Genomic DNA, 288,358 nt, shown 5'->3' with positions numbered 1-288,358 from the left:
GTAGGTCCATTTAACTATGAGCATGCAAAATAGATCTTGTTACAGTTGGCATCACGAGCTCACACACCTATTTTTTTTTGGACTAGAGATAATTAAGTTGAAATATGACATATCTTCGCAATTATATGCAACAGTACTTTACCTTGGTATTATATCACCATGGATTATACATACGAACTATGGAATCAATAATGAATCACAGATTTTTCCACTTAAGGCCATGCTTTGGTAACTAGAGTCTTAAAAGTATGTTAACGGTGGTGAGCTAGCAGCTGTAGTAAACAGGTCCGATCTCCAAGAAAATAATTCGTTTAGGAAAAACTCCTTCCCTTATATCACATCATCTAACTGTAGTGTTAATCTGTAGATAAATAGTGAATAAGCACATCACAAAGTTTGACTAGTGGTAGGTCAAAAAATATTGGGAGACAGTTCGGATTTCTTTTCAATTAATTGATTATGTTTTCGCATATCTCCAGAAGTTATACCATTTTTTACATTTGTAGGGTCTCCTCCAATGAGCATAACTACTTTATCAACAATATAAAAAAAACTTTCCAATTTTTGCAGCGTATGATTCTGCCTTGTTTGCTTTCTCTGGTACAAAATGGAACTAGTAATTATTCACAACAAACAGTGTTTTTGCTTGATCCTACCCATAAATGAGTGCTCACTACCCATTGCTTCTATCACCCAATTGGTTAAGTCGATTATTCCATCGACGAGACTACAGGAGATTGTCTACTTCTCTCTATACCTCTTCCCAAACACGTCTCTTATTTCTTTCATCAACTTTCCTGCAGTCTTCTTGTCTTATTTTTGTCAATGATTTACGTTGACGATTAACGTTTTATTACATTTATTAATTACTTTTTTTATTATGTTTGTAAAATATTGAAAAGTTAACTGAAATTAGCAATTTGGCTCAATTATGATTTTTATATCTAAACAGAGTATAACAGCATCAAAACGTAAGCTTACTTAACCTAATGTTAAGATATGATTAAAATTTCTTCAAGTTTGAACTCTTTTATGAATTATATAAAAAAGCAGTACTGGAAATTATAGAAAAAACGCATTTTCTCTAATTTCCAAAGTCAAATTAATGTATATTAGGGTTATCCTATCTTTTTGAAATTTACGTAAAAAGACACTACCTTTTTTTTGATTTTCGAAAAATTGAAAAGTACGACCCATCCAGCTTACTATATATAATAGTTCAACAATTTTTGAGTAATTACCTTATAACTACTTTATGAAACTTTTTTTTATATTAAAAAGTGTAGCAGGATCCATCCTTTTTAATCAAGAATTTGAAATGACATCTTAGACTTAGTTTGATATATTTAAATGAATTTATCATAATAAAGCAATAAATTTATACTACATACAATTTCGTTACTAAATAGGAAATTATATACATCTTCATTAGTAATGATAATAAGCAAATATATTCTAATTATTTTATAATTAAAGAGATTTAAGATTTTAATGAAATTAGCATGAAAAAAAATTAAAATGAACATTTTTTTTTATAAATATCTAATGACAAAAAAATATTTATTTTTAGCAAATTTAGCTGTAAAATTATTTAAAATAAATATTTAATATTATTTGAAAAAATTTAAATTAAATTAGTAGCATGATATATAAATAATATTTAGTATTTATAATAGCTTTAACGATGTATTTTTTTTGCATATTTGCATAGTAAGAAACGATATTTTCGATGATAACACAAATGATAAAGTTAAGTCTCAACAAACGAACGTAAATCATTTGAGACTTTTGTTCATTACCCAAAAATTTCATAAATTGAAAGTTATCTGACTGAAAAATTTAAATGTTTTAGATTTTTTGGGTTTATAATATACATTATATCTGCAAATACTTACAATTTCTTTAATGTCTGTTATTTAAATTTTTTAAATGAAAAAATGTATTAACTAGAAATTTTTATATGTATACGTACTTGGATATTTATTTAGTTATAAGATAATCTTTTTAAAGTTGTTTTTCACGAATAGCCAACAAAAGTTTATTGAAAAAAAATATAGATTGGATCTTGTTTTCTCACACAAATTTAACAGTAATTGACTGTGAAAGATTATTAAAACTTTATAAAATATAAAAAGAAATACTTTTGGATAATTCAATAAAAGATTGTAGCTACTATACTCGTACATATAAAAAAAGGTAAGTCTAAAGTACAAATTAAAACAGTTTAATTTTTTTGTAAATATTTATTTTGCAAAGAAGCAAGTACTTAAGCAGCAACATTTTTATATTTAATTAACATAGACTTGTTAGCTTGTTCGGTTCATTTTTTTTTTTTTTTTCGCTCAGCATTTATCGTTCAAGCATTTTTCCATGCCGTTCCAAGTTTTGTTCCTCTTTTTAATCATATGGTAGTACTTTATTCACTGTATGACAAAAAATCGTGGCTTCTACTATGAAAGTGTCAAAGAGGCCTCATTTGAGAGGTAGGTTTCAAGATTATTTAACAAAATACTTCAGTGAATATTAGCGGTTACAAGAGCTACAGCGAAGTAAAATCAGTCAAGATGGAGACTAAAAGGCAAAGTATGTATTGCCAATTTATTTTGTGCCCAGTACAGCAATAAGAAAAGAAAAAATGGCCCTTTGAATAGTTGAGAATCCTCTGGAACAACCACTACCTCGCCTATGCGGTTGATGAGGCTCCACCAGTTAACTAGACTAAGTGCCCAGCCTCTGCGATGATGCCAGGGATTGCGGCATCAAATAGAATGAAGATATCCCCGTATTGGTTCCCAAAAGGCCTGAAATTCAGACCCAAGGTGTACCAGAACGTCCTCAAGGAGATAGTCTTGCCCTAAGTGAATTCCAACTATCCTCAAGGCAACAATGTGTTCCAGCATAACTATACTGCAGACCTTGTAACCCACGAGAGAAGAATTTATCATTTTTAGTGGCCCATTTACTTATATTCACGGCAAATTGATCAGCCTCGCCCTATAATTCAGAATTATTGAACTGGTCAAGTTCATATGTTCAAGTTAAGGTAGAGCAATAGAAGGGCAACTGAATTTTTTTCCCGTTCACATGCCTGAATTAGATATTAAACCTGGGCAAATATGAGGGAGGCTTTCAAGATAAAGTTTCTTATTGCTAAATACAGAGAATTCCAAATACAGCAAAGGTCAATGTTCAACCTTTCCTGCTAGGGATTAGAAATTTACTAAAAAGAGTAATAATAGAGCCTGAATCTTCTAAAAATGATGTATATAGTGTTGACAAACAAAAATGTTCTAAAGTCAGTTTCTTGGATTTGGGAATGAAAGAGGGAACGTCTTTGCTTTTTATCTATATTAATTTCCTTTATTTGTGCTTTTATCTGTTTATATAAGTTCCTCGTTACTTGCAAGGTTGTCAAAAAAATGATAGTTGGTCAAATTATAAAAAGCTAGAGTGTTCCGTTCCTAGAATAAGGAAGAGTTGTGGGTGTAAGAGAAGAATATATATCAAGTGAAAAGGACAGGCAAGTACCGGCCCATTCAAATCTGAATATTTACTAATTCCATAATTAACGAAGATTGATTGATTGAAATTAATTTATTTTCGATATATTATAGTATAAATAATTATTTACAAAACGAAACAAACTTGAGCTCGCTAGCTAACGTACAGGTAAATAAAATGACGCTTGAACCGGAACGATGAATTTATATTCGTGTACTCAAAGCAGTTGAGTGTCTCCAAGACTACTGTTTACGCTGTGAGCAAGTCTGAAACGTATGAAAGGAACAAGGGATCTGTCAAAAAGGCCAAACTAGACCTAGAGGAGTTAAAGAGAATAGCTCAAGCCAATTGACCAAAGTCCCTGAGGGCTAATGCAAGAGATCTAGGGGGCTCACACCAGATTTTCCAGAGATCTATAATAAAAAAAAGGAACATACAGAGCTTAGTAAAGGTGAAAAGTCAACTTTTGACACCAGAAATCCATATTCTTCGTTGAAAGACACTGAATAAGTCGTTTGAGATTTTTTGAACTCTTTTTTTACACTTTGTATCCCCCCAAAGCCCCTTTTCTATAAATTTTCGGTAAATGTCAAGAGGAAGGCCTGTAGTGCCCGCCGTCCAAATAACGAGACGCTCAAAGCCACTATCAGTCAGTATTGGTACACCATATCATTGGACTACAACTACAATGAGTTCCATCCCTTCTGCTGTAGCCTAGAAACCATCATTGTCACTAAATGCTTCTAAATTAATGATGAGAGAGCTCAGATTTACATCTCCTTATAGTATTATTTATTTTTTAAATTCTATTGTTAATGAATATGTTGATGAAATTTAAAATGTTACAATTTTAATAGATCACTTGGTACTGCAAATTTTAAAATAAAGAAAAAAAACCACTAATTTTTGTCAATTTTGTATTTACGTTCAAATTGTGTACTATTTGGTTATTTTTATATTTAAAAAAGATATTAATTAATAATTGAGGTGTCTCACAACTTTGTTATTGTTAAATATTTAATTAATATACAAAATGTTTACAATTAAATATGTTTCTATGGTATATAAATTATAACTTTTGTCAAATTAGTAATTTAATTAATTTGTTTCTATTATTTCTTCATTTATTTTTTTTTGTGATAATTTTTGAGCAAGAAAAGAACCAAATGCAAAAAGTACACTTAAAAACATATTTCTTTCTAATCTACAAATTTCTTATAATTGTTCTTTATAAAAAAAGTATCCCATTTTTATTTAGGAATGAGTAATGCTGAATTTTTTTATATTTCCAAACGAATCATTTAATACAATTTGTGTGAACTATTTGTTTCTCTTTCAATGATTGTATTACATTTTGCAAAAAAATTAAGTAGGCTTGTTAAATAAGATATTTTTGATAAATTTCTAAAGAAGTATACGTTCCTTTAGTTATAATATGAGATAAAACACTGAAAACTTAGTAGTAGTTAATGTTCCTTTGTTCTAAAAATATAAAAAAGACTTATATTGAAATTACTAGATATGGGTTTATATCTTGTTACATGGTTTGTATTAGATTTCATTGGGATAATGTATAGTTTTAATTATATATTCTCATCTTTTTGAGACACATTTATTATTATTGTGATATTTTTTATAATTTTTTAATGTATTTAATATGTATATATATATTTCAGAAAAGAAAATTATTTCAAAGTATTTGATTGATTTGAAATTTGACATTAAGGCTTAGAATCCATCCACAAGGGTAATTGTTCTTTAGTGTTTTGGACTTACATCCTCCCAAGGACAACGTTCTGTTTCAAGCAAAATTATATTTTTTGAAAATGGCTTCTAGTGTGGAATAATTTGACTATATCGTTTACGCGTTGCAGAGCTGTAGACTCGAGTTACATAATTTGTACTTGAGTCAGACTAGAGTCTTTAATCAAAGGACTTGTGATTCTAGTCTGAATTTAACTAAAATTACTCGTAACCTGACTCGAACTTGGGGAAAGTATAACTTGTGACTCGAGTCAGACTTGAATATAAATGACTTGCGAGTCGTATGGAATAAAAAAGTATATAATGTTAATATATGTATAAATAAGTTTAGAAAAGAAAAATATATTAATATACTGAATGGGGAGAAAATTGGGATCAACTAAGCAAGGACTACTAGGGACAAGGAATAGAGAGTGGAGACAAATTTGAGTTAGCTATAATGAGAAAAATCATCCCGATATATTATCGATGTCTGTAGTCATCATAATTTTATTCTACTGAAAGAAGGGGATGTGAGTTCAGTGAAGAGTTGTAATTACGCAGAAAGACATTTCATTCATGGTAATTGAAATAGATCTTTCGTACGATGCATTTGGATAAATGGATCCACATCCACCAATCTTCCCCGTTCCAAGGAATTCATATTTTACAGGTCTTTGAATCATCTCTTTATCGTCATTTTCTGTTCAATGGATCTCTACTCTTTGTATCTCACTCGATGGATCTCATCTACTTTAATGGAAGGATCGTTTATTATACATATGCCACTAATTTTTAAGGTTTATGATGGTGACTACTGACATTGTTGATCATTGTCTCCATACGTAAACTCCTCCAGATCTTCTTCGAAATCATTGTATATTTCAATAAGTAGTCTACTTAATTTTTGGAATCATTTAACATACCCACTCAAACTAATAAGCAATAGAAAGTTCCATCAACGAGCAAAATAATCGACTCAAAGTACCAACGAGGAACAGAGAGAGAGTTGTAATCCTCCATTCACAGCTCTTTCATTGAAATTATAATGCCCTTTCCTCCTTAAGTCAACTCTACTTTGTTTCCTATTCTGAAAAATAAATTATTTCATTGATTAGAGTTCTTCAGTGTCCTTGATGTATATAACACAGAAATGACTCATCCCAATCAGCCCTGATTTTTTTATTACATGTGAATCTTTTTTGTCAATGGAAAATAATTGGAAGATAATTCTAGACTCTTAATGTCCCTTTCTTTTCTCGATATTTTGGTCTATAAATCAATTTCTATTCTGTTATTACATGTAAATAGTTATTGGGAATTTTTAAGTGATAATCTGTTAAATAAAAATATAAACTATTTTATAACTTCTGTAACCTTATACTGGAATATCTTAATGTCATTGCAATTCTCAGACTTATTAGGTCTGGAATCTTCTCGTATTTCATCATTATTATTTGTATAACATTAAATAATTTCTTTATAACTTAATATTTGAAATAAAAATTATATGTATTCATGTTCTTGATCTTTACTTTCATTATATGTTTTAATGAAAAAAATATTTTGATTATAAATAAATTATAGTACATTTTATTAATCAAAAAATATTACTAGATTTAGCTCAAATTTTGCATTCATTTCCGAAAAGCTTTATTCATAGATAATAAATATTTACAATTTAAAGATAATTCCGAGGGAGTTGGGTAATCTCTTTGTATTGCAACATAAGAAACTTTTTCAACATTACATTAATCAAAGGTAGATCTGTAAAAACGCCCTTTTCTATAATTATTGAGGGAATAGGAAACTTTTTTGGAGTTTGTATGAAAAAAGCAAGGTTGTAATTTTTTCTTGTAAGCTCTTCTACTCTATTCTTCTATCATGGAGGTTTTCGACTATTATTTTTTCCTTATAGTCGATAATTTAGAACTACATCCTGTGTCAATAGCCATTTCCTTAAGGTCAACGACCAAACATATTATCTTAAAAGTAACCCTAAAACAAGTATTCTTATAAGTCATTCAGTTAAATCTGGAAATTAATAGAATTTGTAGCTGGCAAAGACTTGAATGATAGGTTCAATTAGCACGTCTAGAGACTTCCTAGGTTATCCACAAAACTTAAATTGTGGTTCAACAGGAAATATTACAATGTTTCCCAAGATAAAATAGCTTGCACTAAAAGAGTCTAGTTATTCGATCCCTAACTATATTTAGAATGCGGAGAGAGATTTAACCATAAATCATATATTGGAGTAAGGAATACTGAAATTAAAGTAACAGATACGATATGGGGTATGTTTTTAATTCATTGATATGTTTATTATTTGAAATAATACTAGATTCTAGTTAATTTATTCAATATTTATAATAATATTGTACAATACAATTAGAAAATCAAAATTTTTATAATGGTTGAATAACATTATCAATAATCCTAATGAAATAAAGCATTATTATAATCTCCACTAATCAACTTTTGAATCCTTTTTTTGCTCCTTAGTTTTTATCTTAGTAGAAGTTATTTATATATATTTTTGAATGTTACTATTTACTTTAAAAACTAACTGTTGTGTCATGCATTTGAAAATTTGACCGAAATATAAAATGATCAAAATGTTGCTCTTCATCACATTCAACGTCAATAGTTTCTAGCAAATATAGATCTACTGTTATTATTTTTAAAATATTATAATTAGGGAAAATATTAGTTTTATTTTTAAGTTAAAGTTATAATTTTCTTGAATAACCTGTTGTTTTAAGTTATGAAAATATTGAATAATCAAACGTACACACTAAGAAAAGTAAGTATGACAATGATTTTTATTTTGATGCCTTGTAACTACTATGGCATTCTGGGACAAAGCATTGAACACCATATCGATGGCTTTTAATACAAAAACACTTATGAATTAACCTATGACCAATGAGAGTAGTCTACAAAAATCTTTCATTTCTAATACATACCTAGATATTAAGAAGACTATAATTTCTAATAAGTGTAAATTGTAGTAAATTAATTAAATATATTTGAAGTCTTACCTATTAAAACAAATTAAAAATTTAAAATTAAATCAATGAAACACATAAACACCATACACCATTATTTACAATTGGTAAATAAAAAAATAATTTTAAATACGACGACAAGTGATTTAGTAGTTCATAAAATGCCTCACGACTCAAAAATTTTTAAAATATGCTAAACTAAATTTATACCTTCCAATATAACTTTAATGAAGTTATAAGATCACCAATAATTTATCAACATATTTGTCACATAAAACTATTTATTTTTACTATATGTAGGTAATAGGAGAGTTAAATATCTTTTGAGGCATTGCCACATTAACATTAAATTCATGGTCTAGGATCATCGTTTACTTTTTGTCCAATGACTGAAGAGACATACATGTAGTAATGGAATCAAAAGCAAGGGTGAAGGGTCTAGAATTACAGAAATAATGAAGCCTTATACAAGGGATCAGTGTCATAGATATGACTTGTTTGTTTGTTATGTACATCAATAACATTTAAGGACTTAAATCAATGAAAGATACTTTTAAAAATAAAAGGAGACAAACTAAATTAGACTGGATAGGAGTTTCAATAGAACAGATGCAGATGAAGGGGTATCTGCAGAATGACCAATACTTCCATTAAAGGAGACGCCATCCACCAAGTCAGGCACAACAACCTTTTCTAAAGAGATGAAATACCATAACATCATGGATATAACATGTCATAAAAAAGCGAAAAAGATCAATACAAACAATTTTTATTGTTTTAGAAATAATTAATTTGATAACTAAAGTTTATCACCCAAACTGTTTTGACAAAAAAGTTCTACATTTTATTTCGTCCCCATTCATCCGATGAAGTAGTTTTAATGTAAGGGGTTTTGTAGCGCTTCTAATTTTCTCTTGCTTAGTTATAATTGATTTGGGATATAAATGTAATGAATCTAATCATCTTACCGAAATGGATCCGTTATATTCCTTCCCGGGAAGGAATTGGAAGAACTGATATTATTATCATATTTTGGCTTTTATTAATATTAATGAAGGTGAGGACAGACCACGATTTCTCTTTCTAATTTATTTTTCTATTTTATGAACCGTGCGTCTGTTTCTCACTCTCTTTTTCTTCATAAAAACATATGGTATAAGTCATATTAAAGACTGTCAGTGTTTTTAAACAAATGGAAAACAGTGAGTATTGAATATTAATTAATACTCCGTTACTTTCCTAAAGTGTTTATTCACCACAGAGAATAAAAAAATATCAAACATATTAAACTCTGAACTTATCATATACTTCCTACATCAAACTTTTTCGAGTGATATTTCATTAATTTCTAAGTTATGAAAAAATTCTTGAAACTTTAAAAAATATTTTTATATCCTCTTGTAATTTATTTATCCCAATTATGCATATCTAAAAGGGAAATGGACGAAAAGTGGGAGATGTCATATTCTACATAAACCCTTTTTTATTTCCATAATAATATATTAGTTAAGAAATGATATATACCCTACAATCTACACAATTCATTATTATATTCTCCAATTACTTTTTTAGATTATGAATTCACATATATAAAATGTATGATGAAGAAGTAATCAATTTGTTCACTTTTACTTAAAGTATCATATATAATAGCTATGGAGTGGAAAAATTAAATTTTATAGTTATAAATTATCAATTTTGAAAGCTTTTTTGAAACTTTGAACTGTGAAACTAGAAATGAATAAATTAAAAAAAAAGATTTTTTTGTTAGTGTAAAAAATTTCAAAAAAACGCATGACTACTTTAAAAAAGTGATAGATCCTATTTAAGTGTTATACTATGTAAGTATATAACTTATATTTATCAAAAATGTTAATTCCTTTTAAAAATGAAATGTTTTTCACATTTACATTCCAAAAAAGGAATTTTATAAGATACACTTTTTTTTATTTTTACCGCTTTGAAAGAAAAAAAAACTTTCATCATGTTCTTTATATGTGTCGATTTTTAATTATTTTTATTTAAAAATGAGTTTTATATTATCTAAATATTGATTTCCTACATATCAAAACAAAATAATGTATGAGAATGCCAGAAAAAGTTAGATCAAAATTACTTCATACATTTATTACAATTTTAATTTTCATACACATACATAAATTTAAGTTAAATAAATATGACATTGAAATTCTTCGAATTGTTAAAAAAGCCTTAAAATATTGAGGAATGAAAATTGATAAAATGAGATGGAAGGGTAGTGCAGATGTGTAAAAAGGGGTTATCAAATCTATTATATATTTGCACACAATTTATTTAAAGGAACTTTACATATTATCATGTTAAATCCTCAACAACTCTTCCTGTCAAAATAAAAAAGTTTTTTGATTTAATATGTTTCTTTTTTTTAGAAGAGAAATTCCATATTAATATTTTTCGTTCTTCCAAAATTTTATGTGTTATTCTATTTTTTCTCCTACTTACTAGATACATTTTAAACATATATAATATCTTACCTTTGAAAAAGATAATTGATGAGGCTTGAAGATTATAATATTTGATGATCTTGTGAATAAATTGTCTATACACATATTACATGTACAGGGATGATATATCTAATTAACTTAGAACTTGTATTTTTGATATTAATCTGTTAACTTAGAAACTTAGATATTCTCTATAGCGGAAATGGCAACATCCATGAGAAAGAGGACCAAAAAAATTCAGCACATCATTGGAGGGCCACATGACCATTTTTTTCTTTGTTGTTTGATTTTTTTAAATTAATATAAATTATTATTGATTTACCTATCCACTTAGTCGTAGCCCCTTTACAGACCCCTCTAAGTGAGGAAGGGGGCATAGAGTGTGGTCCCTATGACACCAACTCTCCCTGTCTGTTCTATAAACTATATAACTTTGATATTTTTTTTCTTCTATTACTATTTTAGATTAGGAATTAGGAGGTATAAAATATTTTCATCCAAATTTTTACTTTTCTTTGCTGATGCATAACGATTACTAAGGTGAAATTAAGTCTAATAATAGTAAAATATCTTTTTTTTAAATTGGAGAGAAAAAACTCCCGTGGAAGTACTTGCATTAGGATTTGATAGAAATATGTTTTATTCGATAACACATAAACATTGGACGTAAAAAAAGAAGTTTCAAACTGCAGTAGAAATGTATAAAAAGTAGTTAATTTAATTATAGACATAAATGTTACTCTCTTGAAAAGTCATCAAGGATTTAATTATTAATTCATTAAAAAGTGATGAATTGTGAAATAAAAGGAAATTAATAGTTGAAATAGTTCTATTATATCTACATTGAGAACTAAACTAGTTTTATTAGCCAATTAAGGTCCATAAAACAAAAAATGAATTAAATTATGTAAAGTACTTATATTAATCTTTCTATATACAATTCCATGAAATTCATCAAAAATCAAGCAACTATCTGTAGAACTTTTTGACAATTGTAAAAGGAACAAGAAATACGTCACCCTGAAACGGAAAATGAGATTTGCATTTAATATATTTTAAAAAAGAAACACCTAGATGATAACGTTTCTTTTATATTACTTCAATGTATAGAACAATAATTTATCAAAAACAGCAGTTACATCTTTGAGCTATTTGATAAGTGAGTTATGATTTGTAAATTCATTTCCAATATTAGTAAATGACCATATTGATGCACTGAACTCGAATTAATTCTTCTTAAGTTGTTAATATATCTTATAACTAATTATGACTAAAACTATTCATGAGAATTATATCATTGTCTATCAAGAGCAACAATTTTTTGTCTCCTTTCTGAAAGAAACTTTAAAGGATATAATATACATTTATATGCGATAGATCAATGAAAATATCTATTTACTTTCATGGTCATATGAAAACTAGAATGACTCGTACCAACATATTGGTACATTGCTATAAGTATTTAATTCGTTCATTGGACAAGCTTTTAACTCAATTACATAATATTTCAAATAAATTATATAAATGAATGTGCAAGCTTGATCAGTAGGCACATATTTGTAGATCCTTTCTACCTCATCATTAAAATAAAACACGTAAAATTTATGTAATAAGCTCTTAAATTACGATTTGATAAGTCTTCAACAAATTTTGAAGTATTGGCTTTTTTATTTATTTTATAAGGGGTAACCAACACATACATGGTTTCTGAACAGAAGTTATAATATTAAAAACTGTGCTAAACAATTTTTGTGGATTAATTAAGTTTATTCCTATCAGATTTTCTGTTGTACTTAGAACACAAAAGTGTTCTAATGTATTTAAAAAATAAATAAAATAAAAAACAGTCATGGGTCGAATATAGTTTCAAACAAAACAAAAACAAAAAACTGTGTATGATCGGCATTAAATTTTTTGTAAGATTAAAATGTAATTTTATTTTCAATAACAGACAAGGTAGTCAACTAAATATTTAGTTTGGTTATTCCTACAGAATGAGCTACCTAAATGGCAAGGTTGCTGTATTATTGTAGAAAAATAAAATAATAAATTGGCGTTTTAAAATAAAAAAATGAGTACAAAATCTTATCTTTCTAACGTCATCTATTGTAAAAAAATTATTTATTCTTAGCACACCTATTACATGCACTATATATGTAATAGGTAAACACATTGAAAACCCTAGGTAATCTTTAAAAAAAAAATGAATTAAGTTTTTCCACAAAAATTTTACAAAATATTTTAAAAATGCTTTAACTTTTTATATTTTTTAGATGTGATGCACAAAGCTCACATAAGTAATAAATTCTTTACAGTATAAACAATTTATTTCCTCTGATATGATGATAAAAAATTCTATTAAAATAATATACCAATTATATAAATGTATGCCAAGCAAATATACTTTATCCAAATTATGATAGAGATTTTGATATAAAAAAATTCTATATAATTACAAACCTCAAAAGAGCAATTTATCTTGGTAATCGTGTGATCATTTAAAAAATATATATATATAAATGTCTATAAAAATTATAAAACAATAAAATGTTGACGTAAATGAGATTTTAAGAATTTTGGCAAGTTCGTTTCTCCTACGAGGGAGAATTATTTTCAAGAGGGCATACTTAAGGGATTAAGAAATTGAGACTATACTATATGTGTCATTCTTCGAAATGAAATATCGGATTTTATACTCCTGAGAGGTCTGACAATAAGTTCAAGTTTCCCTGGTAACAAAAGACAGGATTTAAATTATAATACAGTGAAATTTTCTAACAAAATTCAGTTATACAAATAAAGTTTTTTAAACTTCAGATGCATATGGTAAAACGAAGTACACTATTTTAATTGGAAAATACTGTTTTTTTTGGAAGATAAAGAAGAAAAACTGACTGTACAATAAATAGAAAATAAATTAAGAAGTAAAACCCTTCTAAATGCACAGTTATAATTGATTTATAATACTTGAATATAGAGTTCTTTATTTATATCAGTAAACTTAACATAAAGTAAATCATTAAAACTAGTTAAAAATCTTTGCGTTTGCACATAGGTAAGAATTACTTTAATGTTGATCCTCAATGTTACTAAGAGTCCAACAAAGACTTACAATTGTAACTCAGCGACAAATCTTAAAGGTTACTCGCCGGCTTTTAAGAGCATACACAAATGTTCAATCAGATTTTGAATGTAGTAGGAAAGACAAATCACTACTAAAGAGTTTTATTTTATTTTTTAAAGGCCAATTGGCATACTTTTATTTACAATTCTGACAAGCAAAACCAAACTAACATTATAACTGAATATAACACACTCATTACACATAACTGATATGAGTTAATGAAAAAACAATAATTACAAAAACAACAATAAAAATCACCATTTTTTTCATTTGCTTTTACTTTTTTACATGTACCAAAAATGTCCAAATTAACGACCATTGTTGGAAAAATTAGCCAAAATGCTGAGTTCATTCTCTATTACACCTTCCAAATTTGTTGGTATGGGTTTCTTTTTACACCTGCAAGAATATATAATCACCTACACTTTACTGATTAGAGCCTCCCTTTTAAAAGCCCTGGGAAGATTTGGATCGGTGGTGACTACCAAATAAGTTTTTGACGTCAGGACTTGTAGTTTTTCTTTTAATTTTACTTGACACATTCCTACCAAAGGATTACCCTATTACACTCGTAGAAAAAATGTACTGACGTTTCTATTTTGTCGCTACTTATTGTAGCCTCGTTATTCGACTTATTCGTATAAATTGATTAGATAGCGATTCTGTAGCGGAACCATTTTTGATTTGATGAAGTAAAAGGGTTTTTAAATAGTATATTTGTATCGAAGTCAACCCTCAGGAGACGTAGTCTGTCCAACCGTTTGTTTACCAGCTTTTCTGCTGAGGTTTCTACCCTACCAAGTAGTTTGGTTCATATTCTTTTATTCTTTATTGTCGCTAGAGCTATGAAAAAAGGAGTTGGTGGTCCAAAACGCCTAGTTTCTTTGTACTTGAGGACAATTGAAGTAGTCCTTCCGTGAGTAATAAAGTTTTGAAGGCAAATTCCCCGTTCTTTCCAAAGCTAAAGTGATCCAGCGGTGGTAATATTGAAGAGTGAATAGTATTAATTTATTGTATTCAGTCTTGTATTATATTTCATGTGTTCTTCATGTCCTAGGATCTTGCTAACTTATAAAAAGGTTTTTGACCACCGCTGATATATTATTTTCCAGTACTAACTGAGCTTGTTTCTTAGTCAATAAAGGTCTAAGCACAATTTAAATTTGTTTTCCTTGAAAGTGCTTCCTCTGGTTTCTTTGTACTTGGACTTAATTAATATCGCCCAAAAATCTTTACTTGTACGAATTCTTTTGAGCAAGCTAATGTTCAAGATTCTTCAAAAAAAAGAAAAAAAAATACAGATGGACAAGTCTAAGCCCTACATTGAGGTTGAAGCAATCAATTTCTATTCAGAAATATACTTCCTTCGTCCTTCCCATAGAAAATGCTCTCTTTTTGCCGTGATTATATTGCAAATGCTTTCTGTGAAAGGGGAATCTGCAAAAGATGCACAGTTTTTGGTAGAATTTTTGGTTCCATATGTATATTTTATCAAGTTTGTTTATCCTAAATGGGACTAACCTCTCGACTGCTTTGATAATTATGCTAAATATTTTATCCCCGTTTTCGTCTAATGCTTCTTCTTCACTATGACAGGAAACTATAATAACCTACATTGATACTGAGTCTACATATGAATGCGAACGAAACTCGTCCATAATTTCATTTTCTATTGATGTAAGTACTTGTGCCTTTTATAAGTTGACCTCTAATACAGATTCCTTTTAGAATTGGACTAACACCTTTTATAGTTCTTGTAAAAAAGTTTTTACTTCATCCTGTTGATCAGCAATAAATACAGATGCTTCGTCAGCGAAAAGCAATATCCTTAATGACTTCATCCCATTTTCAAACCTTTGATCAATGGGTTCGAGATCAATTTTTCATTTAGTAGATTAATGGTTAAAAGGACCAATGAAGGTGATAGCGGGTTACCCTGCTGGCATCCTTTATTTATTTTTATTTTTTTCTTATTGCCAGGCAGATTGAGTATTGAGAAATAAAACCTAAAAATTGTTAACGCTTTTAAAAGGTAATTTGGAGTTAAACGATGCTTTTATAATTGGTTTAAAATAAATTTATGGTTTATGGAGTAAAAAGCCTTTTCGAAATCAACAAGTATCGATGAAAATTTTTAATTAGTTTTTCTAATCACTTCTAACTCCTCTTGAAGTTATCTTGGTATGTCCTCTGCGAGTCTTTTTTTCCATGAAACCCTTTTGAGAGGTTGACGCTCTATACGGTAAAACTTTCTTCAGGCGACTGTTCAATATACCCATTAGAGTTTTGTAAGTTGTATCAAGTAGTTTAATGGCTTTATAGTTATCAATATACGAGGGATCTTTACCTTTTTTTAGAATGAAAGTTATAATCCCATTATTCATAAATTTGGGGATTACTCCTTCTTCTAATATTTCAACGAAGACTTCCTTCAGAATGGGGCTGAGAAATTTGACTTGCTATTTGTACAACTCTAATGGGAGTCCAGAGGGGCCTGAAAACTAAATTTTTTTATATAATTATTTATACAATATTCAATTTCTTCTTTCGTTATTTCCTTGTCCAAATCTTCAATTGAATGAACCCGTAATTCTTTTTTCTTTTTCTTCTCCCTCTTATCGAGCACAGGATCTAGTTTGTTTTTTCCTCCCTCCACCTTCAACAAAAATAAACATATCTTCTTCTCATAGCATTCCCGGCATTTATATATTTATAGCTTGATTTTCCCTTAAAATTTGCGCCAGCAAGATTGTTTATTATCCTAATTAAAGTTCCCTTGGACTTGTACTCGATGAGGGAATTAATCTCATTCCGGACATTGACATTGCTATCATCAAGATCATTCAGGAACTCTAATCTATCTCGAGCTATTCTTCTCTCAGCTCAAACCCTTTCTTAATTAATAGTGATCGACATCTGGTCTCTATTTTTTCGAGAGCTTAGACTGCTGAAGAACCTATCTCCACCTTATGGCTAATACCTTCTATAATAGGAGTTAAATAATTATAGCAACAGCTAAATAAAAGAAAATTCATTATTCAGATTACCATGTCACAAAAAACGCCCTGCCAAAAAATACACACAATTTACATCACTACATAGTACATGCGGCGTCGGAATATATTTGAAAGTGGGGTGGGGATATATAATGGTTACGTCATGGTCATGCAATCTTACAAGGCTATTATTTAGTTATTACACTGGGTCTTTTAAACGAATGGTTCCGGCTCTACTGGTATGTACAAACTGCACTTATTTCGTATGCTTCGCCAGTCTATTTTAGTCTAGTTTGAAAAATGTATAGGATCAGAAAAAGACCATTTTTGCCTCCATTTTTATCTATCAAGTGTCACAAAGATCACAACAATTCTATTTTTTTATGATTATTTAACTTTTTCTGAAGTAACGATTTTAAACAAAAATATTTTAAAATAATACCATTTTTTCCATATAGTCACATTTCGTTATTTTGCTAGGGTAGTTTCGTTTTGTTTGTAGAATGGAGGCAATGTTTAATCCAACAATTGTCCATTGTTTGTATATTTAATCATATATAAAAAACATTTTCATGCTTTATTTTTTTGTTGAAAAAGTACTTATGCATTAGACATTGAATCGCACAAATAGTTTGAAAACTAATATTTTTAAATGGATTTATCTAAAAAAAAAAGTTTTTATAATCTCATTTTACGAAAAATAAATACATTTAAAATAAACCTATGTATACACTTAACACAAAAACACTATTGATAAATTAAAGTCAATTTATGTAATTTATGCAATCTTAAATAAGTACATTCAACCATAAGTTTACATAAACTATCTGTAAACCTTTATTTATTCATAAAATTCCAAACAGCCATCGTTTTTTGTTTTGTTTTGCAAATGTTGATCGGCTTAAAATTTAGAAAGAAATATTTACTTTTTTCAAACATATGCATCTATATATTTGAATTGAATATTATATTCGAAGATTCAAAATTAATGTTTTTACTTGTTATGTTGCAGGAGAAAGGCAGGTTTCATCATTTCAATATTAAAATAGGATTATATTTGGTGCAAATAATAAAGCAGGTACTCTATTGTTCATATCCATTTCATATAATATTACATAAAGCTAATTTTATTTAAAGCTGGTACTTCAAAATTAGGATTCAACTATATTATTTCTTCTCAACCACTAATATAATCAATTTAATATATTCATTCCTATTATTACAATTCATGTAACGTTAAAAGGATATGAAAGAAAAATAATTGGAAATTAAGATAATTTATCTTTGTTCCATGTAAAACATTCAAATCTAATTATGACAATGGAGGTGTGGATAATTTGTTAAGAATTATTAACAATAATTTTGAAAATGAACCTTAGAAAAATTCTGATATAAACTATATAAAATATAACAAATACGTGGTCAAGTACTTAATACACAAAAACGATTATTTTGGAATATAATTTCAGAACTTAGAACAAGATATTTTTGACATTATTTTATTACTATCAGATATAAAACGTGTTCAATGTTTATAAATAGTGATAAAAATTTGGTGATTATTTTAGCTTGCCCTCTTTATTTAGTTTGCGAGTTTGGAGGTCAAAAGTCTAGCGAGATAAAGTCGTCGAAATTCTCTTGGAGCCCTTAGATATTTTTTTTTCGAGAAGTGGTAGGGAGCTGAGTCCTGCTACCACATATAAGGCTACCCATTAGCAATCATATCGACCCAGGACTGCGATGCAGATTACTTTTTCAAGATTCTTCTAATCATGGTACTCCTTCCTAAAATAAGGACCCCACATCTTCTTAAAAAGTACTAACTTTAATTGATAGTGAATAATAATGCTGAATGGTTTAATTATCAAAAATAACCAAATTATTATCAATTTTATCCTAATGAGAAAATCTGAAACATTATTTTAACAATGAGATACGATGAGTGATACAATAGATATTTTCATTTAAGAATTGTTTTTACCGGTTAAAGAAAGTCATTGTAGGATTGAATCTTACGTTCATAAAAACCCTCAAACTCAGTATTATTTATTGGTTTCTATGTAAAGATCAATCTAATGTCAAAAATGTATAATATTAGAAAGTAACATATGATTTTTGAACAATATGGAGGAATTTCCTAAAAACTTTAATGTGAATTACATGCAACATAGTTACATTGGCTTTATAAACGAAAAGAACAACTTTTTTTCTTTTCTTTTAGGCACAATTTGTTTGTTTCGGCATACCAAAAGGTTCATTTCCAAAACTATGACGTAAAAATGCACGATTATATATATAAAGATTATCATTCTGAATGTGACACTTACATATACAGATAAATTATTAAATGAACGTTGTCCTAAAGTATTTGTGTACATTTTACTTGTATTTTAAAGATCAGAAAATCACATTTGAGCAATTTTGAAGGTGTTGTATTTCGTCCCACAAATAGTCCTGTATTGAAGCTAACTTGACGTCATGTGAAAACACTCTATATTAAGAGTTGAGATACAAGGACCCTCTTAAGAGTTAAAAAATATGACCTTAGATGAGTGTGAAACTGTTTGTAGTTGTTATTTGAATAATTTTGCTATCATTATTCTTTAGTTCTTGAGAAAAAAACATCTAAGCATAGATTTGAGTGATCTTCAACGTTCCACATCATAGAGATTAAATTCATTTTATTAAAAAAATTAATATCAATTTATGATAAAAATTATAAAACCCAAAATTTGTGTTTTGTATAATTTTATGACGTATTTGAATATGTAAACCTCCGGATTTTTATTTTACTAACATCACACTAGGTAACTCTACCAGTTGAAACTTCTATTTAGCAACCAACAAGATTTTTTTAAAAGGATTTTCTCCTAAAATATTCATCTGATTTTAACAAAAACTAATGCAAAAGGAAAAAGGAGTCTTTTATGGCAGAACCCGGAATTTCTCAGAGATCCTGAACATCAGCACATATTTTATGTTGGAGGAGGATCTATTGGTGTATCGTTCAACTGCACTATACAAAGATAAATTTATAGCATTGGGGTCCTGTGAGCTTGAAGGCCCAACAATTGGTCCATTAAAGTAAAAACAAAACCCTCGGACAATTGTTGATTAGCATGCATTACTGCTGATTCATAATTATCTCTAGACTCTTCCAATTTCTTCAAGACTCTCCAAACAAAGAACCTTCCTAGTTTTAAGAATTTTGCAAATCTTAACATTATTTGGTCTGTCTGGAATCGCAACAAAGACCTTATTGTTGAATAAGTACTTTCTTAATCAATGCCATTTTTTATTTAACTGCCGGCAAATACTTTTGGCTAGCTGCTAAAATAAAAAAAACGTCATATCTGCGTATGTACAACTGTCGCATTTCCTCGAAGTTTGATAACATTGGGAACTAGTGCATGAAGTATTTGAAATATGTATGCCTACATAATATTGCACTATAATATGTAACAGTCTAAATTCATATTTTAGCCTCTACTATACTGAAGACAAAAACAACAACAAAATGTTCTAAACATTTATTTCTTCACTCTCTTTGCGGGTAACTCGACTCAACTAAACTGAAATGATATATGAATGTCAAAAGAAATAAAATAGTTAATTTATCATTTTCAATGAACAATAAATCACTTCTTTAAATATATACATACCAAACTTGAAAGGACCTCGTTAAAACGAAAAAGGCACTACATATTTGCACTGTGGCTTGCAAAAATTGTAATACATGTTTTGTATTTATACATAGTGTTTTATAAAAGAAATATTTTTCATTTGACTAGTAACAATTGTTTTCTCTCTATAATAAATAACTAATTTTTCACCATTTTTTTATATTATAAATAAATAAAGTTTTGGAGAATATAAAATTATTGTGTATGTTGATATATAACCTTTTTTGTGTGTTTTTCTTCTTCCTTCTATTTAATGTCGAAATGCATTTAATATCGGGAAGCTTATTAAGCAATAGCTTAAAAAAAGGAAAGATAATGTAAATTCTAATAAATTAATCTTATATAGGTTAATAAAAGGTTAAAGAAAAAAAAAAGAAAAAACATAATCTGAATTAAGGATATTTTTTATTTATAGTAAAATAAATTTATAGATACATATTTTTTTTGAGCTTTTATAGAAAAAAAATTATTTTTAACCATTTAATCTTCACTTTTTTTGCAGCTCTAGAACTTTTTAAACTTAACTTTTAATAGAACCTCTATTACGAAATGTATTTTTGGACAACATTCTCAATATTAAAATGGATAAAAATTTTAAATTTCTACATTATAAATATTTTCGAGTTTATAAAAAAATAAAATATTTATTGATGATGTGAGTGGGTAAGTGAGTTGTATATTTTTCCAACTGTTTCCTTTTTCTTTGATAACTTGTATAAATTAAAAATTCTGAAATACTCATATTCTGAAATTAGCACTTCCAAAATGAATTGCATATATTACCTCTAATTGTAAAGGAGTTTTGTATTCCCGTAGGTAGTGTTGCTATATTTGAACATATATTCCATAATATACCAATATCTCAGTGCTTTACGAACGAAGGTTCAGCACTGACAATTTAAGGTACGGTTACTATACACAATTGAGTTTATCATTGGTGGTCTTAAAACACAAGGAAATATATAAGTTTTGTTTTAACATTTAATGATTTTTTTAAAATTGCATTTCTTTTAAAAAATCAAATTTTAATAAATACGTAGTACTTTTGGAGTTTCTCTAAAAATGTATTTAATAAATAATATTTAAACAATAGAGCATAAGACTCTTGACCGAATTTTTAGATGTGAACTTTGAGATATTGGTCTCTAGGTCGTAATTAGAAATTAATAAAATTATCTATATTACAATATTTATTTATTAAAATCTATGTCAAAAAAGTGCAAAATGTTTTTTTTTTTAAAACAAATTAATATTTAATACCACTATATTATCTAACATAGCATAAAATAGTGATTTTTATACTTCAAGCGTCAAACATGGGGTATAATAATTCATTTAGTGTTTAACACATGACATTTATAGACATACCAAGAGTTAAACATGAAGTACAAAAAATGAATAAAAAGTTTTAAGCTAAAGTGAAACACGATAAAAAAATCCAATAGCAAATTAATGTTCTTCAGCTTAAAGATCTTTCAATTTTTTCCCCGTCCAACTGCAAGGGTTTTCATAAATCGTTTTTCATTAAAGAGCTTAAATTTTTTTTAAATAAAACAGAAACGGTTAATTACTTAGCCAAATTTATTTTTCAAGAACAAATTATAAACATAAACATTTATGTAGGAAAATCGATTTCTCTAGCTTTATCAACTCGAACACCTTTACAGAAGTACAATTTTCTATTACTTTTTCCAATTGTATTTCTCTGAGCAATTTTAAAGTTGCCAGCTTATTAGTGATGACCAATGAATTAACGGGACGCCATAAAAAATAATTTAAAGGTGCTAAATCGTACTATCAAGGCGACCAATCAATTAGTCAATTTTGGAAATAACGCGCTCACCAAATTTGCTTTGCAATAAATCGATTGTAACTTTTAGTGTGTGACAATGTCCATATCCATATTTTATGATAATAATGTTTTGTTCCAAACAGTTAAAAAAAAAAAAAAATATCTAGAGTATAACATAAAGTTGTAGAAAAACTGAAATTACAAGTCTTTCAAATATAGTGATTTGTTACTATAAGAGTAGCAACAATAAAATGGAACAGATAAAGTTATTTTAAATTTTCGTCGATAAATTGAAAAAAAGGTATTCATGTCATTAGGTTAAATCATATTTTTTTTCACTATAAACTTGGTTAGAAAAAGATGTTTATTATTTTAGAGATAAGTGTTTTAAAGATATTAAAGTTTGTAATTTTTTTTTGAAACAGTGTATTTTATTCTTATTTAGAAATATGAGGAAATGAGGACAGTGCGTACAAAATAATAATTATTTTATTCAAAATAAATGCCATATATTTGCTTAAAGGGAATGCATAATAAGAAACTACTTTATTAAAAAGATTTTTTTTTGTTCTTAGTACACAGAAAATTGTTCTTTAAAGAGGACCTGATAGAATTGAAATGAGTTAACTGTTTCTTTTAACTTTGTCTCTTTCATTTGCATACATAATATGATATCACTTGATATAAAAAGAAAGTGCATACTTCAACTTTATATGTTTGTATCTGATATGACTCAACGCATACACAACATATTATGTATACTAATAAGATATTAATCTATTTTCTTTCTAAACAAATGTAATTATCTTCATCCAAGAATGATAAAAAAATGATGGATAAATATTTATAATAGATCTAGTAAATATAAATCTATTATTTTTCTGATAGATAGCTTTAACAATCTGGATCTGGCGTTTTATAAGTCTGATTGGGTTAAACTAGATGGCATTAGAAAGATGAGATTTCGTATCTAAAGTACTTTCGCACAATTTTATTATTGTTTTACTCAGTATTGTTTAATTTAGCATCAAAGATTTACAAAAGCAAAGAGAATATACGCTATATTTTACAGTTTTTCTTTGATAAAGACAAAAATACAAGCAATACAGCTTAAAATGAAAATAATGTTTATAGTTTGTATACTGTAACATCCATTCATGCGCAATTTTGTGTATCGTCGATTCTGTTTCGGTAATTTTGATGTCAAAGATTTACTAAGCTCTGGAAGACCATTTATAGAAAACAACAATAACATTATGGAAAGAGTCGATGCCAACTGTCATGTAAGCACTTTTTCAATTGGCAAAGAGCTACACTTTGAAAAAAACACGTTTGGAACCACTTAAATTAGGCTGGATTCAATAAGAAGGTCGATGTATGGGTGCCACAAGAGTTAACTCGAAAAACATAAAAGACCGAATTTCCATATGTGAATCCCTCTTTAATCGAATCAAAATCGAAGCAAATGGTTATTGGTGATAAAAAGTGGGTCACTTACGAGAACATTAAGGGAAAAGAGTCGTGATCCAATCGCAGTAAACCGGTGCAAACAGTGGCTAAGCCAAGATTAACGTCCAAAAAGATTTTGCTGTGTGTTTGGTAGGATTGCCAGGAAATCATTTACTATAAGCTGCTCTCCTATGGCCAACCACATAATTTAGAGTTGCACTATTAATAACTGGACCTTCATAAGGAAGCCATCAACGCCAGGGCACAAACATCGATATTGACTCGCTGGAAGCTCTGTAGGTTTGAGTAGGAGGTTCTTGTACATCCATCTTAATGTCCGGAGCGGTCACCAAGTGATAAACACCTGTTCCTATCTATGGCAAAGGATTTTGTTGGTAAAAAATTTGCATCAAAAGAGCTTCGGATTGAGGTCAAGGCTAAAAATTACTATTTCAAATGAAAGTTATGTCACATGTTTTTGAAACCTGTGTAACATTTGCCTATAATTAAATGCTAATTATGTTATTGTTTATATCATTAGTACTTTAATTAACATTTAAGAGAACTTTCCACTGCCCCTGATTAATATTACACTACTTGATTTTTTGAATGAACATTTGCGTTAAATATGATAGGTTAATATATAACCTACAAATTACATTTCTTTTAATTGATTGAAATATATAATGCTTGAAAATATTCTGAAGATAATTATCCCAAGTCGCAGACTATAAGTTGAAAGAGACTGTGTGGAGGAAAATAAATGAATGCAAGGAGGACTAAAGATATATAATTTACTTAATAATTAATAGTCCAGATCCCATGACATATTAAAGAGGTAAAACTGGATACCTATAAAACGAGGTAAGATGATTAAATTTATAAGATAAAAATATTATGCAATAACATATAATAGTAAAAGTTATGTATATAGTAATTAATATAATCATTAAAGCAATTTGTTTTATATTAGCTAGAATTTTAAAAAAATGTAAAAATTTATTTTACTCTGTAATTTGTAACTTCTATTAAACAAATATAGCATCAGTAGAATAGTCGAATAAAGAAAATCATGATTTGACACTATCAAGATTATTTTGGAATAATAAGTTTTTTCTCTCCATGGAAGGCTTTGATAATTACCCAAAAAGATCAGTCCTAACTTTTGAGAAGACTTTTCTTTACAAAAATACATTTAGTTATTTACAATGTCAAAAGTTGCCTATAAATCAAAGACTTAAGTTTATAATATTCACAACAAAAAGTCTTAATGAATGGGCATTCTTCTGACATGAATATAATCCACGACGACCCATTTTTTCGAAGTGTTTGACCGCCATCACAACCAATGTAAATATAAGTTATGTCTTTCACAGAAGCGTATGGAGTAGCAACAAAATCCAAGAACATCCTAAGATACTCTTACATATATATATATTATTTATTGAGCCTTTATTAAAATTTAATACAACAATATAAAGATTAAAATACTAATAAGATACATCAAAAGAGATTACCATAAAATTAATCATAAATAAACGTCATAATTTAAAATTAACCTCGTACTCCATCGGGACCAGAGGCTTTATTACCCTTGAAATATTTCTTAATATATTCATTTCTATTAGTGAATGAGAAAACTTGAGTATAAGTTCCCTTTTTTCTAACTGGAATTTTCGGACCCCTTAAACCAACTAAGGATTGGAAATAATTGTAAAATTCACCAAGAATCTCCACCGTTTTATATAGTCTTTTCATTATGTATAATTTGCTTATTGATGATGATGTTATGTTTTATTTCCCCTTCAAGTTTTTTATACGCTGAGCGTGGCTATTTTCTTTAAGCACCTTTTTCTTTGTATCATCTTCCGAAACATCTGATATTCGATAAGTAATAATTAAGTCTGGCGTGTAGCTTCTTAAAAGAAGTACCCATTATCTAAAATATCATCCACATCTTTTTGAAACTGCATTACTGCAGCTCTTGTATCTCTAACATATTTACATGATGATAATTTAATGATCATGTTAAACCTTTTGCGTTGCTTGCTTGGCAGAAACATTTGAATCAAAAGAGTCGACTATTATAGTTTTCATGGTCTTTTGAAACCATTCTTCTTCAAGAGTCCATTTTGCCATTTTGAAACTTCGAGTTCCCAAAAGGCTGTAGAATTCAAATTCAATTATTTTATGATCTGAACTATGTTCAGACGATACTTGGGAGTCTTAATTTTTGACATAAATGATGGAGAGACGAGAATATGATCAATTCTTGAAGAATATAGCCCCCTCCTCCAGGAAACTGTGTCCTCTGAAGATGTGACCTTCATAACATCTAATAAGTTATTTGCCAGATAAGTTTATTTCGAGTCGGCTGATTAGGGTAGTATCCCTCCTCCTTGTTCAGATCCACATTCAAGTCGCCAACAAGTAGTAAGGGAATGTCATCACTTATTTGACTATTAATAATTGACTGAAAAAAAGTTAACAATTTCTCGTTAGGGAAGCGTTTGTTACTAAGAAACAGTAATCAGCATTAGAAACAAAAATTTTGTGCCAATCACTTGACTAAGAAATTTCCTTTACGACATAAAATTCATTCAATCTTTTGATGATAATTTTGAAACACCCATTCTCTTATCTGAGCCGGTAAAATAACTTCTAAAATTCTTGGGGAGACACATAGGGCAGGAAAAGTTACACGTTGTTGTAAAAGCGGTTTTTACATTTTGTAGACATATCACATCGGCCTTCATTGCTATTAAATGGTTCAAGAGGGCGTGACAAGACTTACGCTCCTTGACACCTCGTACATTTAAAGAAATCAACTTACTAATGCCTATATTTTTCTTAGTATCATTCGTTCGAGTATTGGTAAAAAAATCATTGATTTTCAACTGAATAGCATTACTAAAAATTATTTTTTTTCCTGAGAAGTTTTCAATTTTGAAGTAATATTAATGAAGTTTTTGGAACCTTAATGGTGTTTTTTTCCTTTCAGGTTAATTACCCGATGCAGAACAATCCCTCTTCTCTGCAAATGGGGACCTTATTCGACTTAATAAAATTTTATAGTATTTTTATGGGAGTTTAGTGACTTCTCCGGTACCGAGCCTTGCAGAATTATTTACCGATTTTTGTTCAGAACATATCGCGGACAATAATGACTTGACAATTTATTCATACATTTATAGAATAATAAAATAGTTTGTGATCAAATTTAATCAATGTAGCAACCATTTGACTCAATGACACTGGTCAGGCGACGTCTGAAGCTGCCACAGACTTGCTGGATCGGCGTCCATGGAGGCCAGGGCCTTGTTGACTGCAGCCTTTAAGGCATCTATGTTCTTGTGTCGTTTTTTGCAGGCCTTGGTCTCCACGTGCGTGCGCCTAGATAGAGAAGTCTAGTGGGTTCAGATCTGGACTCTGAGAAGGCCAGTACTCCTTGGGCCAAAAATTCATGTTGTCCTTGAGCTACTCGTGAGCTTTTTGGAAGCGTGGGCGGGTGCTCCATCTTGTTGAAACCCCCAAGGAGAGTTGCCGACTATGGATTTGGTCCACGGAAGGACCTTGGACGCCAGAATCTTCACATAATCCTCCGCTGTTAATCTGTAGCCAGTGGGCGACCATACTAGCTTCATGGCCTACCCGTTGGAGGCCACGAGACCCAACATCATCCCCGAAGCAGGGTGTTTTGTTGTTGCCACATAGCGGTGCTTATCTTGCAAATCTCTAAAGCTCACAACACGGTAATTTTGCCTGTTGAACACAGGATCGACCGTAAAAGTTTTATTATCTGAAAAAATGATGTTGCGTCCAGATGAGCTCTTGATATCATTCAAGATTTTCTTGGCACGCTCAAGTCTGACTTCTCGCTGACGTTCAGTTACCAGAGGGTGTTCAGTACGCCTCAGGGGCTTTCCTCTAGCCCTTTTCAATGCCCTGGAAACAATTGATCTCGGCATTACCATCTTTCTGGCCATGTCGGCAATGGACCTGTTGCGAGTCCTTTTGAAGACTGCCTTTACTTACCTTGTTGAGACAGTGGGCTTCCTGCCAGCCCCAGGGGAATGCTTGAGATCACCCTGTAATGTATTTCATATTTTCTTCCCCCTTGTTCTTATCTTCTTGTATTTTCTTTTATATATATATGTATTAAAAGTACTGTATTTTACGTAGTATAAATAGTCATGTATTTTGTAAATAAATTAGAGTACGATTTCTTCGTATAAATAATACAGATGTTCCTGTAAAAAGTGTTTTACTTCTCCACGCATTTCTTCACCTCATTTTTCTTGGTCATCCTGGATTCATTGGTTTAAACAATTGGAACCTCGTCACTTTCGTCAAGACGCAACATTGGCGATGAGGATGGGATCAGGATCACGTGACCTCCCTGCTTTGGGATCGCCGGCGAAGCTAGCCCTGCTGGAGTTGGGTAGCCCTTTTTCGTCGACAGGGAGAACGCTTGTTCGCCTGCGGAAGGCGGAGCAATATGGATTGTGCCTCAGTTTGGGCCGCGTGGAGGAAGGAAGAGAACCTTGGTCACTTACAAGAAGTGAAGTGTGTGTCCGGGTCAGGGACCACATAATTAAAAGTGGATTTAGTCCTACGCAGTTTTGGTTCTGTGCTGTTCCTACTCTCCCTTTCACATCATTGGTTAATGGATGTGGAACGGTCTCTCCTCTGGATCATCCCGAGTTGGATTAGGATACATCGAGCAAGATTGATATGCCTCCTAGGGACACGCAGGGTGCTCGTATCCCCAAAACCTCTATAGGGGCGAAGGTTATGTCTCCTAAGGACGAGCAGGGTGCTCGTGTCTCTCAAACCTCTATAAGGGTGAAGGTTATTTCTCCCAGGTACGAGCAGAAATTCTATGGAGATAAAATTTCTATGTACAAGAAAAAATGGTTTGTTCGCGCCTGGACATGGATGGAGCGGATCTATAAGCTGCTATTCATGGAGCGGAACCTGTGTAATCACCGTCATCGATTTGGTGCTTGGGGGGTGATGTAATGTATTCCATTCCCCTTGTTCTTATCTTCTTGTATTTATATATATATATATATGTATTAAAAGTACTGTATTTTACGTAGTATAAATAGTCATGTATTTTTTAAATAAATTAGAGTAGTGTTATATTATTCCTCCACGTAATTTCTTCTCCTCATGTCTCTCGGTCATCCTGGATCTCTCCAACTATAAATAAGTTTGTGTCTCCCTCGTCAAGACACAACACACCCCCAGCCTCCAAGCGCTTGGAAACGTTGTAAATTGTCTTCAACGAGGCCCCAACCTGTTCCTTAATATTGTTATGAGGCACTCCCGCTCGGAGGAGGGCTGCAATTTCGATCCTCTTTGTTTCCTGATTGGACATGTTCTCCCGTGTGGAAGTTGTTACTCTCTCACAAGAAGGATTTTTGTTTATTTTAACAGTAAAATACGAAACAATCAGATTGGTTGCCACAAAACCTCTTAAAAAGTATATTTACATCATCGGTAAATAATTTTGCACGGCCCGGTACTATGTTATTATGATTTCGGTGATCATGTTCAACTGACTTATTCTCTACTCCGACACCGTTAAAAGTTGTCTTATCCTTAGAAGTGCAAACTTTAACACTCTCCGTCTCTAATTGTACATCCGGTAAAACTTCACTTAATTCAACTCCATTACTAATCTGGTTTGTTATTGTTGTAATTTTATCCTCACTATCCTCATCAGAAGAAATTACTTTAACTCCATCATTAGTTTGTTTTGTTATTGTTAAACTTTTCTCTCCACCATCACAGAGAAAAGTTTACCCTTTTATTCAATTTGGTTGTCCGTTTTTCTATTTTTGCTTTCTCTGAGATGATAAAAACCTTCAATGTTGTTTTATAATCAAAGATTCGTACCCTATTTTGACTACAATAATGTTTTATATCTCCGAAATTCAAACAATTCGGGAACTCCATTTTACTTCCTGCAAACTATAAACTGACTAGAGTTCTTCGAAATGGTATAATTTGGGGAAGTGAAAAGGGATCCGCAACCATTTCCACTATATAATCACTATCCCTCAAAATACTCTTGTACTGAGTAAATAATTCCTTAGCTTTCCTATCCTCGGGATACTTCGTCGGATAGTGATTAACTATATCTCCGAATTGCTTTAACCAATCTACAATTTTAAGTAAGTTCTTCAACACGTTTAAACATATTAACTAATGTTATACGTAAGTTTTTTTTTCCTGTTAATAGATAATTTATCAATGCCTTTCAATTTTAAGGACACCTCTTCTTTGAGTCCATCAGTACTTTACAACGTCATTTTCTTTACTCTTTTCAAATCTTATATCCTGTCTCTCACATCAATTGGGAAAATTGAATAAAAGCAAGCCGTACCAAAACTAATCTTGAGTTAGCACCCGCAAGTTCAAGTGCTTTAAGCCCAAAGGCTAAGTTATATGCATCAATATGTTTTAATCTGTCTCGGAGAAAAACCTTTCCATCCATGTTCTCAATAAGAACAAGAAAAGTTTCCCATTTGAAGTCCCCACTCATATTTATACTCGCATTAACTTTATGATTATAGTTACCACGTCTTGCAGTGACATGAGTATACGATTTCTTAACAAGATCATCTGGGGGACGATCAGTAGCGTTTTCCTCCATAGAAGAGATCTCAAAGGAAGGGAGCGCGAATACACACTCTCAGTAGGTTAAGCAGGAGGAAGAACTAAAGCTTTAAACAAAGTAGCGAAACGAGGGCACACGTGATGAACAGCTAAAAAAAGTCATGGTGCACAGTTTTTTTTGTCCGCTAGAGGGACTGTTTAGTTATTGTTTGGAAAGATACTTAGGAGGAGTTGATATAATATATATTTACTTTTTAGAAAATGTTCATTGAAGGTACGGAATCGCAAATTGAATTGATGTTGAGTATAAGGGGAAAGATATCAAAGACTTGGACCTTGATATAGATTAATTAGAACTCTTAACTTCCTTTTTGAGGAACTTAAATTGAAGTATCAAGTATGCCTCAAACCATTTAGTGTTTCGTGGTAAGAATGAGCAACATTGTATGAGTATTAAAATAATTTACTCTTTAGTTTTTGTTATATTTTCAAATTCATTAACTATTTCATTCATAATGTATTTATTAGTCTTATACCTTACCCAAGACAAACTTAGAACTGAAAGAAATTATTATAGGATCAGTCTCATTAGATTCCTTTATTTATGGGAAGATACTCACATCATACATGTATCGCCATCGGAGAGAATTGTCGCATGAAGGACCCGCATACTATGTAAAAGATCTACAACTCATCAATCTCCAACGAAAATAGATAAATAAATTGACATTAGTCAACTTTAATTATTTTCTTTAGTGGTTTTAGTTTACTACTAACGCTGTTTTCATCTATCACTTTTTAGCATTCACTGGATCTATTATGAATATATGCATATTAAAACATGATATGAGGAAATTTATCACGAGCTAATGGTATAATATGCTTAATATGTAGTCTGTAAGGGATACTTTGTGTACAACATTAATCAAATTCCTGAAGCACAACGTGGAAAAAGAATTAATAATTTTGATCCTCTGTCTGAGACTATTTTTGGACCATGATGATGGTCCTTTGTCTTTATCTGAACTGAAGGAAAAATTGGATTTGAATTGCGTTCAAGAAGGAATTTCAGTTATGTGACTTGAAAATGAAGCTTATTTTTTGTTCATGAATATAAACTATGCAGTAATGTGTCTTTTTATAAATAATAATAGTAAAAGTTCAAAAATAAAATATATTTATTACTATACAATAATGATCAAACACAACCAACAACAAGTTAAAAATATATTATAGCTTTCAAAAATTGTATTATCAAATTATAAAGAAAAGAATCAAAAGCCATTAAGCTCATTTTTGAACTCAATAAATTTAAATAATTTTACACTATTCTTTTAAATTTTTTTTAGGTTATTATAAACCGTTTATATAATCATTTTATTTTATTGGATGCTCAATAATTAGATTCAGTTTGATCATATCAGTTAACTTAAATTCAAAATTTGAATATTAAATTTTAATGTAATGAATTGCTTTGGTTCATGTACTGAAGTATTTTACTTTTTCAAGTCAAAATAGGAAAACAATATAAACTAAGATGGAATATTAAGTATTTAAAGTTATATTGATATTATACATGGATTTGCACAAGAAATATAGGAAAACAAAAAATTTATAACAGAAAAGCTAAAGGTGGCCACTCTCTTTGGTAAAAAAAATAAACTCCTATATTATATGATATATCCCCATATTTCTGTACGCTTAGGCTGATAGTAATAACTCTTCTTCGAAAAACCTCAGTGTGCTTGATTATAAAGATATCGTATTGACTAGTATATTCTTTGGTAAATCCCTCGTAGTATGAAATTAGGAAAACTAGTGTCCTAGAAATCTTGTAGTCAGAAAGATAATTTCAATAGATGAGGGTTCAGTTTGGTGTTTCTCATTTGCCTCTCACGAAAGTCCTTGGTCAAGGAGGGGAATATCTAGGATCCTCTACCACTATAAGGAAATACACTTACTGTTACGGAGAAAAGTTTGACATCTTGATTCCCATATGACTAAAATGAAGTAAATACTTATCCTACTTGTGATTGGTCGACAAAATAAGGACTCTTGGCAACTTGCTGCTGTTCATAAATATACTTATTTAATTTTTGAAATTCTCAAACATGAATTTAACTGAGGTCCAATGCATTACAACAGTAATAATAAACAATAACCTTTGAGTAACTAAATGAAAAAGGTGAATTTCAGAGGTTTCGTGGATAATGATCATCCATATTACTAATTAAATTTAAATTCAAGTAATTCAAACTTTACCGCATTAAGAATTTAACAGAAGGTAAATTTATATTTGTGATGCTCGGTGGCTGGAAAATGAAAAACGACATCTTGCGAAAAAAATTGTAGCGTTGCATTATTCTTTTCTTTCAGGCTAACGGTCTCTTTTCGCCACTTGGTTTCATACTTTAGGAAGAACACAAGAGGTAGAAGAGAAGATTGGGTGATTATAAAAAACAAAATGAAGTCTGTATGATAATCAAAATCCTCAAGAATAGATTCCGACGAAGAAAAAAGGTTCAGGATATCACTGATGATCCAAACGTTTTAATAAAAACACTCAGTACAGCTATTTGTAAACAAAAACGTAATTAAAATCACCAAACACCTAAAAATTAAATTAAATCAAGAGACAAAGGACGGGGCGGCGCTCCTTGACACATGACATTCATAAACATTTCTTTCAAATAAATAGTTGCATAAATGAGTATCGCTACGATGAAAATAACCTTGCATACATGTATGTACGTCAATCCTATTAAAAATCATAGTAATACAAATTTTGTGTTAAAGAACATTTCAAATAATTAAAAAAGACTGTAAAAATAGTCATATCTTATTTTAAATGTTTAGGAGTTAGTCTAAGGCACTCATCAATTAGGCAATCATTTATCATATACATATTTTGGTTGTTAAATTTCGATTTGGGAAATTTGAAATTGACTATTCTAAACGTTGACTTTTTTAATTAAAATTATTAGCTGAAAACATCTTAAACTATTTACTAAACAATAGCAAAGTCAATACGATGAATTTTTCGGGGTAATTAAGTTAATTATCTCAGAACTTTTTATTAATTGAGTTTATATTTTTACTGAATTTTGTTTTGCAAAAATTTTAAATGCCATTATTAAAATTTAGAAATTTCAAAAAATATATTTTCTTATATAAGTTTATAATTTAGTCAAAAGTTTCATCCTGGCTATCATTGTTATTTAATCTTGAGGCGGAAAAATCTAAGTTTAGTGTACGTAAATTGGTCATGAGAAAGAGTCACACAAAGGAGTTTTTTTTGTAGTTGTCAGTGTAAGTCCTTTTTGGACTCTGTGTAGATTTGAGAAACGACATTGCAGTTATTCCTGCCTTTATCGTTTCTTCATACAAAGTGTGATTAGTGGTTCTTTCGTTTCTCCCACGGCGGATTGCAGTTAGTTTATTAAAACGTCATAACAGCTAAGCTCCTCTTCTCACAAACATTCTACGAGCTGTAAGGATTATCAGGTTACTTTTTTTAACATAGCGGCAGCTCATATTTTTTTCACCTTTATATTTTTTTATGATTTTGTTATTTCTATTAAAAAAACTTGTTATTCAAGTCTTCCTTTGAATAAATTACTCACAACTTTACAAAATAACCAAAAAAATTTGATTATTCATGTTGGATTTAAAAAAATATGTACCTATATTAATGTAGATAGTTAGAAATACATTAGGTAGGTTTTATAATTACATTTTATTTGTATCTCACAAGCAAATATAATACAATAAAGGCTCTTAATCTACACATTTTTTAGGTCTATTATTTTATAAAAAGGATATATATTTTTTCATGACTTATTTTGCCTCATTAACTCTTAAAGAAAAAAATAGGGACTAAATGGAAAGTAAGGCTTTTTGAACTCTACTCCAAACATTAGAGAAGGCAATAAACAAAGACATATTATACTACAAATACAGCTACGTCACATGTAATGTATTATTTCCCTACATTTACGATCTCATAGGACCTATCGAGAACTTTTAATTGCATGTATATTCTTTTTTTAGACGTTTTATTATAATACGATATACATTCTAGGAAAAAAAGTTCAACATTGATCCAGTAAATATCATTGATTAAATATTTTTAAAACCTTTATCTTATCACAAAAAAAGCTGTATGTATATGCAAGATTAATTTATTTGTTCCGTAATATCCACGTAGCAAGAAGTATATTTAGTTATGAAAATCGAGTAGATTCGTTAGTTTACCCCTGCCTTTGGAATTGGCAAACTATAGATTGAATTTTCTTTTCCTAAGCTGTTGTCATTATTGTTCCATACCTATGAAGTGAACTTCCTTTTCTACTATATACAACATATCATTAATACATATGTTGTAAAGTTTGATTTGCCATTTGTGTGTGCTCATAACACTGTGGATTTGTTGATTTTATTGAATTATAATTGTAAGTCGTTGTTTTACTTGGAGTATAACTAAGGATCAACATCAGTGTAATACAAATCTAAACTACTCTTCTCCATAACATTCTTCAAATTTCCAGAGTTATCATATTGATTTTTGGTTTCTAAATTCTTAAGATGCCCAAAATGCTCTCGATTAGTATCACTAAATATATAAATGCGTAAAGTGTTTTGTTTCTATTCTAGAATTCAGTCATCTTAGAAACATAAATAATCAAATTATAGCAAGGAATTAAAGCCTTACTCCTCTTTTATTCATGGAGCATATGAATTATTCCTGTGCACATAGATTAAAGTTAGACACGTCAATGGACATACGGATTTTTGGCTTTTGAGAATAATCGGCAAACTATTACCGATTTATAAAAAAAGATAATCATAGTTTTAGGATTATAAGAAAAATAATATTCTGAAATACAAATTTTGTATTAGAAATATTCTCTGAGTATCAATAGAGAAAATAGCATATGAATTTTCTAATTACTCCAACTTTTTTTAATTATTTTTAAATCTGTTCTAGTACTGACAGTCTCAAGGAACGGTCCTAAGAAAGGACTGGAACAAATATATAAGAACTGACACAACACTATCAGTGTATATACACTGTAGTTGTAGAAAGGGTCTAGTCTATATTGATACATGCATAAACAGAAAAACGTTATAATACACGTACGTACATATAATATCAGAATATATTTGTACCTATATTTATATAGTAGCAAATGTAAGAAAAAAATTGTGCTCCTTATTTAAATAAAGCGTTTTTGCATTTGTTGTAATGCACATGAGTCATTACATGATACATAAGTATATTTCATCTTTATTTCTTCTCTTTCCAATCCATCAAGGGATCAACTCTATCCAGTCTCACTTCTATCATAAGAACATTGGAAATATTGACCTCTTTTCTTCTAACATGAACTTAATCTCAGCAGTAGATCTTCCTCTTTTTGAGGTAGTTCAAGAAAAAAAATTACAATGCGCTTCCCCTGCATTTTCACAGAAATCTGTAGATTAGGGTTTAATTATGTAATTTAAAACTCAATGTAGCGTCATATCACTAATAAGTGTATATATTTTATCAAAGAAATCAAAACATAAATATACATTAATACATAGTGTCTGTCCTTCAAATTGACCTGGTAAATTAACATAATTATTTATGTGATCATGTTAAATAGTAAATCAGACAAAGGCTATGGTACTGATCATTAAGAAAATTTTAAGTTAAATACAAATAATAATATTGTTAAAGATATATTCACTAAAGTAACAGCAACTCTATCAGTAGAATTAATTAACTTTTTCTTCAACCCTTCTTCTTCTTCATAACTCCGATTCGTTTTTCTTTTCATCTTTGATACTCTACTGTTCATGCCCATCAGTATTTTCTGATGGACATGAATAGGGATGTAAATCATATGTATTATTAAGGTAGGCCTTTTTTTTTAATTGCTTATCTGAAAAATGGATTTTCTTTTCCTTAGCTGTTGTAAATTATTATTTAACTCCTGAGTAGTGAACTTCATTTCCAATTACATTCAATTAAACTTAACATCTGAATGAAAATTTGTGTTTGCTCTCAAAAGACGGAGAGTAACCTTGATTATTTGTTGCACAGTTATGTTTGTAAGTCCTTGTTGGAATCGAAGAAGAATTGAGAATCAACTTCGGAGTATTTCTTGCTTTTGTCCTGGTTTATTTCATTCTCCCCCCTCGTCACAGCTGATTGTAGCTGATCTAATGAATTGTTATGATATGAACGCTGCTCTTCTCATAAAAATTCTTTAAAATGTCTAAGTTACCTTGTTGATTTTCGGTTTCTTTCTTTAATATCCCAAAAATAAACACAATTATCATCACGTAACATGAAGATTGTGATGAAGAATCTAGGCAAGTATAAACTTCTCAAAAAAAATGTTTACTTAGACTTAGGATTTTAGATAAGGCTTGTTGATAAAAATAAAAAACTTAAGATTATAAATCTCCCGCGATCTGAGGTTTAAGAAGCATATACACTAGATTACATGGAAGGTCAATTGCAACTACAGAATCATTAAAAGAAGTTTCAAAATTGTAACCCTTCGTTCAAAGTAAAATTTTACGAGTATAAACTTTATGTCATCCCGATCTCAATGTACGGATCTGATATCTAAAATACTTCCAGAAACCATCTGTTTAAGTCCTTGGAAAAGGTACAATTTAAGTTTATGTCGTTTTTTTCCTTCATTGGGAGATAACAACAACTATCAATCAGAAATCTAAAGACATGGCCTCATCACTCAGTATCATAGACGTGCTATTAAGACGTTTTTGCGGTCCACCGAATTAAAAAATAAATCTAATTCCCCCACCCCAGAGGTGAAATATAGTTTTCCTCTTTTACGATACAATACTCTCTTATCACAAGACTATTTACCTCCCAAAAACAAATTATATATTTTCAAGCATGGTTTTTTTATAAATCAGCTAGTATTTTTAATTATATTCCTCTCTGCTATAGTCAGGGAAGTGTGTCTGACCAAAGGCAATTTTTACGTAATTGATTATTTTCTTGTGTGACATATTTTTAATCATATTATTTCCATTTTGCGATTATTTTGTTTTGTTAATTTTTGTTTCTACTTTTATGTTATTTTCAAATTTTAATATTCTTATCTTAAAAGTATTTCTTTTACAAAGAATAATAATTCTTACTTTTTAAAATTAAAAAACTATAAGTCGACCGTTACATGCTTTGATTATCACCGCTGGTTGAAATAAAAAAAATATTCTTATTTGAATCTTTTTTTATTATCAAAGTAAGGAAATATCAACATAGCCATTGTATAAAATAAAAATATTTGTGCAGCGTCACTTTATATGATTTCTAGTTTGGCTGAAACAAGGAAAAACTGTAGTTATTTATTGTTCTTTTCCCAAAACATACATATACTGGTACATATTGCTTTAGACATTTATTATTCTTTCAAAATGAAATCTTGATTATTATTATTGAAAATCTTTATAAATATATATACACACTTCTTAAAAAATCCAAATTCATTAAAGAAGTATATAACGAACAACTGGCGCATAGTTATTTGATTGTAAGTGCCTATATATGTACATATATTGTATATTTTATATGTTTAATAAATATTGAATGCAGTTATAGTAAAATTGGAAATCAGTGAATAACGTGGGAGAAAGTTTATTTAAATAATCTTATTAGGCATTTCCAATGACACAGAATAAGGTATTGCAATGCAAAGATTTTTATTATATAAATACCATTTTTTCTGTTGGAAATTATGGGTGACTAGGAAGCAAAACGAATAAAAATTCATAGAATACTTCATGTAAAAATGGCAAAAAAGAAAACTATCAGGAAGACTGTGAATGAAGATATTCGCCTAAATAGTCCTCCAAAACATTGTAACAGCATCAGCGGTAAGAAAAAGAAATGTAATATAACCAAAACCTAATTGTTACAATAAGTGGCCTTCCCCATTCCCTGATGTCAACATGATTAACTAGTTCTGGTGTGGAGTGTCGTCAAAAAAGAGTTCCGTTCTATCCCTCACTCTAGGCGGGACATTATGCGTGCTTAGGGCATTGTTCATCAGGGAAGTATCAAGAGACGTTGAGTGTTTCTACCCTTTTATCTAGGTAGTTATCACTTGTCTTTTACAATATGTTGTAGAAATAAATATCTTTGGCTTATTATCAATAAGTTTTTTAAATTTAGGAAGTAAAAAAATTCAGAGAACACATTTTTATTTCTTAAGGAGATCTTATGTACCTTTTATATATGCGTATTAGACTATTTTAGAATGGTAGTCGCTATGGAGTTTAAAAAAGAATACAACATTTTCTTTCTATTCATTTAGGCTAATTTAAGCTAATGAAGAAAATTTTTATAGTAGTAATATAAATTCTAACCCCCTCCCACTCAAAAAAGGCTAAATAACGGACTACGGATATTAACAATGGTATTATTTCAATAGTACCTTCTCCTCGCATTCTATAAAATATCAATTCCTAGGCATATGTGTGATATAAACAAATTTTAATACTATTCTATTTCGATGTTCTTTCCATTTGGATTAACCTTGAATATATATATCGGTTATATGTATTTCTTTCTATACATAAACCAAGTAAAAGGTTTTTAGTAACATTGTACACTTTGTTGCTAAGACATTTAGAATTATATAAGTATACATTGAAAATACGGATTGATAATTTAGAGCCAATAAAATTTAATATTAAAAAAAAGGTCCTATAGTTCAATCCAAATGAAATTGTATTGTATTAACTTCTTTTTGGAAACATTTTTTATTCAACAGGGCTTATGTGAAGTAATTTCTATTTCAAACCATAAGGACCTTTGACTGTGTGTCGAACAAAAATGTAAAACGTGCTATTTTAAGATCAACAAACATTTCATTTAGCTCAACCTCAGTACCTACTTCTAGTAATAATAGTTGTACAACACCTTATCTTGAGTCACTTTCCATTGAAAAAAAATCAGTGGCAATCAGTGATATCTAATAGCTCAGTTTATAATTACACCATTATGATATAGGATCTAGTAAATCCTACATTATAAACTAAAGCTATAAGTGAAAAAATTATTACGATTCAATGCATGCAAACTAATGAAACATGGAAAAATTCAATATCCACTATTAAGATTCGCCAAATTACATTTATGCTTCATACCGTCGCGTTTAAAGATATCTTATAAATCTACCATTGATTCTAATACAGCATTAACGTATAAAAATATATGGATTTTCAAAATCTACCACCAATATTGGAAAAATAATCCTTCAAACTAATAAAATATGCCAAATTCCTTGGATAGGGACTTTGCCTCAGATTTGGTTCTATATTTTCCTTCTTGGTCGGTTAGATATTATCATAAACTAACGACCATAATAGAAAGACACCAGAAAAGTACAGACATATTTGAAAAACTTCTTTTCGGTCTTTTTTTATTATTAAAAGGAACATAATCTAAATCTAGTTTTTTAGTTGTAAAGGATTTGTGCATATTATTTGGTTGTATGTGTGTTTTTGATTTTAGAAAGGGATTATAACCAATATATGTTTGTTTAAGCTCTTTCGATGATTATATATTTTAATTTTTATATGAATATAGTACAATTTCAAAACTGTATTGCTTAATGACGAGTCTAACTTCTTTATAAAAAAGAAATTACGTTTGTAGCATTCCTTGTTTCTTATATACCTTTCGAATTAATAATATGTACAATGTAAAATAATAACCTCAATGTGACACAATTATGCATTAAACTTTATGTTTTTCATCTTAATGCATATAAAATTAAAACTCGTCAAAGAGTCTTGTTTATCTTACTTATTTAATACAACTTTGCCATAAGGATAATAAATGTGAAACTTGATGATTATTCATTAAATATAAATGAAAAGTATTCTATTTTTCAGTATAAAAAGTTTCTCAACTATATTTTTTCTCTTTAATTAAAAACATATTATATTATTGGGGAAATATCTTTGCATCATGTGCATTTAGAGTCATTTTCAAAAGTGTAAGACCACTTTTAATACTTCATGTAATTTCTTATACCTTACTTATTTTAGGAACCTTACGATGATTACGCTTTATTGTCTGTGGTATGTGTTGTGCATCAAGAATACCATAAATGGTCTCAGAGGGATGATATTCTACATATACGGTGATTCAAAACAAAGGCCGTTGTTAATGGAGATCAAAATAATGAGAAATTCACAATTTATTGTTTACCATTAAAAATAAAAACGCATGAATATTTATTTGCCTTATTTCAATCAAACATATGTATACTTTATGTTCTAATTTCAAAGATTAAATCAAGAATATTAGCTATAGTTTAAACCCTTAATTTCATTACTTTTTTTAGCTCGAATATGATCTTACAAATACAATATATCGTACCTGTTTATTCTATAACGGTTTAGGGACTTTTTAAGCCTTTATGAGTAATTTAAAGTGCCTCTAATGGATTTATCGAAATAATGTACATTTAAATAAAAATGTAAGATCATTTAATGACGATCACTAATATAATTCAGACACAATGTTCAGAAAAATAATTCCTGATTATTTTTATGTTTGTATAAGTTTTTGAAAATTATATAGATAAAAATCGGTTTGTGGTTTGAAAAGGTCTAACTCTTAAAACAATATATTCAACATTGATAAATAAATCATAACTATGTAAAATAAACTACATATATAGCTAACGTCACTTATATTAATATTAATTGCAAAATATATTATACTAATGATTATAGATATATGTACGTTCAATGTACATATATTTGCAAAAAAAAAAAATGTTTCATACGATCAAAATGTATGCTAATTCGTCATTACAAGCATTTTCTTTTTTTTATTGCTATAAGCATGTAATTTAGAAATATTTATAGTTTAATTAAAAAGATATAAGTAATTTTATTAATAGTCAAATGTTTGACAAAATATAATTACTATCACGAGGAACAACTGTTGTTTTTTTATATTAAAAATATATTGATACAAGGAATATTCAACCAAAGGACCTATGATTTCAAAATGACTTTTCCTATACTTATTCTTGTTTCATAAAAGTAGCACATTTATGGTTATTGATGACATAAAACCATAAAAGATATCAAGCAATTACAGTCTATTTAATACTATGTACATTTATTTTTTTTGGGCTGTACAGGGCCGTGCAGAATTATTTACCGATTTTTGTTTAGAACATATCGCGGACAATAATGACATTTGAATGACTTGAGAAACAATTTATTCATACATTTTTAGAATAATAAAATAGTTTGTGATCAAATTTAATCAATGTAGCCACCATTTGACTCAATGATACTGGTCAGGCGACGTCTGAAGCTGCCACAGACTTGCTGGATGTAATCGGCGTCCATGGATGCCCAGGCCTTGTTGACAGCAGCCTTTAAGGCATCTATGTTTTTGTGTCGTTTTTTGCAGGCCTTGTTCTCCACGTACGCCTAGATAGGGAAGTGTAGTGGGATCAGATTTGGGCTCTGAGGGGGCCAGTAGTCCTTAGCCAATAGTTCATGTTGTCCTTGAGCCACTCCTGAGCTTTCTTGGAAGCGTGGGCGGGTGCTCCATCTTGTTGAAAACCCCAAGGAGAGTTGCCGACTATAGATTTGATCCACGGAAGGACCTTGGACGCCAGAATCTTCACATAATCCTCCGCTGTTAATCTGAGCCAGTGGGTAACCATACCGGCTTCATGGCCTTCCTATTGGATCTCCAAACATCTTCAAAGCTCACAACACGGTCACTTTGCCTGTTGAACACAGGATCGACCGTAAAAGTTTTCTCATCTGAAAAAATGATGTTGCGTCCAAATGAGCTCTTGATATCATTTAAGATTTTCTTGGCACGCTCAAGTCTGACTTCTCACTGACGTTCAGTTAGCAGAGGGCGTTCAGTACGCCTCAGGGACTTTCCTCCAGCCCTTTTCAATGCCCTTGAAACAGTTGATGTCGACGTTCCCATCTTTCTGGCCATGTCAGCAATGGACCTGTTGGGAGTCCTCTTGAACACTGCCTTTACTTGCCTTGTTGAGAGAGTGGGCTTCCTTCCAGCCCCAGGGGAATGCTTGAGATCACCCCTTCCTCCAAGCGCTTGGAAACATTGTAAATTGTCTTCAACGAGGCCCCAACCTTTTCCTTAATATTGTTATGAGGTACTCCCGCTCGGAGGAGAGCTGCAATTTCGATCTTCTTTGTTTCCTGATTGGACATGGTCTCACGTGTGGAAGTTGTTACGCTTTCACAGGAAGGATTTTTGTTTATTTTAACAGTAAAAATACGAAACAATCAGATTGGTTGCCACAAAACCTCTTAAAAAGTATATTTACATCATCGGTAAATAATTTTGCACGGCCCAGTACTCCATATACCATAAGAATAGGATTTAGCTGTACTAGGGCCATTTACTATGCCTCGTGGATGTCATATGTAATATGCCAAAGTTTGCATTTCTTTCTGTTGGCTGAAGGATCTTGTTTGAGGGTGTGCTTAATATTTTAGAGCTTTGTGATTACTTGATCTAAAAAATATTATTAAAGCAACAAGTTTGTGTAGCTGTAGCTCAGTTTTTCATAATAAAAAACAATAACGCCAGTTATAATTTAAATGCTCAAAAGTTATTACTTAAAAGAGTATAAATATCTCATTGCAAGACGAACGTACTAAAAGTTTTGTTAAAAGATATTTATTTTAGTACTTGTGTATACAATTTCAAATAATTTTTTTATAGAAATATACTCATATATACAGGGTACGTGGACAAAATCTGCCACATTGTCAAGACAACATTACTCCATCAGCTGATGCCTGATCCGTCTGTTTTTGGTGGTAAAATTTTTTCCGGGTCATACTCTTCAGTTATTGTTGACCACTTGTAGCGACAGCATCATTTCAAGTGTCCAAGAACAGTCATTATGTTCAATGAGAGAGATTGTAGGTGAGCTGCTATTCAGATTATGCTTAGTGATAATATGAAATTAAGCAATGCTGACATCTTTGGCCTTCTGGCAATGCCAGTTAGAACGGTTAGAAGTCTCAGGAAGCAGCTGGAGGAGTCATCGGACCCGATGGACGTTGTTGACAGGAAGAAGAAGGAGGAGAAGAGCACCAGGATTGTCCGGGACGTCACCTTCATCAACAAGGTCAGGGATTTCATTGACGAGGACCCCCAGTGTTCCATGAGAGCCATGGCCATGGCGAAGTATGTTGTCAGCGACAGGCGTGGATGTGGCAGCAGGACTCGGCTCCGGCCCACAAAGCTAAGCGGACGCAAGAATGGCTGAAAAGCAATGCTTTTGCGTTCGTACCCTTCTCCTCTTGGCCTCCCTCATCACCATATTTGAACCCGTTGGACTACTTTGTCTGGTTCTACGTGGAGAACATGAGCAACCGCTCCTCCTATAACACCAAGCAGTCTCTCACCACCTGCATCAAGGAGAAATTCAGTGAGATAGTAGCAGCGCAGATCCAAAATGCTGTTCTCGGTTTCGTAGCTGCATTGAGTGGGGTTTGGCCGCAGACGGAGGCTACATTGAATAGATAGCTGCTCTATATCCTAATAAAGATATTTGTTTTTATTTTATCAATAAATGTTATAAAATAAGCTTCTAGTTGTTTTTTTGAAGCGGCAGATTTTATCTGCTCACCCTGATATATTTTTTATTTTTTTTTGGCAACTATATATCATTTTGAAGTACTTGCATCAGTTTAAACTTCGTAATAAATATTCCTTTAGGTCAAATTTTTCAATTTTAAATGCAATTTTAAAAACAATCTAAAATACATCATCATACTCATTGATACGTAAATATTGATATTAATCGCGTGTACTTTTATTCTACGCAATTTTTTTGTTTTTTGAACTGATAATTTGGGAAATGAATTTTCTTTCTCTATGCTGTTGTTATTATTATTTATCTCCTGAGAACATTCAATTATATTCAAAAACTGAGTATGGTTTCGTATGTGTTCATAAAAGAGGGAGAGTAACAAAAAAATTAATGTTCCTTTAATTGGTTATATGGAGTTGCACTGATTAAGTATAAATATAATATTACAATTAATCCATCAAACCTAAGAATCTTTTTTGGTGAAATAAATAAATATATATATATAGTATATTTCTTTCTCTAGGAATAATCGGGGCGCGGAAGTACACACATCAAGTCCAAGAGAATAACTCTCCATTGTGCTGTCCATGAGCTATGGCGATCCATTCGTTTATTTTCCTTCTCCCCATCCTTCCTTGTTACAACTGATTGCAGCTAATCTACTGAAACATCATGTTAGCTAAGTTGCTCACCTCCCAGTTCGGTTTTTGGTTTCTTTTTTTAATTATTCCAAAATTCACACAATTTTCATCACTATACGTAAAAAAAGTCCTGCCAGTATTTAAAAGTAAAATAAGCCCAAAAATGAAATAGGTAATCATGACAATTTGAAGAATCTTTTGGAGAAAAGCAGCTAAACTGTCATGGCGTTTTATTAGATCAGCGGCAAGCAGCCGTGAGAGGATGCAAATAAATACAAAGCCCAGTCCTCATACTTCAAGTACATATAGGCTGGAATTACTAAGACGTTAATTCTACTCCGATTCCAACCGCCGAAAACCCCCTCAGTATCTTTTTTGAGAACACACTAGTAGGTAATTAATACTCAGATGTTCTTTTTTCAAGAATAAAATAATAATATTAATAAAAAGTTTTTTTTCCAATTTTCCAACATTTATTAAAGTCATGGTACTTTTTTGAGTAAAGAAGTTTTTTTTTACAACCAAAATGTTTCATTCTGAACCTAAATGGACTTATAATTTGATATATCTAATATACAAAATATTCAACAAATTATAGATATATTAACCCACCGTTAAATTGTAATGCAAGTACTTACATAGGATTTTCAGCTACCTCAACATTAAGAAGGATACTTAGGTAATATAAAAATTTATATTTCTTAGTAATCGTTTCATAATGGACCATAAGGATTAGTAATTTTACAGTATGTGAATTCTTACTCTAAACTAGTTATAGGAGATTTGAAGAATGAAGAGAGTGGACGATAAGGATAAAAACACAGAGGTAAATTTATGTACGATAGAAAACTATCTGTAAATTTAAGGGATATCAATATCTCACCCAAATATCTTAGAGTTGGTGAGAAGAAATTATATTTTTTTATTCAGCCATTTTGCTTAATGAACATTTATGAAAAAATACTTAAAATATACATTTGTATATTTACATTAAATTAGGATTTATGATTCATGTAATATTACTTTCAGCTAAAGCACAATAATTAACCTTCATTATTTTCTAATTAAACACCTTATAAGCTTTTTTTGTTTTTTTTGTTTTTGACATTTAATCTTTAATAAGCTAAACCCTTAATGAACCATATACATAGAAACTAAAAGTTTATTCAATGGTGTTACTGCACAAGTAAGCTATAGACAGAATAAAAATATAAATTGAATATATATATACACTAATCTGAGTCACCCTACATTTTGTAAAATCTTTTTGACTGTAATTTTATATTTAAGTACTATAACTCCTTCAAAAAATTTAGGTTTTGCTTGTAAACTATATATATGTCTAGTCCTTCTTTAAAATGATCTATTATGTTTAATTACGTATAATAGTTGATCTATGCCTAAGTAAATTAATAAAAAAATATTTATTAAATTTAAAAATAATAAAGTTTTTTGCACGAAAGTACATTTCCCTAGCTAATCTGTTATGTTTTAGAAATAACTGTTTGAGTACTTTTCAATTAATAAAACAATATTTACGACTCACTTAAAGAAAATATAGATATCGTGCTGTTTTAATTAGTTTTCAAAATTTGACTCTTGCATTATTTAAAGCAGCTGACGTTATGTATTATAAACTTAAAACTGGTATTAGAGTGTATTTAAATTTTTATATTAATTTATATTCATCAAGAACCTTCGTGTAGAATTCCTGTTATATATATTTATTTTGTTAAAATCATCAATTCAATGTATGGAATAATTAATAACTATTATCTCGATAATAATGAACAATTGGCAATAATAGAAGTAAAGAAGACTAACCACCATATTTCTTATAATTTTTTCTTTTCTCTATTGCTAGTCGAGATTGAAAGGGGTAACGAAGATAGTTTTGATTGAAAAGCAGAAAATTCATGAAATTGCACCTTTTTTTTTTTTTTGAAAAAATGTGAAAGAATCTATTTTTATCTTTAGATCATGAGTATTTAAAAGAATAGTCCATGGATTCAATAATTAGTAAATTCATTGTTAGGTAATGATAATAATAAGGAATTGAAAAAAAGTTAGAATATAACTGCTTATTACAAATGTAATGATTTGCCAGCTGAATTTAAAAATTAATTGAACCAGTTTGTTGGTCTAAAATGGTCCATAGTTACAGTTAAGCATTTACTTTTTTTATGTGGTTTAATTTATCTTATATTTTTAGAAGAAATGTACTTACATTCCACCACAAATTATCCTAGAACCTATTTAAAAATAAAAGGAGGATTATATAACAAAGGTGTGCTAAGTATTTAATCACCACCAATGCAGTAGAAGGACTAAAAAACAATTTAATTTGAAATATTTCACATATCATAGTTATTATATACAATGATACAAAAATAAGCTCTAATGATATAATCAGCATACATATATAAATACCTGCCAATATACCTAATTATTTAACCTCATTATTTGTGTGAATAAGCAAGTAACTGTCTTATTCTGCCAATCATTTATATTGATCCTTATATTATTTATTTTGTAATTGAGAAATGTATGGAAAGCTGTTATATATGAGTATTGCTAGTTAATTTTTATTTCTTAGATGTCTTAATTAATTATTCTTTCTGAAGCACATAAGCTTCATTAAGGTATTGTTATATAATTATATACCTACATACATATGCCATTCAAAATAATGAGATGTATTAATTGTTTTTTGAATTCGTGTTGATATCACTAGTTATTGAATTATTATTAATTACTAATCATATTATCACAACCATATGGATATTTTATAATTATATTACAAAAACTCTGTTACGTGATGAAAAATAAAAATGATTACTGAAAAACTTATTTATACATTATAACGCAAATATGTAAAAACTACATAAGTAACATATTAAAAATTTTCGTCTACTTTATGACACGCTGATTAGCCACTTTTCCTATAATTTTATTTCTTTAAATAACTCCTGACATAAAGTTATAAAGATTTGGTTATCCTTGGAAATAGCATATCAGCTATGTTCGAGTCTTAAATTATAAAGTAGGAAAAAGAAAAGCATTCAATTCATATAACCCTTTGTTAGTAAATTAGGATTTTCTGCAACCCAAATTTGTGTGATGGGTCTAATTTCAATTAAAGTTCACTTTATTGCCTGCAACTTTTTTATATGGTAGTGAAATATAAAGTCAAAATAAATTATGTTTTTTTTATGGTTGTGAGACTGTATTTTCTAGCAATTTGATTGTAAATTGTTAATATTTTAATCAAGGTTTTGTAAAAACAATTTATTTGTTACCTTATACCATAATTAGTTCTTACTGGTTATTAGTGAGTTAACTCTTCAATCACTCAATAATAATTTAATTTTTATAATTAAATAAGTTTTTTAAAATGTATATGAATTCTTGAATTTAAAAAGTAAACAAATGAACAAGAAAAAAAATTACTTTGAGGGTGTAAATTTATAAAATGTGTCACCGTTCAAGGTTCACTAAAGGACTTTATATTAACATTTATCCACCCGTCCAGGACCGCCAAATTATTCTGCCGGACAGGTTAATACAGATTATATGCTGTAAGAATGGTCTCAATTAACACAAACTAAGGTCGTTTTGAAAAATGACAAAATTATATTATCTTATAATAATTGGATTCTGCTTTATTTTAACAAACTTTTATGGGCAGCCATTATTTTCAGCTTACACAGAGTTTGAGGAATATAAAAAATATTAAAACTAAGTGACAACATCAACTTTTTTAGTGTAGAATCACAATATGAAAGTTGGATAATATTTAATACGTTAACAACATTAAAAACATTTATTGTAGTAAAATTCATCAAATTATCATATGGATTATATTTTCTGAAGCATTATTTATATCAGGTTAAAAAAATCGAACATGTTCTACAAGATAGGATAGGGAAAAAAATAATATAACGTCCTTGAGTGAAAATACAATCCCGAAAATACTGTACGAATTGGTCTTTACATCATGAAAGTTATAAAGAATAGCTTGTAGAAATTTGGCAGTAAATTTTAACATTAAATTTTCTCCACTCACTTTATGAACAATTCCTTCCATTCTTACTAGAAAATTTATCTAACTTTAAAAGTTGTTTTGGCCGAACTCAATCAATCAAGTTTTTGTTAAAATACATATTTTTAATTTCAGGGCTCTGTATAGGAGATTATATCAATAATAAATAAAATGAGCGTATAAAAAATAACCTTATGGAAAGGAAAATATTGATCCTGTGAGGAGGTCTGATCATTTAGGAAATGAGCGCATGAGAAAGAATATTTTGTAAGGGGAAGTCGTGGATCCTGAGGTAAAGTCCATTTATGTGAGAGATGAGTAAATGAAGGAATATTTTGGAAAAAGAAGATGTCGATCCTGAGGTAGAGTCCGTTTATGTGGGAGATAAGCGCATAAGAAAGAATATTTTGGATGAAGAGGATATGGTTAAAGAGAAGGTTGAATTTACAATATGGCTGAGAAAGAAGAGGATAAGGGTAAAAATGATTCTACTCCACAAAAACAAATACTTTTTTTTTCTGTAGGAGCCTGTTCACAAGGTGATTGAACAGATTCCTATAGACTTTGTTCTCGCATGTCAAACAAGAAAATACGCTTCATTCTCACTATAAAGTTCACTACCTATAATGAACTAGTGTAATCCTTTCTTGGTCAAGGAAAAGGGGTGGTTTCTATTCTAGTTCCTCATCAGACTCCTTACCTACCGCTCCCCTAAATAATCTCCCTTCTTTATCCTTCAAGTCGGATAACAGAAATCCCTCTCCCGGAAATGTCAGACCAAAAAGGAATGTAATGATGAATACAATATCGGTACCATCTGACGAATAAAAGATATCCATGGACGATAAAAATGAAAAGAAGGTAAATCTATTTCCCAGAAGATATCTTTAAAACTTCGATGAAATTTCTGACTCGTTAGATAATTTAGTTCGAACTTGCATTAATTTTATTATGGTCAAACTAAATATATTTAGTTATATTTATAAATGCAATTTTTTTATTTTATTCTTCTTAGAAATATAACTTTAGAATGAAATATAGTTTTAGGTCGTTTAAAAACAAATATACTTAAGCAAAATATTTGTTTAAGTATATTTTATAAATTAGAGAATGCCTTAGAGCTCTGCAGTGGTGTAAAAGTTGAGAAACACTACTCAATCAAGGAAAAAGGTAAATGAACATCTTATAAATTAACTAAGAACGTTATAGCATATAAAAGAGGTTGGAAAAAATTATAATCATAGGCTGAATTTAAATTCTTTAACATAAAACATTAATTTATCGATGCAGTTTATCTATGGGACCCCTATAGGAAAATGATTTTGCAAAATACCAAAAAATATATATTTGAAGAAAAAGTATTGCTTTTTTTATTTAAAAAAAAAATACATTACATTATTTTCATTATTCAAAACGAATATCACTTAGAATTCAATAATTCACTGTCATTGAAATATTAGATGATTAATCAATTGCTCTTTTTTTACTAAAACCCTTTTTATTCATCTCTTCTTATTCATATACATACATACTTTAAGTATATACTTAAAATTTATTTTTGACTTAAATTCTATTTTATTATTGTAATTTTTTAAATTACGTGCATTTAAATATATTTAGTGATAAAAATACCCTAAATTTTTACATAATTATTTTTTTAAAAGTATAAACGATTAATTTAGCATATTTTACACTTGCCACTTTCATGGCTCAAAAATAGTGTTATGTCGGTTCTTATTTAAGACTGAAGTCTTTATTCCTGTACAATTCAGTCTGGGTCTGGTCCAATTCAGTCCAAAAAAATATATAAAGTATGGTCCTTGATGACGTCAATCAACTTTCTTGCTTCTTTTCTAATCAGTTTTGTGCTGACAATCCGAAGTAAATGCCCCAAGGACTGATAGGACTAATCCTAATACTGGAATGGATTAAACCGAATAGGATATGACCTTTAGTCTGTAAGATATTGGATATAAACTGATAAAGTCAATTTCTTCAGACTTAAATTGTTTTAGAATTTGTTAATATATTGTTTTGCATTTATATAAAAACAAATATTTTCTGAATTGTTCCCCTATTTTTATATATGTGACACTAAAAATATATTATGAATGTTTAATATTAATATTTGATTTTTTTTTCTAAACCACAAATTTATAAATATTTAGATATACAAAAAGCAAAAATAAACACAGAAAAGGAAATTTGTATATAAAAACATTATTTTATATATTAGTTAAAAATTAATTTCCTTCTAAAAGACCTAAAAACTCAAAAACAACCAAATAATCAAACTAACAAATATTACGCTTGACATAGTATACATAATCAATTACTGTTACCCAATGTACTTAACAAAAAAACAAACACAAAACAACCCGAATAAATAAAACAGGAAAAGAAAAATCCAACTCAATCCCTATACAATTTATATCGCCGAATAATCATACTAAGATTACAAGATTTGAAATTAGTTGTACATTTTTTATATGTAAACTAGACAGTAATATAAAATTTAGTGCTGATTCTTAGAATCAAAATGAGGCATTTAGAAATAGTTTTAACAATCAACACGCAATGCAAGTCACATATTTTTGATACGGAATTAGTAGCATTATTCTTTATTTTTTAAATGTATAAATGATATTTGGTTCCGTTGTATTCGTGAAGGCTATTGCAAAAGGACGAAAGTCTATAGTCCTCAGTCTTAAGGTTGTATAAGACTTGACCAGAATTCATTAAGTGACTGTTATGTTAATATCAAGCTGAATATACAATATATATGGATGTGTTATGTCTATAATTTGATTATTTATTAATGAAACGAAAATAATTTCAGATGGTTTATTAAAAGAATGTTTCACCGAGTCAATATCAAATCAGATGTGGAAAAAAATCTACCAGCGATTAAATATGCATCTTAATACGAATGAGTAAGGTTTATTAAGAGCCAGTAGTACAAACAAATTTGAGAAATTTTAGAAAAAAATAACAATACTATTTTCTTTGTCCAATTGTTTGTCATATACAATGCTTTCATTTAAAAAGTGTAATAGTCTGTAACATAAGGTACTTGTGTTCTTTCTCCTGAATTAGATCATTATACTTTCTAGATGTGCCATATACTCGCAAATAGGCTATTTGAATAAAAACTTTTATCGTATACTTTTTTTCCCAAATACAGACTTATTTTTATACAATAACAGCATTTTAATCTGCTCTTAAAATTTATATATTTTGAAAAAATATGTTATGTAAAAACCCTTTCAGCTTGTATAAAGATTTTATGCAAATTTCCAATTTACTTAAGCCCTTTTCCGACGACTTTTGCTAAAAGTCTTACTTAAGAAAAAAATAAAAACTGTTGTGTCGGGTTGTCGTGCCTTCATTGTATAAGGAAACACGCCTCACTAAATGAGAAACTCTGTCTCGTGCATAGTTATAGCTATTTGATAAATGTTATGTAATTAGTGATACCTCGTTTATGTCTACAATTAGTTGTATATTTATATTTCCATGTAGACTTATATGTTCAAGAGTTTTGGGGTGTGCACTTTTTGAATAAACAATGAGCAAATTGTATTAAAAAACAAATCTGCAACAAAATATGTACACTTTTAAAAATAAATTGTAAAACTGAATTGTTCAATTGGAAACCTAATTATTTGGCTCAGTGTATTTTTATTATTTCAATAATTTATCCAAAGGCAATTCTTCTAGTGCTATCTATGTGGGTTATTTCTTAAAAAGAAATACAATTTGAAAAAATCTTTGTTTCTAAAAAAAAAAAAATCCTTTTTAATTTTTGAATCTAAGTTGGTTTACATATATGGTATAAATAAATATTTTTCGTGGAACAATAAACAATATGTACTTAATTATTAATATATGGGCAATCCAAAGAAGAGGTACTTATGAAATGTATTATGGTACAGTGTTATTAGCCACGATGATTCCTTGTTACATAATTACCACCACATCTGACCAAAATTCAAAAGGTTATTTTGAGTGAGTTACATCCGATAAAACTATGCAATTTGGAAGACTTACAACTATTTTCATGGCTACTGTGGGTTGTTTTCCAGAGTAAAATTAGAATGAAGACTTATTAACTAGGAACTTTTAACATTGTATTGATTACAAAACTTATTTGTTTTACACTGTCCAGCTATTTACAACATAATTTTTAAATTATTTTAGAATATTGAGTTTTCGTTTTAAGTAAAGCTAAAGTTATTTTTTAATATGTTTATGTGTCAAAAATTGTAGTTTTGATGATACAGTATAGATTTACTTACTCGGGCATGATTCATACCTTCTTTAATGACCTTATGAATCACCATCTAGTGATCAATAATTGGATTGGTGGCTCTTAAAGTTGAAAAGTTATCAATTAATTATGATTTGATAAGGAACTATATAACACAAAGCCTGAAAAGTACATAGTAAACACATTTGTTTGATAAATTTAGATTTAATTATTCAATGCAATTAAAACAACAATTATAGCGGTCGTACAGTATTTTGATGACATTTTTATAGTACGTATCTCTTTATATTAAAAAATAGACATCAGTTTTGGCAAATAACTCTTCATTACATCTAATTATTTTTTTTCAGAAATAATTCTTTGGAGATTACAAACATGGGGTTGATAAGGGGCAATTTGTAACCTAATCTATGTCTCATCCTACGAACTTTTTAGCCGTCCAGACAGTTGTTATTACATATCTGTTGATACAATATCCAAATAAATTTTAATTCAATGTGGAAAAGTAGAACAAAATTGATGGTTCAACTATAATGTATTATAATTATTTTTTAAATTAATGCATAAAACAAAACAAAAAATAACTGAACAATTTTTTTATTGGGAATGATGACACGGGTGAGGAATTAGTAAAGTTGGTCATTGCTAGTTTAAGTTATTTTAATATTATATATTGGGTTCAGTTGTTAGAAAACGTTCCTAGGCTTCTATGGTTTTTTTTACTTAAAAATCTAAACTATACCTGTAGTAATTTAATAGTAATTGAATAAATACGTAGTTAGCATATCAATGATAATAATAAAAATGAATATTCATTCTGACATCGATATTATGTATTGTTTTAAATAAATTAAAGGCCATTATCCCTTCATTTGCCCCTAGTAATATATAAATTGTAATTTATATTCATAATGATAATGTCATTCCTTCAGTAGTAATAATTAATAAAGTCAATTAAACATTAGTTTATAATACCTGACTATGGTAATTAGTAAGCTCTATTGTACAAATATTAAATGTATTTATTGCATTTTTACGAGTAAATGTTTAAAAATTTATAACTTCAAACATTTATATATTGTTAATCGATAGTTTTGTTTGTAAATATCAAATGTAATATAAATTATACACATCAAGCCTGGCATTTTAAAATTTAGAAGGTTATTGACTTACTTAATAATCCAAAGAACATAAAATTGCACACTTTGAAGCTAATGTTAACAAAAATAGTTGGTGAGTCGAATTTTTTATAAGTCAGTTTATATATCAACTGAAATTTTATAAAACATTTGTGACCAAGAGTGTCATATTTTTGGGGTAAATAATTGATAATTATAAATATACTATTAACAAAGTAAAAAACTTTGTAAAACATATATAATATATATAAAACTTATCAAAAAAGGGATTCCTGCAGCGAACTTATAAATTCGCAATATTGTCTGTTGATCATCTGAAAATAGAGGAAGATTCAAAATTAGAGTCCTAATACTTTAACTTTTTTGAAACGAAAGTATAGTAAAAAGATATTTCTTTACCATTTCAGATAGATAGTGACAGCAATTACTCAGAACATATAAGCATGAAGTGCAAAAATGCTGGAAATACAATTTTGAATTCATTTGGCAACCTTTTTCTCTTGATTTTAAGCCATTTTGACTTTTTATAGTAGTATATGGTTGAGTTGGAGACCAATAGTTTTATAGCTTCGCAAGAACATTAATTTGGGTTGGTCCAAACTTTGGGTAAATTTTAATACTAACTGTTTGACATGTTTTAGAGTTTTTACTGGCACTAAAGAAGTTGTATTTAAACATCAGATGGATCACTTGCATTCAAGAGAAAAGATGGAGGTCCTAGGAGAAGCTTGAAGAAGGTTGTTCTTAAAATACAAGGCATACATCCTCCACCAATGTGTCATCTGTACCCAGTATGGGTGATGAATGGGGAGCAAATTAAATAAAGTTATTTCAATTATAAATTTTATTGGAGGAACACCGCATACATTTCATCTTCTTTTTAACAGTTTATGACAGATTTAAGAACTAACAACGTTATTTTGTTCTATAAAAATAAAATAAACAAATGCGGATACGATTATTTAAGAAAACAGCAAGATAATTAATATATAGTTATTAGAATACAATAAGTAAATCTATATCCGTTAGAAAGAATAGTTGATGGCCTCGGCATTTGGGTGACAGATAATGCAGGCCTTTTCCTCGACATGCACCCAAAAGGTGAAATAAAGAGGGTTAGCATTAGGACTGTAGAAAGTGTCAAAAAAGAGGGAAAAAGGACTCAAAAGAGTATTGTACCGTAAGAAACGGGTTTCTTTCATTGCTAGTGTCAAATGTGGCCTCTCCACCCTCACTAGGCTCTTTCTACTTACTTTTTTAATAGTTTATTTGACAATCTGGTGTGAAACCTCGAAATCTCTCATGAACTTGGGGAGATTTGCCTGGTTGCTTTAATTCATCTGGGTCCAGCTTAGCCAAATTGATAGAGTCCAAAAGACGTACAACTGCTTGGAGTGCGCGAATGGAAATTCGTTTATCTCATTTAAGTGTCATTTTCTCGACTTGTACGTAAGCCAGAGAGCTCATGTTTGTTTGTTTTATTTATGCTTTAATATATCAAATTATGAGTTATTTTCAAACAGTCAACCTTTAATAATTATTGAATTAGTATATGTTCAAATTTGAATAGACCATCCGGTAATTAACAATTGGTAATTGATGTTTCTTATTTTTTTTTAAATGTTTATATTATACTGTAATTCTTGAGTGGTGGACATATCATTATAGTGACTATGTGTGCTTGTGCTAATGAAAGAGGAAGAGTAACCTTATGGATTTGTTGAGATGTTTCAGAAATAAGTCCACCTTCAGCTCAGATGTAGAATTGATGTTCTATATGGTATTAATTCCTATCCATGTCCTTGTTAGATACAAAGTGGTATTTTTGTTTGTTTCCTTCCTCTAAGAGCTTCTATTAGATTTTCTAACAAAACTTCGTGACAGCTAATCTTCTCTCTCTTAAAATTGTCGGGGATAGTATGAAATTTTTCGGTTTTTTTTTTACACACAAGAAGTTTGAAGTTAATATCCCAAAATATCTAACTCTAATAGTCCAACATGTCTGCCGTAGAAATTTATGTTGTAGTTTGTTGTCAAAATTAGATTTTGATCTACTATTAACCTAATTTGTCTTCCAAGCAACGTCTATTCAGTAAACTCAATTTAACAATTCATCAGCTGCAAACAATTGCCTACTATCAAATCACAAATAGTCCTACAATAAGGGAATATAACAAATCACTTGCTGATTTTAGGTTTTCCATTTTTCTCTTTTTGGAAGAATGGCTGAGGGATACAGTAAAAATTAAACTAATGATAAACTTTGTATTATAATAAAATTACTTTTCGTATTTCACCAGAAATTCAATTTCATTTGTTTTTCGTCTTCTCCTTTTATTTTTTATATAATTGTTGTTGAGAACCAACCCGTCTCTTGACAAGCGCCTCTCGGTTTCAAAAAAGAAGAAGAAAAGGAGACATAGCAGTGCTTCAAACGCTCTTAAGTAAAAAAAATATATACACAAGAGTGAAAAGGAGGATAAAGAAACTGAAAAATGGTTTTCATTGTTAGTAGCTTTTAAAAAGTCATTACGTTCGTTGAATATAAACAAAAAATTCCTTAAAATCCTTTTCTTTTTTTGAAGGGATTTTTTTTAGTGAGTGATTTATATGTTGTGCTGTTCTTTTATTCATCAAATAACTTAAAAATGACTTGAAACACTTATGTGTGCTTTTATAAACTATTATTGAGAATTAACAAGCATACATATATACATAAAATATTATAATATTGACGTACATGTACACCACAGAAACTGGTTTTTTGTCCCTTCAAGCATCATTAATATTGTAAAATACAAATTTACATCTAAAAAGAGTAAGTTACAAAAACATGATACATATGCTTTGCATTATTTTTTATTTAAATTATATATTGTAAATTCATTAACTTAATCGATAATATACATTATAAAAATATAATGGCTGAGACGGTACGCTAAACTCACGGCTTGGAGAAAATTGCGGTACAAGTCACGGTACACAGTTTAGCACGGTATAATGGTAAAATGTTCTTATAATAGAAATAATGAAGCTTTTATGATATTCTAATTTTATTAATTTATTTTCTCTACAAATAAATTATTCCTAAATCTACTTAACTTATCTATGTTATATTATGCTATTATTCATCAATTTATAACAAAAATCGTAAAAAGATGAGTTTGTCTACACTTTCCGACAATAAACCAAGCCAATTATCATTCACATTAAAACAATCAGTTGAAAAAACTATTTTGCTTAATACAAATGTACCTTTAGTTGTGAGATATTGTGAATCAAACTTGGAAATATTGGGAAATGTATTAAAATTATCTATCTACTATACCACTGGTTTTTGTCAAGTAGGATGTATTCCATCATTATTTAAGTCAAATACAAATACAAAAATACATTCTTATGCAAAAGAATGCATAATGATTAAAATCTTATCTCACTTTATTCTAGTAATTTTTTTTGAAAATAAAAAAAAATTTATTATTTCAAAATATATTAATCTGGGTCATTGTTTTCATAAAATCAAAAATAAAACACCAATGTTATTTTTACTGTATTTTTTCACTTAGATTTTAAAAATGTAATTTAAAAAAAATAGGAAATGTTCAAAGCTATATCAATTTCAGTTTGAAAATTAGAGAAAATGCGTGTTTTTTTCTATATTTCCCAATATTGCCCTTCTTTAAGTAATTTATTGTCCTTGATGTGAATAGTTCAAATATGAATAAATTTTAATTATGAATTAACATTAAGTTAAGCAATTTGATGATATTTGGTGTAGATAAGTCATAATAGAAACAAATTGGTAGTTTATGGTTTAAATATTTTATAAATCTATAGAGAAAACTTATTTTAACATAATTTAAATAAACTTTATAATAGTTAACACATATAATAATAGAGTCATGAATTGATTTAATAAAAAGTTAACGTAAATCATTCAGAAAAATAAGATTCGAAGAGTGCTGGAAAAATGTATGAAAGAGAGGAGAAACGAGAGTGGAAAGAGGTGTAGAGAAGAGAAGTTGATCTCCTATAAATTTTTTGATGAAATAATTGATTTGACTAATATTGTGATGGAGCAATGGGCAGTTAACAGTCATTTATGGGTAAAATCATGCAAGATCACTATAGTATAAGTCTGAGAGTAATTACTTGGTACGCCGTCTAATTCTTGAGCTGGATGCGCCGACTTTCTCTAATAATAGATTATCGTGACCAAAAACAAATTTTGATATGCTCGGTTACTTGCTTGAATATCAATCCAAACTTTCCTCCAATTTCTATTTACTCACTATTACTCAAACTGTGTGATGAGATTATTCAAGATTTGTCTACAGATCTATTTGATAGTGTGTGCTATCCGAGAAGGAGTGTTTGCTGAAAGAATGGATTTCTTGAAGATTGAATCTGTTGACCAAAGTCGCTGACTCACCACTACTAGCAGGCTTTTAAGACTCGGGGGTTCGTTTCAAAGCTAGGAATGTAGAGGGAAAATCTATCAAACCTGAGGGACATAGTTGAGTTTATAATTGGTGTTTATTATCCATGGTGATTCAATACCATGGTGAAGCACTATTAAATAGAAGGGCACACTACTAAATTTCAACTTAATTGTCTCAAGTCCCTGAAAAAATAGGTGTGTAAACTGGTGATGTTCACAGTTAAAAGATCTGCTTGGTTTGCTCACATTGACAGAAGGAGTGTCAGAGCTACATCTTACCTTCTCCTTAGCAACTTTTGAGTTGAACAGTTCAACTGAGACACACATAAATTGTTTTAATGGCTATGTTAGACCAAATAAATTGTGAGAGGGCTGCTAAAATGGTCACAGTAGTTTCTAAATAGTATTTCAAAAAAAAAAAGAGATGGGAGAATGAGGACACAGGAAGCTAGCAGACTTCAAGTAAGACCTCAAAAACCTTCTCAAATTAAATAAATTATAGAAAAGATATACCAAAAGAAAACGAAAAGAAAAAAGAAAAGAATGTAAGTTAAAAATTTCATCCTATAATCAAACAAAATTTTAGATACTAAAATATCTTGGGTTATGATATTTCTTTTTTCATAACCTACCTATTTAGAAAAGAAACAAAATCAACAAATATATGAAATATGGCATCAACAGATATGCATCATAAGTTTAATAAATATAAATACAAATTTTTAAGTATTCTAAAAACATGACAGTATTAAAATTATAGCTTATTCGTATTTGTTAAAGTGCACAAATAATTACCTCAGAGAAATTTAATGATTAAAATTTATTCATATTTGAATTATTCACATCAAAGACTATACTTATGCATTCCCTTAATATGTATATCAAAAAATTACACATAGAAAGCCAGTACTATATAAATATAGAAAGAAACGCCGTTTCTCTCATTTTCAAAGTGAAACTGATGTAGCTAAGTGTTATTCTCTCTTTTTGAAAATGACATTTTTGAAATTTACATGAAAGAAACATAGCAAAAAAACAATATCAGTTTTTGATTTTCGAAAAAAACGAAAGCTAGGACTAAGTCTATTATATAAACATGTACTGCACCAGGGTTAAAAACACACTAAACCGATGTATCTTCTATCGAAGACTATTAAAAAACAAAATTGTAAAAGATGAAAATAAACAAAATGTCCAAATCAATGACTTTTTGACAAAACTATATGGGCACATTATTAGACCTCTCACATCATTTTTACAAGGCATTGAGGAATTATGATATTTTTTTAAAATTAATATTGAATTTTTTTAAACAAAAATCTTATTGGTAAGAGAGTGAGTATTTCAGATCATTTTTGGCAAAGCAATGTAATCCACAATAGTCTAAGGTTAATATTTACTATTTTTAATTCATTGGGAAATCAACAGATTCGGAGATTACAGTTCCTTGAATTTACGAAAGTACAATATATGAGATCAATAAATAACTAACGGCAATATATGGGTAAAAAGGATGTAGTTTGGGGAATATGGCATGCTCTAAATTGTAAAAGAAAGGACTTTTCTATGCATTTGTTAATTTACAGAATCCTTAAAAATACTTTACCCTTTGGAAACATATATGGAAAAACACCAAAGGAGTGAATACGTTTTTCTGTAAAATTTATAAAAAGAACAGGGTTTAGTTTTTTCGCTAGCCGAAGGTAAAAGAAGCCAAACGTCATAAATATTGTATAAGAGATACAAAGCTACATTAAAATCAAATAATATCGTTTTATCTAAATTAGCCTCCATCTAGAGAATACTAACTAATTTATAATAAAAATAGCAAGAATGCTTTTTAAATATAACATTTTTGATTTTGTATATAAGATTTTTAACATGTATTAAATTTTCAGTTATATGATTAATAAATAATATTTAATAATGTAGTGTAAGCTGGAAGTTTTTTTATTGTACAATTAAATAAAGTTGAGTAAGAATGACGTTTTACCTTGCTACAAAAATGCGGAAGTGCTTATTGAAAATATACCTATATGTCAAAATTGTATTGAAATTTTATTAGTTTCAGTTGAGCATTCCTTTTTAAATTAAGAGCAGTTCCAGTCAAAAGTATTTAATCTTCTCAATCATCAAACTTTCCTTTAATTGATGCATCTAATATATTTATATACTTTGGTGCAATTTAGTCCGAAAGATAATTTCAAAATACATCATATGTGGGTTTTTATTTTGGATAGACCAATTTTAGTTTCTATTTATCTTAATACCAAATTATATGGAAATACAAAAAAAACAACTATTTATTTGATGAATCAACATTTTCCCTGCCTAATAAGATTGTTTTCTAATGAACCTCCAGTCTTTTTGTATTAAGATATAAACTAATTATTTTTAAGTTTCATATATTATTGTTAACCAAAATTAATGTAAAGTTCCTAATTTTTAAAACCATGAGTTTTTTAGATACAAATTTTAACAAATCTATAAAAATATTAAGAAAAAAATGATATTTCTATTTAACATATCTGATCATAAAATAGGGTAAAAAATTCATTTATGCGTTTTTTCATACATCTTTCATTTCATTTATTTTTTCAAGGATGGGATCCAACATAGTTTAGCATAAATTTTTGTGCTAAACTTACTTTCTTATAATTAAAATTGTTATGTAATTATATATTTTCTCTTTTGCTATGAAAATCAATAGTAAAATTGCCCTTACAATCTACGCTTAATAATTTTAAGTTATAATAGCTAACATGTATGTGAATACAATGACTTTATATATATTGATATACAATGTTATTATGCACACTTTTATAAATATGTTGAAACAAGCTTTTGAACTCTAACAAAAATTAGTAAACGATATTTGATTTTCCTTCATATCATAATCATCATTATTATATAAGGTAAATTTATTAATCAAGTTTATGCCAATTAAGGTCACAGATATCAAATTTTATTCAAACATTCTTGGAAAAAGCGAAAGAGTTTTTTTTTTTAAAGAAAAAACTTTTTCAAATAAATAAGATCTCATTTGAAAATTACTTCTCATAATGTCTTTGACCAATCATGTTTTCTGTAACCCTACATTACTTTCCTTCAAAGTATAATATGAGTACTTCTTTTGATGGATTCAGCCACCCACACATTTTTTTACCCTCACTATAACCATGAGTGACAAAAATGAATACTTTTAAATATATAATCAGTTAGGAAAAAAGTAATTTTGTATTATTGCTATATTTCAATTTTTTAAACAGTGTCATTTGATTTAAATCAAATGTGCCTTGGTATTTTTGATAATTTGTTGCCAACGAGAATCTAGCTTCATATTGCCCTTTTCAAAGAATCCCATGTAGCTATAGGAAAAAATCTCAGACAACCAATTTTCACGATCTCCATTGAGACCAAATCCTCAAGTGCGTGGTCATAAACAAGAACAGGTGGTAATCACATGGTGCTAGGTCCAAACTGTAGTGGGAATGAATAATAACTTCCCATAAGAGCTACAGGAGATTCTGGCGCGTCATTCAAGATGTGTGCGGCATGGTTTTGTTTTGTTGTCTCCTTTTTGCTAATAGTCGATTCCTATGCCTGTCTTCTTTAAAAAAAATTACGGCCAAACGTATGATTTCCATGCAACATATAAGATGATAAAAAAAAAGGAAGCATGGACCCACACACCTCAGTTTACATTATGTTGAAGACTCTTAATTTACAATATGTTCGAAAGGAGCTTGTGAAAATGAAAGTTTCAACCCCCCCTCCTTCACTCTTTTAGTTCCTAAATGGACTCTAAAAACTGAATAAAACGAACACGGGGATCGATAAAGTAGAATGGAGATCGGTCATGAAATATCCATTCGCCGATTCAAGAGAAAGATGGCTAAGATATCGTCTCGCTACGTCAAAAGTGTTTACCAACAAATCGAAAAAGATGAAATGGAGAGGCTCTGCTCTCTCTGCATGGAGTCATCCTTCCATCTTTGTTTATGAATGCAGTAAAGTGATACCTGTAATCGAAATCTTGGAACTGAAAATTAGGGACGCACTCCGAATATAACTTCAAAGAGAATATTGGCTGGTAGCTATGCCAGCAACGATACGGGCTCCCCTAAAGGTTGACGCAGTCATCAAGAAATATATCTGATTTTATCCTTCATCCGGACTGTGGGCTCTATAATAAAGACGACAAGACTCGAGCATTTCATTGACAGACAACTGAGGGTGCTCCAACCGTTTTAACAATGTTGTTGATCGATAATTATTTATGAGAACTGGGTGGAAATCCTCTCTTCTCTTCAGTCGCGTGGTAGCTTGCCTATCAGATCTACCGGTTTTATATGTTATATGTATGTATATTCGAAGAGCGGAAGGGAGTGATAAATAATTATTTCATATATTGAATGTTAATTATTGTTTTATTTTTGTTATATATTCTTCTTGAGTATTTTTAACCGTGTTACAAAAAATTTGTCAACTCTTATGATTCAATATTATGCATAAAAGAATAAATAGCTAGATAATTTAAAAAAAAATAATAATAGAGGGCAGAATTGAACGAGAAAAAATATCACTCGAATCACTGTTGTAAAACACGAACCGAAAAAGCATTATATATATTGGATTTTTTTTTTTTTTGTTTCATTCTACTTGTTTTTCCCTGCAGTTAATAAAAATTTAAAATACGGTGAATTTCTTCCTTTGATACCTTCACACTCTACGCACGATAATTCACGACTAAACCAGCGAAGCGCAATACTTTTTGAAAAGATTTTGTCGTATATACTCACACCTTTACAACACTTTATCTTATGAACAGTTGTGACCATAATGAACAATATATACTTAGTTTAATAAAAGAACGGGAAATACGAAATTACTTTATCTCCAACCTAATATTTTATTAATGTGAATTCGTTATCTAAAATAAGGAACAAGTTAAACTTAGAAGAAAAAATATCTTACTTTCCTTCTATCTCCCATTTTTTATGTTTATTGAAAATCTGATGATTAATTTTTTAATAACTCAGAAAATTATAAAGTACCATCCACAAAGAAATTGAATACCAGAGTTATATGATATATTAAGAATTTACATAGAAGGGAGATTAAAAATGTTTTAAGGGTAAGCTATTAAAAGGATAATTTTTTTAAATCAAATGTTACTTTTTTAAATGTATTGTGCATTATCGAATATAATTATCTGAGAAGGAAATAAATTTACTACAATTATTTAATTTATACAATATGATATTACAGGTATATTTCTTCTATTAAGACACAATTTTATTTTATATTAATTACTGTTATTACTTTGTGGATATTATTTTATCTTCTTTATAACACTTTTTCTCTAAAAATTATGTAAAAAATCAAAGAAAAGCCTTTAATACTGTACTGTATAACTAAGTAATTTCATTAGAAAATACATCGTTTACTACCAAATAAAAGTTTTTTTATATTCTATGTAATTTATCTTTTATTTTTAGAAGAATAAACCTCATTTTTTGCTCATTCATATTCTATAATAGTTTCAAAAAGATTTTTTATAGTAAACATATATAAATTATAAAAAAAAATCACTTGGATTGAGATGGTATACACTTGATTTAGATTTCCTCGAGAATCATGTAAATGTCCTTTATTCTGAGCAAGTCTATAATAATTTAAGAAACTCTTGTTTACTAAATTAAAAAAAATGTTGTATCATGCATAAATAAATATACTTCACAAGTCTACAATTACAATCATAAATAATAAAAGGTACTAGTGGTCAACACTTTAAAAATATATGTAACATAAAATATGTATGTACCTACTCTGTGTACATAAACAATATAATTATATCCTTTTTTTGACAAAGTATTATACACTTAAGATATATGTGCATATATTTATATATACATTTAAAAATAGTAATTCAATTTGCAAAAAATACCCTTTCATATTATTTACAGATCAATCAAAGAATATTTAAAGTAATAGTGCATATAAGTACAAAAATAAAAGAATTTGCAGGTATCCTACAGCTAATAAATTTTTTGTACTTGGCTTATATTTTGAAATGAAAGTAGGTAGATATTTACATAGCAATACATTATATATATGATTTGCCAAAAAAAAAGTTGTTTTGTGTAATAACGAAATGAATGAAATATTGAAAAAGTTTGATGTTTTGTTATTTCTATCCGTGACCTAAGTTTGTTGATAAATCTAATTTAAAAGTGATTTTAACTATTACTTCTGAATACCAATACTTTTATTGTGTCAATAACTACAACTTTGCAGCTTTGCAAGTAATAGCATAACTTTTTGAACATTTACATAAAACTTATTGTATGTATACAAATGACGGTAGGCGTGGACTATAAATTGTGTGATATCAAGATATATTCAAAATCATTAAAAAACATTTAGGATCTGACATTTTATAAATAGGTTATAGATGAACCCTTACACCATAAAAAAATGTTTCGTTAAAAGTTGATTTCTAAGATTGTGAACAAATTCATATCTAAAAAAAATTAATATTCAAAAAAATTTAATTAAAAACATGTTGCTAATTGATCTTTTTCACCTTTGCTAGCCAATGTTTGGCTTAATTAAAAAGTATTAGTGGTGAGAGACCAATTTATTTTTAAAAATTTATTTGTATTATAATTTAAATATTCATCAATAAGAACCCAGCTTTATTATGTTAGCTAGTTAACGGTTTTAAAAAGATTTTGAAATAAGTAGTTAAGTCACAACAAATAAATAAATAAATTCATATGTGAGTATTCCCTGGCTACAAAAATTGTACAAGTTTTTCGTCTACTTCCTTTTTTTTAACTGCACCATATTAAATAATATTCTGAAATGTCTGAGAAAATATTGTATATTTTGCCCGATATATCAGATCACGTATAGTGTGGAAATTAACTGAAGCTTATTTTTCTATAAATTAATAGTAATAGTCGATACACCGTATGGGGTTATATAAAAACAATGTTAATCAATTCTATAACAACTACTGCAAAATATCGTATTATATGAATTTATATATATACATATATGACATAAATTATAAAATGAATTTTATGATTTCATTTTATTCAAAAAGGTCGTCAATGTTTACGTTAATGTTTAGTAAACAGATGTAGACACTATAGGTAGATTTTAAATTTTGTATTCTTTACATATTTTATTTTATATATGTTAAAAAGTATTATACCCTAGGTATAAGACTTATTTTTTTATCTTAATCTTCAAATATTTTGTGATAATTTAATTAGAAAATAAAATACTTATGAAGCTACATACCATAGTGGACAGAGTCTCGTGATAAGTTATTAAATTAAAAGTAATGTGTATATGGTCGATTCCCAGTCGCTCCAAGATAGAAAATTTACATATTATGAGCTATTAATGGACTTCACAAAATTTATTAGGTCAGATGATTTATGTCTTTTTAAATTTAATCGGCGCAACTCCATCTGACCAATAAATGAACGAAAAGTGTTCATTATAAAAAACGTATATATATATATATTAGTTTCAAGCTTATTTTAAACAAATATTTTTCCATTTAAACTCATTTGGTATCAATAATAAAGTCTTATAAGATTAAAATTGGCTTGGGTTTATTTAAAATTAGGAAATATGCTTCACAAACCAATAAAATTTTACTTTTTCTAAAATTATGCCTGACTTTATTTCTGATCATTGTAGTTTTTGTGACGTGTATTATATATCCCTAACTATTTTTGAGGTCATATTTTTGAGAAAAAAAAAATATTTTTCTTGTTTTAATTTTGTATTTATTTCTTATAATTTTACATGTGAAATATTATTATATAAATACACTTATATATATGTTAATCTGCAATATTAATAATATTACGTAAAATTGCTAAATTTTGAGAAAAAAAATATTAGAGAAGAATAATATCAGCAGCTTAATTTGTATCTTTTTCAAGGCAAAACTTAAATTTTCTTAATTTAATTTTTGCCTAAATGGATCTAAGCATTGATAACGAACTACATATAGAGACGACAAAATATGTGAATGGTTGAACAATGATATCAACTAGGACATTGGTATAATATGACGTCATATTTAATTGTTTTTCTTATATAAAATCGGCTAATTAAAATAAAGAAATAAAAATTTTCTGTGATTATGTAATAAAAAATTAACCAGTTAACTTTTTTATTTTTGCTGACACTGAAGTTATAGTAAACTTTTATGCCCAATGATAAAATAATATAAATTAACTTCTTGGCATACGAGTCTAAGGCACGGTATTTATCATTATAGAAATAAAATATATTATGAATAAACTAAAAGGATTCATGATTTGTGTTTTTTGTCCTGTTTTCTTACTACAAAAACAACAGTTCAACTAAATATTTATATATACGTAATATTAAGTCAATTATAACTCATCACATAAAAACAAATATGTCAAAAGTTATTTTTATACATGCTACAAAAACATACAAAGACTTTACGTATACGTCTCTATATACATACATGAACTAAAGTTTCCAAAAATGAGACAGAAATTTACATATTCTTGCTTACTTGACTTTTATTGGCATACATTTACATGGTACATATACATAGTGCATAGAATACGTATATAAAGCCATGCCTAATATTTTTACATTAATAATTTATTGTTCATCAAAGAACTTTTTAGAAATATTACAAGATTTGATGAGGAGGACCACAACAATCAAAATAAATGGAATTAGATTTAAAAAAGGTTTTTTGGTAAATTTTAATTTCTCTTTCTGTTTATTTAATGAAATAGTTGATCAAAAATATGGGACACTTAAGTAAAACATATTGCTGGGGAAAAAAGCTTCATATATACTTTAACGCTAATAAAATATGAAATCATATCAAACTTTTGTCCTAACACAGTGATTTTTAACCTTTTTATCACTTATAGTAAGTATATGTAATATTTTTAAGGGAGCATCAAATAATTTTTGCCCAAGTATTAGATACTAGGTTTTGTTTTAATTTTTAATGAACTGTTTTTTTAACATAGACGATTAATTAAGAATTAGAAATTACATTCACTGAGTTTTAGACAATCCACTGCGAAGCTCTGCTTAGGAATCCTACCTTATTGAAATATATTGTCAAAAATTGTATTTACAGTAGTAGATTTATAAAATAGTTGTTGAATTATAAATAATTTTCACAGTAATTGATTTATTCATTTTTAATACTCAATTAAATAATTTTTACGATATATTTGTGTGGATTTTTTTTTTTTGTATTATGGAATACATAATGCTTAAATATCGATAACTATATTCACTTGTGAGTCCTAAATATGTAATACATCCATAAATTTAAAAAGCATGTTTGTAGAACCGTATGTAAAACCCAAAAACCTTTTATGTAAGACGTTTGGTATATCAAATATATGCTTGTATACATAACAAAGAAAAATATTATACTGACATTTGTAAATAACCTCTTATGATATTATATATGTATTTCTCAAAATTTTGCTCAGTATTTTATGAAGGGAGCTTTACTTGTCATAAATCTTGCAGAATCTTTTCATGGAATGGCTACATTGTAACACAAAAAGGTTGGCGCTACTTGTCATTTTATGGCCATAAAATAAGAGTAAATTGTTTCAGATATTTTTTTTATAAATAAATAAATAGAAAAGATTGGAAATAGTGCTTTTAGTTTTTCAAAGCTGGCTTGACTTCGCATCCAAAAAATTTAAAACAACATTGTAAATAAAATATTCTGTAAATCTGTATGATATTATATCAGTAGGTATTTTATATATATATTTCAATGTGTGTTATCAAAATTTGCAACTTTCCTCATAGTTTGAAACATTTTCAACAATAAAAAAATGGATTTGGAGCTAGAAATTGAGAATATTAGACTAAATAATATATTTTGAGGTATTTATATTATCGATCACTCATAAGTAATTTAAAAAGAAAAAAATCATTCTCATCAACCTCTTCAGGTTTCTGATACGACTAGCAAACCAAACAAAGAAAATTGCAGCAGTTGTTATACCTCTGACCCCTTTCAACTTAGTGTCAAAATATTCATAATTTATCCTCAATGAGTAAGGCTTGAATTTCGAAAAAAATATATAAATTTTTAGTAAAAGAATCAAAAATTTAAATGATATAGGATAAAATAAAAAATTAAAAAGGTGATTTCGTTGATAAAAATATATTTTTCATCAAAAAATAAATAAAATTAGTATTTATCCAATATTTCGTAGTAAAGTTGAAAATTATGGATCTTTTCTTTTTACCTTGAATGATATAAATTAAATAGCTAAAAATAAATTAAATTTTTCTTTACACCGTTTTATTAGGTAATACAAATTAAAATTTGCAAATATAATTATCTTGTTTTTGTGTGCAACTTCAATTTGCAATACATATAAGTGTTCGGTCTATAATTTAGCCTATTTGGAGTAGGTTAATAGACTGAGATTGAAAAAATGAGATGTAAAAACAAGAAACAGTTGTCGCCTTACATATGTAGTATAAGTTAATTGGGTAGGATCCTTTCCATCCTAAATTCAAAGACTGACTCCGGAATCATCTTTATGTTTCTGTACTTTGTCAAAATATTGATATCTTTTCACAGCAATCTAATATAATTTAATTTTTTCAATGAACTTTTAAAAACCTTAACAACTACTAAAAAATCATGTCTTTCATCACAATATATTTTTTTAATTAATCAAGATGGTGCAATGGTTTTAAAAATGAAAAGATAGAATTTTAAGCCCCTCATTTTGAGAAATTTAAATATTTATCAGGCAAACTATTTTATTTGAATCTTCTTAATGTACTTTACTTCATTATTAGAATAAATGTATGTTTTTTTTTATTGGACAAAGACTTACAATCAGTTTATACCACATTTCCATAAATTTAACGAAGGAAAATACGACATTATCTCATAAAATATAACTTGTTATTCATATGACGTAATATCAAAACTTTAAAATTTTGTACTTTATTCAACAATCAGCCTACTTTTTTTTAAAAGCTACCTCCAATCAAAAATATTTTACCTCATACTCAAGCCATGTATTCTTTGAATTTTTTTACTTTTTTAAAACAGTGCAAATATATAGATTTTGACAATAAATAGTTATAAATATGTATTTATAATATAGGATTGATATTTTCTATATTTTAATTAAGGAAACAAAAATATCTTATATATGTAGATACTCATATACCAAATATATGGATTCATATATTTTAAGAAATATTTGAATTTTTGTACAAAAACTTTGTCTTTGATCTCATTTCGAGAAAAAACAAAAATACATATAGTATTTTTTTTGTTTATGGAAATTAAACTTTCTCATCATATTCTTGTCACATACTGAGAATTAAAATATTGGGGAAAAATATTATATACAATTTATATAAACATTTTTTCATCTTTAAATAACATTTTTCATAAAAAATAAAAAGCCAAAAAATATTTTTTTTTTCGACAATATATTTATATCAAAAAAAAGTATTTAAATTATATATCAAAAGTTGTTTTTTTTAAATAAGTACAAGGCTTTTTATTGAATTAGGATTGCCAAATTTTAATATGTATGGAATGTTTATCAGTTTTTAATTTATACGCATAACAATACAATCTTTCTGTGACTATTTTTTTGAATTAATAAATGTAATTTTATTCTTTAAAACTTTTTCTTATGTAAAAGCTATTATTAACAATTGATTGGATTTTTAATATTGTTTAAAAAAGCAGTCTTGCATGATAATTATATGCAAATCAAGTGACCACAAAAACCTTTGTTCAGTGTTTAATATTATAAAAAAAAATATAGAAGTTTGGTAATTACGTAATATTTATAAAAATAATACCTTATTTTTTACAATGTTGTATTTTCTAGTATTAAATTTCAGAAAATACAAGTTGTGTGGTTTATAAAAATTTATCCATTAACATCATTTTTGATGAAATTTTTTTTTTTGTCGAAGAGCTTATTTATTAATTTGAAAAACATCACTTAACAAAAAATCAAAAGAAAAAATAATATTATGGCTTAAAAAATGGCAAAGAAAAATAACTATCAAGTAAACTTAGTTTATAATCTAGGTTGTTAATATATTTATTAAATTGTGTTATTTCAATACTTAATGGCTTCTGATTGTTGATACTATAATGACATCTAAGTGAGATTTATTTACAATTTTCCTTTATGTAAAAGAAATACAATTCTTTTTTTTGAAAAAAATGATTGGTTATGCTTTTAAAATAGCTGAACTCAAGAAGAAAGATTACCCCATTTTAAATTATCAATATATACTATATATAAAAAAGCATAATATGCATATTAAACATGTAAAATAAGTATCTCTTATTATTGTATTTGAGTTAAGCCAATATATGTTTTTAATGCGAATGCCAGTGTGTCTGAAAATCACAGACAAACCAATAAATGGGTTTTACTGAAATTATTCATGTAGGAACTTGAGGCTAAATACATATATGGTATTGGTAATAATTTTTTTGCCATTTTAAGGGCATGGGAGTCTTCAAATAGCTTTTTCTAGAAACAAATTTTTGGCAAAGAAATTACTACTGAAACAAAAAATAAGAACTGTAAAAAAAAATTATTCTCTCTGTATGGCACTATGTCTTTCTGAACAATTTATTTTTATTGAGATTTTAAAGCTTAGAGAAGAAAAAAAGAAGGAGAATAAGACAAAAGATTTTTGAAAATAATATGAAAATTGAGTGAACGATTATTCAACTTGAACATTTTTTCTTCTCTAAATTTTATAATCTCCTTAAAGAAAGTGTGCAAAGATACATACCAACATGCTTCAAAAATCATTCTTAAAATTTTACGGTATATATTTTTTTCATTATATAAAGCATAAAGACAAGGAGTTGAGTATTCATTTTAATTTCTTTATGCCCCTAGCAAAGCCGAACAAACCCACTCTAGTATATAATTATTATTAAATAAATTTAATTGTTCATTTTAATATTTTATGTTTTTTGGAGAAAAACATTCAATAAGAGGAATGATCACCGAAGGATGAATTAATATTTTGTCTAAATGTTCACCTTGGTTGATTTATATGTTCATAAATAAAAATTTAACTTGTGACTCAAAAAGTTGAACTATAACTTTAAAAATATTTCATCCCTTTTCATGACAAGAAAGAATTGTAAATATTAAATATCTCCGTAATTATTAATCTTTGTTGAACTTTTTTTAACGGTGCTCATGATAATTTAAGTTATATGAGCTTCGATATGAAGTAGTCTTAAAATAAATATTTGTAGCTATATTCATACGAGCAAGTTAAAAAAAATGATGTGCCGTTGACTAACTACATTTTTTCTTCTTGATTTAAACACAATTTTATATGTTATAAAATATATGAAAAATAAAAAAATGATACAGGTTCTTTTTATTTTTAAATTTTATTTTAATAGAACAGAGGTTTTGTCAAGTTGTATTTTGTTTGGACAACAATTCAAAGTATTTTAAAAAAATTTCATATATTCCTTATTTTTATTTTATTACTTAGAGGGGTGGGTGAGTGTATCCAAACAATATTTTCAAGTTATTTTATCTAACAAAAGATGCCATTTTAAGACAAAGTTTGTTAGAAAGGAAACTTAAATTTAAAAATTAGTTGTTGTATCATTCAATATGAGCATACTCGGCATTTATCACCAACTGTAAGCTGAGTACTTTCAGCCATGGCGTCACATTATTTTTAAGAAGGTTCAGGTACACTGAGGAGGTAAAGTAATGCCGTTCTCAAAAATGTGAGCCGGCATGATATTTTTGTTAATAGTAATCAGGCCAAACACCATTATCTAGAACGGATACTTCGTCTTTAACACAAGAAGAACATTACCTCAGTCGTCTGGCTGCCAATGTTCATAATTTGGGTTGTAGGCAGCGTCTAAGGTGAAGTTTGACTAATCACTGAATAGTTTTATTATGTCTAGATTTGATTAATTGTCCTGAGGATTTTCATGCCTCTTTGGAACCTGAGTTCCTTCATCTTCATGGTAAGAAAGTGATGCATTCTCCTGATGTAGGAACTAAACCCTAAGTCGTCTTTGATAGCCCTGGCCACCAAACACTTACTTATATATCTTCTACGAGCATGAGCAGCATTAAAATAGCAGGATTTGCGTTGATGGACCTCACGAACTCAGTCAGGAATTTGCCATTCCGCTTTTTGGCTTAGAGTGAATCCAATGTAGAGTAAGAAAGCCTATTACACGACTTCAGTTTCTTACAGTCGTCATAGACGGTGCTCCTAGCATATTTTGTCAATCTTATAATAGAAAATTGCCAGCCTCAAACAATTCTAATATGACTTTACGCTTGTCTTCTTAGTGCTTCATAGTAAAACTGACCAGATTAAGTATAAAAACAAAGTTTATTTTTATGGACAATACTTTTAGGGGGGAGTTTGAGTTTAGCAACGTCAATAGACTAGATTTAAGAAAAACAATCATAACTAATTTCGGATACTTCTGTACATCCCTGTAGTTTGTATGTTATAGTTAGGAATCTGTGTACAAATTGTAAGATGTATTATTCTATTTTTATTTAAAAAATATCATTTCATTGTAAAGGAAGTGTTCAAATTTCAGCCTTAATGGCTTAATAGAGACCATTTTGCTTTTTTGTTATCTCTATATGTATACATTTATTGTATATTGGACCAATTGTGAAGCAAATATAAATACATCTACATCTAATGAATTCAACTCTTTCTTGTTCAGTTTGTAAATGTTCCAATAAAAAAACTAATTAAAATAAAAGCTACAATTCCTATTTATATAAGGATATATGTATGTATCTTTGTGTCTTCTGTAACAAGGGAAAAAATTGAAATAAGAGCACACACGTATTAACGTTTTTATTGTTAGTGTTTTACATAATTTTTTCTTTGCTACTCTTATTATGGCTCAGCTCATGTAAAAACAGGTTAACTTCTAAAGAACGTTATCTTTATTCAATAGTACCTTAGTTAAAAGTAATGTTAGGGAGCATTATTTATAATTTTTTTAATTATGTTTTTTACAAATACAATTTAAGTAATGGAATCATCAACATATCTTAGTACCAGCTGTGTTCTCATTTCTCTCGTATATTAGATGTTAATAATTATTTTTACCTCCTTAAACGAAGTTGAACAGAGATAATTTTTTTTGTCCCTAGTTGCCACCAAAATTTTGGCACAAATTACCGATCGATTTCAATGAAACTAGATGCAAAAATCATATTATATAGTATTTTACAATTAAGAGTACATTCAATATAGAGAGATTAAGGTCAGAAATCAAGGCAACACAAACCGTAAAAAGGAATAATCAATAAATTTTTGAAAAACTTGAGAGAAGAGATATTTTAATTTTTTTGAAAGAATCTACTTTTTTACTCCATTTCACATTTCCATATTCAGATCCTATGTTATAGGAAAATAAAGTACAACAATATTATATTTGTCACTTTGATGTACAAAAGTACTAATTTTACTGGAAAACTGTAGAACGACTTTCGAAAGGTTGTTATTATTCATCAAAAACATGTATTAAATTTATTTATATCTGACCAATATGGGGACTATTTGTATTTAAAACTATAGTTTTCATAATTCATATTTTATTTATTGTGTTTATGAATTTTGAAGTAACTTTAAATTTACATTAGCAAACATAAAAATGTTTAGAGTTTTCTTTTGTTACATTTTTTTTTTTGTTCTTTTATTCTAAATAGTGTTCTGAAAGTAAATGGGTTGACTAAAAGTTGGATTTTTTTACACCGAAATAACTATTAAATATGTAGTTGACAAAAATTCGACAATTAGCAACAAATTTTGGGACTATTTATGTCTTTTAGAGAGAAAATTTACTAGACAGAATTAAAGTATCGTCGTGTCAATAAAGATTCACTCTATATATATTGTTTTATAAAACTCCCATTTTTGTGTTTATTTATTTTCCATAATTCATAATTTTTTTACTCTTAAAGAGATACATTATTGCTTATAAATATAAAGTAATCACTAGTAATGAAAGACGAAGAGTAACACTCAGGATTTGTTGGGGAATTATAAGTGTAAGACCTTGTTGGACTCAAAGTAGAATTGAGGATCAACAATCGAGTAATTCTTACATATATCATAGTGAGGTTTGTGTTAATTTTCTTTATATCATAGCTGCTAGAAGCTAACTTAATGAAAAGTTAATGACAGCTATGCTCCTCTTCTCCCAAATATTCTTTTTAATTGTATGAGTGATCATGTTACTTTTTCAGTTGTTTAACATACTAGCGGATAATAGTATGTTGATCTATGGAGTTGGTTGCAGCGGAAGCCAGATATGCAAAAATTCAGAAAGACGTTGAACGTACTATCAGGAAGTGAGTGATCAAGTTGTTTAGAAAAAAGGCAATAATATTGAATGAGTTGTTGGTAAATAGTAATACAATATTTAACCTGGTAACAGTATTACAAACTATAATGTGTGAGTAATTATTTTTTAAACGGGACTCTTATTCTGGACAGCATGTAAAAATAATTTGAAATGATCAACAGTTCTCTATTTTATTTTATTTTCAATGTGTGACACAACTGTGAACTGTTGAGCTCTTCTTCGTGTCTCTTAATTTTGTTTCTTCTCATTGCCTCAAGAAAGAAAAGAAAGAAGCAAAAAAGACGAATAGAATACTGTTTCTCCATCTACATACTTGACAATCATAATTACCCTAACAAATAGAAAAGAAATACTCACACACACACAGAAAATGTAAACAATTACTTACATTTCTTCATAAGAAGAAGAAAAACAAGTCTTACTCATTTATTTTCATACCCATGGGGAAAATGAGGAAATATGTACTTATGAACATTGTATACGCTTATAATTCCTTTAAGTACAAACACTGTGTTGTCATATATAATGATACTGGTTAAAATAAATAAGTATGTTTATTTTTATATGTACATGTTACGTATGTACAATGTAATTCAAACTTATTCAATTATCCATTATATGATTAATTTCTTAGATGCTATGACCATTTGGAATTTTCTCTTTATATTTTACTTTGTTTACACTACAGAATATATAATGAATACATAAGCATATAAAATATTTATTAAAAAACCCTATCATCCATTGCTTTGTATTTATTAAAAGGAACAATAGTTAATTTTTTGAAAGGCAGTGTTAAAATGGGGATTCCCACAAAACTAATACTTTGTTCGTTATTATAATTTCTCTATAGCTCAGATTTGTACCAAGCTGACGGATACTTAGTTTTTTTTTGTTACAATATATACAACCTTAAGATATAAGACATGCACCCATTTAAAATTATCTTTTAATAAATCTACAAATTAATTTCCTGCCGATCTGCCTTCAATAAGGGTTTTCATTTCATAATTGTAGATCAACAATGACACTAATAGGAATGTCCATTGATGCAAGTAATAATATAATGGATGAGGGCCTGGCTTTTTGTAGTTGCTACCTGAATAATTATTCATTTTTATTTTCCAAAGTTTTTTTTCATTATTATTACATTTTTGTGTAGAGAGAACATATTTTATTCAGAAACTATAAAGTGTAATCACAAATGTTTTTTTTTCTCATGAATGATGAAGAGTAACACTAAGGAGATATGAGTATCGAGGTTATTGAGGATCGACGTCCGAGTAATTCCTGCCTATATCATTACTACATACTGAGTTTATTTTTGCTGCTTTTTCTGACATTTCAAAGCTGCTCGATCTAATTTAATGAAATTTTATGACAGTTCAGCCAGCTGCTTCCTTCCAAAATATTTGATGACAACATTAATTTTCGAGTTTTTTTTAAAACATACCCGTAGATGGTATTATTTTCATTTATAAATATCACGTTCCCAAAAAGGATTCTAAGAATTTCCCGAATCTAATTGCAAACATTATTCAAAGAGTACCCCATACCCAATTAGAATTTTATGAACCAAAAGAATATTTTTCATGTTCTATATAAGCTCCAATTTATAATATGCATTTATATATTCTTCTTTGTTTGTTTAAGTGACAATAAACTTATTGTTCAAAAACTTAGTCTATTTCATCTTTTCTATAAGTCAGACCTTATCAATCAACTAAGACGAGTTCATAACCTAAACTATTATACGATGTGCACTGAAGAGATATACTTGATTTGTAAATAACTGTTTCGTAGTTCCTAAATTTTGATTGATCGTAGACGTATTTATCCTTTCCTGCATCTTCACTTCTTTTAAAAAGGGGCTGATTATAAAATAAATATATTTTTAGTTTCTTCAATTTTCGCACACCTGTAATACAGCCTAGCTGGTTTAAGTAACAACAGTCACAATCTGGCTTTCTATGGCTCTATTGCAGACACTTGAAATAGATATGGTTTCGAACAACATATCAAGAAAGTCGGTGTTGTGGCATCTGTGGACTCGCTCCTCAATTGTCTAATTTATGGAAGGCCTGATGTCTTAAAGAATTAATATCTAGTGTTCAACCTATGGTTGAAGTTCAATTTTTGGTCTACACCTACCATAGGAAGAACGAAGTCTACAATCTGTTTCCTTGAATTTGTCATTTGCTTCCAATAAGCACAAACCATACTTCAAGACTTACAGAGCTCAGCAGAATCTGTGAAAATTCTTTCGTTGAAGGGATACCCCGTTTTCCTTTTTAAATTGTATTTCAAGCATTTTGCCGTTAAATCCAGTCATTTTTGGATTCTAATCACCCATGTAAAGCTTAAAGATTTCTACAGGGTTTTTATATTTTTAGACGTATGCCCCAGGAATAAATTGGTGCAAAATTTAAAAAATATTTTTACCATATCAAAGATATTTTATAGTACCTATCGTACTACAAAGTCGTAATAAAGCTACATTATAGGACTCTCTCTACGTTAGTGTTGATGCCGTTCCCTCCATCCCCTTTTATTTCTGAGACTTCAAGAAAACTTGATATACTGGAGGACTTCCAAAGAGTAAAACATATCTTCAAAGGTTTTTCTAGTGAAGATAAGACTTCCATCTTGCTGGTGTTGGCCACTAGAACCTAGGGCTCTTAAACTGATTCCAGGGTACCAAAAACTGCCATCTTATACGAAGTTATCTCTTTAAAAGTACCCCTTTAGTAAACAGTAAGTCATCCGCGTAAAAGAGAGCCATAGTTTGCATTTTATTATTAGAAATAGAACGTAGGGTTTCATGTTAATAGTCCGATGCTATAAAGAAAAGGGTTGGACACAAAGAATCTTTTTTTTTTTTCGCATCACCTAGTTATCTCAAAATTAATATTTCCTACACAAAATGCTAAAAATAGAGTATCTTCATATAGCTGCTACCATATGAATCATTATAGGAAAACTCCTAATATTTTTTGCTTTGACAATATATATTTATAGGAGATGGAGTCGAAGGCCTTCTGAATGTCGACCAGTATCACTGAAAAATCCTTCCCATCAGCCTTATTGGTTTCAATAGCGTCTTAGATTGATCTTGGTATATCTACAAATGGTGTTGCGATAAATCTCATTCATACATTACTGGCCTGAAACATACCCCCACCAACACCACTCCTATATAAACTATCAGCCTCACATTCACCTTACAAAACTTTAATGTTGGGGCTGTTTTTGGGCACGGTGGACTGAAACCCACCGCCACTATTTAACCAACCACTTAGAATCCTCACAACTCATATTTTCTCCTAATGTTGCGGCAGTTTTGGGTACGGTCTAGCCCTGGAATGGGATGAAATCCTCTGCCACTATTGATATTTTTTGGTGATAATTGAACTAACCTTCTAATTAATTCAATTTTTACCAAAAAAAAGAATTAAGCCCTAGGAGACCCCTCTGAGACTAAGTGAGGAAACCCGTATTCATTATCGTAAAATCAACAAACTAGCTGCATCCCTAACCACAAATAAATATATACCTAAGTAGACACAAATATGACTTCGTATTGTAAAAATATATAAATAAGCCCAAGAGATTTATTATCAAAATCCTCAAAAACAAACCTATGAATGCGGAGTTTAAACCTCTTTCTACTAACCAGTACTTAGGTAATACGGATAAGCTTGCCTTTAATGGAAAGAATGTACCAATTTATAAGCCCATTTGCATCAATCCTCAAAAATAAATAATTCATTTTATAGAAATCTAGTATACTAGCTTGTTAATAGAGACCACTAAAAATATTTTTTTTATCGAAATGATTAGTTTTTTTATCAATTTTAGTATAAAAACGACCTTGTTAATATTATCCAAATTGATTTTATATTTGGCTTCCAAAGATAGATAAACAGGTAATGTCTATTTTATCAAAAGGAGTGAGTTTAAATACAGTAGGTTCCCCATAGTGCATACTAAAATGAACTATTGGCTTTAAGTCCATCAAAAGAGAGTAGTAGTCACTTAGGTATAATGTAAATGTTTGTAGTGAAATGTCGTAAAAACTGTTTTTAAAATTTTAAAATGTAATATTTACTACTCCACGTTTTGTACATTCGACGATTTGCCCATTCCACGTTTTTTCATTCGACATTTTTTCGTTCTAAGTTCTGTCTGTTGACGTTTTGACCTACTACCGTATAAAATTCGTAATTTCAATTGTAAATCAAGCTTTTCAATGGTTTATAAAATCATATGTACCTTCAAGCATGCTTCATAGATAGTAAGACAAACTAGCTGAGTATAAATTGAAATAGTAGTAAAAGAAAAAAAGAAAACACACATGAATTTAGTAGACCTCCTGGCCATTCAAGTTTCAAAGGTGATATATAAATTTGTAGAAAGATCAAGATGACAACAATGAGTACATCAAATAGAATAAAATAGTGGTAAAAGTAAGAAGCAGAAGAAGACCCCAAGAAAGTCTATTTTACTGAAATACATTTTAAAACGGTACAATGTGATGATTAAACTATTAAAACACTTTTCAAATGAAAAGGATCAGATATGACGGATTGTTTCTAATTTGGAAGTCTACGACTATTTCCGTACCTTTTAGTGTTTCGAACGAGAAGAACTAAAGGCTTAACTGCTTTATTACATCTGGACGACCAATCAATAAAAAAGTATTGTCAAAAACGCATGCATAATTTACTAGGGGCTGGGATCAAGCAAATCGATATGGATACAATCTTAGTAGATAATTTACATTCAATGTCAAGCTTAAGTTGCATTTTCGATGGCCAACATGGCTGATAATTATGATCACAAGATAGACGACTATTTCATTGCTCAAGAACTGAAAAAGATTAGCATCAATGACATACAAACCTATTGGGAGTCAAGTTTTGAAATACAGGAAATGATTGATCAATTGGCTGAAAAGTCCAAAATAAGTATAAATCATTAAACTCAAAATGTAATTGAGAAATCAATACGACAAATTACTGGACAAGAAATGGGAGCTTCAATTACACTAGTTATGACAAGGTATCAGTAAAAAAAATACTATCCATTAGCCATCTGGACAACGGCAATCATAGGCATCTATTAGGGTATTTGTTACTCTTGCTAGAGGGCCAGAAGCATTAAAACTCAAACTCAAGAAAGTATAGGAGTCTTGCGGTATATGAAGATTCAGGAAAATCAAAAGGATTCCAGGAATTCCACATATCAAATTGCAAACATTATTACAAAAGTTCTCCACATCATTGATCACATCTATATAAACAAAAATAGTTTTTTGGTATACTATATACATGTATACTCCAATATTTAATATAGTTTACTTTGTGTTTTAAAGTACAAACCAACTTATTGTTCAAAAGCTTAGTATATTTCATCTTTTCCAAAACTCAGACCTTATCAATCAAATAAAAATAGTTCATAATCTAATCTATTAACCCACGCATTGTAACTGTAAATGATCATTTCAAAGCTCCTAAATTCTTATTGATCATTTTGTATCCATTTTTTAAAAAGGGCCCAATCATAAATCAATATTTTTTTGTAGTTTTGTTAATTTTCGCTAACCTTTGCTCCGGTCTAGTTGGTTTAAGTTACAAAAGTTGCTGCAGAATAATATTTTTAGATTTTTGTTGTGATCAAATTTTTGAGTAAAGGGGAATAGTTAGTGTATATATAACTCTTTTGCATATTAGCCAGCTTATAGAAGTGAAGTTGAGATCTTAGTTTTGTTGACAAAGTTCAAAACACTATGCAACTTTTGATATAAATTTTATTAAATAGTCCATGATACTTTAGCTTTAACATAAATTCTAATTTTATTGATTTTTTTTAACCAACTTCTAATTAATGATGGGACAAGTTGGAGCAGTTGAGATTATCGATTTATAATAATATTTGTTGGTATAATTAAAAAAAAATTTAATTTAACCAAACATCTATATTTCAAGTAATCCAATGGATATAAAAATGTTGAAAATAAATTATAAGTTTATCAAGCTTAACAAATTGATATTTCAGGTTACAAGGTCTTTAAATCCTTTTCTGAGGGATTTTTGTCTTTGCTATTTTGTTTTCCGTTTAATGAGCTAACTTACTTTCCACTTACTCTTTAACTTCAAATTATAATATCCCACTGTAGTATAAACTGATTAACTCCATTAAAATCCTAAATGAATTATATTTTTAAGAAATAAAATTGTTGATGAATTTTAACAAATGCTTTCATAACAGAAAAAAATTAATGAATATAATAAAAAAATATTCTAAGATTGTAAATTCAAAAAATGTGTTACAACTCCGGATTTGGTTTACTCACTTCCTTAAATAGTTGTATCTAAAGTAGTTCTAGCAGTTGGTCATTACTCGAAAGTCCTAGACACAACTCGTAGAAAATTGCTTTAAATTGTAAAACATTTACTTATATTGTTTTGTTTTTTTTCAAAATAAATCTGGTTCCAATTATCCGTTGGGACAAACTACACCAGTTTAAAATTATATCAAGAAACCGTATCTGTTACCATTAAAAGCAACTAAATTGTAGAAGAATAACTTCTCCACTGTGTGTTGTCCACTGAGCTACGTCTCTCCATCAATTTTAATAGAATTTTTCTTCTTTGCTTTGTACATAGCATCTATTAGAAAGAGTTAAAATAGTGATAAATTTAGAGCAACGTTCAGAATATTTAGAAGCAGTTGATGCCAGTAACATTACATTTATAATATTGTTTTTGGTTTCAGAAAGAAAAACATAATTTGAAAAAATGTTGACTCGAATAACACCTCTGTAAAAAAAAATCCCCCTCCCTAGTAAAAAAAGAAGGTTGGAGTTGTATAAAATATTGTCATTGAGATTCAAAATGGTATAAGTATTGGTCAATCATATTTTATCTCCCAAATATGACTTAGTTACTGCAAAGCTATAAATAAAATTTGAAATTTAATTTGTAACAATATATGATTAAATTTATATTCTACTTTTATTTATGCAAGTGCATGCATGAAAAAAAAAAATTATGGTATTGATGTCATAAAATGTATTTCTCAATATTTTGTATTTATGTCAGTTTGCATTGCAGGATTTAATTATCAATTTTGACATTGATCCCTTTATTACCGAACTTAAAGAATTATCGAAGGTTTAAAAATTACCCATTGGTTCTGACTGTATGATTTTTTCCTAAAAATTTATTACATTATCCAAGTTTTTATTATTAGAGATGTAAAGCCTAAGCATTACAAAAGTGCAAAAGTTGTTGTTATGGCAAATTTGAAAACTATTTTTTTTTTCTAAAGCTCGAGTTACAATTATTAAATGCCCATTGGACTCAAAGAAAAATTCATCGTTAAAAATGGTTCATTTATTTTCTCTCTTATTACTTGTTACAGAGTGGCTACTACGTTTAGTTCCTTGATCACACATCTCTAAAATATTTTTCAAATTGTCAGTTTTAGCAGTTACATGTTCAAAGTTTTTTTTACATTCTGAATATGCTTATGATTTACAATCCTAGTTATAATTTCATTGAAGTCTTCTTTTAACGTGCCTATGGATTTTTACTAAGAAATATAAACAGTGATGCGTATTAGGGCACTTAGGGTATCTTAAAAAAATCACCGAATATCAGAATACATTAAAAGAATGTTTTACATTAGAGTAGCTTAGCTGTCATGACGTTTTATTGGAAGAGCTATAAGTTGTTATTACAAGGGGGAAGGGAAGAAAAGAAATAAACAAGGAAATAGGCACAAATGACTCAGATTTCCATTTTCAATTCTAAACTGAGTCCAACAAGGAATTACAGTTATACTCCAGAACAAATTAGGGCTACACGCAAGTGTTCAATCTTTTTTCTTATAAATCAATTATAAGTGAACAGGAAGTTCACTTTTCAGAAATTAAATAATAATCTAAATGGCTAAGGAAAAGAAAATTCACTCTTCAATTTCACAACTCAAAAAAAAAAAAAAAAAAAAAAAAAAACGTACGAGAAAAAACCAAAACAATTTTCATCAATAAATATAAAATTAAATCGTTTTCTTATACTTGCACGCTCCATACTCATATATTGTTCCAACATTCACGATATTTATATCATACCGTAATAATAAATTGTAAATTATTTATTTAATTCTTTTCATACCAAATTTATTTTCATATTGACAATTTTTCTACCTAACTGTAAAATAAAAATAATTTTTTACATTAGAATATATCTGTACAAAAATGAATAATTGTAAAAAATGTGCAAAATAGAGATCATTTCTGATGATGAGAAATGAAAGAAAATATATTTCATAATTTTGGATATCATTTTTACGAAAATAGGGTTAAAAATATATACAGACTTATACAAAATCACTTTTTATGTTAATTTCTTTTGATGTTTAAAGAATCAACTTAATAGTGAATAAGTAAGCTGTTAAAGTTTCATCAGTTGAACTAATAACCAATTATGATGAAAATAAAATTACCTGAAAGATATTGATATTGTTGCACAAAAAAACTAATTATATCCGAGAAATTTGATTTGAAAAATATATAAGACATATAATATTAAAAAGATTCTAATTATAAAAATCGAACTAAAAAAAATGTATAAAAAAAATTGCAATGACAATGACTTTTAAGTTCCAGAATAAGCCTTTCATATCTTTTTACAATTTTTGTAAGATTAATATTAATTATTTAATTGCTAGTCTTTCAACAGTATTCAAAATATGCAGGTGTTTATTTTTGTATTAGGAAATCAAAATCTATTTTGCAGTTTGTTCGAACGTATAACTTAAGTATGCAATTATAGTTTTTGTAATTCCAATCTCAATAGAATCCGAAATATAGTTTCCTTGTATCTTATGAGATAGATATTTTATTCAAACCTGAGAGATCTGGAATTTTCTTAGATATCTTTACCTCAATTTGGAGTATATACTTAAAATGTATTGGTACCATTATAATAAAAAGTTTTAGTATGGGAAAATAAAATTTTGAGTAATGTTTTCCAGCCTCTTGTAAGACCACATTTGAAAAAATATATAAAAAAAGACAATAAACTATTGGAAAGATGGTTTTGTTCTTGAATAGTATATTTTACATCGATTATAAGATTAAATTATTCCATACAAAGGGAATTTTAAAATATAAAGATCAGAAAACTAAAGCTACTGAGTCACAAATTACTTTTTTTTTAAATAATATCAAAACATGATATCTCTATCTATCAAAAATTTAAATAGATTAGACTCATAGACTTAAAACCTGAGGGGGGGAGGAGAAAGTCCACTTCTTTAGCAAAGTGAGCCCCATCTTTACTTTCATAGAATGAATAATAAACAGACTACAACTTTGTTACCTCATGTTTTCCTATGAAATTACATATTCTATAAAATTGTAATTTTACTGTCACTTTTTCATGCTAATTTGGTTCACATGAATAGCGTATATTAGAGAATGATCAACAGGTCTAAGAGACCCGTTTTAAAGATGAAAAATTTTAGCAACAAAAAAATGCATACTATATCATAAATAGAATGATATGGATGATGATTTATGAGGCCCATGTAATTGAGTGCAAATTGCTACGCACTATAATTAGATAAAAATAAAGGCAAAATCCACAAAAGAAAATCTTACATCGGAATTATAACACTTTGTAAATTATATAGTTATGATAAGAAATAAATGAAATAAAGTTTTGAATATATTTTGACATTCATGTTCAATTCATGACGATCTAGTTTGTCTATAAAATTTAATTTACAACCATGAAAAGTATCTGGGCCTTATTGGTTTACTTGGTATTCAATAAACCTATAAAAAAGTGCTCACAAATCTTTTTAAAACCGTACTCAGAAGTAACTTGGAAGCAGATTTTTGTATCTATGTGTCTTGAAATAAAGAAAGTCTTATTAAGAAAGACGTTTCACTAGAAAAACAAATGATCTACTCCATTTTGAAATTAGTGACTGAAATTTTGTAACTGAATGAAAGTCCCCATTCATATTACGTGTTATAAGATTACTGAAAGACTAATTTCGAATCACAGCCTTCTTCTTAAGCATATATTTACTACAATTCGATGTAACATATCCATATTGGCACACAAAGCTGTACTATTCATATTTTAGTTTTACAGTTTTAGATGAGAAAAGTTTCCAAAAATCTCAGATATACATAATCCAATTAAAAAACAAGTAATTATTTTTCAAAATTCTATGTGTATTTATTTAATTCAGCAAAAAAAATATTTACCTTTACAATATTTGACAAAAAAATATTATTAAATTATTGTCTTATTAACAAAAAAAGAAAATACATTGACTAATTAAAATAATTATATCCTCTTCATTTTTATTACAGATTCTTCAAATTAGCAATTTATTACATCACAAATGGGTTGATTCGACATCATCATCATCAATTAAGGTGAGGTCCTAACATTATCAAAAAAATCTAAACTAAGGTGGAGCTAATTTTTTTGCAAAATATATTATTTGCAAATATTTAGACATTTAGAAAAATATTTAAAGATAACTCAAGGTATACAGATTTTGTATCAATTTTCAAAACTTTAAAGCTGTTGGAGTACCTCTGAATAATTTTCAAAACGACTCAAAATTTGCAATTAATATTTTTTGATATAACAAAACATTTAACTACGTGAAAGTTCCAACATTCCATTTTTTTAAAAGAAAGCTCCATCTTAAATTATATATAATTTATCTTATTAGATTTCTTTATCTTATTTTTTCTTCTTATATTTTATAAATTGTATATTTTTTAGATGAGTGAAGTCTTGTTGATCTTTTTGATCAATTAAAGTTTATTTAGATATAAACATATATATTTGCTTTTTATATTATATATATTTTGATAATAAAAATTGATAAGATGAAGAAAAGTTCATTAAATATTCTGTCTGGATACTCCCTGCAAATATATATCCATAAGTATACATCTATGTGCCTACAAAAACTCCTTTGTAAGTTTAAATTGTAGAATATTGGATTTAACAAGAGATACATATAACAACATATAAAGAATTAGATTTCAATAAATTGCAAAGGTTTATTTAAGGTGTTTTCAAATAAAATAAAGACATAAATGAACATTTATTTGATCAAAACTCTTACTCTTTATTAAAAGCAAAAATGGCTTTGGAACCCATTTTATATAATAATATATATTCAAAAAAAAAAAATTGATATTCTATTTTCATATTTGACAGATAAAAAACACGTACCAAGATTTAATATACTTTTAGATAACCTTGACATATTCATGGAGATACCATTTTGTTTATTTTTTCTATTTTTCAGTAAAATGCTTTGACCTGGTAAGCATTTGAGTTAAAAGTTTTTTGTTTTTTTTGAAAATTTAAAACAATAAAAGGTATTTTTATATGTATTTAATGTATTTTGTAAATACCAGGTGGTAACTTGAAACTTACACCCTTGGAAAAAGAGAATATCAACATAAGCTGACATTCCTTAATTATAAATGTAACAGAAAAATTTATTAATCGTTTTCTAACACATAGCCAATGATAAATTGATTTATTATATTCAGTTGCCTTTGGCCTCACAGATGGCAACACGCTTCTTGCAAAAACAGTTGTAGGCATTCCAATTTAAGTTTGGTTCCATAGCAGCCCATTTCTCGTCGACTGAATTCTATTAGGTTCAAAGTTAGGGTGGTGGAAGCTACAAGCCCTCCACTCGAAGTTCACCCAATAAGAAAAGTCGAGGGGATTGACATCCGGACTGTATAGAGGCCATACTATCATGTTCCAGAAAGTAATGCTATTAGCTAAGAAGTTATGAGTTATTTTGTAGTTTGAGCAGGGGCCCCATCTGACTGAAAAACGACGTTGCCGTGAAGGAAATATGCCTGGGCCCAGGAGAGGAGGTTGGCATTGAAAATGTCGATGTCCTTGGCTGCTGTAATATTTCAATCCTTCTGGAACCATATCAGGGTTGCTAAAATGCCTTTGAAGCCAACAATGTTGCACATGTCAGAGCCTCGTAGTCTTCGGGAAAAGGCCATAATTTTTATTTGTTTTGAGCTGTTTTTAATGTTTAAAACGATTTTAAGACCTCGGCGTGGAGGATAAGGATAAGTTATGTTATTATATTTTAAAACCGAATGTTACAAGATTATGAAACCATTTTTAAAATGTCTGCATCATACTTATAACTCTAGTTATCATTGTTTAAAGTGGAAAATAGGTATTTTTTATTCAGAGGCTCATAGCTTCAAGACGAATAGATTCAAAAAGTATTTTCACCTATTACTACTACGAATACAAAGAAAAGAGAACACAGAGACCAAGGAATGAGAATGTCTGTAAGAAAAAAAAATATTTTTTCTCACAGAATCATGAATGATTAACGAGGGACTAAAATTTATCAGATTTTGTATATTTTACTTTACCAATATAATAAATACTATTTTGCATTTTATAGTTATGGCTCTTAAACGTTTCTGAGCCTGAGCACTCCATTCTTGATGCTGACTACATATGCAAACGAAGTAGGAAGTAAAATGGATCATATTTGTAAAAGTTTTAGTTAAACTCTAGAGGTTATATCAAAAAGCAGTGAATTGGGTTATTAGCCCACTACATACTCTGCGGGAAAAAGTAAATAGAGTCTCGCATAAGGGGTTCATTCACCAATTACAACGATTTGATGGTGGGTTATGAACCCACTCAGGGCCTTACTGATATATTGAAGAAATTGTGGGCTGATGAAATACATATGTTACGGGCAATGTGGAAAATCGGGCATTTTGCAAAATGCCCGTTAGAGTGGACAATGTGCAAAATAGCCGAGCAATATATAAAAAAGAGTGTTGTCATTTTACGTTCATTAACATTGACAGGTAAAATGAGTGTGGGTAATTTGATTATTAAACAATTCATTGCAACCAATTTGATAATTAAGGATTTTATTAAAGTACAAATTCATAGCAAGCAATTTAATAATCCAGTGCAGGCGTACCCAACCTGTGCATTGCGGCCCGCCCAATTGTTTAGTTCTAGCCCACTACTCATTCTCACTTCAAGTAGTATTTTTTTAGAAAATTGTCGCAATATCATCAAGACGCATAGAATGCTCATGATACGTACAAACATTGAAAAATATTTGACGGTATCTTATATTTTCTGAGATTCTAACAAGATTGACAAATTAGCTTTTTTAAGAAGTTTGGCCTTGAAGAATTAGATTTGGTCTTATTTTATATTTGGTCTCGAATTGAAATAAGTTTGTATTCAATAGTTTAGTTCTTTTAGACATTTGAGGTCCATTAAAACATTTTTGTTGGCAATGCCCCCCCCCCCCCCATTAACATCTCTGATCTAGTCCCTTTTAATTGAAATTTATATAGTATCCAGACAAATCAAATTATAGTATGATAAGAAATTATCAGAAGAAACTCAATTTTATTTTAAAAATATACCTCGGTCAACAAGTTGTGCAGATGGACATCTTGTCCTAAGGTAAATAAAATTATATCGCCACAACTATCCTGAGTATCAAGGCCCCTTTCGAATATATTATATTACACGCAGGCCCACTGGTTAAACTAGTGAACACTTGTACACAAGGGGAATAAAAATCTATTGCCATCTCTATGCAGAGTGTCAAGGATCCCTTCTTATATATTATAATACACCCCAGATTGTACAAGTGCACTACTGGTCCCAAAAATTGGATCATTACCCACCACACCCACTGCTTCTCTTAAAATAGATCCCCACTACATCTTGGCTACTGTGATCCATGTTACTAAACCATATATATAATAGATTAGGGACAAAAATGATGTATTCAAACAGTTCAATGTAAGAAAGCAGTCTTAAACTTTTAAAGTGTAATTCCTCAGTGTTAATGGAAGTTCCAGAGAGAAGGAACTTACATTGCGACTGACCACAACAATTCTGTTGGATGAAAATGAACAAGGCCTTAAGTGGTGGAATTGCACAGACTCCAAACAAATAAGTTCATTTGAAAAAAAGGGACACCTTTGTAATAGAAAATGCCATAATAGCACAACATGTAACACTAGTAGTTTATTTGGGGAATGTATTTATGTTTAGGATATATTAAGGTAACATTAGTTATGTAAGGTATGTTCAAAAATATTAAAATTTTAAATTATTACATTTTATGTTGAAAAGTTTAAATAAATTTTTTGTTTATGTCTATTTTGAACAAACTAATAATATTTATATAAAATATATAACTGGGTAGTTCAAATATTATGAAATAGGATTAACAATTCTAATATAAATTTTTATTAGATCTTAACTTGTTGCTATGGTCATCCTGATATGCCAAATTTTAATAGGTCCATTCAAATTGCTCACCTTTTTGGTTTGCATTTTAGTATTAAAAAAACATCTGAACCTCTGGCTGCAGAGGAGCTGCATACCAGTCATAAACCACCAAAGTTACACATACCATTACAGAGACCACAAAGTATAATAGCAAAAAAAAGTTCTAGAGTTCTACGAATAACGGCCCACCTTTTTGACCAGCGTTCACTTGTCCAACCCATGAGCTAGGGTGTATTATAGGATATTGAAAGGGATCCTTAATACTCAGGGAAGGTATGGCAGTGGGTAATGATTCACTGTTTGACCTGGCGATTATTTTGAACAACCCGTGGGTGGGGTACATTATACGATATCAAAATAGGTCGTTGATGCTGAGGGAAGTGGTCCACTAGTACAACTGAGTTGTTTTACAACATATTAGAAGGAGTTCTTGATGCTAAGGATAGTGATGGAGATAGGTTTTGATCCCTCTTAGGGACCAGCTGTCCACCTGCACAACATGTTGGCATAGGTATATTTTGCACATTGAGATGAGGTTCTCGTGATCACTTCTTATTATAATAGTTTGATTATGTGAACACTATATCTATTTCAATGAAAATATACCAGAGCATCAAATTGTATCATAATCAAATCCTTAACGACCAAATTGTTTGGCATATAATTGTATAATAATCAATTTAGAATTTTGTCGCCGTCTGAATTTTGTCTACGTCAGAGTTTGTCTTCGTCAGTTTCGTCTACGTCAGAATTGTGTCTTTGTCAGAGTTTTGTCTCCGTCTCGTCTTTGTCATGATTTTTGTCAGATTGTCTTCGTCTCGTCTTTGTGATGAAAAAAAAATCCTTAACGAAGTAATTTCGTCCCGTCAGGCTTGACGAAGTTAACACTCCTGCTCAGACGTAAATATTGAATTATTGTACATTATATTCCCAACTTATAAAATAATATACCTGATTCAAAAGTTACCTACACTAAGTGATCAATTTTAAGTTTGACTGTACGAGGGCGAAAATAATTAATTGGTTTTATCTTTTGATTGATTTTTGGCATATTTTTGTGATACAACTTCATTAACATTCGAAATCTCCATTCTAATTTTCAAATTATATCTCATTTTTATGAATTAATTTGTTAATTATACAAATATATTTATATATCCAAACAAATCCATCCATAAATTGGATGTAAATATTGAACATGAAATATTCCATAAACTTTTTTAAAAAAGTTCTTTAAAACCACACTTTTATCTAATGTAGTATACTTTTTTATTTAGAAAAGTTACCTTGTTACTATTAACATGGAGTTTTGGAAAACTTTGGCATTAAGGCAAAAAAAGATCTCAACTTCTGGTGAAAAAAAATTATCTTGAACCGGCTTAAAAATAAAATATAAAATATATTAGAGGCTTCATGGTTTGATATTAATCAAAAAATAAAGTTTATATGTATAAATATACTAATTTAGACCATCAAGGATGGTAGTTCTACTGATTAAATTCTACTTGTGATGTTTAATACAACTTTCTCTATTTACAACTAACTAACTTTGCAGGAAAAATTACTGAACAAATAAACAATGGAAAAAATACAGAAATTAAGGAAATAAGTTTTTAACTATTTATCTTCATTTGTTTTTTGTTTTTTTTCGTTTTTGTTTCAAGAACATTAAGGAGAGGAAAATGGGGTGAGAAGAGTAAAAATGCGTTAGGGGAGAAGATAAAAATGAGAACAGGAAGAAAAAAACTCTGAGATTTCTAATTTACACAAAATCAATTTAAACCTTAGAAAGTTTGATTTTTTTTTTTACATTTGTAGACTATGTTTATGTAGCTCATGAATATAAAAATTAAGTACTCACAAAACATGAGTCTTGTTAACCCAATAAAATATGTAGCTACATCCCAAAATAGTGGGGAATTTATTTGCATTTTATAAGTATTTATTTTGATAAAATATAATAAGTTTTATAGTAAAACATTCCGGATATATTAACATTTTATGCAAAGAATTTATGCAAATCGTTTTCCTCCATCCCTTTGTGACCAACAAAGGAATATTATTTTAGAGTAGAATAGTTATAAAATAAAGGATAGAATAGTTATAAAATAAAGGATAGAATAGTTATAAAATAAAAGATAGAATTGCATTATAAAAATTGTTTAATTTATATCTGAGGCAACTAAAATATTTTTTTGGGTTGATTTACCCAATCCTATGTAATACAAAATTCCAAAATCATCCTTGCTTGTTTTTGTACGGATTGACACTATTCGTACCTACTATGAAGCATACTCAGTATATAAACGTGTTTTGAATTCTTTTTTTTTTCTACAAAAATATACTTTTTGAAATATATTATACTTGCTTATTTACAATTAAATCCAGTTTAAATCGAATAATATTTTTACACGTTGACCAGACATGTTTTCCAATTATTTCCATATGTAGGTAAACCTTCAAAAAAATATTAATCTAAGTTAATATTAAAAAAATTGAACTGACATTTTGAAAATCAATCGTCAGTTTAAATAAATGTCTACTTTGATTATTATTTGTTTCTTTTTTCGTAAAGAAAGGATATTTTTATGTCTTCAATGTATTGTGTTGTAATTTCAATAGCTTCCTTTTATTGTGTGCATTTATAAATAATAATACTTGATATTCTTTTATAAAATTAACTTTTGAAGTTGAACATTCTTATTTCTGACTGTTACATACATTGATGATTATTAGTAAGTATGCTGTGCTATCAAAAGGAAATATACAGCACTTTTTAAAAATTTAGAAATTTGACATGACCTGAAATTTGGCTATTTCTCGAAAACTGTAAAACCTACAAGGCTAATTCATCCTTCAATAAGGGAAACTTATATATATGTTTTAATTGTTGCTATATTATTTGCGATCAAAATTATGGTTAACCCTTGCAATTAGGAAGAGAAAAGTTATGTATTATTCACGGATTCAAAATTTAATTTTCTGGCATATACAATGATCTATCGAGGTGAAACTTTAGTCAAGTGGCAAAGCTATGAGATACTTATTATACCTTGGACCCTTGGATCAGACCACGTGGACACAAGGACCCATTTCTTTCCTCATACCTTTCAAAACAATTTATGAAAAAATGTGTTAAATATAGCAATTAAAGTGAAAATTAATCTAAAATAATAATAAGAAGGCTTTCAAACGTGCTTCACGTTGAAATTGGAATTTGCTTAGTTTAACTTTGAACAAGAAAGGAAATAAAATGTGAATATTTTTTAAATTTATCGTCCAACGGCCAAAAATTAAAGATATTTTCTATTATGAGGAGATGGATGAAAGAGCTTTTGGAGTTAAACGAAGGACTCAGATGCAAATCTGTGTATGGTCATGTGTCCAATTTCATAAATTGAATTCCAATTCTATCATAGAAAAATACATTTTGGTTCCTGATGTTATCAGGGTTAGAATATCCACAGGCTAAGGCTGCAATTAGTGGAGACTGACATCTTTCTATTTCGAGTAATGTTTCGCATGATAGATCCTATTATAGAGTTAACCCATGCAATAAAATCTTGAATCCGTTAACAATACAAAATCAACTTCACAAGGAGCAACTAGAATTAAGATTCCCATTAATGTGTCATCATTTGAATGCTATACATATGTTATTTCAAATGAAGGTTGAATTGTAAATGTTAGGGTTTTCACGTCTACGTACCTACATACATGTAATCTGGATAAGATTAAACTGAGAATTTCTAGAGTTTACTTCTAAACAGGATTTACAACTGCAAAATTCATCAAAAAGATGATTTTTCTATAAATGACATGGTTCGTATGCTATCTGCATCACTAGATGCCAAAATTATTGTGTAGTATGTAATTTTTAATTTTCATGTTATCTTATTGAAAGTAAGTGTAAGTTTCGGGATTTATCTTCCAAAATCATAATCAACGTCATAGTTTGCTGGATCTGACATAATTAGTTGTCATTTTAGTGTAGCATGAGGTCGGAAACATATGAATCGTGATACATAAATTGTAAATTCGCAAGAACTTTATGACCTATTCATATTAATTGTAAGCTTTAAAGAAAAAATAACAATTAAAACAACTTGAAATCTAAGTTTTTTTGGTACTTGTTGTATATTGACGTATAACATACGTATAAATAAACATGTTGAATGTATATACATACATCTAAAATCCCATTCAGGATGATTTTATGTATTTCAAGTTACCTTTATAATATATATCGAATGTATAGTGGGATATAAACCATGTTTAGAGGATGCCGATGCCTATTCATTTGTAATGTTATTGAATATCATTATAGGTCGGGGTTTTTACTCGTAGAATTCCACAAGTATGTAGTTTGCTCAACAATCATAAATAATTTATAGTCATTTTAACAAAAAAAAACAATGATTGAACATATCAATAACAACAAAATAAATCTTGTTGGGACTCAAAACTAATGTTTTAAAGATGATTTTCTTTTAAAAATATATATTTTCTATTGATGCTTTATTCTTACAAAATAAATTTTAATAAATTAATTTATATTTAAGAATAGAAAATATATTAAATTTTTTTGAAAATGTTAAAAATTCAAATAGTGTACCTATGATTCTTTCTCAACTATCTCAAACAATGAGATTTCTTTTATTGTAAGTGTATGTTTTTAGCTCAATCGACGAACTACTTCATTAACTTAAAGACAAATGAGTCTTAGAAATATTTTATAACCATAATACAGATTTCCAATAAACAAAAATATAAATGTTTTTTATATTTTCAAAGCTTTTGAACAAAAAATACAGATCTTTTTGAATTATTTATAATTAGATAACAAGAACAAATGTGTTTATAACAATTTTGAAGGAAGGAAGTTACATTCCAATGACAATATTAAGAATTTTGTCAAAATCAATACCTAATATGTACAATATATATATTTTTTTTAAAACTAATGGAAAGTATTGTTTTGAAATACTTATGTCAAAATAATAGGATACCTTTGGTTCATAGTATGTTTATGGTATAAGGCAACGGATGTTAAAAGGAAGCAAATAATACTATTGTTAGTAATACAAAAACGTAAACATGTCAAAAAATATTATATCATTTTTGTATATATATATAAAAACAAAATGGTTCATTAACTTTTCTCATTATTTTCTTTGATAAGTTATTTATTGTATGTAGAGTTGTAAATCATAAGCATGTATGGGTTACACTTATAACTCCCAAAAAAAACCTAAAGTTGCTTTACTTTTCACACTTACTCAAAACGTCGCTTCTCTAACCTAAAAAAAAATATTGAATAATGATACGACAACATAAAAACTTGCACACAAAATATAGCTTAGAATTTACAGCTCTGGTTATAAGGCTTGAAAATTTCAACATATACCAATACTAAAGATTTTAGAATCAAGTTTAAGCCCATGGCCTAAAAAAATTAATTTATGACTGTTTAAACTTTGATTTGCAGCCAAAAATTATTGTACTATAAGCTTTCAATATTTCTACGGTCAAGGCTTATTACTTTTTATGATATGCTATATGTTATCCAAAATATGATTTTACTATGATCTTTTCCATAAAAGCTTATAAATTTATGGAATTCTGATCTTTTATGTCATTTTTTGAAATGGGATTGACACTTTAAATTTAAAAAATAACACTTTACCGTCAAAAGTGATTATATTAACACCTCAAGTACTTTTACCTATTTGAAATTATGGGTTAAATATTGGGTTTTAATTGTTAATTTGTTTTTACATTGTAGTAAAAACAATTCTTAGTCCATTTTCCCCTAAAAATGTGTACCTTTTAAAATGGGAATATAAAAATATGTAATCTTCTTTTATTAGTTAATTTAAAAAAAACCTCATCATTTGATTTAAATGTGAAAGGACAAAATAGAAATGGATATACCAAATTTATATTCGATCTATTTATTATGTATTTACGAGGAGTATAAAAAGGACAATTGAACTTTGTATGAGGTACATAATATTTATTTATTTTCAAGAATGTCATCATTAGTTTATTGAACCACTATAAAATATTCAATTATTTTATATTCTCGTAGCTTAGTAAGAATTTCTGGTGATATCAGTGCTTGAGTTCGAACCCTGGTTGATGTTAGAAAAGAAAATATATAATTAAGTTTACATTGACTTTTTTAAAAATATTTCCATTTACCCTATCTAAAGTTTAATAAATTTTTCATTTGGATTTTCCATTTCATTTTGTGGTTGCAATTTGTACACTTCATTTATATAATTTACAGCTTGTACAAAATCATAATTGTACGATGACACACTGGAATAGGACAAAGTCTGTGAGCCATTTGTAATCTTTTTCATGTTTTGATAAGTTTAGTGTGTTTATTTCAGAAGTTCATACGTAACTCAACTAAAAACTGCAATTCTCAGATTTCATTTGATAGAAAGAACATAAGCAAAAAAATGTTATTATGATGGAACGCCAAATGATTAAATTGGCGTTCTAGTCCGCGCTGGTAAGACGTAGATTTTCTTTCTGTTCAGGCACTAATTCCTTACAAATATGACAAGTGCCTGTTTTGCTGATAGTCCTAACATTGCTGCGGGTATTAAAAAAAACACAAAACTAGTACATTTTACGTGTTATAGAAAGGCGTTACTGTGAATCTATTTTGATTAGAAATAAATTATCTGATATTAATTGTGTTTTTAGTCATTCTAAAGTTGTTAACAATGTTATTTATGGGATTTTTGCTGTTAATGTGAAAAGAAAGCCCTTTAATACTTTTGACTTTCCCCAAGTTTAAAAAAATTTCGATCACTAAACTTACCAAAAATTGCAATTGAAAATGTTCTAAAGAAAATTATTGTCCCAGAATAAAATTGTCAACTTTGCTTATAACTTTACAAAAAAGGCCAAAAAATTTTTTCTTCATAGATGTATTTTTAATTTGACATACAATTATAACAGAAATTCCTTATTAGATATACTCCATTTTGAAGAGATAAAATAGTTATCTAATACTCAAAGTATATAAACAATATAGTTATAAAAATTAGGATTAGAGTAAGGCTTTCCATTCTTAGTGAATACTATTTTCCAACAGAAAATGCGTGTTTATTGCGTTTGGAACTTATTGTTAGCTCAACTTGGAGTTAATCATATCATACAGTAGCAATAATCGTTTAAAATTTAAAAGTCCTCCTTTCCCGTGTAATTTTTTGATGTTTTACTACTTTTGTAGATAATAATTTCTTTTGAAGCTATATATAAATGGACAAAATATAATGGATCTATGGAACTAAAGATATAATTTATCAATATTTGTACTTTACTATAATATTTTCAACACATTTTTCAATCAAAAATAGGAGTCAAAAATTTCAAATTCCCTCTCGAGTAAAGTTTTTTGAACTAATTAAGCTTAAAATTATTGGAGATAATTTTCCAACTGAAACTAATTAATTATGTGTAGCAATATTTGAAAGTTGTTCTTTATATACGTAAATATATGGGGCAGGCATAAAATTTGTTTTAATTATGAAAATGAATAGTAAAATTCATTATAATGACTATTTTTTTAGCAGAAGAGGGATAATACATAATATGTAATGATAACAAAATCTCTTAATAAAGTAAGATATTTTTATTCACAAATTACACTATGTACAGAATTCAAGTCTTGGTACAACTACCATATTAAATTCAAATCTGTTACTGATATCCTAGCTATAGAACACAAAAAGTTTATTAAATCCCATTTGTTGAATATAATTTCGATTTAGATCCATATTTCAAAATGAAATATTTATTTTAGTTAAAAATTGAAATTAATAATTGATAAAAACATTCCAGTATTCAAAAAAATAAAGTATTTATTAAGTTATCTTGAATACAGTTCCAACAAAATGTGTTTAACCACACAAAAATACTATAAATTGAAAGGTCTCATTCAGAAAATAATATTTTTGCATTTTTTCTTCAATTACATTATATTATAGTATAAATTAAAGAATAAACCTTTGATTACAACTTTAAAAAAACTGCTGTAAAAAAGGGATTTGATAAATTTAATAAATATTTATTAATAGTCTTTTAATAAATGAACAATGTATGGATGCAAAAAATATTTTTCGTCTAAACATAATTTTGTCAATTATTTGACTAAATGCAAGAAGTAGTGAATATTTTAGAAACAAGAAAAAATCCAGAAATTAAACATATTAAAATTGAAGTTAATCCTCCTTTCTACCACTAGAACATTAGTTGATTATTACAATAAGTTGAATAATTGACTCAATTATAATCAATTTCAAAACATTTTAATAAAAACTTACTCTGCTTATTTTTGTAATATTCTAAAAGAAGATTAAAATTCAAACTGAAACAATATATCAAAATCGAACTTTTTCTGAAAATACTATTGCCAAGTATAACTCATAGATTCATCCAATTTTGCTTGTTTTTTTAAGTAAAAAGTTAATTTTATGGCTTTAGCTAGTAGTTTAGCTATAATATCTATTTATTTTATTTAAAAGATACGAAAGTATTAAATTTAATACTACTATAGATAAAATGTTTTTAATTGCTTGGTAGTATAATTAAAAAAATTATTAAACTGTTCTTTAATACACATATTTTGGTATAAAATATTATATTTTTCTATTTGTGTGGATTCACGTTAGGATGTAAGGTAAATAACAATTGGTTTACTAATTCAATTTTATATATCAGTATTAAATGCAATCTATTATTTTATGAAATACATTATTGTACACTGTATTTTAAAAATGCTATAAAATAAATGAAAAATTGTCACTTTGCAAATTGTTCATAAATGTTTGTTATAAAAAAAATAATGCACTTTTAAGTAAATAAAACATTTTGTTCATTTTGAATTAAAGATGCTTTGACCTGCATATACATGAATGTATGCGATGAAGAAGAAAAATAAATGTAATAAATCAATAATAAACATATTGAAAGCCCTACGCTTCCCAAAATGTTTACTCAAAATTGGGTACAATAAGATATCCACAACGATGTTTAGTGATTACACGAGCATTTTATAACAGAATGCTTCCAGTACATAAATTATTCAATTAAGATTAAAAGTGAGTTCCCACATCTACCATACCTAAATACGTGTATAATTTTGGATAAGAACTGTAGCTATTAATTTCTAAGTCTCAATCATTTTTAATTTCAAAATAAAGAGGTTCAATAAACAATTTATTGTTTGCAAAAGTGTAACATTATGCTAAATTAAATTCTGGAAGTAAGTAAATATCTTTCTAATATGTTTACAAATATATTTTTTCATGAATTTGTCTTTTAAAAAAACTGAAAATTTATAATCTAATTCCAACCCCTAAACTTCCCGAAACAAATTTTTGCGGACACAACCATGTGATTTGTTGTATATTCTTAATGAAAATTGTATTAAAAATTATTGAAAACCGCTAAAAATTTTGGTACTAGAACAGGTACGAGAATTTTGATATCCTTACAACTCTGACCTAAAGCTACAATAATCATTAATAAAATGTTATTTAACTAATAATTTTCTTTCTCTTATTGCAAGATCTCCAATTTCAAATTTTGTGTTCTATATACGATTATACATTGAGATAGCTTTAACACTTCACTTAAAATACTTTTTCCTTATAATTAAAATCTTAAGAATTAATCCAATATTATGAGTAAACTCAATATTATCAAACCTTGAAGCGTCAAATGGTTCTTGATGCTAAAAGATGAATTATTCAAGCTTCCAAAAAGTTACTCTTTGTTTCTCAACAAATATACATCGATATGTTGTTCATCCCCAGAGAAAACGCTTTGTAAAGTTATTTTTATATCTACACATTCATTTATTTAAAGAATGTAAAGCGATTTCACAAAATACTTTACCAATTTCTGAAACTAATATGTTATTTTGAATTATATTTACCTGTGTATTTTTATATATTTTGAAACATTATCTAAATTTACAAAAAGGAGTTAGAAATAATGAAAGAATTGAAAAATAATAATAATAATAATTGCATAATTAGAGTTTGTATATTTTTTAATTACAACATAAAAGCGTTAATATGTAATACATATTTTATCAATAACAACACCAAGGATGCGTGAAATTCATAGATTTCATGAATTTTTTCGAATATCTAAAGATATAATAACGTATATATTAACTTTTAGAAATTTGTATAAGCAGATGCAAAAATGCTTCTTTATTTTATTACACTTACCGAAACAAATATTAAATGAATTTTCGATGTTTCTATGATATTTATATGGAGTATTTAGCCAACTCAACTTTAAAATAGATATTTTAAGAATATAAAACTTTATTTATTATTTTTAGTTGTTACAACTAATATCATTAGCATCTGTGAAACAGTGGAGTACTTTTTTACAAATTTATTTTATATCTGTGAATAAATAATCTAAAATAGTATTTGGAGGAAGTAATATTACGTTTTGTAGTCAGTCTATTGAGGAGAACTTAAAACTATTAATTATCTATAACTCCTCTTTCATTTTCATTTTTCACATAGCTTTATTGGAGTAGTTAAAGAACAAGAATCCATAAAACACATTCTTTAAAATCTCGATAACTAATTACAAAATTTGTTAATAACTCAGAAACTAATGAATTATCATGCCAAAAAGTTGGATAAATGAAGAATGTGATGAATAAAGATATTTACATACAGCACAGAGTAAAAATATGATACACACAATATTTCCAAAGGTTATTTGAGTTTTTGGGATGGAATAAGAGTTAAATTATTAATAATTCGGACTAATAAAGAAACAAGTAATTGGAAACTCCAGGTAAATGTAACAATACTACGAAATCACAATAGCTAAAAAAAATGTACGAGTACATAGACACTAATGCTTACCCATGTTCTTTTTTATACTTATGTCAACTTCTATGGAAACAAACAAAACATAAACAACACACAAGAAATGACATTTAATGCGGGTTCGAATAATAAAAAAGTTAATTTGAATAAACAAAATAAAAATTATTTAAGGAATAAACAAAAGTTTTTTTTTAGTCTTTTATTTTTTTAGTATGAATATATATTTTTTCATTATTTTTATTGTTACTACTGTCTAGACTCCTTCAAATATATATCTACCTACTATGTACTATATTTTTATGGGTTAAGGGATTATTTATAGTGTAGTTGAGGGGCTTTATTGTTCTTGTTTATTTTGAAGCCTTAAAACAAAAAAATAAATTGGTCTTTGAGAGTGATGTAATAAGAAAGTTCAAAAGAAAGATATTTTATTATATGGATACATACATATACTCTTTTATTATAAGATGGAAGGACCAGATTGCATGTAAATATGCATATAAGTTGCAGTAAAAATTGTAATGATTTAACGTAACTCAAGTATTAATAATACTATGTACATAGAATGTTTCTTTTTTCTTCATCTTTGTGAATGACAAATCATTTGAATTTCCATGTAAAGTTATGTTAGCTTAAAAAAATTGAAATCAATACTTACATATATTTAAGACAATTTTTTGAACATAAATATTTATTTACAACATAGTTATACCTCTCTACCATAAAACTACAAACAATCAGACCAATGCTTTAAATTAAGTGCAGAAATGCGCATATTAGCTAAAGCAGATTCATTATGATTACATTGGAATTTTTCACCCCTTTGCAGAATTTAATTTGTTATTTCAGTTAAAAGGGTAAATTCATAGTTTGGACAAACATTTATAAAGGGTTTACTGTCTCATTATTTGGTTGATAGCTTTGGTTCAGATCAGGGAAGACTAAACTGTGACCTTATTCTGACAGTTGTACAAAATAAGGTTATCAGATAAATACTGTTAAATAAAACTTTAATAGCACACATTGTAACCATTTTTAAGAAAAACTTTATTCTATTTTTATAATTTAACCCATTTAACATATATATTTTATTTTGTAGGATCAAAAAAATTATGTTTAATTATTTTAGAGAAAAGGCAGCATAAAAAGAAATTTCAAATTGCAGACTGTACAGTGTAAAGCCTTGTTCTATACCAATGAATCAATATCCACACATGAAATATAAAAAAAAATGCAACATTTTATACAACTTTTTATTTTTTATCCATACACTTTTTTATATAACTACCATTTGTTTCCTCGTAAGATCTTGAATTAAACCATGGAAGACCATTTACATATTGCCTAAATTTAATTTAAAATTAATTACAAGTATCAGCTACAAAAATTACAATGTCTAAGTGTCTTATCATGGCTTACAAAATCAATAGGCCGACGTTCCGAGGATATCCACTTTTTCACTCAGACGTCTTAAATTCTTAAGCATCATGGCATGCTGAGCATGAGAAAAGACAGCATTGTCCTTTAGTGGACTCCGTAAGCATCCATTGACCTGCTGGCTTGCCAAAAATCTTCCATGATATCACACACGCTACTCACACGAGCCATACGGATTTTTGCGAAGCACTGGCTATGATCATGTTGCAAGAATAAAAACCAAAACTGTTGCAATCAACACGGTAGAGGTCCAAATTGAAGCTTCGTAAACAATCGCCCATTTAGAAAACTTTTTGAGACTGTTCCTTTAACAATAACTGACATTTTCTTATTTGCCATAATGATACATTTTCTTGGCACTGTTCTGTATTATTAAAGTTTAGATAAATTATATAAAAATATTAAACACAAAAATGGACAAACTTTTAAACCTATGTTCTTTTTCTTATATACATAATATTTTGAAAAGTAAAAAGAGTCTTTATTTTAGTTAAATTATGTCTGTTGAATTGTATACCTTATGCAATTTAAATCAAAACATTTTGATAAGTTACGCCCCATGTAAAATATTGAGCTTTTTATATAGAAAATGTTGTATAAGCAAAAAAAGTAAATTGTATTGAACAAAGAAAATTTGCACTATGCCTTTCTTTATGGGGCTCTTTTTTTGCATATACATGCATATTAAATTTGTAACACTATTTTCTGTGTAGGAAAAAATCCTAGAAACTAAACTTAAATTATTATCTAAATAACAAATCATTTATATATATATAACAAATGCATTTTCATTTTTAACAAATAATCAGATCTAAATATTTATTTTTATTTAGTAAAACAGCATAAAAGCATTCAGTTTGTAGTAATAAATATGAAAATAAATTTAAAAAGCATTTGTCAAGTTGATTTATAAAAATATGTATGTCATAATCGGTTCAATGACGGGGTTAGTGAAGGGTTGAACACAATTATGTTAAGGGAGTCTAATTATGTTTTATGCATATGTAAAGGGGGAGGGGGGGGGGAGGATCCAACACTTGCAGTAAAATTTAATAACGATTTTATACCCTTATATTTAATTACATACAAGGTTTTATTACACAAAATAAAAGACAGTTGAAATAAAATCATACATATTTTTTGTTTTCCGATATCTCTAAGATTAAAAATGTCGGGGGAACAACACAAAAGACAATGTATGTGCAATCTGATCTCTCCCGGTATAAGTGCATATAAGGAAGCAGAGACCATTGGAATCTCCATCCAGACTGCTACAGCTTTTGGAGCAACAAAATGACTGTCTTCTGGACTGTCTCCATTTGACTTTTCTCCAGTCCTGACTTAAACCCCTAGACACGGCAGTTTGGGATGTCTTGAAGAAAAATGTTTACCGCACCTCTCACTCAAATTTTGATTCGCTTCGAGCTGTCATTATGACAGTGTAGCGTGCCAAGGGTATTGCCTTCATCGTCAAGTGATGCACATCTACGCACCAACGTTTCAAAACTGCTTTTCTTGATTAAATAGTATATATTTAATTGAAAATAAAGCTTAATCTAATATTTAATCATATCACCAAAAAAATTTGAGTTATTATTTCTATAAAAATCAAGTTTTTCGTAATTTATACACGTTATTGCATGTTTTCGGTTCCCACTCTGATTATAAAAGTTCTAGTTCAATAGAGCTACTTATGAATTTGATTTATTTTATCTATCAAATAATCAAAAATGACTTGAATACTTATTAGTGATGTCACTGTATAAAATTATTTTATCTTGTCAAATTGTAAGAATTGATTTATTGCTACTGTGTTCATGTTAACCTCACTCGTACTTTAAACTGTATATAATCAGAATTTTGCGTATTAATTTTAATAATGTGACTTCAATCAAGGTATTTATTAAATCTTTTACTTAATATTTATACCTAATATAAATTTAAAAAGGCACAAAGTGTTATATTGTCTCTTTAGACTAATTTAAAAATGTTTAGATAAGACATTATTGTTTACTTTGCAGCTATATATCTTAAGCGAGGATGCGCGTAAGCAAAAAATACCCCTTTGTAAGTTGCATCTGGATCTCAATTTTTATAAATTTGAGCGTGTCTTAGATACAAAATTATATCAATGATAATATATATTCAGTAGAGCGCTCTAAAATATGTGATTGCATAACTCACAGAATATTTTAAATATATTTGTATTCTTGTAAAATTATTATATTTTATAATGATCACAATAATTTTTTTTTTTTGATTTTATGATCTTTCATCCGAAATAATAATTGTAAAATTTTCCGGCTTTAAAACTCTCCTTTGTCTTCTCAGTTTACCAAGCTTACCCCGTTTGACTCTTTGCCAAAACTATAAAACCAAGTAGCTAAACAACACCTATGTGTTCAATTTTGGACCAAATTTAAGAAATTTTATGTTTGTTTACTACGAACGCTGCAGCTTACATGAATTACTCTATAAATTACTATGAAACCTGGATAAATTCACTCTAATAATGGAATTCACAATTTGCCGTCAAATATATTTGGGCATTTTTTTAGCATATTCACAAAATAGGCAACAGAACTCAATATATTTTTCGATCCCTACTTATTAGCAAACAAACTATGAACAATTTTTTTTTACTTAAAATAGGAGCATAACCTCAATAATTGGAAGTACTTATATAATTTATAATATTGTACATAATCCATGATTAAATCTTGCCATAAATAATCATTTTTAATTTTCATAAAAATAAAAAAATATTTTATGCATATTTAAATATCTTATTAATACTTATCAATCCACAAAAGAAACTTCACATACATATATGTGTATAAAAAATAATTATTTTTTTTATATATGCATTGTAGTGAGAAGGGTGTGTTGGGTACAAAATCTATAATATATGGTGATGCTTTTGATTACAAAATACTTTTTCTTTTCTCTCATACAGAAAATTTAATCGTTATTTTGTATAATTTTGATTCAGAAAAGCTTGACTCATGGTCATTTACATTTTTCAGAAACAAAACTTATTATTAGATGAACAAAATGTAATAAAGAATTATAGGATGATATTTTAAAGTAAAATATGAATAACATATTTTATAGTTTTGTTAAAACATTGTTTCATTAACATATTTCTCATAAGAGAAAAGAACAAAAAAAAGAAAATTAGATGATATAGGTTTAATCCCACGCTAAGTAAATAAGCTTAATAATAATATGTAGTCTAAAACAGTAAAATTAGCTTCAAGTGTCTGTCAACGAAATAATCGAGTCTTAACGTCCTCATTATTGACCACATAGTACGGTCGAAGTATAATTTACAAATATTAATAGTAATGTCTATTTATAATTTTTGTGAGCCTAGTCGTCAGTGGGATTACAATCAGCCAATCTTTATTTTTAACTTAATTCCATGTAAATCCCCAATTTTCCCTGGCAGATCACATCCATAGAAGAGATTGAAAGAGAACTCGGTGTGGTCCATACTTAAGGAGCAGGAACTCTATTATTCATCTTCTTTAGAATTGTTTCTGAAGTATGTTGATTTACCAAGATGATAACGTAGACATTTTCCTCTTGAATTTGTGAATGGATCTCTCATGACCCATTTCCATTCCACTATATCGATCCCCGTGTCAGTTCTTTTCAGGTTTCGTACTCTTTTGGAAACAAACAGAGTATGAAGATTGATCATTTAATGAGTGGATTTTATTTAGAAAAATGGTCATTATATGTACAAACAAAAACTCTGGGAGAAAATGGCTATATTGAGATTATGAAACAGGTTAATGAATGCAATACGACAACGCAACAATGGTTTAGACAAAAAAAATTAAAGTAAATATATGCAGTACGTAAATGAATGTTAATTAAATGAAAGATTTTTATTTATTTAAACTTGTTCGATCACAGCATGATTTTTGCAGTTAGTATGTGCGTATATAAAATTAAGAATTTCCAATCAAAAAAAAAAATAAAAAAAATAGTATACTATTACGTGCTCAAAGATAGAATGTTGTAAATTCATGTCAAATTATTGTGTAGGAAATATATTTAAATTGTCCCATTTGTTATTCTAGAAGAAAAAGAGGCTATATACTTAATATAGAGGATTAAAAATAACTGTAATATCAGACACTTATGCAACTCAACTTGTTTTGCATTTCTTAATAAGGAGAGGAGTGTGAATCAACTGTAGAGGGGTTAGGCTTGAAAATAGACTCAATAAATGTAATTGTTAAAAGAAAACTAAATTTTATTCATTATACAAATAGAAAATAAGAATTTTCAAAGCTTTCTGAAGGGGACATAACTCATATGTTTGAGAAACGCTACTTCAAGACATATAATGCAACACATGTATTTATTTGATTCTAAAACTGGAGGATTAACCCATAAACTACTCTGTTTCATAGTAAAGTGCCTTAATAGATAAGTTTTCATATGTACAATGACATGTACGTGTGTTCCTTTCATTTAAGTATGGATGTAGTCAGGCTATTTGATACACGAGTTAGTTCATCAATTTCAATTATTACACACCTCCATGAGTTGTGCATGAGCACTTTGAAGAAATAGCCCCGTTTCAGATATTTTTCATTGAATCTGGTCAGTATACCTATGCCAGAAATATCAATCATTTTGTTATTTTATACTCTCTGGGTTACAATTGCTTTCATATCCCCTTTAATTTTTGAGTATTCATAGGTAATTTATATATTTATTTGTTAGTGAAAGTCTAAGAGTTGCTTGGGGGAAAGTTGAAACAAAATTAATCCGACAAGAATATTTTTTGTAGTTGTCGATTGTTTTCCTATTATGTGAGGTTTTATATACATATAAGAATGTTCATCAATTTGTTGGTTGAGTAATAAAATATTTTAATTATCATGACAAAAAACATGACTTTAATTAGAGGTAATCTCATGAGATAAAAAACTTTTTCCATGGCGTGTTATTCCTATTAAATTTGTACTTATTAACACACCGTTAGGTTTGTTTGATTAATTATACATAATACATTATTGTTCTATTAGTTATTTGTTTTTGTGAAAAATTAATGATTCATTTGTTTTCCTTTTAATAAATAAGTGACATATGAAAAACTCTAAAATGCATGTTAGGTGATAAAGACAATAAAGTCTTGTAAATGAGAGGAAAATTAAGTCCTTTTTCGATTTTATTTATTACTTTTTATGTTTTATTTTTTTAACAAATAAAAAGCAAAATTTAATTTCATATGTTATTAGGATTTTTTTTCAATGGGTAATATAAAATTTTTTGAAAAAATTATCCTCCTTTTTTTTTTTTTTGTATCATGATTATTACATATACATATGTATTCATCTGATGGATTAATAACTTATTTTACATATCTTTATTTTTAAAAAAAACCCTAATATTACCATTTTTATAAATATTGGTACGTACAAGAATATCACAGATTAATGTTTATCTATCAACGAGAACAGATTTGAAAAATTCCAGGATTGTAACAATTATGATTTCAATTCACAATAAGAAGGGAATTTCAATATTTCAAATATAATTAGTATTTAAACTATTCGAATTTATACGAAGTATATTGTGATATGTATTACGGAGTATGATGTCATTATCGTAACATTGAAATATTGAATATTATTAAGATAATGTTTATATTTCCTAATACACCCTAATCAAAAATATAATCATTCAGAAAATACTAAATCAAACAAAAAACCTTCGATATGGATATTTAAAAAAAAGTTTTTTTCTATATTAAGCATGGCATATTTTTTTATAATATGAACTATGATATTTCTTATTACTATGAATGATGAATAAGTTATGAAAATCTAATAAAGAGTTTGGTTTTCGTCATTTTTCAGCCTAAAATTGAAATATCTCGAGTTCAAAAAACGTACAGAATCCAAAAAAACATTTTTATTATTATAAAAAATCCTTTTACATTAGTTTTACTCATCGTATTTCAGTTTGGGGATTGTGTTCATGATGAAAAATGACTCAAAGGAAAGTAGTCTTGAATTACTTTAATCTTCGATATTTCTTAAACCTGACGACCCAATCAAAACTGAATTTTTTTTGGATTTTACTCTCATAGATAGAATATATTCATGGCTTTATTTCATTGGCATGAATTTTGAACCAGTAATTGTTCCCCATATGTTATTTATATTATTATTTTTATCCTTATATGTACTTTATACATATTAATGAAAGTGAATTGTTTATACTCGTATTTTTTAATATCATTTTAAATTGTGACATAGTCTGTACGAGTTTATGGAAGGAGAAGAAAAAATTATATTATATCTACATTTATTGTTAAATATTAGGTATTTCATATCTCGATTCTGGTCAAAATAGATATGTATCCCTTCCTCACCAGATTTGAATCCACTGGACTTTTCTATATGGAACACTTTGAAGAAGGAAACCAACAGGATCTCACACCCATATGTGGACTTAATGGAGTTCCCTATAGCGGCTGAATGGGATAACTTGTCAGAGAACTTTTTCATCAACTCCTGCATGGCCTTCAGGCTATGTGTAAAGGCTGTGATTGAAAAAAGTTTTGCAAAAACCTTGCCTATATGTTTTGTTACATTATTATTCACCTTTTATTAAAAAATTATAGAATTATTGATGTATTTATAAAGCCATCTCTCGTATCCACGTTTTGTTACACTACCCTGTACACAAATTTATAAAAAATATATTCAATATAATAATAAGATTGACTAAGAACTATAATATGTTATATATCAACATTTACTATGTTTCTGGATTACCCCATCTAATAGATAGATAATAATTGATAGTCAATCACATTAGCTCATATACAAGACATCTTCATTTAAAAAAAAGTATATACAAAGCAAATAACTGTCATTGAATTATAATTTGTTTATTCGGAGGAAAAATGAAAGGTTTATAATATTTTAATAAGCTGAATAATTCTATTTGAGAAATTAAACTAATGGATTCATGTAAATGGATTTTAAGGATACTTCTTTTACCAAAGAGTTTTGAATCATAATGAGTTTTAATATATAGGAAGTGCAGGTTGAACTTACCAAGTGTTATGCATTTTATTTATTTCAATTATGGACAAGAAAAAAAATGAAACTGGAGTTTTTTTGAGGACATTTATTTCACAAAATCATCTAAAAATAATGCTGAACACAAATTTTATTTAAAATATGAGACCTCAGCTCTAATAATTGCCTCAATAAGAGGACTAAATCCTTTGCGCACCTTCACTATATAGTCAGAATTGAGCTTGGTTCACTCCTTCTTGATGGAAGCTTTGAGAGACTGGTCACGCCTATGAGGAGTAGCACACACCTTCTCCTCTAGAGACACATAGAATCTAGATAGAGTAATTCAAAGGGTTCACGTTTTGATACGAGGGCGGCCAAATGTTGAGGTCCCAAAAATTCCGGAATGTAGTCTCTTAGGAAGTGGGAAAATAATTGTACCCGAACTTTTCTTATGCACAAGGCTATATGTCAGCATCTTCAATGAGGAGATCCTTCTTCTACCCAGAAATGGAAGGGTAGACTCCATAACGCCCAAAATCATGGTTCCAGGTAGAATATTTGGTTTTAAAGACTGAAACTGAGACATTCGGTTGTGATTTAGTGGCTGTTCTGATAATTCACAGTAGTATTCAGGGTGAAAAAATTTCATCAGAAAAGAGCAAAATTTTGCCCAAAATTTTGTTGTTGTTGTGTAAATTTATAATTTTATTTGCTCTTTCCAACCGTCTCATCTTGCTCAGTTCTGTGATAAGATGTATTGTTGTCCTTCTCTGTTATTTTGCACCAATGTAATTTTGGATTAAAAGTAATAAAATGTGTACCACTAAATAAGATCAACTTCGTATATGCAGTTTGTTCATACATAAATGTATAAAATATAGAAAATTCTTTTGTTGTTCTCAGAAATATCTTCTTCCTTTTTTATGTGGGTCTCTGTAGATTGAGTTATAAAGTAACATTCTAATCTTGGAGTTGTTATTTTAATATTAAAACTATGAAGGAAAATTAGAAACTAAAATAAAACCTAGTGAGTACTGTACATTCATAGAAAACCCCATCTTGAACAAAATTCAAGAATTTTAATATTAAAACTATGAATGAAAATTAGAAACTAAAATAAAACCTATTGAGTACTGTACATTCACAGAAAACCCCATTTTGAACAAAATTCAAGAATGTATAGAAATACTAAATTAATTTTGTCGAAACAAGTTAAATTAAAAAATTAAATGCATCATTTGTATATTCAGACCAATGATGAATATTCACTTTTTTAGATGGATTAACATAACTTGAAATATTGTTTAAAGTTTTCATTTGATATATGAGATCATATTTGATTCGATGTGACATTTTATTTATAATATTTTATTTCGGCCAGAGGGGATAGTCCAATCTTATAATGGTCGACTTATAGCTTGTAAATAATAATTATCATTATTAGTAAAGGTAAAACATGTAAAGTAAGAATATTAACGTTTGAAAAATAACATTAATGTGCTGGGGGAAAAAAATCCCAAAATGAAAATAGAATATAAATAAATATGTCACAAAAAAAAACTTTTACTTTTCCAGGGAATCAATTAGTTTATGGAAGGATTCTGTAAAACAAAAATCCTTCATGAACACGTTTTGATTTGAAAATCTGTAAAGGTCAGCAAAAATGATGTTTATGTTTTTTGTTAAAATTATAGATTTTAATCAAATAACAAAATTTCTATTGTTTCAAGTAACATAGATGAAACATATATTTTTCAAAAGTATGGCAAAAAATTTCGGTAACTAGCCTCATGGTATAAGTATTGTAATTCCAAACATGCTACCGATAAAGAAATATTATATTTTTGCAACGTGTCTTACGGGGATTTATTTCTTTGTTTCTCTTCATTTTTACTTTTTTAAATGGTAAAAACTTTGAAAATATATTGAAAAAAATCAAAAGCTCAAATAGATTCCAATGAGTCAATCTATTGTAAATTTTTTTATGGCCGATGGGATCTAGCAAATGTTATTGTGTCTGGTAATAATTGTCAAAATATACCTTTCGAAAGAAAAACATGAACGTATTACTCTAATCTCCGAACCAGGAAGTTTCTATATTGTTCATTTTATTCCCAAAGGAAAAGATGCGAAATCAACGGATCGATCTATATTTTTATCGGAACATGAAATTAATCAAATATGGCGATATATTGGAGAATCCTTTGTTTATGTATTCACAAGGCCTCATGGTGGTATCATGCAACAACTAGAGAAACATTTGTTCCATAGACTTGTTCGAATAATGAGTAAAAGGAATAAAAGACATTTTCAATCGTTATTATGTGTTTATTTATGATAAATAAGGAAACTCAGGAAAATTATTTACTGTTACGTTTACGATTATAAATTCAGAAAAATAAGGGCAATTTCCCCCTTGAGTGAAATGTCTGAAAGTGTCTTTTATGATTTGGCTAATGATCAATTTTATGCTTTTTGCGATTGGGAAAATAGTTAGTTTCGGAATAACAGATAAATATATTCTTAAAATGTAACTTGAAATTGTTTCAAAATTCAAGATGGCTTAGAACAGGAAGTTGTAAAGGTGTGAGTGGGTAGAAAAAACGTGTTTTTTTTTGACAATATTGGAAGTTTCAGTCGAGAATAATAATGAGCCAAGTATGGAAGTCTGAAAGAAAGGAATTTGCTATATTTTACATTTTTACTGCCTGAAAGAGGAAAATGCGACGAAAGCGACCAAGAAAATTTGCAATGTAAACGGGACCGATAATATTTCGGTTCGTGTTATACAACAATGGTTCGAGTGACTTCGTTCTGGTTTAGTAGAGTTGAATGATGCGTATTGCACTGTTAGCCCTGTTGTCAAAAATGTCTATAAAATCGTGGAAAATATCGAGATAGACCCTATTATATGTTTTATTACGTTTGGAAAAAATTGATTTTGTATTTTTCTTTTTATTTCAATGATTTACAAGAAGTGTTACAATTAATTGATTTAAGCCAACTATGCCGGGTTCTGTTCGATAACTTTTTGCCTACGAGAATCAAACTTCATTATGGCCTTTTCGTAGAAGCCCTTGTCCCTTTAGCAAAAAATTAGGACATCCAATTATCACAAGCCTCTATTGAGGCCAAATTTATACACCAACGGGCATTGGCAGTAGACAGAAAGAAGTAGTAAATACTTGGTAGGCACCAGGTTCGGACTGTAGGGTGAAAGCAAAAAAACTTTCAATCTGAGATCCCAGAGCTTCTGGCTCGTTTTTATTAATTACCAATAAAAATGCTTCTATTCCCCCGGCCCCCCAAAACGATCAATATATATTGTCAAAAATATAGAATCATATTCACAAGGTACCTTTTCCTGATTACAATATTATGCATATTGATTGAATATTAAAAAGAGCTTTGAATATCAATTTTTATTTGCAACCATTAGTATAAATATTTTGCTTTAATCTATCCAATTCGCGGATGACCATTTATCATTAACTTTCTATTTCTATTATAAGATCCACTTGAACGAATAAATGAACCCTCTATTTTTTATGAATTTTTTGTTCATTTACGTGAACGAAATTTCTTATGAGTCGGACGATGAAAAAAATAATGGGTTTTTTTTTTTCCCAGTATTTATCATTTATCTTTTCTTATATCATGATGCATTTTGGTATTTAAAAAAAAAGATACATACCTTTGAAAAATGATCCCGAAAGAAAGAAAAATCAACAGTTTCATCCATAAATAAAAATATAATTTTATAGAAACTTTATTTTTCATACCTTCTAAAATTATTCATTTACTCTCACAATGAACCATTCTTCACTTTTTTCGAAGGAAAAAATATATTAATATTAACTTTATTAAGATATAAATAAATGCATTTGTAGTACTTAACCTCATAAAAAAAGATTTCCCCTTCCATTGATCAAATTTACTAATTCTTTGTTATTTTTTATTCCTTATAAGAGACATTATCATATAGTTAATGAGGGTATAATAAAAACTTATATCTTATGTACTGAATATTTATGGCTCAGAAAAAGTAGGGCACAAAGAAGAATAAAACTGGGTCTTTAGGGGCCATTCAGTTGTTAATTTATATATTAGTCCAAAGTAGAAAAAAGTACGTAATGTTATTTCAAAAGTTATAAAAATAGAATAAGTTTGTCAAAACTGTCAGGTTGCCTCAAATGAGTAGTATTTTATTTGTAATTTGAAATAAATAAATTTATTTCTTATGTGATCTGGAAATATCAAAGTGAAGTCCTACTGTATATATTATTATAGAGTTTCTAAAAATTTAAACCCTATGTTGAGGTTAAATAATTAAATAATGCAGATGAAACGAAACATATTATGTACAAAATTGGTAATCCATTTCAAATATATATATTAAATGTGAATTTCTGTATGTGTGTAAGTTTTTCAATGCCGGCACAACCTAGGGGGATGGATTTTGCTGAAATTTATCATGTAGGTTTTTATTTCTCCAGAATGGGCTCTGGTAACATTTTCTTGGTCCTCAGGGTCATGGCGGTCTTTAAATAGCATTTTTAGCACTTCGTCTGTACAACCTGAGGGCTGGGATGTTTTTCGGATATTATATGGGTTCTTTGATGCTTAGGGAAGCGGTGTATGAATTTCTTAATGTCCCGGGCAATGCGGGGCAATTCTACTCTAGTATGGATTTATATTTCATTTAGAGTCCAATAATATACTGATAAAATTTAATTGTAAAAATTATGTCCTTAAGGATTTTGTTTGAAAATGAATAATGCCTGAATTTTTTTCTTTTTTTTTTGTAAAAAGGAATTTCTTTCAAGTGTGAATAATTTGTATTTCATTATTAAAAAGAGTATTTGGCTATATACTTTTTTTAAATATTACCAGTTGCCGATATTACTCTCAAAGTACCAATTTGTGAAACTTTTTTTTTTACTTTGATAGTCTGTGTACGAGTATTGCACAAATTCACACAGTGTAGCTTATTAAAACAAAAATATTCAAAAATTTTTATTTTTATTTTAATGTACTTCGACATAAAGAATCAGGAAATATATGTTCAAAGAAGGAAAGAATAAAGTTTTTTCAATCAATGAATTACATTTACGCAAAAAATATTAGAATATATGTTATGTGAAATAAAGTAAGGGTCAGTTTGACTTTTTTTAGTACTACTTCAAAACAAAATTTCAATAATGAATCTCTTAATCCAATCCGTTTTGCTCAAAAATAGTAAATTGCAAATGTAAAATCTCAGAAATATCCCATTTTTATTATTAGGGTTTTAATTGTATTCAATTTTTAAAAGCAGGTATTTGAGCTCGTTAGTAACCATTTTTCCGATTGGGAATAAAATTTGAAACTATTGTTGTTGCATTGAACTATTGAATGAATTGATAAACCCTTAAGAAATAGTAATTCTTTGAGCAATATTTACTTTTTCTTTAAAAGCAATACAATGTAAAAAGAGGTTTAAAATTAAAAAATAAATATTATGTAGCTTTGTTTGAAAGATAATTGAAGAAAAAATAATTCTCAACAAGTGTCATATTTCAAAACTTCAAGGAGACTTCTAAAACTTTTTAAAATTTTTCATTGATCCTGTTTTGCCAAAATGCTGCTATAAGCCATAAGAGAACTCAAAGGCTCAAAAAAAAGTTAGAAATTGACTTGTCTATTGTAAATATATTGTTCCATTTTATCCATTGTTCCTCATACTACTAAACATGTCATATTTAAAAAAATATTTGCAATTAAGAAAGAACATACATATATATCCAATTTGGAAAGTTTTGGTATTAAGTTTAAAGGCATAATTATTATAATAGGCCACAAATGGGTATAAAGTTTGGTTATGTTACCATGACTTAATAGGAAATTTCAAGAATATTCATAAAAGCGCTGCTTAAGGCGATTTCGAATAAAGTTAGGACTAAATATGTACCTTCCACTTACATTAATGACTTGTACCCATTATAATAAAGGTATATGATGTACTTACACAAGGTCGATTGTGTTTGATGTTTCATTTTATATTCATGACCTTTAAATATGTTAAGAAGATGGGATACAAATTTATCTCATACACAAGTTAAGAGTAAAAAACATCGTCAAAAATAGAAAGAATTATCATAGTTCATAGATCTGTGTAAATATATAGCTGGGAATATTTAATACATACATAACCATATTTCATTGTTGGAAGTACTATTATTATTTTTTTAGTACTATTTTTAAGATAAGACATGCCAATATTATTTAAACAAATCTGAATAAATCAATAATTTTTGAACAAGAATATATATTATACAATCAATAAAACCCTATTTAAAACATAAATAATATAATTAATGCTGTACCATTATTAACATATTTAATATGTTCTGTTGATGTCAAGATACAAATGTTTTTGTACAGGCACCAAAATTGATATTGGTATTTTAATACTATTTTATCAAAAATATACAACAAAGCCGAATGGGCACTGGTAGTGAGTAAGCATCCGCCTTTGGTAGTTTTTTTTCTTTCTAAATTTATTTTTTTGATTAAATAAAACATCTTTTTTTAAAGTCGACATAAGGACTCAAATTTAAGCTTTGTATCACAAGTTGATCCAAAATTATGGTCGATCAAGCATTCTAAAGTTTTGTAATACCTTCACCTTATAAAAAATTAATGGCCACTTATTTTGCCCTTATATGATCTCTGCACCAAGTTAAATAAAATTGATTTGTTATTTTTGTCGTAATCGTGGTGGTTAACAGAAAAACAAACCAACATAATGAAAAATTTAACCCTTGCTCAATTCTGTTATTGAAGGTAAAAAGGACAATGGACTTTGAGGTTGTTTTTTTTTTTTTTTTGGGGGGGATGATATGGGCTATTTTTTTTACCCCTAATGTTTTGAGGTTATATCATTGGTGATTCAATATTTGCATAAATACTCAAAAATCTACATAAGAACCTAGAAAATTTAGAATAAAGTAAATAAATTATTTAAATAGAGCAATTTTTATTTTTGCAGCCTGTTGTCTTCGAAAAAATTAAATCAGGATATAGCATCTAGAATGAGTGAAAACAATTAATAGTATTCTACAAATTGACTCTAAAAAATGTCTATTGATATTTTTTTTAGTAATTAATTTATTTAGAAAAATTATAGTTGTATTTATCTCAAAATTATATTAAATTAAGGTACACTATACATTACAAAATTATTTATTCTTTTTTAAGAATGTAGAAATAATTTATTTTGTCTCATTTTTTTTTTTGCATGTTGAGCATGCTATTAATTTTATATCATTATATTTACACAATGAAAATTTGTAGTACAATAAATGTTGCATATACTAAAAAAAGACATACGAATCTACCTTCAAATAAAGTAACAATGAATGGTAGTTATAAAAATAAATACTTTTGTATTTTTTTTTATTACGAAAAGAATTTACATTAATTCTACGTCTACATATTTTCAATTTGACATATTAAAATTTAATTAAAAAATGTTATTCAAAGCTTCTGAATGAGCTCTAAAATGAATAATACTTATTTGGCTAAAAAACTATCTAATTTTCTAATCTATTTTAGGTATGTGTACTCAACTGTATGAAAGATTGATTCATCTCTCTTGTCTTTAAGTAAAAGACTGGAAGGTTAACTTTTTATACTATAATCAATGAATAAGTATAATCATTCTATAAAAACCCTGCAGAACACGATTTTACGGTGGAAATCGTTGTGTAGTATTTATTTATATAGGTATGATAATTATTTCAAATTTCATAAGCAATATATTTTGGAACTTGATATATTAAATACATTGAATCACAAGGCATTTACCTATAGTCTATCAAGTTTTAAAAAGCATATATTTCAAAATTTTATATCTTTATGCATTTTGTAGTTTTTCTAATTTTTAGATGCATTTTCTAATGCGATTTTTGAATTTTATAGAAAACCAAGTTAGAAAAGTATTAGAATACTCTACTTGTCATTTAGAAAAACTAATCTGTTAAAAATTTACATTGTGACATTTTTGTAGGAGAGTGTGATAAGTTGAATTCAATTTGTTGTTTAACAAGTGTACCCTGATTCAAAAGGAGTTATCATGATACGAGCATGCCGGTTTTATTTGGGGCTGATGCTCTAATCGAAAAAATTTCACCTTAAAATCAGAATCATTTTTTTAGTAGGTTATGTATTTGCTCCCTGGGCTAAAAAGCAATTTTGATATTAAAAATAAATCTTCTACACAACAAAATATATTAACACTTCTACTACGATTACAAATTTGACACATTCCAAAAAGATGAAAAAATTATACAAGGAGTATACATTGCGAATGAACACAATTACAGCTTTCGTATTTTGAAGGAACAGACTGTGTCAAAAATATTATCTGCCTAGTCACCTATGAGTCATGGAATCAGATAAATTATAAAGGGAAAAGTAATAATACTTCACATTTTTTGTAAATTCTTTTTTTATCGCAGTTAGTGAACGGAGTAAACAGGAAACCCAAAAATAGAATAAATGATAAACAGTTGAACAATTATAATGAGTACGTCATTTAAATTTTGTAAAATTTCTGCAATTATTACATCCACTATAAACATTTATAAAATGATAAAATTTTGAATGAATATAAAACACAGAAAAAAATATTTATTTGAAAATGGTGTTAAAATCAAAAGATCGGGTTTTCAAGGAGATGTAATTTGTTATTTTTATGCTGAAAACATTAAATTTCTATTTTTGATAAGTAATTATATACACTATTTGTTACTTAAATTTGAGAATCAAATTAGTAGCAATGAGCCTTGATGTGGTTTCACAGGTTATATTAAATAATACTTTATTTTTTTGTAGCTATCATTATATATAAGCTAGTAAAACCTAAATCAAAGAATTACATTTAATCTTATTTAATGTTTTAGGAGCGTACCTAAAAGTATTGGTAATATAATGTAAATTAAAAGGAATGAAAGGCATTTTTATCAATCCTGAGCTGTAAAATATCTTATAACACTAACGCCAATACCAACAAAAAATTTCCTTTTTTATAAATGTATATTTTATATGTGCACTAAAGAAAAATTTACGGCACCAAGACTTTTTTTTGTATGTAGATAGAAAGGTTAAGTAATAAAATAAATATCAAACCATCTTTGATTTATGTAAATAAGATGAAAAACATAAGATCATATTCATTTCAGACCAATCAATTTGTAAATTAAAGTAATTTTTTAAATGTATTAAGAAGTGTATTTTACAAACATTATATTGTTATTGCAGAAATAAAGAACAGCATATAATGAAGCCTTGTGCATAATTGTTATATTAGTACATTTGTAATAAATATGCAACACATAAAATAAACAAAAAATTGATCATGATATTAATTCACTCATTCTATGTTTGACCTTTTCTTTTGTGTACAAACATTTCTCTTGAGATTGATTCATTTATATACATACATACAAAATATTATTTAATCATATTTATAAGACTTTTTATTGTTATATAAATATATGATTTTACAGCCGCAATCAAAATATTTTTCAAAAACCACAAACATTTTAGATCTGGATAAATATAGTACTTGCTTTTTAAAAATTGATCATACCAATCACAAGGCGTAATAGAACTAAATAATAAATTTCATCGATGAACTAACAAATTTCATAGATTAACTTATCAAATTCATGTTTTAATTCAAATCGTAAGTACATGGTCCGGCGACAAAGTACTTTCTCACAAAAAATTCAATAAAAACGTTCCTTAACAGATTTTGTTTTAAATGCACTACTAATAATGTATTTCATCCATTTTATTAAAATTATTTCTGTAAGCATCAATAACCTTCTCAAACTTGCTTCATAAAAAAAGCACATACCTTCTACGTAAACTTTATTTCCATTTTTGTGATATACGTATGATGGCGTATATTTCTATGATCCCCGCTCAAAATAGTTCATACAATATTTATCTGGACTACCAAATAGCTCTATCTGATTATCCATCGTGTCGCTAGACTTCTCTTAAGGCATATGGATTTATATTGCAACAACTTCTGTCCTTCAAAAATCTTTTATAACCTCTGTATGGTTCTCAAAGTTAAACATATTTGCTCAGATACCTCCTTCTTGGATATTTTGCCTTTATTGGTTACCAAACTCGTGATCACGGCGGATTTGCATTCTTGTTCATTAAATTGAGTTTCTTCTAGATCTTCATATACCTCAGAGATTGTGACGAACTAAATATTCTTAAATAAATAAGTACCTACGTTTTTAAATGAATAACTACCAGATTTTCACTATTTGTTATCTATTAGATATTGGGGATTAAATTTCAAGCCATATCTAGTTAATAATAGAATTCAAATTTTGAATTAAGTCATTTGATATTTTACATATGTATAGCGGTTCAAAAAAAGGATAATAATTATAATATTATGACCCCACGTAGGAAATATAACCTTGTGAATAACCCCTTACTCTCTATCAGAAATATATTAACCAATATTTATTATGGGGATATGATGGAGAAAATAGCATGACTCATTGAGCGTATCTGTTAAAAAAGGGATAATTTAATTCCGTGGTTCGTATCACTTTTAAGAAATTACTCACTCTATTTATCTAAGAATGGTGCATGGATACTCTTGATCTTTTACCTTTATATTATTCCCTCCAAAAATAATAAGATAAAGTTAGATTTGAAGAAAATATTTGCTCTACTACGATGAGTATATCTGTCTTCCACCCAAAGTTTGAGAGCCATCATTTTCTATATATGACGTCTTGAGCAAATGAACAATAACGTGAATTTATTGGAAAGGATAAATAAAGTTTCATCAAGGAACGTTATATACCTATATGATTAAAAAAATGTAACTATTTGCTCCTATAGTTACATATTCTACTTGTTGTCAAAGTATAGCAATCGATTTGAAAACCTTATAAATGTTTAATTGTACATTTTCTAAAGCATAACACGTATAGCTTTCAAAAAACGGACTACATTTCATTACCAAACTGTTTATTTTAATGATAATTGAATGCGTGCAGTTGGTTAATATATATACGATTGTATGTGTGTACATATATTTAATTAGTTTGTGGTCTAACTTTTTATTTATATCTTTTTACCCTCTATTATTGCAAACATACACTTGAAGTTAATAGTTTTTTAATGAGCTTGTACTAAATAACATTAATTAAAATTGAAATAGATATGACTTACCTACCTACTCATATACATAAATTATTAAAAACAAAGTCAGTAACAGGAAACGGCAATAACGTATAATAAAATAAGCATACTAAAAAAATTATTCTAGATTAAAGTACATTACTCTCTTGGGAGTGAATTTAAGAATATTAGTTTGCAAAACATATACAAATTGTGGCTAAGAATAAAAGAAATAAGATATTTTTGACAACTTAAAAGTATTCTACATTCATTTTAATATAGATTACATTTTGAAGACAAATACAAAAATATTTTATTATATTTCAATTGACACAAAAATTCATTATTTTTATTTAAGAAAATGATTTTCAAATGGATTTTTTACCTAGTCTAACTTTGGATTATACAACTGCATGTTATATGATGTGCCATCAATGTGTAATCATTACTAAAAATTTATAGAAGTTCTTAGTTTTTAACAATAATTTGTAATGCTATTATTAAATAATCATTAAAATTATTACATTTATTTGTTACTTTTTTTATTTTGTCACTTTTCTTAAATTTGATACATTGGTTGTCGAGTTCAAAAAATTATAACGATATATTTTAAAATGGACAAAGCCTTTCAATATATCACAATGACGAAATATCAAGGAATTAAATTTTATTTTTAAGTAAATAAATTCACGTTGCACTAGTTTTTAGTCTGAAATTTGAGTATCTAACTAGTATAACTAAAACAAGGATAATTACACTTAATGCAAGACGCCACTCATTATCCAAATTGAAAAAAATAAAAAACACATCCTAACCAGATGTGTTGCAATCTGCGTAATATTGATTTATTTAAATAAACAGATAAGGAATACATAAATTATACAAAATGATCATATGTACATTAATAATACTCAAGCATCTGTATATTGTGTGTATCCTATCATGCAATGTGACTCTCACAGATCCCTCCTTTTTGTCATATATCCTAATGAAGAATGGGAGTTTCTAACAATGTTTTTGACAAAAATGTACCAAATTATTTTTTATATTCAAATTTGAATTTGGAGCAGATCAAAATTAGGATAATGTTCTGAAATAAATTTCTTACGTTGCATCTGACTCCCTAAAATATCAACATTATTATAATTTAAGAATAACTGTTAATTTTAACTCATATCAATTCCAAAAAAGTATAAATAATAATTCATAATTATCACAATTATTCATTATGAATATATATTCCAACTATAAATTAATATTTTACACTGCCAATATTAACCATACAGCATATCTACGAGCATGGACTATAACTTCATATTAGGGAAGAAACATCTTACCCAAATTAAAGATACTTACCACTTAATCAATTAGTAAGTAAATCAATATTTTTTGTGCATCTTTTTTTACTTTGAGTAATATCAACATTTATTTTAAAATCGATGTGTTGCTCTTATGCGGATTTAACGATTTAATTAAAACCCACAGCAAGTGGATGCTTTAACCTTTTGATTACTTTCATTTTATTACATTAATATTTAAAAGTTGGGCAATTTCTTTTGACTACATTATAATAAACTAATGTGGATATATCAACATTCATTTGTTAGTACACATTATTTGACGCAATGCGTTTATTTATACCTTAAAAACTTACAAAGTTGATTCGTATTGTTATTAAATGGGATAATTATCTTATGCATGTTAATATATCCTCATATTACAAAAAAAAAACCAAAAAACTGTAAAGACTAATATTCTATAAAACACACATGCTTCGGAAACACTTTGAATACCAGAAAGTTAAAGTGTCCACTAGAGAGAAAGAAAGACCTGGTTAGAAGTTTTGACAGAACCATGAACTATGTTAGATTTACAAGTATTATGTATGTACGGGAAAAATCTAAATTTCTCCATTTTACTTAAAACTTACATATATGAAATAGAGAATACGTAAATTTTTCAATTTTGTTTTCAAATATATTTGACAAGTTATATCACAGAGTAATTTTTATAGCATGTTTAATATTTTTTCCGCCCAGAAGAGAAAATAAAAAAAAGTAAAAGAAAATCAATTCATGGTTCATTGCCGATTTCCCCAATTGTTGGACTATACAGAAATGATAGGAACTTATAAGCAACTTTGCCGTTCAAATTCGAATTGAATAGATCAGCATTAAAAGCAGTACTAACATGCGGCAAAAGTAGTATAAAAATCTACAGCTCAAATATAGAACACAGTCTAAAGTTTTATTTTTATATTTATATTAGTGGGCAAAACTGCCTGTAAACTAACCAAATTTTCTTCCAATATACATAAAAAAACGAGAGTGACGGCATGCTGGAGGTATAGTTGTTGATATACCTAAATACGCCAATATAGTAACAAAATTAATAAATAAATTTCTCCCAAAAAGGAAACTTTATCAAATGACTTAAAACAAACGTAAATGATGTTTGGAGCAGAGGTCTTATCTTTTGTTAAAATTGTTTTTTTATTGTCTCTCTTAACATGACCGACTATCAAAATGATGAAAATACTCAATATTCATATGATACTAAGTATTAATTAAAGAAGTGGTCAAAATTTAAGAGTTATTAAATAATAATCAAAGACACAAAATCTGTTTTATTCAATGAAATTTTCTGAATATTACCAGAACAGATGCAAACTGATGACATGATGATCAATAGATTTATGATTAAGCGATTGGTTTTTTTAACGATGAAACTTAATGAACAACGCACTCAGGTCAAAATTAATATTTTAAACTCAATGTGCATAGATTTGATACTCGGTAGTTCCTAGAAAAATAAATATTTTTTATGTAAATGAACGTTTAAGACCTTTCCTATGTCAGATAGAGTAATTTGTAATTTTATAATTTTTACTAAATCAGTGCAACTCCATTTGACCATTTGAAGAAAAGAAGAAAAAAAAATTGACCAATTAAAGAAATATTATTTAAAAAAGATAACAAACTTTTCTTGTGCATTTTGTGTGTCAAACTACCTACCGATTGTCCTGGAACATGAAACAATAATAATAATAATTTTTTTATATTTAACTTCATAAATAAAACTTTTTTACTTTTATATATTTCTTTTTTTAGTTCAATATAATTCGTTACCAAGGAATTTAATAATTGATCACTTAATTGCAAAAAAATTCCCTTTATTTCTTTAAAATAAAATCAATATTATACAAATTAAGGAATTTTTGTTTTTCTAATAGAAATTTTAATATTTGATTTTTTTTCAAAAAAATTAATATGTCAAATTGAATTGAATTTTCTGTCTCCAAAAAAATTTAATAAAAAAATTTATTGAAATTTTTGTGGATTTGGATTTTTTTTTCTAAATAACTTAATTTTTTTAAGAATAGATATAAATATTTAATTCTTTTTTTCAATTAAAATTATTTTTTGTAAATTGTTGTGAATTTTTCAAAAAAGTATTAGAGGAAAATTTATTTAAAAAAAAGGAGGTACTTGAATTAAATAAATATTTTACAAGTAATACAAATATAAGATTGAGAATCCTTGATGTAGAAAAAGAGGGTTTCACACTTGAATAAATGTAGAAAACATACATTACATGCAAAGAAAAAACACATTCACAAAAAAAAAATAGATTTATTATTCTGATTTATGAAAAAAAAATACTGGATTCCCCTCTCCCCCGACAACCTTTTCAGAGTTATTACATATTTATTAGTCCAAATGGCGGTTGTTGGGAACAAACAATATAAGAGTTTCATTAGTAGAAAAATAAATTGTCCTATAACATATAGTTATTGCCCCTTTAAATCTTTTTTATGGGGTGATGATAATCTTTAATAACAAAAATCCACATGATTTAATGAACTATGGAATAGGAAAAATCCTTAGAGTATACCTAAGATTGATCTGTCGAGTTGAGTTGATTGAGTAGAGTACATAGAGTCGATAAATTAGCAATGAAATTAAAAAACAACGAAAGGATTAAGTAGTCAAGTTTAAATTATATGAAGAATTCTATTGTGAAAAAACCCTTTCCTTATAATTTTTATTCTTTTTTTATTAATTAATAGTATTGCAATTAAAAATCAAACGTTAATTTAAGATTATAATAATATATCCAACAAATAATCCTTAATCTTGCTTGGGCAATGTTTCCATATACGTAGTCTTTAATAGTGTTATATTGATAACACTATCCAACAAAATACACTTTTTTTATGCACAAGAAGAGTATAAGCTCAACTTGGTACAATTTGCTCCCCTGATTCCAATATGGCCTTATTTTTCTCTCTCATAGACTCGTGGCCTTCAGAAAAAGGCCATATATATATATTTTTCTATTTATAAGGTTCAAAGCTGTTTTAAGCCCTCCGTGTTGAAGATAGGGATAAATTATGGTAATATATATTTTAAAGCTGAATGTTAAAAATTTAAAAACAATTTTTAAAATGTCTACATCATACTTATAACTCGTACTATCTTTGTTTAAAGTAGAAAATAGTTGCATTTATTCAGAGGTTCATAGCTTGAAGACTAATAAATTAAAAAAGTTTAAAAATATGTAATTGCACATCTGCAAGTATGAACTTTGATTTAAAAAAAACCCTATCCAAAAACGCTTTTAGTTGTTGTCAATTTAAGATAAGTCCAAGACAACATTTCAAGGATAAAACTTATTTTTGAATTGATCTCATAATAAAAGTCCAAATGTATGGCTACTCCTCAGCTAGAAGAGATAAAAACAATTATCTTTCGACATGATGGACGTATCTTTTGATTAAAGAGAAATACCATCTTCTATTTTTTTATCAAATGTGGTTTTTAGTTTAAAATTTGCCTCTCCTTTTACTCAAATATTTTATATATTTCAAATGTTTAATATGTTAAAATTGGCAAGTTATATAGATTTCACAGAACATTTTCATAAATACATGAGCAAGGAAAACGAGTATTTAAAGTATAATACTGTTAAGAGAAATATAATGAAACCATCGAAAGCACGAAACCTACCCATAGCGTTGGCCCCAAACATACGTACTGCAATTGAACAAATTAGATATTTACAAGAAGTGTCAAATATATTTTTGTAAAGACGTTTCTATAGTAATTAAATATGTATATAGATTTATTCAATAAATCCATTCACGCGTTTTAACCATTTACAAATGAATAATATTTGATTGTTACATGTCATTGAGTTAAGAATATGCTTAGTATGTTGTAGCTTTATATAAATTGTAATTTAAATGAAATAGTTTCAATGATAATAAAAATATATTAAACAATTTCTTATAACATTATGCCTCATTCCTCAAACTGTATAAATAAATCCAGAAAAAAACAACCCTTTGGTTCCAGCGAAAATGTTGCTTCGATACAGAATTTGCTCTTTTCCAAAGTCTATAGAAAATTTTATTTTTCAGAAGCCTGCAAAATTAAATAAGTCAATTTGCTAATGATTTTTAATGCTTATTTATTAAATATAGGTGTTCTTCTATAGATTGTTTTAATATATTTCTTGATTAATTTTGCCACAAGTGTGATTGTTGAAACTAATGGATTGAATTAATTTAGTGTATCGTAATAAGTAATTGGATCTTTGTTTTTGTGAAATGATCGTATCAACACGGTTCTGCGAGTAAGTTTTCTCTGAGATGAATGCAGTGAAGAATAAAAATAGTACTAAACTCACTCATGAACACATACATCAGATAAGGAGGAATTTAAATTTAAAAAATAGGTATTAGACTTATAATATGTAAATATATTCAAACGTGAAGGATTTATCATATTTACATTACTTACATTCCAATTAAATTAAAGCCAATTAGTATGGGCCGCGAGATGATTTCTCGATCTTATTTTGCCAAATATTTTAGAAAACCTTGAAATAGACCTTACTGTCTATCAAAAATCTATCTTTCCATTGCCTAGTTTTATAATTTACTATTAAATGTATTGAAATATGTTATTACATCGTTATAAATTCGGATTTCTGTGTTGAAGATGAAGATAAACTATTACAATTGAAGGAATAATATGTTTTTTTATCTAATATCCAATCTTTCTAATCCCAAATCGCTCAAAAAAGAATAACAATTCTACAAATTTAGACTTTTTATAGGGATTTTCAGTACATTTTTACTTTATTATATTCAAATATCCGTGTCTATTGCTAGCATAAAGTAATATTCGATGTAACAGTTAAGTCTTTTTTTATTTATAAAACCATTTTATGTAGTTTAATTAAGATTTATTGTAAATTTATCGATTTATCTGCTTCAATTTTGATCCAGCTCATGACGTCCTTGAAAAGGTTTTATAGAACTTGAAATCGAAGTGGATATTACATTTTTTAATCTCATTAAATAGGTTGTGTTATCCAAAAAAAAAATTATCACGTATCAAGGGTTCCTTCTACAATTATACTTAGATGCCTCCACACTGATGAGGTAAATAACAATTGTCAGTTAGTCGCAACTTCAGTAGTACACCTCCATCGATCAACACATATCCAAGATTAAACTCAGAAAAGAGATTTTTTCTTTAACATTGACTCTATAATTTACTAGTAAGAATTATACCCAAAAGTTATTTCAAGCTCTATGAACACAAAATAACTTGTTGCATACGCGTAGTTAGTAATTCGAAAAAAAAATACATTCAAGGGAGTTCTGAGAGCAAATCCTACTGTCCAGGGACATTTCAGCAAGGATTCCTTCCCACAAATGCGTTCTTCTCCATTGATGACCACCAGTATCGAATTTGGAATTTTAAACTCTCGCTTATTTTAAGTTTCTCCCCCTGCTTTTTCTTTCTTTCTCTCTCTTTTCTTCTTATCTCTCTTGTGTTTCTATCTCTTCTAGCTGGTTTGTAATAATACATATATGTACTTTTATTATGAAATCAATGCAAAGATGAGTTTTATCCTTCAAATATTGTCGTGGACTTATCTCAAATTGAGAACAATATAAAGCGTATTTTTTAAAAATCAAAGTTCATACGTTCAGCTATACAATTAAATATTTTTAAACTTTTTGGATTTATTAGTCTTCAAGCTATGAGCCTCTGAAAAAGGCACTTATTTTCCACTTTAAACAAAGATAACCCGTGTTATAAGTATGATGCAAACATATTTAAAATGGTTTGAATTTTTTTTTTAAATTGGCCTTAAAATATTTTCACCTAATTTATCCTTATCTTCAACATCCGGAGCTTAAAACAGCTTTGAATCTTTAAAATCGCCAAAAATAATAAAAAATGTATGGCCTTTTTCTAAAGGCTATGAGAAAAAAAAAATAAGGCTATATTTGGAATCAGGGGATCAACCTCTGTTAAATTGAGCATATACTTTTTTTGTTCCATTTTTTCTGTTGGACAGTGTAATTATTTCATCCATGTATATTATTATATATCATACATGTTATAAATGAAAGAAACCAATAATCTAAACTAAAACAATGAAATACATATAGGAAAAAGAACTAGTTAAAAAAATTCTAACTTCCAATGATGTAAGGATTAAAAAATATTGATTGAGCTCAATCTGTCCCACCTAAGATACATTCCTCAAATTATGGTGCTATTGAGACATAATAGATAATCTCAGCCTATGAGTAATCCTACATTAATTGTGAAATATGAGCAAAAAAGATCCAAATCTGTTTTATCATCTGGAAAAATATATAGGAAAAAAGGTAAGCATAGAACTCTTATTTTTTAAACTACGAACTCTAAGCACATATGGGCTCAAGAAACCAATGCACTTTGCAATGAGAGGATGTGGAAACATTTTTGGCTCAGGTACCTGAAGTTTTGCAAAAAAATTATATGCATAAAAAGTTACAGCCTTTTATAAAAGAGTTTTTCGAATTAATGTATTGAAATTGTATCTGCTTAATTTGAATCAGAACTTGCTAAAATTAAAATGTTCATGTACATAATAAATAGTGAAGCAGTTTGAGATATTGGGGTACCTAATTGAGTGGCTACAACTTTTTTTTTTTTTGAGGAAAAATATGTGCCAAATCGATGTTTGATTTAGATACGTGTAACATAAGTAATTAGTTACGTTATATTCTTCAGCAAACATAAGTAAAATCCGATAGTCTATTAAAAAACACTACAACATTTCAGATGAACGTAATTCCTCTTGGATTAGTGACAATTTGTTGAATGAAAGATTGGACTCAAAGGAAGTGTGTATATATTTGATTTATTTACGAATATATCTTTACTTACTCCAATATGTAAAATAAATTAGTTCCACTCATACCATTTTACCACCAACAACATTTAATTTATTTATCTTTCTAAGTTACATATATAAGTAAATGTTATAAATTGAAACTGTTTGTACTTGGTAATATGTTTTATTTATATTTTACGTTTTGTCAATGTTTTGTTAGCGATCAAAAAGTCCCTTAAATATATGTCCAAATTGTAACAGCAAAAAATTATTTTCCATTTACATAAATAAATCGATTTTTTTTTAGAAAAAAATAAAAGTATTTATTAACTGCTTCTTATATCAATCTTTGCTTTCCCCTCTTAATCTCTCTCCAAAAAATTGTAGATTTTTTTCTATTTCTTTAACAAGAATACTGTAAATACATATATAACACATAATAAATTGTTAGATGAATAAAGGAATAAAGAAGTTGCGTGTCAATCTAAAAAATCATTTTACCTGAGATGTTACAAATATCGATATTATTATTTCAAAATTATCTAATAAATACATAATGTATATAAAAAATCGTATATTGAATTGAGGAAAAAACAAAACATAAGTGAACAGTTTTTTAATGATAAGTAATCACGAAAATCATTTTTTTACATACATAAATAATATTGAAAAAACTTTCATTCCTAATTGAAAAATGATTATTAATAACATTATTATTATACATACACAAAGGTTGTTTTTTAATAAAGCTACCACAACAATAGTACTATTTCTTATTTTAAAAGCTGTTCCTTGAATCAAACATAAGAAGCATATAAAACTCTTTTTCCATAGGGATCTTTTTTGAGCTTCCGAAAAATAAAAAGATAAAACTTTAGAATAAAACAAAAACATTTTGGTGAATATTTGTTTTATATGTTTAGAAGTTTATGTATAAAGGTTTTGAGTAAAAAGTTTTTAAGGGAATATAATGCGTATTTTTTTTAAAACTGTTTTTGTAGTTTTTGAAATATAATTTTTTATTCTTTTCAATTGAGCAATTGATGTTAAGACTAATAAATATTATAAAGCATAGTTTGAAAATATTTTCCACCATCTGTAAAGAACAAGTGACACTATTTTGTAATAGCGGATAATATATTAATTAAATATTTGGGGAATTTCAATAATTTGTCAATATATTCAATTGTTTTTCTTCATATAGTTTCAACGAAAGTTATACTAATGTGTGCGGAAAATGTGTTGCTATTAATATAATGTCTTTTATTTTATATAATTTAGACTACTTGATTCATCAATATCTACTAACTTGATGCCCAAGTTCAGTTAGCTAAGACGCCAAACTAATGTTCTTTAGATTAAAACTAACAAAAAAAAATACTGTTGTTTTACTCACACAATTATTTTTAGCGTTTTAATTAATATTCTATATTACAAAATTTATGAAATAGTTCAGAAATTTATACAAATGTAATAGATAAATTATGAATCTCTTATCAATTAATATAATTCATTTTATTTCAAGTGTAACCTTTTACCCCGGTTCACTGACTATAGTACCTTAAAAACAGATGTTTATAAATGCAGGGTTAAAATTGAAAGATTATATATGATAAAAGGTTTATATTATTTCCAAGAAAATTTTTATGCAATGATCTGAAATATCTTACAATAGTGATTGTAAATATGTAGATATTGTTTACACTTATAATTGTTTACACCTATAATTGTTTACACCTATAATTGTTCAATCATATATAAGGTATGTAAAAACAATATGGTAACTTTCTTCAGTGTTTTTGAATCGTACAAAGATGGTTCTTATAAGTCCTAAAGGATTCATACTATTATATATTTATAAACGCTAACAGAGTTACATAGTTTACTAGATAAGTATGTTGCTTTAAAAAGAGGTATTCTACATACAAGCTATCTATTAATAAACAAATGTTATTATATGATGACTTAATTGTTGAAAAAAATCATCTTACACTTTATATTTATATGCTGTGTACAATTTTCAACAAATATCAATTCAGGAAGCTATCTAAGGATATAGTTACAATCAACTACCCTTATGTACAGTAATATTATTTTATTTTATAAAATAAAATTTTACTTATCTTAGGAAAAAAGATTAACTATTTATTTGTATAAAGAAATTGCCATAAAAATATATAATTATGGATATTTTTAATTTTTAAAAATTACAAAGATCACAACAAATTGATGTTTTCAATACTTATATCGACAATGAAAGTGAAATAAAAATAAATGAGTAGCTTAAAAAAAAATCAATATTTCAGGTAAACTATTACACAAAATTAATTTTTCCCATCAAATCTATACTAAAATTGACCAAAACAATAAATAATTTCAAATAAATCCGGATTTTTGGTGAGCACATTCAGAGGAAACTGACCCAAAGAGAATGTAGTGGGGGGAATATAAATTTTGAGGAGTTACAAAATGATGGGCTCATTTTGATAAATGTATACACGTTTAAAAGACATGCGTCGTTGGTTTGTCCTGAAAGACTTATGAATGCATTTTTACAATCAATAAGGAGTGTTTCGAAGGAGAGGATCAAAAACTACATCACTCCAACTACCTCATCTGGTTTGAGGCTTGTCGAAAAATTTAGGAAGAGATGGGGATCAACAAATTTGCCGAGGTCATTTTAAAAAGTATTCAAAGCCTTCTGATTTCCCATTACACATGGTGGGTAAATTATAGCCTGATTACAAATTCATTACCTACAATATCTACTTATCGTCAGACTTAATGAGAGCTAATATTATTACTTTGAAATGTTTATCTGCAGTTTATAGAAAACAGAAGCTCTGGATGGAAGTTTTATTGATTATGAATGGTCTATTTTAAATGATAAAATAGTTTTAGAATTATAAATATTTTTAAGTAAGCATTTTATAATTTATGTTATTCTAACCATCTGTATGTTGGTTATTTTGAGTATTTGTTTGTTTTAGAGGGCCGTTATGTTGCTGTTACTTTTATGTGTTTACTTTGAGGACGATAAACCGTCCTAACTCTGGGCCAAGAAAAACAAAACAAAAAGAAAAAAAACATATCAGGTAAACTATTAAACAAAATTAATTTTTTCAACAAAATATCTACTAAAGTGGACCGAAACAATAAATATTTTTAATTAAATCCTAGATAATTCGAAAAAAAGCAAAAACATACAAAATTTAGAATAATGAATTATGAATCAGTAATGTCCTTTGAAGGATCTGCTAAAATATAAAATAGCGGACTTTAAAAAAACAGGCTTTCTAACAACAAAAAGGAAGTATAGAAGGGTTCCTGTCATCGCTGTTTAATATTTTTATTACTACAAAATGAAGCTGCAAGTATCTGGTTCTAATGCAAATAAATAACGGCACGGGTTTAAAATAGTAGTCAGGACCAGGGTACAACCATATTAACGGTATACCAAACAGCACAAGTGTAGTTCTAATGGAAAAGTACACGATGACTAAGAAAAATCTTTCTGTTCTGGAAAATGGTGAGATTCCTAACAATCCCAAGAAAACGTCGTAGATTTTATGTAACCTTTACAGAAGTACAATTTCTACAAAAAAAATCTGTATAAATCCATCTTTTTTCCCCATTTATGCGGAATGATATTCATGAAATATGCGCCTTCATGAACATGTTCATCCATTTATAGAAACTAATTTATTTTTATAAGACTCTTTGATACATTTTACTACTATATAGGATCTTTATATTGGGATGTCTCATTTCCCGGGAGATACCGTGATCTTGTTAGTGAATAATACATACAGTCAAATTAATGTAATTATTTGTATATAATTTAAAGAATGAATAAATTTCTGGCTGGTATAACCAAAATTTTCTCAAATTTCCTTTTCTTCTGAGGGATTATTATCCAATATGGTTTTTTTTTGTAGGCCACAGTTTCTGGTTTTCTTAGTTTTGTAATATTTTTCTACCCGAAATTGAAAAACGTAGTAAGTAAGTAATCCATAAAACTATAGATACCAGCAATAAAGGTGGTATCATTCTTTTTTCCCAAGTTTGTTTTAATATTATATATAATAATATATTAAAGAAAAATGGGTCCGTAATATATAGTGTTTAATATTTTTAGAATGTCAAAATACAAATTCCAGGAAAGATTGGTCTTCTATACATTTTATAATTAAGAATTTAATCTCAACAAATATTTTTTGCAAGAATTTAATTTTAAAACTTTAAACAAAAACTTAATCCTTGCCACAACATGGTTTAATATGTTTATTTTCAAATAATTACCAGCAAAAAATATATTTAAATTCAAACTATGACATAAGAACGGTAAATATATAAAGGGTAAGGATGTATGACTCAAGTGGGGAAAAAATGGGAAACAAAATGACGTCAGTAGACTTCCCAATCATCTATGTGTAATTAATTGTGTGATAAAAGAACAGTTTTATGGTGGAGCTGACGGTTGTATAATTGTGAAGCACATAACCAGACTTGTGTTATAAAGTCCGACACGGTGTCCATATAGCGGGGGGTGATTTAAAATCACAAAAAATTATGGATAATGTTTATTAGCCAAAAGTTAATTCCACAATCCAAAAATAATTTGCTCTTACAGGTAGTGCTCCATATCAAGTCTATTGCTGAAGCCAAACACCTCCAGCTTCACCTGATCCCGAGCCAGTACAAACCTTGATGAGAAATCCTCGTCCATGTTGACCGCCGCCTCTAGAATGGAAGCCTGCAAGGAGTCAACAGTTTTATGTACACTTTTATAGGATTCTCATTCCAAGATGTCACACAACTAATAGACCAAGGGTTCAGATCCAGCGAACTATGAGGCCACATTTCCTTTGTTCAAAAAAGAAGACTATTAAAAATGTTGGTTCCGGGAAAGCAAGATCCCGGTAAAGAACCCCTAGTGTGTATATACAAAATTGGATATTTCTCGCTGCTTAACAAACACACCATAAATATATGTATGTATACATTTGTGTAATACATAAATAACAAAGAATCTAAATAATAAAAAGAAAGATAGGAAGAAAGATTCTTATTATCATTGAGAGCCCCTTTAATACATACATACACACACAAAGTTCCTCTCTCCGTCAACCACTTTATACACCTCAAAAATAGATTATTTTTTTATAACACACTGAATGGTTTTATTATGTATGTATGTTTATATTATTCATCATCAAAGTAGTTATATGCATGCTGTTATGCTTTTTCTGCTTGATTCTCTAAATATATTATAAAAACACTCCTACGAAATTATTAACTTATACTCAACATCTGATTGTTGTAACTTGTATCAATAAATTGTACCAGCTACAATTTTTATGTCTCATTATCCTATATTTAATTACTATACTACCAACATCAGCCATTTTAATTACCAACTATTATATGTTAATGCTATTTGATGCATTAAAGTTACTTTGTTAATACATATTATTTATTACGAAGTAGTAAAACTTTGTGCATATGAACTGTGCCACAGAATGCTTATTCATTAGTAGTTTTCATCAAAATGGTTAAAAATTAAAGAATTAACATAGTCACCATGCATGAAATATTTAATTATTGCGTAGTCCCCACGTAGAGTATTTTAAATTATTCCTTTAGAGTAATACATCTCCTTTTGACTTTTTAACTAGTCTAATTTGGTTATACAAGTTACAACTTGTACAGAACATGTACAAATATATTTTCTCCAATTTCCTCAATTGCACTAACAAATTATTTTTTTTAGAAACACATTCAATTGTTTGACTAAAGGTAATTTCCCCTCGTACATATGCTACTACAGAGTTGTAAGATTGAGTTTGAATTAAAATTTTCGATTTGGAATTCGTTTAGCTTAATATACCAACTTTTGACATTAGTTGAGTTTGATTATTTCATAAATTTGATATACCTATATTTAGTGACTTTTCCTTTTTAGTAAATCCGCTCTTCATATAATAAGAATAATAGAAATTTAACTAATCATAACTCAGAAAATTGTGACCTGTTGTAGAGTCAATTTTTTTATCTGAGTTCAAGTAATACTCAACTTCAACACGTTACAGAATAATTTCATAACCGTTGAATACAATTAAAACTCAAGTCAAAGGAGCAGGATATTTCAAGAGTCATTTTTAGCTATTTCAAATCAAGTTTTGAGTCTTTTCACATATACGTAGTTTGAGTTCATTTGAATCCTAAATATTATCGACTATCTAAAAAGATCAATTAAATAGCATATAAACTCCTTTCATTAAACTCCATGTCTTCATCTCATAAAAATATGAAATTATTTGTTGCTTTAAAAAAAATTGTAAATTTACTTGATCTACTAAAAAAAATGCAGATTGTACTATTTGGAAAAAGAGAAAGCACAAACAATTTGTTGCACATGTCGAAAAAAGGTTTGTCAAAATAATTTTGAAGTAAAGTATATTAATTATTCTTTTAAATAAGAACTTTTTCTGAAAAACATTAGCTAATTGAAACTAATATGTAGTAACATACGAAATAATTTATAAAAATGATTATATTTTATATAACAAATATAATGATGGGTCAAATGGACCCTTTTTTAAATGTGATATTATGCTTTTATGGTCATGGAAATATATCGAACATTTATGTGATGAATTTTGATTTATAAATAGGATTATACTTAAACTTATATTTATTTGCTATGTATGAATTGCAATTTCGTACAAACAGTAAACTTACTAATATATAAGCCAATAGTACAGTTTGCACCCAAACAATGAGACAAAAAAAATTATTTGAAGAATTTACAATATGGGAATCATGCAATAACTTAATGTTTAATGGATGATTCATATATTTGTCTTTCTTTAGTATCTATATAAAAAATAGGAAATTTTTTTAAGTATTCTATCGAAATTAGCAATCCCAGCTTCCTCAGGACATAAGAATATTGGGCTTTCGATGGCGTAACTCTACCTTCCTTAACTTTAGAGATATACATCTACAGTCCTTATAAAGTAAAAGTTGTCCTTTAAAAAAATCTTCAAAATTCTGGACTCTCACAACTGAAATCAATAATCCTGCAAACGACTCTATTAGTCAGTCCCTCTTCTTGTTGTATATTTGTAGTCAAAAAACTATTGAATATACCCATAACAATTTTGGTACGGGGATAGATTGTTATCGTTACCGTTCAAATACAGGGTATTACGATTAAGTCAGTGCAAATTCAACAAATTTAAGCAAAACTTGGCAAATTATAGAGAGAGATCTGCTCCAGATATAGGAATATAATTTAGAGAAAAGGAACGAGCCTTGCACCGGTACAAAGATTTATGTTAATAACAAGATGGAGATTTCAAATCAGATGTGTATACTTTGATTCTTAAGCAAATCGAGTATATAATGCTATTAACGACTTTCTGAATGTCTCTATCGAGGCCTTCCTCTACGCTTGTTCTTTCTTCAGGGTCATAATCCATTCTGTGATTAATTCACAATTTAATTATTCCCACAATTTCCAATTCTTTTGTAATCAAAAATTAATTACGCACGAATTAAGTTTGAGTATGGAGTCTTAACTGTATTATCAGCTTTTTGTTGCTTAATAATTGCAATACTATCTTCTTTATAACTTTATTTAATTTTAATAACAACTTTTATCTGCAATACTTGTCAGAACAGAATAATTTAATTGCAATTTAAATGGTTTTTTATATATGTATTTGTATAAATATTTTTGGATGGTATAAAACTATAGCATTTCAAATACCTTAAAGTATTATATCTACTTCCATCATATGGATCTTGAAAAAGAGAAAAATATTAAAAATGTATATCCATGTAAATAGGATCATATCAGCGTAGATTGCTCCATTAAATAAATTAATCTGAATTATTTTATTTTTAAATTTAATCAATTTTATACCATTACAAATAAAAATCCTTTATTTTGAACAAATTTGATGGATAAAAAATGTATCTTGCAAGGATTTAAAAAAAAAAAAACATTTATAATTTATTTACATTTGCGTTCCACAACAAGTAAAAGTACGCCTAATAATTTTATTCTATTCTTGTTTAATTTGAAGCTTTCAATATTTTATTATAAAATATACTCGTAATTTATCATTACATATAGTTAATTTGGGTAATCAACAACAATATTATTAATCATGAGATTTATTTATATATTTTTTTACTATAAAGCTAAAGATTGAGATATCGTGTTTTTTTAATAGCTGTTATCATTATTTTTTCATTCTTACTCAATTGTAAATTGTTAGTTTTCATGGCAAAGTTTTTTTTATATAAAAGGGACATATTCTGTTGAACTAGTTTTACAATTAAATCAAAAACATTTCTTTTAGTAAAACAATGAAATGTTTATAAACTTAGTAAGTTAGTTATATATTAGTGCTGCAAGGGATTTTTATGTATTCTTTAATTGACGTATCACGAATGTTGGAGGATCTGAATAAAATTTGGAGAGGTTCCCATTAAGCCCCTATCCTTAGAAATACCTTGTTGTTTGTATAAAGTAAATACAAAAATATAAAACCAATTAACATGAAGAGACTATCTAGTTGCAAATGACCCATAAAGGAATTAGTGTTCAAATAATTCGAGGTAAATTGTCAAATTTGTATGAAATGTATAATCCCTCAATTTGCATGTTTTGTTAGCTGAAGTCCATAGCTCAGTCTTGTGCTGTATTTTTGTCTCGACACTTTTTTAACAGAATTATAGGTATGTTGCAGCTATCATTTTGCATTTTACAATTATTTTTTTTCTTGTGTTTTCTAAAAATATAATAAACACTTCATCTTAATTGTCTTCTTAAGATATACGAATTTAAAGAGCCTTTGTATCTCCAAATAATAATTTTTATTTTCATAGAAACATATAATTGATTGAAAGCACTAAAACTTTATGACATGTTTTGAAATTGATACATCATTATTTTTTTTTTTTTTTGCAGAAGAGCACAAATAAGAACTTTGCAAATTTTGTTTCATTATCTTTATCAAAATGAATAAGAGAATCTTCAAACTCTCCTTTTTTTTAAACGGAACTGTTTTTAGAAGTATTAGATAAATTTAAATCATTCTTACTTTTGAACAATATATTCCTTAGTAGTTTAAAAAGTTTAAAACTATACATATATATCTAGATAAATATAAATTATTTATCAAAGTAATTCTTTCTGATGCTGCAAATTCAGATAGTAAAACATTTAATCGAAAGAGTTGTATCATGATTTTGAAAAATGCATTGACTATATAAGTGTTTTTAAACAATACAAAATTACTATATAAGTTTTTTTTAAACAATACAAATTTACTATGAGAAAAGGGTTGGTCTTTCAATGTGCTGATGAGATGAAAAACATAAATAAACCTCTAGAAGGGTTCAAACTCAGATTTCAATATAGGTGAGAACATAACTAATATAGGATGACTTATAAAACAATAATAACTTGAATATTTATACATATTTTTTTAAAGTAAAATGCTTTTATAATACAATTATGTTTTGTTGAAATATTGTGTGTATTTGCAAAAAACTTGTATGTATATACGAGTATACCTTTTTTTTCTGATTCCATATTAGGAAATAAATAATAGTATTAACTGTAGTATCAATCAAATAAAAAAACAACAAGGTAAAAAAATAGTAAAAGAAGCAAAATTATTACTTTACGTGCACTTTTTACTTTTTTTCAAAAAATAAAATATTTTTATAGTTGTTATGGTTATAAGTTTGATTCGCTTATCGAATTATATAAGAAAATATTAAATACTTATAAGTAGAAAGGGTTCTAAAACTCCAAGATATAGAATAACATTGTATTAAAAAAGTAAATTAATATTGTTTATTTTTAAACATTTTTGGAAATAAATACATGTTGAAATCAATCTCAAATGATTTTCGCCTCAATTAAATTAAGATGAAGATTTAGGAATGATTCTTAAATGGAGCTTGAAAAACAGTGGTTGTTCACTTTTTTGATTTAATTTTGCTTTTCACCCTAACACTGAACCGAAGATTCCTTTTCTAAAATATTTGGTCATTTTTTTTATTTTTTCAATGTGAAGTCATTTGTTTGTAGGATGGGACCAACACCAAGTATTTTTTTACTCCATTTTATTACGAAATCGGTCTAGACCAAAGTTGGATCAAATTACTTAAAATTATAGCGATCTCAGAACGCTCTAAAATTTTCAGACACCGAAATCCAACATAACTGATTAACTTTCTAACATAAAAAGCGTTCTGTTTAGTTTTCTTACTAATTACATTCAAATAGTTCCAAGTTTTATTCCGTTAATGAATAAAATTTAAATGTGATACAAAAAAGGTAATTAAAGATTTTTATAAAGTAAAATTATGATGAATAATGTTATAAATGTCTTTGTGTGTTTAAAACATGCAATATTTAAAATCTGTTTTATAAAATTCGTCATTTTCAATTATTTTATGTACTATAATTCCATTTGTAAATATTGATTCGACTTCTCATCTTTTTTTATATAACATCTTCTATTGACTAAGGATATTATATTAATATTTAATAAATTTGTTGAATGTATACTCTTGAATTGACTTACTTTTTTAGTGTGCTTCAATTTATTCCATAATATAATCTTATAGATGTATATATTGATGGTTTAACGAGGCAAATACAAACATGCTCGTATTTATGTAAACGAAGAATATATTCCTTATCATTGATACGGATCAATCTTTTTTTCAGAATTTTCAATCATACTATTTGTTTAGCCCGATTGAGTTCAATAATAATTCAATGGAAATAATATATGAAGAATATAAGACTGGAATCCGTTTGAGCTCTTATCTATATTGCTTGAATAGTTCAACAATATTTTCTTTATAGACACATGCCAAACAAAATAGCAACTTTAACAATTATTTTAAAGTAATTGAATTTTTTTTATCTACAAAGTGTAAATGGTAAAAAATTTTCAAAATTAACCATAATCAACACTATGTTGGAGACACTGAAAAGTATAGAATTATTTCATCTACATTTTTGAAAAAACTGTGAGATAATTTAGTGATTGCAAAATGAAGTAACTGTAAAAATTTGTAAATTTATATAACTACAATAATAAACAATTGATAAAAAGTTTGAAAATAACAGATTCATTAAAATTTATGAGGATTCAACAATTGAATATTAAATACTAGAGTTGAATAATTTGATAATATAATAGGTTTTCATTGACCTATATACGTAATTAAGCATTGTTCAAACTTAACTTAGTTTCATTGTCAAAAATGAGAAAAGTTCTAAGGGTTTTAATTCCCGTAAAACTCAGATGGATAAGTTTTTTTCAAGCACGGCAAATTGGTGATTACCTTAATTAAAAACACTTTATATATACAAATAATAACACTGTCCAACAAAATCACACTTTTTTATGGAACAAAAACAGTATATGCTCAATTTAATAGAGTTAGATCCCTTAATTCCAAATTTGACCTTATTTTTCTCTCAGAACCTTGTGGATTTCAGAAAAAGGGCATAATTTTTTTACTATTTTTGGTTATTTTTATGGTTCATGGCCGTTTTAAGCCCTCGGTATTGAAGATAAGGATAAACTATACTAATATTTTTTAAAGCCGAATGTTAAGAAATTTTAAAATCCTATTTAAAATGTATGTATCATGCTTATACCTCGAGTTATGATTAATTAAAGTTGAAAATAGGTGCTATTTATTCAGAGGCTCATAGCTTCAGTACGAATATATTCAAAAAAATTAAAAGTATCTCATTGGTTAGCTAAAAGTATAAGCTTTGATTTAAATAAAAGAGCTTCTCCAAAAACGCTCTATATCGTTGTCAATTTGAGATAAGGCTATCACAATATTTCAAGGATAAAACTCATTTTTGAATTGATCTCATAATAAAAGTCCATATAAATAGGTACGCGACAGTTAAAAGAGCTAGAAACAAAGAGAGAGAGAGAAGAAGAAAAAAAGAGAAAGAAAGCCAGAGAGAGAAAGAAACTTAGTACTAAAGTTTTGAAATGATAGTTTCTAAAAACCAAACCAACCAATCCACTTTGATAGGCCCCCTGAGTAGTCTGTAGAGAATTTTAACAGAATGGAATTTTACCCATGTTAATTAATTATTTGCCCCCCCCCCCTAGTGTGTTTTATTGAACTCTTGTGTTAATATATAATAAATGATAACCATGGCATTCAGGCATTTTTAAAGCCTACTTTCGTTTTTACTTTCTACCCAGCAAGCCTCTATATTTATATGAATACGCTGTTGTTTTTTATATACAACTTTCGACCATTTAATTAATATTGGCATATCATAGGATAAGTTTCCCCCTTAATGAAAGCTGAGATAACCTTATTTTTCTCAAGCAGATTAGTGACCTTCGTGACCTTTTTCTCAATTTTTGAAATATTTTAAGACATATATATATTTTTAAGAAATTAAATATTATACTCCGGGTCGTCTGGATCATCCTGTTACAAAGAACAGCTGACTCAAGACCCCAAGTGAGTGTACTTCAAACATATTCAACGTGGTTAGTCCTAACAAAAAGGCGACTCAATAAAATCTACGAACTCATACTCCATCCCCGAATTTTAATTATTTTATTCAATTAGCTAGGTAATTGATATTAAATGTACTATACTTTAGCTTTTAATGGCTTAAACAACATCACATGGTATGCCTCATGATTACGGATGATTTAAGGCTCGGCTCACAAGAAATCAACTCTTAAAGTTGTACTAAAAGTATCATCTCTTCATATCAAAGTTTGGCATACTTCTCTCTCTGGACTGGTATTATGGTGGAATACTTTATTCTACTTTTTTCGTCGTTAACATGTCCTCTCCAATGGTATATTTTGTGATAAGTAACAAATACTTATTTGCTTACTTTTACATCTTTGTCCATATGGATGCTCCTTCAGAGCTTTAGAGAGATGTACTACCTATAAACCAAATTATTATTTTTCGTGTATTCGGTTTTTTTTTCACAATCAAATTTCTTTGTTGGTTGTGTTTCTTCAGGGTATGATGACTACATAATTAATGTGTACCCCTCCTCCTAATGACACATTAATTTGGTCAAACTGTTGTTGACCTTCTCTGACTTGTTCCTCCTTTTTGCAGTTTCGAAAAATGTTTGTCCTTCTTCGCTCATCAAGTGTAGTTTTTTTTATATGATTTGGCCCATCGTATATATATATAAATTAATAATTTATTTATGAAAATAAAATATTTCTTTTATTTTTTGTTTCAGTCTTTGGAATTCTTTGTTTTTCGGTTTTCTTGACAGTCCCCCCTACTTTTTTTCTGTGATTTGTCTGCCCAGTAACGCTTGCTGGGCCTCCCAGCATTTAACCCTTGAAGCCAAATTTATTTAAATAAGTTAGGTCCATGATCTTTCCCCTCCTTCTTTGTTGTGTCCACCTCTGAGCTGCCCTCTCTTCTTATGTATCTATTTTGTTTATTTATTTATGTATATCTGTGAATGTAACACCGTATTGTGTTATGATATATTATTATTACGGGCTTTGACTTCATTATGAGGACATTAAAATCGTAAACAATATTAAGATAATTTTGTCAATTTGCCAGTTCACCCCCCTAATAAATGAGATCACCCAAAAATTTCCAAATTGAATTTAAGTACATGGAGATCCTTATTTTTTTAAATAAAAGATGAAATATTTTCTATAATATGAGCTATGTTATTCCTTATCACTATGAATGATGAATAAGTTATAATGGTCTCAAGAAGAGTGTCGTTTTTCATCATTTTTCAGCCTAAAAATGGAAATATCTCGAGGTCAGAAGAGGATACAGAATCAATAAAAGCATTTTTATAATCATAAACGATCTTTTTACATCAGTTTTATTTGTCGTACTTCAATTTGTTGATTGTCGTGATGATAAAAATGTCTCTGGACGATAAGAGTTTCGAATTACTATAATCTCAAATATTTCTGAAACCTGAAACCCAGAGAAAAACTGAGACTAGTTGTGGATTTTGTGCATAAAGATAAATTACATTTTTAGCTTAATGTCATTGGTCATTTTGAATACGCAGCATTACCCTGTTTATTCTAGATCCGTTATGTTTCTTATTCAATTACCTATATGATAAAGTACAACATTTACCTATAAAAATAATAAAATTTATTTCATATTTCTGACAGTCTTAAGCAGTCCATTATGTTTGTAGATTCAAATATACAGAGTATTAATAGATATTAATCATTTATTAAGTTTCTATCTAAAAAAAGTAATTTATGTTTTAGAAAGTATTTTTCAATACAAAGTGTTTAAGGAAACACTTTACATATTTATTTTTTTGTAGCTAATATGTAAAAAGTCGAAATATTTTTACTATAAAAATAACTTAAAATATTAATTTTGCTATTCCTTAACTTTAAGGAAGGAGTACCATAGAAAGGTGAGAAACTTTATAAATAAGATAGTATGCATTTGTTGACAATAAACAAAGGTTTGTACATAATTACTTTCATTTTTACAGTTCCTCAAATCTAAGTATTTTTAGAAACATATTAATATGGCATGAATTGTTTGAAGAAATAAAAATACTTCGGAAATGCAAAATGATGTTATATATATTATGCAATTATGTTTTTTTGTGTAACACTCGATTTAAATACATTGTTGCTTAGATGTCACAACTTATCCTATATTTTCTTATTCATACTTTTTTATGAACAAAAAATTAAGAAAGATCTTATCATTATTACTGGATAAATAAGTCTATCTAAAAAAAATAAAAAAATAATATTTAAAATGAAACTTGACAATTCACATTTTTGATTAAGTATTAACATTTAGTACAACACTGTAAAACATTTTCTATTGTAATTTTTTAAACCTTTTGAGAAATGACCATTCTTGTTTCATAAAAAGTTTAGCTATTTATTTGTTTGAAATTAAAAGTTGTGAAAGAATGATTTGAAAAGTTTTTCTCGCAATTTGTTTAGGTAGTCTTTTTATACATACCTTCTTTCTTTTTATTTTAAACTATCCCAATGGAGACTCTACTTCTGAAATATGACACTAGGAAAACTGCCCTGGGGAAAATTGCCCGTGGAAGATTGCCCTAGAAAAAACTGCCAATGAGTAAAATTGGCAGTTAGGAAAATTGCCGGGATAAGGTCCAAACTTCACGATAAATATAACATTCTATAAATTCACTTAATATCAATCCATCATGCCTAAAAAGTTATTATCACTTTATATTTTTATGACAAATATCTAAACATTTTTGTATGTTCCATCCCCAAAGGGATTACATTCAAGTATTAGTAATATTATTCCCATATAATTACCTTCCAATTTTCTAAGAAATGGATCAAAAAGGATTGGTGAAGAGGGGGGAATAAATAGCTTAGGGCCTCTTAAAATATGTTTGAATACTCTCCGTCCTCGGATTGTATAGTATCCCTTTAGTACCAAAAAAATAAATTAAGTCCCAGGTTTGGTAATTGAAAACCATGTTTTTACACCATTTAACTATTTTTTTCTTATGAATTCTACTTTACATGTAAATAACATTATTTGTATTTCAATATTAATATCAATAATTTTTTTCTTTAATTTTTAATGGATACTCTCTATATTAAATTACTATTTTGTTTTCTTTTTGGAAAAGTTAGATTATCTAACTGATTTCCAACAGAAATCAGTTAGATAACCATGTAAGTAAATACTTAACCGAGGGCTTGGAACTATTTTTTGAAATAAGATGATAAGATGGGTTCCTTGTACGTATGTTATGCATTGGTGGGATTTTTTAACGATCCCACACTACCTCAGAGACACTAGCCAATCCGAGGGCGGAGAGTATTCAACCATATCCCCCCTCCAAGAGGAGGGTGGAATAAATATTACAATATTATTATTCCCACTTGAAGGTACTCCATTGAGAGTAAGGAACAAACAAATACGTTTAGATATTTGTCATAAAGAATATTAAGCAAATTTATAACTTTTTATTATTCAAAATGTAGTTAGAACAAAATACGAGCAATGTTCCTAATTGTCTATTTTCCTCCATGGCAATCTTCCACAGGCAATTTTCTACTGAGCAGCTTTCTGTACACCCTCAAATATATATGTGAATATGAAATTGTTATATTAGACCAATTTTTTACATTAGTTACTGTTTGATCCTTAAATTTTGAAGTCAACATAAATATAATTATCCATTTTAACAGAAACTAAATGGTAATCAACAGATTTATCAAAAAAATTGATACAAACCTTAAAAAGGAAGTTAGTAATGTTTAACTAATTGTGACTCGAACGTTTTAGCGTTCTTAAAGTATCAGGTGTAACATTAAAAAAGAAAAAAAAATTACCAAATATTATATTGATAAGTTTACTTTTTGGACCAAATATGACCACCGTTGCTGAGTTTGACAATCTCAACTTAAGACCTAGCAATATTGTTACTATACATATCCTTACAAAAAGATAAAACCAGTAAATTATTGATTGTTTAAACATACGACTTCCTGGTCGGAACTTGGTTTCAGTTGGAAATACCTCAGAATTATTTAAAAATAGTGTATTCTCAATGCAACATTACAAGCCAGGCCTTAAAACTTTCTAATATGTACAAAAAGGTATATTCCCATTTCCTGTATTTAGTAAGCTGGAGAAAACCAAAAACCCCTTAGAATGATACTATTGTTATTATTTGATACGCAGTTAACATAGATTCATAAATACTCGATTTAAAATTTCTAAAATTGACTATAAATATTTCATTCCTTTAGCTAATCTTGCTTATTAAATAATCAACTTTAATTATTAAAAAATGTAATTTATGTTATAATTTACGTAATATGTAAATGATAAAATTTATATTCATGATTTTATTTTATATTGGTTCAAGATTATCCAAAATAATTTGATTTTGATCAATAGAAAAAATTAATTTTCAATCAATAATGCTCATTATATAGTTTTATAGTAATTCTAAAGCCTTTTCATAGGCAGATAAACATTCACGTATTTAAAATTAAAGTGAAGTTTTCATAGAAAAAAGCGAAAGGAAATACAAGCAACAAAAGACAGTTGAATTCAATCAGAAAAAATAAATTAAGTTCAACAATTTATTAAATTAATTTAAAATATAATAAATATTACTGAATAATATATTTATTTTTTTACATTATGGGTCAAATATACCCGCGTGTCTTGAGTTTAACAATTTCAACTTAAAAACTAGCAATATTGTTATTTTGAAAAATTTTAAATAAAAGAAAACGTTTAAACTCTTGATTGTTAAATATACGGCCTCCAGGTCGGAACTTGGAATGACTAAAGTCCATTAATTATTAAATTACTTTTGAAGAAAAAACATCAATTATTTTTTGAAGCACTCCAACTTTTATTCAATTACGTAGAAATATTTACAGATATATATCAGTTTATACATATATTTTTTTAAATTGTCCAACCAACGTGGTATAACTCTTCTGCTGTAAAAGTTAAATGTTATCAATAATTAATAACTCATTTTAGAAAGGGACTTTTCTGAGTAAAATGTTAATTATTTTTTAATGAAGTGTATAATACAAAGTCTCATTCAGTTTAGTATGAGGAATTTTGGACCATAATTAAGATTATATCAGGAAATTAATTATAGCTATTATCAGTTATATAATAATATGCAGGTAAAAAAATAATTAGAGATGAAACAGTGTGTAAATAGGTAGTTAAAATGAAAGAAAGCCGTATGAACATTAAGTTAGCATTAATGTAAAACTGATACACTTTTTACTAGTCATTGTTTTCGAAAATGTACACGAGTCCACAAAATAAATCAAGAAAAGATAACTCAAGGCCAACTTATGATATGTTTAAATACTATTTTTTATTCAAAATGTCCTCTTAATCAAGCAAGACAGATTGACAGCTCTTGACGATGAAGGCCTTGTCCATGGCGTACCACAATGTCATAATGACAGTTCAGAACAAATCCAAATTGGATGAAAGGTGCGTTATACATTTTTATCCAAGACATTCTACAAGAAGGGCACTTGGAGACAGGCCAGCTGTCGGCCATATTGTTACTCTCAAAGTCTTGGTTCTTCTTGACTGTGTGGGGATGTAATGGAATTTTTGATGGTGTAGGTAGTCCTTATGAAGATACAAACAGTCTTTGCACCCTTCTCGGCACTGACACCGATGCAGAGGATATCGTAAACGTGTTACCTTTTTTTATGCTTCGATATATTTACATTAGACACATACGATAAATACATAACTTGCTCATTTTTGTTGTATATCTTATTCGGTTACGTAATTAAACCTTGTACATAAAAGTAACAGGATAAAATCCTTATTAAAAGCCATTGAAAATTTTGTGTTCCCACTGAGTACACCAGTGAGATATCGAACGCCAAAATGTCAATTTTATAAGTAATTTTATTACTACTATAAGACATGCTAATTATTATTACTCAAATATTTGTTTTTTATTATTAAACAAATATTAGCTTGTTTTAATAGCTCTCAGTTATTTCCCTTCAAATTCTATAGGAAGAATGTACTTCCCTGGGGTGTTTATCCACCCTAACATAAAAATATATATTTTATTAATATAAAATTTTATTTGCCCTTAGTACTTGTTATTTCATATGGTACTTAAGCATCAGTAAACAAATTGAATACATGGGCATCCCCTTATTTTATATCAGTAACTTCATTTTCATAAATAGTAGTTGGAGAAAATGAAATTAAATTTTGTAAACTATAGCAAATATATTTCTTCAAAATAGTTATTAAGTAGAACTGTTCGCAGAATAAGACATGTCCTGATTGTTTTTTTTTTTATATTCTTAGTAGGGATAAGTAAATAGTCATAAAGCATAAAACAAAGAAGAATTTTCCAGAACAAATTGTGCACAGAACCTAAAATATATATTAAGAGTTTACATAGAAACTTTTCACCTTTACAAGTAAATGATGATAATAAAAATAAAAGGGTCCAATTAAATATGAATCACACTGCATATTTATTTAATATGTAAGGAGATAAGTAAAAAAATATGAAATAACATTTGAGTAAGGATATTTCGGTTAATTCAACCAATCAACCTTATGCCGTTACTAAAGCCACATACATGATTAAAAATGGGCAGCTGAAAATATTTTAAATGACTCTAAATTACTTTAAAATATAAAATGAAAATACTCGAGCAAAAAAATCATCTGCGATCAAGAAGCAAACCCAAAATCTTAATAAGGTTTTATCAGAAAAGTAAAATGAAAAAATTTATTAAAAAAAACTTTTAGCAATCAATCTTTGCAAGAATAAATCAATATTGCCTCCTCTAGCCTCTATCACAGCCTTCCTTCAAGGTCGGAACTTAGCGCAGGTTGTCACAATATAATCAGCTGACATGTTGGTCCATTGCTTCTTGATGCAGGCCTTGAGCTCTTGCACATTCTGTGTGATGTTTTGCCAACCTTGCTTTCTAAGACGCTCCACTCACTAAAATCGAATGGATTGAGATCAGGACTGGAAGAGGGCCTGATGGTGATGTCCCAGCAAAGTGTTCCTTGCAGAAGTTTTGGGTCTTCAAGGCCGAATGGATGGAGGCACCATCTAGAGTCCACACATAGTTGTTCTAAGGAGAATTAACATTCAGCCAGGGCTAGATTTTCCACTTCAGGACCTTATAGTAGGGCTCAGTCCTGATTTTTTCATGGGGTTGAAGAAGAAGGATCTATTTTCTTTCCATCAGAGCCCATGACTACAATGCATATTTTTTGCGCCAGATGTTTTGTTGGAAGATACTGTAGACTTCCTCTTGTGATGGTGCTATAAATCTGTCGTTTTTGCAGTAAATAAACCTGGTGGACTGAGAAGGGCTTCTTGTCTGAGAAGATCTTCACAGTCGACAGATAACTCTTCAAGTAATTAAGGACATTATGCATCTCTCAGGCTTGAAGGCATTCATCCTGTCTATGAGGAGATGGAGATGCTTTGGAGTGTTGACAAGGCTCTTAAGGCCAAGATGATCATGAACTCCTGATGGTGATCTTGTCCATGTTGAATTCATCAGCCATACGGCACATTAATTCTGTTAGATCTTCCTTGATCTTGGTCTCCAGAGAGAAATGTTTCATCTCGCATTAAACTATTTCCTCCATTTCTTGCTTTCCTTTATACTCTTTTCACCTTCTCCTAGGCCAATCTTGATGTTCTGAGCTATTGTCATAGTCACACTGACAATGTCTGAAATTCTTTTTGTATCAACATCCGCGTCGAGAAGATCCGAAACCGTTTGCCTTTTTGATTCATGTTCACTCATTTTTGATCAAATCAAAACAATGCACAGGAAAAACATCCCATGTATCCGAATATTGCTTGAAATGTAGCCTGAAACCTTAATTATTGCAAAAACAAAAATAATAATGATGTGGAAAGTTTCCCTGTCACACTTTGTAGAATATGTATTATTAATAAAAATCGCTGTATTATATTGTTTAATGCATATATGAGGATCTTATAGATGCATTCAGTAGTGCATATTTGTAATATTTTCAAAATAAGTGTAAAGTTATTAGTAACTCCTATAACAAAGTGAAAGCATTTCCCTTTGTTAGCTATTTCATTTTTATTTCAAAGGCAAACTAACTTTATATTTGAATTTTATCCACTTTTTAATCTGTTATATTTTTCCTTTGCGCTCATATCTTTTTCTTGTTTAAATAAAACAGTACAAAACATAAAAATAATAAAAAAACTAAAGTTGTCTGCAAAACATCATAAGCATTTTAAGTGTTATTTTAATGATATACATAGAGAAAGGATTTTAGTGATATTTATTTTCAATGATTTAAAATATAGCTAATATTTGACAGTATCCATCTAAAAATGGAAGCTTAATAAGCTGAAAATATATTTCAAAAAAGCGTTTCTATGTTTTGTATAAACAAAATATAAGTTGTACAACGAACAGATTGTACAAATTGCAGCCAAATATGAGAAAGAACATTTAATAAGAAGAGTTTACAATAATTTTGTGATAAATATAATCGAATTACTGAAATGACATATGTTTGGTATATCATTAACGTATTTTTCGACTTTTCTGATGAAAATTACTAAATGCTATGTACAATGTAACACAAAATAAAGTCAAACGTCCATTGTTGTATCACTCAAAGACATATGATAAATAGGGTAAAGCAAGGCTACTATTTTGTAATATATATTTTTCTTATCTTACATAATTCCAAAATAAGCATTTTCTAACGATAAGCCATACCTTTTGCGATACAAAGCATCAAATAAGAAGAAAAAATTAACTTTGGGTACATTGTATAAGTTTTCTTGCACATTATATTTTCTCTTTCTAACTCAAAATTATGGACAATTGAAGTTCAAATATATAGCCAGCCAGTTAATAATAAGGAAATAACTTCACCAAGCTATTTATATATTATTATATTGGTTCATGGAACATACAGGAAAAAGTTGTAGTGCTTTACTTAATAGGATGTGATATTCTCCGGCATTATCCCTCAAGGTTCCAAATATCTCTAAGAAGTTGAGATACCTCTTATTCTATTGCATCAATATATTATTCGCATTGCAAAGTTATTTCCTTAGTATTAAAAGGCTGATATATTTGAATTTCAAATATCAGCTACCTCCAAAAATTGATATAGAAAGCGAAAACAAGACGTACATCTAACTTATTGATTTTTTTTTAAATTATCGAGCATTTATTCTTCTTAACATAAAAAATATAAATAAAAACAATAATTAACATTTAATATATGAAAAAATTATCCCTCCCTTGCCCTCTTCATATATATATATAACTTATAAAAACTGTTAGATCTGAAAGGCAATCTACCACGCGACTAAAGAGAAGAGAGGATCTTAACCCAGTTCTCATAAACAATTATCTATCAACAGCATTGTTCAAAACGGTTGAAGCACGCTCAGTTGTCCTTCAATCAAATCCTCGAGTCCTGTCGTCTTTATTATAGAGCCCACAGTCCGGGTGAAGTAGAAAATGTATAAACTTTCATGATGACTGAATTTATTGATTATGAATTATCGTATTTGCTTTATTAATATAGATTAATCTGTGTGCTACCACAAAGTGTGTTCTTTGTATTTTTGTATAAAAAAGTAAAATAATGATCTTAATCAATTCACTTTTTAAGATACACCTAACTAGATGGTAATAAAACTAATTATATTAAATGATAAATTAAGAACTTAAGGAATATTCTATGAAGTTCTAAATGCCTATGATAACAATGTTTATTTTTATTTTTGGCATTGAACTAAGATTAGCGTATTCTCAAGATTCTGGATCAATTTATTTGATATACACTATAGTATGTTTATTTTAGATTATGTTTTTTAATTAAGGCTATAATTATTTGATTGTTTCAAAATATGTACCGAAATAGTTATTTTATCCATTTATATTCAGTCTTATGTGTTGGTTTTAAAAGATAAAGAAAACCGGTTTTTGATAGCAATATTTTTTTTTTTTTAACATCTTTACGGTCAAAATTAATTATTTTACGAAATATCAATTAAATCTACAGTATCTTTTTTGTGGGTTTCAATTAAACTATACATGGATATAGAGTAGGTTTTTAAACTGTTTACATTTTATATATTTGATACATTTTTTCCCTACTTATTCAAGTATTTAGAACATTTGAATCTTTATTCACTTGTACAAGATTAACAAAAAAATTAAGAATTAAAATAGAATAGTTATATTTATGAGTCTATGTGGGGGGGTCTTTAATTTCATTAATTTTGGAGATTACTTGTTGTGTTTATAAATTTGGTTCTTGTCCTTTTATTGGTAACTTGTAGAAGTACCCGGGATTGACTGGAGTTTTTAGGCTTCGATGATTATACAATCTTTGCTTTAAATGTATAAATGATATCTCTCTAACAAATCATCAATGTTACTCTCACTTTTTCATGTGCACACTTACACGTAGTTGCTTCATACTTAGATTTTCTCTCCTCAAGAATAAAATAATAATAACAGCTTAATAATAAACATTAATATGATTTGATGAGCCAAGCAAACATTAATATTAGTTCGTTGTTAAACCTAATTCAAAGGCACATTCATTTTTTTAACATAAGGTACTCCCTTTTTTTAAATATGAATTGACCTTAACGCCTCCTAGGATTTCGGCAAATCGTTTTTATACAATTCTATACCAAACTCTTTTTTTAGACGTACACGCTTGATTGTATTATTATTTCTTAAGTCAAGTATTTATGCTCAAAGATGATTAAATACATAGAAACAGAAAGACTTTGCTTCATTTACCCGTTTTATACGAGAGAAGAAAGGTTATTGAAATTTCATAAAAAAAGTTAGTTAATCATTGAGGTATGTTAATGCAATCAACATCGTAAAAAAAAGAGGCCACAGCCACTTTTACTTCTAATTTCAATTATATAGGCATTTAAATTATCATACCTTTAATCAGTACCCCCATATTTTGGTTGTATGCATATATATCATGGGGTATATGCACTTAAATATGTTTTTTTAGCTATTTTGACCAACATTATATTTTTCCAATCGGATTTTCCAAAGTAAGGTCAATGCGATGGTGACAAATGCATTATCCTTCCATCCAATAACGTGGAATATCGACTCGTCACAGATTCCTGTGATAGCATTCAAAGATCATCTATTCATTTTATTCATGGACAGCACTGATTTTTGTAGAGAAATTTTTCCAAAACGATTCTTATCAGTACAATAATATCATATTTCCTTAAAAAATAGTTTTTGACTGCCTTTGTCAGTTTTGTTTTCTTTGACGATTTAAAAAACATTTGACCCATGAAAAATAAAGTACAATAATATCATATTTCCTTATTCTATTTCAACTAGGAAAACGTAATAAAAGGATAATCGAAAAAAAAAATGATATGGTAAAGCCTCTTTCTTCTAACAATAAAATGCTAATTAATGAAATATAGTTGAAGGCCATTTTCCTAGTTGTTTTTTTTTGGTTTGTTTTTTTCAATTATGTATCTCCTTGATAAAATTTGCCTTGATAAACATCAAAAGCACATAAATAACCGTTGGAAGTAATTTGGCACCGAACCTTATAACCGAATCGAAAAGACTTGAAAGCATGAACTCTTTTAGTAAGTGATTGATAAGAGATAGAAGTTTTGAGTATTGTTCAGAAATATTCAGATCAGTTGTATTAAAATTTATGAATTTTTTGATTGTGTTAAATCTGTCTTGCCTCATAGTATTAGAAGCAGCTCGATTGAAAACATCTATAGACATAGAGCAAAACATATGGGTTCTTGTAAGAGGATTATGGCCGCTAAGTATCAATATAGCAATGAAAACTATTAGTTCAGATATTTCAACTGCAACATCGGGCACACTTCTCTTGATTGAGTATTTACTATATTTTACTTCTCACAAGTTCGAGAATATACTTCGGTAAAATAACTAAAATAACTCCATGGGAGATAAATTTCCAAAATGAGGCTAATTGCCCAAGTGAAATATTTTGGAATTTAAAGCAGTAGAGTTTTTGGTCCATATAAATAGTTTATTTATTAGTAGTTGAAGTCTCTTGACACTTTGCCTCTGAAACTGGGACTGGGAAAAAGTTTTTTTCTTTCGTAAGAAAATCTCCCGAGTTTTTCCGATAAAAACCGAGTTCCACAGGAGCTCTTAGTTGTCCGTGAGAGAGCATGTTCATACAGTATTCTCCATGCAAGACTTCATCACTTGAGTCCTCATTAGTGAGATTATTAACGTCAGGAGGCTCCATGTAAACAACTTGTACATCGTCACTTTCTGAGATCAAGTCTAAAGTTTTCATTCACTAAGAGAAATCAGTTAAGTTTGAAATAATGAATAAATATTTGTACCTATGTTGTCCTAGCGGTACCATGCAGTACCATAGAACAAAAAACTTTTATAACATATATATATATATTTTTTTTTTTAAATGTTCAAAAATTTACATCAAATTATAAATATTACTATTTTCAATCAACATTTCAATTGAAAAAAAAATATGAAAAGTAAAAAAAAAATCATTATCTTAACTTACTTTTGATGTGTCGACATAATAAATCAGATTTTTTTTCATACCTCGTAATAAAATATACACTGTAAAGCTCCGGGTAAGACAATGAGATTAGAGCTAGTATATCTAGAAGCTGAAAGTACTTTTATGATAATCAAAAAGTTTCAATTAGTTTTATCATGTAGATTCATACTTATTAACTACTGTTAATCATCGACAGTTTTGGTGGTGCCATATGGTACCATTAGGATAAAACAGAAATCTGGGTACTACCAAATGTTACAAATTATAAAAATAGGATTTGATAAAAATTGAGTATTATTCCTCTTTTGAAAAAAGCAGTTCAAGAAGCCTTCAAAGAAATCCATTGATGAGCTATACGTTCCATCTTCAACTATCATTGCAAAGACTCCATTGCAATGTATTAAAACGCATTTATAGTAATAGTTGGATCTTTTACAACTGCAACGAAGAGTAGTTAAAAGTCTTCAATAATCCATGTCATATCCCTTCCTCCTCAACACACACACACTGTACTACGTTAGAAAAAGATCCACCATAACAAAGGGCTTACCATGCATTGACATGATAAGTACAATATCACAAAAAAACTGTGATATAAGATCAGAAGTCATGTTTAATAATAGTCTAAATGTTTTTTAAATCGTCAAAGAAAAAACAAAACTGGATACGAAAGGCAGATGATATTTGTTGCAGGGAAACTAAATATTTTTATATTTAAAAAAGAAAATAGTATAAAAAATTTGTGTTTGTTTTTTTATTTTATTCTGTATTTAAAAATATTTTGAACAAGGACAATATTTGAAGAATTTTTTTGGGGGGGGAATTTTATCTTCCAACAAATTTAGTAATTCTGATAAAATATTTTTTACCTTCTATTTGAACAATCCTAGAACTCTTTATAAATAATATATCTTTATTTTTGGGCAAACATGACATCAATATTTAATTTCAAAAATTGGTATATACACATTTTTTCTATGAAACTGGTCTAGAACGAACTTCTGAAAAGAATAGAATTAAATCAGTTCATCAAAAATTTCAACCGCTTTAGATAAGTCTATGATTACCAAACCAAACATTCACACTACTAACTTTTAACCTAGACTTCACATTCTCATTAGTTGAACGCAAAACATTAAAAAAGAATAATTAAGTAATGGTTATTTAGCCAAATAGCTCTGGTACATATATTTAAAAACACCTGTTTTTGCTTATTAGCAAAAAGCCAGCATTAATTATGTTCTCTACTTGAATATAACTTGCTAGATGCTAGCAAAATGTTTACTGGATATGTATATAATCCTATTTAGTTATATATAGTCAAATTATTGATATGAGTATTCATTGGTTTCAACAAAAATATTGCTTTTATCTGAAGTGCACAATGTACATAAGGCTGTCTCATTTTTGAATTAATATATGTAGTAATGACCATTACGTTTATTTTTGGCATGCTAAAAAAAGGAACCGAAAATCAACATCACAACTTGAAAAATGTTTAGTCATATAGAAGCTTAGCTGGCATGATAATTCATTATATTAGCTACAATCATATCATCGGAAGAGAGAGGAGGGTAAGAAGGGAATAAACGAGGAACTTAGGGAAAAATACTCCGATGTCGATTATCAATTCTAATCTTACTAACCGTAATAAATTCCCAACAAATGTTCAAGGTTACTCTCCCTCTTTTATGAGCACACACGAAAGTTTACACAGGTTTAGAATATAATTTAAAATGTAGGAGGAAAAGAAGTTCACTACTCATGATTTAAATAATAATGAACACAGCATAGAAAAAGAAAAAATACTTTTTCTGATCAATACATAAAAAAACTGACTTTGGCATAGTTTAAGGCCTCACAAATCATCTTTGTTGAGATTCCAGTTTTTTTTATTTTGGAAAAAAATGGAATTTTTGGATAACAAGTGGCCATTTTTAGGGTTCTTGTATTGTCCAAAATATGATGCTATGAGTAAAAAAATGCTGCTATATATATTTCTTATCTAATAATGAAAATGTGAAAATTTACCATCAAAAATGATTTTCTTATTTATCAAAGTATTCTCTAACATGCTTTATTCACTTTTGCATGCGTTCAAACCTATCGTCGAAGCTCTTTCGGGCAAACAAATTGTGACGTACCACTCAGAATTAGCCGTCCTACGATGCTCAAGTGGAAAAGTCGCCACATGACCAGTTTTCCCGAAGAAACAGGTGACCATTTGCTTATAAGTGCTTCTTTCACGAACAACTTTCGTTGGATTTGGCTTGTCTTTGAAGACCCTCACGGTCGATTGTTGTTATGTGTCAGACTCATACGCATAGATCCATGATTCTTCACCAGTGACAATCTTATGAACGTCTTTTGAATCACAGCGAGTGTGTTTTTGAAACATTTCTTTGCACCAATCGATACGATCCTTCTTTTGAGCGATTGTCAAATTGTGCGGGATCCAACGAGAACAAACCTTTTTTTCGACCAGGTGTACATGCAATATCGAATGTATGCTGGTGAAAGGAATGCCCAAGGATGCCTCTATCTCACCGTATGTCACAAGGTGATCCTATATTATCACTTCACGCACAGCATCAATGTTCTCTGGCACAACGGCGGTTTTTGGACGACCTTCACGGAATTCGTCTTTGAGCGAGCGTCGGCCACGATTGAATTCATTGAACCAGTTTTTCGCAGTACTACAGAATGGTGCTTCATCACCATACAGAGATTTAAGTTCATCAATGCACTCCTGTCGTGATAATCCACGTCAAAATTTGTGAAAAATGATCGCACAAAAATGTTCACGACTTAGTTCTATTTTTTTGCCAAATTGATTTCAAGTGACTGTAAACAACACAAATGATGGTCGTACGTCAAAATATGCTGTGTACAATTATGCAACAAAAATGTCAAACTTACCAAAGGAAATGTCAAATTGCACCTGGCAATATTTAGTGTAGCCTAGGCCAGAAATATATATAGCAGCCTAAGTAGAGTTTATGTCCGTATGTGTCTTCTGTGGATATTTTGGACAAAGATGTAAAAAAAAGTATGAAATAGTAATATACAACAATAATTATAAAAATTTCATTTGGAAACTTGTAAAACTAATTCCTTCAAGAAATGTCAATCATATGATCACTATTGGTAGGTAAAAAAATAAAAAAACTATGTAACATAAAATTTGACAAATGACGTAATGTTTTTTTTTTTTTTTGTCTTACTTATCCATAGCGCAATTTTTATATAATTCTTGAAATAGTATTTTGTCTGTGAAGATATTTTGGGGGTTTCTGCCTGTAATCAGTTAAATGATATTTCAGGAACTGGAAAATTATTAGAAAAAAGAAAAAAAAGTTATTAATCAAGAATAAACAAGTTGACAACTTTTAATTTTATAATTACTTTAAACACACTACTATTTTATATTTTTTACATCTCTAATTATTGTGTCAGAAAATTAGTTAATTCCTGACATATTTTCTTTGAATATTTAATTTAGATGAATTTTTGTGAATTAGATGTATTTTCTTTATAGATATTTTCAAAATTTAAGTAATTTATATAAGGAAAAAAAATTTGATCTAATTCAATTTTTCTATTTTATGAATTTGACTGAAAATAAATATTGAGCAATTACTTATACTACATTTTAAATTTAAAACACCCTTACAAAATATATTTTAATAATTTGATCTGTATTTCTTTATTTTTACATTACATGGAAACTTTCAAATCTATTCACCTCTTTATTTTTTTAATGTATGAATAATATATTCATACTTAAAATATAAATTCATTAATATTAAAAAATAGACAAGACTTTAATATATATATATATGTATACTTGTATAGAAAGTGCAGCTTTTCAATGAGTTTTTGAATAATTAAGTTAAATTTATGTGATGAATTTAAGAAAAACAATTTTTCATTTTTAAAAGGCAGTTAATGATAACTTATTTATGAACATTTTATGCATTTTTAAACAAACAACAGATATGTATGTTTTTTTGTTTTTTTTTCTACAATAATCAACTTAATCCGTATGGTTTAAAAACAAAAAAATGGAATCTTGCTTTTAACAAATAGTTTTACAATCATTCAACACCTAAATGCTGATCACATTAGTCTCCTAGTCTCAATGTTGTATTTTTTGAGTCAGTCTATTTGAACTTGGTCTTGCAACCATTTGGGGTCATATTTGTCCCGGAAAAGCTGTCCTTAAAATACATAATTTACTTTACTTTTCAGCTGAAACTTCCCAGATATCTTTTTTTCATCATTACACATATGATAGAATCCTTTGTAAAATAAAAAAATGATATCCCCCTTGATGTACATAAATTATACTGGGTAGGGCAGCAAAACGTGAACTTGTGTGAGAAGGTGGCTTGGAGTCTTGTGTACGAGGATAATTCCAAGTCATATTTCTCTTATTGGTCCTAGAAGCCACAGAGAAGTCGTTGGCGAGACGATTTATCGATTTATTGTGGTCCTCCTTGATCTTCTTTTCGAAGCTGGACAAGAACTCCGGATCACTCTTTAAATTGAGCCTTCCACCTTCAAAACCGGGCTCCTATAGCACTTCCCAATGTCCATAGTCATCTTCACCTCTACTTCAGTATCTAAGAGATCTGAAAAGCATTGATTTACATCTTATTTCTCACTCATGATGACAAAATGTTTATTTTGTGATGTTTATGCAGAAGGGATGGTTTTTCCTGAATGTCAAAAAATAATCACTTAACCTTCCTATATTAAGGAAAAAATGTACATTAATTGACAGTCCACGTTTTACAGCCGAACTCTGTGAACTAAGTATACTTCATATATACATAAAAAATACCAGTATCTTAATACCAAGTGTAAAAAGAAATTATATTAGATGTATTAACTTATCTTATAATGGCTGGAACAAATTTATTTATTTAAAAATCTAACATTTAGAATAAAACAAATTAAAATTAAGGTATGTATTATTAAATCACCTTTCAAATCATTTTCTCCTTCTTTTTTTTAGATATAATTTGATACATATAATACAGTTGTAGAAAATATGATCATGTATGCTTAAAAAAACGATAAATAAAATGGTAACAATTTAACCTTCCTAAGCTATTATTAGTATTATTTTATTCTTAAGCGAAGAACAACCAATTCAAAGTAATCACTAGCTTGTGAACTCATAAAAGACAGAGGTTTTGTGAAGGAGTTATAAGTGTAAGTCCCTGTAAGAATCAGAGTAAAACTGAAGATAGAAATTGGAGTAATGTCGTTCTATGTCCTTCCTAGATATTATGCACTGGGATTTTCAAACATAATGACAACTAAGCTTTATTTCTCCCAAATATTTTTCTAAGTTGTAAAAAGTTACCATGAAATTTTTTGATTTCTTTTTTGAGAATACTTAAGAACTTTCTGCGACACTATATTTAAAAAAAGGCTTGAGAATATAAAGTTAAAAACACAAAATAAATAGTATTTTTTTATACGAGGGCGGAAATATTTCCGGTCTATATATTTTTCTTAAGGGGTTTTTATCATATAATACAATCTTTTTTATGAGATAAACACACACAAATATATGTACATACATATAGAAAAATTCTTTATTTTTCTAATTTTCGAGTATTATGAAAATGAATTCAAATGGAAAAATACTTGTTTTCTAGTTAATTAAGTGGAAAAGTTAATTTATAAAATATTTAATTGACATAAAATCAATAAAGTATTGTCTGATTATGCAAAAGAAGAAAAAGATTTATACATTATGATGAATATCCAGTTAACAATGGGCATGTTAAAAAAACCGAAAATCAATAAGGTAACCCTGACATTTTGAAAACTGTTTTAGAAAAAAATAATGCTTATGACGTTTCATCAGGTCTGCTACAATCAGCTGTGACTAGGAATGAAGGAGAAAATGATATAAACAATGATATTTGCTAGAATTACTCTTGTGTCGATCCCCAATTCTACTTTGAGTCCAACAAGGACTTACAATTATAACTCCACAGCAAATCTTCAGGGGTTACGCTCCGTCTTTTATGAGTACACACGAATATTCCATCAGGTTTTGAATATAATTGAATCCATTTGGGAAAGGTTGTTGACTAATCAGGAATTAAATATTAATGACAACTGTTAAGGAAAAGAAAATTCTTTCTTTGTGTTACCAATTACAAATTAACGGATCAGCTAAAAAACACGCCGGATTTACATCATCATTTTTAATGATGTTCAAATGTTGTCAAAAAGTATCGTAATCCAAAATGCAGCTAATCCTTATTTCTCGATAACACAAGTAAATAAATATATATGTAAGTTATTCGACTACCAATTTGCGCGCATGTCACGAATATATGATTAATTAATTTAGTATTAAATCTGCTTATGATATTTTTTTAGTATTTTTCTGGCATTGAGCGAACTTTTACTTCAGAAGAAAAAATAGTAATATACATAAGAGTATACCTTTTGTCTTACTTTTAATTTTTAGTATAGTTTTACAATTTATTTTAAGAAAATACATTTTAAATGTTACAAAATCATTTTTTCGTTAGGGTTTGATTAGAAAAAAATAATGCATTTGATTGGTTTTTTTTAAGCCAAATGAGTTTATTTGAGTTTTAAATAATTAATACTTCATTTGCAAAATAGTTATTTACTTCTAAAAGCTCTAGTTCACGAGCAATATTGATTTCATCTTAATTTATCAATCCAGAAATCACTTCTACAAAAACTACAACTTGCAACTATGAATGTTTTGGTCACATTGTATTTTAAATTCATCTGAAAGCTAGTATTTATCAACTGGAAAATTAATAAAGCGAATCAGATCAAATTTAGAATGAAAATCACTCATTCATACGAAAATATATTTTACTTTCAATCACTCAGAAGCAAAGCATTACACTAGAGAACCAGTGACTCACCAACAAAATAAGGGGTATTTTTTATTTATTTTTTGATAAATCAGGTATTCATTAAATGAAAAGTAATTTTAAGATTAAAATTTCTTTTAGAGATTGCATTATAACAATAGACCTATCAATTATTTGAATTTGATTTTAATAAGCTTTTTATGTCAAAATAACATATAGGTATTGATACAGAATAGCTATTGAATTAGTGTCAGTTATTTTTCATAAAGTGGGCAGGGGTTTTTATAAGAGACAAAAAAAGGATATTTCATTACTACGATATTGTCAACCTTTTTCATATAATATTGTATGATAGGCATTTTTATATTGCAAATAATAATTAATGGATTTACTGTTATCTTTATAATAATTGTTTTAAAGAATGCAAAAAATTAAAGAAGTACGTATCTCTGCACATAAGTAGGACCTTTCAATGAACTTTATATTTGCTAAAATAAATTATAAAATTTTTTGAACACCTTTCTCAGAAATTTTGCAATCATATGTAGGTTTGTCAAGACTTTTATCGACAAAATTGTATTTATTATATATAAACTGTTCATATATCTACTTACATTATATATATAAATCGATATTTTCCAATAAATGACTACATACGTATATTTTTGTTATAGGTATGTACTATATCGAAAATTTATTAACTAGATTAATTAAAATATATTTTCTTGTCTTATAATGTACTTGGTAGATTTTTTTACATTGATCAGTATATTAATTTCTTAAATAGAACAATTGATAAAAAATTAATTTATTAAAGATCTTTAATACCAAGTTAAATTTCTGTTATGAGCGTGAACTATAATGTTGCTTCAAATTGAAACACATTTTTTTAACAAACTATGGTTATTTATCCTTCAGAAGTGCTGATAATTGCACTTTAAGCTAACAAAAATGTATAATTACAATAACATAAAAAAAATTGATATACATCATTACAATTGAAAGGCCGTATCTGAGTCAAATAACTCCTGTAAATCAAATAAAGATTCAAGACTAAATTTAGTGAACATTCATAAATAAACTATTAAGTTTAGATTCAGAATTGACTAAAGTATATATGGACATGGAAAAGGGGAACAGTTTTTTCCTAAGCTACCAACAAAATTTGAATATATTCTCCATAATTAAAGAAAATATGTTGATTAATTGTAAAAGGACTTTTACACTTTTATAAAATAACAAAAAATATTTGCAAATTTTCATTTTCTAAATTTTGTACAAAATTGATTTGGCATACAGATGTGCCATAACTTTCTTTTCTCACACAAATTAATTTTATTTATATACACGAAACGCTTCTTAGACTATACAAAAATACAATATATATTCTCTCTGTAGCTATTTTAGTCAGTTGATTTTTTAGTGTGTTTATGAATTAAAAAAATATAAATTATTTATCTATAGAATATTAAAACAATAATAATATCAATACCTCAACACTTTCGAAGGATTCTATGGACATGACCAAATTGAAATCTAATGCTTAAAAATGAAAATGCAATCTTTTCAACTATATGTGAAATATAAAAAGCTTTACATCATTATTTTTGTGATGACAGATTTAACCGATTGTGGCCTTGAACCAGAAAGAAAATCAGTTTTCTCTAATGTAAAGTTTTATTACGACGTTATTTCGAACATCCAAGAAACTGATGAATTGAGTTAATAATTATATCCGTCTATAAGTCTTATTTTTTATACCAGTACTGTAGTTTTACATTTTAATACTAGTACTTTCAAACGGTACTATATTAAATTAGTTTTAGAATTGGAACTTGAAGATTCACATTATCGAAAGAATATACCGTCGATGATACAAGGTCCCATTTTAAATTCTTTGACCTTTATCTCGAATGGAAATTGTTTCTTTTATAAAAGTATAATTCATATGATATAAGTATTAAGAACTGTGTAAATGTTGCTCAAAACATCATTTTTTTATTACTATGCAATAGAATAGAAAAATATTTTTACCACATAGATAATTAATTTAAAAAGTAAAAACATGACGTCACTAAGTGTCGAATTTACCATCTTTAAGGACCGACAAGTGGGACTGGACTAGAAAGAAATGTTATATTAAAAAAAAAATAAGTACATGTGGATTGTTTTTAACATAACCTTTTTTTAATTTTTTTAAAATTTGAATTGAAAATTACTGAAATTATGATATCTATTTTTGAACCAAAACGGGTGCAAAATTATTAGTATAACAACCCACAACTATGTATGTAATTATGCAAATAGATCTCTTAAGATACGGGCTCTATCATGGAAAAAACTATACTTCTAAAAATCCTAAAATCGTTCATGAAACAAGGTATTTTCAAAATAAAATTGATGACATCTTTTATATAAATATCTTTATTGATTTACATATCAACATAATAAAATATAACTGATATTAACGATACTATACTACAATTAATTTTTTTATAAAAAATAGTATTAGCCATAAATACCTGCATATTAACTTACAAACTGTTTTTGATTAGATATCCAAATCTATTTTTTCCGTTTTATTAACAATCAAATGGAATATAATATTGCGTATTTCAAAATTATGTTATTTCGTCAACTTCTACAAATAGGATATTTTTAAATAAGAAATATCAAATGAAATTCTTATGTTCTTATGCTAATATTTTTTTCAACGTGCATAGTACGATGATTTATAAAAATTGTCATGAATTAAGTTGTTCTAACTAACAGTGATTTTTTTATTGTTTTTAGGTATGTATTATAGAAATATGGATATCATGAATTCAGGTACTACGTATGTATATTTTAGGTTGTCCGATCGCTAGCGATACTTTGTCAAATAAGTGTATTAAAGTACAATTTAAATTGTTTATTACAAAACATTAAAAAGTCATTTTTTATTTACCACTGACATCAGATACGTCGGTTTCTTGAATATCTGTCTATAAAATTATTAAATTTAGTGTATTTGAATAAATTTGGAAGATAAGATTGGATTATCACATTTTACATTTATAGAGCATTATTTTAAAGCTCGAAAATGGTATTCATAAAAGAGTCCAAGTTATTAAAACATATTTATAAGAGTGTACCGTTATAAAAAAAGTTTGCCAAAGTTTATTAATTTAAACAAGAAAATAACTTCCAATCGTGTGGGAAAAATAGTTATTTTTCTATGCGTTTTGATTTGAAAATCTGTAAAATATAGGCAGTAAAAAAAATTCAAATTATTACTATAAAATTATCTAGTTCAATCAAAATAAAGGATTAAAAAAAAATTTATATTGTAGATTAGAGGTATATTTTTTAACCATTTAAAAAAATATTTTTCCTCATTTGCCTCACGTTATGAGTATTTAAGTCCAAAATATGTAATGTTTCAATTAGGGGGAAAATTCTTTTATAACTTTTAAATGATTGTTTATGCTTCCGAAATAGTTTTTTTACTAAATACTAAATTTGGAAAAATAAACAATCTTTCAAAGTTTTCAAACAGTTTTTATTATTTACTTTTTTAATTAAATTGATCACGTCTTCACTTTTATTACATTCCACAACCTTTCCTCCAAAAAATATCAGAAAAAGACCCAATCAGTTGGTAGTTCAAATTATGTAATTATTATTCAACAATTTCTGATAATTGCTCACACCATAACCAGTCAACGCTTAGAAAACTAATTTGGAGAGTAAAATAAAATGAGAGCTGAAGACAAAAACAATCTATAGTTTGAGTCAATGTAATAACTCTGTGTTACGTTTTATAAGCAAACGATACATATAAAATAAATTAAAACTTTTGCATTTATTTCCAATTTTAATTAATCTATTTGCCAAAATATCGTTAGCGATTAGAAAGTCCCATACAGGACTATAATATTATAACACAAGTATTCGTAATACCTAATCATATAGTTTATTTTCTTATACATGCAAGCATTTGCATTTAGTAAATTTTATATGCCTCTTGTTTTTATTTCTTGATTGTACATTGTACGTATTACTAACTAGTACAAATATCATTGTCAAATCATATAATGTACATTATATCTCTAATATGCATCCGATCTAATATGATAAGCAATCATACCAACTTGTTTACAAATGTAGAATAACAGTAAATTATCATTAAGAATGGTTTACTTTTCACAATATTATTTTTAAATAGTAAATATTTACTGTAACAAATAACTTTCTATAATTTACCATTAAATCATGGTTGTATAACATTTGCAGAGCCTCAACATCAAAGCAATTGTGAATAAAAGTCAAGAAAATGAGAATTTAAAAACATTTTTATTAGTTTCATTGAGTACCAACATATTCTACCATATAGACATATTTCAGTCTATTATAGAAAAAAGTAGAGGTGTAAGTTATTTTCTGAAGCCATCGTTTGACATTATTTAGCTCCGATATTATTTTAAAAGATGTATAATTGTTTTTTTTTTGTTAATACATAGGTTGGAAGTGAATTTATTATTAGGAGGTATCAATATAGATCAATATAATATTCTCTAATTTTATGGGACACATTTGTACTTGCAACCATTTTCTACAACACAACAAAGAATACGATATTAAAAATTTAGCATATCAAATAAATGTTGGATTTATAAGAGCCACAAAAAGATTTTTCTATTAATAACTATACAAAATACATACATATTTGTAATAATTAGGCTCAAGGTATAATTATGCTTAAGTAAAAGAATGCCTGTATACATAATTTAGTTGTCAAATTTATGGTTTTTTCTCCTGATTCAACCTTGTAATATTTTACTTATAACTACCTATCTTGATAACTATTATTAAGTTAAATATATTATTTATTCTTTTATTGCAAAACTGTTACATTTGAGAATGTAAGGTCTTATGTAATAAACTAAAAATGTACGAACTCTTTGTTTTATAACTTAACTTTGAAAATACTGTAAAATACAAATGAATATAGATATACAAATGGACATAACTGTAAATATTACAAGAATAGGAGCAAAGTACTCATTTCATTAATAATAAATAATACAATTACTCAACGGAACTTTACATAACCAACCCAAACTAAGAAAAATCGTAACCAACCATAGAGCGCTCACAAGGTTACTACAAAGTTAGAATGTATTACTATTTGAAATTAAAACCCCTGTCCATTTTTAATGACAAAAATGTTATTGTTTTTTTAAATTAGTCAAAATCAAAGATTTTCATTTAAATCAATATTTTCAGTGATTTGTTGTAAATTAATATATTTTTATTTAAACTAACTGACAGAAGTTTATAAAAGATTAATTATATTATCCATAAAATATCTCTAATATTTATAATAATTTAAGATAACACACTTTTTTTAACAATTCTTATTACCCAATTAACCGGAATAAAGACAGTATTTTTCCTTTTCCCAAATGAGTAATATTACATTTATTATATACAATAAAATATGAGAGAATATATAGGGTAGATTATATTGTGCTTGACATTTCTAAATGTCAAACTACAAATTTCAACAAAAATTCCTTACATTTTTATATAACAAATTTTTATATCAAGAATTATTTTTGAAAATAAATTCAATTTTAACTTTAAAGATTACTTTTGAAAAGAAATGCAATATTTAATTTTATGTAAAAAACTCTATCCTTTCCACGGATATCATTTAATATGTTTATTTCTATGGATTGAAAAACTAAAAAATTATTTGGATACAAATCAGGCTCTTATTAGCTATAAATGTAATAAGTACTTATCAGAAAAAGGATCTGTTAATCAAGTGGAGAAACAAAGAAAAACAAAATGTCGCAGATAAAGTTGTACGGATGTATAATTCTATGGCAATACCTACATTTCCAACACTGGGAAATTATATGTAAAATAACTTTTTTTTTTGTTGAATGATTTTATAATTATATCTTTACAATTTCATTTAAGAAGTTTTGACTCTAAGAAATGTCAAACTGCTGAAATTGAGGATTCTAAAACTCATTTATCAAATATGATGCATATAACGTTATAGATTTTTAGACTAATCTTTGAAAATATATAAACCAAAACTGGTAAGCAGTTTCAGAAAAAATAAATTTGTATATTTTTATGCAACTCAATTTATATATAAATGATGGCATTGCTATATTTTTGTATACATACTAAAAAAATCACACTAATTTATTCTTTCAAAAATACATAAATTCATTTTAGGGAAGGGTATATAACAAAACGAAAATTTCTTACTCAAACAACATTGAAACTTTTTGAAGAAAATGAAAACATTATTTTCATATGCAAAAAGATATTTTCAGATTGAAAGTTGTTTTTTTTCTAAACATTTTTATTGTAATGAAAAAGTTGTTTCTTTTTAAATGATTGTTATGAGTCTGAAAGTCGTTTGTAATTTTATCATGTTGGTTTTTGTTTGTTGTTTGAGTATATTATAATTGTTCGAGCAATTTGAACCATAACGAAACATTATTACAGTCAACCTAAATTTGGTTTCTCGAGGTGTGTTTTAGTTGTGAAGGGCTCGACTATTGTGCCAAATGAAGTAGATAATTCGTTGCGGCTAAAGAAAAGCCATCAATAAATACAGTATTTACATTTATATCTTGTAGCGACACAATATTCAGCTTTTCCCACTCTTTATTAATAGAGATGCGATTATTGTAGAGAAAAGTTACAATTTTATTCATCTTGCGCTCCACAAAAGTCCCATCCAAGGTAATTGTTATTATATTTTTTTTTGTCAAAGGTTGCGTTAATAAGTGAACATAGTTAAAGTCTATACTATTTGTTTCATTTAAACTTTAACTGTTTTTTTGAGTTTTTTCCAAGAGTCTCCGTATGTTTAAGCAATAAAAAGTTTATATATGTAGTTGAAGATTTTTGACTTATTGCATAGATATTACAAATATTTAACGAAGTATGACTCATTTTTGCTCAACTGAAACATGCAAAAGTTATTATTTTATTAATTAAATTAAAGGAATTGGCAAAAATGCTACGAAAAAAGAAAAAGCCTTATATAAATAATAATATCTAATTAAATCTATTAATCAGTTGGCCTTGTCCATATGTACATTAATACTTTATTACTCCCAAATATATAGAGCAAATGTAGATAAATATGACTTAAACTAATATAATGTCTCCTCCTAGTGATTCAACGTAGAGCTCTTTTAGATGACTTTTTATGTGTTTGTATGCTTTGGCAATGTGATGATAAATGTCATGTTCAAAATTCTGAAATTTATGTTAGATTACTTTATCTATAAAGACATGAATTCCTTAATTTATGTCTTTTTATTTAATATAATAATATATATATTTATTTTCTCGAATATAGGATTTAAAAGAACGATGTTTGATATGAATGATATGAGAAACTCAAAATGGAGTGAGAGAAAGGATTTATGCTATGCCCATTCATAAAGTTCTGACAAGAACAATTCCTACTTATGTACATAATATGATAAAATAACGGTGTGTCAATGATAACATGTTAATAAATCAATCAAATATTTAATGTACATGGTATTTGACGATATGAAGAAAAAAATGAATTGAAGCTGTTTGGAAAATATTTAAAAATATGTTGATGTATATTGATTTGTATTTTTAAACGCTAATGCCTTAGCATTTAACCTTTAAAATATATCCATTTGAGTTTTATAAGTACAGTAAACCCTTTTTTTACAAACTAAATCCGTGTTAATAAAGTACTTCATAACTAAAGTTGTAAATTCTAATAACTTTTGGCATGTGAACATAAAAAGTCATATGAGTCTGTTTTTTGTTTGGTTTTTTTTAAGAATGCTTCAAAGAAAAGCAGCTTAGCTGTTTCGATGTGTCAGTAAATTAACTAAAAGTAGCTTGAATGAAAAAAAAAAAATGATACGAATCTCACTTTGTATCATTTAAGGGGTCATGATGAGAGAAATGAATGTAATGCCAAACCTTAATTCTTTCATTTGACTTACATTTAAAACTTCCTGTCTAATCCTCAGTGTTACTCTCTGTCTTTTACAAGCACACATACATGTGATTACTTAATAATTAGAAGTTTTCTCTAAGAAGGATTAAAGAACAATAATGATAGATTTGTCAAATAAAAAACACTTCTTAAACTATAGACTAGAAAATACTTCAAATTTAAAACTCAAACTATAATTGACTATGTCATTCGCATTTCAGAATAAATTTATTATAATGATAAGTATCTAGTTTTTAAAGATATAAATCTACCTGGTCGTATTTCATTTGAAAACGTCAGATCATTATGAATAATAGGTGATTTCTTTCCTTAGTCAGTGTCCCAGTGAAAAATCCCCGTCTTTAACTATGTATCCTAGGATCCAAAACAAATGCAAACCAAATGTATTTTTATTGAACATATGACTGTCCTACTTCTAGGAATATTCACCAAAAGACATTATGTCTAACGGGCATTTTGCTGTGGGAAACTTTCTGAAATTTGGCTAAAAATGATATATAGATGTATGTTATGAAATATTTTAATTCAATTTAGATTAGATTATTATAAATAAGGATTATTTTTATTCTTTTCTCTTTACAAATTTACTATAGAATTAATAATAAGTAACATGTGATATATATTAAACTAATAGGTATTATTTTATGGAATAATATGTTTTATTGATTATATTAACTAATGATTATTATACAAACAAAATAAAACAGTATATGATTCGAATATAGTTGAACACTTTAACATTGTTTTACTTTAAATACATAAATAATATGTTACTTTATCTCCACACTTACCCTAGCTGGTTTCCAATTACAAGCCCTTCAATTTTTATAAAAGTAAATAGACCCTGGCATTGTACATATCAGGTGGTCATAACAATATGAGCAAAGTACTACCTTTTTAGATTAAGTGTAATAATGTTGTGATTACTTAATGATCATTAATGGATATAATTTATAAGAAAATATTATTCCTCAAAAGAACACTCATTAATTTATAAAAATGACATTTATATCATATATTAACAAAATCTATTTATCATTATATCGTTTTGAATTATTTTAAAATTTGCAATCGCAAATATAAATATATTAAATAACTTTTTTGGACGAAAGCCATTCAGTTGTAGTGTTGTAGGTATTGAAGATCACCAAACTTGAGATTAAGACAGATTATAAACTAAGGGAACCTAGATCTATAAGGATAACAGATACAGGAGGTTAATACAACACCAAGACTTTTAACCAAAATTTTGTATTATTGAATCAACTAAATTTTTTTCTTAATTTGAAACGCCAATTTATATAATGAACAACCTGTCTGTAATATCCATTCCCTCAGCTATTCTTCATAAGTATTGTGATGGGCTTGCTTCAAGTTCGGGAATGTAATACTTACGAAATGCCAAATATAGATAACATGACTTATGTAATTTCAAAACCAGACAATACAACAATTGTAGGGACCAATAGTGGTGTAGCAAGATAAAATATAGGGACTTGTTTAAAATTTATCCTGAGGTTCATCTAAATCGGTAGTATGTGGAGACTTTTCAAAATGATGGCATAAATTAGATCAATAATACTGTCAAAGATAAAAAAAAACTACGTGCTTTTAAATAAATTGTGTCAGGTTCATAATATATAATAAATATTTTAGTGATATGAATATTTAAAAAAATAAATAAAATATATAAATTAGATTATTTAAAAATAATTAATTAATACTTATCAATTTATTAGTTATGAATAATATTTAAGCTTTAAATATTCCTGCCTCTGAAATATCAATTACTTACCTATTACATAAAGTCAATAATCCATTTAATTATATTTTTGTAGGAAAAAATTTCACGCACCTTATATTGCGTATATTATTTAGCTTTAGCTATAATATAAACAATTGAAAAAAAAATATGGGGAAAAAATGGAAAAATATTATCTTTTAAATATTCATTTCACTGGATTTTTGTACATATAATTAAACCCATTTTTTAGGAACTGTATTCTTTAATTTATGGATTTATGATAACTTAATAAATCATTCATTTTTTCAATTTTATAATATTTTTTAATGAATTGTTAGTACTTTAAATTTATATAGTTATTGAATTTCAAAATATGCCTCGAAATCGAAATAATTCTACAAAAATGTGATCTAAAAAAAATATTTCTATGGATTAAATTATATAATTAAATGTGGGTTTTAGCCGGTAGACGAAAATGCTACTTCATTGTGTAACCTGTCAAAAAAGTTTTAAATCAAACTAGTTGATGAGTATTTTATAATTATTTTCAAGTAATTAATGTAATGATTTATGTTTAATTTTTGGTAGTTCTTGGAAATCTGGATATTTTCTCTTATTGTATGCACTAGAAAAAGTTGTTTGAAAACCAATTATCTATCAATAAATTTTATTTTTGGTTCCTATTGCTTTACATCTATGATTGAGGAGTCTGCAATTGTCAGGCCACCCTGTTAGCTTAACTAAGATTTATTCTTTAATAGATTATGTTAACAGCTGTTCATTTGTAAGTAGTCATTCAACTTAATATTGACTACTCCGTAAAGTTTTTCTAAAAATCTTTGTTTATTTTATAATCCTTTTTTCTAAGAGCATTTGTAGTTTTATATCATTTCTTGAGATTTTTTAAAGAGTAAGAGAAACAGATGAGAAAAATAGATACTATAAAAACTCGTCAGATGTGAGAAATGAATAATATTTAATAATCAGATTTTACACGCCCTGTCAGTAATTTTAAGCTTCTTATATTTATAAAAAAAAAAGTATTTAAACTGGATCTTATAATGATGTTGAGAGAAACTAGGATAAAGAACTGCATATGAGGATAAAATACAATGAATGTTTCTTAGTCTTGAACCTGACTATTACACAATGATTCAATAAATTGAGCGTCTTTATTTGACAATTTCATAGATTCATTCACAGAGTTTAATGATGATAATATGTTGTGTCTAGTTACAGCCAATTTACTGTTTGTCCGATATCTTTTGAGCTTTATTCATCTTATTACTATCATTTTGTATTTAATTCTCTATAATGAAAGAAGAGTACTTGATATAAACACATCTATTTGTATGCATGTAGAAATGTACTTTTTCTTAACTTTAGGAAATTGTTGTTTTATGGAATTGGAGATGAGTATACATTTGTACACTTAACATTTCGATAATAAAAAACAAATTCTACAGACAGATTAAGTAGCTTGATATATTTTATTTTATTGTATTAGCCTTTGTGTTGTCTTACAGTTCAAATGGATAATTTTGAACCAGTTATTATTAATGATATTTTAAGCTATTAAAAATTCAAAAAACATATATAACCCAAACAAAATATTAATAGATATTTTTGTGTAGACATCAATCAAGCATAATAGTACTCTAAATGAAGAAGCAGTACATTAAAAACTACGGAGATATACAAAGTGAATTATTTTTGTAATTTTTGACAAAAATATGTAGAAATGTTTTTTGACTTGAGAAAAAAATGAATAAGTTTTATGTTACAAATTGAATTAAAAAGTAATTTGCTCAAATATCCTTAATAAGATATCATACAATTTAAAATAATTAGGTTCTTAATTCCTCTTCAGAGGGAGAATAATTCATTTTTCACCAGTTTATTAAAAAAATTATATTTTTTGTCAAAAGAAATGAAGTTCCACTTAGAACTAAAAATATTAATCCAAACCCCACAAAGTATACCATAGCCTATTCACAGATCCTTTCAACCTTTTGTATATTTAACTCTCAAAAAAAATTGGAAAACTTTTGCAGATATCATTTTGGTGTGTGATTACTGACCTTTAAGCTACATTAAGTTGTTGAAATTGACATTCGTAAATAGAGATTGCGATGAAGTAACATCTAATCATAGAGACACATGTATTCAAATAGAAAATGTCTAACCTGGAGCTCCAAGTCATCAAAACATGACTTCAAGTTACTCCACATTATATTTTGTTGTTTTCTAGCCCATTATTTGTTCAAACCAGAAGTTATTATCCTCCGTATTGGAATGTCAAAAGTATATTTACCAAATTGTCTTTATTAATTTACTTTCATCAGTAAAATCTAAAAATATATTTTAATTAACAAGTTAAATTATCAAAATATTGATTGAAAAACTTTAACAAATATAAATCTCCAAAAGACCAGTAAATAAAGTTTGAAAATTATACTAAAACGAAAATTGCACTGATCAAATCTAGACTAAACACAGTATTGATTTACATTAGATTAGTAATATTCGGCTCGTTCCTGAGGACTGTAACAATACCAAAATTGTTCACTATTGATATTTATAAAACAAAAGGTATCATACTAGTTTTACTTAATGGTTTTAAGTTGAGCTTATGTATCATATTTTAGGGCCTTCGGTATTGATATCCTAACTTTATTAAATTTTTTGAAAATGGAAGTATGAAATTTTCGTAAAAAATTGCAATTCCAATTGTTCATTGAAAAAAATAAAATAAATACAAATATTTAAAAAGATCAAAATATTTACATAAAGTACAATAAACAAAAGCTACACTCATCGAGATGTAAATTTGAAACATGTATGTTCATTCAATGAAACGATAGCAAATTTTGCTAATTAGTAAAGATACTTGTCTTGCAATCGGTATTTAAAATGAGGATATAATTAGTCATAGTACATCTATATATAAAAATAAAACTAACGTTCAATAATCGTATTATTGAATGACAAATCACCAACGAGCCTATTTAACTTATATTCTAAAATGATTTTAAAAGATACAATATAAAATGCTTGTATAACTTCATATACAATAACATAACTTGTTACATGTTTATATAGAAATATAAAAGTATATGTTTTATTTTGACACATAATTGGATAAAATATAAACCCTTGAAATAAAGACAATAAATTAAAAAGAATATTACAAAAAATGTTTAAAGATTAAAAAATCTTATATAACAATATTATTTTGCATTGTATAATTTAATTTTGTATATTTAATATAAAAATTTAATAAATAAATAAAAAGTGAAATTTCTTCTTTTTTTATGAAAAATTCCAATGTAGAACATTTCATATATTAAACTTCTTTTTTTCCTTTTTGTTTTTAAAACTATTGGTAAATTATTAAAAATGTATAGATTATTTTTTTTTGTTAAGAAGAAGATCACATTTAATAATAAAAATTAGGTAAATATTAAATATTATTTTTTATTTTACCACAATAAAAGTTTCTATAATTCCCTTTCCAAAAAATCTGCAAAAATATGACAGTACCCAAAAACTTTGGGAATATTAATTTCAAAAAACTATTTATTCAATCTAATATTTTTTTATAAGAAAATTATTTTTCACATACTCCATCGATCCAAAAGGCTTCTGACAAGCTTGAAGTGCCCCTACTCCCTTAACTTGAACCTATTTGACTTTACATTTTGGATGGACGTGAACTCAAGGGGTTGTACCATACTCCAACAAAACATCACCGCCATATAGGCCTCAATGAGCATTGGTAAGAGTAAGGAGACTTTTAACTATGGATGTTTAGTATTTAGGCACCACCCAAGGCCATAATCGCCGCAACGGGTGACCGTATAAAAATGTAATCCTTCTTAAGAAATGTTGGAAGGAAATTTAAAAACAAATTGTAGCTTTATTTATTTATTATAAAAATTATAATTAAAAAGTATCCTAATTTTCATATAACACCCGGTATTTGTGCATATACAGAAAAGAGGTAATAATATAATCTGACCAAAATTTTACCATTCCATTTAAATGTTAAAGAAAAGGAAAAAAGTTGTTTCACAAATCTAATAGGTTAAAATCGCATCAACTATAAAGTAAAGAGGCTCTAATAAATTTCTGGAAAAATTATTAGTATTTATTTATATATATTTAGTTATTTTAAATAAAATTATCCAAAGTTTTTCACCTCACTTCATTTGAGACTTTAATAAAATTTGAGGTTATACATGTACAATCATCATATATATTTTGTTTGAAAATCATTAAAATGTATTCATTATTTGTATAAACTATTTGTTTTTAAAATAAAACAACCTCTCTAGTAAAAGTATTTCTGTTTTTTTTTTTCAATAAGTTATATAAATATATTTTTTTAGAGTCAATTAGTTATAAATAAATATTATTTTGCAGAAAAGTTAATTATTCTTCCTAACGTAAAATATGCCTTCAAATTGTTTGATTTATTGTTGTCACACTGGCAAAACAACTGATCAAAAGTTATTTGATAATAAAATAAAAACTTATTTGCATAAAGTTCCAAAATCAAACATGGATATTTTTATTCAATGGAAATCAGCTATACTAATAAATTAGATACCCGATAAAAATACTATATATTTATTTTAGTGATATTTGATTAGTGTTAATATACAATTATTATTGTTTATATATAAAGTATATCCACTAATAGCTCAAAAAAGTTGTTTTTCTCTTCATTTTAAAGATGAAAATTTTGAAACAGAAACTAAATGAAAAAATGGAGAACTAAAGGAACGTATCTAAATAAAAAGTGCTATACTATCTTTAAGATTTAAAAAAAAAGTGACCATTAAACAAATGACCCGTATAATGTCAAAAGTTGAGGTGAGGGGTAAACGGAAAAATGATGAAATATAATTAGGGCTGTAAAAGTTTTGAAAAGAAGAAGATATTTCAAATTTGTTGGAGCTCAAACAAAAATTAGATTTCAATTGTGTGCCTACAAAAATAATAGTAAATTGAATGGAAGATGAAGTTCAATTTATGTACATAACAAAATCAGATTCTGGTATTTTGCACAATACACAAAATTAGTGAAATGATATCTCTCTTTTAGAGAAGATAATTAATTTTTATTTTTATTCAATAACTATACTTTTATTTAATAGATGATTAATAACTAGTTTTAATCCATTTTAAGTTGTCCAGTTATTGCATTTAGTGTAATAATTCAAAAAGACTTAAAATATCAAATGTGGAATAGTACAAATAAGATTTTAATTAATAAAAATAATTTTTTGGTGGTTGTAAAATAAAATAATACATGTACGAAAGTTTTAAATTAAATAATTAACTTAGTATGAAGACGTTACGGAACAAGGTGCAATTATTAGAATAAACAGCTTCAATATTACTATTTTTAATCAAGCTCAATTAATTTCATATAAAAAATTTCATTTGTTTCAGAGCAATACATGATAAGATGTTCAAATAAATATAATAATAATAGAATTGAACAAGAATTAAGTTTATTTGCTACTTTATAGGTGAATTACTCTACATCGAGAGATCAAACTAATCATGAGTTATTCCAATTAAAGATTCATTGCATTCATATCTAAATATAATGTAATTAAAAATATCCAGAAGTAAAAGTTGAACTTTCTGTAACAATAAATTATCAGAATCAATTTAAAATGAAATAAATATCAACCCAACTTCATTATGTTCATTAACATGATGAATAATAAGTTTAGAATTCCTGAGATTAAAGGTATATATTCAAGCAAATATGGTCTATATATTTATATATATATGTAAAAGGGAGGATGAGGATCCTCAATAATAAACTCTTTAAAATTGAACCACACACATATAATTATCTAAGAAATCAAATAAGAAAAACTAGTTTCAATACTTTTAATGAATTAGAAAAGGAAGTTTAAATCCAAACACAAGAGGTAAGGGATGAATTACTTAATGTGAAGTCATTTATACATGAAGACAGGTTCATCAAGAGACGCTCTTTTCCAAATACATGAGAAATATGGTGAACTACGAAGGAACTGACAATCTCATAACTATGTTATAGATATTCCTTCAAAAATGTCTTCTTTCGATGTGGTTAAATAAGAGGTCGTTCTTCCATGCTCACAAAAAAAAAACAATCAGCAAATAAAAGTTAGATCTGAAAGAAATAAAATGAAATCTTGCCTAAAAAATTATTTATTTCTTCGAAAGGATTGAATTATACATGATCATTGCTTTTGGAGGACTCTTTCAAGTTTCACGACTAAAAAATGAAATTATCCTTTGAAATCTTTCACCAGACCGTCCATCAATCTATGATTGATTACTTAAATCAATAATGAGGGGTTTCAAGGAACAATCGGATAAGTCTACTGTAAAGTACCAATAAAATCACTTTTTTGTGAAAAAGTAAAAAAATGAGGGTTCAAATGCGTTCCTTTTGATTAAAAATATATGATTAATAAAGTTTGAACAATTTTTGTGAATATTTAGAGGTTGCTACACGGCTCTAAAGTTTGGGAAAAACGTGACTTTGTTTTAATATCCTCCGTATACTACAAATTACGGCTTGTTAGTAAAATTAACAAATTTAGTTAAGTTAAACTTCTTTCAAATGTTTTTTATACACGTTTATGATAAATCATTTTTACCTGTCTAAAAAAACGATAAAACTACTTAAATGAAATGTAGCCTTTTTGCCTATATGTTTGTTTCTCTGCTAATGAGTGGCTACTTATATATAAAACAATTTTGCAAATACGTTTTTTTACTTAGATTAACAAAAAAAAGTATTTATTTTGATGACCTTAACTTTGATGACCTTTTTGTGGAAAAACAACTACATAGCCAATTTTTATGAAATAAATTAAAAAATTATGTGAAACAGAAAAATATTACAATGAAAATTTATAAGGATCTAACTTTATAAAAAAATGGCCTTCAAGGTCATTTGAGGTCGTGGGCGAGGATTTCTTCTCATTTTTCAAAACGGTTCCACATTTTTAAATTGTACATTTAGACAAAAACAACATTTTTGAATCCCAAACCCTAACCATTCGAAAATTTAAAATAGCACCACCTTTAGAATGCACAATTAATTTATGAACAATGTTTGGGAATGAAATACTACACAGTAGATTCCTAATCTAAACAAAGGACAGAAATACTGCAACGCAATATTTTTTTAAAAGCTTGTGAAACCATTTTTGTAGGAAATAAAAGCGTTTGCGTGATAAAGTTTCAAAGTTGTTATCTGTTCCTAAGTTTCAATCAGGGACACGGGAGGCACAAGCAAAAGCTGTTTTCAATACAATGAAAGAATGGAGTATTATTAAAAATGTCAAAGGAATGTGTTTTGACACAACAAGCTCAAACACTGGTAGGAATACTGGAGCTTGTGTCTTGCTTGAAAAATTACTTGAAAAAAACTCTTTCCATTTGCATGTAGGCACCATATCATGGAATTAATTGTTGGGACTGTTTTCAAAAAGTGTTTGGGTGGCACATCTTCCCCCAAAGTTCCATTTTTTAAAAGATTTAAAGAAAATTGAGGATCGATCAATAAAACAAAATATATTGGGAATTGCAGATAAAAAGTTAGCTAGGATTGTTGAAGACACACAACAATTGACTTTGCTAAAAAAGATCTTGAAAATAAATTTCCAAGGGACGATAATAAGGAATTCTTAGAACTAGTGATGATATATCTGGGTGATGATCCTAAGCGAGGAGTTAAATATATGATACCTGGAGCAATGTACCATGCCCGTTGGCTATAAAAAGTCTTATATAGTCTTAAAATCTGGTTTACTTAAATTTCAATTTCAATTAACTCCCAGAAAGAAAGGAGGATTGCAATATATATGTGTTTTTATAGTAAGAATATATATAAATGTTTGGATCAATGCATCTAAGGGTTCAGACGCTCGTTACAACGACCTGAATTTAATGAAGTCATTAATAAGATACTCAACTATTAATAGTCAAATTTACAAATCAACATCATCCAAATTTTCCAGGCATTTATGATACTTGTAGACTCGCATTTCTTGATGGTCGAGTAAGTTTGTTATCCAAAAGGCAGATGCTGAGCTCTTTAAAAGTAAATATTAAAGAGCAACAGCAGTTTTGTGAAAAAGATGTACACAAAAATTTAGAAGACTTTGTCACAGATAAAACAATGTATTTTATGAAAATTATGGATCTTCCTCATGGATTTTTAGAATTTGATCCTGCATCTTGAAATAATAGGGGTAATTTCAAGCAGCTATAAGAAATAATTGGATATCTCAATGATATTAATGATCTTGCCGAAAGGGGAATTGTGCTCATACAAGAATACAGTAGCTTGTTAACGAGTGACGAATCACAGCTGCAATTTGTTCTACATGTAGTTGAAGGTCATAGAAGATTGTACCCTGACTTAAATAAGAAAACTTTAAAAAATATACATTAGCTTTTTTTAAATGATGTGTTATAAAAAATTTTCAAATATGAAATCATTATGTAAATATTAATATTCTATTACTCGAAAAAACAACTTAAAGAATTACATATGATTTCTGTTATTAAATCATTAAATATAAGGCAATGTGATATATTGCAATATTAACTATTAACGGAAAAATATAAATTTCTATTGTTAACCCTGTCCTTGTTATCAGCCTCAGATGACTTCGGACGTCATTTCTTTGAAAAATTAGATTGTACTAAATTTTCTTTATAATATTTTTCTATTTCACACGATTTTTTGATTTATTTTATAAAACTTGACTATATAAGTGTTTGCCCTCAAAAAGGGCACCAAAAAGGTCATCAAGGTTAAGGTCATAAAAAAACACTTTTTTTTTGTGAATCTAAGTAAAAAAAAACTATTTTCTAACTTTTGTAGATACCGGGTGTCCCGAAAGTCATGACCGGTACCTTCGATGGCTTTTTTCGAGGTTTCAGAGACTTTTTACGTAAATGTTGCATAAATAAAACTTAAAGACCGTTTTCAGATTAACAAGTTTTGCTTCCATAACATTTCAAAACTCATAATTTTTTTTGACATGGAGGCTAAAAGACATGAAGTAGCTGCTCTACTTCGTGCAGGAATCAGCCACAAGGAGATCTCTGAAGCCACCAGCATGTCTGCCAGCACCATTGGCAGGATCAAAAGAAGGTTGGACAAGGTGGACAAATAATGAGGTTGCGTAGCTTGTGTGTATCCAAATCTTAAGTAATCCATGGTATATATCAAATAAAAGCTTTAAAATGATGCTTTGAGATAATTACTAGAACTTTTTAATTAACCTTACTAAACTTATGAAAAATGTGATTGAATATTGTGTTAAGACTCCTTCCCTGTCCAAGTATATAAAATCAAAAAATGAATTGTAAAAGTCAAAGAAACAACATTTTAGGTTCGATATCTAATTATGGTAAATATGGTTACAATATACGTTGATTAGAAATTTGTACCATAAAAACTAGTTTGGCTGATTTTTTTAGTCTTTTATGGATTATGACACTTTAAATAGATTTGAACTAACTTTTAAATAAAAAAATACCAAATAAATATACATAAACATAACCATTTTTTCTTTCTGATTGAATGATTATTTCATATAATTTTATTCATTTGCTATGGTACAATATTAAAAAGCAAAAAGTCAATTTTAGAGTAAAAAATATTATTTTTAAGTACACAACTTGATACCTATATCAAGTTGTATCTTCTGAAAACAGATGATGCAAATATCAAATACGATGTTCGATTTAATTGTAACGTAATTATTTTTATTTAATAACCATTAATTAATGAGCATTTTAATTGAATTGACAAAATATTTTGCAAAATTGAGGTTTACCTTTTTTTTTTAAATAGATATATTTGTAGGATAATGTTCTTTTATAAATTACGTTTTTGCTAATGTAAATAATATTTTTTAATGGTCATTCAAAATTTTATGCAGGGAGAGCCACAATCTGCCTCTTCTTTAGACACACCCAACTCTTTACTTTATCTATGAGTATAGTTTATTAAAATTATGAATTGTATTTACAATAAGTTCCCCAACTTCATAGCATAAAATACTTTCTTTTATTTTTTTTTTTAATTGAAAATAGATCTTTTCAACATGTCTAATATACAATCAAATCCGAAAATAAAAATTTGGATAAAAGAAAAATATACTTATTGTTGTGTTGTCTCATATACCCATTTTACATAAAACACTTTGCATATATTTAAAAAATCTCACATAAAGTCCCTGTTTGGAATAAACGAATATAAATTCATGAGAATGAAGAATTGTAATAAGAAATAGGTAAGTATTAGGTAGAAATCGAAGGTTGGTGCTTCACTTTCCAATTAAATCAATACGAAAATATTTTATGAATGTCTCTCAAAAAACACTTTTTCTGAAATTTAAGATAAAAATTATCCACCATGTATCAAAAATATGATGTAATAAAACATTTTTTACCGAGAAATAAGAAATTTTAAAATCACTTATTTAGATAAATATTCCAAATTGAAGGTTTTTTATTTACTTCGGTTGTAAGAAAAACTCAATAGTAGTTTTCTGTATCTGGATTTCACTGTATATGTATATACTGAACATACAGTTTTAGATATAAGCTACTGTTATATTTATTTTGCAAAGGATTATATTACAATTTATTATTGGTTGATCTATTTATATGCAACTTAATGAAGAGTGTAAGTGTGAAAGCTTTTTAAAATTCAATTCTTTTAAGAAAGAAGTAAAAAAATTTCAAAACAGTAAAAACATTTTTAATGCACATACTAAAAGGTCAACTTTCTCACCTTTTTCTTTTTTGTCTTATTCTCTTTATCATGATCACACACATAGTTTGTAGAACTAGTCTTAAATTTTTAGAGCATTTACTTATATGAAATAGTTATTCTTTTGTTCAATTAATGTTTTTGCACGTTTTGTACATTAAAGTTTTCCAATGAAAACATATAAAGAAGCACATACGTTTTTAACGCATGTCCGCATAAATAGTTCATGTTTTAAGCATTATGACTTTTTTTTTAAACCTAACAATGAAAGGATATATATTTATATTGTACTGTAGGTATAAAAATGTTTCATGATATTTTTTGGTCTACTAATTTGATCCATTTTCATTAATTTTTCATATAGTAACGTAATACAGAGACAAGGAAAATAGTAGAGGTTCAATATGACAAATTGTTATTACTCTAATACAAGGTTTGAATACTTAATGAGCAGAAAGAGAATAAGAGAGAGAGCGAAAAAGCAAGTTTGATCATGAAAGAGGAAATTTATGTGTTCATAGTAGAAACGTACTTACATAATAAATGTTTCTGAAACAAAACAAAAGAAAAACTTAAATGAATAAAAAAAATTAAACAAATTGCTTAAAGATTTTCATTTTTTACCTATCTTACAAAATTTTATTGAAAAATATCTCCATTTTGCTTATGAAAAAATATTGGACAAAAAAAAAAAAATAATCAATTCTTTGGAATTAAATTTAAAATAAACCTAAGCACAGAAAAGAAATGAATGATAGTTTTCAATGATATGCCTTTTTTTGACGACCATGAGGGTAACAGAGAAAAAATACGACCATAGTTGGAATTAAAGTTTCAAATGTTTTATAGAAACATTGATTCAGACTAAATAATTGTTATTAAATTGAATAAAATAATAACTTTTTTAACTAAAATGCCATAAAATTCAGTTATTATTATTTCCCTTACACTATTACAAGGGTTAATTCAAACTAGAGTAAAAAAATCATCTAAAAAACTAAAACTTTGTTATACATATTGAAGCAAATATTGATGTTGAGTAACATGAGTAAGGAGTAATGGACACTTTCTGAAAATTTAAAATTATCATATCTTGATTTCTTTTAAAAAGGACATGTGGTCTAATTAATGTCAATTTGAATAGATTAGAAGGTTTTTATTTTGAAATTTGTAAAATTTATGGTTAAATTTTTATTCTTGTATATTATATACAATATTTGAAATAATAAAACATTGATTTTTATATTTCATATTTCTTAAATTGACATTAACGTAATCTTTTTATATTATTAAAGAATGTTTTTATTGTTTATTAAATTAAGGATAATATATCTACTCTTCTTTTGCAGAAAAAAAGAATTTTATCTTTTTTTGAACCTGATAATCGACTTAATCTTCAATAATCAAAACTTTCATTTCCACACTTATAATAAAGTTCCCCTTTCTAAAAAAGCACATGTCAGGGTAAAGGAGGAAGGTTGGTCACTCAAAACATAGTGCCTAAAAAAGCTACCACTTTTAAATTATGGTGCTGAGAGCCTGATACATCTATACCACAGGCACGGAATTGTATTGTCAAGCAGGGTGCCAAATTATATTAAGGTGAAGTCATTCGCTTGTGAAGGAGCAGGAAGTTATTATTTTTTAACAATATTATCTCAATTTTTTTTGTGATAATTTGACAATTTTGCGAGAAATCTTTTTGTTTAATTTTAGAAATGCAAAATTTGACAATTTTTAAATTTTTCCAAAGAGACTAAATTCAAACGAATAACATTTTTTTAATAAAAAGGAAATTGATTTTTTTTTTTTTTTTTTTTTTTTTTTTTTTTTGCGATAACTATTCAAATTATGCTAATAAGGGAGGGACAATAGCGCCTTGGCCGCTATAGTTTCGGTGACACTGTTGTACATATCTATCAGTATGTTATAATTCCTGCTACACTTAATTTTTTTTTACCTTTCCTCTAACGAACAAATATGAAAAAAATTGATAAATTAAGAACATTTTATATTTTGCAGAATTCAGTATTCATAATTATTCAAAACATTTCATGTTTCTACATAAAAAGGAGAAAGTATTTTTTAGGATTACTTTTAGGCATTATTTACCATAAAAAGTGTACATACATAAAAGCGATTATAATACTTTGCTTACTCTCAACCCAATTTATTTAATTGGTCTAAATACGCTTTTTAAAATAATTCAGAAAAAATAACAAAAATAAATGGGTGGGTTTATACGTAGTTTGTGTATTATTAAATATAGTATGTACAGTTAGTTTTTATGACGATAAAATCTAATAATAATTGTAATTATATTCTACGGGTAATTTACAAAATCAACTTCAAAGGACATGCTTCAAATCACCTAAACTTTAATTTTAAATGATACAATGGGCTTTAAGAAAATATTGAACGATTATGTAAACACTAAACATTGACAGCAAGAATTACCAAATAAAAATAGGACTAACAATGTTACTTTTTTAAGTCTAATGTCCTTTAATACCTAGTGTTAATATAAATATATATATATAAAATAATGTTGTTAATTTTTTGAACTTGAATAGCCTTTTTATTAAATTAAGTTGATGTGAGTGATAGGCATCATTTTGACTTTCTGGTACTTTTTGAATTTAATATCAATATAATTCAGAGGAGAGTGTGAGTGTTAAAATCAAATTCAATTTTAGGCCATCTTTTCGGATGCTAAATGATTTGTTAAGCACTCTGAAAAAAAAAAAAAAAAAAAAAAAAAAAACACCGGCTAAAATCCCCCAAAATTACTTTTTCGCCCATGAATACAAATTTTTAAAATATTTTTCAAGGTAATGAGAAGAAACTCGCAAATGTTGTTATCATTAAAGCTTTTTATGCTTAAAGCAATAGTTATATAACATTTGAAGTTTATAAAGAACAATTAAAAAGGTCAAAAGTCAGAAAAAAAGGTCAACTTTTTCTAATTTTTTGTTTTAGCGTGTGTAAAGGGTGTCCAATTTTTAAGGTGACCTGTTAATTCGATCTTGAATCTTATTTAAACGAAAAAATTATGTTTCTAAAGTTTCAGTCTTCAAACTTCTATATTCATTTTGAAAATGACTTTTTTTAATGACATTCTCTATTTGTAAAGGGTTGCAGAAGTTTTAATATTAAAGTTATGCTGCTAAATTTCGGAAGTTTGAATTTTAAGGTTATAATGTTAAATTTCAAAAGCTTCTTTAAAATTCCTTTTTTGAATTGATACTTAAGAATGTAATCCTTATTTCTCATTTTGAAGAAAAACAAATTGTAGCCCAACCAAATACTTTCGATAAGCAAACGATGAAAATTTCTTCTTCCGATTAGCAATATCTACCAATGTTGGATACAAAAAATTAGTACTTAAAATGAAGTAAAATTATTTGGATTAGAAAACAATAAATCATTGAGATATCCAAGATATTTCCCAGCCATCCAGTCTTTCAACTAATTCAAATATAATTGTATAAGTAATTGCTCTTCTCAGGCTAACTAAATGATTCCATCGACAGAGAACATATGTCTTTGGATTTAAAGATTTTGATATGATCAGAAGATTGATTATATCATACCAAAAATAAATCAGAAATCTATTAAATTATTCTTAGGCATAGTAATGAGAGCATCAATAAATACAATTTCAAAGGTAAATGATGGTGATCGCCATACAAAGTTGAAACAATAATGAAATGGTAAATTTTGTTAGGTATTGTTATCGTTCTCCTGCAAATTGAAGGATGAATAAAAATTAACTGGAACTAATCAATCATTCCGAATCATGCCCGAAGTGTAAAATTTGTTAATATTGAGTGATTTACTTCTAATGGTAAAAATGACTTCTTTTAAAAGAAAAGTATGGGCTGAATTAATTGTATTAAAGTATGAAAAGGGGGGTTGTGCGTTTTGTATTTGTATTGTACATCTTCACTCATAACTAATCTGAATACAATCTGGAAAATGAACTTATATATAGCTTCATCAGTCCAAAAATATCTGAAATATACATTAAATATAATAAAAAATACTCGGTATGGTATTTGAATGGAAGTTTGATAACCTTCAGCAACATTGAATTACTTTTTCTATGACATTAATATTTTATTTATTGTCTTACTTCATAAACAGTTTCCCTTATTATCTGTTGTCCAACCATGTGTACATTTGTTTTTAGAACTCCACTTAACAGTAATTTCTATTACTGTTAAGTCCTTTAGGAGTGAGCTTTGATACTTATTTGATTCGATTTGGAGGTTTAGTAAAGTGGTTTTGATTGTTTCAGTATCAGAAGTATTTCGTTGGGCTACAATTTGTATTTTTTCAAATGAAAAATAAGGATTATATTTTTATATATCACTGAACTTTAATGAAACTTTTAAAATTCAGCAACATAATTTTAAAATTGAAAATTCTGAAACTCTTTACAAATAGAGAATGTCGTTAAAAAAAGTCATTTTTAAGTAGTTATACAGACCAAAAAACACCTTTTGAAGACTAAAATTTTAGAAACATAATTTTTTCATTATAATACAACAGAAAATCGAATTATTATTTTTGATAAATAGTTTTATTTCTATTAAAGAATATTAAACTTCTGTTAGTGAACATCTTTTTTTCTGTCACGTTTAATGAACTGGGCAATTTCCTATATCCCAAAAATGAAACAAATTTAATTACATAATAAACAGTTGAGCGAAAGTATTTATTACATCATTTAAATTTGGCATTGCTATTTTAACTATTCCAATTATTTTGCAGACATAAATATCAATTAAAATTCTCAAAATACCTGTATCAATACAAGTTTACGCGAAAAAAATATATCCTTATTTCGAAATATCCTTTACAACATGATTGATAAATTTCAACAAGATATAATGTGTTATTCTTATAATAAACAAATTTAATTATTATTTTGGATACAAAATTCTATGAAATATTCTGTTTTTAATGATAATTTTGGCAATCAACATAGCAATAATCAATTTTGATGACGTTGTGTGTCGTGTAGTACACTGCAGTGATCATATTGAATAGAAGACAAATCCTTAGTAGGGTTAAGAAAGGATGGCATGTTGCATTGCGTTTGTTGAATATTTGTATTCGTTTATCAAGTTATATCGTGATTGTGAATAGAAAAACTGGAATTCCTGCCGGAAGAACAAATATTGAGATTGTAATATTTAATAACCTCTCTGTGAGAATTGTAAAAACTTCGTATGATTCTACCATAAGTGTATGAAGTATAACATAACTGGGAAGGCCCATAAGCTCTACAGTGACTCTCACACCGAGGACCTGGTAGATACCATCCAGGACCTCATCAATAAAGACCCTGTAGAGCCCCTGAGTAAGAGAATAATGTGTCTCTAAGAGTCACTCTTGAGTACAATTTACTAAAAGAGGACATTTGCATTAAATAGTCTGGGCCTACTCTCTGTTTAGATCAAATATCCATGCATCTTTGTCATGTGAATTTTTTAGTACTAAAAATCTCAGTTTATATTCCGTAATGATGACTTCACAGTAAAAAAATAGTAAACTGTTATTTGTAGAAATCATTAAGTTATCAATAATTTATTTTTGTTTTGTCATAGATTCATACTAATTTATAACAACTGTCCTAAGTATTAATTGCATTTAGTTTTAAAATAAATGAACTTCAAATGAATTTTATTGTAATTTTTATATGAATAAATAAATAAGTATCTATTTTTTTTTTTTTTTTTGTATTTATTTGTTTCAGATAAAACTCAATCATAAAATTGGGTGTCTTATATTCTTGATAAAGAATGTTTATATTACTCATCACTGAAATGACCTATATTTATTATAATATTTTTTATAATGAAATATTTTTCTCTATATTTTCAATCTAATACCCTTCAGTTTAACCTATGTGACCTAAATTATTGAAATAAGCATATCTATTAAACAAGTTTTGTATTAAGATGTAAATATAAACAAAATTGTTATTGATTATAATTAATCAGTTTTTCAGTGAAATCTTTTCTACATTCGAAATACTAAAAAATAATTCTCTTTGCGTACTTTCAAGTATATTTTTTAGGAACATAACATGTAAATTTTGTTTTTACTCATGGACAAACGGAATAAAGTTTTAACTTTTATATCATTGGGGATGAAAATATAATCTCAATATTACGATAAAAATTCAAGTTTGATAATTTTAATTCAAGTTAAAATTTCAAAAGAATACGGAACAACTTTCATTTTTTTTTTTTTTTGATAATGGATGTAGACGATGCAATAATTTATATATTTAATTGTCTAAAGAAAGTATTTGGCCACTATTATTTCTTGATATGTAGTACGAGTTTGACATTAGATCAAGCTCATCGTCTTCTTCTTTGGTCTAGTTATAAGATGTGATTATTTGCAATTTATTGTTTTATACATATAAACTTTGCTAACTCTATCAAATATATATGTGTTAAATCATATATCCCAAAGATATGAAGTTAATATATATATATATATGGTTCTTCAACATTCAACATATATCAGTATATATCACACAAATATCCTATGACAAACTTTTGCTCAGAAAATTTCGTCTTACTGAACCTCTTTTATATTTGAATTATAACATTTATAATTCATCATAGTTGTTACAGCTTGATTTGTGATGTGTCAAGGGTATTCAACTAAAATATTAAGCAATCTCAGCATAGTTATAATATTAGTTATTTGTTTTATTTTTCTATTCAGGAGAACAAACTATAAATAATTAAACTGGTCAAAAAAATAAACAATGATATAAAAATATAAAAAGTTGTATGAAAATAAGGAAATCGAAAAGCTGAATCATAAAATTGACAGTGGAATAAACTAAAACAAATAAGGAATTGACGGAAAGTATGTAAGACTCTAATATTGTAAAGGGTAGCCACTTCTTGCCAAATAGTTAATTGATTCATTCTAAAATTACAATCATTTTACAATTAACTATGTTCTGTTCTATTACAATGTGATTTTCTTAATCTAAAAAAAAAACGCCAAACATAGATAATTTTCATGATATTTTCCTTACACGATAAGAATAAAAAAATATTGATAATTGCAGAGTCAAAGGATTAGTTATACAATTTCTGAGTCGAAATTTGAAATTCCATTAATTGCAGTATTTATCCATTAAGACTGATAGAAAATTATTACATTTCGGAAATACTAGCATCTTATACATATTAAATGTAAAGAAGTTAAACAATTTAACTTTTAATACAGAGTCCAGTTGATGGATGAAGTTTTAGGCTTGTTAAAGTTAAAACGATATGACACATTTTAATACACAAATATTTAATGACGAATTATCTTCATTTGGATTATAATCAAATAAGGTTTTCAGTAATAATGAGGTCCCATATAAGTACATAAGTCATTAAAATTTCAAAACACGAGTCGCCATGTTATTCTGTTTATAGACGCTGATGCACACTTTCCTCATAAGTGGAATAACTACAACAGCTGTTTTCTATTTACAAGATTTTATCATACACAACAAAGGTTTTGGCTGAGAAAGGAAAAGCTTAGGAGTATCGAAGATGAAGATCCTTTAGTATTTGGGTGGATATCTACAAAGTGAGCATGGCAGTACAGAATTGGTGGATAAGTCATACGGGCTCCTCCTTGACGTCCTCAGGATGAATATAAACTTTTAAAACTAAGTAAATTTATTGCATAAATGTATTAGTTTCTGAGATGGAGTAGGAATTGAATCGATGATAAGAGTTGTTCGTAAAGGAAGAGATAAAATAAGCTGGAGGGAATATGATGTTGCAGCCGAACTCAATAAAAGAGGGCTCTGTCTGTGAGTGATGAAACAAAAGTATAAATAGTGAATTTATCACCAGCACAGTTCGAAACTACTCGAGACAATTTTTGTTCTTACAGATTCAACATTTAAATAAAGATCTAATTTGGAATTGTAGACTAAGCTCCCACCTTCTCAATAGTCATAAATAAATAGTGTTGTTGGTTTTTTTCTTTTTATATTTAAGAAGGAAAAAAAAGGGACAACTTTATTGCGAATTGGTTAATTAAATTCACTAAACCTTCCTTAAAAATAGCAAAACTTACAAATAAATGCTACACTAGGCATTATCAAGAAAAGTTAAGAATTGTGTATTATCTGATTGCATGTTTCAAGAACATACTTATTTTCTATTACATTCACCACTTTTATCCTGTTTAATGAGAGCAAAACCAATACCATTAAGTTTACTAGCGTCAGTAACCAACTTTGTAATTTTGTTAACATCAAAATGAGGTAAAACTTATGTTGAGCTCATAATCCTTTTTGACTCATCGAAATCTTTTTCTTGTTCTTTTTTCCATTAACATTCAACATTCTTCTTTAATAGTTTTCTTAATGGTGCTGTAACTTTTGTATAGTATGGATGAAATTGAGCTAATTATTGGCTAGGCCAATAAATTATCTTAATTTAGTAAGACTTTTTTGGCTCCGGGAACTTCACAATTCCATCATTTTTTTTAGATCTGGCTAGATACCTTCGCCAGATATCAGCATGCTTGCAAACTACTCTTTTATTCCATTTTGAATTTTATCTTTCACCTTTATCTTCTAAAATATCTAATCTTTATTCGAGAGAATAGAAAAACAGACTGAGAAGAATTGGACCAAATGTCTTCCATGCCTTTAATCAGAACCACTTTTCCCTTGCCAACAACTTTGTGATACCTTTAAAATTGTTTATTGTAAAATAATTTCATTGTTTTCTTCTTTGTTTTCTCCCCCATTACAATCCATATAGTCATTATCACCACCCATAACACTTTTATATCTTTAATCACAGGGTTTAATAGCATCCTGTAATTCTTGAATACTGAATAAATTAGGTGAATTATCTTTGTTCAGATTTATATAAGTTTTAAGACTTGTAAAAGCTCTAGTTAGAACACCTTTAATTCCTGAAAAGCTGATCTTGGTTTTGGTAGCTATTTTTAATTAATTGCAAATGTCGAAATGATCCATTTGAATCACGTCCCATAAAGATGTACACTACACACAATATACTTCCTTGTATTAATATATCTACTTATTCACGAAACTTTTCCAAATATATGTAACCTTTCACAATATTATATATTTTCTCAATTTTATCGATCTTATTTATTTGTTGTTCTTAAAATATTATGGCGTTGTTTAACTTTGACTGAATTACTTAAATAGTAAATGTTAAATGCTCCACGGCTGATGCTTATAGTTACAAATACGTAAGAACAAAATAATCCTTAAAGATTATAGAATAAAACACATCTTGTTACTTTGATAGTATATATAAGAATGAGTCTGTATTCATATACTCATTTGAAATTCACACTAAGTACTATCAATACATAAATAATGGTGATGGTGAGACCAAAAACTTAATACGGTAAAGGTAAAAACTTAAGAACCTTCATGGTGTCAAGAGGCTGTAAACAAAGAGATCCGATAGCGGCTTTACTATTCAAAATTGTAGTAGATCGTCTTCTCAATCAAATAAATATTAATTGAGTTATTGAGGAAAATCCAACCTAGGGATGGTCTTTCTGTATATGACTACGCAGACGATACATCTGTTATAATCAATGGAAACACTGTGATGACAATAACATCATCCATATAATTTAATTGAGTTTTATCATTCTTTGACACAACGTCAGACCTACTAGTTAATGAAGAGAAGTCGCATAATCACAAATAATCCATAAATTGTAAATATATATCGACCAATAGTCCAAAACAGGATCAAGGTACTTGGTGCATTTATTGAAAAAAGACATAATGAGTTGCAACAAGATAGCAATTTTATCCAAAATATATCAACATACCAGTTTCATAAAGAAGGTTGCATTTTATAGATGGAATCGAATTGATCTATGGAACTCCTCCGTGATTTCTGAATGGCTACATATCATGCGTCTAACTGAATTCGATGAAAGTTTGTGGACAAAACAATTCTCGGATTCCTTGATCTCAGCACAAAATGTAACACTCCGATGAAGATAATAATATCTCCAAAGAGGTGGGGAGGTCTAGGAATTATTAGCTTCCGATACATATGGATGACTTATAGAACCCTAAATGAAGAGAACTGTCATCAAGGCATAAAGTCGATTTTTCAAAAACTAAGTGTAGTTGGTTATATAAATTATTTTATCGCTAATACAAAAGAAACGTTCCAATTGCTTGAACTATCTTGTGGAATGAATACACCTCCAGCTAATACGTTTACAGAGGTGAATCCTTCGCTTCTGAGAAATGGTGTGGATGTTCTCAGAGATCTAGAAGGATTGCATACCAATCTTGTTGCTACATCGACTTTTAAAAGACTTACGTGGTTACAGAGAAAAAACTATTTCAGACTACATTGTTTAAGTAATAACTCCTTCAGGAGTAAAAAAACAATGAGTTACAAATCTATTCGAAGATTATGGATGCAATTGTCATTGGATGTGATACTGTGGGTATTAAATCGCAGGAGCGTTGATGTATCTGCTCCTCAGCCTGGTATGACCTACACAAATCATCTCCTTACTCCACCTGAGAAAAATGTTCACGTATCGTGTAGTGACAGGAACACTAGAGGTCTCCGGATGTCTATCAGATAACCCTAATTGCTATTTCTGCATAGTTTATTCAATAATTCATAATTTAGTCAATTATGGACTTTATATTCAAATTTACAGGACAAAATGAAATATTCAATATTTTCTGCAATTGTTATAAGAGTTTATTTTTTTATGAGACTTTGTTTGTTTTTTTCCGAGTATGGCCTTTGGAATTAAATAAGTTATATTATTTTTATTTATATATATGAGAGGAAATAATTTTCAACCTTTCACGGTAAATTGGATTACGTCTATCATAAAAGCTAATCGTAATATCTAAATAATATAAATCGAAGATAATTAATTGAAGAATTCAAATATAATCCAAATCTAGTTTGGTTTAAAATCACTTTCGTTTGCTTGAATAATTACATACCATATTAAAAGTAACTTTAAAAGTGTTTTATTTTAAATCCGGAACTTTAAAATGTAATTTTTTTATGTGGCTGATTCACCGAAAAGTTTGCCCACCACTACAATTTTCACATATAAAAAATAGGCTAAATGGGCAAAATTAACTCATCCCTTGGGATCATTCTCCATCTTTACAAATATATTTATGGATGGTATAAGCATGTATGTACCATTAATGTATAAGATATTTAATGTTTGAACACATACACACAGAATACAAAACCAAATATTCATTACCCTTTAAGTTTATTTGTTTATATGAGCATGGATGTACTTCATTTAGTTCATAAGTTATATATTATTTATTCTTTTAGATGTTGCTAAATATTTTAGAAAAGAAAAGAATATTTCACAGTATATTCACTCATTAATTATACTGCATAATGACAAAAATATAAGATATTATCTGTATGTAGACTCTATTTTTATTCAAAAAGGCAAACCAAATCATTCCAAGAACCAATTAAGTCATAAAGATGAAGAGTTCTTAACTATATATGACTGACTTCAAAGTGTTATTGATATATTTTCTTTAATGGGATGCCAATTAAGAGGGCTTTCTTTGTGTGATTGTCTCTCTTCATTTAAAAATAAAATTTAACTTTTTTTTTAGGAAAAATGAAATAATGTCGATTTTTACCAGTGTTGTAGATTTATATAAAACCTTCATAGTTTTAACACTTTTTCTAATACGAAAAGAAAGCTATGTTATTAAACACTCTTTAAGGCCACAAGTATGGATATCATATAATAAGTTGTTTTTTTCAAATAATGTTCTCCACTTAAAAAAGTTTTACAATAAGCGCTTATAAGTTATGTTGCCATATGTGACAAATCATCATAAAAGCAAGCTTACTGGAGCTTTTTTGAGCTCAACTTCAACGCTCCAAGGATATTATTGACTAAAGGAAATGTAAAAGCAATAAGGAATTATCGACTTTAGCTTCACCCTTTACCCTAGTGTGAATAAATCAGAAAAGTGGAAAAAGGAAAATTTGCTGATCTACTAGGGAAAAGAGATCTGGTCATCTTCTTTTTCATACTTCAACTCTCTTGATTTCAGCATATGAGTTTTAATGGAGAAAAAGGTCTCACAACAATTTGATGACCCAGTGACCTTGCATTATTGAGCTCCTTGAATAATTTTTCCGAGGAACTAATCATCAATACTTGCTGCACATGCAGGTTTTGTTTGGAGGCTGGATGGGATTTTTACTAGTTTATTTATTTTTGATAATTAGGTTTTCAAAAAATATAAATATTTAAAAAATAATCTATTTGTGGATTTAAACTATGCAACTTTTGATTTAATGAATTAAATAAGAGAAATTTATTTATTAAAAAAATTGAATGCGATATTTCCCCGGGCAAATATATTTTCTATTAGAAATTTCTCGGGGATATAAACGCCTGACAATCCCAATTGGTATTCTCGTTGTCATCTTAACTTTAATCTGCATCATTTTCAGTTTTTTCAAACTCTGAAAAAAAAAAATTGTTAATGCTTTGAAATAGACAGAAAAATAAAACCTTTGTTGGATAATGGGAACATGTAGTCATCATATAGGTATTTATCCCTATATTTTTATGAACAGTAATGAAATAATAATAAGACAAAAAAGGTTGGATAATATTTTCTATTATAACTAAAAATAGAGACAAGGGTTCAAACTCTTAGCAATATACCTACAAGAAAGAATAATCACATATGGAAAATTAATAGTCTCATATATTTGATATTTTCGTATTAATAAAAATAGGAAATAACAACAAAGAACCCAGAACTAATAAGAGTATGTGATTTTCATCCATAAAGAGATAACAACCTTGTAATATATACCTCTATATATATTTACCAAAGAATATTGAAAGGGGGGCTTAAAAAAAAGGAAGTAATAGGGAGAAGGGAATGTATTTTTTGTTTGTGTATTTTTCGTGACTATTTGTGTCATTGTGTGTATGTTCATTTTTCATGATAATAATAATAATCCTGGGTCAAACATTCATCATTATTAGAATTATCGATTGGACTAAATGGGAGTAAGGAGGGATTCATTACCGCCATGAAACTCTTAACTCTCTCTAAGAACCCTAAATTGGGTCACATCATAATATTTTTTCATATATACAAATCGATTTTGGATATAAGTTAAAGACAAAATATATTGGTGTGTAGTCAACGCATAGCTTGTATTTTGACCCTTTCTTACTTTTTCCCCTTCAAATCAGAATGCGATAACTTTCTTTAGCTGTATGTTTTAGTCACCCTAAAAACATAAATTTATATTATGAACATTTTTTTAAGGATGTCTTCACGGAATCAAATCTTTTTTAGATCAATATTTGTAAATCTATGAGAGGAGCTATCTGAGTAACTTTCTAAATATACATCTCATTTATTTTTTCAATTTCAATGTTTTAAGAGATTGTGACATCACGTAAACACATAAAAACATTTTAAGAATACCTATTGATTTCATATATTGTAGTTTTCTGAAGAATCGTTTGGTTAAAAGATTTTTACTACTTTATTTGATAATAAAATAAATAATAAAGATAAATTTGTTATTTACTCCAAGACTCTATTTTTAATTAGAAGGAAAGGAAAAATTGATAGCAATTGAAAATCCACAAAATTAGACTAAAATTTACATTTTCTTCTCACGAGCTTCAAGCATTGTATAACTTGTACAAAGTCCTAAATAAACATTAAATAGAAGAACTATTCAAAATAATTCATATGTTTTATTCAATATCGCAATAAATAATGTCTTAGTTTGAATAAGTATGTAGTGAAATTCATTGACTTTAATTGTACGGACCATTAAAAGTATCCTTTGGAAAGTCAATAGACAATTTAAGTTCCTTTTGAGCATAGAACTGGTATAAAGATTGAAGACTTACCTATATTACATACATATTAATGGATTTTTTATCTTTTTGAAATTGTGTTTGCAATTTCAACAATGGAAGAAAAAAAGTCATATTTTATTATCAATAGAAATTTATAATCAAATATGTATGTAGATGTATTTATTTTAAAGAAAAAAAAGTAAGCATATTATTTATGTTGTAAAAATGAATCAAGGTGCTATGCTCTGCTTAAGTAAGATCTACTAAAGACTTAATTTCTTCAAAGGGTTTATTTTACATCACTATATAATTATCTATTTTGTATTCTTTTTAGGACAGTTAAACAAGTAATTTATTAATTGTTATTGTCTTAATAGGATTATTATTATGATGTTTGCAAAGAAAAAAAACGAAAAAGATTTTTCTAAATTCTAAACCCTTTTAAACGAATAAAAAATGAAATATGTTCATAATAATAATAAGTTAGAGCATGTTCTGAAAATTAAAGTCTATTGACATTTTAATTGTAGATATACTTGTCCATTTAATTATATTATAAAGTAATAATGATTTATTTTCCGTTAAATGTTTACCATATCTTGAATTTGAATGGTTGGTAAACAAATATATACAAAATATGAACGCATTTCCTTTCCAAAACTCTTTTATGCGGTTAGGTATTTTTGATTTTTTGAAATTTTTAACTCACCATCAGGCATCATAATTATACAATGGTTGGGTTTGCTTCACTATTTTGAGAAATAAAAATACTCTTTTAAAAGGTATAATAGATAGCTTGAAAGTTACAATGGTTCAAGCGAACTTAAATTTGGTAATTTTAACTAAAAAAAAATTTTTACGTAGTTTAATTTATCACAACCTTTATAAAAATAAATCTTTTTTTAACCAATACTCCATAGACAATCCTATGTATTTAAGAATATTTAAGGATAACCTTAACTTGTTAGATCAACTGAAAGTACCTTCTACTTGTTTTTTCCTTTTTTGATGAACATAAATTAAGAAAAATTATTTATATATAGTGATGTAAATCGTGCGAATTTTATAGCCGGGCTGTTTTTTTGGGTTTTTCTTGAATTGGTAATCTGAAGAATGAATTTGCTTTTCCCTATCAGTTGTCATCATTATTTAATCTCGGATTAATGAGAGTATTTCTTTCTTTATTTAATTATATTATAAACCTGACTGAACATTCTTGTGTCCTCAAAAAAACACAGAGTAAACTTAAGGATTTGTTGGGGAATTAAAGTGTAAGTCGGACTCAGAGTAGAACTGAGGATTGACATCGTAGTAATTCTTGCCAATATCCTTGATAATTTCATTCCCACCCTCCTCGTTTGTCACAGCCGATTGTACCTCATGAAACGTCATGAGAGTTGCCTTTTCTCCTCCAAAACATATTTTTAACTTTTTAGAGTTACCATCTTGGTTTTCGGTTTTTGAACATGCCGATTATATATACAATTTGTAACACTATTGATATCCTAACCTTTTATATTTTCTATATTTAAAAAATATTGATAAGAATACTGTATTTAAATATTACAAAAATATCTTTTAAATTCGATATATTTAGCATAAAAAAGCTGGATACAGCTGGTTAGTAATATTAAAGCATTGTAATATTATGGTATATTTTTATCTTATAGGTATACACTGCTTTGAATACATTAAACGTAATATACATACACATCACTTAAATTGTTTGCTCAAATGTATATATCAAATTTGTAGACAAGTCCCTTATTATAAGTAGAAATCATAGGGTAAAATATAATGCTTGATATATATTTATATAAAAATTCACGAGAGTTGACAGCCTGTCACATGGATTATATTAAATGTTTATGTAAACGTTCATAAAAAAATATGAATTTATTTTGAAAATGTATTAGAGGAGAAACTATAAAATCAATGTTTGAAAGGAATGGAGAGCAAAGAGGGGGGAAGAATTGATTTGGAAGATCAAGATAATCGAAGATTGTAGTAAAAAAAGTTAGTTACTATGGATTTTGTAGATATCTTTAAAAAATATGAAAATAAAAATAGGAAGTTATTATGTCTTTATAAAGCGTTTGATTGACGTCATAGTATTTATATAATGAAAAGAAAAAACATTGAAAAATAATACAATATAAATAGAAAATTTGATAACGAATTAAGAGTGAAAACATAAAAATCTACAAGTAAATAGTTTTATACACACGCTCGGATATATATTGCTACACATTTTCCCCTTCCTTCCTTACCCATCATAAAAAAAGGCAAAGGATTTTTGAATTACCCCCATAAAGGTTTATAACTTATTTCTGACCTTGTGTCTGAGGTTATATTCGCCCTCATTGTAACAACAGCACACAAAAGAAGTATTCATATATTGGAAAAGAGGGAATGTAATGAGTTTAGAAAGCTTTAAGGAGGAAAGGGTTCATATTCTAAATAAAAGCATCAACCTTTTAGGAATTCTCGTGAGGGATAAGTAATAATTAAAAAAAGTTTTTTCCCACTCCATATATGTTTATTTTGGTTTTTAATATAACTTTAATTATAACATCCGTCTTTATATTTATGCTCATTATCTTCACTTATCTCAATTTTTTATATATAAAACCCTAAATTACACAAACAAAATGTCATTAGTTGACTTTATATTTCTCCCCTTATTAAAACCAATCACAATTCATTGTAAACGTTATTTCTTAAAACTTTATCTTTCATAGTGATTCAACTTATAGATTTGTCATTTGAAAAAGGACTATAATTAATAACCAATGGGTCTACGTTTATCAACTATCAAAGTTTTGTAGGCGTACGTAATGAACTTATACTCAGCAAGAGTAAATAGTACTGAAAGTTCTTTAGTTAGGACTACTCCACAGGGACTATACAGCTCCCTTCAGTTTTAGAACTAAACTGATGTCTATAATTCGAGTACTGTATAGTTAAATACAATATAAGAGTACACAAAATACAGAACATTTGGTATTCATGAATACACACAGCGCTACATAAAAAACAACATGGGCAAGGTATGTTTTCTCTATGATCTAAAGAGAAAAACAATTGATTCTTTATGGATATGTTGTGATTTTTTTAAGTTATTGCATGACCATATGTAAATATATTTATTTAAAAAGTATTTCCATGCTTTAAAAAATAATATAGGTGGAATACTATTGCTAATAATTGTACAAATTGAAGAAAATGATTGAAGTTTAAAAAACATAACACAATAAATAAAAGCAACTATACTATTTCTTATATACCTAAGTATCCAAATTTATAAAAGTAACTAATTGCATCTTGTAAGAAAACAAGATATTGAAATGCCGTGGCCTGAAACCCAGATATATGATTGTTATTTAATCCGTACAACTCGGAATGACCATTCAATATTCAAAAAACATCAAAGTCTGTTTTGAAGATCATGTTCATGATCATCAACAAGGTTTAGTTTGTAGAAGTTTAATGACGGGAAATGAAAGATTTGTTCTTAATACTATTCTTCTTTGGTACACTAGGCGAAATATATAAATGAGTTAGCTAAACATTTCATACCAGAGGCATATTTTCAAGAAATTCCAGATTGGTTGTTAATGAGGAAAAAAATAAATTACTCTCCTCTAATCACAAATATCTAAGCAACTCCTATCTAAATTTTAAATTTGTAAATAGTGCAACACTACATGGGGTTACAATTCTTAGTGAGGGAACTGTTGCAGAGATCTCTGGAAATTCAAAGAGAATACTGAATTTGCCCTCTCGAACCATTTTACGATATGACCATCCTTTTATCAAAAATCTGTACAAAATAAGAATTTGGAATAAATTAGTAATTCACCGTAGGGTTAGTTTATTCATACAACTTCATCAAAAAGTTTGCAAGTCGAGAAATAAAATTAAATCGCTACTGTGACTTTTTTTTTTAAGAACAACTTTTAGAACAACTCATAGTTATATTACATATAAATTAATCAATAAAAAATTGATCTATATATTTTAATTTTATATGAATGAGAAAAGTAAATGAATTGGTTTACAAAAAAAAAGATAAAAAGTAAGGGGGAAAAATTACGATTAAAAACCATGTGATTAAGCCGATTATACGACGAATTAATATTAAATAAGTAATTTACATATAGTTAGGAGACAAAAAGATTAAAACCAGTTTAAAAAATGCTACAATAACTACATAATTTATTAGTATTCAACAATTATTTAGTCGAATAATCCACTTAATATTATTTTATTTGGGAACTTTAATCAACAAAACCTTTAATGGCTTATTTATTGTATCTTTTTGAAGTTAGTTGTAATAAATTTTATTTGGGATATGAATCCATTAGTTGAAAAATAAAATAAAAGAATATTACTTTCTAAATCTGATTCTTTATTTCTTTTCTTGCTAAGACATATTTTTAGGAATTTTAAATAAGAAAAGGTGATATTTATAATTTATTTTTCTTTTGGATATCCGAAATTTTTTATATCTTAATTAAAATTAAATGTTCTACAACTTTAACTGTATATTTAACTGTTACAAACAAACAATTTCTGTCATTTTTTTTCTCCTACATTTGTTAAATGGATTTGAATACAGTGTGTAATTTTAATCAAAACTTTGATTTTTATTATATCAATTAGCTAAAAAAAAAATAAACTTGCTAAAATAATGATAAATGAAGCAACATAAAATCATTTTCACATATTCTCGATTTTAATTTAAATGAAGTATGAATAAGGTTTTCTTTTTCTTACTCTATTTAACATATGAAATTGCATTAAAAATTATTTAGATGAAACTTTTCTTATAAACGAATAAATTTGAAAATGTAAGACAAGAAACTTATTCCAGAAATACGCAGTAAGATAACATATATAATATATTAGAAGTAATGTATCAAATCTAAACTACCTACTACGTGACTCACTTTCAGTGAAAAGTGAAACTACAAAAATAAATGAAACTTTTACAATAAACCTCATGCAATGAAAATAATTATGTATTTTATAAACATTCCCTGTCTTAGATATTTTGCAAGTATATACCTATTAGTATACTATATATCTATAATTTATAAAAAAATTAGATATTACAACCATGTTACCAAAAATTATTCAACATTACAAATTACGCATATAATGTTCTGAAAAATATGTACTAATATTTTAAAAATTCATATTCCAGATAAGGTAAATTATTATGAATGAATATAAAAAAAGATTTAACTTGCTACATTCATTGTTTTTGTTAAATTTAGGATATGACTGTCATAAAATTTTTATTTGGCCTGCTAAATTTTAAAACGCCTTCTCTTTGGACTTAAAAGTTTTTTATTGACTCTTAACTTCGACTATCAAAATAGAAAGACAAAATTAGAACATTATATGGTAGCTTGCCTTCTGTACTTTTTCTTGTTAGGAACTGTTAATTAATATTTATTAGAAACTATTTACATTTAATTAGAAATCTTGTGACATAGCTAAAATAAGAAATGTCACGAATTTTTAAGGGAAATAAGGGCTTGATTTATATGAATTAGTCTAAAAATCCTATATAGTACCTTTTTTGAGTTCTGCATATATAAACAAGATTCAACTTATGAAAATGAATTAAAACAGGTGAAGAGGAAACACATTACATAATTTTTCATTTCAAAAATTTAGCCGTGTAGATCAATCTTTGCTAAATGATACATTTATGGATAACAAGCTAATTTCGAACATTTTACAACTAGGGTCCGATATTTATAAGATGAACCAATACCTCGATTACGTTAAGTATAATGAAAAACTATTATTGCATAAGAAAGATAATTTTGCAATTGGGGTAATATACTATAATATAAGTAAAATTGATTTATTGTAGTTGTCGTTTTAAAATATAAACGTTTTAAATAATGGATAACGGGGATTAGATCGATTTGAAAACATATATTAAGAACCAATAAAATGAAATAAAAACTAACTGATACCTCTTTAAAATGTCTGTTTGTTTTTGCTTTTTTGGTTTATTTTTATTAATAATAAATGAAACTGGTTTCTTCGACAGAATCGTATACAAAATCATTTAAGTTATTTTAAAATGACTAAAAGTTTAATAGAATTCAATTGTTAATCATCTATGAGATTTTTAAAAGATATATATCTCAACATTTCTTTCAATGAGATAAAAAAAAAGGACCAAATTCAGTCGGTAACAAGTAAAACATACATTCTAATTATTGCAATATTATTCATAACTGTAGCAAATTATTCACAGCTTCAGAAGAGTTAGTTTGTATTAAGTTCATTGACGTTTTCAATACTAATCACTACAATGGAGGAAAAATTGACAGCTGAAAAACAAATATGTACAATTTAAAAATGTTGTGTGTTGTTACAGACCACACCTGGCATCTATGTGGGATAAATGTCAAATATCTCGTTATTTAATTCATATAATAAAAAGAATTTGGAAGAGATACAAATTTACCTTCACTTTTATTAATAAATCATTTTATGCAATTTTATAATAATCTAATTTTGTGAGGTTTTATTTATTTAAGAAATACGTTCATCTATTAAAATCTTATTCGACATCTCAATAAAGACAGGCTACCACATTTATCATCTGTATACAACCAATTTATTTTGGATTTTTATAATATATACGGACAACCAGTGAACATCTTTTAATCATAAACAAGTGTTTATAACTGGTCGTCGAAAAAAATACCCCACAACTTTTTGGCCTAATATTCTCGGGTGCAAGATTAAGTAAAGAGGTTTTTGTGAATTTCTACAGAGAGTTCCGATGATTCTGAATATTTTGTTTGTTTTGTCCATTAGGTTAGTACTAGTCGTTTTGACAATGAAACCACGAGAAAAAATTTCCACTCTCCTCTACGCACACGTGTCCACCAAAGAGATCACCGAACAACCCAAGTATCATATGCAAGATCGTCTACTAAGTTAAAAAGTGCATCGAATATAGCCAGGACCTTAAGGGACAGAGTGGAAGTGGGAAAAAGCTAAAAGTGGATCTGACGAGGTACAAGGAGGCCTAAATCGTATTGCAATCCCTAACTCCACGATCACATTCATTGTAGAAGATCATAGAGTAGTAAGGTCGACCGCATCTCTCCAGATAAATAGGCGGTAAATCTTCCAGAAGATTTGAAAGGCCCTTATTCTCGTAAAAACAGCGTGACAAGAGGCTTGAGTGGGGCAAAAAACTCTTCAGCACAAGGAAACGAAATTCAGTCGACATCGTTGTATTTTCAGATGAGAAGAATTTCACCGTGGATTCGGTGTTTAACCAAAATGACGAGGTATTGACATTCCCTGACGTACCACTGGATAACTCTACCAGGTATGTGGCCACCACATAACATTCAGCGTCTGTGATGATGATGGGATACGTTATATGCAACAGGACAAAGATTAAACCAATTTGGTTCCCTCACCTGATATTGCCTAAAAATTGACGATTACCTCGACATCCTCAAGAAGAAGTTAGTTCCGTGGCTGCAGAAATTGTACATGGAGGGGCCTGTCGTATTCCAGCAGGACGGGCCCACGTGTACACAGACAAAGCCGTCCAAAACTTCATCGGCAAGAATATACCAAAGAACGTTGCTAACAGGGCTAAGAACTTTTCTAGAGTCCTGACCTCAATTCACTCAACTATTGCATCTAGACGCAGATTGAGTCCAAGGCCTTTCAAGTTTGCCATACCAACGTGAACTCCCTCATGGCCACGGTGGACAAGGCCTGGGCCTCGAAACCCTGTACCACTTTCCAACCTCGCTTTGAGTGATTCAACGCCGATAAGGGTGGCTATTTGATTAAAAATGGTAATCATAAGAATACAAATCTATTCCATATAATTTATTTATATGTATGATGTATGTTTAAGTAAATAAACAAAGATTCAGCAAATGGGGATTTTTTTTCGACGATCCAGTATATTATATTCAAGCATTTGTACCCAGTAATGCCTAAAGTAATTAGACGTCAGCTAAAAGACCAATTTTTCTTTGATAATATAGAAGATAACTCTCCTCAGAATGCATGGGTATTACTTTCCGTTTAACACGAGCTTGCTCACACTTAGCTACTCACTTCATATGACTTGTTGTCTCATCTTAAATGAAAAAATAATAATAAGAGTTTGAGAAAAAAATCAATATGTTGGAATGACTGATGAGTAATTTAGTTTTAAAACCTTGAATAATAAAACAATCAAAATTCATTTCAACATACAAGGGTTTTTATTTATTTGAAATATTAACGTATATTAGAAATGCACATAAATTATGATAAACATAAGAGACCAATAACAAAAACAAACCAAAAAAGTGATCTTATTATATTTGCATAGGCCTGCAATATTTAATTAATACAACTATATTATTATTTCTTATAACAAAAATATTTCAATGAATTACATTAGGGATCCCTATATTTAGTGTAAACTCTCCACATATTCAGCACTAAATGAACACACCCGCAATATTTCATTAATATGACTACATATATTATTTCATCTTATATTGAAATATATTTATGATATAAATCATGGAGCGCTAAATCAATAAAGTGAACCCAGTAACTTGTTTTCATATATACAAACAGAAAAAAGATGTTTTGTTTATATAAATATAAACATATATGTGTACACACGAGCCACTACGGACTGAGACTTGCACAGATGGATTGGCTAATCGTCACATTTCCATCATCTGAGGAGTGTCTCAAAATAGAGAACATTGTTTCTAAGGTCCAGGAAGTACTCTACGCGGCGAAGCATACGAATTGAACTTTTCCACTCGGAATCTGAAGCTGCGTGTCCACTTTAAGTTATTTATATCATGGACTCCTTCTCAGATGGAGGCACATCCACATCTACATAATATATCCTTCTTTAATCACAATGTTGATAGATGGCGTCCATCCAAGGAAGGAGCATTGTTTGCTTTTGTTTTCTTCTCTATCTCTGAGAATGTTGAAAGAAAGATGTACCTGTTTGTGATCTTCTTTAAAAAGGGGGGAATATATTTAAAAAATTGATATCAATACTTTTATTATGAATTTCTATTGGGAAGCACATATTCAATTATTATAAATATGTGTCTGTTTTTCATTATTTTTTATTTCTTTGTAAAATATTGAAGTATGTTGCTGTTATTCAAATAAAAAGGAATCTTGTCCTTAGTATCTGTGGTTAATTCACAATAAAGTAATTTGTTGATATCCCATAACTTTTACAAAACTGTTATTTTTGCATATTTTATACAGTTCCTGACAAGAAAATATACCTATTATAGAAATAGGATATATTTTCTTGTAGTGATAGTTTATTCTTATTAATCCTTTGGAAGCGTCACAAATCCCAAAATTTCCCTCAATAATTAAAAAAAAGGGAAATGATAGATTATTTTATTTTATAGGCCATTTGGCAAATAAGTTCCATAAATCTAATAAAGACTCTAAAGACTATTGCTAACATCACAATGTATCTTAACATAATTCAAAAAATGTGAATATATATGGAAAGCCGAAATACATAAGTCGATGTGTTATTGGCCCTTTTATATTTGTAATGAAAGTAAATGAATTATGAGGTATTCATGTTCCTATGTACTTTTTTCATAATTTATTTTGGGCTGACCAACCACAAATATTATAATTTTCCCATTTAATCCAGGATATTATTTTTTGCATTGTTGTGATGCTTCTAATTGAAATTATTTCACAAGAAAAGAAAGTAATGTGGAAAATCCGTGAATATTTTCTATAAATCATAATAAACTACCTGAATAAATTTAATAATTGTCAATAACATATCAATTATTTTTCAACAAAAACTCATTACTCTATGTTATGATGGCATAAAAAAGTTATTTTCTAATTTTCAGGCATGCTTCCAGCTACAACACTTAAAATTTAGACAGTCAACCACCAATTTTAGTAGCCTAGTATATTTTTTTATAACACTAAATTAATTATCTACAACATCATCAGTTTTTTTTATTTGAAAACGATTTTTTGAGAGGCTTTCTTAATACTGCTCTCATTTTCTTCGAAGATTTGTAGACAAATATCTACTAGAGATTATAACTGATGGTTCATAAAAATATCATTTCCTATTTTTACTATATTTATTTTTTATTAACTTAAAATAATATGTAATGATGTCTCTCGCTTTTTAATATTATGGCCTAAATTGAATAATTAGCCGGAAAAAACTGATATTTCTTTTAATATTAGTTACTATATCAACTTTGTTACATTTTATGATAATATGATTTACTGGTCTAGAAGTTTTTGTAGTTTCATTAGTAAATCCTTTTTTACCTTTTAGTCAAAAGTTTAAGGGCCAAGGGAATTTGAACATTGAACTGGAGTATAAATTCTCTATTCAATCCGATTGAGGTTGTAAAATAATGAAAACAAAAACATATATTTTTGAATTACAGAAGTAAGCCACCCTAAGCATATGTAAATATGTTTTTTACGCAATGTCTCTTATATTATTCTAAGGAGTAGAAATAAAGCTTTTATTTTTTTAAGCTCCAGATTGTGTTTCTTAATAAAAAGAATATTCTGTGTATGCTTTATGTACATATGTCAAACTAAAAAAAAGGAAAAAATGACATATACATAGAATATCCCGGATTTATACTCCATTTGTTAGATTTGGACAGCAATTTGTTACATATTATTTCTTGTATATTTAGTATGGTATTTTTTGTATTGTCTTCAGATGAATGATTTGTGTGATTATTTTGATAGTCTTCAGACAATTGTATTTCATATTTATCCCATCTGGTTATAGTTTTAGTAATATTTAAGGGTTGCCATGAAGGGAAAAATACCCCTTTATATATTCCACTGTGTTTCAATTATAAAGTAATTTGAATAAATTTATATTCTTATATAAAGCTTCTTTTTTTTGCTCTTTACATGAAGAAAATGTAATAGTAATTGTTGGTTTTGCTAAGGTTTGCTTTTCTTTATAATTTTTTGGTATAATAGTCAAAAATTATAAAACTTTTTATTTATTATTATATTTTACATTCAAAGTTTAAAAATATGAAAACAAACTTTTCTACCTTTGTTTAATATTTTTGGTATTTTTTTTCTGGTTAAAAAAAATCTACATATGTCATTTTTTTTATTACAAAAATGAAGAAAAGTTTCTCTTTATCTCAAATGGATCATAAAAAAGTAATGGTTTTACTCAGATCTTACCAAATTAGGAATATTATTTGATGATAAATTTTTCCGACTTTAAATTTGTCTCTTCGATGTCATTACTTGGTATGAAACAATATAAAATGATTAGAAGATAATTTACATTGAACTGTAATAAATACAAAATATATTTTTTACGTTACCATTAGTTCAAGAAAATTATTATAGTTTCTAATAATAATGAATCTATTATTTAAGATAGATAAACTTTTTTTTGAAAGATCTGCCATTTTTCATACCATGTTCTTTAAATCCTTTGACGTAATGATTACAAATCTGTAGTCCAACCCCTTGAACCCAGTCCTTCAGCTGAGATAATGTACTCTTTTTTTTTAAATGTAAGATCAATTACTCATGCATTTTGTTCTTAAACAGATAAAAAACCAATCCAATTTTACAAAACAATTTCAAAAAGATGATTTCACTTTCTCTAGATTGGATAGTTTGATTTAAAATATAAAACTCTTATATTTTACAAACACTATATATTTTTTAATAAATCTATTTTGAATTAGATTTATGATTTTCATTCTTTTTCAAAAGTTTTCAACATTAAAAAAAACCTACTAAGTCATGTAATTTAAAAAAAAACATTATCAAAGAGCTGATTTTTATAAGAAAAACCTAATTTCAAATTGGTAGTTTATTAATGGAACACTTATAAAAGACGGCAATCAAGCATTTATCTCGGTTGTGTTAAAAGAGGATTATATAATCTTTTAATGTTATAAATACATATCAGTGTATTGAAAAAAGAAATTCCCACGAAACGTTGATGTAATTGATTCATGTTACTAGTATATTTGTGAATCTGTAATAAATGCTTGCCTTTAACCACCTTTATTTTAACATTCAATACCTTTACCATTAATTAAAGAAAATTATAATAGTTTGAAATAATAACGAATCTGTTATTAAGGATATAGAAACTTTTTTATAAAAAGTTTGAAGCATAAATATATGTATTAATCCTTCTTTAGGGAACAAAACATATATTTCATGTGGATTTTTGAATGTCATGAAGCATGCATAAGTTTTAGTTTAAAATTAAGGGTAAACCTTAAAACTCTAATTAATTTTCTTTAAATTTAATTAGTTGTATACAACCAAATATAAACCAACTATTTAATAATACGTAAATTTTATTTTAAATAATGATTGTATTTAATCAAAAATATTTCTGTTTAATTACAAACTTTATAAGGCAAAGACATTAATGAAAAATAAGGTTATTATGGTCATTCTTCAAGTCAAATCCGATGTGGTTTTTATTCTGCAACACTATTATTAATCATAAACATTTCATAAATTATACTGGGTATTTTGCAAAAACCCAATATTTAGATAAAATGTTTTGTTTCGAAGACAGAACTCTCATAAAATTTTGCACCTTGCAACAAAAAAGTAATTTTTAATGAATATATCATTCTTGATATTTGCCGGTTCTATTTACAATAGCCTATTTTCATATTTTTTACTATAGATGTAATATCAGTAACGTAATCATAATTGGTTTACATTTTCATATGTTTTGATAATATTTAATAGAGAAAAAAGTGTATCCTCTACAAGATATCCACCTTATCAAAAAAGGAAAAATATTTATCATATCAAAATACCCATATGAAATACATGAAACATTGTATATCTTTAAACCTTTAACAATTTTTAAATTTTACATCAATTTTAATTACATAATTTATAAAGTCACTTATATTAGAAATAGTTATGAATTAAGTAAGTATATTTAATTAAAACCCTTTTTAAATGATTTGATATTAAGACTTCAACTAATTTCTGACACTTCATACTAAACAAAAAAAATGATTATAAATGTAAATATTTCTCATAAAAATTAAACTTTTTGAAAGAAAATTCATTATCCATTTAAAAAACTTTAAAAGTGTTGTTATCTATTCTTTAGTTTTTGAATGAAGAGCTAATATTAAACTTACATAAATGTTCTGACTTATGATACTATGTACTAGGATCCTCTAAAAAAGTTCCATTTATTAATTGAGATTAATGTTAATTATTCGAATATTTGTGGAAATTAATTTGATTTAAAAAAATTAGAAAATGAAATATATTATTTATGATTTATTACAATCATTATACAATTATAGTATATTATCAAAACCCCAATCATACAGTTTTTTAATTCAATGTGTAATAATTTGATAAAACTACATTTTTATTTCCACATTACAGTCGATATTTTTAATTAGTAAGTTATGTTAGTATGTTTCCAATCAAATTTAAGACTGTTACTTGTTCTAAATCTAACTTTCATGAAAAATGTATTGTCCCCTGTCTTTGCCACGTGTCTACATTCTTGGTTCTTGGTTTATGGAACATTGTTAGATACATTAACAAATACTACCGTTTGATTTTGAATTATGTTATATAGTTTTAGTATTTCAGCCTCTTATTTAATAAGTGCCAATTTCAGTTTGAAGTTAGCCAATGATTTATTTTTACCAATTATAGGTAAACCTATTTTTCATCAATATATTCAATACAAGAGATAGTTAAAACTTAATAAAATTTAATTTGAGTTAATATAAATCAACATATAGAATACTTGACAAGTAGATTAGGTCACTTATTTCGTTTAAGTTGATTTATTAGAACGTCAAAAAGTATATTTAATAGTCGAATCACTATGAATAGTTGGTATTTAGATTATCTATATTTTAGATGCAAATGTCTGTGTTTGTGCGTGTATCTTTTTGTCCTGTAATAACACAAAAGCCAATGAATGGATTTTGCTGAATTTTTCCATGGAGGTTTTTAAGGCTCAAGAAACGGTTATGGTAACCATTTTTGTGTCCTTCAAAACCATATTTGAAGGAAATCTAGATGTTTTTAACATAAAGAAGGAGTTAAAGCAGTAGATTTTAATCTTTTTACCTCTATCTTTCAATTTAAGAATCTCAACAAAGCTATCCTCCAATCTACGATTTTCTCTCTTTTTTTATTATTAAGACTAAAGATCTTTAAAAAAATATTCCTTTTTCAATTTATCTGCATAAAATAAATAATGAAGAATAAAAAAACACTTTCTTTCAGAGGAGGTATGATCAATACCAACACAATTTGTTTGCTTTCAATAATAAGCATGGAACAGAGGCAGATAAATATAGTTCACAAATGTCCTCAATATTGTAACCAAGACTACATATATAGTCAATCTCTTTATTTATAATAAGAACACTTTGCTGCAACTCATACTCCAAAGAAGAAACAAAACAGACTTATTAACGAAAAAAATTTCCTTTCTTTTGGGATTCGTAGGCCAAATCCTCTAACCTACGCCCTTTGAATCCTCGTCACTATTATGTTAGGGAATGAACGACCTCATAACAGCTCAGTTGTTATGAGGTCGTTCATTCCCTGATAACAGCCTCATAACAGCGCAGTGGTTCTCAAGTCCAATATTAAAAAGTATTGATCTTGGGTGACGAAATTTTGATTGACAAAAAAGAGTAAGTTAACTTTTGGCTTAGGAAAAGAGGGGATAATATTTTGAAATTAACTAATTTATTGGTAAAATATACCAAGTTTCTTTGTTTGTTTGTCTCTCTTTAATTTAAATTACATTTCTTATTTATGCCAATTTTTTACATGTGCTATTTGCGCTTCATAAAAATGGATATTTTATGAATTGATAAAAAGTACTTGGACGCAAGGGACAGGATGCAACAAGAGGGCATGCTTGGAGAAAAGAAGACAGTTGGTCTCCCAATCTTTCAGCTGATTATAAATTTTTGTATGTTTATCAGCCGTTCTGTAGTCTCTTGAAGATGGATACAGGAATAATTAAGAGCCCCGATGCGAGTATAATAATAATATCTTTTGACAGCCTGCTTATTCCAGCGGAATGTTATCATTTTCTTTTTCTTATTTGTCTTCCTTTCATATCATTACTCAACTTACAAACAACAAAAAATCAGCGACATATTTATATTTAAAGCAGGGACTGCTCTAAAGTGCTCCGTCATTTTGCTTATGAGTCGTAAAAAGTATGTGCTGTAGGTATGTAAAAAAAAAAGTAAGCAAGAATACGTCATAAATACAATTTTTAAGTTTTATACTGTTTTTCGTTTTTTATAACGAAAACCTACTAAACCTATTTTAAGCTTTTGAGTGAGGGTGTTATGTATATTGACAACTGAAATTTTCACCCTTATTTTGCACCAACTAGTAGAAAGTTTTTACTTCCTGCTTCAGTCATTGTTGTTAATGAAAAACAAAATTTTACAAATAAAGAGTTTAAAATTTTTGTAAAAATTATTTTTTATATAACTTTTTGCAATTTATGTCAAATTTGTTCGTTGCTATGGATACGAGGAAATTTTGACTTAACAATGATTTAATTTATTTCAAAAACCAAGGAAGAAACAATCTATTCCCTGTGATTGGATAAAGTAAAACTTTCAACATCTAAATTAAATTATATAAATATTTTCTTTAGAATGAAAAGAAGTTTAACTTTATATATTTTATTCAAAGAATATTTATATTTATTCTTAAGTTAATGCATTTTTCAACATACATTAATATAAGCAGAATATTTTTTTAATGCACAGTTGTGTGTTTATTTATTTCTTGTTATTATTATTTTATTTGAAAGTGTATATATTTATATTATAGCAATCACATGCACAGAAAGGTTTTATAAATATGCATATAGACAAACGTGCAATAAATATAGATTCTGTTTAAAGATAAGAAGCTAACATATTGCATGCATATTTTTTAATTACAAGGTTCGATCCGATAACTTCGTATCCATTTAGGTGTATGTAAGTATTTACAACGTAGAGCTTTTGTCAACTGCAATACGCTTTATGAAATACGACTCGTTTAGAAATTTTTCGTAGAGTTTTTCTATTTTTAGTAATATAATTTTACAAATTTCTTGTGTTGGTAATTTGGGACTTACAACGAAAGTTATACTTCACTGGCTTATTAAAGAAGTTTCCAAACAAGCAACCCTATTGTTTTTTGTTTTTTTTAGAAATCGAATATCGCATTTGATTGCAGATTACAATGTAATAGGTTCTTTGATCCTTCCATGATATAAGTCATTGCAGTCCTACTTGAAAATACTTACAAAAGATCAAAATGATGTTATTGAGAGTTTTTTTCTTTTTTTAAATTATTTTCTTATATATTAAAATAAATTATAATACTAAATAAAAATATAGTATATTCGTACTATATTGCAATTTCAGTAAACATGTTTTTTTTTGCAAGATATGTGCTTTGATCTTAATACATATTTCATATATCTTACTTGACTTAAGATAACATCGACATATTATTCTAAGGACCAACCGTAAGACAAGACTGGACCAAATAAATAAGGTCCGACACAACACTATTTATTTACCCTATGTATTTGTTGCATTCGATACTATAAGCATCAATCATAAAAAAAACTATTATAATTGAAATCAGTGATTTCCTAATAATTAAATATTTATAAATGAATAAACTAATCTCAATTAAGAGAAGTAATATAAAAACTTAATAACGCACTTCCCATTTTCATTCCAGCTAACTTTTTCATACTCAGCTTCGAGGTAAATAAATTACAGGAATCAATTTTTGAAAACTTGATAATTTACTGCAAAATTTGAAATAAACAAATGAAGTACCATTCCCTAAAAAAAGATGTAGAAAGTTCAATTAAGAACTTACATAGAACATAAAATAAAAATATGATACTTATGCTTTTTATATGGGTATTTCAGTCTCTTGGGTGTATAAAATAAAAGATTTAATTAAAACAAATTATGTAGAACATAAAAGTGTATATTTTTTTTAAATATTGCAAAAAATTGTCCATAATTTTTTTTATGAAACCATAAATCCTACTATTAACTAATATTCGGATCCGTCTAATAAATTTACGATACAATAATAATATCGTAGTTGTAAATACAAACAAGTATTAATACCAAATTCAAAAATTATTACAAAGAAACTTGTTATATATTCCATTAGTTACTTTAAAAGTAACATATATTTACTTTAACAAATTTTTATTGTAATCCTTTTCATATATTTGGTTTCAAATTTATTTATTTTGAAATAATTATTTTCTGTAAAATACATACACTGAGTGATTGAAATTTATTTGAACCATCAAATGTACCTTAATAACAAAATATACTATGTAGATCTAGGGAATAGTCTCTATTAATTTTGTTATTGTACATATGTTATTCATCCCAGATTTGTACAATATGATTTCCAATTGGCTTCTGAAACTTTGTTTTTGTAAACAACCCAAAAAAGTATTTTAATATTGTTATTGATGTTACGAGCATGTAGTCTGGAGTTATATTTGGCCTTTTTTTTTAAGCTTTTATTTATAGAGAAGTCTAGAAAAACGTGATTCAACATAAACCATTCTTGGAACATTTTGGTGATTTAACCAAAATCCATACTGCTTAAGGCAAATTAGTATCCTTTGGGTATAATACTTTACCTTTAAGAAACTTCAAATATGCATTAAGTAATTAGACTAAATTTAAAATGTGTCAAACTAATTTTTGTACCATCTTATAGACGAACTTCACTATTATTTTATCCAATCTTTAGAAAAAGAAAAAGGTAAATAAAATAATTATTTCAATGAGAAATGAAAATATTTATTTAGTTTAAAAAGTTTTTCATCAATAAATACAAAGTGTTATCCTTCATATTATACCAACCTAATTATTATTAAACCATGAGTAAATAACTTGATTTATATTTATCAATTAACGCATAATAAATTATAATAATACGAAAAAATTGCTATTATTTTTGTTTGGAAGTGATTTTTTTTTTTTGTAAATAATTTTGTTAAAATGTATTTAACGAACAATTTAGAGTTAATTTATCTAAATATTTAAATTTTTTAATATACTAAGTAGATTCATAATAAAAAAAACACTTTTTCTGTTAAATTTGAGGGTTTTCCCTTCTTATTTGGTTCCATTAATGCAATTAAATAATACCATTCTAAAATATCGTAGGATATAATTGGAGTTTAATAGTTTGTAATGAAAAAATTACATTTAAAATTAGAAATGGAATAACGGTACATGTGTGTGCTCTTTCTTCTTTTCTTGTTCATTATTTAATAGGTCATTGTGTTGCTAAGATTTCCCTCTGAAAAAAGAATTCTCCCCCATTTTTGGTGTAAATTGTTATAATAATACATAATTATGTCTAGTATCAATAGATTTGACGCAAGGCAATAAGTTATTTTATTTAATAAATGGTACAAAACTTTAAAGGTCAATATTTTTTAATATTAAATTACATATATTAAAATATAATAATAATAATAAATAATTTTTAACTATAAAGAAAAATTAAGATTTAATCCCTTTTTTGTAATGATATAATTTATTTATATTCTAATAAATAAAAAACTTTAAGTGAATGTAATTATCTACTATATTCCTATGAAATTTTATTTTAGTATAAAAATATACTAGCCAGACTTTCTATTGGTCTTCTTTACGTTTTATTTTTTCTTATTAGTTCATTTGCAGAGTAGAAAGTTAACAAATAGAATATTAAATAATTGTAGATTATATATAGGAAAATAATCATGATCTCAAAATTACTCCATACAAATTTATGTATTGTTTGGTGACAAAAAATCTATTATTTCGTAATTATATTAACTCAGAGGTTATAAATCTTTCCCGAAGATAGTTTTAAAAAATAATGAGGTTTATATATTAAGTTTATAATGTTAATTAATACAACAGAGTTGACTCCTGGGTATTTATAAGAACATCAACTCTTGCCTCCTTCAATCTAAAACGATATTCCTTTAAGGAAATTAGAGGATTTTATTATTTTAAAAATGATGTACAATTTAAGATTTCAATAAGCTGATACATTTTGAGAGAACCTAGTAAAATGTATATGTTTTCGCAAAAAAAATCTTGTCAGCCGTCTTGAAAATGTTTTTAAAAGTAACATGGATTCAATTTAAGAGCCATAATTGATGAAAAGACGTTTTACAGGTCAATTGTATATAGTGGTTGTAATACACAGGGAGCAGTATTTAAAAGGAATGAAATCTCATAGGCGCTTAGTTCAACTCATATTTGAAATTGAAAAGAAAAATCAGAAGTTCTTTATATATTTTTTTTTAAATAAACGTGACTTTAACAACAGGCAAAAGTATTTCCTGGCTTATCCATACCTATAATTTCTTTTCTCAATTTCTTTTTATTATTTTTTTAAGTAGAGAATGTCTAAGGCTATTTGTGAGTGTGCTCATGAAAAACGTAGGTTAGCACCAACAATTTCTTGAAGTGATATTTTCAATATTATTGAAGCAAAATTTCTATGTATCTCGACATCTAATAACTCTGGGCATTACCGGGTACTTCCAACAGTTTATACTAAGTATACATATATCATATTACTGTCTAATTAAATGACACCAAAAAATGAATATGGTTTTAACTTGGACGAAAATATACGTCATAAATTGTAAAAGTTTCTCACTTAAAGTAGTTTTTTATGCATTTATACAGGGCGAGGACTTAAAAATAAAAAAAATTTAAAAGTCGTTTTCACTTCTACATATTTTTATATTTTGTCATTTTTAGGGCAAATATTGACGCAAAATTTTCTACATTTTTTATTCAATATCTCCCCCGCCATTCTGAATGATAGCTTCAATACTGGGAGAAACAGAAGCACAGCTGACCTTGATGAAGTTCGAGGACAAGCTGTTCCGCTCGTATAAGATAACGGCTTTCAGGGTATCGACACTTGTATGAAAAGTCATATTTGTCTTGCGTCAAAGATGCATTAACCAGCGAAGTCCAGGTGATTCACATCAGGTGAGGACGAGGACAAGAAGTCTGCCGGCAGAAAGAAGCTATATACTCCCTGCAGAAATACTGCACCATCTTGGGCATGTGTACAGGGGCGCCGTCTTATATAAACACATATTTGTCCCTGAGAAACTTGCTCTTTAGTCATGGCTAGACATGGTAACTGAGAACCTTGTAGTAGACGTCTGTGTTGACTTTTTTGTTGGCCATGAAGATGTAAGGAGGCATCATGCTACTGTCCGACGCCACAAGGCCCAGGACTATGACCTGAGGTATTTGTTTTGTCCTGAGGGTTCTCTTGACCTGATCTCTTTATTCAGCCAAAAAGCGATCATTTATCATATTCAGAATAGTGTCCACTGTAAAGATTTTCTTGCCAGATATAAAATTGTACACGGAGGAAGTTGCATATTCTCTGCCGTATTGCTTTATGCTTGGACATTTTTGAAAGCACAAAACAAAACAATTATCCAATTGTAGTTTGTTTGTTGTTTTTGTTTTTTGCTTTTTCGAATGACACCAGGTAAAAAACTGTCAGACTTATAGAACTTAGGATAGACGGTCTCAATGAGGATTCCAATTTGGAGTACTCACCCTGTAAGTGCTGAAAAAAGTATTATTTCTTTGTACCTTTCAATAAATGTATATTTTTATAAACAGCGGTTATATATGTAACACAATAAACACTGGAATGGGTACTCAAGCTATGGTCATTTTCCCTAGTTTGGATTTTTTTTCTTTATGAAGCATATTTTGTAAACCTATATAAGGACACAAATTAGGGCTCTCTACCTCAATATGTGCTAAGTTTATGGTCGATTATACATTTTTAACATTTTGTACAATCTTGAACTCTCAAAATGTAATGACTTCTAACTGTGACTATATATAATCTCGGCACAATTTTAGATCAAAATGTATTTGTAACGATTGCCGTAATCCTGGAACCAACATAGGTAAAAAAATAATTGAAAAATAAATTATTTTTTTACTTTTTGAAGATTACCTAATATATAATAATTTATATTATTAGTCTATTCTGTACAAAAAGATGTTACTGAGAAATATTTAAGTTTAACATTCAGACATTCAGAAATAGTGAGTAAATTGGCAAAGTTGTCTATTGAAAGTATATTAAATAGTAAAAGTATGATGTAATACAGTTGGTGAATGACTTTTAATGGTTATTTCCCTTGCATGGGTTAATTCTAAGGTAATTGATCATGCTTTAAATATGAGGAAGTGTAACAGGCAATATAGAACAATGTAGGTATAATTTATTCAAAAACAGATCTAATAACATTGTATCTATACATATTTGGTATATTCATTATGCATGATCTTGAGTAAATATGGCGTTAATTACGTATTTGGATGTATTTTAACCGCATCGTCGATCATTAGTAATGTACATTCCAATTATTGGATTGATGAAATAGGAATGAGAAAGTAAAGATCAAGCTCTGATATCCAGATATGTGGCTTATACTTTAATAAGTTCTTTATGGACATGAATTTAAATGTTCCTAGATCATTCGCTTTTAAAAATATAGAATACATATAAGTTTGCTGTCATAGTAAGTAAATTTATATTTGTGGTAAATATAAAACAAAAAATTTTCAATTATTATCATAATTGATATTTTTTAAGTAAAACATGAATATATTAAGTTTTAAAGCAAGGAGTCAGTTATTTTGATCTTTTTTTGTTAATTTTAACCAAATTAAAAATTCAAAAAAGGAAAAATTTATAATATACCTTTCAAAATGAAACAAAAAAACCTAACCTGGGCTTATATCCTTTAAAATGTGTTTGTTTTAAAAATAAATGGCATTCAGCACAAAACGTCTTGTGAAAATAATGTTTTTTTAAATTAATTTAGCCTAATTTATTCACGTAGACAAATAAAAAGCTTTCTAAATGTTTAATATTTGTATACATATGTATTAGCTAATTTTGAAATGATTTATAGAGGCCAATTTCAAATCTTTAAAAATTTTGTAGAGTGCAACAAGAACAAAACTGTAATGTGTATCTACAAAATCCCATCCCCAAGAATGACTCGATTAAAAAGATTAACATATTTCAATTAAACAATTCTAAAACTATATGAATTCAAGATTATATATTTTTTTCCTCTTTCTTGAGACTATCCTTACTCTGACCAATTTGAGTAATGTTTTATGAATATACTAGACTATATATTTGTGACTTAATTAGGAGCAAGGTAAAATTAAGTATCTAGGTTATAGTTATTCCTCTAAAAATAAGGTATCTTTTTTTGTGTGAATCTGCCTTAACAGTACTACGAACCTGTCTGAAAAAAAAAGTAGTATAGTGAACTGATCGAATTACAAACAAAGTATTATTACTTACCACATCAATAAATATATTTTATGTACATAGAAAGTCAGAAAATAAACGGTTAAAACTTGAACATTGAAGCCTCAAATTTTAAAAAAAGAATTTTTTTTAAATGTTTATATCTAAGATATGATGTTTTGATTCTGTAATGGTTAGTAATAGTTTAATAAGCGAGCATTCCGTGATGAATCAATAGGTGTATTCATTTAAAACATTGTTGATATAATATTTTATGTGACTTGTGATTGCTTAAATAAGAATTTAATAAAATGTCAACTATTTTTTAATCTTTTTAATCACAAAAAAACATTAATAATAATTTAATATATTTAGTAATCACGCGGAAGGGGAACAATGCTCAATTGCCTGTTAAAGGGGCAATATGCAAAATGCGTGGGCAATCTGTAAAATGTATGCTTAATAAAAGAATGCAATTTCTTTGTTTTTGTTTATATAATATTTTTCCATCCTTTTAAACTAATCATTAATTTGTTTATTGTTAAAAATATGTAGTGAAAGTGGCAACACTTTGGAGTTCATGTATGTTTAAACAAAGAATACACTTTCTTTGTTTTCAATCATATAATTTTGTTTCGTTTTGAATAGTATTATTTAAGTTTATTGTCTGACTATTTAAATTGTGAGGTAAAATGATCATTGTTAATTTGACTGTAAAACAATTTGATTGTAGACAGTTTTATTGTGTGCACATTCATTGATATTTATATGAAATGCAAATGGACCAACTGTACAAACCGTGAGCTGTTGTGTATTTTAGGAAATTATAAGGGGTTCTTGATTCTCAGGTAAGTGGTGACAGTGGGTAATGCCTTACCTCTTAGACCTACAATTTACTTCCACATACTTTATACTCAAGGAAGTTGTGGGGATGGGTCATGACAACCTTTTAACTACTGGTTGACTTGCACAACCTGTGGCTCGGGATATATCATAGGATATTAGAAGCGATACTTAATGCCAAAGAAAGTGATGGCAATGTGTTATACTCTATCTTTTAGACCGGTGGATCACTTACACAATCTGTCAATCGGGTGTATCATATAATAATATTAGAAGGAATTTTGATACTTAGGATAGTTGCGGTGATAAGTTTTAATCATTTTTGGCGACCAGTTGTCTACTTGTACAGATTGTTGGCCAAAGTATATGTTGCAAAATAAAATGGTGTGACAATTTTTTATCATACAGCAGTATAATTGTACAGATAGAATATAAATTTCAATGATAATGCAAGCGATTATCATTTTGCTTGCAATCAAATTGTATTATAATCAAATCCTTAAAGATCAAATTGATAATAATAAATTGTTTAGCAATAAAATTATCGACAATCATCTTACCTGACAATCTATATTAACCTTAAATGAAAATTCTATCAGATATTTTATACATTGCCCTGGCATTTTCAAAATGTCCATATTACATTGCCTGTTACAAATTTATCAGTTGAACCCCCAAGTTTGGCTGTTAAAAAAATATATTTACCACAAAAAATATCATATAATTTTACTGTTATTTAGATGATATATTTCTATTTATGCCTTTCGGATACACAAGATTTCGAATAATTTTGATTTGACAAAAATAAAAAGATTTTGTGCTTCCAAATCTAGAACAAGCAATATAAAATTCTTAAGTCTTATCAAATTCATACTACTTATTTTTCTGTCTCTAGCCATTACTCTTTGGCCGTCTGCGAATTCAATCGTTAATAAACTTAATATTATAAGGGGTAGTAGCTCACTTCAACAACGAATACAATTTTTAAAAAAAGAAGATTTTCTTCTAAACTACTAAAAACCAATATTGAATAAAAGCTGAATTAAATAAAGTTTATTATTATTCAATATAATCGCTTTTAGCGTCATTAAAAACCTCGACTCGACCTAGGAAACGGGAGCAGGACTTGATGACTGTCTCCTTTGGTAGATTCTGGAATTCCTCCAGGATCCTGAAACTTAGCTCAGCTATTTTGTTGCAGGAGGATACACTAGAATGTTGCTGAACTCCACCCCACATAAAGAAGACACGGGGTCCAAAAAGTAAAAAAAAACAACGGATAACCAAGTTAATGTCTTCTTTGCAGTGTGGCATGGAACAAAGTCTTGCTGTCAACTCCAACTCTTCCAGTTAATTCATGACTCTCCATACAAAGGACTATTCCAGGCTTAAGAAGCTTGCAATCTCAATATTGTCTCGTCCGGCGCAGATCGCAACAAATACATTCTTCCTTTTCAACAATTGAGAAATATATACAAACAATATCCTACATTTGCACGCACACAAGGTTCGTTGTTAAATACCGACCACACGCTGTAAAATTGAGTTATCTCTAAAAAAGGGTTTACAACAAAAATATTGATAATATAAATAATGAGAGAAAATAAGTTGTAAATGCCTAATGATACTATGGACTTTAAGATGAAATTCTCAATCTTGCTTAGTTTTGATAGGATTCTCTTCCCTCAAAAAGTTACACAAATTATGGATTACTGAGCATTTGATTTATTTTTCACCGTGAGAATTCTTCAACATCTACATATATTATCCCATTACTGTTATGATTAAATTAATTAAAAACTATTTATTTATTTTACATTTTCTATTTTGTACTCGTAACATACAATTTTACTTCTCCCCCTCTCTTTTAATTCATAGAGAAGATCTAAATGAAACTATATTGAACCCTTTCAACCAGTCTTATCATCAATCTTAGTTTATTTCTCTAACGTTCTTATAGGAATCAATTTGGTAGTATTTTTGAATTATCTCGTAACTAATACACTCCATAATACAATTGCAACTTCAAAATAATATTTATTCTAAAAATAATTTACCACTTTTAATAATAATTAATTATTCTTTTATAATTTTATGCAAAAACAGTATTGTGTTTTTCTTAAAAGCGAACATCCCTGTTATTAATCAATTTCAAACCTAGGAAATATCAACTTGTATTCTAAATATATCGTTTTTTCAGCAAAAATCGAGATAATTTTGTAAATATTAATCACAAGATACACACATTTTGAAATAAAATCAAAAAGACTATTTTTAACAACATTACTTATTTGTTGGTTCGTTTCATTATTTTTCCAGGAATTATATTTTTTTTAATCAAGTAAAACCCTTCTCCAAAATAATAGAAATGTTCAAAGCTATGAGAAAATGGACAATCTAATAAATAGGACACAGATAGTAAATTTAAACTTTCATTGAGAAAGGGTGAAAAATAAATTTTTTACTCCATACTATAAAAAAAAAAGTATGAGATTAAAATTTAAGAATGCAATGTTACTTACAAGTCCTTCCTTTAACCAAATAGATTTACAATTGATAAGGATCACAAATAGTTTTTAGAGCACTTTGTGACATATTTTACTAGACTATTAACCTGCATTTCTATCTTTAACTACTCAAATAAAGAACTTGTTGAGGATCTTTGTGATCATTAATTACCACTTTTATACCATAAATAATAAATATTTCTTCTATTCAATTAATGGAAGAATATCAATTTATTTATTTTATAGTACCAACAAATGGTATTATGAAGCTTTTACTTAGTACAATAACTCACAAACGAAATAAATTTGGCAGCTGTCTTGTAAAGATTATAATAGCTAAAAATAAGGCGAATTTAAAAGAATAGCGCACTCTATCTGTGAAGTCTAGAATCTTTCAGCCCATGTATTATGGCTACATAACTGATACTGATTTTATTTTTTTAAACTTATAAAGATTAGAAATATCATTTTTTAAGCTAGATCCCTTAAAGTTTACATTATGGCAAAAAAAAATTATATAAAACATCAACTAATATATTCTTATTATTGTTAGTAAGTTTCACTAGCACCCCTTTGGTTTCCTTCATTACTGTACTAAATATTCTTCCAATATGTTTTTCTATATAACCTATGAAGAAAAGTCAAATGTTGTCAAATATCAAAAAGAATGAAATATCATATAAGTTTTTTTTGCTCATTAGATAGAATGTTCCAAAAACTTCGTTTTCTAATTGTTTAGTAATAGTTATTATTATCCCAACAGTTGTTGCTTTGATTCCCCCCCCCCCTTTCTATAAGACCATCATGAACATTAAAAAAATCTTTCAGAATTTATTTATCTTTAAAAAGGAAAATATAAAGACATTTTATGGATCAATTAGTGCTTTATATTGAAAACTTGGTTTTTTTTTACTCAATGGGAAAATAATTTGTAAATAAAGTTTAAAGGGTAAAAAGTGCAACAGTCAAAGAAGATACATTAATGCGTTAACGTTTAAAATTACAAAATAAAATGCATCATTTCTATATAACCAAAAAAAGTTTGCATTTATTTATTTAAAGATGGATTACTAACATTATAATGATCAACTTTGAGATAATTGAAAGTAAATGGACGCAAAGATAATGTAACTTAGTATTTATAAAAGTATTGAGACAGGAAACAGTTGCACGGGAGAATAATATAACATATTCCAGCTCTATCAATATCGAAAAATTTATAAATACAAAGCTTATATCACATGTGTAAAGGAATGAATTAGAACTACATCTATTTTTCAAATGGAAGCCTCATCGTCATGACATGAATCAAACATTATTTTAATTCATACAAATAAAAAACTATTTTTTTAAAATTAAAACAATATGTAATGGAATATAACATATATGGGATGTCATTTTTCATGTTATATAATCAAATTTAATATAGCATTTTGACAAAATTTCTAAATATCCAAATAAAAATTTGTAACTTATTCAGTCTCTGATATATATATTTATGTTGAGTTAACTTTTTAAAATAGTTTATGCTAATAACTTGGTATTTTTCATTTCAGGAAAGTAATAAAAAAGGATAATCATGAAAACGACTTTCACTGATCTTTTCCTCATTCTTGGAGTATTGATTCTATGTTCAGGTATGTAGTTCTGAAATAAGAAAATTATGGGTATTATTTTTTAAGAAGAAGGGGAAAACAACTGTGGCAGTTTATGGATAACTATAAAATATTATAATCTAGGAAAAGATTTGCAATTTTTTGTTCTTTTTTAGTATAGTAATTTACGAACGAAGTTGTAAAAAAAGAAAAGCATGGTCATGAAAAGATTGCTGAGAAAAAATCTTCTGAATAACTTTGGTTTTTCCCTTCTTTTACAAAGTACATAATATATAATCATGTTTATTCTACATTTCTGTGTATTTCCACATATGGAGTAACTTATTTATAGCTAATGTATGTATATACTTTCTCTTTGTAACCACAAAATGTCATTTATGGTCACAATAGTTATGTTTTTACGCAAGTATAATAAATTTATGTATAACGACTGAGAAGGTGATTAATAACATCTCCAACTATTTGAGTTCTAATCTTTAGCAGGTGATGTGTTAATACATATTGTTGTTCATGGACCTACAATTAGGATAGTAAACAAAATTCCCCATATATTACAAAAGCAATTCAATACAACTGGTTTGGTACCCATCAATTATTAATTTCCTTGTAGGGACCATTATTTGGTTTTTAAGTGAAGTCTAATGATATTATCTTAACAATTATTATTATAACTAAAATCTTGGTAATTAACACATTAATAGACTAAGACATATATATCATTGTACAAAGTAGTGGTCTTTAAGCTTTGGCGCGGGTACTTATAAAACAATCATCAAAAATTATAACATAATTTTAATTTCTAGAGCTTGTTTAAATAATGATTATTTTGATTGGAGATCTTGATATTTTTTCAGGTGGTACGCAATGTCAAAGTTTGAGAACAACTGGCTTAAACAAATTTCTTGGCGAAACAAAATATTGATATTTAAAAAAAATTTATTTTTTCAGCGGGCAATAAAGTCTATCAATAAATTAAATTGAATATGTTTAGTTAAGGAATTAACATGGAATGTATTGATAAATCAATTTTCAATTTTGTATGGAAAATAAATTCATTTACGTTTTCTTTCCAAATAGACAATATCAAGTTGTGATATAAATATCACTAACAATCAAGAAAATCATTTCATCTGTAAAATATGTAGCCTTAAATGCTTGATAAAAAAATTTAAAATGTGATGATATGAGTATGTTTTTATTTAAAGACTCAAGTTGAACTGAACAAAACGTACCGTACATTTGCGTGTCGTATCATGGTGATTGTTGATCTTTTAGCAGATCAAAGTTTTTAAATCAAAAAACAGTTAAAATCTCGTAAATCTTGATATTCTCCGATTTTTTTCAGTTAAATAATATTGAATTATTTACCATAAAATTGCATGAATACGCTCTTCCGAAAAATTCACTGTAAATTTTAACTTTTTTCTACATTTTGAAAAGTCAGTAAGTTCATGCCAGACTATTTATTTTTATAATGGATTCGTTTAGTTTTCTCTTTAAAAATCAATTTGTCACAATTTTTTTTTCTATTTTTTTAAGCCAACGCTAATTTGAATACATTTGTAGCATAAAAAATTGGTCAAGATCAACTGTGTACAAAGAAATGCATATTTCTATAAGATTTTACATTTATATACTACTTCATTTACATTAATGATGAAAATAATGTCAAGAAACTTCCTTTTTTTTCATTAAAATATTTTTGTCTCTTAAAAAAAATGTTTAATGGACGACATTGAAATAGTTTTGAGAGCATAAAGTTTTCCCTATAGAAATAAAAAAAAGAACTAAAGTCTGATATTGTAAGATTGTATATTATAACTACTATAACAAAGCCTTCAACAAATTCAAGTGGATTCATGTTCTTTTTTTTTTTTCTTATCTTATTATCCTCCACTAATTATTTTATATGTGTACCTTTTCTCATATCTGCATGAGAATAGTGGTTTTTTTCATATACGAATGTATGTAGAGTGGAAGGTGAATGCTTCAATACCAAATATGGTGTTACTTGCCAACATATTTCTGGATGTTTTTCTGTATCTCCTTGAATGTAAGGTAGGAGAAACAATCGCAATTCGATGTGTTAATTATTTATTTTTTAATGTGCATCAGTGTATTTCATATAAAACTTTGAGATAAAGAATACAAATTTCTTCAACGTAGTTGAAGATTTTGTAAAACCAGCTTTTGTCATTTTAGCAATTTCTTTTAAATTAGTATATATATATATATGGTTGGCACGTCAGCACAAAGGCAATATCCAACAAAAATCAGCTTAATTATTAACTGAAAAATCTCAGTTAATTATGGATGAAATATTTTCTTTGGGGGTGGATTAAGATACTCTGGATTTGCATTATAAATACAATCATTTTTTATTTTGTTAATGAAACTACTTTGAAAATCAAGATATATACTTTATAAAAAGTTATAGTTCTATTTTATTAATGAATAAATTCGATTGAAAATTTTAAAATAAAACAGAATCCAATGATGATACAATAATACAACGGTGTTACATCAAAACAAAATTAGTTTGCATGAATTGGGACCACCTTTCCAATCCAAAGGTATATACACAGAAATAACCTGTGCAATGGAACAATTTGCATTCCTTGAATGGTCATACAACTTTTAATGAAAAGCCATGTTGACACAAAGAATAAATATAAAAGTTAACCTCAAACCAAAAACTTGGGCTGTACATTTATCAATATATTGCATCCATAAAAAATACAAACTTGATTAGAAATAAATAAGGGAATGAAATTCTGCAACTTTTAACAAAAACAAATCCTTGAGTATAATGCAGTTTGCATTTTAATCTTTCTTTTTTTTACATTTATTGTATGTATATAAAAAACCATTATGATAGTTCTATGTATACACATATTATATTGTCTACAGTATCATAAAATGGTATTATGAGTCTATGTAGTACTATTGTCACTCTGGGAATTAAAATAGATAATAAGAATAAAATAATGTTTTTATATGTTTGCATGTAATATTCAAACCACCAAAGAAAAAAATGCTTAATGTAATTTCAAGAATGAAATAATAAAGTTTTATTTTGGGATTCTTTACATCAAAGACATACAAATTAAGTTATGCTGAATATATTTATTATATACATATACTATTTAGTTTTTAAACTATTTTTTTCATTGCTAAATAAGACATATTTAAGACACCAAACAAAAATTCATTTACAGAACTCCAAATTCCAATATATATATATTTTATTTGTTATGATAGTTTTTCTCCGATCTTCTTATAGAATATAATTCAAAAAATAAATAGGCCATAATATATTTAGAAGTGTAATAACATGGTGAATGGCTAAGTTGAGGTACGGCCCATAGAGTTTAATAAGAAAAAATGTTGATGTAGGACTAATATTTGGGAACAGTAATATGTGCATTCCATGTCAAGTTTGCTATAAATCTACCACTAATGTATCTTAGTTGGATCATTTTTAGTTTGAATCTTTAATTTTCTTCAAAAATAGGATTAGTAAATAATCAAGTTTATGTAATGACTGGGAAACATTTTATAGACATTGTAAATTATAAGAAAATGATCTTGCTGCGAAACTCATAGATTTTTTAAACCAATTCTTTATTACCATTTAAAATATAGCAAAATATACATTGACTGTCTAAATAAATAAAAAATAGCATTTTAAATTCGAAGTCAATTTAAATTGATTAAATATAATAAAAAATATTTTGAAGTAAAACATGAATGATATGAAATAACATTTCGTTTTAAAACTGTAAAAATGGGCTCTAGAAGAAATACGATATTTCAAGTACATCTGATTTGCTGTGAGGACTGGGTCCCAAACATATGATGAAGTACTTCTTCACTCTTTCTGCCTTCCTCGCGGCCTCCATAAATTTGTATATGTGATCTTGCAAAGTTGTATATTTTATTTCTCGCCTCCCTCTCTTCAACGTTCCAAATTTTGCTTTCAATTTGTACTAGAATGCTTACATTTTTCAATTTTATTCACATGTAATGATTTTATAACATTTTTGTTTGTTTGATTTACGATTTTGTCTTTGATTTTGAATAAAATACAAACGAAAATATTAAATGATGTAAGAAATTGCAAGATTGTGCATTTATATTCGTATTACAGATAAGGGAAAAAATTAAAATTGGACTAGATCAAAAGAAGATAAAAAATATTACATATAAGCCCATAAAAACCATCCAAAAGATCAGAAAGACACTGGCGGAAATATGGAGTGCCTTAAAATACAGCTCTGACACATAGAAGCGATTGGCATTAGGAAGCTTGAGCCAAGGTATCAAAATAGTATGCCTCCTTACATCTATGAAAATGAAAATATTTTAAGGATCGAAAATGGATAAGATGTGAACCTAGAAAATGCTCAAGTATAAAATGATCTTGAATATTTTGTATAGAGAAATCCTATTAAAATGTTTGTAACATTACTTTATGTGTTGGAAGACCAAAAATCCTTAACATTAGGATGGAAGGGGAAGTAACAAAGAGGTAAAAAGGATCTAGAGAAGATGGATACTATTTTTTGCCTTGAGTCAGACCTAGGATCTTCCAATTAGACTATGGTCCAAACCCTGTGTAGGATACAATACTAGTCAATTACTAGTTAGTAAACTGCTGTAGAAAATTTTTATAAGAATGCAAAACTTCCCTTATCTATGCCTTGACAGAGTGTATAGCTTACAACTTCAATTACATTTTCGTCAGATCAAGTATGTTGTTTCGGCGGCGAATTAAAGGTCATTGATGATTTTATTAAATAAAATATTTTGATCAATCCACCAAAAAATTAACAAGGAAACATACTTGATTAAAATTTGGTATGTATTATTATTAATAGTAGTCCTACTCAGAAATAAAATATTTGATTTGGAACGCAAACAAACTTTGAGTTGGGAAGTCTTTAAGCTGAAGAAAATAGAATTCTGACGAATTTTTGATATATAGTACACCAAAGCAACATTTATTTTATTTTACAACAAAAGGGAATGTTCAGATAAACCTTGTTATATTTTTTAACAAGATAAATAAATATTTATATCAATCACACCATTACTCCTCATTCTACAACATGTTGACCATCAATAATGATCCGACATAGAAAATTTAGAGAAAATCTGTTTCCTTGTAAACATATAATTTATTGTGAAATAACCCAGATGAATAAATGTATGACAAACATAAATTATTAAGTTTGTTTTATGGTATTAATATTTGGTCAAGAAAACGCACTGAGGTAAAATTTAGAGTCCTGTAAACAAATATATTTTTGGATGTTTATCAACTTTACAAAAAAAAAAAAAATAAGAAGTAATTTAGCCAATTATTATTTTGTTTAATTAAGAAAATAAATTTTTTTACTCTATTTGGGGAGATAAAAACTTAGTAACATTGAAAGAACAAAAAAAGCCTCTTTAGTTATAAGTAATGCACAGATGAGAATAAAGTAACAGTATATTTTTATTTCCTTATTTTTTTGGATCTATGCCAATAAATATTAAGTCAAATCAAGGTAAAATTTAAATATATATATTTTTTCTTCCCCATAGAAATTATCTAAATCCTTAGTTAAGTTATTTTTTTAAAGAAAGGAATGATGGAATGTAACTATATTTTTCCTCTTAGAAATGGGTTACAAATTAAGACCTTAACCCTGCTTTATGGATTATGATTTAAAAGCAAAGATTACAATAAAATATTTTTTTTTCTTTTACATGAACTTGAACTTACTTTGATAAAAACAAAATACTTAAACATCCAAGATAGTCAGGGTGATCCCGATTTTCCGACATGTACACTTCTCATTCTCAAGGCTCTGACCTGAAGCCATCATGCTTTTAATCCTGTAAACATGAATCTAGGAGCACACCTCGATCTTCATTATCTCACCAATAGTCACTTGGGTGTGGAGCAAATCAGACATCCTTTTCGAATCCATGCTCGTAATTGTTGGGTTTATTTTTTATTTTTTAACTGGAATATTAACGCAACCTAATATTTTAAAATATTGCCTCTAAAGTAATCCAGGTGCATCAGGTAGATCTCCAGGAATCCAAAGAATGAGCCACTATGTTTTATATATATGGGAAGATCAAAGAATTTCAAGCACCAATGATGTTGGACGTAATTTTCAAATATAATTAATTAATAAAAATATAATGAATGGCAAGATGAATAGCATCCAATAAAATATTATTTTTCCCTTATAATGTTTTTGCTGTTGTCAACTCCTAAGGGTCTTGAATTGGGGTATGGACTGAAGATACGTTCTATGCCACACATCAAAAATAAAATTAAAGTTGGGGCAATTTGGTCAATCAAACTTTGTACCCAGTCGTCATCAAACCTGAATACCCTTGAATACTATGTGTCGGTGCAATTGAGATAAAGGTCTATGCTACGTACCACTAAAATATCACTAGTCGGAAGATTTATGTAGCTGAGTACTAGAGTGATTCAGTTGCCGCAAATAAAAGAAATAATTTTCAAAATCAGCGGAATCTAAATTTAGTATTGCAATTAGGTAAGTAAAATACAAATACAAAATTTTAAAAAATTTGGTCAAGGTTTACCTGTTGCACAATTGCAATTAATATAAATATAAAATATTCCTATGAACAAAAAAATATTATGATGTTTGATGATTTTTTGTGTCTCTAGTTTCCTTGATTGTAGAGAGAAAAAAGTGATTAGCCTTTTACTAAGTACAATAGACATTATTAAACTTTAGTACGAAAAATAAAATTAAAAAAAACCTTTCTTCCTTTTTTTCTTATTAATTATCCCTTAAATATAATATAAATTTAAATGTAGAATGTAAATATTGTATTTATATTCTACCACGAAAACTAAATACTTTTTGAGTTTAGAAGTTCCCCCACCCCTTCCCAAAAATAAATAGATATAAATCATCGTCAGATGTAGCAATCAAGGTATTCTTGGCACATTCAAAGAACTCGTACCATTAGCATTATTTTTGCTAAAATTAGAAATGCCAGCGAAAAATACCTACATGGTAATTACTGACTTTAAGACAAAGACTCTTCAGTAAAAGGCAAAGCTTAAAATATTCCCTTCCAAATCAAAGAGGCTGAAAGCAAAAAAAAAATTGGTATTTAAAAAATTGATGAATGATCTAGGTATGTATAAGTGTAAATTAATTACTTATTTAATTATAATTATAAATTTATATTATTATATTAAGATCATAATTAGTAAAAAATAACAACTATTGTTCTTCTCTTTTTCTGAATTGAAGTTTAATAATGTCTTCATTATTTAATAAACTGTCTAGGCACGATCGTGCCTAAAAATCAAGGAAAGTGAATTGACAATAAAAATATAAAACAGGATTATCTTTATTCGATTATAGAAATATGTTACTCTTCAACATATTTTTAATAAAACCCATAATAAAAAGTTTGGCTTCATACACGTTTATAAATTGCAATTGCGCTTGAGGTAAAGGTTAACCAATCTTGATAAAATTTGTTATTTGTGTTCTACTTATCTATTTGGAGTACCAAAATTATGTTTTCTGATTTTGATAATATTGGTGCATCTGCATCACCCTAATGACGACTAGGCCATAATCTCACCTCTGACCATTATCGAAGGTTAAGGAAAAGGGCAAAGAGATGTTTTGCTGCAGAGGGCAAATTTTTGGATTAAGTAATGCCCTTAATATGTATCTTAACGTGTCTTTATTTACTAATGTATGTAAAATAAGCTTTAAAAAAGTTAAAAGCTTTTTTTATTTATAAAGTGTCCAAGAGGTATTAAGATATTTTACATTACGGGTTTTGCAAAAGTTTTGAGTCTAAAATAAACAAAACCTATAATGATACATTAATTTAATCTATATAAGCATTTTATTAATATACTTCAAAATAATGATATTAAGTATAATTAATCTGGAATGTGACTACTGACTAGCAACAAATACGGCTTAGAGTCGGTGACAGAATTTGCAATATGGCATTCAACTGTCCATTGAAAGAGTCGTTTATGGCCTTCAGGTTTTGTGTTGCCAGTTTTGAATGTTAGGACTCTATTTTCCAACAGAGACTGTTATCCAGCTTCACTTTTTCACCATATCTACTGTCAGGAGTAGTACTTTTTTTATTCGCAGAGAGACACTACAAGCCTCTTAAATTAGCCTTTACACGATGGAACTTCAAAAATTGACGTCCATAACCATATCCTTCATAAAGTGATATGGTAAATCTTTCAAGGCTTTGACTACAATTTTAGTTTTCAATTTTCTTGAAAGACCACTTCTGGAGGCTTCTCCAATATTTGAATCTTTATTTATGTGCTGCATGACACGATTAACGACTGTGTTTAAGACATGTTTGGGGGCAATGACTGTTTTGGGTACATTCCGGCGGTAAGAAAGTTTGCAATATTTCGTCTTTGTTGTTCTAGCGACATGATAATAAAATCTCATATTTTAATTTAACATTAATTATAAAAAAAGAACACAGGCTCTCTGTAGAAAAGAACAAATCAAATCAAATTGTTGTTATATAAACTGAGTTATTATGTTTTATAAATTTCTCAAAGCTTTTGCTGTACCCGGGATATGATGCAAAAAAATAAATAGGAACTCTCCCTTTCCATAATTTTCTTCCAAGGTTTTTTTATGCTAATGCACCACATTTGTATAAACATTACATATATAATTTATATATGTATAATAATTACTCCATAAATTTAACAAGAAACTCTCTTTTCAATACGGGCTATCTAATTACATTTCCACATAAATGTGTACATGTGTATATTAATTCAAGAAAAATAATTACATATTCTTTTTAAATAATTTTTTTTAATTAATAAACTTTAATTAAAAAGAAAATAAAAAGAAGATTGGCTCTATGACAAGATATGCTCTATGTTTAAACAGTATATAGTTATTGATCCAACAATCCATAAAGTATCAAATTATAAATATATAAACCACTTCAATATAAGAAAGGATATTCAACAAAAAAAACTATTTTACATTTATAAGATTATTATAAAAGAAGAGTTTCTCTTAATTAATCATTGAGACATCGATGAATACTTAGCATTGTGTTGGCAGGTAGATTATGAATGTAGAAAGCCGTGCAGTATTCATCATTAAAACTAAGCGCCTAATGGGATTTATAAAAAAAAATTAAGGTAGACTCTTTTGATATTTTCTTTACAACAACGTTCAAAAATGAAATATTTAGAAAAATGAACAAAGAGGTATTGTAGGCCTGTAAAAGAAACTAATTTGAAATAATGCTGGCAAGGTTCAATAAGGATAAGAAGCACTAATCTAGCGTATGACAACGTCATGGAGAACTTTTATGTATAAATCAGATTTCACTTTTCGCCTCATTTATCTATTCGATGATTATGAGTATATCATCCAAATCATCCTCACCCAAAGATTTCGACATATATAACCACACTCATAATCTTCATTATATCCTTTACTATCTCCTTGATTTGATTCTCGAAGTTATGTATTATTCTGCTGAAAATATCAACAATCTATTTTTGCAAAAGGGACTTATTCATCTCGAAGTTCACTAAAGCAAACTACACTTTTACCAAAAGATAAAAGTTTTAGCTATGACAATCATTTACAATTCTATACATACAATCCGAAAAAGGATTCAAAAATAGCATAAATCCGAGGGTGAAATTTTATAGTTTCACACTGTGATTTTTGTGACCTTGTTGATTAAAGAAAAAATCCAATTCAAGTGTTTGTTGGTCTTATTTAGTTAAATGAATTAACTACAAGCATGAAGAAAAAATTAAGACAGCTTAAATAATTGAAGAAGTAGATATAATGAAATCCAAGAATAATTATCTGAAAGTTGATATACTAATATAACCCACTATTGTATCCCCAGAGATACCCTTACATTTTTCTTTCTGGCGCTATAGCTTTAAAAGAATATACTGGCACTATCGATATTAGAAAAAAATATAAATCTCCTTTCGGATATATGCAATTTATAAAAATACAATATTTGCCAAAAAGGCCTATTTTGAAGCATATTTTTGTATATACCTGTGTTCATCCAATTAGTAGTATAGTAGAATTAATATTACTAATCATAAAGTAAATATTTGAATAATTAATTATGATGTAGCAACACATAAGAGAGAGCCAAAGAAGAAATAGAACTTTAAAAACATGTGGTGTTCAAATGTTTTCAAAATTATATAAACAAAAAATAACTTTTTTTTCTTGTTAATAGGTTCTTTATGCTAGAGAAAACCCTAATCTCCAAGGTTTTTTATATATATTTTTTCATCTTAAAAAAAAAAGATAGAGTAAAGAATTAGGTATATGGTTTTGAGAAGAAGAACAAATGCTCTATTTTTCTTTTGATTTCCATCGAAATTTGTTTTTATATTTCATTAAAGTGTTTTTACTGACTTTACATATTGCCAACTGAACCCCTTACAATAAAATCTGTGCACAATTAAGAAAAAGCTTGAAAAAAAATTGAAATTCACTTATTTTCTCAACAAAGTATGAATTTATCATCAGGTAACACAGTAATTAGGCTATTTAAATGAAGAAAAATTAAGGTGCAATATTGGTATAAACATTTATTTTTTTAAGTTTTTTGTTGAAATTTTAGCTTCATCAAAAAATCCTCCCTTTGCAGCAATAACTGCCGATATGCAATACTGTAATATCTGTAAAGTGCCACAGTTTAAAACAATTATTTTGCAACTTGCATATTTATATCCAGTAGTACTCACGCATCTCATCATGGATAGAAACAAAAAAAAAATTCAAGGATTATTCATTTTACAGTATTGGGGACTCATCCAGTACATAATGTCGGTAATGATGGCGCACTGGCACGGAAGTTGGTTCACAAGGGACTCTCAGATGTCTTCATAAGAATAAAAACAACATTTTTGATTAAAATATGACATCCATCTTTCAAAAGAGTCTATCCTTTCACTATTCTTTATTACTTAAGTAAAAAAAACTCCTCTAAATACAGAAAATTATTATTTGTATACAAAAGAAAAGAATACAATTATGTAAAGAAAAATAATTTTTATGAAAAAACTTTGAAGAAGATGAAAAACTTTGATTTTTTTTTCTTTGTTCGAAATTTAAGAATTAATTTATAAATAAATATGGAACAAAAACTTTAATAAAATCATTTGAAGAATGAAAAATAAGTACAAAAAATATTCAAATAATTTTATTAAAATTTGTAAAATTTGCTTTAATACTTGTTATATTATTTATGTTGCCTTTTTAAACAGTAAAGTAATTATATGAGCAAGTTTTTCTAAATACTTGGCTGTTCAATTTTTTTTTAACTGTTGATTTATTTATTACATTGTCTTAATTGGTTCATTTATTGATTTAATAAATTGTTATTTGGGGTCTTCTACGCACCGGTGAAGCTTTGTAAAATCATCAATATTTTATCATATTTAAAACTCCAAATTTTATTTCATATATCATTTGTACAACAAATAATGAAAGATCAAATCATTTCTCAATAATGCTTAAGTACATAATCTAATAACATTTATAGATTCATTAACCCAGTTTGTTTGGGGATTGAAAAATCAAACTTGTGTCCTAATTTATGTCATCATAAATACCAGAATTAGAATTCTTACTTATGAAAATTCACTGTGTTATGTTATATTAGATGTTATAGAATGAGTAATGGACTGCAATCAAAAAATATCAATATGAAACTCAATCAATCTTCATTAGACTTAGTAACTCCCTAAAAAAATGAAGATTTAATTATTTTTAATTTTGGGATAGGTTTCATACACTTCCTATAAACTGACGTCATAAACAATAAAAATGGAAAGTTTTATGAATATTACCCTTAAAAAAATGAATATATGTTGATAAAATTTGTGGTTAAATGGTGCTTTATTTTACGTGTTGAGAAAGTTTCGATGCTGATTGATATTCTATCGTTTAAAATGTTGAAAAAAAACAATATTTTGATCTTAAAACACACACAAAAAAAACACATTTTATCCATGTTTTTTTCATAAAATTTCTCATACTTTGGTATATATAATACCAATAAAAATCCTTATAAACCCATCAAAACCATTTTTGACCATAATAAAGAGTAAAAAAATTTAATCTACTTTCGTGAATGGTCACTTATCGATTGTCAATTTTGATTTATCTTCTCCTCACTGAATAAAAAAGGTTTAAAAAAAAGTGGTATGAATGAATAATTTCTCGATTTATATAATGTATTTTTAATATTATAGTCAGATATATGTACAAATATATAAAAGCCCTCAAGCTATCAAAAAATATGTAAAATACATATATATAAATATATTGGAGAATGTGGTCCATGTATTAAGCCTTTTAAATTGTTGTCCTAAGGCTCTCCGATAAGGGAATAGCCTAAGTTTTCTCTCACAGTACGTACAAAAATTTTATTACCGGATATTACAGGGTTAAAAGGCAAAAGTTATTGAATATAAATATTAAAATGACAGCAATTAATACATTTAAACTCCTTTTGTTAAATATGAACTTCCTTTCAAAATACTTTGATAAAAAATTGCCAATATTTTTTTCCCTTCAAGAAAAATGAAAATGTAATATATATTCCAAATAAATGTCGTATCTTGAAGCGACATTTAAGTATTGTTTATTTGTGATGGATTGTCCAATATATGTACGTTTGTAACGATATGTACACATTAAGTTTTCTGAAACTCTGGAAACAAGCCAATATCAAAACAAAATCTAATTTAAAGTTTATTTATTTTATACTGATTACATATGTATTCATATATTGAAACTTCAGAAATTGTTCTTCACTATAATAAAGACATCATTTATATTTATATAGAAGAAGACTAATAGTTACTAAGTGAACCCCTTATTGCTTCAAGGAAGGACTGACATAATAAATATTGCTAGTAAGACATTTGAGGTAAAATTACTACTTGACATATAACTATGATAAAAAATTACTTACAAAAAAATAATTGATTTCTGTTTTCCCCTTAATAAACGGATAAGACAAAGTAATTTTAAGTAATCAATTGACACTTTAATTTATTTTTCGAATATAAGTTTAATTTACAAACATATACATTTAAATAATTTATCTATGAACATACATCCAAGGAATTGGCTGGTATTCTCTCTAAACTATGTCAAAGAAATCCCTTATTGTCCAAAACTGATAAACAAAGATGAATTAAGTTGTACTTTGTTTCCTAAAAATGATTTTTTCCCCATTTTTGTCATTAGTAGAAAATATAAAAGCATATCAAAAATGTGTAATCTTTTTATCTGTCAAAAGTAAATTAATAATACAAAATGGCTGATATTACCGACAAAACCAGCATAATCAAAAAAAAATGAAAATCTAATAATAACAATAGCCGGCAAAATAAAAGGGGCTATTTAATTATGTCTCCTTTCCATTGCGAACATTTCAGATCACTGCCCAGGTTAACATCCTTTAATTTACGTTTCAACTTGGAAATCTACCTGGAAGCTCACTGTTTCCATGCTGGATTCAGCGACCACGCGAGACAAAATATTCAGCGTCATTCGCGGTTACGGTCTAAAAATGGACCATTTAATTTTTTTGAACATAGAATACCCAGATTGTGCTTTGACCTTCAGTGTAGATGATATTTATTTCATAAGGCAGCGAAAAAACTAGGAAGAAGAAGAAAAAAAATAATAAGATAAAGGTTCTGAACAAAGACAACTTTATCTCAACCTTTACAATGGAGGAGTTTCTGCTATACAGTATGATAGGGACACTTTTGCACTACAAGAAACAATAGATAAATAAATTTAAATTGGATTCATCCTTTTCACATATGGAAGAAGCGATCCGAACAAAAAGAAAATATGCACTGGATTTACCAAAGTAAATCTTATAAGAACAAGATTTTTTCATGAGATTGTACTACTGTCTGGAGTCTGCTTCAAAAGGCTTCATAACTTCTGGTACAGTTAGAGACTGGTTAAAGATCCAAAGAATTGCAAGCTATAAATGTTCAGCATGTGGGATCCCAACGAGGGAAAAATAAATATCAGCGATTCTGATCCAACAAATACAATGGAGAACTTACCGATTACTCACGGTAAAAATCAGAGTTTTCCTGGAAGAGTTTTTTTATTATTTAAATTCAAATATATTTTGAGCCAAAACATTTTCATTTATAAAAAATGCAAGAATGAAAATTGTCTTATATAGCGATTCGATTTTTATAAAACTTATAATTCACTTCTGGTTCCAATATTCTAGAGAGTATTCGAGGAAATATTTACGAACATCTATTTTCAAGCCTTTATGAGTTGTGGCAATCTAACTCTGATTCTGAAAGAAATATAGACTAGTAAAAACCTTAGCAGAGAGTATATTTATTTATCCACTGAATAAATACTTTTATTTTAGCGATTTTCCCAACCAGTCTGATTCACCCTACATAATCTAAAAGAAATTGTATCAAAATGAAAAATTTCCTCAACACCTGATTTAATACTTAAGTTATGACAAAAAAATATTGGTATGAATAGGGTGATATGAAACACCGTGTCCTTAACAAACAAAATACTTGGTAATGTTTTTTAGATGCTCATGAATATAATTTAGTAGAACCCGCATAAATAAGTCTATAGCTTTTAACAATCGTAATTTTGTTATCATTGTAATAACTTTATTTAGTCTACTAATTGTAATTGATGTACTAAAATAACAAATATAGAAGGGAAACATAAATAACTTACTAATGATACATAACTATGATTTCATGAAAAAAAATTATTTGAAAGAATTATAAATGTATGTACTGGATTCGAGTACTTTACCACAACAAAACATCTATCTGAGTACATCAATAATTTTTTCAGTTAGCTATCTGCAATCCATCTAAAATACCAAAAAATAAATACCAAATGAGATATCTTAGAGTAATACATAAACGTAATTATTATTATATAACTATAGATCCCCAGTTTTAGTCTTTAGTTTAGTGGGATGCCCTTCTTTCAATTTGAAGGAAATTAGTGAGACGGCTAGAAAGATCGAGGTGCCAGATGATATTGTCCGACACAAGTTTATAAATTCATGCCCATAAGAGGTATCTCATGTTCTAGCATCCGGTGGAGAAAATTTGCTTAATGTCTTAGGAAGATTAGCCAAACATTTTTACGATTTGCTTAAGTACTTTAAAATTTCATAGTAGCCGGAGTTCAATTTCCCATACTAAGAAAGAACTCTCTGAGTTTTTCTGAGTTTGAAATGGACTGTGAAATAATAATTATAATTAAAATATAATGATAGTAAATGATATTTCAGCTTTAAACCTCAAGCTGTGACCATCTCCTTATCCTATCTTATCATATCAAACCCTCAATGCTCAATCGGGACATTGTATTTACTATTTATCAACCACTAAAAATAAGGCTTTATTTCGGAAGGCCCTTGAAACTATGCTTTTCTTCCATTCGGTACAATTCAAAATCCTCACAGTAATAGGAAGAATGGTTATTCCCATATAGAATCACAAAATAAGCATAAGATATAAACATACAAGATTGCCAGAAATTTACTCTCGAGGCACAGGGAGAGAATCACAAGTGAAGGGTCGGAGGGAGCACAGCAAAATCTATGATTGTGATAACGGATAAGTTAAAGAAGTATTTTAATACATTATGTCATATTCACAAATACATGTAGACTTTCATGGACGAGGTCACCATCTTGATTTATATCTCTAGTACAATCCTTGATGTAAGTAGAGATTTCAGTATGTCTTCATGGCATTTTAAAGAAGTAATGTACTGCATATGAATACCAATTATTCGCTGTAACGGTACGTAGTAGTAGTATTTCGCGATTCCTTTCCAATGCTTTGAAGCCTACGTACTATAATTAAAGTTTTGAAGAATTATTATCGTCTAGCTTGCTTACCTTTTTGTTTCTAATTTCTCAAAGCTGGAATACAACGGTAGCAATTCATTAAAAAAAATATATTGCTAAGAAGAAATAGTGTTTCCTCTATTATTATCCAAGGCAAAAAAGTGTCCAGGCAGAAACGTTGCAAGGCAAAACAGTACAAGACAAAAACGTCTGAAGGCGAGAGCGCCACAAGGTGAAAACGTCTCAAGGCGACCCCGTCTCAAGGCGAAAGTTTCACAGCCCGTAAGCTATTAAAATGCAAATACGTGCAAGTCAAAAATGTTGAAGGCGATTCTTTTTACATGAAAAAAAAAAATTGAAATATCGTGTGACCAACTTCTCTCTTTTTACTAATAATTCGAAACAGAATGTTAAGTTTAGTGTATGCTCGTTTTGTACAGAAAACATCGAGACTGTATCCCGTTTGTTTTAATTATGCTGTAAAATAGCTTTTGTTGTACAAATGTGTGGGTTTTTGATTCGTGAAAAGTACAGTCAGGAATCAAGCGCTTCCGATTGGCTAGTCGTAACGTCTTCTAAATACATAGAAAACTTGAAGATTGAAAAAAATATTGAAAAACTCTTGGGATAAAATAAAGTTTGAAAAAAAAAATCTTACATATTCTTTCAGTCTGGAGGTATAGTACTCCAGTCAAGATTTATCACTATTTTAATTATTAATTTTATTCCTTTTCTTTATAAAATTTAATTAATTTTAATTAGAGATGTATCCATTAGCCTTACGTTTGTTATGATGGTGTAATATTAAAGAAAATGTGTAGTCTTTACTACACTGTGCCACTTGGTGTTCGTTGTTAGGGGGGGAGGGGGGGAGGTTATCAATGAATGAACTATTTTCTCTTCGTACGTGTCATAGAGAAAACGACTAGATAATTGATCGGAGTTATGAACAGCAAGCATCAAATGGTTCTTTCAAAGAATAACCATCTATTAGCGTAGCAAATTTACGGCTCATTGAGGGTAGTAAGTGCACCCACTCCAAATCTGTTACTCATTTTCTGAATTTACATAGTAGGAGTTTTATAAACTCATACATTTTAATTTGTGGCAAATTTTAGAGTTAAATATTTTCAATCGGTTTAGTATTTATAAGATACTTGTATTATTATACATATGGAGTTAAATAATTGTTTTTGAACTATTACGCAAACACTAGTTGGGCCAGAGTAATACACATTCAGCAAATAAAAAAGTACCTATCTCTAATTATGCATGTTTAGTTTAGTACCCGTTACCTGTCGAGTTGAAAAAAAGCCTACAAAATCTGAAATATTTGTTCATCAATTTCATCGTTACATTTGAATAATTTCTTCTAAATTTTATACCAAAAAAAATTAGGCATATTATCAAATCAAGAACATTGAGAAATATAACAAAAATATATAACCAGATTTATACATGCATACATAATTAAATTTTGTTAAAAGAAGAATCGAAAAAATTGATCCAATTAAATCAAATTATAGCAAAATTTGTAGATTTACATATCTAACTAGTTAATCTATTAGGAGGATTAATTTATAATAGTTTTTCTTCTTTATGTCTATTTTTTCATTTTTTAAATGTTAAATCATTTTTTTCTTGTTTTTTGAAATCCCAAGGGGCCTATGAAAACATGTTTAAATTCTTTATAGGCTCAAAGAAATTGCAAATATGTAAAAAAAATTACATAAAATTTATTCGTATATATTTATTTATGTTAATACAAGCGCAATGTAAATGATTAAACAAACGTCTAACATAACAATCTGTTAAAGCATGAATTTTATCTTAAAATTATATAAGGTAAAGAAATATAACCATATCGACAAAATTGATATTAGAAATGGGATAGAAAATGCGGATCCAAAAGTTTTTTTGATGAATCCATTCACTGATACACGTCAACAATAAATGAGGTACAGCTTAGGAACGTCCTGTATATTTAGAAAGAAATCCCGACAGATCCTAAGGAGATTTTTTTTATTTTTGCCAGTAAGAATTGGAGACCTCATTTAATCTATTTTACGAATGTAGAAAAACTACCCCCCCCCCCTCCCCCCTCAATCCTTAAAATGTTACAGGAAGAGATCTAGATAAACTTTGGTGTGAGACTAAGTTCTTCGGATTTGGTCATTGTAACGTCCTCACGGTATAACAATAGGTGGAAAATTTAGTGGCTTATCTCATAAGTACAAAGTATAATATATATGGAGTGTAGCTCAAGAACCAATACCTCCCTTAGTTTAAATTAGAAAAAGCACATTCTGAAAAGAAAATGCTAAAATCAGTGTTGAATTGTCTTTTAAAACGTTATTCTCAATAAAATGGCATAGTCGGATGTAGATAATATAAGATATTACAGATGACAAATATTTGTTCAATACTTTAATCACAGGAATTTTCAGGTAATGGATTTAATGTCATAATTTGTTTACGATTAGCAAGATTCTTAAAATAGAGACAATTTAACAGAATCAAAACAAAACACAAGAATTGTTTTTATTTCAAATTAAAGAAAATGAGTTGCCAGAGAAATCTCTTAGTCAACAAAAAAAGTAAATGCACATTTTCAGGCAGATTGAAAGTAAGAGAAAAAGACTGATTAAGGTACGGCAAATAGAAAATTAAAGAACTTAAGACGGTTCACCACCTATACCGACAATATACACGTCTAAATGGATATATAAAGGGATATTTTTGTGAGAGCAACTCTTCTCAACATATCCTTTTTCCATAATCATATAAGGACTCTTTTATGAATCTACGACTCTATTAATAATTATTTAGAAACGGAGTGGGAAATGTCTTGGTTGATAAAAATTTATTTATTTCGAAATAATCGATCTCTAACAGCCAATGTAAAATAATTTTCTCCAACTACAATTTTATCGTATCCGCAAGTATTAAACATAATGCTCAATGTTTACAATGTTTTCACTGATATTTATAGTGTGTCTCAAATATAATACATACTAAGACATTAATAAGAAAATAAAGTTTTATATCTTGGCATTAAAAATCCATTTTAATGCTATAGGGGTGAATACTTCAAGAAAGTACTTGTGGGAGGGGTTGAAGGCTATAATGAAAGTTTAATATATTTTTATTAGAATATCCAAAAAAAAATTGAATTATTGTTAAAATGAAAAAGTCTAGTAAAAAATTAATTTAGGATTTTATTGAGGGAAAAATAAGATTTCGATTTTTTTATTTTATGTAATGAAAAAAAAATATATCATTTATTTTATAAATAAACCATTAAAAGGCCAAAAATTTAAAGAAAAGTTGATTTAATTGTGTTATTTATTTAAAAAACACATTTACACAGATAAAACCAATTCAATTATGCTTAATTAGGGAACATTAAAAACATTTTTTTTCTATGTTTCAACGTTATTGTTGTCATATTTGTCCATGTTTTTCTCAAAAATCATAATAGAAAACTGTACTCAACACCACACAAAAAATAATCTATTTCAATAACTTTTTATCGAATAAAATAATCAATTAACCTAAAATATCTGAGAATAACTCAACCACAATAATTGTGAATTAGACTTCACTATGACACTTTTCCAAACTACATAGTTCAACAACAGGAATAAAGTATTTGACTATCAAATCAAAATAACTTAATCTCAACTCTTTTCTTTCTCATTCTATAAATAAAAATTGATTTAAATTAATTTTTGTACATCTATTTTAGGTACATAGCTACATATGTATGGTAAATGGAAGCAAAATAATTTATTTTGAAATAAAAATGTGCTTTCTTTTTTCAAATAATGTGATTTTATGTCAAATATCTTAACAGAGGGTTTTTATTTTAAACTTACTCATTTAAAAGAAAATGGGTTTATTTCCTCACTTATTTTGGTTCATTATATAAGTATATTTAATAAAATAAAATTATTTAAAAGCTTGATAAGTATTTATTTATAAAAAATTAAAGAATAAAAAAATATTTTTATAGTTTAAATTCTTGATTGATTACAGTAAAGTGATACAAATAAAAACATCGAAAAAATGTTGTCACATATTTCAGTAAATCTATAATGATAAATATTTTTTTAATCAAATAAAAAAGTAATCAAATGCGAAAGAATAAAAGTTGAAGCTCATAAATCGCCAGTGGTTAATATAAACCTAACTTACTAAGAACTACTTAAACTACTTTTTAGAAAGGAAATTATTCTTTTATGGTGCCATAACTTCGTGGGTTATCTCAAAACCGTATAAAAATTTACGTAAAGAGAGGCGTTTCACAATATTCTCCACTATGTTAAAGATAAGTTTCTGGATGCAGCAAAGGAGTAATAAACTTTATTACATAAAATCCATGAAAGATCCGTGATATAATCAGTTTAACCTAGATGTATCTTCGATATTGAATATCGTTTAGGGTTTTCTTGACAGAGGAACACTTTGAAGATTCGCCTTCTCTTTGTGTAGAATAAACAAAATGGATTACATTTATTTTAAAACTGCTAGGTGTTAAAAATTTAGAAGTAATGCCTTAATTAAGACATTTTTTAATTATTTGTAATTAAATAAATATATGCGTGGTCACTTGATGAACCACTAGAACTTGTTTCTAAAGAAGTTATAAAGTTTACTAAAGTATACCTATATTAATTTGTCTTACTAATAAGAAAAAATCAGTTTTGTCAATTTAGGAATTTAGTTATATTTGTAAAATGAAAGGAAAATTAGAGGATCAAAGGTCTATGCCCATAAACTATATAGTAATTTTGAATTGAAATTTGTATTCGTCAAAGTATTTTAACAGTTTAAAAGAAATATTATTTTTTATCTATGGTTATGCATGTCAATTTAACAATGATATATTTTTTCCAAGTCAATATTTGTAATGACATTTTTATAAGGAATTTTTTCCCAATATGTTATTAAAATAATTCAATATTATTGACTCCTACTAAAATAATTAAAAGAACCATAAAGTTAATTAAAAATGTTATCATTCATGAGTTCATATATTTTTATTGTATACATGTAAACAAAAGTTGTGTTATTTTTTATTTTTCATTGACAAAAAAATGGTTTTCCAGTTATTTATTTAATAAAATATATGCGTATAGGTGTTATTGTTGAAGCTCGTAAGGCTGCAATAGACATATAATAGTTCATCATAAAATAATTCAGTAATATTACATCTGCGTGTCATAATAAAAAAATTGGAACTGTGGAAATAGAGCGATATAGATCAATGGACACTGCAAACGAAATAACTTATTCTTTTGAACTCTTTGTGCATTGGTTCGATACCCAGTCACTCGTAAAAAAAAAGATATACAAGGTATTAAGATCAAATCGGATTATCTTTCAAAAATATTTATATTGTCACTTAGGCTGCATTTTTCTTCGGACTTACTTGAATTGTACATATAAATGTTGAAAAATGTATATTTATTTATTTAATCATTAGCACTTATTTATAAGTTTGATTTTACTTCTTTTTAGGGGTATGAAATTTACATCCCAAAAAAATCGATAGCATATATGTATGCATGAATGTAAATGTGACGCTATTATTTGACGACAAGTTAGTTATATTTACTTTGTGCTACACGTAATCATTAATGAGTTATAACCTAGTATCTTTAACTTCAATTTAATGAGTTAATAATTGTTTGATTTATTTATGATTGGTTGAAAGTTTTCTTTACAAGATTCATTTGAATGTTGTGAACAACCAAAATATCTACTTTCAGTATGGATATATAATAATTGATGGAGTAGAGCCAGGCTATTACCTTACATTTTAAAAAATGTTTTAAATGTTTAACATAGTTCTTCAATAAAGTAAGAGAGACTGGGGGCAAAGGAAACGACCTCCTTTTCTGGGGCATCAAAATAGGTGGTTATTACCATAAAAAATATATATATTGAATAGTAAAATGCAGAATATTGTGAAAAAAAAGAACAATAATTTTTGCTATGTTTTCATCGAGATATTGGGTAAAATCAGATTTTCAGGGATAAAAATACTTAGTTTATTATGTGATAAATATTTTTATATATTAAATTACTTTTTATAGTCTTTGATGTCTCTGATTTCATTTAAATTATTGATACATTTTCTATTAGTTAATTTAATTTTATCGATTTTCTGAGCTTCATCATTGAGAGAAATTTGAGATATTGTAACGCTCAGTACAATTGGTTCAATTGCAGAAAGTATTTCAATTTTCCTTGTATTATGTACTGACGTCTATAAACTTGTCCTCGAGCTTCTCTTTAAATTTAAAAAAAAAAAAAAATTCAATGACCTAGAATTAAACTCTTAATTTCGACACAAGTAATTTCATTTTTAGAAGAAAAAAAATGTGTTTTTTCTGGGACTTAATTTGTGACATTCATTTAATTTCCAAATAAATCATAACACTATACCAGGTTTGTTAAAAAGTAAGCAGACTTTTTACTTAATAACGACAAATTTTTAGCTCTATACCAATATTTATTTTGACTCCCTCAAAATAATCCCCCTCTGATACAATACACTTGTGGCAACGCTTTTTTTCAAGCCTAGAAGCACTTATTTTAAGCACTTTTCGGTATAGATCTGATATATTCCTGCGATACAGTTTTTATCTCCTCAATCGTTACAAATCTTCGTCCTTTCATGGATCTCTTCTGTTTTGGGAAAAAGAAAAAGTCATATGGGCCCACATTTGGTGAAAATGGGTGGCTATGAGTGATTGTGGTATTGAAATAGTCAAACGGGACAAAATCCGTTTGTGTTAATAAAAAAGTATAATGTTCGAAGCCTCAGATAAATTGAGAAATATTTAGAGGTAGCTCAACGGCCTCAATGTTTTGATAATGGCCAAGTTTTTCAAAAAAAGTAACTTCTTCATCAATTATCCAGCCTATGATTGATGTTGGAGGCGGATACATCAAATGAGCTCTTCTCATATTCATATATACAATTCAAACCAATTTTCAAGTAAATCTGGCGATAAATGTAGCCTCATGCACAATTTAAAGATTTTTGAAAAATACACCGGTTTGATGTTAACACCCCGTATAAATTAATGAAACTTATATTATGGAATAAATAAAATCCGGTCTTCCTGGAAATTTCTCGTAGGTGTAAAATTCCAGGAAGTCCTCAAATAACGGAATCTCGAGAGAAAACCTCTAGCTTTGATACATTGATTTATAAAAAAATTCCTTTTATACATATATATTCCAATGCATACTCAAAAAAGTTAATTTATTTATTATGTTAGCAAGCCGTTATTATAAAGTTTTTATCAGTGTATGTAATTGCACATGCTTTAATACTGTAAGAGGATTGGTTGGTAAAAGTGGTAACGATAAAAGATTTAATTAAATCTTCTAATTTAGTAAGTTTTGTTAAAAAATATACAATGTACAATAGAATATTTCATTTTTATTATTTCAAAATGTTAATGGATATAGAACAAATATATTTCCAAGTATAAGAAATATACTGTTTGAACCCGATTGATCATAACTTCATTAGTACAGTATTTTTTGAACATTTATTCAATTTGACATTACAATGATACCTTACCTTCATTTTTCATAATTCTAGTACAGTTCTAATTTTTATAAATCAAACCATTACCCTTAATTCCATGATTTCACTAGGCTATACTTTTCTTAAAAAGATGTATAAGTGTTCTATGTTTAGATAACAAAAATTTAAAAAAAAACTCAAACACCAACAACCTGTAAAAAATAAAGGTCATTTTTAACCCTCTTTTTAAATTGTAAGATAACTTTTGTTTATCTAACTGATAGTTTTTCAAAAATGTATTTTACTTGGTTATCATTGCTTTAGTTTACGATACATCAATAATATCAAAATTCAAAAATCTGTATTCTAACATCTTAAAAACTTCAAAAGTCAGAGTTGGATTAAGTAATGGATACAATATTCACTTATGAGTAGAACTATTATCAATAATACCAAATTTGAATCAAATTTGTTGAATCAAAAAAAAATCTCGTGAAACGACCCAAATATACAATTATTTTGTTTAATGCAAATTTTTTAGATACAATTATCCAAATATGCTTTTTCGGCTGATAATTTTGTTGTAAAATAGTATATTTAAAAAAAAAAAACTATAATTCTAACAAAAAAAATATTTTTTCTTTTTTACATTTCAGACACGGCAAGACCCCTTCTATCACACAATGACGATGTATCACTTACTGAAGATGAAGAAGAGCCGTATTTTGATGGATCGCCACCTTCAAATGTATCTGCTCTAATTGACAACACTGCTTTTCTTACTTGTATCGTCAAAAATTTAGGAAAAGCTAAAACTGTAAGTGAATTTTTAAATATTTTTAATTCTAAGAATTTTTATTTGATTATTTTTTTTGAAATAGCACCCAAAAGTATATTTTGAAATAGGAAAATGTTTCCTTTGCCCCACTATCAAATTTTTCCAGTCATATACAAAATTCTTAATAAAGACTAAAGTTTAACCAAATATTGGCCCAACTTGGTCAAGAAAAAATCAATTAAGACCAAATTGAAAGAAAGAAAATATTTCATACCTTGTATATATTAATACTTAGAGGTATGTTTATTGATGAACTATTTCCTTTAGCTATGGAAATTTGTGGTAAATTTTAAATCCTGATAAAAAGCATTTTACAAGTTTTCTATCCTCAAAATGTTGACTTTTTTATGTAAAATACATAGTGCGCAAGATATATATGCCACCGATTTGGCACGCTCTCTAGGGCATACGTTACCACTTAAGCAGAAAACTTTTTTGTAAGATAGCTTTTTCAATCCCTCTACCAATTGGGAAAAAAAGATTCAATTGATGAATTCATTGTCCCAAATAATTGGAATACGCGCCAGGAGTCACAAAATAACTCTCGAACTCTGAGATTCAGTGAAACGTTCGTTTGCAAGGTTAGGATGGAGTTTGAGACCTTTAAATGGGATTTCGAGGCAACAACAATGTGAAAGAAGTCCAAAACAATTTTGAAAATTTCATTTAGCTGGACGTTTGGGGCCCAAACTTACCAGTTCTGAATCTGATGGTTTTTTTGTGGGCACAATCAAACAAGAAATCAACTGAATTCTCTCCAACACCAAAGATGAATCATGAGTCAGATAAAAAACGAATTCCAGGTTTTGGACCAAGTGGCAAAGGCCTTCTTGCCCTTTTAGCCTCGTATAGAGACTATAATTAAGGCTGGAGGTGATTTTATTAAATTAGACACATCAATCTTTCATAATGTAGTTGGTTGTTTTTTTCTGATAACTGGTTGGAGAGAAAATTGTGTTTTAAAAAAAATCATTATACCTGCACAGATAGCTAGAATACATATAAAATGCACGTTTTTATTAGATTTTTGAAAACATGTGAATTTACATAATGTTCATCCAATCGCAACCTCTTAGCATGTTTTACATGTGATTTACATTTGTTAAAAGAGACACCCCATGTATGTTTTATGATGTTGTAGCTCCAATGAAGAACTAAAGCTTTTTAATTTATCACTATGCAACTTTTAAGGGAATACTTAATTCTAAAAAAGATTCAATAAATGTTGTAAGTAGCCATAATGTTTTTGACATATGAAATATAATATTTGATTTACTTATCTAGAAAAAAAATTAAGTCCAAATCAATTTATCATATAAGATTTACTTAAGTAAGTGTGAACTTGATGGATAATGCCTATAAGCATAATCCCTCTCTCTTTTTCCTTTAACGGCCCTGTATAGATTTAAATGTCAAACAAACTCTTTAGTTAGAATGACATTTTTTGCCCTTTATATAGATAAGAACATCTTGGCTTTTTTATTAAATATTTTTTCCAAACCCATTTTTATCATTTTCCCACACTTTATAAGCACAATGTTTTTCAATACTCAAGATCATGATAGTAAAAACATCATACGAATGTTTTGAAGCAGAGATACGAATATATATATTTATTTACAGGGTGCAAGCCAATAATGGTGGATCAATAATACATACAACATTAAAACGTTCTTTTTGATAAATCAATGTATTTCAAGAAAACTTTAAAAATTGTATATATACTAATGAAATTTCAAAATTCAGCATTAAAAAAATATCTGCAATAATCATGGTCTCACACCATGTCAGAGACTACGAAAGGCCTAGTCAATGTTTTCTACTGGACATGTGTTTCTCTCTCTGGTAATATATGTTACTAGGTAGTTGAGGTTGTGTTAGGGAGAAGTAATGATCGTACTCTCAAGGACGCGTCCAACAAAATATTCATGTGGATTCAAATTTTTACTATGGGCACAGTTCGATAATATAAGCAAAAACCTGCAATATTTCATTAAAATGACTACATTGTTATTTCTTCGATTAAAATACATTTACGATATACATACGGTTGTTTTGTTGTCATATATTCATACAGACAGCCAAACAAACTTTTTATTATTAATTAGACACAATAACTCACATTCGTATCGCTTGAAATAAAAGAATAAACACTTTTCTTACTACCCACCTTTTTTATCGTGCACCCTGTAAATAAGAAACATTAAAAAGTTAAAATAATGAACAAAACTCTCCATTCAAAAATGTTAGTTGTTAAATAGTTGTTATTTGGAGGCATGACAATAAATTTTCCCCGTTTTTTATATTATTCTAACAGAAAAATACCCATAACATCTATTTATATGTAAAATAAAGAATAAAAACTTTTAATTCATTTTTTTTTTCTTTTTGAAAATTCAAGTGTCAATCTTTCTTTTCATAATAACATATAAGTCCACAAAAAATTATATTTCTTATATATAGCATTTTTATGTCAAACATAGTAATAGTAGCATCAAGTCTTCTTCTGGTGTTATTTCTCTACAAAATATAGTAAAACCTTAGATCACGAATATTTAAGATATATAGTATATCTGTCTTTTATTTAGATCATCAAAACTTTATCCTCCCTTCGAGCACCCAGACAAAATGACAGACAATGGCATGTTTATAAAATATAATTATTACTAACTTACAAGTTACAAATATCACAATATTGAAATTTGTAAATATGAAATATTGTTAATAAATAATTTAATATTAATAAAAGTATTACTATTAAATATAAATCTTATAAGTTATAATAAGTAATAACTCACTAAAACAAGGGCGGGAGGCACACAGCAGTTTACAGTGGCACTAACATCCTTAATTAACCGATACAAAATATTAGCCAAAGTGAGATAATATACATTTTGTAGTTTGTTCGTGCCGTGTTAATAAATTTATATTGAATTTATAAACTCAAAAATCATATATGTATTCCCGAAGTTATTCCTCACCCTGTAAAGGAATTCTATGTAGTTCTCATTGGGAATAGTATCACTCCTCCTAGGCAAAATTACTCGTAATTCCAGGCTTAACTGCACTTATGTGATTGTTTGTAAATGCAAATCAGATATCCATGAATATATACTTATAATTTAACAATGTATATCCCAGCAGTGTGTTTTTCTTATTTATATTATTATCTGAATCGAATAGTCAAAGAAGTTTTTTTTTCTTTTTCTAAGAAAGAGTATATTTAGAAGAAATAAGTTTTGTGTGTATGTATTATTGTATCTTTTATTTGTATCTATTTTGAGACATAACATATAAGTATAAGATATCTCAATACTCTTTGTAAGAAAATATTCTTTTATGAAGATGAGATACTTGTAAATATTATATAACATATATTTACATACATAAATATGTATGTATCTACATTCGTACATATTTGTAATATATAAAGCAAAAACAATTTTTATTCACAGATTATTAAAATCATTTTTTCTATCAAACCCAGATATTCTTGAGTCTACATCATAGAATAAGAATAAATATAGAGAATTCAGTTTTATTGGTATAAGGGGACAAAAGTACATTTAAAATGTTTTATTTCTACTTCACTATGACTAAGTATCTTTTTGTCAACTATCAATTTGTATAATCTTATTTATCACTAACACAAAAGTGTATGATAGTGTAGATTTTTCTGATTCTTTTCCTCTTACCAGTGTTCTGAAATTAATTGATTGAGTTCGTACACGCTCTTGTTAGACAGTGAGTAATTCCCAAAATTAAGAAGTAGTAATTCTATAGTTGCACAAAACTATCAACTGGTTTGGGGTATTTTTAAGCAGTATAGTTATAAAGCATTGGCTATAGTAACAGTAATGTTACATAAGACTTTTGTTATTAATTTAAGGTTTTTTGTTTCATTATTTTTCAAAAGATTGTACACTATAAATCAATTTGTAAACTGAAAAAGCAAATTTTTTTATTTAATTGCCTTCTTCTTTTTTGTTTCTCAACATAATAAAAGATATAAAATAACTATTCAGACACCAATAAAAAAATGCTAATTTTGTTGCATAGTGGAAAATTCTATCAAGAAAAATAAGAGGAAACTCTAGTAATCTTAAAAAAGTCAACAAAAGAACCTCAAATTAATAACAAAAGTATTATTTAACATTCATGTATCTTTTTCTGAAATTGAGAAAATTGCTTCTAAATATATTGTTCTTTATCATCAATTCTAAGGTTTGAACTTTTTACTAGATGAAAAGTTAAATTTAAACTATTATAGTCTAAAACAAAATCAAAGACTTCATAATGGCCTTCTTCTTTTTTGAAAAGGAAAGGCTCTCCAGGGAGGACTACATATTACAAGGCCAAATGAACAAGTACGACAACCTAAAGTTAACACCTAATCTTTTGGTGGCAAAAGCTAGATTTTCGTGCGATACCAAGTCATAAGCCTTCTCAATATCTAAGAAAGCCAAAGAAATGGGGTGCTTATTGGATGTATAGTGCTTTAAGGCTGAGTTTAAAAGAAAAGTATTTTCAGAGACCCCATTAACGCCTCGATATGTCTTTATCAGTCTATGATAATGTATTGATTTCAAAATGGACTCCAAAATACAGCTGAACATCCTTGTAAAGTGTGGAAGTAGGGTAATGAGTCTGCATTCACAGTATTAGAAGTAAGGCCGTTTCCATTTAGGGATGAATGTGCAATGAACTCAAAGAAAGAATTTTGAAAATTGACACTTGAGAAGGAATTGATTGAAAAGTTTCACCAAAAAAACACTTTTAATTTAGCAAGAATAGAACTTAATCCTTAGCAGGGGATCGTTCCCACCGAATGCATTGGGGAAAGATTGTTCGACCTCTCTAATGATGATGTGGTTGATCTTATCGGGACGAAAGTGTTATTGACGAGGTCCTCCCTGTACTTTTTCCTTTTGATAATAAGATCAACCACATCATCATTAGAGAGGTCGAACAATCTTTCCCCAAAGAATCTACTGCCGTGGACGGGCTTAAAATAGTCCAACATTGGTTCCAAGCCAACGTCCCAGCTTTCTTGGACGTCGATAATCGCCACCAGCTCCCCCAATATCTCTCTTATCCTATCATTTTTTTTTTCTTCTTCTAAAATAGCTAAATAGTCTTTTATGAATATTATAGTATTTATCAAGAATAAGAGTTACCTTGAAAAGTAAGGCGCCATACCTTTTTTATCATTTAAAATCCTACACACATCTCGTTTTCTTCATATTTAAAATTAATTAATATTTCTACACTTTACAAATAAAGATTTACGACTGATAGTGATACTTTGTTAACACGAAAAATAAAAGTAACAAATATGTAGATACAAAAATTATCAAAAAAGTTTGTTAATGAAACTTTCTTTATCCTTCTAAATATGTTGTTATTTATTTCCTGATGACGTGACGTCTCAAGTTTATAAATTGTATGGATTATATCTAAAAAAAAAAATAACAGTAAGTATTGTATTAATAATCATATACTCGTATACTAAAGTTATACGCACTTGATTCTCATACTCCCTTGAATAAGACAATGTATAAATATGCATATAATTCCCGTTCCATAAATAGTATTTGTACAAACAACAAGATAGATAGGGTAGAAAATAATTTACTGAATTCTTGATGAATGTCGAAAACTATATTTTAGCTCATCAACATTATGCTGAGGAGTTTCTCGTTTTAAACTCGACTCGAATTATGCTTATATGTATTCCCATATATTTTATTATTTGGATATATTTATTATAACAATGGTCTTATATATTGATGTTTTAATACAACAACAATCCGGAAAAAAAATATTTCATATTTATTTTTTAAATCAAAATTAGAATTTCATCGACATAGCTCGGCCAATTATAGGCTTTTTGGGATATTTTAGGATATCTGAGTATCATAATCATAGCTTGAAACTATTATTTTACATATGAGACCTAGGATATGGCATTTTTAGTAAAATATATCGATTTCAATATTATGGTGAATTTTTACAACTTCAAGTTCAACTTGCAACACCTCGAAGGGATTAATAAGATTAGTTTGATGATAGAAATTGACAAAAATTTGTCAAAAAATGCAAATTTAATGCTGTCACGTTTTTGAGAAAAATATTAATTGATTAATTTTGTGCATATTGGGAATTAGATTCATTTTCTTCAATAAAATGTACATTCAATTTTCTTGTAAGTTCTTTATTTTTAATTTAATTTGATGTAAGCCGCCTGCTTCACTATTGCTATATTATGCACTCTAAAGTAAATTTTATTTTAATTAATGTAGTTAGTTTTCTATCATAGGAAAATTTTCATCAAATTCTTTGATGAGTGCAGTAATAAGCAATATATTTTTCATACAATTATTTTTGTATCAAAAGAAAGAATAATTAATCATAATTTTTACTAAAACTACAACTACGTCATGTACATTAAATATTAACAGACACAAAAAAAAGATTCGATGATTAATATCGGAAAAGTGACCATTTCTCTGTAAGTATTTTACAGTTCTCATTTTTTGAGATATTATTAGAAAACTGTAAAGAAAATACCTTAGTACTATAATTATGTACATACTTTTAATATAAAAAAATTTATTCTGAGTAACATATTTATATTATACAAATAAAAAAAGCTCACTTATAAAATAAAAACACAAATAAAGAGCTATAAAATATTAGAATTTCTCTTAATTATAAGTGGATTTAAAATATTGAGAAGACAAATGAAGGGGGAAAATATGAAATTTTAATTATAGAAATGTATATCTTTGTCATGGCTTTGAACATAAATAGATTTTTAGATTTGTATTTGTTATATTCTTTGGGATTTGTATTATAATATATATTTAGAAGACACAAAAATAGAGAAAATAATAGTTATTTATATAAAAATAAAAAATCCACTCATAATTATTTTATTTGTATTAAGACTTCAAAGACTCTGTAAATTGCAATAAAAAGACGTAAAATTATGTGGTTACAATGATTTAATTTTAAAATGCCGTATTAAGAGCTATTAATTTATTTTTCAATCAAATAAAAGCTTTACACTACGACTATTTAAACACATACCTAGTTGGACAAAATTTTAAGATAATGCTGGGCAAAATAAAAATAACTAATCATTAGTAAAAATAATTAACTTAACAAAGTAATACTAACAAAAAAAAATACAAAATTTAGTCTTTCTTACCGAACAACAAAAATAAATATCTGATGGCAGGCCGCAAATAGAATAACCACCCTTACAATAATTAATACTTCAATTTAAAATATAATTGATATCAATTACATATATGTCTATGAAATGTTTCAATGTATTTACAAATTAAAAAATATATATCAAAGATTTTTTATGTTCCTGATTCTTGTTAAAGATTTATTTTGTGGTGACATTATTCAATAAATGATTATTTCAAAAACAACATGATCAGTTCTCCTTTCAATGAAGGAGAGGGGTTTCTATGGGACTATTGGTATTAATGAAAGAAGACTCATTGAGCTACTTTTAATAACATATTTAACATAAACATTTGCAATAAGCTTCCAATAACATAACATATTTTTCTCATTAGGTAACATGGTTGAGACATCGTGATGTGCACATTCTCACAGTGGGTGAATACACCTATACAACAGATGAAAGATTTAGTGCAAAACATAACGTAGATACCAACGAATGGGTACTTGTTATAAAATATGTGCAGGAGAGAGATGCTGGGATATACGAGTGTCAAATTCCATCACATGTTCCACGATCTTATCCCATTAATCTTAATATAGTTGGTAAGTATAAATAATTTAACTAATAACTAATTTAAGGGAAAATGGAAACGATGATTGAAAGAAACTGAAACTCAAACACATTATTCGTATATAATTACATATATATCATTTCAATATTTTATGACAGAAGAGTTTAAGAGTTTTCTGTTTCTGACAAAATTATTTTGTTCCCCATGTCATTAACAGCAGGTTATGAATATTGTTAAAAGAGTTGAATAAAATATATGATACTTCTTATTCATTTTCATCTTAGTTTTTGGATCTTAAAACAACCTGAAGTTTTTAAATCCTTCTGAAACAAATATGTAGATAAAAATTAATAATATTATTATATTCATAGTTGGCTTATAAAATCAAACACCATATTTTTTTTCTTTTAATATACTTTTAATGATGTATGTATGTTTTAAACTTACTTAGTTATTTATATAGAGTACTTTTTTATTGAAGCTTCATCTTTTGGAGCAATCACAAAAACCGTTTTTTTTTATCTTTAAGAACTCTGCTTAAATTAATTACAATAAAAAGTGTATATAGAATTACACAAAAAAATGCCATTTTACTACAAATTATATCAAAATTTATTCGAAAAGTGTTCAAAATTTACAGCAATATAAAGTTTATGTGCACATCGATCATTCATTTACCTACAAAGTGAATTAAAATTTTATTAGACAGAGTTAATTACAGGTCTAAATTCGTCACTCAAAGAGCTAAAGAGGTATTGAAACTATATTAGTACATTGATTATTTGAATTTTGAATTAATTTCCCACCATTTATTATACGCTTATTATTTATTTATATATATATATAAAGAATGGAAAAACTTTTTGGACTGTTTTAGTTCGACTCATATTTGTTTATTCTACTGATAGAATATGTCTTAGTATATCAACAATGCACAAGTAACAAAAAAAGTTTATTCATTGATATTGACTTAGCTAAAACTATAAGAAAGATTATTCAATAATATATACATATAATTCATAGTAAATACATAAAAAACAAATTTTTGTCGTGGAATTTATCTAAAATAAATGTTTGTGCAAAGTTTTACTTTTGTGCTCCAAGGGGATTTCAAAAACAATTAATTGAAGAAAAGAAAAACACCAGCACTAAGTTTCAACCATTTGCAAATAAAAGGCTGTTTTTTCTTTATCGTTTGAATTAATTAAATTTATGTTTGTTGACTCATATTACAGTGCAAAAAATCAGAAATTAGCTATTTATCAATAAGATCTAGTTGTCACCTTTTTAAACATCATTTTTTTAAGAACAACTTCTCATTTGATCTACTATTTTGTTTTTTCCTAAAAATTAGAGGTTTTGTATATAAAAAAAGTTGATTAAATAAAGAAAAAACTGCTAAAATAATAAATTTTAGAAAGTAGAATTTATAAATTTCTTTTTTTTTTATCTTTTCCTATTGTAATAAAATATTTATTCTTCTCACAAAAGTCTGGTTTTATAAATAAATAAAAATTAAAAAAATGTTTTGTATCAAAATATTAAGAATCCTCAAACTTATACACCTATGATAGTTTCAAAAATCCAAATGAATAAATGGAAAGGAATATATTCTGACTCTAGAAACATTCGTATAAAAAAATTAACTCAAGCAGCCAGTTAAAAAGGAAAGCTCGTCATCTATCTCTGTAGCTTGGGACATTTGCTGCAAACAAAAAAAAACCTTTGAGTTTAAATTACTTAAGAAAGTTGGAGAAAATAATATTTTTTTAAGGAAAAAGAACTAGACCTAACAAGTTTTTGAATTTACAAGTTTCAATTTTTGAAAATTCAGATATGATGAGAGTTACATATTTCATAGACAACTCAAGTTAATATTTTATTAATAACTATACAATATCAAATATCAAAGAAATTAATTTCAATTAAGGGAACGTAGACTCGTACTCTCACAACCCACTTTTGGACCCTATCCTAGCCCTTAGTATGAATACCTCATGAATTATGTTGTATTCTAATTGTTAATATATAAAAAATGAAAAAATTAACAATTTCAATATATCACATATATTCTGAAAAAGGGAATTTTCATAAGTTATATTAGCTGACAGCAAAAAAGTGAATAGTTCAAATTATATGAACTGAAGTAAAAACAATGAAAAACTGTCTTACTCCCCTTCAAAAAAATACTTTCGCCCCCTCAAAATATGTTTTTATTGAATATCCTACTTTGATCAAAAAGATTGTTTTTTATTCATAATAATTGGCTATATTATGAAAAAATATAAATAGTATTTTGAAAACGTCTAATTTTCCCGTCCGTTTAAAAAAATATGAAAAAATGAATTTTCTAATTTTTGTTCTAAAGTGTTGCCTTCTTCGAATTCAAGTATAATACTTGTCTGTGAACTATTATAGGTACTAAGTTACAGGTGTTGTAGATGAGTTTATAGGTACAATTGAGATATGCAATAAATAATATATCTATAGGATGATTAAATGCATTATTTCCTTTCTCTTAAATTATTGAGTATTCTTAGGTATTAAATCATAGGTTTTACGGGCATCCAGAAAATATAAATTGTAGTTATGATTTTGGAATGTTCTTATATATACAACGTATATATGTCATTATTTACTGGAGCGTTTTACATTGAAAAATAATATCATTTTTGTAAAAATAGAAAGGAATAATTGCAAATGATATTTGTTAAATAGTTTTGCAACATCTTCATAATTTATTTATAAATTACTGTATGCTACAGCATTTTCGCCCGCCGGCTAAATTCATATTTATTATTGTTGTTTAAACTATAAAAGACAATAATAACCATTAAACTCTTCAACCATAATAGTTTAGGCCTTTAAAGCCTATGTTTAATCTTGTTTTTAGAGTATAATTTCGATTCAAAATTATATTTCCAAGTGAAAAAACTATATAAATAAAAAATAAAGGTTATAACATTCTAAAGATAAAATATTTTCTAATCTTAAATACAGTTCCTACAAAATATCTAATAAACATACAGAAATAAAGTAACATAAAGAATCACATTTTTTTCACTTACTTTATAATATAGCTAAAACTTAATGATAAACTTTATATTAAACCTTCAAAAGATTTGCCGTCGAAAAAAAGTGTAATTTTGATTGATATTTTCAATAAACAAGCAATATAACATTTTTGTCAAAAAAATTCAAAATTAAATATAATTCAGTCGATTATTTCTAATTGTCATAAATATTTAATAATTAAGAGGTAAAAAGATTAACCCCGATTTAAAGTTGTTTCATATTCAGCATATTTGATTAATATTTATTACAGACTTAGTAATTTAATCAAATACTATATAACTTAAGACACTAAAGATTAAAGTTAAACCTTGTTCCATCTTGTTTGGCGTGTCTTTCGTAATTTTTGGAATTTTCCTTGAATAATTTGGTAAAGGGCTTATAATATTTTAATCTATGTATTATAAATAGTTTTCTATTAAAATATTGGAGATTTATTAAGAACAAAAGTTAATTTTAAATGTTCTGAAACTATCAAACATAGAATTAAATTTTTGAAACATCTCCTTGACTGTTGTCTTCCCATCAAATTGACAAGTAGAAGCTGTGTGGGTTGAGTTTATTTGCACCAACTTAATTTAAACTGAATTGGGAGAGTTTTAACTCCCAAGTTGTGGAATCATGAACTGATGAAATGACAACTTCGTAAGCCGCTATGAGTATTTTTAAAAAGATAATCTAATTTTATTTCTTTAAAAATTGAAAATTTGGAGATATTATTAAGGTTAAAACAAAAAACACTTGAAACGTTTTTTAAATAGTTTGAATTACATTCCAGTAAAAATATTTTTGATTCCTTGACTAAATTAAGTAATAATTTACTTAACTGTGTTTTTACTCTATATGAGATCGCTCAACTTATATTTTTTATTTGTATGTATGTTAAATTAAAAAATAGATATACTTATAATGAAATTGGTTTATACGATTCATATAAAAAAAAATGAATTTATTATTCAAAATATCTTATTTTGAGTTTAGTTTATTGATCATATTTCTTATGTACGAGATAAAAATCCAATATATTTTTCACAACTTATACAAAGAAGCAGGATTATAAATCAAAAGGATTATTGGATTTGCAAAATCACATGTCTAAAGGACGAGCAAAAAATTTGAATAATTGAGTAACTAGATTTTAAAGGTTTTGAGGTATTTAACATTCAATAAAATGTAATTAAGCTCATTATTTTTTTTTTTTAAATGTTTTGTATACTTGTACCTCCGCTAGTTACCATATCATATGAAGGTCTAAAGCTTAATTATCATTATATTAATGTATCCCTTGGACAAAAATTTTAGAAACTCTCTGGTCAAAGTAAAGGCTTAAATTATCTAATATTTTTAGTTCATAAATAACATAATAAGTCAACAAATAAAAATTTGTTGAAATTAATTGAAATTCAATACAAAATAAATAACCTATGGAATCTTTTATTCCACATAAAATCAAGTTTGAGGGATTTTTGTCTCAAGAAATTAAATAAATATAACTGCATATACTTTTTAAAATAAATACATAAATATTAACACTTTATATAAAGATCTTTTATACTTGGTAAAAATAAATAAACATCAAAGCGTTTTCATCTTCATATTAAACCTTAAAAAAGTGGGAATTTTTGGCTTGGTCTTGCTTCTTTTTTTACAAATGAATCAATCTTCTAAAAAGAGTACTAATACTAAAAAGGAATAATATTTAAAGTGCTTGATAACCTACATAGGTAATTTGGTACAAAAATTGTTCTCTTATTATGGGAACTAAGGGGAAGATAAGTTATGGTAAGGTCTTAACTAAGTTGTTTTTTTAAAGATTCAAGCAGTATACGACAATTGGCACGAGTGTCAAAATATATTCAATGATATTTAAAGCTGTAATATCAATTTATAAATTAGCATTTTTTTTAGAAAGCTGCCCAATAAATGGGACACATTCAACGTCTGACTGAATTCTTAACCAATTAACTCTTAAGTTGGCGTTTTTTTCTTGCGAAAGTACAACTATATTTCAACATAATTATAATAAATATTCAATATAAACTTCAATCATACTAAATATATGAATTAGCAAACAAGGAGACAGGAGGATTCTCGTACTTCTTTATTCTTATAAAATATGCTGGATTTTAGTTACGATAAAATTTTTTTTTTCCTAACCATGACCAACATAAATAAAACAAAAATCTATCGTTTTTAAAATCAAGTTTAATTGTTTTACAATCAAAGAGAAAGTAATTGGATGTATCTATATTGTTCTCACAAAAGAAACAAATTATTAAATATGCGTCTAAAAAAAATTTAACAATTTTTTTCTATAGATCAGCATCTCTGTAGTATGAGACAACTTTCTGTGAAAGCATAATTTATCTATTGTTGAAACAAAATATGGAATATTTGTCCTCCCAGATGTCAAATTCTTATAACATTGAAAATTGAAAAAAGTCCGTAGTTAATTTATGAGCTTATTTTAATTATAAGTACATTTTTTTTATTTCTATACATACTAAACTAATTTATATGGTCATCTTAAAAGCATTTTTTTTTTTTTGCAATAGACATAGATTTTCCCCGTATGGTGGTTATCCTTTGTGCATCGGTCTCTTTTTTTTAGCCATTTTGGCCAGGTGATCCACATTATTAAATCAAATTTCTTTTAAGGCATGCCACATCTTCTTTTTATTATGTAAGTCGGGATTTTGGGGGATGGATGCCCACGTTTTATTCAGTCGCAAAATTATCCAAGCATTATTAATCTAAAGGCAACATAAAGTTTAAAGACCACCGAAGGCATAACACCTTTCTTTTTTTACTTCTACGGGCTTCTTCGCTTCTATTTAGTAACCCAAAAATGAACTATAGCCGTATCAATAGAATGATAAATTAACTTATAGTAGCTTTTCTTTGATTTACTATTAATTCTATACAGTGTAAGTATTTGATCTGCCAGTTCTACCTCTACAATTGACTTGTTAAATTTGCATACTATATCGAGGCACAACATTTACAAAAAAAAACCTACTTTACTTTATTGAATCGTTTGACATTTCTAAGAGGATGGGCATTGGTGAACATTGAAACTAAATTAACGACTTTTTTATCAAAATATCGAACTTATATTACTTTACTTTTTTCTCTTGATTGCTTTTGTAGACTTTTTTCGTTCATGACACTTATTAGGAGTCCTGAAAAACAACAAATTCTAACAGTTCCACAACACCAAATTGCTGTAGATGCTAAATTTTGCAATAAAAGGTAATGTAGAAAATTGTAGAACAATAAAAAAAGATTTTTGTTTGGCTCTATATTCTGAGACAGATATAAAACAGAGTTGGAGCTAGCCTTGAGATCCGGGACGTTGGAATCTCCAACGCTTAAAATTTTCCTGTATAAAGTATGAAGTCATATATCTTCCCCTTATTATCAGCCAACACGAATACTTTAAATCCCCATTTTTGTGGTTTGACAGAACTCTAACGTGTTGTGAGTTTGAGTCAATTCTATTTCATCTCCAGATTCATTATCATCAGAGTTGAGCTCTTTTAAATGGCTGTAAGACGAAAGTGACAATTCTGTTGAAAAATCAATTTGTAATTATATTCGTAATAAAAAAGTATAACTTCGTTCGCCGAATGTTCCGTATTGGGAACTTATATTTGAACCAATATCTTTTTGAGAAATATCAAGTTTTAATGCAATATTTGGATTTATAACTCAAACATAATATCTCGGCATCAATAAAGATCCAAAAATACTTATAATTATCCCTTTTTCGTCCATGATTTGGAATAATCTAAAAGCATCTAACGTTTATTTTTGAAACAGAAGCACATGTAGACGCATGATGATTCTTCTCTTTTTCTCGTAGCTAAAAAGATAAGTAGTATAATGAAACCATGAAATATCTTATCTAACAAATTTTTATCGATCTGTTGTGATGATATATACATATACATAGATACTGTTACAAACTTATGTACCTAATTTGGAACCTTCGACCATTAAGAGTTCAAGGAGTCATGAGGATAGGTACAAGTAGGGAACATACCATAAAATTAAAAGGTATAACAACACAAAGAATAAATTTAAATGAGTCAGCAATATTGTTGAGCACGAATTTTAACACAAAATCGAGGGTATTTTGAAAAATTTCTGACCTAACAAAGATAAAAGACATTTTTCTAAATTTTTATTCTACAACAAAGTCTCCTTTCAACTCTACACACTTTTCCCTTCTATGCTCCCATCTCTGTAACACTTTGGCCATTTATAAAAACAAGAAACCAAATGTCAAAATTTGAATCCTAAAATTTGAAGAAGAATAAGAAGGACAGTAGTTTTGCTGACGTCACATTTCCATAAATTAGGTATAATAATCTATAAGTGGAGAGAAATTGATACAACTTACACTCCAATTCGACTTTGATTCCAACAATAACGCACAATTACAACTCCTCAAGAAATGCTCGGCATTACTCTCCATCTTTCACGAGCAAACAGTCTTGTGGTTACACTTAGATGTTTTCTCCTCAATGATGAAGGAATAATGATAATATCATATAAATAAAATTGAAAAGCGTTTTAGGTTGTACAACATCAGGAAAACTTGGACGTTAAATTTTCCAAGATTTATCAACATACTCATGGATTCATCGCACCTACAATACACCAACAAGTTAACATAATAAAAGCTAATTTAGAATGTATTGTATACATTTATTTGCAAATAAAGTCATTGGTCTGACTTTTCCACCCATATTAATGAACAATAAGGGTTTCTTTTATTGTACCTACATTTATTTATTTTTCTTCATATATATAAGAAAAAACAAAGAAAGTTTTGAAAAATCCACTTTTTACGTGAGAAGAATCCTCAGTTCTTGCATGCTCTTTTTCTCTTTATTTTGTTCATACCTTATCATCTTTAAAAGAAAAAGTTACTTTTTGTTATTTCTTCCTCTATCTCACTAAATAACAATATAAATATACTAATCATCTGACCTGAATGATCTCTCACAAATATGTATAATGTGTTTCCATAGTTATAAGAGTCAACAATATTTTTATTTTTGAAAACTCTAAGGGATTATCAGAGACAGTAGTAGTGATCTTTTATGATGCTTCACGGTTATTTTTCGTAATTAAAATTTGAAGTAAAGATGTTCATACTGAATAATGGTGTCCATTCCTTTAAAGCTGGGATGTTGATTGAGCTTATCCATATTTCTTTTTGAGTGGACAAATCCAACTGCATCAGCTTTCTCTGTAAAAGGCTTTAATCCCTTTACTAGTTCAGTCTCTGTCATTTTCTTTAACAATTTGAATGCTTGCATTCTGAAAACTTTTGTTAAGCATTCCTCAAACCAATAATGTCAGCTGAAAATTGAACTACCCTCTCTTGTTGTTTATAAGTAGGTCATTGGAACAGGATTGTGGAATATGTTAATTGGAGTTTTTATTCTAATAGTAGCTCATTTTGGAGTTGAGATGGGTTATGTTTTATGAGGGGATCTCAAGTTTGGAAATAGCAAACTCTGTCATAGTCATTTTCTTTTTTGAGAGGAGGCATCTTCATTTTTTTTTACTTACAATTTCAGAAAAGGGCTTTCTCTTTGGATGTTTTTTCTGTATGTACATTTTCTTTTTTCATCATGTTCGCTCAGATTATCCACTTCTAATATTAGGATTTATTGACACATGTTGGTCAGTCTGTATCTTATTCACAGCATTCAGTAAAAGAGGGAAACACACAAGAATAATAAGATAATTAACTCTTGCTCTTATTGAGGAAGTGCCAATCTTATCGAGGTTTATTCTCTTGAAGTCAGTATCTCGTCACTCATAGACAAGTAAAAAATGGATGAAACAAGTACTTTTACACCTAAAATGCCCATATGACATTATTATCAGAGAAAAAATTGAATACATTTATATATATTTTTTGTGTGAACCAATTATTGAAATAACAAATTAAGTAAGGGTGAAATTGAATATTTGTTATTCAATAAAAAAGTTAAATATGAGAAATACTTTTACAACTAAAAATTTGTATTCAATTCTAACATATATACAATAATATATAATAATATTAAACTCAGAAGAGAGAAGGATTATATACATACTTTCAAAAAATGTGTGGTTTGTCAATTAAGCTTTTTGTAATTTTGCCCTAAGAAATAAATTAATATTCTTTTACAAGGGATTAATTAAATTTTATTACAAAGACTAGTTTTAATAGAAAGAAACGAAGAAAGAAAAATAAAACAGTAATGAACCAACCCAACAATAATTTATGATTGTCCAATCCTTTACTAATGCATTCCTTTTCAAGTTTGATTGATTTTCCTCTCTTTTTTTTCAATTTATAATATATAAGTATATCAATTATAATACATATAAAATTTAGCCTTTAGCTATATGGTCATTTCAACTCTTTGTATGCTGTTGTTCTTGTTAAAGAATAGTAATAATGTTATTCCTTTTTTAGATGTGTAATATATATCCCACGTCTTATACATATATATTCTTAACAAAGGTTTTCATTTTCATGAAGTTAATGGTGCATCAAATATGATTGGTTATGTATTCATATATATGTACAAATGAAATGGGTGGAGCTGGTGAATAACTCTTTTTTTTATACAAGGGATTTCATTTATAAAAAAAAGGAGATCCATGTAGAATGATATTTAGAGTGTACATACATTTATAAAAGAAAAGATATTATAATTTATTTCAAGCAAAAAAGAAGAAAACGCTCACTTCAACTATTTATTATTAGAAGGAAATCCATCCCTTGATCTGGATTACCACAAAACATCAGATATGAATCTAAAAAAAAAAATACTACATGCATTATTATATATGTTTGAATAAATTGAAGTTGCATAAATATTTTAATACTTACTTTGAACTTTGATATTAATGCATTGATTCTTAAACAAAGGGGATGGGAATTTAAACCTCGTATTATACACACATCTGTATTTAAAAAAAATATATAATCTATTTTTATTAAAAAGGTATTATGTATTTTTTTTAAAGGGTTTTTCAGGGTAACCATGACAATTTTGAAAAGTTTTTTTGGATAAGAAAAGCTTATCTGTCATGACATGTCATTAGATCAGCTAGAACCAGCTGTGACGATAGAATAAACTATGAGTATCAAACACCATCAGCAGTCCAAGAACCTTACCAAGTCGTTGCCTATTCAATTAAGTATCTTTGTGTAAGAATGAGTATTACATAATAGGTCAGTCGGCCAAATAGAATGGATCAACTAAAGAGTTCCTGTACGTTAAAGACTCCTTACTGAAAAAAAAGTACGCCAAAATAAGTTTTGATAAAAAAACTCATTGCATTGGATGACTGCACTTTTTTTTATACAAAATAAAATTGAAAGCTTTACTGTTATTTATTTATTACAAATTTACATATTTATTTCATTATAAAGGCAAAAAAAAAATTGAATTAGTTTCTTAAAATAAATTAGATTCAAATTTAAAAAATGATATATTTATTAATCATACATTTATTTGGAATATTAGGTATGTAAATTTCCTTTTAAAAATGGTCTTAAATTACATTTTGTGACTAGAGAGTCGTTCAGGTAAATCCGGAATATCTTTAACTACATCCTGAACAATAAGGAAAGCATTTAACTCGGTTATTTTAATTTCAAAGTGAGAGTTTGAGTATTAACTTTAAGTCAGTAACTCAACTTTACATTCAAAATAAGTATTTACGATGGAAGAGACATTGAAGAACACCATCATCGAATTGGAAATAAGCACTGACCTGAGGATAAATTCATACCACTTTGAAAAAAGACATATACTTACAGATAAAATCAAGGCTAGCCCAGCTTCCCATGGAAAAAAATGGAATAACGATTTGAATTCTTGTGGTAACTGAATCATCTTTTAATCAGATAAGAAATTATGGACTGTTGACAGGCCCCACAACATCCAGAACGACAGATCGTTGGCCAAAGAGAAAGCTAACCCGCTACATCTTTAAAACCAAGTTTTCAACCAGTAACATGACCCTTGGGATCATTCGGAGCAACAGCGGTGATATTTCCCACGTCTTCTTTGAGCCCAAAGAAGAATGGGTGCCGACAGATAATGTGAACTCCTTCATGACCAAGCGATACCTTGGATAAAAGCTGAGGCCTATAATGTTGAATTCCTGTTTCAACAAGACTTGACCCCTCCCACAAGGCCCAAAACTTGTTGAAAAAAGAGGAAGTTCCATTTTGTGACCCCACAACAGGCCCTCTAACTACCCCAAAGTGAATCCCATGAAGTATTTCTTTTAGAGGGAGCTAAAGAGGAATGTGTCTGCCAATTCACACGACAACATTGACTCCTTGAAGGCTTCCATCATCAAGTACTGGGATAAGTTCTCTCCCGTGGACGTAGTCAAGGTCTACAAATACTTTAGGCCTCGTATCCAGCAAATGATTGGCGAAGATGTCGGACACATTATATGAATTTTTTTTTCTTTTATATTATTATTAAATTTTGTAAAGAAAATTTTAAACCTTTACATGCTTCCCTTATTGATCAGATGCAGTTAAGGTGGTCCGGATTTGCCTGAACGACTCTGAAATATCCTCTTAAAAAATTTCAGCTTGGGCCTTGAAGCAAAAGTAACAAAAGATTCAGATCATTGTCTAGCAAAACTATGTTTATGAAGATTACCACACTACCCAATACAATATTGTAAGTGTCTTTATTTGACTCGTGTGTATTAATACATACCATTCAAAAGCTCAAAATGAATAATAACACTCTATAATCATCTATCCTTTTCCAGGAATAATGGCCAAATAAAACATGTCATTGAAATTTTGAGAACTTTTTCTAATTTAAAAATCAATACATGCAAATTTATCTTCAATCACTCATGAAAATTCCTAAATAAACGACTAAAAAGCACTCTTTTTTTATAACGTTAATATAATATTTTATACCTATAAATTATGTACTTTACTTTAATTAAATTTTATTGAAATATAAACACTTTCACATCAAGTAGCCATTGATCAAAAAGTCAAATATATTTATATTTTTTTCGAGTTTTTAGATAAATTAATCGATACAAATATTGACTAAGGAATTAGCTCTATGCAACGGTGTTTAGTTTTAACAACTTTTAATATCAATATTTTAGAAAATCTACAATCACATGCAAATTAGACAATTTGTGACTATTTACCCAAATATATCACACGCGTCATATGTCATACAGTACTTCTTGATTTCATCAATTTGATATTTTTAACTAAAAAAATTCAACCATACAATTCGAAAAGTGTAATCAATTAATTCGAACTCCTTTTAAATAACCATCCAAACCGTGCAAACGTATTGTATATTTGAAAAATTACTAAAACTACATTTTCTTCTAAATTTATTTGTCTTATTTTATCAGGTTTATATTGTGCAAATCATATTTTTTGTATGGAAACATGTTGCTTCAAAAATTATATTCTCAATTTCTAACCAACAACACAAAAATTTCGATGTCAAAAAGTAATCAATTTTTTAATTTTGATCGAATTTAAAAATACTTTTCATATTAAAACTAAACAAGTAATCCAATTTCAATAAACTATAAAATTATGACCCCCTATTAATTGAGTGAGCGTTATAATATGACAAAATGTATTTTTTTTAGTCAAAGTTGTTTTGATGTTTTTTTTTTGGTTGGTCTTTGTTTTAGTATCAAATGTAGAAATAAAGTTAGTTCAATACTTGCTTAATATACCCTACATAAGTAAAAAATACACAAATTTCATAAATAAGTTTTTGTCTTAGGACAAATTTAATACAAAAGTATACTTCTGTAATTTAATTACTTTTACTTTTCAAACAAAAAAAGGTCTTATAAATTCATTAGCATATTAATTGAGTAAATATATTTGTAATAACATTGATTGTTCACTGCTTTTCTCCTTATTTACCAAACCTTGATGAATAATTTCAAAATTTACGAATACATAGTTCCTAGAAAAGACTAATTGGACAGTTTCAGGACTAGCACTAAAAAGGGCTGGTGAAATATACTTTAAAAGTTTGAATTAGAACAATTTTTTATTTAATTTTATTTAAAAATAATTACCCTTCACTAACAATGGTCTTAGAAATTCATTTAAATAATTCAAATTATTAAAGTCTGACATACTTTAGTATTTTAGAGGACGATGCTTTAGGAAAATATTGTGCTTCGAAAAACAATTAGACTGGAATTCCAAATAGGGAAGGGAATTGTTAGAACACAAGGTAATTTCTTATCTAGTTGGTTTATAAATTGCCTCAATTAATCCTTTTGAGGAATATTTTGGGATTAAGACAATCAAAAATTCTCGTAAATGAACTTAGGATGAAAAAACACAATTGTTTCCGTAAACAAAGAATGTATAAATTATTCTCTTGAACTCAATATGTGTCGGTTCACGCCTTGGTCGTTCATAGAAAAGGAAATATACTTTATCTAAATGGACTTCAAACTTATATTTGATCAGCTCCATTTGACAAATTAAAGAAAGATTAAGTATATTTTTATATGTTTGACTCATTCTTTCAAGCACTTTCAATCGTAAAGACGGATTAACACATCTATCGTGTGTGTACACATATAGTTATATATATATGTATAAATAGATTTATATATACATAAATGATATCGGGAGAAGAGTTGCTCTCACAAACTTATCATGTATATAAATGGTTATATATATATTTAACTATATATACGCTTATAAGCGTAGGCGCAATATAGATGTGGTAACCCGCCTTAACTGATTAGAATCATTAACAAAAAACAAACAATATGGAAATTAAGTGGTGTACACAAAACCAGAAAATATTCTACTATATTTTCGAAAAACAGGATCAAACATAGTAACTCTTCTTATTTTTCTTTAATACAGTGGTGGAAGTAGTTTCCTCATGATTTCTAATAGATATTTCTGCTCTTTTTGTTTTGAACTTCTGATTACATTCCCCCTCTTTGATCAACTTTTATACTTGAACTCACTAAAAACCTTATTTCAATCCTAAACTAGGGTAAAAAAATAAATTATTTGTATTAGTTACAACTACTTCTATTTATTTAAGAATAATTCAAGAAAAAAAGAAAAAAAAAGAGTTTAATTAGTGGGACAGTAAATTGGTTCTCAAGTTTCCTATTTTCACCGCAGCTACAAAAAATTAGTTTATTTAAAAAATGTAAAGTAACAACAGAGAGAATATATGCATAGATTTGATGCAAAGTCTGTATGTGAATATATTTTTTTATGGACAGTAATATAACGTTTTTAAAATATTGCATAGTTATTATTATATCATCTCTACATATATACTGCATGTATTTTTTCATACAAGAAAAAAAAAATTATGAATAGGCCTAATATTCTTCAATATAATAGAATCAATGTACGTACATACATACATATTTGTAAATTTTTGCTGATCTATTTTCGCAATAAAACAAAATTACATCAAATGGGATTATGGATTACAAGATATATATTTTTTACACATAAGGTTTACAGAAAAAGTTACCATTCTTCATGATTTTGGATGGATATTCAATATCTTGTATTGTACATACATAATACATAAAATAGAATGCAAAATGTAAATATGATACCTTATCATAAAACAATCTTGAATAAAAAAGAGAGAGTCCGAATGATTATTTTTACTTCATTTATATAAACCAATATTTTATAGACATGTTTGAGTCAATTATAGACTTATTATTCAAATTTGTGGGATAAATTAAGATACCCAAGAATCGTAAGTATAATTTAGAGCTATTTTTTATTTCAATACTTATAATGCCCCCGATATCGCCTTTCAAAAAATAATATATCAATTGATCATTATTTTATTCTAAATATGAATTTTGGGCAATTCAAGTGTAATTTGCAGCCTATAAAGGGTTAATATGATGATGGGAATGGACAATAATTCGTAAAAGAGTAGAAATAAAATATCCATAGTTAATTTTGAGAACGTTTTTGTGTTGAAGGGGGGGAGGAAATATGTACAATACATTCATATACTATACCAGAAGTAGAATTTTGTATCCGGCTATATTTAAATAAAGTCAAATTTCGCTTTAACAATTTTAGAAGGAAGAAACAAGATTTAATATACATAGTATTATTTCTCTTGATATATTCTAATGAGGCTCAAGATTTTTGAAAGTACATACATATCTTGAATCCCAATTCATCCAATAAAAATACAATCTTTTTTTTTTTTAAATATACCTTCCTTCCGATAAAATAGTTGAAAGTACATTTATATAAAATTTAATTTACTATGACAAAATATTATGATTTTACATTATACAACTTTTATATGTTTGTAAGATGTATAGTAATAAATTTAATACTTTCATCATAATTTTAGTTCGTTTAGAACAATGCTTCTCTGGCTGTGGAAAGCTCTCTATAGGAGGTAAAGATAGTACCTTGTATTTGTTAACGAATATTTTTATTTACAAATAATCTATAACCATTCCTAAATTCGCTAAATTAATAATAGAATTTACAAGTGGATATTTAAATAATAGCCACATATTTATTATGTTTATTAGTTTTTTTCAAGTATATATCTATATATTTTATTCTTAAATAAAGTTTCAATTTGCCTTGACGTTCTACACAATTACATATGTATGTCATCACTCAACCTTTCTTTTTCCAAAAAGAGAAAGAAAAAATAGTTAAAATCAGTTTGTAATTTTGAAAGATTAAATTCAAATTCAACAGATCAGAAAACTCATAGAAGTGAAAAAAAATATGGCTTGAAAAGTTGTAAAAAAGCAACAATAACGAAAATTGATTTTGTGATTCAGACAATTTGAAGAAACTTTGGAAGCGTTTGATTCCTAAAAAGTACAGCTATAAACTCAGCCCTTCGGATTGGCTACTAGCAACGTTTTTACATAGAAAAAAAGACATTATTTCAAAAATCCAATATATAATATATTCTGTTAAAAATACACTCTTGCTTATTATATCAAGGCTGGAGAATGATGTACTCCAGACAATCAATAACCTAGAAACCGTCTTTGCCCAGTTGGAGATTGCAGGTGGGGGAAGGGATCAAGGGACTATCTTTTGATGGTTTTCCACTATTTTTTATGATTTTCTTTCATTAAAGTATTTTAAATTAGCATTACATTTGTTATCCTAGCGCCGGGACGATTGGGAGTGATGTACTCACTATTCAGCTTCTTGTTTGGCCATTTGGCTATGTTAAATAATAATAATAAAAAATGTGTATTATTTTGAATTAGTCTCAAAACAGATATTATATTGTTATTAATACGTAGTTTGTTCTTAAATTATAGAAAATAAAAAGTAATAGAAATAACAAAAAAATTCTGAGAGAAGAGCTGCTTAACTGTCATGAGATGTTATTAGATTATCTTCTATCATCTATGAAAGGATGTAAATAAACACAAATCCCATTGTTTATCTAGCAAGAAAATGAGCAGGAATTACCCCTTGTCAATTATCAATTAAATCCGACTCCAACAAGGACTAACACATTTTACTCCCCTACAAATACTCGGTGTAACTCTCAATCTTTCATTGCACTTATAATTATACGTTATTTCCCCAAGAATTAAGTAATGATGATAACAGCTTTAGAAAATAAAAACACTCTTCAGATTGCCAACAAGAACAAAAATCCCTGTGTTTGGACCTATTTTTTACAACTCTATTGAGAGCATATACACATCCACAGCTGACCAGTGTATGTTATAACTTTTTATATTTGTGAGATAATGGTTGTCCAGGGAATTATGTTTGGAGGATAATTTATAACCAACTCTGACCGCTTGGTAAAAGTTTAATCAACTTGTATTGAGTAAAAAAAATGAGAAATAATATTAACTCATTTAAAACCCAAATAGAATTATTTTGTTCTTATTTAATACAAGTGATTCATAAAGTTGTTTAGCCATGGAGTTTAGTATATTGTTAGAGAAAAAATAAAAAACTTTTTTGTCAACACATAATAAATAAGCTTTTAATGACAGAACTGTATTATATCATCAACCAAGACTTAATGAATAACTAATTTATTATTTTTTGTACAAAGTAAGTAGTTGGGAAAGTTAATTCATACCCATAAAATATAAACCAGTAAGATAATCAACAACTAAACTTAGGATAATGGCCTACATAGCAATAATTAAAATTATTATAGCTTTCACTATGTAAAATATAAGTTAATACTCTTATATGATTCATTTACTTTTAATATTTTTCAGTTCCTCATGTTCGTATTCAAGGAAGTCCCGATATCCATGTAGATCAAGGGAGCGTTATCAATATCACTTGTATAATTTCTTATACTCCGGAGCCTCCTTCATATGTCTTTTGGTATCATGGAGATAGAGTGAGTATTATGTTGTTGTTATTTTTTTTTTAGATGACGTCTTCATTGGTTAGAGTTCAGCCATCTTTGAGGAGGAATTAACTAAATTTTATAAAAATACGGAATAAAAATGTAAGGCAAATGGCAGGGACATATATGCAGACATATCAAAAATAATTGTTAGTTTACTTTCAACTACTAGTAATATATTCTTAGAAGCCCTCGTGTCTGAAAAGAGGATAAAGCGGATAAAATGTATGCATGAATTTTTTGTTAAATTATAGACGTAAGTAAAAAAAATACCTGGTATTTTATCCTTTTCATTGAAGAAACAACACAAAATACAACATTTTGTTGGAAATGAATAATTATTTCGTTTTTGCAAAGAAGTGCTTATATGGCTTTAAAAAATCTTCGAGGTAAAACTTATGCATCCATCTTTTATTTAAGACAGTTGATACGCTTTCTCTTCAGTCACCACAAGTATATAGGTATAGATGTGAAAAAAATTGCATTACTTACAGGCTTTAATCTATTAAAAATCATACCTGCAATCAATTTGGAAAATGTTAATGTTTGGATTAAAACATTTAAACATGAAAGCCGATATAATGTCTTACAAGGTTACTATAAATTTAACAGTCTCTAAGGTATTTTTTTTTTACATATAAAAAAAACTCTTCCTTAAATTTTGAATGATTTCATCATAACATGAAAGCAGTGGCAAAATATCACAGGCTGATATTGTTAATATTCTTTATAATGCCCGATTTTTACTAAGTTGACTGCTTGAATTTCAATACAAATTAAAAGCCCTTAATTTTTTCCCGAATAAAACTTTAGTTTTACCTTTTAGTGCTATTAAATGAAGTTTCCATGGTATTTTTCAATATTTATTAGAGAGCTGGAATATTATACATCCCAATATTTATGAAAATGTTTCTTATTTCTTTGAATCTATATTTTATAGCTAAAATTTTTCAGTATGCTCCTGAAGCATTAAAACGGATTATATGCAGTTCTTTATTTTTATTGACTAGGCTTTGTTATATTTATTCGTAAATTTGACTAGCTTTAATCGAGGCTTAGTCAATTTAATTATATGTTTTGGTTAAAAGTCCCTCTTTAGTTTTTCTTTAAGATTTCATAGATTTTTTATTTTTTCAATGGTAGATATGGTATGGTACAATGGTTGATACAAAATTATAATATTGTGCTATTATTTTATATTATACACACAACCATATAAAAAACTAATGAATACTAGTTTGATTAAAAAAATTCGAATGAATTACTGAATATTTCATATACATTTTGCTCCAAGATAAAAATTTAAGGCTTTTATAATAGAAATAAGAAATTATATCCCTTTGAAAACTTCAAGTCCTGTTGTTTAGATTATTTTTATATAAGGATGTATTTTTTCTCAATATCTTAACTTAATACAAGTCTTTTTAGCATTTTAATTGAATGCAAAAAGGATGAAATAGTTAGAATAAATATTAAATAATTAAAATAACGTAATTATTATAATCTTTTAATTGTTTATCATGTAATTATATATATTTTTTTTTTTGGGGTTTTCTTTTTTACCCAATTCACTAACTGTCTTATAGAAATGATTTCCACTAATGAAGGATTAAATAAATTTTTCAATTTAATTTAATTAAGTGTTTTTATCTTTATTGTTTTTAATTTATTGTATGATGTCAGTAAAAAAGGTTTATAATTTGGACATTATAAAAAACTATTCAAAATTTTAAAAAGAAGAAAACATTCACTAAATGTCGAAATGAAAGAAAAGACCAACTTGTTTGTTTAGTAGTCATCATGAATTAATTTAAAGATTTTAGATATTTAGAAATATAAAAACAAATTAATTGCACAATTTTTTTGTTTGTTTAGTAATCAAAATTTGATTTTGGTTATGCAAATATAGAAATATTAAAAATAAAGGGCTTATAATCAATCAGATGTAAAAAAACAAATTTATATACAAAAGAAATAAATATACCAGTAAAATTATATCAATCTCGAGTTAAATACCAGGCCGTCAAGAATTTTTGGAATATTATTTTAATTGCGTTTTGAAAGGTTTGGTTAATTTTTAGCAAAAGTGGCATTAATAAAAAAGAACAACTCATTGTTTACCTTTTAAATGATTTAGTCAGCAAGTCTCTAAATAAACGACATGGATAAAAAAAATGGGTAAGATGCGGCTTGTTTAGTCCGCTCCGGATTTAGTAATTCTGATATTGTAAATATACTTCATGTCTGCAAAGCTACGTTTGGAGAGTCAGGGTTAAGGATACCTATGGTGAAGAAATTTGTGATCTTCATAGAAGCGAAAGACATATCAAATAAAAGCCTGAAACGGCAAAAAAAAAAAAAACTTTTTTGAAAAATCCAAAGATGAGGAAGACAGATATGGTGAAAAGGGGTTAGTGAGCTGTTCCACGGTTTCAAATTCCGTAAGAAGGTGGTGGCAAGTCTCTCCGACATATCGAACGATCCTTGCTCATTCAACAATCACAAATTTTATCCGTGCAAAAAGCTTAAGAATGACCTGATCTATTACGGTTACAAAATTTTGTTATTTTCGGACGAGAAGTACCCCATGTACAATAGGCTAAATGATGGGGTCGTATACTGTGTAGAAATCAACCGCAACCTCCATGAAGTGTCCACGCACCAAAATCCAGACTCAGTAATGATGCTCGGCATAGTTCAATCTGAAGGTCACAAAATGAAGCAAATTTGGTTCCCGTTGGATACAGATTCACTAGCTAGGACTACTTGATGATTTTGCAAACAAAAGCGCTTCCCTAGGTTTGCAAAGAAAGCCAATTATTGATTTTAACAATTGCATTGTGCCATGAATCTTTTTAGGGCGAAACCATGATTTAAAAATCATATATGCAATGCAGGGTTGAATTTCTGATGAGAAATTGTTACTATTTTGCACTGACTATTAGCTAACATTTTGTGCAATTCGTACTATTAGTTATTTACAAATACAATTATAACAGTATCTTATTCAATAGCTACATGTACTAATATACAAAACATTTTTAGTAAACTGTATAATCGATTAGTTTCATAAATTAGTTTTATATCCTAGAATTGTAACTTTAATTACAGAAAGTATAATTTAGCCCTGAATGTAATATATTTTGATCCCAAAAATTAACTATATGTTAAATGGATTTGATAATAACAGACATAAAAGGTTAAAAAACTTACAATCTAGTAAGTCGATAATTTTCATGATGATATCAAAATTTGAATATTGTAGCTTCAATATTAGCAATATTGATATTTAGATATCCAACTTCCAGGTATTATCCAGAGAGATTTTTTTTTTTTTTTTTTGCACAGGGTCAGTGATGTATTGATGTATTTTGGGTATATGTGTTTTTATATGTATACCCATTTGTCACATCATTATAGGCATTACATCCCACATTTAACCAACCAAAGCATTTACAGTACACACAGTTGGTTTTTAATGTGTAAAGTATCAGTTAATAAAAAATAAATAACCACCATAAACATAAAAAATTGGTCACGAATTTCACAGTTCTTATTTCCGTATTTGACCACAACATATTGTCAAATATAAGTTCTACGGAAATAATGAGAGAAACTATTTTACACTATTGTAAAACAAATAGAAATTTTACATAATTTTAAGTGACTGTTTCAGTGAATATCGATGTGTTTTTGTTTTCAAAGTATGTTCATTGTAACTGTAAGTAACAAATTGATTGATATTTAATTTTTCTTATTATGTAATTATACCAAGAATTTAATTTTTTGTCTTGTTGCGAAATTATATGAATATTTTATATAATCACTTTTTCCAATATTGATATTTATTATTATTTTATTTCAATGGAATACTTTTTTCCCAATTAGAACTTATTATAAATAATAAAAATGACAGAAAGGTATCTATGGATCAATGTCATATAGTATCATATGTAGACACAAAATTAAACACGAATGAATGCAAATGGCATTGCAATGTATATTTTTTGAATATTTCACAGTATTTTGTACTTTGAAATATTTAAAGAGAGTTAAATTTTTAAACTGAGTAAATTTGTAATGTCAAAAATGATGATTAACGATAATATTTTATTTTTCTATTAAATTGGCAAATATCGGGTAGAAACGTGAAATTCACCCTAAACCCCAGATGCAAAACTTCCTTGACTATTAATTAGGCTTGAATGTTGAGATGAAGGCATGTAAGAAGCGACATGGGAGTCTGGTGGACATAAATGCAGCTGCAAATAAGTCCTAGATGAAAATGAATGCGTAAATACGCATTACTTGCATAGCTTTTTTTTAAAAAGTTACTGCCAAAGTCACAGCTGAAAAAACAGAAAATTGAGTAGCAAAATTGGATTAATATTCAAAATGGGGACCCAAAACTTGCAGTGGCATAACTAAATTTCAAAAACATTATTTTTATGAGAAAAAAAGACATCTCAAAACCGATTTTTGATATGTTGAAATACATTATTTTTATATAGAGTATGTCTTTCTGCAAAAGCAATAGCAGCCTCGTTCCACCGGTGAACAGATTAGCAGCTCTTGATGACAAAGGCTGTGTCAATGACATACCGCCCGGTCATGAAATCAGCTTTTAGCGAATCCAGATTTAGATTTGAGGTGCGGCAGACATTCTTCCCCAAAATGTGACAAACTGCAAAAGTCCATGAGGTTGAAGTAAGAGTTGAAGTAGGTCCACAAGGAGGCCGGCCAGAAGTCAGCCATATTATTCCTTCATAACTTTTGGTACTTCTTGGTTGTATGGGGCTGTAATAGACTTCTTGAGTCAGAATGATGATGCCTACGATCTCTTAAGCCTTCAACTGGGTAAACTTGAGGTAATTGGCAAATTAAAAACTGTTTTGAGACTTTTTTTTTTTTCATTTTTTTTTTGGGAGGAGGAAAGGCTCTGAGATGTTATAAAAACATATATTACTGAGGGCTTTAATAAGAAACAGCCGTACCTAAAATTACGTGCAATATTTGTGACGGAAAAGTGGATGAAATCCATATTGTACAGTTGAAGAAGTGTGGAAAAGAGCTCTTCTCGGCGAGTGTTAATCACTAAAAAACTATGTCAGTAGTCAGTCAGTTATAAGTGTCTATGAGAGAAAGTATAAATTTAATGGCAGTTTCTTTATCCACTTTCTTACTTAATATTCGAAAGCTGATTTGATAGTTATTTTATGGTGTATCTATTCACACATCAATGTCATAGCCTTTTATAAAATGGTGAAAGGGAATAATTGGACATATTTTCTTTACCAATCTGTGTCTATTTTTATTTTTTTTTTTTTTGGGGGGCTCTTCATCCCCACTGTGACACCGGACCCATATGAGCTTTATGTAATATTGAAAGAGTGGCTAAGGAAACTACATACAAACCAACGACATACTTCGTTATATTCCAGATTGAAAAAAAACAGTTTTATTCAAAAACACTCGGAGATTAAATATCTCACAATAAGAGTTATCACAGCATTTAAGAAACATCATTTTCCCTTCTTTAATCTTGTTGGATGTGTGAAACTAAAAATGTAACAAATATATTACTATTATCAAAACAATATGTTACGACTACCATACTTTTTTTTGTTATTTTTGCTTTTATTCAACAAAACACCATAAAAGAGCATATTGCACAAAAAAAATGAATAAACCGTCTGTTATTATTGTTGTTGTAATATTTGCAGTTTTGAAAAGATTTATTCCTTGAAACAAGTGTTTCCTTATTTCTCTATTTGCGCCCGTTTGTTCAGTTACTTTGTTCATTTTGTTATTAATAATGTAGGTAATATAAGTTTGTTAACAGGTTTTAAAGGGTTATTTTGAGTGGCATTGTATTTTCAATAAAAAATCGAGAGTCTAGAGTAAGACTATAACAAAATTGATTTTTTTTTTTTAAATTATTTATGTATGTACATGTAAAAACAACTCAACTATTTACCAGTCGACTTTTTTTCAAAAATTAGCCTTTGAGATCCAAATAAAATAATTAAACAAATGCGAAACATTGCCACATTGTCAAATGTCTAGTCTGCATCATAACCTTAGCAAGACAGATTGTCTAGCATGATTGTTAAACTATGGATTTTGAATCCGAAATCTGAATAAAAAAACCGTGGTTTTATGAACACAACATGATCAATATTTGTATGATATTGTTGGTTGTCTGACAACCCACAAAAGACTTTGAGGGTGTTATGAATATTATTATATAACTTAATGCACTACCTTCATGAACTTTTAACTGAAAGAAAAGTAAAAATTGTAAATGCCACTTAGCCCTATTATTTTGCGGTATATCAGAACTAAAGGGTGATTCAAAACGAGCGGTTTTTTCCAGTAGGGATTTTTTAACAGGCGCGCGCGAGTTCTGTCAAATTCATACGTCATTTTTACTCAGTATTGTTTTACAACTCTTCATGGAAAAATATACGCCACAACAACGTGTACAAATTGTTCAATTGTACTATGAAAATCAGCGTTCTGTGAAAGAAGTTTTTCGCAAATTACGCTCAACTTATGGTCTACATAATCGACCTTCAGAATCCACAATTCGCAGAATAGTCGAAAAATTTGAAGGGGCAGCAACTTGTTGGGATGTCCCGTCGTCTGGTAGGCCACGTACAGCTCGCAGCGTAGAAAATACTGCGGCCGTAGCCGAGAGTGTAGCCGAAGATCGTGAAGGAATCGATTTGCCACCGCTCTCAACAACTTGGCTTGTCGTATGCAACAACCTGGCGCATTTTGATAAAATATTTGGGTTTAAAGGCATACAAAATACAGCTCGTGCAAGAATTGAAGCCGACGGACCTTCGTTTGCGTCGTGTGTTCAGTGAATGGGCTCTTGAACGTATCCCAGAAAATCTGTTTTTTCCACGCCAAATTTTGTTCAGTGATGAAGCCCATTTCTGGCTCAATGGCTACGTAAATAAGCAAAATCGCCGTATTTGGGGTGAAGAGCAACCCGAATTATATCAAGAGCATCCATTACATCCATTGAAAACAACAGTTTGGTGTGCTTTGTGGGCTGGGGGAATCATCGATCCATATTTTTTCAAAAACGCTGCCGGCCAACACGTTACCGTCAATGGCGAATGTTATTGCGCCATGGTGACAGACTTTTTCGTACCTCAAATTGAAGCGCATGGTCTCCACAAAATGTAGTTCCAACAAGACGGTGCCACTTGCCACAAAGCGCGTGAAACAATGGACTAATTGGGAGATCATTTTGTTGAGCAATTAATTTCACGTTTTGGCCCGGTGAATTGGCCACCAAGATCCAAGATCGTGTGATATCACATCTTTGGACTTTTTTTTTTGGGGGGCTATGTAAAAGAAAAAGTAAAGTCTATTTGGATAAACCAGCGACGATTGAAGCATTGGAAGCAAATATTGAGCGAGATAGTCGTTATATTCCGTTCACAATGCTCGAACGCGTCATCAAAAATTGGCGCGAAAGAATGGACCATTTAAAGGCCAGTTGAGACCAACATATGAAGGGGATTATGTTCTAAAAATAATTGTAAAGGATTTTTTTTTCGGTTCATAATAAAGTTTTGACCATAATATAATATTTTATTTGTTTTATTTCTACAATCCAAAAACCGCTCGTTTTGAATTTATATATTATGGTTCGACCGGGGAACTGACTAGTATGTTATTGAAACCAGTTTTTGCAGCTCAATTGCTTCATATAAGAATTGTATTTTATAAATAAACTTCATCAAATTTCTGAGATAGCATCTCTCCAAAAATTCTTGAGAATAGAGATGTAAATATATTTTCATCGCCCTTTGTTTTGTTTAAATGTTTAACTTACAAAAATTCAAAATACCGTCACAAATTTGGGTACCCAAACTGGTAAGAAAATATTGGTATAGCGATAAGACTACTAGGAACAATGATAAAGTAACGTCATTAGTGTTTTAACGGTCTTTATTTATTCGATCCAGTCCAGTGTTAGGGCCGGGTTTATTGGTACTTGTAATTTTCTAAAACAAATGTCGATGGTTTATTTATCAAAATAAGATGTATGGGATATTTATTAAGATTATTGCACATACATTTTAAAAAAACTATTCCTATTTTCATTATAATACAAACATATTATCTTTTTACTTAGTTACATCATTTTATCTGAATATATAACGAAGTAATTTAAAAAAGTAAAAACACCCACAATGACGTCACGATATATCCTTTTTTCCTTCTTTAATGACTGATGAGTGGGACTGGGCTGGACTGTAGTCCTAAATAAGGACCAACACAACACTAAGCGTCATCCATGGTGGTTTAAAAATAGGCATCTTGCAAGGAGGAGCGATTTTAATATAGTCAAAGAAATTTCCTCAAAATAAGAGGCATATTTTCCCACTTTGTTTTAAAGCTTTTGGTCATTTCAGTTTGACAGAATGAACAAAAATAGAAAGAAAGGGAAATAATGAAAAGTATTTTCAATATATTATATAAGAATAATATTTGAGGAGCTTTCTTTGCCTTTTTTATAATATTTTCATTTCATCTTAACAAAACGCAAATATCTTTTTTTCTTTTAAAGCTTATGTGAAAATTATTATTACTTCTTTTAACCAAATTGGATATATTTGATATGCAAATTTCTACCTTTGTGTAAACATGTATGTAGGTATATCAATACCCTTACTAAACTTAATATATGTATACATCAGTAGATTGTAACTAACTATATATAGAAAGATATACTTTTTCTAATCATTAATAATAAAGAATTTCATATACAGTTTAGTTAATAGAGGCATGCATATGTAGCGTAAACAATGGGATTTGACTCTCCTACACAAGTTAAATCTGTATAAATAAAATTTGATAATTAAAACAATGGGCTAGCAGGAACCTTTTATTAAATATCCTCGACTTGACTTTGTACCATAGATATCAATAAAAAAAGAAATTGGATTATATTGTTAAGATTCTCCATGAAAACCTTAATTAGACATACTTCAAGGTAATTGAAATAAAGAAAGTTCTTTAAAACATAACAGTATAGGGAAGGGAGATTGGACCGGATGATAAATATTTAAATTTCATAAAGGGACTGGGAAATCAACTGAATCTGAGACTATTTTTCCTTCAACCTACAAAAACACAATATATGAGATCAATAAATATCAAACGGTAATCTATCTGTGAAAAGGCTTTTGGTCAGAGAATATTGCATCCCAAAAATTTGTGAAAGACTGTACTTTTCCATCCAATGGTTCATTTACAGAACCGTAATAAATATTTTACACCTTGGAATGATATATTGAAAAACAGCGGAGGAGAGACAACGTTTTTTGGTTTTTTTCTGAAAAATTGAATAAATTCCACTTTTTAACCACATTTATAAATTTAGAGGCACAAGACTCACTTAACCTGTAATATTTCAGATTTTGTATACAAGATTTATGATATGTATTAAATTTACAGTTCCATGATTAAAAAATAATAATATTAATAATGTAGTGTGAGAAGGAATTTTTATATTGTATAATTAAGGAAAGTTCAATTGGAATAAAATTGTACCAATGTACAAAAAAAAAAAAAAAAGATATAAAAAGAGTAATTCAGAATTTCAAACAATTATTTTTTAAAGTAAAAACTTATTTTTGTCGACTTTCTCAAGTGGAATCTCAGTGCGGTATATTTTATAAGGATAAAAGTTCTGCAAATGGTTGTTGTTTTTCTTCATTGAATTTATAAGGTCGTTATTTTATCATTTGTTACTTTATTTCATAAATCCATTTTGATTCACATCATGATGAAAATAATCTTATATGTAAGAAGTACATTTGCAGATATTACCTTCAAAATCTATATTGTACCCATATATGTATAATGCTCATCTATAGGAATCTGTTTTTATTGAATTTGAGAATGTGCACCTAGAGTTATGTACGTACATTCATTTACAAAGATAACAACACTTCCATTTTATTATTGAAATACATTAATATGAATAGCATTGAATAGAGCAATACTATTCTGAAGTTGTTAGTGAATATCCCAAACTCTTAAATAAAGTACCATCGTTAATTTATTTTCATTAAAATTGTAAATCGACTTTCATATCAGAGTAGAGGATTTTCTATTTATTATATAATTTATGTGGAGACTCGGGACCCAAAACTTATTTTATCGCCATTTTTTGTAATTACAAGGTTTCATTACGCAACCAAACAACAGCTGTAACAAAAAAAAAAAATTTTGTTTTTATCCCATATATTAAAGATGTTAAAATTTCTGAGCAACAATTTAAAAGGCAACGTGTGTGCAATCTTATCTGCACCAGTGTAAGTACTGAGAAAGATGCACTGACCGTTGGTTTCTCCATCTGGACAGCCTACAATATCAAGAAGTGCATTGCATTTATAAATAATTGGCGTAGAAATAGTGCATTTTATTGATATTGGGCTTTTTTGTTTGTTTGCTTTTTGAGGCGGAGGTTCATTGATACAACGACGAAGGGTTTGTTCTTAGATGAAGTTTTTCAAACTGGGTCCTTCAGTACTGTTCATTACAAAATACAACTCCTATACTCTCACATTTCAATTGAATAATTTTATTACTATCACACTAAACTAATTTTAAAAATTGATTTAACCTTTTATCCCCCTAAAATATCACGCAAGATGTAACATTTGATATTTGAAAGAAAATCTGATTTTCCTCTTATCATATATATTTTTATAATTAATCATAATCATTTTTTGTCAACAGGTTGTAGCTTATGACACTGCAAAGGGCCGAATTGTAGTAAGTCATAGCCAAACAGGGCGAGAAACTCGTAGCTATTTAGTAATTCATAATGCTGGACCTCAAGACTCAGGGAACTATACATGTAAGCCCTCGCTCTCAAGAGCAGCGCATATTAAAGTACATGTACTCGAGAGTAAGTCAATCACTTTATTTTATCCGGTTTCAATAATAATTTATACTATGTTTGTTATAGGTGAATTCCCTGATGCTCTCCTAGATACCTCTGGTTCCATTAGATCGCAATACACCAATATTCTTAGTCTCCTTATAGTTGTAGTATTATATAGACCTTAAAAACAAACACACAATTTTATTTATGTTTCTTCAAGAACAACAGCGCAATATTATCAAAGTATTTATTAATATTTAATTCAAATATATTTATAAGTATTTATTTACAATGTACTATTTTTCAAGTTGTGTTTTATTTTGTTTTTGTTTTTATAGATGTCGTTAAAAAATATATATACAGCTTCTGTAATAATTAATTAAACTCACTGCAGTTGCATTATTAATATTATTTCATTAGGAATTACAATTATTATAATCCCAGAAATTGGCGAGAAGGTAAGAATTTACAAATGTATCAATTCCATAAAATATATTTTTCATAAGAAAAATTACAAATATACAATACCCAGAGTACATATTTATAATATTGTCTCCTAATCTCAAGATGGAAACAGACTATCAAGAAAAAATGTGCTGAAGTATGTTGTATGATTACGGATAAACTTTTTTAAAACGTAGAATAAGTTATTATATCCTTGTAAAAAGTTTCAATATTTAAATTCTAAGCATTAATGTAATAAATCAAGTCTTGCTATTACTTAATCGAATTAAATAACTAAGTTTATGAGCTGAAAATTCAAATTTATGTCGTAACGGACTTTTTAAGAAATAATATCTCTCAAATATGTTACTTTTAGTTCGTACTAATATAATGAATAAAAGGTAAATACTCCGAATTGGACACAAGTCCGTATTTTACAAACTTGAGACTTACTCGAGCTAAAAAACAAATACTTGAGACTTTGCTGAGCTTCTGATTATATTTAAGAACCGTTCTTCAAAATATTTCAATTTTTCGCTGGACATTATACCTAAAATACTCTTCAAAGTACCTTAAATAATGTAACAACTCCATTTGAGTTGATATTAATAGGAAAAAATTACAATGACTAATTATATGCGAGTCAAAACGGACTTCACAAAAATTATTTCATAATTTTTGCTTGATTTGGGCTTGTAAGCACTAACTTGAGACTCTTACGAAAGACTTTGAACTGTACTTGGATTTGTAATGTAAGGACGTTCTTTCACTTTTTCAAATAATTATAGCAGTAGTATTGACGGTTTATTTAATATAACATGTACATTATACAAGGAAGAAGTTTACATATATGACCACAACGGCCACGCTCTTGGTATTTGACTTTTTAGACCACTCATGTATTAACTTCAACTATGTTCTTCATATTTTAATAATAATAAAAATGAGCAACTGTTTATTTTAAATATATAAAAAATATAATAACAAATTAGAAAGTGTACTAGGCAGTTATGGGCTTAGGAAACTCCAAATTCCAGATACAATCTGAGCAACTATTTTATTAAACTTTTCATCAGTTTGTAAAAACTGAATAAATTACAATGAATTTTCCTCATTTAAGATGCTGTTTAAATTTTTGTTGTATTAGACTTCTATTGATTAATAGGTTAGATAATTAATTTGCTTGATATGAAATCGATAGTCGGAAGTACAAAGTAAATAGAAGAAAAAATATAGGAATTTGTAAAATTGGAAATTGTAAAATATGTAAGCAAAATCATTAATTTGTCTGTTTTCAGACCGTAGTTTTCCAAATAACGAAAAGATTGGACATTTGATGTATACAGTCTCTCGGTATAACACCCTTTTAACAACCAGTAAAGTACACATTTACATAATTAAAACAGTTCTTATGAAATACAACTTTTTAAGCATGTATAATGCAATAACTATTTCATATAACCATTTAATGTAGCAACAATCATTGTCGAAGATGGCTTCCAATCTATTTGAAAGTGGCTAACAGGAGTAACAGACCATTTTTCCTCAAATACTATCTCATTTTTGGAGAAAGTTTTTATACAAATACTGAAATCTTACTTGATGATTTTGTGCATGGAATCTTAAGACATATTAATATATTTAGCCATTTCCTTTAGTGTATCTCACTGTATTTAAAAAAATCATCATTTGGACAGATTTATCGCTCTGGTACTCATTTTTAGTTTCGTTCTTGAGTTCATGTGTCAGTCTCCTTAAATTGTTCAAAAATCTTAAATGTTCCTTGTAGAGAAATAATCAGACATTATGAAGATTTTTATTTAAGATTACAATACATTTATTGATTAAACATCAACATTCATGATATAAACTAGCTTTTCCCTTTAAAGAGACCAAACAGTCTGAAACGCTTATTGAATAGTAAATAACTCATCTTTTGAATATATTGCATGTAAATTGTACTTGTATAGAATTTAAAATGAGTTAGTGTGTAATCATTCATATGTGCGTAAACACAATTCATATATTTTCTTTAAAGAAACAGACTTATTTTTAACAGCCATTCATTTTTTTAAATAAATAAAAATGTTTGCACGAATTTTGATTATACGAGATATATTAAGAAATACAGAAAGCTAAAATTAATTACAATAAAATACTATTTATATTGGAAATATATTCATTTTCATGAATAAAATAATAGTTATGGATTTATTTAAAATACATATTTCGTCAAAATAAAGCATTTCTGTATAATACAACGAATCCAAAAATGTATTAATTCATAATATAAACTGTAAAATTGATTATTCATTTTGTAAAAAGTGAGTAATAATTTATTACAAATTTTAATCTACATTTCAACGCATTCCAACATAGAAGCTCGAAGTGTGAAGATGATCTTATTAATCTCTTGCCTCACATGCAACATTATTAATCAAAATCTATGATTAAATTTATATATTTGGTGGGACCGAATCAGAGGAAAAGATTCGTATTCAAAATATAAAGTATCAACAATGTGTTGCCTCACAAACACAAAATATATATTTTATTTTGTTGTCGACATTTATGAATATTTCCCCCCGATCTGTGTTCTGAACTTTGATAGGTCGAATAATAATGAACTCTTGTTAAGTTGAGAAAACTTCTCAATAATGATTGAATAGTAACTCCTACGTTAGGAAGAATTGGCTAACTCACAAGTAATTTAAAGCCTTTTTTCTGGGGATCTTTTTTTCGTATGAAAGGTTGTGTATTATAATAAAGATAACGATGCGCTCACTGACACAAAAATTAATAGTGTATATTGTTGTCAAATATTGATTTTTCTCCTTTCCCTCCATTATTACTGTTCTGAATGTTCATTGTTTGAGTTTGAACTAACTCTTGTTAAGCTGTGAACAATGAGGCATGACAGTTGTTTATTTTTTTAAGGCTCCATTAATGGGTCAGATTGGTCAAAACAACTCTCTTTTAACCAATTATAAAATAGATATTGAAGCCACAGATAGTATCCCAGTGTTCAATGTTGTTATGTCAAAAACCATTTCCTTAACATTTTTTGTACATTTATAATTATTACTCTATAAATTAAAATCAGTATTTGCAATTGTGTAACTAAGTAAATCAATTGTTTTGTAATTTTACTCCAACAATTTTCGGAGCATGTACGGGTAATTTTTCTTCAAAGCAATGTGGATTTCCAAGAGTTTCCATGAATTTTTTAATCCAAGAACAATGGATGGAGGTTTCAAGGAACTTCCAATTTGTTGTTTCCAAAACTAGTAACAGTTTCAATACAATATTTGTAGGCTTGAGCATAACTTAAATTAATCTTATTTACGTAAGCGCTGATTGCTTTAATCACTGTTAGCGTTATTTTTGTCAAGGCTTTGAATAAAACATTATTCCTGACGGAATCACCCGACAAAGATAAAATATCGAACAAAGGATTTATTTGCGACAAAATACTGATCGAAAATAGGAATGTGCCAACGCTAGATATTCCCCAAATTTTTATAAATTTTGGGATTTAGCCTCATTATGTCAAACCTCAAGACGATGCAAATGGCCAGCATGATCAAAAGAAGTTAGGGTAGAGCGATGACCCTAATACTGGTAGTGTCTTCTCTCTTCTAATTCTTCTTCTGCTAAGAATATTCTCAGTTTTGTTTGTTAACAGTTGATATTTAGATCAAAATATTTCCTAACTTTTTTTTATGTTTCTTTCATTGGTCAGATGGAGTTGTACTGATTAAGTATAAGGAAACATTTTAGTATTTCATTAACTTCGTCTAACCTAGTAATCTCCTTTTAAGTCCATATACATTATGTCTATTTCGCCCTCTTGGAACGACCAGGCACGAAACTACGCAGATTGAATTCAAGAGAATAATTTCTCCCGAGCGCGTTGTCCATTGAGTTACGTCATTCCATCTTGATAAATTATTATTACTTTGTTTAAATACACAATGTCTTTTGCAGTTTGTATACTTATTTGCTTATGATGACAACTTAGTACATCTTTCCTTAAACTCAACTCTATCTCATTTCTTGCAATTCAAACATTTATAGTTCATTTTAAACAAGATATCCTTGCAGAAATGGCATTGTAATATAAGTGAAAAAATACAACATTTATATCTTTTAAAATCAAGAATAAGGCCAAAATTAATTGCAACCCTATACACATGTAAATGTATAATATACAGAATGCTGATAAGTGTGCCCTGTTTTTTGGGTGATCTCTTGTTTCTCTTTTGTCTGCATTACGGGACTTTCTGCCTTATATTGATGAAAAAGTTATGCTTGAAATTTAACTGATTTTTAATGACAAATTAAACACTTACAACAGTTGTCAAATTTTTTGGACAGAAACTGAGAATCTTGTATCAATATTTCAATAGCAAAAACCTTTTTTCACTAAATATAAGCGAATGCTATGTTATGTTTATCAACCACAGGTATATGTAACGTATTTGCCTTTAATCGAAGGAAAATGTTATTTCCTAGGTTACACTCAAAAATAAAAATGGATGTCTTAATAAAGTGATATGCAAAAATAGTGCCTTGTATCATTAAATTAAGTTAACTGAAGCCCTTTCAAAATGATCAATTTTTAGGTTTAAAATGTCATTTTTTAAATTTTTATGATTTCTTGCTGATTTTTTTTTAATATCGCACAAAAAAAATCCTTGATGTAGACAAAGTAGCTGAATAATTTGAGATGAAATTGATACTAGAGAAAATGTATAATTGGCCAAAAATGAAAAGGTAAAGTAAGCTTATTTTAAAGTGTACATGGCGTTTTTACACTAATACAGACATACCCTATGTATTTTTGTCACCTGACGATTCCCTTGTTTCCCTTGATACATCATCGCTATTTCATGAGGAGATGAATATTTTTTCTTGGTGATCCCTCGTAGTCAGAGTATATGTATACCCGCTGCAATTTTATTATTTCTATGAGAAAATCTTGTTTATCATATACAAATATAAGTGTATAGCTACGCTTTTAGTAAAATATTACTTAGCAATATTATAATACAGTACCAAATAAAATATATACGTATGTAGTTCATCTTAAAAAATACGGTAAATAATATGATAGTCTGGTAGTAATTAAGTATTTAAGAGATAAATAGAAGTTTGTGGGATTGATATATTTGGCTAACTACCAAATAATTTCGGGCCT

The 288,358-nt window shown here is 27.8% G+C and overlaps 1 protein-coding gene across 1 annotated transcript; it reads left to right on the top strand.

Moving 5' to 3' along the window:
- The first annotated feature begins 56,574 nt into the window (after positions 1 to 56,574).
- On the top strand, positions 56,575 to 283,098 carry LOC121115930 (zwei Ig domain protein zig-8). The gene is made up of 8 exons (XM_040710113.2): positions 56,575 to 56,968; positions 85,447 to 85,512; positions 222,111 to 222,191; positions 246,324 to 246,484; positions 254,101 to 254,311; positions 271,657 to 271,784; positions 282,567 to 282,738; positions 282,799 to 283,098. Exons 3-8 carry the CDS (start codon positions 222,134 to 222,136, stop codon positions 282,897 to 282,899), a joined length of 831 nt encoding a protein of 276 aa, XP_040566047.1. The 5' UTR covers positions 56,575 to 56,968; positions 85,447 to 85,512; positions 222,111 to 222,133; the 3' UTR covers positions 282,900 to 283,098.
- The last annotated feature ends 5,260 nt before the right edge of the window (positions 283,099 to 288,358 follow it).

The sequence above is a fragment of the Lepeophtheirus salmonis genome, chromosome 4, assembly GCF_016086655.4.
Source record: "Lepeophtheirus salmonis chromosome 4, UVic_Lsal_1.4, whole genome shotgun sequence".
NCBI lineage: Eukaryota > Metazoa > Arthropoda > Copepoda > Siphonostomatoida > Caligidae > Lepeophtheirus > Lepeophtheirus salmonis.
The sequence above is the reverse complement of the archived record's forward strand: the minus strand, read 5'-3'. Positions and strand labels throughout refer to the sequence as shown.

Bases quoted from the DNA above. Each gene is read 5' to 3' on its own strand.
- LOC121115930 (XM_040710113.2), top strand. From the start codon at position 222,134: ATGAAAACGACTTTCACTGATCTTTTCCTCATTCTTGGAGTATTGATT. The intron at 222,192-246,323 runs GTATGTAGTTCT...TTTACATTTCAG, and splicing joins AGTATTGATTCTATGTTCAG to ACACGGCAAGACCCCTTCTA. The intron at 271,785-282,566 runs GTGAGTATTATG...TTTTGTCAACAG, and splicing joins TTTGGTATCATGGAGATAGA to GTTGTAGCTTATGACACTGC.